At 39.9% G+C, this 288,358-nt stretch overlaps 1 protein-coding gene across 1 annotated transcript; it reads right to left on the minus strand.

The window, feature by feature from the left end:
* Positions 1 to 147,511: 147,511 nt before the first annotated feature.
* Positions 147,512 to 147,808, minus strand: LOC128651599 (U6 snRNA-associated Sm-like protein LSm3). Its single transcript, XM_053704610.1, has one exon. It carries the CDS (start codon positions 147,806 to 147,808, stop codon positions 147,512 to 147,514), a length of 297 nt encoding a protein of 98 aa, XP_053560585.1.
* Between the last annotated feature and the right edge of the window lie 140,550 nt (positions 147,809 to 288,358).

The raw sequence follows: 288,358 nt of genomic DNA on the forward strand, positions 1-288,358 counted from the left end.
CTACACTATCAATAAATTAATTAAATACAATACCTACAATTATCTACAATTAAACCTAACACTACACTATCAATAAATAAATTAAATACAATATCTACAATTAAACCTAACACTACACTATCAATAAATTATTTAAATAAAATATCTACAAATAAATACAATGAAATAAACTAACTAAAGTACGAAAAATAAAAAAGAACTAAGTTACAAAAAATAAAAAAATATTTACAAACATTAGAAAAATATTACAACAATTTTAAACTAATTACACCTACTCTAAGCCCCCTAATAAAATAACAAAGCCCCCCAAAATAAAAAATGCCCTACCCTATTCTAAATTAAAAAAGTTCAAAGCTCTTTTACCTTACCAGCCCTGAACAGGGCCCTTTGCGGGGCATGCCCCAAAGAATTCAGCTCTTTTGCCTGTAAAAAAAACACATACAATATCCCCCCCCAACATTACAACCCACCACCCACATACCCTTAATCTAACCCAAACCCCCCTTAAATAAACCTAACACTAAGCCCCTGAAGATCTCCCTACCTTGTCTTCACCTCACCGGGTCCCGATCTGTCAAGAAGAGCCTCCGATGTCTTGATCCAAGCCCAAGTGGGGGGCTGAAGAGTGACGTCCATCCTCGGGCTGAAGTTTGGATCCAAGCGGCGGCTGAAGAAATCCATCATCGGCTGAAGTCGGAAGTCCATCATCGGGATGAAGTCTTCTATCAAGCCGCATCTTCAATCTTCTTTCTTCTGGAGCGGAGCGGAGCCATCTTCTTTCCAACCGACGCGGATCCAACCTCTTCAACCAACGCCTACTCGCCAAATGACGGTTCCTTTAAATGACGTCATCCAAGATGGCGTCCCTCGAATTCCGATTGGCTGATAGGATTCTATCAGCCAATCGGAATTAAGGTAGGAATATTCTGATTGGCTGATGGAATCAGCCAATCAGAATCAAGTTCAATCCGATTGGCTGATCCAATCAGCCAATCAGATTGAGCTGCATAGGGGGTATTGTATGTGTTTTTTTTACAGGCAAAAGAGCTGAATTCTTTGGGGCATGCCCCGCAAAGGGCCCTGTTCAGGGGTGGTAAGGTAAAAGAGCTTTGAACTTTTTTAATTTAGAATAGGGTAGGGCATTTTTTATTTTGGGGGGCTTTGTTATTTTATTAGGGGGCTTAGAGTAGGTGTAATTAGTTTAAAATTGTTGTAATATTTTTCTAATGTTTGTAAATATTTTTTTTATTTTTTGTAACTTAGTTCTTTTTTATTTTTCGTACTTTAGTTAGTTTATTTCATTGTATTTATTTGTAGATATTTTATTTAAATAATTTATTGATAGTGTAGTGTTAGGTTTAATTGTAGATAATTGTAGATATTGTATTTAATTTATTTATTGATAGTGTAGTGTTAGGTTTAATTGTAGATAATTGTAGGTATTGTATTTAATTAATTTATTGATAGTGTAGTGTTAGGTTTAATTGTAACTTAGGTTAGGATTTATTTTACAGGTAATTTTGTAATTATTTTAACTATTTTAGCTATTAAATAGTTCTTAACTATTTAATAGCTATTGTACCTGGTTAAAATAAATACAAAGTTGCCTGTAAAATAAATATTAATCCTAAAATAGCTATAATATAATTATATTTTATATTGTAGCTATATTAGGGTTTATTTTATAGGTAAGTATTTAGAGTTAAATAGGAATAATTTATTTAATAAGATTTATTTTATTTCGTTAGATAAAAATTATATTTAACTTAGGGGGGTGTAAGGGTTAGGGTTAGAATTAGCTTTAGGGGTTAATACATTTATTAGAATAGCGGTGAGCTCCAGTCGGCAGATTAGGGGTTAATAATTGAAGTTAGGTGTCGGCGATGTTAGGGAGGGCAGATTAGGGGTTAATACTATTTCTTATAGGGTTATTGAGGCGGGAGTGAGGCGGATTAGGGGTTAATAACTTTATTATAATAGCGGCGCGGTCCGGTCGACAGATTAGGGGTTAATAAGTGTAGGCAGGTGGAGGCGACGTTGTGGGGGGCAGATTAGGGGTTAATTAATATAATATAGGTGTCGGCGGTGTTAGGGGCAGCAGATTAGGGGTACATAGGGATAATGTAAGTAGCGGCGGTTTACGGAGCGGCAGATTAGGGGTTAAAAAAAATATGCAGGTGTCAGCGATAGCGGGGGCAGCAGAATAGGGGTTAATAAGTGTAAGGTTAGGGGTGTTTAGACTCGGGTACATGTTAGAGTGTTAGGTGCAGACACCTGAACGCGGCTTTTTTGCAGGTGTTAGTTTTTTTTTCAGCTCAAATGGCCCCATTGTTTTCTATGGGGATATCGTGCACGAGCACGTTTTTTAAGCTGGCCGCGTCCGTAAGCACTGCTGGTATCTAGAGTTGCAGTGGCGTTAAATTATGCGCTACGCTCCCCTTTTGGAGCCTAACGCACTGAAAACCCAGCCATTCTGTGAACTCTAAATACCAGCGGTATTTAAAAGGTGCGTGGGAAAAAAAGCCAGCGTAGCTAACGCACCCCTTTGGCAGCAGAACTCTAAATCTAGGCGTCAGTGTTTTTAGATCTTTTTTTGTCAGATGTTGCTATGGAATACTGAAGTATAATTACAAGCATTTCATAAGTGTCAAAGGCTTTTATTGACAATTACATTAATTTTATGCAAAGAGTAAATATTTACAGTGTTGACCCTTCTTATTCAAGACCTTTGCAATTAGCCCTGGCATGCTGTCAATCAAATTCTGGGCCACATTCTGACCGATAGCAGCCCATTCTTGCATAATCAATGCTTGGAGTTTGTCAGAATATGTGTGTGTGTGTGGGGGGGGGGCTCTTGAGGATTGACCACAAGTTCTCAATGGGATTAAGGTCTGGGGAGTTTCTTGGTCATGGACCCAAAATATTGATTTTTTTTCCCAAAGACACTTAGTTATCACTTTTGTCTTATGGCAAGGTGCTCCATCATGCTGGAAACATCATTGTTCGTCACCAAACTGTTCTTGGAAGGTTGGGAGAAGTAGCTCTTGGAGGATGTTTTTGTACCATTCTTTACTCATGGCTGTGTTCTTAGGCAAAATTGTGAGTGAGCCCACTCCCTTGGCTGAGAAGCAACCCCACACATGAATGGTCTCAGGATGCTTTACAGTTGGCATGACACAGGACTGATGGTAGCCCTCACCTTTTCTTCTCCAGACAAGGTTTTTTCCAGATGACCCAAACAATCGGAAAGGGGATTCATCAGAGAAAATTACTTTACCCCAGTCCTCAGCAGCCCAATCCCTGTACCTTTTGCAGAATATCAGTCTGTCCCTGATGTTTTTCCTGGAGAGAAGTGGCTTCTTTGCTGCCCTTCTTGACACCAGGTCATCCTCGAAAAATATTTGCCTCACTTTGCATGCAGATGCATTCACACCTGCCTGTTGCCATTCCTGAGCAAGCTCTGCACTGTGGGTGCCCCGATCCCCCAGCTGCATCAACTTTAAGAGAAGGTTTTGGCGCTTGCTGGACTTTCTTGGGTGCCCTGAAGCCTTCTTCACAATAATTGAACCTCTCTCCTTGAAGTTCTTGATGATCCAATAAATGGTTGATTTAGGTGAGTAGCAGCAATATCCTTGCTTGTGAATCCCTTTTTGTGCAATGCAATGATGACTGTACATGTGTCCTTTTAGGTAACCATGGTTAATAGAGGAAGAACAATGATTTCAAGCACCACCCTCCCTTTAAAGCTTCCAGTCTGTTATTCTAACTCAATCAGCATGACACAGTGGTCTCCAGCCTTGTCCTTGTCAATACTGACACCTGTGTTAACAAGAGAATAACTGACATGATGCAAGCTGGTCCATTTGTGGCAGGGCTCAAATGCAGTGGAAATGTTTTTTGGGGGGATTAAGTTAATTTTCATTGCAAAGAGGGACTTTGCAATTAATTTAAATTTATCTGATCACTCTTCATAACATTCTCGAAAATACACAGATTGCTATCATAAAAACTGAGGCAGCAGACTTTGTGAAAATTAATATTTGTGTCAGTCTCAAAGCTTTTGGTCAGGACTGTACATGGTATTTACTGTCCCATTTAGGTTGAACATAGATATACTATGTTATCTATCTTTTAACAAGTGTAGAATGTAACCTGCAATACGTGGGGTTTACAACATGGGAACTAAGATCCTGTATAAGGGAACACTTATCCAATAATAACATAGGAACTTCAACAACTCCATTGATCCAACACTTTACTAGAGCACACCAAAAAAAAAAAGGTCTACAGTTTATAGTACAGTGGCCAATTATACAGAAAATAGCAGTACCAGATAAGGGAGACAATAGAGACTATCTTTTAGCTAAAAAGGAAATATTTAGGATATTTTCCAGTTACACACTAGAGTTCCACCAAAGACTAAATTCAGAATATGACCTTATTTGGCATTAAGAACATTTCCATTAAGTATAACCCATTGCTTAGTGGGCCTTTTTAGCACAACAATGAACGGTTTTGGTTTATATCCCTTTAAATATAACCCTGTTGACCATGGTATCTCCATCAACCTTTACAATCAAAACTCTTTCTGTAAAACCTTTTTTATTTGTAGCCATATACCAGATTTCCTTCTATTCCAGACTTCTGTGCAGAAAAAAATATATAGCTTGGATGGTTTTTGACTTGCTTTTATATTGTTTTCTAATTCAAAAAGCAATGTAACTGGCAATATATTTTGTGTGAAACAGGCAATAGTGGGTTTCCAAGAAGTCAAGGTTGTTGATTTTGAAGAATTATGCACTAAAACATATACAGTATATGATAACTAGATTTTCTTGTTAACTTAAATGGCTTTGAATCTGAAAGTGTCATGGATCCCACCGTTCCATGCAGACAGCCAGGCGTGGTCACCCCTTTGGGGGCAAGCGAGGGACTTGAACCTGGGACCTCTCTTATTCTAGGTGTGTTCTCTTGCCTCTAAACCATGGCTGCTTCTCTGTATTTGTGTGTGTATGTAAGCCTTTCATTACCTTTCCTTATCCTGCCTGCAGCACTGGGGCTGGACTCTGGATATTGCTTTGCCTGGATAACCTGTGCTCATTTACAACCTGTCAGTCAGGCTTACCTGGGACTTCCTACCAATTATTGAGAACAGCGCTAACGTAAAGCTACAGATTAGAATGAAATGCGTCCTGACATCTCTGTCATTTTTTATTAAAAGCTTGTGTGATTTCTCTCCCCTTGGTGGTATATATCGCAAAATCGAGGGGGCTTGGTGCCTGTAAAGATATTACCTGTAGGCTTCGGCACACCTAGAGTTTATCTCTGTAGCAGGTTGTGTCGGCGAGCATTCAGTTGGCGTCTTCTCTCCTCCGTGTGCCTGGGATTGTGGAAGTCACGCAACTTACTTCTGGTCAGAGGGTGATAATTGGATTTTCAGCAGAGTTACAGCTGGTCCTCTTTGGTAGTAGTTATCGCTAATAACGATTTCTCCCAGATATCCTATACTGGTGATGGTAGCAAGGCTGATTGGATTCTCTGCAGTGTTTACAGCTGGTCCTCTTTAGTTGCAGTGATCGCTAGTAGAGATTTGTCCCAGATATTCTTGCTGGGGATAGTAGTAACATTGATAATAATGCAGAATAAAGACAAACTTTTTTCTTTCAGTATACTTTGTTCACCTCCCTCTCTTTGGTCCTTGCACTTGACGCAGTAGAACAAATACAGGAGTTTGTCTTAGAACAAAGTATAGCCGATAAAGTCTAAAAAAGTGTATCAAATTGTTAGCCTTTTTTGAGGGGCTAACACACTTGGAGTGGGTACTGTCCTGGTCAACGCGTTTTGCCTCTGTAAGGCTTTATCAAGACATGTATAGTGTATGCACTTCAGGCTTTAAAAAGACCTCCTTTCATCCTGATTGGTTCATCAAAGCTAATTGCTGGTTAAGGTGGATTTCCATAATCTTTATTTAAGGTGTACTTCTAGTAAAAAATTCCTATAAACATGCCAATTTTGTCTCAGAACTTTCTAGCTTAACCGATACATATCAATTCAATATACCCAGTATTGGATTTATGCCCATTTGGTCTCGCAACTTTCTTATATATTCATAATATTTCAATATCAAATATTTAGTGTTGGTCATTATATAATAGAAATATTCTCTTCACATTTGAACCCCTAGCTAGTATAACTCATAGGGCTGTGAGGTGATGGTGTAACAATACAATAGTTTAACTAGAGCGGTTATTCTGAGGTTCAGCAATATTAGATTGTTTTTATACTAAGGTGCTTCTATTCATCTCTTTGTGTACCTCCTACCAATTAGCAGCTCATTATCTGGCTATATAACCCTGCCTTTTCCTGTGCTCATTGTCAGTTCTTTGTTTCATGTTTCTTGTTTAGGTGTCTTTGTTCCGGAATCCCCAAGACTGACCCTGACTTGTGACCCCGGCTCTGTTCATCGTTTACCTGCACCTATGACTTCCTTTGATCTCTGCTATACCTTGACTCCTCTCTTAGATTTACCCTTGTTTGTAAAGCATACTCGGATTCTTGGTTTTTGCAAAAAGCCCCCGTGCATTTATTCACAGCCCAGGCGGTTTTCTTCTCTGATCACTTTGGGCTGTGATACCTGTAAGGGTGAGCACATATCTCTGCTACAGACTCCAAACCAGGTAAGACCTTTACATAAGAACTGACCATTATGGAGCCCGCAGAGATGAACAGGATGCTCACTGCCCTGACCCAGCAAGTATCCAACTTGTCTCAGACTGTTCTGGATTTGCAGCAGGACTTTTGTGCTCCTAAAGGTATGGTACACCCAGAACCAGGGTATCCTGAACCTTTTGTACTATTACCTGAGAGATTCGATGGTAGCCGTTCCTCCTTCTTGTCCTTTAAGATAGATTGTGAGCTCTTGTTTGCCTTAAAGCCTCATGCGTATGCTACTGACTTGATCATGGTCTGCTCAGCCATCAACCTGCTTTCTGGGCAGATAAAAAATGGGCACACCAGATGCTCCTGGCTAAGAATCCTGTCCTAGACAACTGAGGGGCTTTCATAACAGCCATGTCCACTCAGTGTACTACCACAAGGCAAACTAAGGTTCCTAGGACTGTTCCATGTTCCCACAGATCACGGCTTCCTTGTGACTGGGATGCTTTTACCAGTACTCAACCGCAAACCTTGATGCTCCTAATCAATCATATACTCCTTCCCAGGACATTGAGGAGCCCATGGAGATAGGGGTAATCCGGAATAGGCAAGCTTCCCAAGAAAGAGCGAGAAGGAGGAGCCTGGGGCCTTTGCTTTTACTGTGGAGAAAGAGGGTACTTCCTCTCCAATTGCCCTATTCACCCACCTTGGTCTTCAGCTCTCCAAACGGGCACTGTTTTTGTTCACCCTCTTTATTCTACATGCAATTCTGTGAGGTGCCAAGGTTGCTGTCATGGCTGTCCATGTTCTGCTGTTCAGAAGAGTCTACTAACCTCTGAAGCTGTTATTTCCTGTAGACCTATGAAATCTGCTCTTGCTAGTCCTGAAGTCCCTGAGACCTCAGTTATGCCTCTACCTCTTGCTCCTGATGCATCTTCTCAACTTTCTGATGATTTACCTAATTCTGAAACCATCATCACTTCTGTACCGGCAAGCACCAGCATTACGTTCTGTCCTGACAAAGTACTGCTACCTGACTGCACTTTTGCCTCGAATGGTACTCTTGTTTGCAAGCAGGATCTTGTGATGTTCGAGAAAGCATTGCAAGCTGTGAGTACTTCGATAGCAGCCAAAACCAAAAAGAATAGAAAGAAGGCTGCCAAGGCCACTGTTGGTACAGTGTTTCCCAGTAATGTAGATGATGACCATATTTTAGGTCTGGATGCCTATGCTAGAGTCGCAATCCTGCTAGATCTTTGACATGTGCAATGATGAGGCTAACTTTACCCCCAAACTCAAAGTGGTCTCTACCCAGCCTGTTCACGCCGAGGGGCAATTTTAAGGTGAGGGAACTATCACAGTTCCCACCGTTCCATCCAGACAGCCAGGCGTGGTCACCCCTTTCGGGGCAAGCGAGGGACTTGAACTTGGGACCTCTCTTATACTAGGCTTGTTCTCTTGCCTCTAAGCCACGGCTGCTTTTCTCTCGCCTAGATTACGAATTTTGTCAGTAAGGCTGTGCGGTGCTAATGAGCAGTTTTTCCTTATCGCTCACCTACAGTAATGCTGGTATTACGGGTCTTTAGAAACCTGGCATTAGCACCAAAAAAGTGAGCGTAGAGCAAAATTTAGCTCCACATCTCACCTCAAAACCAGCGCTGCTTACGTTAGCGGTAAACTGGTAAAACGTGCTTGAGCACGATATCCCTATAGGAATCAATGGGGGAGAGCCAGCTGAAAAAAAAACCTGCAAAAAAGCAGCGTAAAGCTCCTAATGCAGCCCCATTGATTCCTATGGGGAAATACTTTTTATGTTTACAATTAAACACCCTAACATGGACCCCGAATCTAAACACCCCTAATCTTACACTTATAAACCCCTAATCTGCCGCCTCCGACATTGCCGTCACCTTCATTATAATATTAACCCCTAATCTGCCGCTCCGGACACCTCCGCCACCTACATTATACTTATGAACCCCTAATCTGCTGCCCCCAACATCGCCGAACCCTACATTATATTTATTAACCCCTAATCTGCCACCCCCAATGTCGCCGCCACCTACCTAAATTTATTAACCCCTAATCTGCCGTCCCCAACGTCGCCACCACTATACTAAAGTTATTAACCCCTAAATCTAAGTCTAACCCTAACCCCCCTAACTTAAATATAATATAAATAAATATAAATAAACATTACTATCATTAACTAAATTATTCCTATTTAAAACTAAATACTTACCTATAAAATAATCCCTAAGCTAGGTACAATATAACTAATAGTGGCAATAGCGAACATTTTAAAGATCTTGATGAGAGAAATAGACCATTTATAGCATCTTTTGAGACAGAGGTCATTAAACTTAAGAAAAAGAAATTAAACAATGCTTTTTTGCTAGCCAATACAATTAAGGAAGATGCTAATCAGCAACCAAGTATTAGTGAAACAGTAGAAATGGAAGATAAGTCTAAACACTTTCATATTAATGGTCAACCTAGATTTAATCTAAATACAAATAAAAATAAAAGGAAGGGGTATAATAGTAATCCTATGAATTTCACAAAACAATATAAAAAGGGAAATATTAATAATTATGTGGCAAGTAAGGAGTATACTCAGGTCAATAGTTTTAATAGAAATAAAAGCCAATTACCACAGAATTTTCACTCAAAGAATCAAGGTACTCCAAAATACAAAACAGGAGTCAGAAGATTTTCAAATAGAGAATATATGCACAATAAAGGAGGGAATAATAGATTCATGGATCAAGAAAATGATCAGGTCAGGATCTATCAACATCCAAACAAAAATAAAAATAAAAATCCTAATGTAAATATAAGGGAATCAACAGAATAATACAAATATGGGTAATACTGGTAAACATTTCAATACGAACTGAGAAAAGTATCAAGAACCCTCTTCTTCTTCTTCGTCTTTTTTTAGGGGTATGCAACTCCCCTATGCAGAGAAACCCCAAAAGAGGAGAAAGAGAAGAGGATGTAGAGGAGGAGTGGGACTCCAACTCAAAAAGAATAAAAGGGAGAGAATGGCAATAATGAAAAAGAATGGCCAAAAAATATTTAACATAAGCAACAAAGTTTTGACTAAGACAGAGACAAGTGTCCTAGAGAAAGGCCTCTCCTTTGCGCCCACTAATAATCCAAAAGATTTTGAATTATTTATAGATCTTGAAAAATTCTCGAGAAAACTAACTTTGAAAAGATTTCATGCACACAGAAACAATAATAAGTTGGATTCTGGAGCATGTGTGGAGGACCAGATGCCGAAAGTAGGTGATGAATCTTTCACTTTAGAATCATTACTCACTCTTGAAAGAGAGAGTGAAGAGGCTAATGAAATTGAAAACACTCAAGATCTAGTACACATATTGGAAGACCTGGAAGTTGAATCAACCAATCTCAAGGTCAACCATACAGGTCTCAACCCAAATTCAACTTTTTTTCCAGTACATGCACAGGGTAATTTTATACCTGTTTTTAATAAGTTAGTATTAAAAGATTTGGAGTCTATTTGTACAAATAAAAAAGTAATGAAATACACAATCTGAGTTGGGGAGAAAAAAGAGCACTAACTGATTTTCAAAGTGATAATACATTAGTTATTCGTGGAGCTGATAAGGGAGGAGGAATAGTTTTACAAGATAAGGCTGATTACCTAAAAGAAGCGTATAGAATATTAGGTGACAGCAACACATATGTTAAACTTAAGAACACTCCGACCAAGGTTTTTAAGGAACAATATGATAGTCTGATAGCTAGAGCAAGAGAACTGGAAATTCTTGATTAATCAGAATTTTAATTTTTGAGGGTGGTGGAACCTAAAATTGCAATTTTTTACAACCTCCCCAAAATCCACAAGACATTAGAGGATCCTCCTGGACGCCCAATAGTGTCCGGGATTGGGTCACTTATGTCAGAATTATCACAATATGTGGATACTATATTGAAACCCATGGTTCCTTGTCTCCGGTCATACATAAGAGATTCAACAGATATCATAACACAACTTTCTAAATGTACATGGAGTGATGAATATATGTGGGTCACTCTAGACGTCTCCTCGTATACATGTATACCACATGATTTAGGCCAATCAGCAATCCAATACTATTTCGGACAGACAGGTTGTATAGACCTGTCCCGAAGATCTTTTATTTTGAAGTGCATTGATTTTATCTTAAAGAAAAATTATTTCTTATTTGAAGGAGAATTTTATCTCCAAACCACCGGTACAGCGATGGGGACAAAATTTGCCCCCCAATTTTGCAAACTTGTACATGGGGTGGTGGGAGGATCTATATATTTTTACAAATAATCCCTTCACAGACAAGATTATAAGGTGGTTTCATTTTATAGATGACATCCTTATAATCTGGAAAGGGACTTCAGATGAAGTGGTAGAACTTGTAAAATATGTGAATCAGAATCTCCTGAATTTAAGGTTTACTGAGTCACTGCATGTTGATCATATCACCTTTTTAGACCTCTCCTTAACTCATACAGGGGAACAAATAACCACAGGTCTATTTTGAAAAACAACTGACACTAATGCATATTTACTTGCCACTAGTGGGCATCACAAAAAATGGATCCGAAACATACCCTTTGGACAATTTCAAAGGGTCAGAAGGAATTGCACTGACTTAACTACATTTGAAAAGAGTCAGAAATATTAAAGAAAAGATTCCTTAGTAAAGGTTACGATCCATCATTGGTTCTCAATGCATACACTAGGGCAAAAAATATAGACAGAAATACGCTATTAACAACCAAAAAGAATAGAAGATTGGAGAGATCAAATAGATCTGAGAATCAGCCGTTATTAATTACTAAATTTAATAGAGCCTCCAGACAAATAGAGAAATCTTTTAATAAACACTGGCCAGTTTTATTGCAGGACCCAAATTTAAAGGAAATTTTATCAGAAAGACCACAGATAGTTTATAAGAAGAATCAAAATCTAAAAAATATTTTAGCCCCGAGTAAATTAAGAGGAAATACCAAACAGAGTAATTGGTTACAAAATAAATCCACAGGTTTAGGCCACGCCCACCGTCGTTACGTCATCATGCTATCACGCTCAGCTCTCGCAAGTTGCCGGCTTTAACACTTGGGAAACAGCTGTTTGGATAATTTTTGGGTGAAGTAAACCTCTTTGTACTCATAAGTTGTGTGAGGTATTGTTGATATGAGGAGGTTAAAGAAAGAAAGAAAGAAATTATGCGTACCCGAGGAGGGGTACCAAGAGAAAGAAGAAGATGCTGCTTTACCCTTTCCCACTCTTGTCTGAATTATATATATGGATTTAGAGATCGATTTTGGGGCATGTATCTGTTTTGAGGCTAGTTAGTCCATAAAAATGGTTTTACTGCAATCTGCTTAAGAGTGTGTCCCATTGCTAGGTTTTATGTCTAGATAATGGTCCTATGTGGCTAGGATCTCTGCATAAGTATCAATTTTATCATTTATCATGTAGTAGTATTCTTCTAATTCTAGAAATTCCGACACCCGATGCGACCACATCTCCAAAGTTGGAGCAGTTCTGCTTTTCCAATTTTTGGCTATTAAATATTTCACACTATTTGTTATGATATAAAATAATTTGCAATAGGGCTTGTACTTGATTTGCCTATCAACCTAACTAGTGGGTCTAAAAGAAATGTAGTTTCTAATATTTTTTCCATCTCTGCTATAATGGTTCTCCAGAAAATCTGGATTGTATTACACCACCACCACCACCACATATGCGCCATATCACTACCCTTGTGACCGCATCGCCAACAATGGTCTGATCTGTGGTGAAATAAACGATGGAGTTTTCGGGGAGTATAATACCACCTATGTAATAGTTTAAGGTTGATTTCCACTAATGAAAGCGAGACTGATGATTTTATTATATTCTGAAAGATGGATGAGCTTTTTGTGGGAGAATTATAACACCCAAGTCATCCTCCCATTTCTCCATATATGGTGGGATATAACCTGGAGGATTAGTAGATAGCATTTTATATATCCTTGAGAGTGTATGTGAGAGGGGGGGTGTTCGAGTGCATAGGATTTTGAAGTTTGTTAATGGTCTCAACATGTTTCTGTTTTTCTCATGTCGGGTGATATATTGATGTAATCTATGATAACTATACTAATTGTGAAAGTAGGTATATCCCTTTTCCACTAGTTCAGATTGAGGGAGAACTTTCTCTTTAGATGAAATCATATGTATGGTAATATCACGGATATTGCTATCCGGTATGATGCGAGTGATATTGTGTCCTAGTGAGAATTGATAATTTTCTATAAGGGAGGTTAAAGGGGACGGCCTGGATGAGATATAATTGTTGTGAGTCAAAATGTGTTCCTACTTAACATAGGTTTCTGCTACCAAAGGGGGTCTGTGAATCAGATTGTTTTTTTGTGTCTCCGTGTTCCAGCACAGTCTCCCCAAGTGGAAAGTATCAGATATTAAATGTTCCAAATGTACCCATCGCTTGTGATGAAGGTGTATGTGATAATCAACTATTCTCTGCAGAAAGATGACTCGTCTGTAGAGAGAGATATTAGGTATTCCTAAGCCGCCTTGAGATTTGGGAGATTGCATGATTTTGGTGTTGATTCTGGGACGTTTTCTATGCCAAACAAAGTCACTAAATGCTTTTTGTATACTGGAAATATAGCTTTTGGGTAAGGGAATAGGTAGTGATTGAAGAACCTGCCTTGAGACTCAACCGGTTTATTTCACAAATTGCTCTAGTGATTATAGAACGTATAGTAGTCTGGGGAAAATGTTCATTTTGTTTATTCTACCCGTCCTTGGGTGACAGTTTTTAATCGAGTGACTGAACTTTATACCGAGTGACTGCATTTGTTACATTGCAAACTCCAATCATCAATCTTGGGGACACTTGAAGGACCGGGTTACAGGCTGGATTTTGTGAGTAGTGTTATTGAACACGAGTGTAACATCCATCTTACACCTGACACCTACAAGCCTTTGCCTATTGGAACTCTGCAGTTACAGCTCTGAGAGACCTTTATGGCTCCCTGGTGCTTTTGACATACCTCATATTGTTTGAGGTTAACTTTTGCAATGCTTATCTGGTTAAACATGTACTGAAAGTCCTATCCATTATATTGAGCATTATTTGCAAGACTGTACATTTTTATTATTTTGATCATGATACTACTAAAATATTTTAAACATTTATTTTGATATGAGTGACATATTAATTGTAGTCTTATCATTTCTAAACGCCAGTATTGTCAGTGTGTTTTTCCAGTGATCTCAATCCTAAAATGTGTCTGCCATTAATAAACATAAAATCCAAACATTTTATTTCATGATAAAGATAGAACATGTAATTATAAACAACTTTCTAATTTATTTCTGTTATCAAATCAACTTTGTTCTCTTGGTTTCCTTTGCTGAACAGCAGGTAGGAAGGCATAGAAGCGTGCACATGACTGGGGCATCAGTTTTATAACTATGTTATAAATTTGTAAGAGTACTAGGTGACAGCTGTGTTTCATGTCATGTAGTGCTCCATGACAGCACATGCTGTAGGGCCTGTATATTAATGAATCTCTTTTAATAGTTAATAGCTGACATGTGTAAAATTAACTTGTTGTGCTCCAAAACTATACTGATATATAGTTTTCTTCACATTGTTTTCTTTGTGAATAACATAGGAATGTAAAATATGTGTAAAGAGCACCAGGGTTCACAATTTAGGACTAACACAGATTACTTAGAATATTGTATGTATAATATTTTGAAATGTATTTTTATTATTTTTAATATTTTAGATTTAATATTTCAATAACACACATTGAAGATAGCAATTCTTCATGTGTGCTAACCCGAACGTGTTAGTCCTAAATTGCAAACCCTGATGCTTGTTACTCCTATTTTAAATTATTATGCAGGAAGTAGAATAAGCAGTTCTAATGCAGAACCTGAATCCTCCAGTGGCACAGGAGGAAAGGCAACTGGCCAGAGACCTGAGGTCCCAGTATTAGTTTCAGGCACAGGTGCGACAGCCAGGACATGCTTACTCTGCAGCGCTAACATAGCACCCTCCTCAAGGTTGATGAGGAAAGTATCTGTGGAAGGAAGCAATCAGACATATAATGCAGGAACCCTGCACCTCTCAGATATGGGATTCCCCTTCTGGTCCACAAGATTCCTGCCGCCCCAGAATCAATTAAAGCAACAGTCTGTAGTTTGGTAGTAGTGAAGAGTTACTGGTAGTAATATTCTGGACTTGTTGGAGAGTTTTTTGGACTTCTAGCTTAATTCTGCCCCTCCAAATAGAATTAGGCCCTGGCTTTTACAGGTCTGGTAGGACAGTATTTGAGTAGATTACCCTTTTGGCCACAATACAGACAGATACTTGGGTTTTGTCTGTGTGCCTTCTTAGCCTCAGAAAGATAGATGGACACTACAGCAAGTGGAGAACTGAAGTGAGCAGCCAAGTGAATCTTAGGTGTATAGGTTCTTCAGCTGCAGTCTTTTTCCATTCATCTTTCTTGCTGTCGTGAGTCCAGTTTAATGCAAAGTGAGATACATTCCTCAAGGGAGTCGGGTATGTCTCTTAATACCAGCTCATCCTTGATGTGTTTACAAAGTTCTCGCCAAAATGCAGCCTTCAGAACCCTGGTGTTCCAGTCTGTTCCTACAGCTAGGGAACAGAATTCTACTGCGTATTGGGTCACTAACTGTGAACCCTGTTGCAATTCTAGGAGTGACTGCTCAGTCAGAGCTACTCTACTGGGTTTGTCGAAGTCAGCTTGTATAGCAGAGACAAATTATTTAGAGTTCTGTAGCACTGTATCATTCTTTTCCAGGAGTGGAGAGACCCAGGAGAGAGCCTTCCCCTTTAATAATGATATAATAAAGATGACTTGTGCTTCTGATGTAGAGAAGGACTGTGGATCGTTCTTAAAGTGCAGGTGACACTGATTGAGAAATCCCCTACATTCCTCTGGAGTACCATTACATTTTTCAGGAATGGGCAGCTTAGGACCTGGAGCATGGACAATGAGTGTAGTAGTTGCTTGGGATGAAGATGGGCCAGTTTGACTGGCTTGGCAATGAGTCTTAAGCATTTCAGTGAGGTTATCCAATTTTAAATCCAAACTTTCTAAATGTGCAGCGTGAGCTCCAAGCAATTGTCCTTGATTAGTCACTGCTTTTGTCACTTCCTCAGAGTCTATTTTTTGGCTTGTGTATACTGTCAAAGGTAGTATATTGTCTGTCCAGGAAGGGACCCTAACTTTGGGAAATGACTAGAAATTTACAGTCCCAGTATAATGAAACCCAGAATGTGACCAAAATAGTAGTTGGATCAAGCAGGAGCAAAGACGATATCCAGGCCCAGAGGTCACCAACGAACGGGCAAAAGACAGTACAGGATTGGTAGGCAAAGTGTAACAGAGTCCAGGCAAAAGGTCAAATCATTTCCAGGCAAAGGCAGGCAGAATCGTGATCCAAAGGCACAGTCAAAAACAAGCAACGTCAGCAACAAAGTTCAGCAAAGGAAATCTCTCAGTAGAAGCACACCCAGGAAAAGATCATATACACAGGAAACTGCTTATATAGAAAGTGGAATCCTCCAGTGGATCAGGAGGAAAGGCAACTGCCCAGAAACCAGAGGTCCTAGGATCAATTCCAGGTACAGGTGTGATAGCCAGGGCATGCATCTTCCACAGTGCTAACAGGCACCTTAAGGCACTTGATAATATGTTTAATATCCTTAAAAGGTTTGATTTTATTTTTTGGACATCTTTAACACTTTCCCGGTTATTTTCAAACAGTCTATTTGCTTGAACATATGTTAAAGGGACAGTCTACACCAGAATTTTTATTGTTTAAAAAGATAGCCATTCCCTTTATTACCCATTCCCCAGTTTTTCATAACCAACACTGTTATATGAATATACTTTTTACCTCTGTCATTACCTTGTATCTAAGCCTCTGCAGACTGCCCCCATATTTCAGTTCTTTTTACAGGCTTGCATTTTAGCCAATCAGTGTTGACTCCTAGGTAACTACACAGGCATGAGCACAATGTTATCTATATGGCACACATGAACTAATGCCCTCTAGTTGTAAAAAAAAACTGTCAAAATACGTTTAAAATTACTTTCACTATCTGAATAATGAAAGTTTTTTTTTTTACTAGACTGTCCCTTTAACCCCTTAAGGACCACAGCACTTTTCCATTTTCTGACCGTTTGGGACCAGGGCTATTTTTACATTTTTGGGGTGTTTGTGTTTAGCTGTAAATTTCCTCTTACTCATTTACTGTACCGACACATATTATATACCGTTTTTCTTGCCATTAAATGGACTTTCTAAAGATACCATTATTTTTATCATCCTATATAATAAAAGGCCAAGTGTGTTTGTCCGAAGCTGTCATGCGCAGTAGAGACTGCGCTCAAGGACAAACACACCTGGCCTTCCAACTGACCTGGCGTCGTGTGGTGGAGTGGGCTTGACCAGGCAGGTACGGAATGGGCTGGGCCAGGCGTGCCGTGGGTATGGCCGGGTGGTGAGGCGTGGCCGGGTGGTGATACATGGGCATGGGCGGGTGATGTGACGTGGGCGTGGGCGGGCGGGTACAATGGGGGCATGACCGGGCGTGACGCAGATGGTTACGTCCGGCTGCCAAGAGACAGAGAGCTCTAAAGAGGGGGGATAGAGAGAGCAGAAGAGGGTGAATAGAGAGAGCAGAAGAGGGGATAGAGAGAGCAGAAGTGGGGGGATAGAGAGAGACAGCAAAAGAGAGAGGGGGAGAGAGATAGCAAAAGAGAGGGGGAGAAAGACAGCAAAAGAGAGGTGGGAGAGAGACAGCAAAAGAGAGGGGGGAGAGAGACAGCAAAAGAGAGGTGGGGGAGACAGCAAAAGAGAGGGGGGGAGAGAGACAGCAAAAGAGAGGGGGGAAAGAGCACAAAAGAGAGGGGGGGGAGAGATACAGCAAAAGAGAGGGGGGGAGAGAGCACAAAAGAGAGGGTGAGAGAGACAGCAAAAGAGAGGGGGGAGACAGCAAAAGAGAGGGGGGGAGAGAGACAGCAAAAGAGAGGGGGGAGAGATACAGCAAAAGAGAGGGGGGGGAGCACAAAAGAGAGGGTGAGAGTGCTCAAAAGAGAGGGGGGAGAGAGACAGCAAAAGAAAGGGGGGAGAGAGCACAAAAGAGAGGGGGGAGAGATGCAGCAAAAGAGAGGGGGGAGAGAGCACAAACGAGAGGGGGGAGAGAGCACAAACGAGAGGGGGGAGAGAGCACAAAAGAGAGGGGGGAGAGTGTGCAAAAGAGAGGGGGGAGAGAGCACAAAAGAGAGGGGGAGAGAGCACAAAAGAGAGGGGAGAGAGTGCAAATGAGAGGGGAGGAGAGAGCACAAAAGACAGGGGGAGAGAGACAGCAAAAGAGAGGGGGGAGAGAGACAGCAAAAGAGAGGGGGGAGAGAGACCGCAAAAGAGAGGGGGAGAGACCCCAAAAGAGAGGGGGAGAGAGACCGCAAAAGAGAGGGGGAGAGAGACCGCAAAAGAGAGGGGGAGAGAGACAGCAAAAGAGAGGGGGAGAGAGACAGCAAAAGAGAGGGGGAGAGAGACAGCAAAAGAAAGGGGGGGAGAGAGATCGCAAATGAGAGGAGAGAGATCACAAATGAGAGGAGAGAGAGCGCAAACGAGAGGGGGAGAGAGACCGCAAAAGAGAGGGGGAGAGAGACCGCAAAAGAGAGGGGGAGAGAGACAGCAAAAGAGAGGGGGAGAGAGACAGCAAAAGAAAGGGGGGGAGAGAGAGAGCAAATGAGAGAGAGATCGCAAATGAGAGGAGAGAGAGCGCAAACGAGAGGAGAGAGAGCAAACGAGAGGGGGGAAGAGAGAGAGCAAAAGAGAGGGAGAGAGAGAGAGCAAATGAGGGGAGAGAGAGAGCAAAAGAGAGGGAGAGAGACCGTAAAAGAGGGGGAGAGAGAGCAAAAGAGAGTGGGGAGAGAGAGAGTAAAAGAGAGGGAGAGAGAGCAAAAGAGAGTGGGGAGAGAGAGAGAGCAAAGGAGAGGGGGGATAGAGAGAGCAAAGGAGAGGGGGGAGAGATAGAGCAAAAGAGGGGGGGAGAGAGAGAGCAAAAGAGAGGGGGGAGAGAGAGAGCAAAAGAGAGGAGTTGAGAGAGAGCAAAAGAGAGGGGTTGAGAGAGAGCAAAAGAGAGGGGTTGAGAGAGAGCAAAAGAGAGGGGGAGAGAGAGAGAGCAAAAGAGAGGGGGAGAGAGCGCAAAAGAGAGGGGGAGAGAGCGCAAAAGAGAGGGGGTAGAGAGAGAGCGCAAAAGAGAGGGGGAGAGAGAGTAAAAGAGAGGGTGGATAGAGAGCAAAAGAGAGGGGAGAGAGAGAGAGCAAAAGAGAGGGGAGAAAAAGAGGAGGGTATAGAGAGAGAGAGCAAGGGGTGGGACCGCTGTACTGCAAAAAAATGGCCTGTGTACACGGGTTTTAGGACTAGTATCTTATAATTTACTATAAAAAAATTATAAAATATGATGAAAAAATGGAAAAAACACACTTTTTCTAACTTTGACCACCAAAATCTGTTACACATCTACAACCACCAAAAACACCCATGCTAAATAGTTTATAAATTTTGTCCTGAGTTTAGAAATACCCAATGTTTACATGATCTTTGCTTTTTTTGCAAGTTATAGGGCAATAAATACAAGTAGCACTTTGCAAACCATTGTTTTTTTTATTTCAAAATTAGCGATAGTTACATTGTAACACTGATATCTGTCAGGAATCCCTGAATATCCCTTGACATCTATATATTTTTTTTAATTTATTTTTTAGTAGACAACCCAAAGTATTCATCTAGGCCCATTTTGGTATATTTTATGCCACCATTTCATTGCCAAATGCGCTCAAATAAAAAATAAATCATTTACTTTTTCACAAACTTTAGGTTTCTCACTGAAATTATTTATAAACAGCTTGTGCAATTATGGCACCAATGTTTGTAAATGCTTCTCTGGGATCCCCTTTGGCCAGAAGTAGCAGACATATATGGCTTTGGCTTTGCTTTTTGGTAATTAGAAGTCCGCTAAATGCCGCTGCGCACCACACATGTATTATGCCCAGCAGTGAAGGGATTAATTAGTAGGGAGCTTGTAGGTTTAATTATAGCTGTAGTGTAGTAGACAATCCAAAGTATTGATCTAGGCCCATTTTGGTATATTTCATGCCACCATTTCCCCGCCAAATGCGATCAAATAAAAAAAAAAGTTAAATTTTGGCACAAATGGTTATAAAAGCTTCTCTGTGACCCCCTTTGTTCAAAAATAGCAGACATATATGGCTTTGGCATTGCTTTTTGGTAATTAGAAGGCCGCTAAATGCCGCTGCGCATTACACTTGTATTATGCCCATTGAAGGGGTTAAGTAGGTAGGTTGTAGGGTTAATTTTAACGTTAGTGTAGAGATCAGCCTTCCACCTGACACATCCCACCCCCTGAACCCTCCCTGACCCCCCTCAAACAGCTCTCTTCCCTCCCCCACCTCACAATTGTCACCGCCATCTTAAGTACTGTATTTTTTTTACAGCTGCTGCACCCACCCACGATCAGCGCTATCAATGCCCGATGCAGAGAGGGCCACAGAGTGGTTCTCTCTGCATCAGTGTCCGAAAAAAGGTATTACAGTGATGCCACAATACTGAAGCATCACTGCAACTCCTTGAAAGCGGTTGGAAGCAATCATGATTGCTTCCACCGCTTGAAACCCCTGAGGACGTACAGGGTACATCCTTGGTCACTAACTGACATTTTTTGTAGGACGTACCCTATACGACCTGGGGTTTTAAGGGGTTAAACACACTGAAGATGCCACCGGAGACATTTTAAGGGACCAATTTATCAAGGGCCAAGCGATCGGGCTGATTGACAGCCGATTGGCCGCAAATCTGCTTGTGCAATGTTAAATGCTTACAGCGTATGCTGTCAGCATTCAGCAATGTCTGGTGGAAATTATACGCTACAGCGTATCATGTCTGCCAGACAATGAGAATTCGACCCCTAAAGGTTTATTAGCATACATGGTATTGATTCACTAAACAATAGCACTGTTGTGATTGTCACAAACAGTACTGGTGTGATTATAATCAGGTATTTAAAGAAGATCACTTATTCGTGACTCTCATAGCTAGTGATTTTAATTAGTTTCCATCTGACCTCTGCTAAACAAGCTAAATTTATCTGTAACATTGTTAGGCTGGGCAGACTGTGCGCTCTTTTTCTATTGCTATATGGTCGCTTTGCAACGTTCAAAAGGATTGTTTTAATCAAAATGTATTTCTATTATCTGTTAAAGGCCTGTTTCCATTTTTTCGTGAACTGTATACAATGTGGCGACTATGATTTCCTATATATTTTTTAAAGAATTCAAACTTTTAAAACAATAAAACGTGTCTCTAAAGTCTTGATGCTTTGTATCTTTCTAAGGAATCCTTGAATGAAATGACTCCTTTTATAAACGGGTTTATACGGAGGATGCATCTCCAGCACGGTAAGTCCAAACTCATTCACTACAGTGCCTACATTACTGAGCTTGAAAGATCAGTACAATATTTCTATTTTGAAAAGAAGCAGTTCACACAAAGTCCTTTTCTGGGGGGTTTTCAGTTGAAACTGTGTTATGGGTGATATAGCATTGTAATCACTCAAGAAACTTGGCTCCCAATTTGGACAGAAAGCAAAAGGCGTTTTTGGGAGGAAATCGCCAATAGATTGTTTTTGACCCCAGTGTGGTTGAGCATTTTAAGGAATTTAATTTTAGTAATCCAAATGAACTAACAATTACAAATATTGATTGCAAATCTCCACATCTAGGGGGACAAAAAGATATAGTAATTGCTAAAACATGACTTTATGTAGATCATTAAATTGGATGGTGTGCAACCACAAGGAGTTAACATTGACCTAGATGTGACTGCTTTTATGTAAAGAAGTATAGAGTTTATAGTAGTAGGTTTTATAGCATTAATAACTTTATGGTACTAATAACTTTGTTTTATTTGGTATTTTTAAACCTTTTTGTTTAGATTAAGAGCATTTATTAGCCATATTTTGAAAAGTGTTTCTGTTTTATTTGTATAACTTTATTACTCACACCAGGAACAAATATGAAAATATGGCAATCTCAGCTGTCAGTAAGGAGATGACGTCATTTAAGATGTTTTTAAATTGTACATAATGTTTACAGAGTATTTGACAGTAACATTTCACAAAAGCAATACACTGTAACATTTTTGATAAGCAGTTCCTTTTTCCAGCTGTTTCGTTGTGTCTACATGTCTTACAAGAACACACATTCCACTTTCAAAAAGCACAGCACCATTACATTGAAATTTAAACTCAGAATCAAAGCTCCCATAAATATTTAAGAAAAGTAAAATATTATAAAAAATATTTTCATTAAATAGGAGCCCTTAATCGCCCTGAACAAGTCTACCTGCATCAGGAAAAGGTAATGCGCTGGGATTTAATTTGTTTTACCCACACTACTTATAAGAGTTACACATGTGTGCATAATCCAGCCCCCCATAACAGAACTTTCAATAGCACTGTGACCAGAAGCTATAGGCAGCTTATGTGAGCTCTGAAGTGGAAAAAAATGTGAATGCTAAGAGGCAGAGCTATGCTGGACTTGGGAGTCTTATGTTGTGGGAATGGCTTTTATCCATATTTTATTTAGCAAGCACATTTTGTTAACACGTTAATGTGCTTGAATAAAACTTTTTACCTTTAATCTGAGGTGCACTTCATGTTTTTATGTTATTGAATGTGCCGGAATTGGTGGTTTAAAAGAATAAAACATTGGTGCTTATAAAAAGTAAAATCATTGATCCTGTATTAGTGTTTTAAATTAAGGAATTATGGGGGGGGGGGGCTCAGATACAGGACTTTCCCCCAGACACATCATGGCCTTGCTATGTCTCTTCCTAAATACTACAAGATATCAAATAAAATGCAGAATAAATAAATCAATATCAGTTAAGTTAGTCAAGTTAAAATATATGAATTGGGCAAAGGTGAGAAAGGTGCATGTACACTGTGCAAGAATAATATTTAGAAAAACTGATAATGTCATACAAAAAGCAGACATACCAATATTTACTGGAGGCTTTCTGGGGTAGGAAGGTTTATGGGACTTATGTGCAGTGTCCCACTGGTGTTTGGTGAGTGGAGCAGTGGGTGTGCTGTGGGGCAAGACAGGCGAGTGGGGTTGGGTGGAGTTCAGTGGTGACTGGGTGGGTGGAAATTGTCCCCCAGTCCACTGTTGATGGTGGAATCTGGGTTGATGCAGGTGAAGAGCCTTGCCATTTATTTTTCATATGCCTTCCCTTTGGATTTGCCTGAAGTGTACAGTTAATCACCTTTTCTTAACCAAACTTATATTAACAAAATCTGCTTTTTACTTTAGCTTTTATCAGAGCCCACAGTGATCAGAAAGCCCTGCACTTGAGATTGCTGCCTATATCCCCAAGAAGCTCAGGGTTAATATAGCTGTAGGCTGCCTTGCATTAGTGCCACAGAGAAGGCCACGTTAAAACCAGAGAGCTGCTACCAATGCAGGTGTCAGTAAGCAATCTGGAATCCCATAAAAGTAAACAGCCTATCTTTATGATTTCTCATGTGTTTCACTTCAGCAGTTTTTTCTTTCTTTTATATATAATATTTTAAATGGGGTGTATCACTATACCTAGGTCACTGATCTTACCCCCTGGGCCATAATTTGCCAGTATTCTCCTGACAGAGTTAGGCGTGTTGTGGGGGAAGCTGCCTGAAGGACAGCGAACAAACCCTCTAACCCATGACAATCCCACAAGGTCTTGGGCAGTTGAAAGGTATGAAAAGTAGATGGTTCTTACCAATAGATACACATTGTTGCCTGGTTATATTTATTACCAGTAGAATAAAATGGCTTCTGGGTTTGTTTTCTTCCTCAAAGATCTAAGCTGTCTTCTTATGATGAAGATTCCATAATGTACGGTGCATACATGACAGTAAAATTTCACAAAAGCATTACACTATCTTTTTTTGTTGAGCACTTCCCTTTTCCAGCTGTTTTGATGTGTTTATGTGTTTGACCTGATTCCTGAACACGCTCTCTCTGCTATTATATTGAACTTTAAACACAGAATCAAAGCTCCCATAAATAAGTCAATTCTTTATTTATTTTGCAAGTGTTTCCTGTCATTTACTTCTGAAAATTATACTTTTTCTATTCCAAAGAGATTAGAATATGTGTCATATTTAGGAATGGGTCTGTGTGCTGCAAAGTGATTATTTAGATCAGTTCATGGGCGTATAAATCTCTATCAAGTAGAGGGGATAATATTAACAACTGAAAGAGTTTCAAGGAATGTGTCTGTGCAAATTTGCAAATTCTGCTAAGAAAATTACAGTTTTAAATGTTTATAAAGGATTAAAGGCCTACCTGGTCTTACCTGGACAACTCAGGACAACTTCTTTAGGAATAAATAACCAGACCTTCACTGGTCACCTTTATTAAACACACATAATAAACTGTAAATACAGTAACTGTAAATTGACTAAATAGTATTATAGCATTTGAGATACATGCCAAAAAAATGCATGCACTGCCCCGTCTCATTGTCTTACCAGAAAAGCCCAGGACTCCCTTCCTTTCTTCCTATTCTTGGGAGTTGCCCTAAAACCTGACCCCTGACTTACACTTGGAGGAGCATGCTCTGGATTAAAATAGGACCATAATTGCATGTCAGTAGACCCAAAGGTTAACACTGCATTCCCAGACATTTTTTGCCTAAATTTGGACTCATACTCACGCCATTCACTATCTTTAAACTGTCTATGGATCCAATGAATGGTATACATATATTTCAATACTGCATGCACCTGAATATTTTTGTAAATAGCATGACTACAGAATCTGAAAGCAACAAAGCCATTCATTGAAAGTATCTGGTCTCTTTACTCTCTTAGATCCAATACTGTCAGAACTCCTTTCTCACTGCCTATAAGCTTCCACTGAAAGTTAAAAAACGTTCATGTACCTACTCTCCAATATATTTTTCACTACTTTGAGTTTTAAATGTTCATGAATGGAGTAGGTAAGGATAAGTATCACCCTGTACTGCTGCTCTACAAAGTTTTGACCCCTGGTGCAGGATGAGATTGACCAGTCACCTGTATGCCTGACCCTCCAGACTGTTTACCTTTAGCCCCTTGACCGGATTCCAACTCATTGTAAACATTCTTTTCTGACCCTTACAATCTAAACCCAAAGAGGTGTCACAGTCCAAAGAGGTGGCACTGTCAGAGTCAGAGTCAGATACAGCAGAGTGATTATGCATGAACACATTTGGCTCATCTGATCACAAAAATGATTTCATAACACTGCTTGTAGCATCTGATGTAGAGGGAATGAGGTCATCCTGCAAGTAGACTCAGGTGCCCCAACCGCAACACCTCCTGATGATCCAACTTACTCTGACCTACTCTCATCAAAGGATATTGTTGGGATGCTGTTACCTGGACGAAATGTTTCCTGCAAGAGAGACAACATATTGAAAGCATTCTGGAGAGAAATAAGAGGAAGCCCAGTGGTGAGATGACCCCCCCTCCCAGAAGTAACAGACCAGCTCCCAACATTGGCCTGTCCAGCCTGAGCTAAATCACCCCCAACTGAAAGATGATGCCTCCACTCACCGCATGCACACCTGAGGCCTGGACCTCCATATTAATGATGTCACGAATAGTTTGCCGGCGAATAGTTCCCGGCGAACATAGCATGTTCGCGTTCTCCACTGCGGGCGAACATATGCGATGTTCGATCCGCCCCCTATTCCTCATCATTGAGTAAACTTTGACCCTGTATCTCACAGTATGCAGACACATTCCAGCCAATCAGCAGCAGACCCTCCCTCCCAGACCCTCCCAACTCCTGAACAGCAGCCATTTTAGATTCATTCGGAAGCTGCATTGTTAGTGAGAGGAGGGACAGTGTAGCTGCTGGTGATTTAATAGGGAAATTGATAGCTATGCTAGTGTATTCAGTGTCCACTACAGTCCTGAAGGACTCGTCTGATCTCTGCTGTAAGCACAGCACCCCAAAAAGCCCTTTTTAGGGCTAGAATATCATTTTTTATTTTTATTTTTCCCTGTGTAATCTAATTGCAGTTGCCTGGTGTAACAGTAGTGTAAATAAAAAAAAAAAAAACTTTTTTGACTGTGAAACATCAGTCTGCTAGTATAATCTAATTGCAGTTGCCTGCCTGCCAGCATGTCTGCCAGGCCCACTTGCCCAGTGCCACACCACTCATATCTGGTGTAACAGTAGTGTAAATTAAAAAAAAAAAAAAACTTTTTGGACTGTGAAACATCAGTCTGCTAGTGTAATCTAATTGCAGTTGCCTGCCTGCCAGCGTGTGTGCCAGGTCCACTTGCCCAGTGCCACACCACTCATATCTGGTGTACCAGTAGTGTAAATAAAAAAAAAAAAACTTTTTTGACTGTGAAACATCAGTCTGCTAGTGTAATCTAATTGCAGTTGCCAGGCTCACAGCGTATACTGTGCCCACTTGCCCAGTGCCACACCACTCATATCTGGTGTAACAGTAGTGTAAATTTAAAAAAAATCTTTTTTGACTGTGAAACATCAGTCTGCTAGTGTAATCTAATTGCAGTTGCCTGCCTGCCAGCGTGTGTGCCAGTCCCACTTGCCCAGTGGCACACCACTCATATCTGGTGTAACAGTAGTGTAAATTTAAAAAAAAATCTTTTTTGACTGTGAAACATCAGTCTGCTTGTGTAATCTAATTGCAGTTGCCTGCCTGCCAGCGTGTGTGCCAGGCTCACAGCGTATACTGTGCCCACTTGCCCAGTGCCACCACTCATATCTGGTGTAACAGTAGTGTAAATTTAAAAAAAAAAAAACTTTTTTGACTTTGAAACATCAGTCTGCTAGTGTAATCTAATTGCAGTTGCCTGCCTGCCAGCGTGTGTGCCAGGCCCACTTGCCCAGTGCCACCACTCATATCTGGTGTAACAGTAGTGTAAATTTAAAAACAAAAAACTTTTTCGACTGTGAAACATCAGTCTGCTTTTTTGTGTCAGGCTCACAGCGTATACTGTGCCCACTTGCCCAGTGCCACCACTCATATCTGGTGTAACAGTAGTGTAAATTTAAAAAAAAAAACTTTTTGGACTGTGAAACATCAGTCTGCTTGTGTAATCTAATTGCAGTTGCCTGCCTGCCTGCCTGCCAGCGTGTGTGTCAGGCCCACTTGCCCAGTGCCACCACTCATATCTGGTGTAACAGTAGTGTAAATTAAAAAAAAAAAAAAAACTTTTTCGACTGTGAAACATGTCTGCTTTTTTGTGTCAGGCTCACAGCGTATACTGTGCCCACTTGCCCAGTGCCACCACTCATATCTTGTTTAATAGTAGTGTAAGTGTACATTTAAAAACAAAAAAAACTTTTTGGACTGTCAAACATCAGTCTGCTTTATTGTGTCAGGCTCACAGCTTATACTGGGCCCACTTGCCCAGTGGCACCACTCATATCTTGTTTAATAGTAGTGTAAGTGTACATTTAAAAAAAAAAATGACAGGCAGAGGCAGGCCAACCCGCAGGTGCCGTCATGGTCGTGGTGCTGTGATTTCCTTTGGCACTAGAATAATGCCCAGTGTTCAGAGGCCACGTCCCATGAACTCGAAAAGTTCTGAGGAAATAGTTGACTTTATGACACAGGACACCCAATCTTCTATAGCTTCCGCTCCGAACCTTGATGCACCATCCTCCTCCAGCTTATATTCAGGCACCTCTCAAGTTACCACTCGCCCGCCTGCCGCCACCACCAACACTAGCACCACAGCCGCTTCACTTGATCTGTCAGAGGAGTTTTTTTACACATCAGTTGGAAGAAATGAGTGATGCACAACCATCATTGACAGAGGATGTAGATAACAGTGATATGTCTCAGTCAGGCAGCATTACAGACATGGACGTACGGTGTGATGATGATGATGTACCCGCTGCTGCTTCCTTTGTTGATTTGTCAGATACAAGTGAAGCGGTTGATGATGACGATGCGTCCGTGGATGTCACGTGGGTGCCTGCTAGAAGAGAAGAAGAACAGGGGGAAAGTTCAGATGGGGAGACAGAGAGGAGGAGGAGGAGACAAGTTGGAAGCAGGGGGAGGTCGTCGCAAGGAGTTAGTGGCACAGTCAGACAGCATGCATCGGCACCTGGGGTCAGCCAGACAGCAATCATTATTGGCCTGTCCAGCCTGAGCTAAATCACCCCCAACTGAAAGATGATGCCTCCACTCACCGCATGCACACCTGAGGCCTGGACCTCCATATTAATGATGTCACAAATAGTTTGCCGGCGAATAGTTCCCGGCGAACATAGCATGTTCGCGTTCTCCGCTGCGGGCGAACATATGCGATGTTCGATCCGCCCCCTATTCCTCATCATTGAGTAAACTTTGACCCTGTATCTCACAGTATGCAGACACATTCCAGCCAATCAGCAGCAGACCCTCCCTCCCAGACCCTCCCAACTCCTGAACAGCAGCCATTTTAGATTCATTCGGAAGCTGCATTGTTAGTGAGAGGAGGGACAGTGTAGCTGCTGGTGATTTAATAGGGAAATTGATAGCTATGCTAGTGTATTCAGTGTCCACTACAGTCCTGAAGGACTCGTCTGATCTCTGCTGTAAGCACAGCACCCCAAAAAGCCCTTTTTAGGGCTAGAACATCATTTTTTATTTTTATTTTTCCCTGTGTAATCTAATTGCAGTTGCCTGGTGTAACAGTAGTGTAAATAAAAAAAAAAAAAACTTTTTTGACTGTGAAACATCAGTCTGCTAGTATAATCTAATTGCAGTTGCCTGCCTGCCAGCATGTCTGCCAGGCCCACTTGCCCAGTGCCACACCACTCATATCTGGTGTAACAGTAGTGTAAATTTAAAAAAAAAAAAACTTTTTGGACTGTGAAACATCAGTCTGCTAGTGTAATCTAATTGCAGTTGCCTGCCTGCCAGCGTGTGTGCCAGGTCCACTTGCCCAGTGCCACACCACTCATATCTGGTGTACCAGTAGTGTAAATAAAAAAAAAAAAACTTTTTTGACTGTGAAACATCAGTTTGCTAGTGTAATCTAATTGCAGTTGCCTGCCTGCCAGCGTGTGTGCCAGGCTCACAGCGTATACTGTGCCCACTTGCCCAGTGCCACACCACTCATATCTGGTGTAACAGTAGTGTAAATTTAAAAAAAAAAACTTTTTTGACTGTGAAACATCAGTCTGCTAGTGTAATCTAATTGCAGTTGCCTGCCTGCCAGCGTGTGTGCCAGGCCCACTTGCCCAGTGCCACACCACTCATATCTGGTGTAACAGTAGTGTAAATTTAAAAAAAAAACTTTTTTGACTGTGAAACATCAGTCTGCTTGTGTAATATAATTGCAGTTGCCTGCCTGCCAGCGTGTGTGCCAGGCTCACAGCGTATACTGTGCCCACTTGCCCAGTGCCCCCACTCATATCTGGTGTAACAGTAGTGTAAATTTAAAAAAAAAAAATTTGACTGTGAAATATCAGTCTGCTTGTATAATCTAATTGCAGTTGCCTGCCTGCCAGCGTGTGTGCCAGGCTCACAGCGTATACTGTGCCCACTTGCCCAGTGCCACCACTCATATCTGGTGTAACAGTAGTGTAAATTTAAAAAAAAAAAAACTTTTTTGACTTTGAAACATCAGTCTGCTAGTGTAATCTAATTGCAGTTGCCTGCCTGCCAGCGTGTGTGCCAGGCCCACTTGCCCAGTGCCACCACTCATATCTGGTGTAACAGTAGTGTAAATTTAAAAACAAAAAACTTTTTCGACTGTGAAACATCAGTCTGCTTTTTTGTGTCAGGCTCACAGCGTATACTGTGCCCACTTGCCCAGTGCCACCACTCATATCTGGTGTAACAGTAGTGTAAATTTAAAAAAAAAAAACTTTTTTGACTTTGAAACATCAGTCTGCTAGTGTAATCTAATTGCAGTTGCCTGCCTGCCAGCGTGTGTGCCAGGCCCACTTGCCCAGTGCCACCACTCATATCTGGTGTAACAGTAGTGTAAATTTAAAAACAAAAAACTTTTTCGACTGTGAAACATCAGTCTGCTTTTTTGTGTCAGGCTCACAGCGTATACTGTGCCCACTTGCCCAGTGCCACCACTCATATCTGGTGTAACAGTAGTGTAAATTTAAAAAAAAAAAACTTTTTGGACTGTGAAACATCAGTCTGCTTGTGTAATCTAATTGCAGTTGCCTGCCTGCCTGCCAGCGTGTGTGTCAGGCCCACTTGCCCAGTGCCACCACTCATATCTGGTGTAACAGTAGTGTAAATTAAAAAAAACAAAACTTTTTTGACTGTGAAACATCAGTCTGCTAGTATAATCTAATTGCAGTTGCCTGCCTGCCAGCATGTCTGCCAGGCCCACTTGCCCAGTGCCACACCACTCATATCTGGTGTAACAGTAGTGTAAATTTAAAAAAAAAAAAAACTTTTTGGACTGTGAAACATCAGTCTGCTAGTGTAATCTAATTGCAGTTGCCTGCCTGCCAGCGTGTGTGCCAGGTCCACTTGCCCAGTGCCACACCACTCATATCTGGTGTACCAGTAGTGTAAATAAAAAAAAAACTTTTTTGACTGTGAAACATCAGTCTGCTAGTGTAATCTAATTGCAGTTGTCAGGCTCACAGTGTATACTGTGCCCACTTGCCCAGTGCCACACCACTCATATCTGGTGTAACAGTAGTGTAAATTTAAAAAAAAAACTTTTTTGACTGTGAAACATCAGTCTGCTAGTGTAATCTAATTGCAGTTGCCTGCCTGCCAGCGTGTGTGCCAGGCCCACTTGCCCAGTGCCACACCACTCATATCTGGTGTAACAGTAGTGTAAATTTAAAAAAAAATCTTTTTTGACTGTGAAACATCAGTCTGCTTGTGTAATATAATTGCAGTTGCCTGCCTGCCAGCGTGTGTGCCAGGCTCACAGCGTATACTGTGCCCACTTGCCCAGTGCCCCCACTCATATCTGGTGTAACAGTAGTGTAAATTTAAAAAAAAAAAAACTTTTTGGACTGTGAAACATCAGTCTGCTAGTGTAATCTAATTGCAGTTGCCTGCCTGCCAGCGTGTGTGCCAGGCCCACTTGCCCAGTGCCACACCACTCATATCTGGTGTACCAGTAGTGTAAATAAAAAAAAAAACTTTTTTGACTGTGAAACATCAGTCTGCTAGTGTAATCTAATTGCAGTTGCCAGGCTCACAGCGTATACTGTGCCCACTTGCCCAGTGCCACACCACTCATATCTGGTGTAACAGTAGTGTAAATTTTTAAAAAAAACTTTTTTGACTGTGAAACATCAGTCTGCTAGTGTAATCTAATTGCAGTTGCCTGCCTGCCAGCGTGTGTGCCAGGCCCACTTGCCCAGTGCCACCACTCATATCTGGTGTAACAGTAGTGTAAATTTAAAAACAAAAAACTTTTTCGACTGTGAAACATCAGTCTGCTTTTTTGTGTCAGGCTCACAGCGTATACTGTGCCCACTTGCCCAGTGCCACCACTCATATCTGGTGTAACAGTAGTGTAAATTTAAAAAAAAAAACTTTTTGGACTGTGAAACATCAGTCTGCTTGTGTAATCTAATTGCAGTTGCCTGCCTGCCAGCGTGTGTGTCAGGCCCACTTGCCCAGTGCCACCACTCATATCTGGTGTAACAGTAGTGTAAATTAAAAAAAACAAAACTTTTTTGACTGTGAAACATCAGTCTGCTAGTATAATCTAATTGCAGTTGCCTGCCTGCCAGCATGTCTGCCAGGCCCACTTGCCCAGTGCCACACCACTCATATCTGGTGTAACAGTAGTGTAAATTTAAAAAAAAAAAAACTTTTTGGACTGTGAAACATCAGTCTGCTAGTGTAATCTAATTGCAGTTGCCTGCCTGCCAGCGTGTGTGCCAGGTCCACTTGCCCAGTGCCACACCACTCATATCTGGTGTACCAGTAGTGTAAATAAAAAAAAAAACTTTTTTGACTGTGAAACATCAGTCTGCTAGTGTAATCTAATTGCAGTTGCCAGGCTCACAGCGTATACTGTGCCCACTTGCCCAGTGCCACACCACTCATATCTGGTGTAACAGTAGTGTAAATTTAAAAAAAAACTTTTTTGACTGTGAAACATCAGTCTGCTAGTGTAATCTAATTGTAGTTGCCTGCCTGCCAGCGTGTGTGCCAGGCCCACTTGCCCAGTGCCACACCACTCATATCTGGTGTAACAGTAGTGTAAATTTTAAAAAAAATCTTTTTTGACTGTGAAACATCAGTCTGCTTGTGTAATATAATTGCAGTTGCCTGCCTGCCAGCGTGTGTGCCAGGCTCACAGCATATACTGTGCCCACTTGCCCAGTGCCCCCACTCATATCTGGTGTAACAGTAGTGTAAATTTAAAAAAAAAAAAATTTTGACTGTGAAATATCAGTCTGCTTGTATAATCTAATTGCAGTTGCCTGCCTGCCAGCGTGTGTGCCAGGCTCACAGCGTATACTGTGCCCACTTGCCCAGTGCCACCACTCATATCTGGTGTAACAGTAGTGTAAATTTAAAAAAAAAAAACTTTTTTGACTTTGAAACATCAGTCTGCTAGTGTAATCTAATTGCAGTTGCCTGCCTGCCAGCGTGTGTGCCAGGCCCACTTGCCCGGTGCCACCACTCATATCTGGTGTAACAGTAGTGTAAATTTAAAAACAAAAAACTTTTTCGACTGTGAAACATCAGTCTGCTTTTTTGTGTCAGGCTCACAGCGTATACTGTGCCCACTTGCCCAGTGCCACCACTGATATCTGGTGTAACAGTAGTGTAAATTTAAAAAAAAAAAACTTTTTGGACTGTGAAACATCAGTCTGCTTGTGTAATCTAATTGCAGTTGCCTGCCTGCCAGCGTGTGTGCCAGGCCCACTTGCCCAGTGCCACCACTCATATCTGGTGTAACAGTAGTGTAAATTTAAAAACAAAAAACTTTTTCGACTGTGAAACATCAGTCTGCTTTTTTGTGTCAGGCTCACAGCGTATACTGTGCCCACTTGCCCAGTGCCACCACTCATATCTTGTTTAATAGTAGTGTAAGTGTACATTTAAAAACAAAAAAAACTTTTTGGACTGTCAAACATCAGTCTGCTTTATTGTGTCAGGCTCACAGCTTATACTGGGCCCACTTGCCCAGTGGCACCACTCATATCTTGTTTAATAGTAGTGTAAGTGTACATTTAAAAAAAAAATGACAGGCAGAGGCAGGCCAACCCGCAGGTGCCGCCATGGTCGTGGTGCTGTGATTTCCTTTGGCACTAGAATAATGCCCAGTGTTCAGAGGCCACGTCCCATGAACTCGAAAAGTTCTGAGGAAATAGTTGACTTTATGACACAGGACACCCAATCTTCTATAGCTTCCGCTCCGAACCTTGACGCACCATCCTCCTCCAGCTTATATTCAGGCACCTCTCAAGTTACCACTCGCCCGCCTGCCGCCACCACCAACACTAGCACCACAGCCGCTTCACTTGATCTGTCAGAGGAGTTTTTTTACACATCAGTTGGAAGAAATGAGTGATGCACAACCATCATTGACAGAGGATGTAGATAACAGTGATATGTCTCAGTCAGGCAGCATTACAGACATGGACGTACGGTGTGATGATGATGATGTACCCGCTGCTGCTTCCTTTGTTGATTTGTCAGATACAAGTGAAGCGGTTGATGATGACGATGCGTCCGTGGATGTCACGTGGGTGCCTGCTAGAAGAGAAGAAGAACAGGGGGAAAGTTCAGATGGGGAGACAGAGAGGAGGAGGAGGAGACAAGTTGGAAGCAGGGGGAGGTCGTCGCAAGGAGCTAGTGGCACAGTCAGACAGCATGCATCGGCACCTGGGGTCAGCCAGACAGCAATCATTATTGGCCTGTCCAGCCTGAGCTAAATCACCCCCAACTGAAAGATGATGCCTCCACTCACCGCATGCACACCTGAGGCCTGGACCTCCATATTAATGATGTCACGAATAGTTTGCCGGCGAATAGTTCCCGGCGAACATAGCATGTTCGCGTTCTCCACTGCGGGCGAACATATGCGATGTTCGATCCGCCCCCTATTCCTCATCATTGAGTAAACTTTGACCCTGTATCTCACAGTATGCAGACACATTCCAGCCAATCAGCAGCAGACCCTCCCTCCCAGACCCTCCCAACTCCTGAACAGCAGCCATTTTAGATTCATTCGGAAGCTGCATTGTTAGTGAGAGGAGGGACAGTGTAGCTGCTGGTGATTTAATAGGGAAATTGATAGCTATGCTAGTGTATTCAGTGTCCACTACAGTCCTGAAGGACTCGTCTGATCTCTGCTGTAAGCACAGCACCCCAAAAAGCCCTTTTTAGGGCTAGAACATCATTTTTTATTTTTATTTTTCCCTGTGTAATCTAATTGCAGTTGCCTGGTGTAACAGTAGTGTAAATTAAAAAAAACAAAACTTTTTTGACTGTGAAACATCAGTCTGCTAGTATAATCTAATTGCAGTTGCCTGCCTGCCAGCATGTCTGCCAGGCCCACTTGCCCAGTGCCACACCACTCATATCTGGTGTAACAGTAGTGTAAATTTAAAAAAAAAAAAACTTTTTGGACTGTGAAACATCAGTCTGCTAGTGTAATCTAATTGCAGTTGCCTGCCTGCCAGCGTGTGTGCCAGGTCCACTTGCCCAGTGCCACACCACTCATATCTGGTGTACCAGTAGTGTAAATAAAAAAAAAAAAAACTTTTTTGACTGTGAAACATCAGTCTGCTAGTGTAATCTAATTGCAGTTGCCTGCCTGCCAGCGTGTGTGCCAGGCCCACTTGCCCAGTGCCACACCACTCATATCTGGTGTAACAGTAGTGTAAATTTAAAAAAAAAACTTTTTTGACTGTGAAACATCAGTCTGCTTGTGTAATATAATTGCAGTTGCCTGCCTGCCAGCATGTGTGCCAGGCTCACAGCGTATACTGTGCCCACTTGCCCAGTGCCCCCACTCATATCTGGTGTAACAGTAGTGTAAATTTAAAAAAAAAAAATTTTGACTGTGAAATATCAGTCTGCTTGTATAATCTAATTGCAGTTGCCTGCCTGCCAGCGTGTGTGCCAGGCTCACAGCGTATACTGTGCCCACTTGCCCAGTGCCACCACTCATATCTGGTGTAACAGTAGTGTAAATTTTAAAAAAAAAAAAATTTTTTGACTTTGAAACATCAGTCTGCTAGTGTAATCTAATTGCAGTTGCCTGCCTGCCAGCGTGTGTGCCAGGCCCACTTGCCCAGTGCCACCACTCATATCTGGTGTAACAGTAGTGTAAATTTAAAAACAAAAAACTTTTTCGACTGTGAAACATCAGTCTGCTTTTTTGTGTCAGGCTCACAGCGTATACTGTGCCCACTTGCCCAGTGCCACCACTCATATCTGGTGTAACAGTAGTGTAAATTTAAAAAAAAAAAACTTTTTGGACTGTGAAACATCAGTCTGCTTGTGTAATCTAATTGCAGTTGCCTGCCTGCCTGCCAGCGTGTGTGTCAGGCCCACTTGCCCAGTGCCACCACTCATATCTGGTGTAACAGTAGTGTAAATTAAAAAAAAAAAAAAAACTTTTTCGACTGTGAAACATCAGTCTGCTTTTTTGTGTCAGGCTCACAGCGTATACTGTGCCTACTTGCCCAGTGCCACCACTCATATCTTGTTTAATAGTAGTGTAAGTGTACATTTAAAAACAAAAAAAACTTTTTGGACTGTCAAACATCAGTCTGCTTTATTGTGTCAGGCTCACAGCTTATACTGGGCCCACTTGCCCAGTGGCACCACTCATATCTTGTTTAATAGTAGTGTAAGTGTACATTTAAAAAAAAAATGACAGGCAGAGGCAGGCCAACCCGCAGGTGCCGTCATGGTCGTGGTGCTGTGATTTCCTTTGGCACTAGAATAATGCCCAGTGTTCAGAGGCCACGTCCCATGAACTCGAAAAGTTCTGAGGAAATAGTTGACTTTATGACACAGGACACCCAATCTTCTATAGCTTCCGCTCCGAACCTTGACGCACCATCCTCCTCCAGCTTATATTCAGGCACCTCTCAAGTTACCACTCGCCCGCCTGCCGCCACCACCAACACTAGCACCACAGCCGCTTCACTTGATCTGTCAGAGGAGTTTTTTTACACATCAGTTGGAAGAAATGAGTGATGCACAACCATCATTGACAGAGGATGTAGATAACAGTGATATGTCTCAGTCAGGCAGCATTACAGACATGGACGTACGGTGTGATGATGATGATGTACCCGCTGCTGCTTCCTTTGTTGATTTGTCAGATACAAGTGAAGCGGTTGATGATGACGATGTGTCCGTGGATGTCACGTGGGTGCCTGCTAGAAGAGAAGAAGAACAGGGGGAAAGTTCAGATGGGGAGACAGAGAGGAGGAGGAGGAGACAAGTTGGAAGCAGGGGGAGGTCGTCGCAAGGAGCTAGTGGCACAGTCAGACAGCATGCATCGGCACCTGGGGTCAGCCAGACAGCAATCATTATTGGCCTGAGCTAAATCACCCCCAACTGAAAGATGATGCCTCCACTCACCGCATGCACACCTGAGGCCTGGACCTCCATATTAATGATGTCACGAATAGTTTGATTTAATAGGGAAATTGATAGCTATGCTAGTGTATTCAGTGTCCACTACAGTCCTGAAGGACTCGTCTGATCTCTGCTGTAAGCACAGCACCCCAAAAAGCCCTTTTTAGGGCTAGAACATCATTTTTTATTTTTATTTTTCCCTGTGTAATCTAATTGCAGTTGCCTGGTGTAACAGTAGTGTAAATTAAAAAAAACAAAACTTTTTTGACTGTGAAACATCAGTCTGCTAGTATAATCTAATTGCAGTTGCCTGCCTGCCAGCATGTCTGCCAGGCCCACTTGCCCAGTGCCACACCACTCATATCTGGTGTAACAGTAGTGTAAATTTAAAAAAAACAAAAACTTTTTTGACTGTGAAACATCAGTCTGCTAGTGTAATCTAATTGCAGTTGTCTGCCTGCCAGCGTGTGTGCCAGGTCCACTTGCCCAGTGCCACACCACTCATATCTGGTGTACCAGTAGTGTAAATAAAAAAAAAAAACTTTTTTGACTGTGAAACATCAGTCTGCTAGTGTAATCTAATTGCAGTTGCCTGCCTGCCAGCATGTGTGCCAGGCTCACAGCGTATACTGTGCCCACTTGCCCAGTGCCACACCACTCATATCTGGTGTAACAGTAGTGTAAATTTAAAAAAAAAAACTTTTTTGACTGTGAAACATCAGTCTGCTAGTGTAATCTAATTGCAGTTGCCTGCCTGCCAGCGTGTGTGCCAGGCCCACTTGCCCAGTGCCACACCACTCATATCTGGTGTAACAGTAGTGTAAATTTAAAAAAAAAAAAACGTTTTTGACTGTGAAACATCAGTCTGCTTTTTTGTGTCAGGCTCACAGCGTATACTGTGCCCACTTGCCCAGTGCCACCACTCATATCTGGTGTAACAGTAGTGTAAATTTAAAAAAAAAAAACTTTTTGGACTGTGAAACATCAGTCTGCTTGTGTAATCTAATTGCAGTTGCCTGCCTGCCTGCCAGCGTGTGTGTCAGGCCCACTTGCCCAGTGCCACCACTCATATCTGGTGTAACAGTAGTGTAAATTAAAAAAAAAAAAAAAACTTTTTCGACTGTGAAACATCAGTCTGCTTTTTTGTGTCAGGCTCACAGCGTATACTGTGCCTACTTGCCCAGTGCCACCACTCATATCTTGTTTAATAGTAGTGTAAGTGTACATTTAAAAACAAAAAAAACTTTTTGGACTGTCAAACATCAGTCTGCTTTATTGTGTCAGGCTCACAGCTTATACTGGGCCCACTTGCCCAGTGGCACCACTCATATCTTGTTTAATAGTAGTGTAAGTGTACATTTAAAAAAAAAATGACAGGCAGAGGCAGGCCAACCCGCAGGTGCCGTCATGGTCGTGGTGCTGTGATTTCCTTTGGCACTAGAATAATGCCCAGTGTTCAGAGGCCACGTCCCATGAACTCGAAAAGTTCTGAGGAAATAGTTGACTTTATGACACAGGACACCCAATCTTCTATAGCTTCCGCTCCGAACCTTGACGCACCATCCTCCTCCAGCTTATATTCAGGCACCTCTCAAGTTACCACTCGCCCGCCTGCCGCCACCACCAACACTAGCACCACAGCCGCTTCACTTGATCTGTCAGAGGAGTTTTTTTACACATCAGTTGGAAGAAATGAGTGATGCACAACCATCATTGACAGAGGATGTAGATAACAGTGATATGTCTCAGTCAGGCAGCATTACAGACATGGACGTACGGTGTGATGATGATGATGTACCCGCTGCTGCTTCCTTTGTTGATTTGTCAGATACAAGTGAAGCGGTTGATGATGACGATGTGTCCGTGGATGTCACGTGGGTGCCTGCTAGAAGAGAAGAAGAACAGGGGGAAAGTTCAGATGGGGAGACAGAGAGGAGGAGGAGGAGACAAGTTGGAAGCAGGGGGAGGTCGTCGCAAGGAGCTAGTGGCACAGTCAGACAGCATGCATCGGCACCTGGGGTCAGCCAGACAGCAATCATTATTGGCCTGAGCTAAATCACCCCCAACTGAAAGATGATGCCTCCACTCACCGCATGCACACCTGAGGCCTGGACCTCCATATTAATGATGTCACGAATAGTTTGATTTAATAGGGAAATTGATAGCTATGCTAGTGTATTCAGTGTCCACTACAGTCCTGAAGGACTCGTCTGATCTCTGCTGTAAGCACAGCACCCCAAAAAGCCCTTTTTAGGGCTAGAACATCATTTTTTATTTTTATTTTTCCCTGTGTAATCTAATTGCAGTTGCCTGGTGTAACAGTAGTGTAAATTAAAAAAAACAAAACTTTTTTGACTGTGAAACATCAGTCTGCTAGTATAATCTAATTGCAGTTGCCTGCCTGCCAGCATGTCTGCCAGGCCCACTTGCCCAGTGCCACACCACTCATATCTGGTGTAACAGTAGTATAAATTTAAAAAAAACAAAAACTTTTTTGACTGTGAAACATCAGTCTGCTAGTGTAATCTAATTGCAGTTGTCTGCCTGCCAGCGTGTGTGCCAGGTCCACTTGCCCAGTGCCACACCACTCATATCTGGTGTACCAGTAGTGTAAATAAAAAAAAAAAACTTTTTTGACTGTGAAACATCAGTCTGCTAGTGTAATCTAATTGCAGTTGCCTGCCTGCCAGCATGTGTGCCAGGCTCACAGCGTATACTGTGCCCACTTGCCCAGTGCCACACCACTCATATCTGGTGTAACAGTAGTGTAAATTTAAAAAAAAAAACTTTTTTGACTGTGAAACATCAGTCTGCTAGTGTAATCTAATTGCAGTTGCCTGCCTGCCAGCGTGTGTGCCAGGCCCACTTGCCCAGTGCCACACCACTCATATCTGGTGTAACAGTAGTGTAAATTTAAAAAAAAAACGTTTTTGACTGTGAAACATCAGTCTGCTTGTATAATCTAATTGCAGTTGCCTGCCTGCCAGCGTGTGTGCCAGGCTCACAGCGTATACTGTGCCCACTTGCCCAGTGCCACCACTCATATCTGGTGTAACAGTAGTGTAAATTTAAAAAAAAAAAACTTTTTGGATTGTGAAACATCAGTCTGCTTGTGTAATCTAATTGCAGTTGCCTGCCTGCCAGCGTGTGTGCCAGGCCCACTTGCCCAGTGCCACCACTCATATCTGGTGTAACAGTAGTGTAAATTTAAAAACAAAAAACTTTTTCGACTGTGAAACATCAGTCTGCTTTTTTGTGTCAGGCTCACAGCGTATACTGTGCCCACTTGCCCAGTGCCACCACTCATATCTGGTGTAACAGTAGTGTAAATTTAAAAAAAAAAAACTTTTTGGACTGTGAAACATCAGTCTGCTTGTGTAATCTAATTGCAGTTGCCTGCCTGCCTGCCAGCGTGTGTGTCAGGCCCACTTGCCCAGTGCCACCACTCATATCTGGTGTAACAGTAGTGTAAATTAAAAAAAAAAAAAAAACTTTTTCGACTGTGAAACATCAGTCTGCTTTTTTGTGTCAGGCTCACAGCGTATACTGTGCCCACTTGCCCAGTGCCACCACTCATATCTTGTTTAATAGTAGTGTAAGTGTACATTTAAAAACAAAAAAAACTTTTTGGACTGTCAAACATCAGTCTGCTTTATTGTGTCAGGCTCACAGCTTATACTGGGCCCACTTGCCCAGTGGCACCACTCATATCTTGTTTAATAGTAGTGTAAGTGTACATTTAAAAAAAAAATGACAGGCAGAGGCAGGCCAACCCGCAGGTGCCGCCATGGTCGTGGTGCTGTGATTTCCTTTGGCACTAGAATAATGCCCAGTGTTCAGAGGCCACATCCCATGAACTCGAAAAGTTCTGAGGAAATAGTTGACTTTATGACACAGGACACCCAATCTTCTATAGCTTCCGCTCCGAACCTTGACGCACCATCCTCCTCCAGCTTATATTCAGGCACCTCTCAAGTTACCACTCGCCCGCCTGCCGCCACCACCAACACTAGCACCACAGCCGCTTCACTTGATCTGTCAGAGGAGTTTTTTTACACATCAGTTGGAAGAAATGAGTGATGCACAACCATCATTGACAGAGGATGTAGATAACAGTGATATGTCTCAGTCAGGCAGCATTACAGACATGGACGTACGGTGTGATGATGATGATGTACCCGCTGCTGCTTCCTTTGTTGATTTGTCAGATACAAGTGAAGCGGTTGATGATGACGATGCGTCCGTGGATGTCACGTGGGTGCCTGCTAGAAGAGAAGAAGAACAGGGGGAAAGTTCAGATGGGGAGACAGAGAGGAGGAGGAGGAGACAAGTTGGAAGCAGGGGGAGGTCGTCGCAAGGAGCTAGTGGCACAGTCAGACAGCATGCATCGGCACCTGGGGTCAGCCAGACAGCAATCATTATTGGCCTGTCCAGCCTGAGCTAAATCACCCCCAACTGAAAGATGATGCCTCCACTCACCGCATGCACACCTGAGGCCTGGACCTCCATATTAATGATGTCACGAATAGTTTGCCGGCGAATAGTTCCCGGCGAACATAGCATGTTCGCGTTCTCCACTGCGGGCGAACATATGCGATGTTCGATCCGCCCCCTATTCCTCATCATTGAGTAAACTTTGACCCTGTATCTCACAGTATGCAGACACATTCCAGCCAATCAGCAGCAGACCCTCCCTCCCAGACCCTCCCAACTCCTGAACAGCAGCCATTTTAGATTCATTCGGAAGCTGCATTGTTAGTGAGAGGAGGGACAGTGTAGCTGCTGGTGATTTAATAGGGAAATTGATAGCTATGCTAGTGTATTCAGTGTCCACTACAGTCCTGAAGGACTCGTCTGATCTCTGCTGTAAGCACAGCACCCCAAAAAGCCCTTTTTAGGGCTAGAACATCATTTTTTATTTTTATTTTTCCCTGTGTAATCTAATTGCAGTTGCCTGGTGTAACAGTAGTGTAAATTAAAAAAAAACAAAACTTTTTTGACTGTGAAACATCAGTCTGCTAGTATAATCTAATTGCAGTTGCCTGCCTGCCAGCATGTCTGCCAGGCCCACTTGCCCAGTGCCACACCACTCATATCTGGTGTAACAGTAGTGTAAATTTAAAAAAAAAAAAACTTTTTGGACTGTGAAACATCAGTCTGCTAGTGTAATCTAATTGCAGTTGCCTGCCTGCCAGCGTGTGTGCCAGGTCCACTTGCCCAGTGCCACACCACTCATATCTGGTGTACCAGTAGTGTAAATAAAAAAAAAAAAAACTTTTTTGACTGTGAAACATCAGTCTGCTAGTGTAATCTAATTGCAGTTGCCTGCCTGCCAGCGTGTGTGCCAGGCCCACTTGCCCAGTGCCACCACTCATATCTGGTGTAACAGTAGTGTAAATTTAAAAAAAAAACTTTTTTGACTGTGAAACATCAGTCTGCTTGTGTAATATAATTGCAGTTGCCTGCCTGCCAGCGTGTGTGCCAGGCTCACAGCGTATACTGTGCCCACTTGCCCAGTGCCCCCACTCATATCTGGTGTAACAGTAGTGTAAATTTAAAAAAAAAAAATTTTGACTGTGAAATATCAGTCTGCTTGTATAATCTAATTGCAGTTGCCTGCCTGCCAGCGTGTGTGCCAGGCTCACAGCGTATACTGTGCCCACTTGCCCAGTGCCACCACTCATATCTGGTGTAACAGTAGTGTAAATTTAAAAAAAAAAAAACTTTTTTGACTTTGAAACATCAGTCTGCTAGTGTAATCTAATTGCAGTTGCCTGCCTGCCAGCGTGTGTGCCAGGCCCACTTGCCCAGTGCCACCACTCATATCTGGTGTAACAGTAGTGTAAATTTAAAAACAAAAAACTTTTTCGACTGTGAAACATCAGTCTGCTTTTTTGTGTCAGGCTCACAGCGTATACTGTGCCCACTTGCCCAGTGCCACCACTCATATCTGGTGTAACAGTAGTGTAAATTTAAAAAAAAAAAAACTTTTTGGACTGTGAAACATCAGTCTGCTTGTGTAATCTAATTGCAGTTGCCTGCCTGCCTGCCAGCGTGTGTGTCAGGCCCACTTGCCCAGTGCCACCACTCATATCTGGTGTAACAGTAGTGTAAATTAAAAAAAAAAAAAAAAATTTTTCGACTGTGAAACATCAGTCTGCTTTTTTGTGTCAGGCTCACAGCGTATACTGTGCCTACTTGCCCAGTGCCACCACTCATATCTTGTTTAATAGTAGTGTAAGTGTACATTTAAAAACAAAAAAAACTTTTTGGACTGTCAAACATCAGTCTGCTTTATTGTGTCAGGCTCACAGCTTATACTGGGCCCACTTGCCCAGTGGCACCACTCATATCTTGTTTAATAGTAGTGTAAGTGTACATTTAAAAAAAAAATGACAGGCAGAGGCAGGCCAACCCGCAGGTGCCGTCATGGTCGTGGTGCTGTGATTTCCTTTGGCACTAGAATAATGCCCAGTGTTCAGAGGCCACGTCCCATGAACTCGAAAAGTTCTGAGGAAATAGTTGACTTTATGACACAGGACACCCAATCTTCTATAGCTTCCGCTCCGAACCTTGACGCACCATCCTCCTCCAGCTTATATTCAGGCACCTCTCAAGTTACCACTCGCCCGCCTGCCGCCACCACCAACACTAGCACCACAGCCGCTTCACTTGATCTGTCAGAGGAGTTTTTTTACACATCAGTTGGAAGAAATGAGTGATGCACAACCATCATTGACAGAGGATGTAGATAACAGTGATATGTCTCAGTCAGGCAGCATTACAGACATGGACGTACGGTGTGATGATGATGATGTACCCGCTGCTGCTTCCTTTGTTGATTTGTCAGATACAAGTGAAGCGGTTGATGATGACGATGTGTCCGTGGATGTCACGTGGGTGCCTGCTAGAAGAGAAGAAGAACAGGGGGAAAGTTCAGATGGGGAGACAGAGAGGAGGAGGAGGAGACAAGTTGGAAGCAGGGGGAGGTCGTCGCAAGGAGCTAGTGGCACAGTCAGACAGCATGCATCGGCACCTGGGGTCAGCCAGACAGCAATCATTATTGGCCTGAGCTAAATCACCCCCAACTGAAAGATGATGCCTCCACTCACCGCATGCACACCTGAGGCCTGGACCTCCATATTAATGATGTCACGAATAGTTTGATTTAATAGGGAAATTGATAGCTATGCTAGTGTATTCAGTGTCCACTACAGTCCTGAAGGACTCGTCTGATCTCTGCTGTAAGCACAGCACCCCAAAAAGCCCTTTTTAGGGCTAGAACATCATTTTTTATTTTTATTTTTCCCTGTGTAATCTAATTGCAGTTGCCTGGTGTAACAGTAGTGTAAATTAAAAAAAACAAAACTTTTTTGACTGTGAAACATCAGTCTGCTAGTATAATCTAATTGCAGTTGCCTGCCTGCCAGCATGTCTGCCAGGCCCACTTGCCCAGTGCCACACCACTCATATCTGGTGTAACAGTAGTGTAAATTTAAAAAAAACAAAAACTTTTTTGACTGTGAAACATCAGTCTGCTAGTGTAATCTAATTGCAGTTGTCTGCCTGCCAGCGTGTGTGCCAGGTCCACTTGCCCAGTGCCACACCACTCATATCTGGTGTACCAGTAGTGTAAATAAAAAAAAAAAACTTTTTTGACTGTGAAACATCAGTCTGCTAGTGTAATCTAATTGCAGTTGCCTGTCTGCCAGCATGTGCCAGGCTCACAGCGTATACTGTGCCCACTTGCCCAGTGCCACACCACTCATATCTGGTGTAACAGTAGTGTAAATTTAAAAAAAAAAACCTTTTTGACTGTGAAACATCAGTCTGCTAGTGTAATCTAATTGCAGTTGCCTGCCTGCCAGCGTGTGTGCCAGGCCCACTTGCCCAGTGCCACACCACTCATATCTGGTGTAACAGTAGTGTAAATTTAAAAAAAAAACGTTTTTGACTGTGAAACATCAGTCTGCTTGTATAATCTAATTGCAGTTGCCTGCCTGCCAGCGTGTGTGCCAGGCTCACAGCGTATACTGTGCCCACTTGCCCAGTGCCACCACTCATATCTGGTGTAACAGTAGTGTAAATTTAAAAAAAAAAAACTTTTTGGATTGTGAAACATCAGTCTGCTTGTGTAATCTAATTGCAGTTGCCTGCCTGCCAGCGTGTGTGTCAGGCCCACTTGCCCAGTGCCACCACTCATATCTGGTGTAACAGTAGTGTAAATTTAAAAAAAAAAAAAAACTTTTTCGACTGTGAAACATCAGTCTGCTTTTTTGTGTCAGGCTCACAGCGTATACTGTGCCCACTTGCCCAGTGCCACCACTCATATCTTGTTTAATAGTAGTGTAAGTGTACATTTAAAAACAAAAAAAACTTTTTGGACTGTCAAACATCAGTCTGCTTTATTGTGTCAGGCTCACAGCTTATACTGGGCCCACTTGCCCAGTGGCACCACTCATATCTTGTTTAATAGTAGTGTAAGTGTACATTTTAAAAAAAAATGACAGGCAGAGGCAGGCCAACCCGCAGGTGCCGTCATGGTCGTGGTGCTGTGATTTCCTTTGGCACTAGAATAATGCCCAGTGTTCAGAGGCCACGTCCCATGAACTCGAAAAGTTCTGAGGAAATAGTTGACTTTATGACACAGGACACCCAATCTTCTATAGCTTCCGCTCCGAACCTTGACGCACCATCCTCCTCCAGCTTATATTCAGGCACCTCTCAAGTTACCACTCGCCCGCCTGCCACCACCACCAACACTAGCACCACAGCCGCTTCACTTGATCTGTCAGAGGAGTTTTTTTACACATCAGTTGGAAGAAATGAGTGATGCACAACCATCATTGACAGAGGATGTAGATAACAGTGATATGTCTCAGTCAGGCAGCATTACAGACATGGACGTACGGTGTGATAATGATGATGTACCCGCTGCTGCTTCCTTTGTTGATTTGTCAGATACAAGTGAAGCGGTTGATGATGACGATGCGTCCGTGGATGTCACGTGGGTGCCTGCTAGAAGAGAAGAAGAACAGGGGGAAAGTTCAGATGGGGAGACAGAGAGGAGGAGGAGGAGACAAGTTGGAAGCAGGGGGAGGTCGTCGCAAGGAGCTAGTGGCACAGTCAGACAGCATGCATCGGCACCTGGGGTCAGCCAGACAGCACGCCAATCAATGCATGCTGTAGCCACCACCAGAATGCCGTCATCACAGAGCTCAGCAGTGTGGCATTTTTTTTGTGTCTTCCTCTGACAACAGCGATGCCATTTGCAACCTGTGCCAAAAGAAGTGGAAGTCCAACACCCACCTAGGTACAACTGCTTTGCGAAGGCACATGATCGCACATCACAAACGCCTATGGGATCAACACATGAGTAGAAGCAGCACACAAACTCAAAGCTGCCATCCTCCTCCTGGTCCTGCATCTTCAGCCACATCAACCACTGCTGTCCTCCTTGCCCCCCTCAACCATCCACCACTCCGTCTCTCTTCCGGAGCAGTTCCTGCTCATCTGCCCACAGTCAGGTGTCTGTCAAGGACATGTTTGAGCGTAAGAAGCCAATGTCACAAAGTCACCCCCTTGCCCGGCGTCTGACAGCTGGCTTGTCTGAACTCTTAGCCTGTCAACTTTTACCATACAAGCTGGTGGAGTCTGAGGCGTTCAAAAAATTTGTAGCTATTGGGACACCGCAGTGGAAGGTACCCAGCCGAAATTTCTTTGCACAAAAGGCAATCCCCAACCTGTACTTGATTGTGCAAAAGGAAGTAATGGCATGTCTGGCACACAGTGTTGGAGCAAGGGTCCATATGACCACTGATAGCTGGTCTGCAAAGCATGGTCAGGGCAGGTATATCACCTACACTGCGCATTGGGTAAACCTTCTGACGGCTGCCAAGCATGGAATGCGTGGCTCTGCAGAGGAGAAGTTGGTCACACCGCCACGACTTGCAGGCAGGCCTGCTGCCACCTCCTCTACTCCTCCTACTCCATCCTCTTCCATAACCTCCTCGGCTGAGTCCTCTTCTGCTGCTGCGTCTTGCTCCACATCAACGGCACCCCTCCAGCTCCGCAGGTACTATTCAACATCCCGGATACGGCAGTGTCATGCCATCTTGGGGTTGACTTGCCTGAAAGCAGAGAATCACACCGGACCAGCACTCCTGTCCACCCTGAACGCACAGGTGGATCAGTGGCTGACTCCGCACCAACTGGAGATCGGCAAAGTGGTTTCTGACAACGGAAGTAATTTGGTGGCAGCATTGAAATTGGGCAAGTTGACACATGTGCCAGGCTTACAGGATGTCCTGAAGCAGGCCAGGAAGATGTGTGGCCATTTGAGGCGTTCCTACACGGCCATGGCGCACTTTTCCGATATCCAGCGGCGAAACAACATGCCAGTGAGGCGCTTGATTTGCGACAGCCCGACACGTTGGAATTCAACACTCCTAATGTTCGACCGCCTGCTCCAACAAGAAAAAGCTGTTAACGAGTATTTGTATGACCGGGGTGCTAGGACAGCCTCTGCGTAGCTGGGAATTTTTTTGCCACGTTACTGGGCGCTCATGCGCAATGCCTGTAGGCTCATGCATCCTTTTGAGGAGGTGACAAACCTTGTCAGTCGCACCGAAGGCACCATCAGCGACATCATACCATTTGTTTTCTTCCTGGAGCGTGCCCTGCGAAGAGTGCTGGATCAGGCCGTAGATGAGCGTGAAGAGGAAGAGGAAGAGTTGTGGTCACCATCACCACCAGAAACAGCCTTATTAGCATCGCTTGCTGGACCAGCGGCAACGCTGGAAGAGGATTGTGAGGAAGAGGAGTCAGAGGAGGAATGTGGCTTTGAGGAGGAGGAGGAGGAGGAGGAGGAAGACCAACCACAACAGGCATCCCAGGGTGCTTGTTGTCACCTATCTGGTACCGGTGGTGTTGTACATGGCTGGGGGGAAGAAGATACCTTCAGTGAGATCACTGAGGATGAGGAACGGGACATGAGTAGCTCGGCATCCAACCTTGTGCAAATGGGGTCTTTCATGCTATCATGCCTGTTGAGGGACCCTCGTATAAAAAAGCTGAAGGAGAACGACCTGTACTGGGTGTCCACGCTACTAGACCCCCGGTATAAGCATAAAGTGCCTGAAATGTTACCAAATTACCACAAGTCGAAAGGATGCAGCAGTTCCAAAATAAATTAAAAAGTATGCTTTACACAGCGTATAAGGGTGATGTCACAGCACAACGGAAATCTAACAGGGGAAGAGGTGAAAGTAATCCTCTTACTCCCACGACCACACCGGCAAGGACAGGACACTTTACAGACGTGTTGTTGATGGAGGACATGTGGAGCTTTTTAACTCCTATGCATCACCACAGCCCTTCAGGGTCCACCCTCAGAGAACGACTTGACAGACAGGTAGCAGACTACCTCGCCTTAACTGCAGATCTCGACATTCTGAGGAGCGAGGAACCCCTTGACTACTGGGTGTGCAGGCTTGACCTGTGGCCTGAGCTATCCCAATTTGCAATAGAACTTCTGGCCTGCCCCGCTTCAAGTGTCCTGTCAGAAAGGACCTTCAGTGCAGCAGGAGGTATTGTCACTGAGAAGAGAAGTCGCCTAGGTCAAAAAAGTCTAGATTACCTCACCTTTATTAAGATGAATGAGGGATGGATCCCGAAGGGACTGACATTGGGCGATACATTCGAGTAAAAAAGGCCTGATGAGATGAGCTGCCTTGGGCTAAAAATGGTCCACACGCTGCTGTATTTTATCTTCGAATGCCGGATGACTTGCGTGACTTATCCGCCACCAACTAGGGTTCAAGCTGCAATGTTTTAGGGCACTTTCTGCCCGGGAAACAAACACCAATTTTTCTGGCCGCTGCTACAGCAGCGGCTGCAACAATACTTAGTTTTTCAGGCATGTGTACATGCCAAATTTTTCAGGCCTCTAGTGCTGCACTGTGGCTTCAAAACCAAACCAAAAAAAAAGGCACTTAACAGGGATTAAACTGATAGGAATAGTACTACTTAAGACACCACTCCTATCTGGTGGCACATTAGATTGCACGCGCAGTGCCCCAAATTTGAAGTAGGAGGACCGACCAAGCATCGTTTTCCATCTCCCAGTTCCTAAAATCCATGCCATATACATGTCCCCTGGCGCCGCAACTGCCTCTGGCAACCTTACCATGGGTCCCAGACCGCACGTCTTGTAATTCTCTGTCTGGGAAATTATATATCTATCTATTTATCTATATATCAAATCTATCTATCTATCTATCGTATCTATCAAATGTATCTATTGCATCAATTGATCTATCTATCTAATCTATCTATCGATCTATCCATCAAATCTATCTATCTCGTGGCCGGACTGTTATCTGACAGCCACTTGTTTCGGCCAAATGTCCGTTGGCCACGATTGCATGCGCCACGATTGCATGCGCAGTGCCCCAAATTTGAAGTAGGAGGACCGACCAAGCATCTTTTTCCATCTCCCAGTTCCTAAAATCCATGCCATATACACGTCCCCTGATAGGGGACGGAACAGGGATTAAACTGATAAGAATTGTACTACTTAACACACCTTATAATAACGCAGAGAGAGGTAATGCAGAGAGGAGTCTGAAGAAGAGGAGGAAGGTGGCTTTGAGGAGGTGGAAGACCAAACACAGCAGGCGTCCCAGGGGGCTTGTTTTCACCTTTCGGGGACACTTGGTGTTGTACGTGGCTGGGTGGAGGAAGAGACCTTCAATGACATCAGTGAGGACAAAGAATGGGACATGGCTAGCTTGGTATCCAACCTTGTGCAAATGGGGAGTTTGCGGTTGTGCAAATGGACTGTTTGCTGTTGTTTGCGGTGCGTTAAACGGGGAATTTGGTCTGTCACTGTGAAGCGGGCATAACCCTTACACTACCTGATCGATACAACATCATACCTGATGTTTTAAAGCACGTTATTCCAAACAATTTATGAACGTTAGGTGATTTATGCCCTTTATGGATTAAAACCAGACTCTGCATCAACTATGTAATTTTACGAGGGAGTTTTGCCATGGATCCCCCTCCGGCATGCCACAGTCCAGGTGTTAGTACCCTTGAAACAACTTTTCCATCACTATTGTGGCCAGAAAGAGTCCCTGTGGGTTTTAAAATTCGCCTACCTATTGAAGTCAATGGCGGTTCGTCCCCGGTTCGCCCGTTCGCGAACAGTTGCGGACGTTCGCGTTCGGAAAATTTTAAGTTTGCGACATCACTACTCCATATTAGTCAAATGGCCAGTGGATAGAGAAGTCTGCACACACCCATCTTGAACATTGCCTCCATGTAAAGATGATGCAACAGCCACTGCATGCAAAGCACCCAATGCTTCATGTTTCTGAATTGGCTCCTTAACATTTACTCATATCACCTGCACAATCCGTTATGCCACCCCCAAAATTCACTATAATCCCCTTCAATCCGCCAACCAATCTAGTGCCAGCCATAAAACGTGCCCCCCAGGCCCTACCATGCAGACGGACATACCCCCAAGGTAAACCAAAGGGCCAGCTTTGACTGCTGTCCTCTTGCAGTGCTCACCTGCAAAACTCAGAGAATCACGTCACACAACCGACCATCCACGCTTAAGACTGTATCCAAAATAGCCGCAGGTGATGTCACCAGATGTCAATGCACATGTGACCAGAAGACCTAACGATGTTGAAGTAGTGAAACCATCAGTAGGAGGAGGGCCTAGCAATGGATCTGACAACACCACAGAAGCCTGAGGACCAGATTGTGGAAGCAAAGGATGAAAAACTTGCCACCCATAAGAGCAGCAAGAACTAAAAGAGTACCACCGCCGGAGGGAAGTTGATGGCCCCCACTGGACACAGCCGCCCTTGAGACCACCACATGCTAAAAGGAAAAACGAAGCCACCGCCTCCACAGCCACAGCAGGGAAGCCAAAAAAACATAAATACAATGCCTGAACGGAACAATAGAAGGTAAGAGGGCCTGAGGAGAGGGTGAGGGAAGAGACCCACATTCAACTACACCACTGCTAGTGCCTACTAATTGTATAAATGTAGCAGGGAGTAATCCCCTGTGGTCTTTTCTCCACTATATCACCAATGCTAGAGACTGCATGATTAGAAACCTGGGTCTCAGTAACAAGAGAACTTGCCAAAATCTGGGATTCCCTAGATAGGCACAAGCACCTCCACAACAGTTAAAGTTGATGAAGGAGAAAGGCCAGGGAAAGGTTGTCCCGACCTAGCTTCAGGAGTGGGGGGATTACATCACCTTAGTCCTGAGTACTTATCTGCTTTTCCACAGGTCCATGCTGTAATGCTCGTGAAATATTTCCCTATCAGACCAACCTTGGCCAGTAGTCTTCTTATCCCGGCGTCAAGTGGAAGGATAAGGAAATATCCCAGTACAAAGTGAGTGTAAGAAATGAGGTAAGCAGTAGACAGGGTAGTCCTTCACAGTAATAAGATTAAGGCAGAGAATGGTCAGAGACATGCAGAGTTCGGCAACAGAAAGGCAATCCAGCAGTTTTAGCAGTTCAGGGGTAAACCAGAAGAATGGTCAGGAACAGGGAGAGGTAGGCAACAAAAGGTAATCCAGCAGTATAGCAGTTCAGGGGTAAACCAATAGAATGGTCAGGAACAGGCATAGGTCAGCAACAAAAGGTTATACAGCAGTATAGCAGTTCAGGGGTAAACCAATAGAATGGTCAGGAACAGGCAGAGGTCAGCAACAAAAGGTAATCCAACAGAATAGCAGTTCAAGGGTAAACTAATAGAATGGTCAGGAACAGGCAGAGGTCAGCAACAAAAGGTAATCCAGCAGTTTAGTAGTTCAGGGGTAAACCAGTAGAATGGTCAGACAAGCAGAGTTCAGTAACAATAAGGCAATCCAACAATTCAAAGATTAAGCAGCAGAGTGGTCAGACAAGCAGAGTTCAGTAACAATATAGCAATCCAGCAATTCAAGGGCTAAGCAGCAGAGTGATAATACAAGCAGAGTTCAGTAACAATAAAGCAATCAAAGTAACAACAGTTCAAAATAATATCACCCAGGGAAGCACAAGTCTAACCTAAACTTGGGCACTGAAGGTAAGTAACGCAGGTACTTACATAGGTGCAGATTCGTGGCAAGAGAACTCACAGACCAACATCAGAGGGAAATGGCGTGCAGTGATGACGTCATCACCGCACGCCCACAGGAACCGCCATGTACATGGCAATGGTCAAAGCAACAGGACAGAGAGGCGAAAGGGGCAGAGGAGCGGTGTGACACAGCCCCCCTCTCAAGGGTTACCTCTGGGAACCAAGAGCCGGCTTGGAGGGGTGAGCAAGATGAAACTTGGGGACCAGGAAGAAGCATGTACATCACGGGCAGGAACCTAGGAACGATCCGCTACAGAGTAACCCTTCCAGTACACTAGGTATTGAAGCTGTCTTCATTTATACCTGGAGTCCAGGATCTTAGCAATTTCATACTCTGGTTCACCATGAATGAAGAGCGGTGGAGGTCTGAGTCGAGTATATCTATTCATGATGTAGGGCTTGAGGAGTGAGACATGAAAGGCTGGGTGGACATGCAGGGCCCTGGGAAGTCCACTTTGTAAGCAAGAGGAGAGAGTCTTTTGAGGACTTTATAAGGACTAATATACCAAGGTCCTAATTTGTGACAAGGTTGACGTAAGCGAATATGTCAGGTAGAGACCCAGACACGATCACCTGCAACAAAGGCACGAATATTAGCTCGATGATGATCGGCAAACCTCTTGTATCTGGAGGTTGTTGAGTGTAACTGAGAACGTATTCGTTGCCAATGGGTAGTGAGGTCAGTGAAGTGACGTTCTGCAGCAGGGACTTCTGTGGATTAAGCAGAAAGAGGAAAAACACGATGTTGATAACCAGCTACAGCCTGGAAAGGAGAGCATCGTAGAGAAGAATGCCAATGAGTGTTCTTTGCCAGTTCAGCTAGGGGTAACAACCCAGACCAATTGGTATGCTGTGAATTGACATAGGCTCTGAGATAAGCTGCAACATCCTGATTGGTTATCTCCCCTGCCCATCAGTCTGGGGGTGATAACCAGAGGACAAAGAAACAGTGGTTCCAAGCAATTTGCAAAAGCTTCTCCAAAAGGTAGAAATAAATTGAGGTCCTCTGTCAGAGACGACATTCACTGGTATACCAAGGAGCCGTACCACATGTAACAGAGAAAGAGTGGACAATTCTTGGGCTGTAGGTAACTTAGGTAAAGGTACAAAATGAGCAAGTTTGGAGAATCGATCCACCACAACCCAGATGACTGTATGGTGGTCAGAAGGAGGGAGGTCTACAACAAAATCCATGGCTATGTGTGTCCATGGTTGTTTAGGTATGGACAATGGTTGAAGTAGGCCATGAGGTAGGGAACGAGGAGTCTTATTAACAGCACAAGTCTAACAAGCCTTCACATAATCCTGAGAGTCTGACTTCATGGTAGGCCACCACACGTGTTGGGAAAGGAGTTTAACGGTTCTTGTCAAACCAGGATGACCTGACAGTTTGCTGTTGTGAGCCTAGGATAGCACAGGAGAGCAAAGGTTTGGAGGAGCATAAAGGATCTCAGGAGTCGCCCTGGGTTTTAGATGATTGTCTTGACTGGGCACATTACAGTCTTTGAAGAAGAGAGCAACCACACAGGAAGGATGTATGATGTTTTCGATAGGAATTTCAGAAGAGTCGTTAGACTGAGGAAATTGACGGGAAATAGCATTAGTCTTTTTATTTTTGGTCCCAGGAAGGTAAGAGACTGTGAAGTTAAAACAAGAAAAGAACAAGGCCTACCTGGCCTGTCGAGGATTGAGTCGATGAGCAGTCTCTAGCTTCGTCAGGTTCTTGTGATCTGTGAGGATTTGAATGGGGTTGGCAGTACCCTCCAACCAATGGCACCACTCAGTAAGGGCCATCTTAATGGCTAGGAGCTCATGATTCCAAACATCGTAGTTCCTTTCTGAAGGGGTAAAATGCTTAGAGAAGGAGGCTACAGGATGCGACTTTGCGGTTAAAGGGTCCCTCTGAGTCAGGACAGCACCGGCTCCTATTTCAGAGGCATCAACCTCTAAAGCGAACTGCAGGTCAGGGTCAGGATGACGTAGCACAGAAGCAGTATAAAAGGCCTTCTTTAGATGAGAAAAAGTGTCCACAGCTACTGGAGGCCAACTTTTTCAATCTCTATTTTGTTTGGTTAGCTCAGTGAGTGGGGCAACAATTCTAGAGAAGTTCTTTATGAACTTGCAATAATAGTTGGAAAACCCAAAGAATCTCTGTAGTTCCTCCAATGTGGTGGGTTAAGGCCATTCCTAAACTGGGGTTAGCTTAATAGGATCCATGACAAAACCTTCTTTTGAGATAACATATTCAAGGAACTGAATCTGGATTTGATCAAATTCGCACTTCTCCAACTTGGCTACCAGAGAATTGTTTCTGAGACAAAGAAGTACCTGTTTCACATGCTCATGATGCTCCTTCATGGTGGTGGAGAATATGAGGATGTCATCCAAATAGACAATGACAGTTTGATTAAGGAGGTCACAGAAGATATCATTGACGAAAGCTTGAAAGACAGCAGGGGCATTGCATAGCCCAAAAGGCATTACTAAATATTCATAGTGCCCAGATCTCGTGTTGAAGGCAGTTTTACATTCATGTCCTGGGAAGATACAAATGAGATTATACTCCCCCCGAAGATCTAGCTTTGTAAAGTAACAAGCATTTTGGAGCGAATCATATAGTTCAGTGATTTAAGGGAATAGGATAAGGGTTCTTAATAGTTATGTTGTTTAGGGCTCTGTAGTCAATGCAGGGCCTCAAACCACCATCCTTCTTACTGACAAAAGAGAAACCAGCCCCAGCAGAAGAGGAGGAAGGGCGAATAAAGCCTTTAGCTCTCTTTAATATATTCCTCCATGTCCTTGGTTTCAGCCTTGGAGAGCGGATAAGTCCTTTCTTTAGGAAGTGGAGCTCCAGGAAAGAGGTTGATTTTGCAGTCGTAAGGGCGGTGAGGTGGTAGCACATCAGCTGCTTTCTTTTCAAACACATCCATATATTCAGCATACACTGAGGGAAGAGTACAAGAAGTCTGAAGGTTGGCTATAGGGGTTTGATGCAATGGAGTAACCTTGGCCAGGCAGGAGTGAAAACAGGATTTGCCCCAGGAAGCCAACTGTCCCTCAGTCCAGTCGAATTGAGGATTGTATTTGCACAACCAGGGAAGACCAAGGATAACTGCTTGTGCAGCAGAATGGATGACATTGAATTGTAACTGTTCAGAATGTAAGACTCTCACATTCATGGTTAGAGGAGCTGATTCAAAATGGATTAAGCCTGATCCAAAGGGTGTGCCACCCAGAGTGGTTATCTTGAGACATTGTTTTTTTCTGCAGAAGAGGCAAACCTGCTTGGATCATGAAACAGTGATCTAGGAAATCTCCAACTGCCCCAGAATTAACAAAGCCCTTTGTGTGAACAGAGTTCTTAACAAAGGTGAGGGTTATAGGTACCAAGATCCGAGAAGAGTAAGGGGAATTAGTTGTGGTCATGCTTAGAGGTACCCCGCCTTTATGCTCTAAGCATTGGCTTTTCCCGGCCATATATCACAGTTCTTTAGTTGATGTGAATTGGAACCACAATAAAAGCATAGTCTCAACCTCCTTCTTCTCTGTCTTTTGGATTCGGAGGACTTAAGGGAAGAGAGATCCATAGGTTCCTCCTCATAAGTAACTGGAGGTGCAGGAGAGGTAGAGAGCAGTCTAGTGGCTAGACGGGCAGGACTCTCCTGAAAGCGAGAATCCAGAGTAATACATAGTTCTATAAAGTCATCCAGGGTAGAAGGAACATCACGATAAGTAAGATCGTCCTTGATGAGTTCATGTAGGCCTCTCTGGAAGAGCACTTGAGAGCACTGCAATCCCAACTGGTCTAATGTGCCAAGGTGTGAAATTCGATGGTGTATTGTACTACAGATCTGTTACCCTGACAGATGCCCAAAAAAGAGTATTCGGCAGCAGAAGCGTGACCAGAGGTCCCTAACACGGAAGAGAGTGCCGAAATGAACAAGGAAACAATAAAGGTGACCTTTGACTGATGGGACTAGAAGGTATGAGGGTCATTGCGGAAATGCAGTCTGCACTAGTTGAGAAATCGCCTACAGTCGGTAGTGACATCATACTTGTCAGGCAAGGGTATCCGGGGTATGCTACCAGAAGCAGGTGAGGAGGTTGCGGTACTAGCAGCAGGAGCAGGCTGTACGGCAACAGGAGCAGTGTTTTTGTCAGGAACAAGTGAGGAGAGTATAGCGGTAATAGTCTCTAACTTAGAATCCAGAATCTGCAAGTGTGTGGCGTGAGTCCCCAGCATTTGTCCCTGCAGAGAGATTGCTTTTGCTACCTCATTTGGGTCCATGGCCCAAGTATAATGTAATGCTTGTGGGATATTTCGCTATTAGACCAAACTTGGCCAGTAGTCTTCTTATTCCAGCGTCAAGTGGAAGGATAAGGAAATATCTCAGAACAAAGTGAGTGTAAGAAATGAGGTAAGCAGTACTCAGCATGCTAAGGCACTGTGGCTGAGCTCTGTAGCAGCCCAAGGGTTGCAGGTTCACTCAGCCTTTCATCCTTCCGAGGCTGATAAAATGAGCAGCGCCTTGAGACCCTTATGGGTGATTAGCCGCGCTTTACAAGTACCCAATACATACAGTACTCACGGTAGACAGGGTAATAGTTTACGGCAATAAGATTAAGGCAGAGAGTGGTCAGAGACAGGCAGAGTTTGGCAACAGAAAGGTCAGCAACAAAAGGTAATCCAGCAGTATAGCAGTTCAGGGGTAAACCAATAGAATGGTCAGGGACAGGCAGACGTCAGCAACAAAAGGTAATCCAGCAGTTTAGTAGTTCAGGAGTAAACCAGTAGAATGGTCAGACAAGCCAAATTCAGTAACAATATGGCAATCCAACAATTCAAGGGCAAAGCAGCAGAGTGATCAGACAAGCAGAGTTCAGTAAAAATAAAGCAATCAAAGTAACAGCAGTTCAGAATAATAGCACCCAGGGAAGCACAAGACTAACCTATACTTGGGCACTGAAGGTAAGTAACGCAAGTACTTACATAGGTGCAGATTCGCGCCAAGAGGACTCAGAGACCAGCATCAGAAGGAAATGGCATGCAGCGATGACGTCATCGTTGCACGCCCACAGAAACTGCAGTGTCCATGGCAACGGCCATAGCAACAGGACAGAGCGGCGAGAGGAGCCGAGGAGCAGCGTGACACATGCCATCCTGGTCTCTGCACCTCACCATCTCTGATGCATTTTGGAGGGACTGTTGCACGCTTAGCACAATTTATTTTATTTACATCCGCCAGTCCTATTACTTATCTGCTTACATTTAATATAGTTTTTTTTTTATTTAAATCTTTACTAGCTATCTTTTAAAGTACCTTAGGTTAAAAACAGCCACATTTTAATTAACTCTTTATGTCACCTAATGACATATACTGCAGAGATTGCTGCTTCATAAATGTCACAGTGGATTCAACTTGTAACTCTTTTTATAGGGTTTTTTGGTATTTTGCATCAATGTGACAGGTCTTAATGTTTATTCTGATGAATTTAGTGTTGCAATATTTGTGTTTGTGACTGTGAGGGTGGAGTCTGCTTATCTCCCATTTTGATCTTATTACTTCAGTGTGTGTTTTATGTAGCATGCGTATACATTATTCTCAAAGTAAATCATTAAATTGTTCTTCAACAAACCTTAAATTAAGCTATTCAATTATGTTATGAAAAGGGTAGAATCATTAATACATCATACGACCGACTGATTGAAAAGAGTTTCTGTAAAGACCAGTGACGCTGTAAGCCAATATTACAATCAATCGGAATTGGAAAGCTCATCATATTGGTTTTTCAAATTCAAATCAATTACAAATAATTTGAAAAATATGATAATGATTACCCATTTTTTTAACAGTTTTCAAATCCATTCATGATATGAAAACACACCCTATGCCTTGTATGGCAGCAGCTTGACACAGTAATTTCAATTAATTGGCTCCTTTTCAAATAATTCTGTGACTTATTTGTTTTTATTCTACATATTGGGCACATTAAAGCCCCATGTTTACCTGTTTTGAGTGGCATTTCTCTTTTTGCTTTGTTTGCACAAAGTTTTTAATGTTAAAATCTGCGCACCTGCTCTGTTCCCATGTTAAAAACTCATATTGGATGTTTAAATATGTAAATTAGAAAATGAATTATGATTAAATTGTTTTTATTAAATGTTTAAACATGTCAAGTTACATATTTAAAGAAGGATATATTAAATCATACAATGTGTCTATGAACATACTTCAATATCTATTTTAATGTGGGTCTAGGGTTGTATCTTTCAGTTATCTCTCCATGTCACTACCCAATGGAAAAAACATATAGCTAAAACTAAACTCTGACTTTTCCATATCACCCACTGATTACATAATCATTAAAATTGTTTATAAGTTTGTATCTCCTGACACAACTCTAAGGAAAGTGAGGAAAAGGAAGAAATGAAAAAGAAAGGAAGGGAAGAGAGAAATAGAAGAAAATATGTCATCTCGCCGAGACGTTGTGTTATCTCGTCAGGTGGCTTCCTGTGAGTTACACCGAAGATGTCTTTTGAATACAGGAGCTTTATACTGCCGATTGAAGCCAGTGTCCTGCCAGTGTGGAGTCAATGCAGTTACTTCTAAAGGGCCTTGATTTTGGTTTTTATCGTCAATTGGTATTGTGCATTATCCAATAAAACCATACTTTTTTTTTTAAGTTTTCTGTAGTACCTTGTAACCACGCCACCTTCTTTTTCCCTCATGTCTGCACTAATAAGTCCTTTGTGTGATTGATATAGGATATCATTCCATTTTTTAGAGTCGTATTCAATTCCTAGATCTTTCTCCCATTGATCAGTGCAGGTTTATCACTGCTTTTTGCCATTTGAAGTGTGAGGTATAATTGTGTAAAAGTTTTTTTAGGCCTGGTCATGGAACTACAGAGAATCCCGAGAGTATTCGGGGTACCCATGTGGGTATCGGAGACATATTTTTTTAAAGGCAGAAGTCCATTTTAAGTATATGTACCAGTGTAAACCTATAGGATCTAGTTTGTCTCTAAGCTGGACGTAGAAAATAAATTAAAGGGACAGTAAAGTCAAAATTAAACTTTCATAATTCAGATAGAACATGCAATTTTAAGCAACTTTCCAATTTACTTTTATAATCAAATTTGCTTTTTCTCTTTGGTATTCTTTGTTAAAAGCTAAACCTAGGTAGGCTCATAGGCTGATTTCTAAGCCCTTGAAGGCCACCTCTTATCTCAGAGAATTTTACAGGTTTTCACAGTTAGAAAGTGCCAGTTCATGTGTGCCATATAAATAACATTGTGCTCACACCCATGGAGCTATGCAGGAGTCAGCACTGATTGTCTAAAATGCAAGTTTGTAAAAAGACCTGAGATAAGGGAACAGTCTGCAGAGACTTAGATACAAGGTAAAAAATGTATTAATATAACAATGTTGGTTATGCAAAATTGGTGAATAATAAAGGGATTTTCTTTATTTTTAAACAACAAAAATGTTCATGTAGACTGTCTCTTTCAGTGAAACAAACTGCAGTCAACCATATTAGGCAGTCATCAAAGCTTTTGCGAAATCTCTTGCGTCCATAAATCTCTCTGAAAATGCTTGCATTGAAAAGCCTCTAGAAGGCCTGTTTCTTGCAGTTTTATTTTGAGTGGTTGATTGCTGATGCATCTTGTTTGCATAGTATTTCTATAGCCAGTACTGCATTATTGATATATTCATTGTAGGTGGTGGTTTCAATAGGCAAAACAGCAATAAAAAAGGTAAAAGATCTAAGTTAACAATTTAATACACTCAAGCAGGTAAAATAAATTATTAGGAACACATTCAAAGGGAGAAAATATTTCAGTACAATCTCCCTTTATAAATATAAATAATATAAATTAACCTAACATGACTATTCTAATAAATTTTAAAAACTACCAATTAAAAAAGTCTAAATTACAAATTTAAAAAAACCTAACACTACGAAAAAATTTAAAAAATCTAAAATGACAAAAATAGTAAACACTAAATTACGAAAAATAAAAAACTCTTAGATTTCAAAAGAATAATAAGCTAAATTATTAAAAAAAAAACTATTACACCTAATCTAAAAGCCCTATAAAAATAAAAAAGCCTAAATTACAAATTTAAAAAAACCTAACACTACGAAAAAATTAAAAAAATCTAAAATGACCAAAATAGTAAACACTAAATTACGAAAAATAAAAAACTCTAAGATTTCAAAAGAATAATAAGCGAAATTATTAAAAAAAAAACCTATTACACCTAATCTAAAAGCCCTATAAAAATAAAAAAGCCCCCCTAAAATAAAAAATTGCTTTAAGTTAAACAGCTCTTTTACCTGGCAAAAAATACAAATCGAGTCCCCCAACAGTAAACCCCCCAACCAACTAATCCCCCAAAATAAAAACCTATCTCTAAAAAAAAACCTAAGCTACCAATTGTCCCTAAAATGGCATTTGTATGGGCATTGCCCTTAAAAGGGCATTCAGCTCTTTTACTGCCCTTAAAAGGGCATTCAGCTCTTTTACACTTTGCCCAAAGCCCTAATCTAAAAAAAAATAAAAAAATACCTAACATGAACCCCAGAATATCTACTTACGGTTCCTGACGTCTGGACATCCATCTCCATCCAGGCGGCGAGAATTCTCCATCCAGGCGGCGACATCTTCATCGCGGAGGCGTCTTCTATCTTTATCCCGGCGGCACGGAGCGGAGCTATCCTGGACCGGCAATGACATCCTGCCTGGAGCATCCTCTTCATATGGTCACCGCCATACACTGAAATTTAATGCAAGGTAGCCTTTTCAAAATGGCGTACCTTGCATTCCTATTGGCTACTTTGATTCTTCAAATTTAAATCAGCCAATAGGATGAAAGCTACTGAAATCCTATTGGCTGATTTGAATTTGAAGAATCAAAGCAGCCAATAGGAATGCAAGGAACGCCATTCTGCATGAGTGTCACAAAAAAGAGGATTCATAATTTACCAAAATTCAACAAGTTCAAGAAAATTTCTAATTTTTGTAAATGCTTTTTTTTTTTTCATTTTACTTACAATTTTTTTTCATTTTACATACCAATTTTATTACTGATAATTTTAGTAATGTGTACAGCAGTCCAGACTGCTGTGCACATCTCTAGTAGAGCTATTTCCATAATTGTATTTCCTGTTTCCCTCTTGAAAATGATGCCTCGAAAAGTAAAGTGATGTGTACAGCAGTCCCGCCCGCTATACACATCACTAGGATCAGAACCGCACATTCAGAACACACAGTGGAGGCTCCTCCATTTGTGCACATGAGCACGTGCCCCCCTGTCAGATGCAGAGGAAAAAAAATAATTTTGCTGAATAAAATATAATTTTTCCAATAGCCCCCTATTAGAAAAATTATATTTTATTTCTAACCCCCCAAAAAAAATCTGATGCTTTTTTAATTTTGCTGAATAAAATATAATTTTTCCAATAGCCCCCTATTAGAAAAATTATATTTTATTTCTAACCCCCCCAAAAAAAAAAAATCTGATGCTTTTTTTTATTACAGAAATTTTTTTTTGATTCCTGGTGTGTCTCTTTAAGGCAATCGCACGTGCGATAGAGCCCTATACCCTGCCTGTCAGTGAAGTCTATTTCACTGCAGGCATGTGGGCCAGGCTTAAACTGCTTGCATTCAGATCCCTGTTCGCACAAGCTGAAGTGTGCGAGTGGGGAGGGACAACTTCAAGGAGCCAAGTTCAGCTCCACTCTGATTGGCTGCAGGTATCCCTGCATCACCGGCTCCTCCCCCGCATCAAACAGGCGCAAATCGGCCCTTGTCCGAGGGCCCCCAGCATCTTAGAGGGCTCGCCCCTACTGCAGGCAGATGCATAATGCAGCAGCACTAATTAAGTATTTTTTTTTAATTGTTATTATTTTATTTTAAAATAATATTTTTGATATTTGTCTGTAAGGAACTTTCTGGGGACGGGTTCACATGTGTGCACTGTGCAGTGTTCTGCAGGGCTGAGAGAGTGCGAGCGCTCTTGGCTCATGCAGGGATTCAGGAAGTGACTGAAGTCAGACTGTGGTCATGAAGTGGAACTAGGTAAGACCTGGCCTGGCTGACAGGCAGCATACAGCACCTGCAAAAATGCAATATGTGGACCGGACTCCACCACACCTGGTCCACATATTGCATTTTTAGACACTTCCAGAATCCAGGCTCCAGTCCAGGACCAGCTCCACCCACTAAGTCACCGCGCGCAGTTACAAACTCTGAGGCGGCAGCAGGCAGGAAGGATAGCGTGTGGTGCTAGGGTGGAACAACTAACTGCATAGCATAGGGATTGCATAGAAGCCATCAGAATTAGAAAAGATGCAGCAGTAATTTACAAGTGTCTGCTGAGGACAGCCTCTAATTTCATGCAGGGAGCTGGACGAATAATAGCCCCGCCTACTTGTGTGAGCATATTGTGTTTGCAGTCAGTGAGTGAGTGGAGGTTTTGGGGAGAAAGGTGTCACGGTAAGGCTGCTTTACTTTATTGATCCTCCTTACTATAGGGTAGGGCTAACATAAGGTAAAACAAGTCTTCAAACAGGAGCTGCCACTGCTTAAAAATAACGGACCTTTTAAAGATCCCTTCTCTCTGGGGCAGCTGCACACACACATTCCTATGTGATCATGTGACATCCTTTTGACTGCCTGCAGACCGGGAGAGTGAGAGAACGGTGAGTAAATGTGTAGCCTGTCATTTATTTTATCAACTGTGTAATATATTTCTCCTTGTGACTTGTGAGCCATGGATCTTCCAATTAAAATATCAGGAGGTCTAACCTAGGGGCAGATTTATACATTCAGCATTTGCTAAAGAGTTAGTGAGGTACTATGATAACTTTTTTTTATCACAGCAGCTAGCCTTCAAACAATCAGTCTGCATTCCTATGTTTTTAATTCTCTTCAGATAACCTTTGCCCTCTTTGTGTTGGTCTGACACCCTTTAGTGTTCATAAACACACATAGGATTCAGCACACTCCTTCAGTGTTATATGGTGCATGTCCAGCAGCTAAATAATTGTCCTAGTTAGCACACATAGAATTAAAAGGTTTATTTGTTCTAGACCTTTGCATTTAAATGTTTGTTTTCTTTATGTCTTGGTTTTCTCAGTATTTTCATGATGCATATTTTTGCCCTCTGAAATTTAAAAAAATTCTAATAACCATAAATTATATGCAGGTAACCTCCAAATGTACATTATGAAGAAAATGTAATAATGAGTTAAAGGGACACTGAACCCACATTTTTCCTTTCATGATTCAGATTTTAACAATTTTAAACAACTTTCCAATTTACTTCTGTTATCTAATATGCTTTGTTCTCTTGATATCTGTTGTAAAAAAGGATACCTAGGTAGGCTCAAAAGCAGCAATGCACTACTGGGAATTAACTGATGTTTAGTGCCTGCACATATATGCCTCATGTCATTGGCTCACCCAATATGTTCAACTAGCTTTCAGTGAGATATTGATGCTCTTTCAATAAAGGATACAAAGAGAATGAAGCAAATTTGATAATATAAGTTATATATAGATATATATACACACACACACATACACATTAAAATGGGCGGAGCCACCTGAGGGGCGGGGTTAGTGCTCCCCCATCCTCAAAAGTCACCAGCCGCCACTGAGAACACATGAACGCTTCCTCCATTCTCCATTGCTTTTTGCATGATTGAGCAGATTGACGTGTACAGCAGTCCCGCCCGCTGTACACATCACTGTTATGGGTAGAGTGTTCCAATCATAGCAGGAGAACGCTATGATCTCATCCTTCAATCGTGTGCGCTTTTTATAACAACAATAGCGCGTACCTCCAATCAGCTCTTTTTCTAAAACTACTGGAGCTTTTAGCACAAACTAAACACCTGTAACTACACAGGAGCGATCAAGCTCCCCTAGTAACAGGTGTTCACAAGCCCCTTATATTTTTAACCGTTCTGCTAAATAAACCGATGATTAGAAGAGTCTCTGCTTACTTGCAGAAAGTGTATTGAACTGAATAATCCCATTTCTGCTAAGGAGCATTATCTAATCAATAAAGCAAGTAAGTTGAACCATCACATCATCACACACATACATCTCAGTCCCAGGAAGCTAAGGGTCTATAAGCGCTCTAGATAGGGACAATAAAATGTAATCCCTAATAAATGTATAAGTAATAGAATATTACTTCTATAAATGCTGATAGCTGCTGCTGCACCTAAAGCAAAGAGGGACTCTCTATATTCCCCCTTCTAAAATTAAAAATAAAAAAAAGAATAAAAGGTTAGCGCTGCAAAGCATAAGATATAAAAAACCTAATGTAGAATAAATATATTAGGTGCAAATTGTGAAAATAGTAAAAATTATACCATAAAAACAAAATAAATAAAGTCCATAAACACATAGGTAAAGTGATAAACCAGGAGCAAAGTAGTGAATATTCCAAATGTTCCCAGGAAATCTTCAAATACGGTTCCCCCAAGGATGTAAACTTACTTGAAGAACCCTAAATCCATATGAGGTAAGTAAAGACGTAATCACCATCCAATCCCCCTGATTTCAGCAAGCCACTGCTTCCAGATGCAAGTCTCCAATAACTCCTGAAGTATCCGTAGTTAGAAACTTTCAGACCACCTCTCCTCCAAATAAAGCTTCACAGATGCTTCACTGCATAATCTTTTCCATTCTGTAAGCTGACACAGCCTTGTACCCTGGCGTAGGCTCCCTCTCCTATTAGCTCATCAGTCAGCTTGTACAGGTCCGCTGGCATGGACTCCGCTCCGGTCCCTCTCATACAACGCTAGCGGCTCCAGCGCTCACAAACGCAACACGGAAACAAAGCTGCAGCGTATTCTTTTTTTGATATATATATAATATATATATATATAAGTATTTTTATTTTGTAAACTAAACATAAAATATACACATATTTATAAAAATCATATATACTTGGAGCATTATTATAATTACCTATGTATAAATTCTGCATACTTTCACATATATGTTATTATAATTATTGTACATCACCTCCCCCCCTTGTGTTCTTCTCCACCCTTTGTGACTCTTCCTACCCCACCTTCTCTCTCTCTCTCTCTTATTAATTTAATACATTTTTAAATAATAATTTTTTAATATAATCTTATTTTCTAATAGATGTGTATACTCGAAGAAGAAAGAAAAAGTGAACCTATGTTATTTAATGTGACACAAAGTCATTGGTGGAATCCAATCAAATGTTGTGAAGAACTGTCTTGCAATTCAAGATCTTCAAATCAAATTACTAATGAAACCAATGAGGAAAATCAAGATATGTATAGATTAGAACATTTAAGTTGGTGCATATGTGAGACTTGTCAGTTAAAATTATTTAAATATATATATACTCATTAAAGAGAAATGTTTAAAAACATTTATCTTTGCATAAATGATTTGCAGATGATAAATTTAAATAGCTAATTTTTCTTTTAAAAAGGGTTTTTCGAAAGATGGCTTACAGATCATATACCGTTTTCATTCATGATGTTCTTGGACCTTCAAACAGGAAGCCTATCCCTTCTTGTGTTGTTGCTAAAATTAGAAATAGATTCCCTGATCCAGATAACATCTATGTTGGATTTCATTACGCTGAAGAAGATGGACCTGCAATGGATTTTATTTTGGAGTTATAAGTAATTAAAATACCATTAATAATAAAGTTTATATCAAATTAACATCCCAGTTCTATAGTACTGCATCAAGTGCAATAATATTTTTTATTAAAATTTTTAGAAGATATATTTATTTTATTATATTATTTGTTTTATATTTGTAAATTAAATTAAAAGATAGACCTTGATTTGTTTTAGATTCAATTCAATAATTATTATTATTCATTTAATTATTAAAAGCTTTTCATTTTTGTAGAAAATTCTTTGTTAACAATTTCTAAGAAAAGGTTACTTTATTTTTATTATTTTAATTAGGTTTAATTTTTAAAAGATTAATAATGCATCCATTATTTATTTTATATATATATATATATATATATATATATATATATATATATATATATATATAAAATCATGCAGCAGTGGAAAAAGCGCTCCTCCAGATTTATAAAGGCAAACATTTATTAAGTATAAATGTTTTCGGGGTTGCCCCTGTCCTCGGATACAATACAAACAATAAACTTCTACTCACCACACTAAATACCCTTGCACCCAGTGAACATCTCTGCCTGAAGTGCGTGCAGAGCAGCAGCATCCCCAGTCGCCATTGCGCATGCGTGAAGGGCACTGCGGATGCCTGCACTGGCCAAATGTGAAAGCTAAAGAGAAAAAACACAAGAACTAAAGCATAACAATACCATAGTATGTATAGCATATGTCAACAGATGAAAAAACATGTGCATTCATGTGGATCACTATCTAGTTGATGGGCTAACATAACAACAAAGATTATGTAAAATAAATTTATTGATGATGGAATCGCAATAGAAGAAGATGTTATACTGGTGTACTAAACCAGCGAAATACAAATCAAATAAGCATGTCATAAATAAGGTAAGGAGCACAGAAGCATATAATGCGCTAAATACTATATGAGAATAACTGCCAATGATTACTAAGGAATAACAAAAATCAGGAAGTATGTGATATAGTTGATAGGGAACAGGCTAACCCTGCTCCATATAAGACCTAAAAAAATATAAACAATCAATGACACATTTAAAACAAAACAGATTATTAAAGGACAGATATAATCAGAGAAGACAAAATAAACCTGATGAATAAGAAAAAAAGGAAAAAATATCTACATAGACCTACACATACAGAATGCGAAAAAAACAACTAACATATACTGTATCATATGTTAATATGTATTTAGAAACATCTAATCAAATACTAGCATAGGTATGAAATCAAAGAACCCAATATATTCAAAGGAAGCATTAAAGGTCCAATTTAATATTGAGATCTTTAGGGGTCAGGGTGTTCAGAGTATGTATCCATTTACTCTCTCTCTGTAGGAGTAACCTGCCTCTATCACCCCCTCTGGTCAATGATGACACATCTGATGTCTGCCACTGTGTGTTGCATCTTGAGGAAATGCCTTGCCACAGGCTGATCTGATGATCCTGTGCCCAAGGCTGACCTAATGCTGGATCTATGGTTGGCCATCCTTGTGCGGAGATCGTCCTGTGTTTTTCCAATGTAGACTAATCCACAGGGACAATGAAGCATATATACCACATATTTTGTGGTGCAGGTGACCCTATGTTTGATTTCATATTTTTTATTGCTCCAAGGATGTTTGAAGTGTTTGCATTGTGAAAGTCCACTGCAAGTTGTGCAACCACTGCACCGGTAACAACCATTCTTGTTTGTGCCTAACCAAGTTCTGGTTATGTAGCTCGGTCAGATCAGATGTGTCATCATTGACCACATTCTCCACTTGATGAGAGGGGGTGATAGAGGCAGGTTACTCCTACAGAGAGAAAGTAAATGGATACATACTCTGGACACCCTGACCCCTAAAGGTCTCTATTAAATTGGACCTTCAATGCTTCCTTTGAATATATTGGGTTCTTTGATTTCATACCTATGCCAGTATTTGAGTAGATGTTTCTAAATACATATCAACATATGATACAGTATCTGTTAGTTGTTTTTTTGCATTCTGTATGTGTAGGTCTATGTAGATATTTTTTCCTTTTTTCTTATTCATCAGGTTTATTTTGTCTTCTCTAATTAAATATGTCCTTTAATAATCTGTTTTGTTTTAAATGTGTAATTGATTGTTTATAAAACTATATCTCATACTTCCTGATTTTTGTTATTCCTTAGTAATCATTGGCAATTACTCTCATATAGTATTTAGCACATTATATGCTACTGTGCTCCTTACCTTATTTATGACATGCTTATTTGATTTGTATTTCCCTTCTATTATGATTCCATCATCAATTAGTTTATTTTACATAATATATGTTGTTATGTTAGCCCATCAACTAGATTGTGATCGGCATGAATGCACATGTTTTTTTCATCTGTTGACATATTCTATATATACTATGGTAATGTTATGCTTTAGTTCTTGAGTTTTTACTTTTTTTCTCTTTAGCTTTGACATTTGGCCAGTGCAGGCATCCGCAGTGTCCTTCACGCATGTGCAATGGTGACTGGGGGACACTGCGGCTCTGCACGCACTTCAGGCAGAGATGTCCACTGGTTGCAAGGGTATGTGTGGTGAGTAGAAGTTTATTGTTTGTATTGTATCTGAGGACGGAGGCAACCCCGAAAACCTTTATACTTAATAAATGTTTGCATTTATAAATCCGGATGAGTGCTTTTTCCACTACTGCATGATTATTATTGATTTGAAAAGCACCACGGTGGTTGAACTTGCTTAAAGTGTACTTGGCTTCTCCGCTGTGCAATATTTCTATTTAGCCTACAGCACCTAGCAGATGTTTTTATCTTTAACCCTTTGGATACAGACTGTCTCTGTTTTGCATTAACGTTACCACTAATATGTCACTAGCAAATTAGAAGCTGGTTCTAATATCAGTGTGGAGGAAACGACAGACACTAATGCCATTAAAGGGGCTGATATCTTTAACTTCACTGAGGATGATGCGGTTAGAATCCGCTTTGATGAGGTCTCTATACGCACACGCAGGGACCAACCTGAGCAACTTTACAATCAGCTATTGAAATTAAAAAAACGCTGCTTTGACTTTAAACTACATGGCTGCTACCTCTCACAGTATCATAGAAAGATGTTCATCCCAAAGGGCTTCAGGATCAAAAATATTCCCTCCATAGGATGCAACAACCCCACATTTTGAAAAAAATGGTGTGGAATTTTAAACAAATGTTCATTGGACCTGGTCATATTAGTAATAGAGGAGGTTGGTCAGACCTTACAACAGCTGGAGGGTGAAATTACTGTTTTTGAACAACAACACTAAAATGGAGGATGGAGATTGGCTAACAAAGCTTAAACAACAGCTGACCACCTATGAAAATGATCTCATCAGTTTCAAAGAAGGAAAGTGGGACGCTGTTGTTTATGATTACAAGGAGCAAAGGGTGTATAGATGGCAATCAGGATATAATTCAGAAACCATACCCCCTACCGCCAGAGACGCCACAGGGTTTTTAAACCAAGAAACCTAGCTACTGTCAACAGTTCTGACAACAGTTCAGATAATGAACAAGCTTGTACGTCTAATATGGATGACAGAGATAACACAAATCCACAGGCGGCTGGAATGGCCACCTGTTCAAAAAATGGGGAGCGTGGTGGAGGAGATGGACAAGGAGGGGGGGCAGGGGGGGCCAGGGGAAGACCCCCCCCCCACATCTGGAGAAGAAACTGTCAATGAATATTATCATGAACCTGAGTGACCATACCATGCATTGACCCCCATGGAGGAGAGGGTGCTACAGAAAGGTTTCAACCTTCGTCCCCACAACACGTTTAGATAGCTTTTCCATCAAGGTTGATTAATGTAAATTCCAAAGGACACTAAAATTTAAAGGAATTCTTTGGTGATTCCCAAGGAGAGATACAGAAATTCAAACAACGCTCTACATTTGAACCCAAAAGTACCAACCCCAGCATCCAAAATTTTATCCGGATGGTTGATACTGAATTAAAAAATCAGGTCACCAATAAAATTAAGAGTGTGAGACAGAATCTCACCAGGGATTAAAGAAATGCATTAGAGGATCTGAAAAATAATCCACACTTAGCCATCAGGGAGGCGGAAAAAGGAGGAGCGATTATCCTGCTCAACTATCATGACTATAAGCATGAGATTTTATCCCAACTTAATGATACCACAACATACAACAAACCAGAACTTGGTTATGCACAAACAGGAATGGTTGTTACCGGTGCAGTGGTTGCACGACTTGCAGTGGACTTTCACAATGCAAACACTTCACACATCCTTGGAGCAATAAAAAATATGAAATCAAACATAGGGTCACCTGCACCACAAAATATGTGGTATATATGCTTCATTGTCCCTGTGGTTTATTTTACATTGGAAAAACCTAGGACGATCTCCGCACAAGGATGGCCAACCATAGATCCAGCATTAGGTCAGCCTTGGACACAGGATCATCAGATCAGCCTGTGGCAAGGCATTTCCTCAAGATGCAACACACAGTGGCAGACATCACATGTGTCATCATTGACCACATTCCCCCCTTGACGAGAGGGGGTGATAGAGGCAGGTTACTCCTACAGAGAGAGAGTAAATGGATACATACTCTGGACATCCTGACCCCTAAAGGTTAGACATGTGCATGGCGAAAAAATTTGGTTCTATTCGAAATTTTTCGAAGTTCGGTTCGGATCGATTCAAATTCGGAAAATTTTGAATCGATTTGTTTCGGATTCATTTCGGATTCATTCGGATTCGAAGAAATTCGTCTGGATTCGGTTCGGAAATTCAGAATTTCGGTAAGTGTTAGGTGGGATTAGACTAGTATTATGTACTGTATGTTAGGTGTAACCCATAGCAGAGTGATATAACCTAATATACTGTACAATACTAGTGTAATCCATGGCCATCCGAATTTACCGAATAAATCCGAACCGAATTGCACATATCTACTAAAGGTCTCAATATTAAATTGGACCTTCAATGCTTCCTTTGAATATATTGGGTTCTTTGATTTCATACCTATGCTAGTATTTGATTAGATGTTTCTAAATCCATATTAACATATGATACAGTATCTGTTAGTTGTTTTTTTTGCATTCTGTATATGTAGGTCTATGTAGATATTTTTTCCTTTTTTTTCTTATTCATCAGGTTTATTTTGTCTTCTCTGATTATATCTGTCCTTTAATAATCTGTTTTGTTTTAAATGTGTCATTGATTGTTTATAAAAAATGTTAGGTCTTATATGGAGCAGGGTTAGCCTGTTCCCTATCAACTATATCACATACTTCCTGATTTTTGTTATTCCTTAGTAATCATTGGCAGTTACTCTCATATAGTATTTAGCGCATTATATGCTTCTGTGCTCCTTACCTTATTTATGACATGCTTATTTGATTTGTATTTCGCTGGTTTAGTACACCAGTATAACATCTTCTTCTATTGCGATTCCATCATCAATAAATTTATTTTACATAATCTTTGTTGTTATGTTAGCCCATCAACTAGATTGTGGCACATGTTTTTTCATCTGTTGACATATGCTATACATACTATGTTAACGTTATGCTTTAGTTCTTGTGTTTTTACTCTTTTTCTCTTTAGCTTTGACATTTGGCCAGTGCAGGCATCCTCAGTGCCCTTCACGCATGCGCAATAGCGACTGGGGATGCTGCGGCTCTGCGCGCACTTCAGGCAGAGATGTCCACTGGTTGTAAGGGTATGTGTGGTGAGTAGAAGTTTATTGTTTATATTGTATCTGAGGATATGGGCAACCCTGAAAACGTTTATACTTAATAAATGTTTGCATTTATAAATCCAGATGAGTCATTTTTCCACTGCTGCATGATTATTATTGATTTGAAAAGTACCACGGTGGTTGAACTTTTTTAAAGTGTACTGGGCTTCTCTCCTGTGCTAAATATATATATATATATATATATATATATATATATATATATATATATATATATATATATATATATATATATATATATTTATATATATAATTACAAACATGAGTATTTATAGGCATATATATATATATATATATATATATATATATATATATATATATATATATATATATATTATATATAAAGAGAGACAGAGAGAGAGAGATATGTGTTTGTGTGTGTATACATACATACATAAGTATATATTTATATGATTAAATATAGTATATATTTATATGATTGAATTCTATCAATCATATAAATATATAAATGATGCAATCAGCCAATAGGATTGAGCTGGCATTCTATTTGCTGTTCCAATCAGCCAATAGAATGCAAGCTCAATCCTATTGGCTGATTGCATCAGCCAATAGGATTTTTTCTACCTTAATTCCGATTGGCTGATAGAATTCTATCAGCCAATCGGAATTGAAGGGATGCCATCTTGGATGACGTCATTTAAAGGAACCTTCATTTAGTCGTAGCCGTCGGAGGATGCTCTGCTTCGGATGTCTTGAAGATGGACCCGCTCCACGCCGGATGGATGAAGATAGAAGATGCCGTCTGGATGAAGACTTCTGCCCGTCTGGAGGACCACTTCTGCCCGGCTTGGATGAAGACTTCTGCCCGTCTGGAGGACCACTTTTGCCCGGTTGGATGAAGACGTCTCCTGGTAGGGTGAGCTTCAGGGGGTTAGTGTTAGGTTTTTTTAAGGGGGGATTGGGTGGGTTTTAGAGTAGGGTTGGTTGTGTGGGTGGTGGGTTTTAATTTCGGGGGGCGAGGATTTGTAATTTTTTTTGCAGGTAAAAGAGCTGATTGCTTTGGGGCAATGCCCGGCAAAAGACCCTTTTAAGGGCTATTTGTAATTTAGTGTAGGATAGGGCTTTTTTTATTTTGAGGGGGCTTTTTTATTTTCTTAGGGGGATTAGATTAGGTGTAATTAGTTTAAAAATCTTGTAATTTTTTTATTATTTTCTGTAATTTAGTGGAGGGGGGGTTGTATTTAGATAATTTTATTTAATTTAGGGAATTAATTTAATTATAGTGGTAGTGTTAGGTGTAATTCTAACTTAGATTAGGTTTTATTTTACAGTTACTTTTGTCTTTATTTTAGCTAGGTAGTTATTAAATAGTTAATAACTATTTAATAGCTATTCTACCTAGTTAAAATAAATAAAAACTTGCCTGTAAAATAAAAATAAACCCTAAGCTAGCTACAATGTAGCTATTAGTTATATTGTAGCTAGCTTAGGGTTTATTTTATAGGTAAGTATTTAGTTTTAAATAGGAATAATTTAGTTAATGATAGCTATTTTTATTTAGATTTATTTAAATTATATTTAAGTTAGGGGTGTTAGGGTTAGAATTAGGTTTAGGGGTTAATAACTTTAATATAGTGGCAGCAGATTAGGGGTTGATAAGTATAATGTAGGTGGCGACAGTGTCCGGAGCGGCAGATTAGGGGTTAATAATATAATGTAGGTGTCGGCGATGTCGGGGCGTCAGATTAGGGGTTAATAAGTGTAAGATTAGGGGTGTTTGTTTTTTTTTGCTCTACGATCACTTTTTTGCGGTTAACGCCGGGTTTGGAAAAACCCGTAATACCAGCGCTGTCTGTAAGTGAGCAGTGAGCATAAACTGCTCGTTAGCCCCACACAGCTTCTAACGCAAAACTCGTAATCTAGCCGATAGTTTGCAATCCCCAAAATGAGAAAGATATACAACATTTGCGTTTTTTTCAGCCATACAGCAAGCTTGGAGGTTTCCAATAGTCTAGTTTTGAAATATAGGCCAAAATGTATTCACTTCACAATGGATTCCATGAAAGCTCAAACAAAATTAGCCATAATTGCTCACAACAAAAATGTAAATCGAATACAAGCCACAATTAAATGTCAAACAGAACATAGTGGATTTTTAGGAGAATTGAGATTTGCTCCTTTTTTCCAAAGTCAAAAAAGAGTGGCAATTGAGACCAGTGTATGAGAAGATGGATATGTTACAGATGTTTGAGATGATGTCTGATGTAATACAATTGATAAAAGGTGACATTACTCATAGTTGGGAATCCAGAAACCAATCTCTACCAGCAAACATTTCCTCGACTCCGAGACCTGACAAGAAATTACTACTTGAAAAAATGAGATCTTGTTTTGGGAAGAAAGCAACATAATGGGGCCGATTTATGTGAAGCAGCGGTCTAAAGACCGCTGCTCCATAACTTGTCCACCTGCTATGAGGCAGCGGACAGAAATCAACCCGATCAAATACGATGAGGTTGATTGACACCCCCTGCTAACGGCCGATTGGCCGGGAATCTGCAGGGGGCAGCATTGTACCAGCAGTTCACAAGAACTGCTGGTGCAATGATAAATGCAGACAGTGTATGCTGTCTGCATTTATCGATGTGAAGCAGACATGATACGTGACATCGTATCATGTCCGCTCGCACTATAATAAATATACCCCATTGAATTAATAAAATTACAAAGACTAAAAATAACTACAAATGTACTAATGTTACATTTCTTGTTAAAAAAAATTATTATATAAATATGTTGATATTTTTCAAATATTGTAATATAGTGTTTGTTTAGAATCTTTGTGATCCTCAAAAATGTTTCAATAACATTTTCTTTTATGTTTATGATAAATAGTAAATAATTAAATAATATATATTTGCTTTATAAATTACATTCTAAATATTAAAAAAGATTATTGCTATTAGTATAGGCAATTAATTTATGTCATATGAAGTGTCATGCATAAAGTCTCATCAAGATTTTGAAGCAAACCTCATGATATATTGCTTATGCTGTCAATTGATGATAATAAAAGCGACTCACTTGTATATCTCCCATTTCTACGTCTTACTAAATCTTGGTGGATACTATATACAATGCACAAGTTTATTTTACTAATAGTTAACATACTTGATTGCTAGATATGGGAGGCCTGTCCTTTACTTGAGAAGTGTTAGGGCTTCTCAGGTGTTATAAACATTTTTTACTCCCCACGTGCACTGTGTGTCTTGTGAATATTTATTTTCTTTAAAACTGGTCACATATAAATTTGTTCCTTTGGAAATATAGGTTTGTTGTGGTTTATATATATATATATATATAAATATTATTATTATTATTATTATTAAAAAAACAAAGAGAACAGCACTCTCAGACTGGTCTTGGAACACTTATCCTTTGATCATGTAAAATGTACAGTCATGTGTGCTCAATAATACTCACAGGTAAATAAATGTACTGTCCCCAGAATCACAATCAGTGACACATATTTTTGATAAGAAATGTACTTTGAACATAGTGTTTGTCTCATATATATGCGATAGTACATTTACCTGTGAGTATTATTGAGCACACATGACTGTGCATTTTACATGATCAAAGGATATGTGTTCCAAGACCAGTCTGAGAGTGCTGTTCTCTTCTGTTTTTAAAAAAATAATAATAATAATAATAAAGGTAAAGTACCAACAGTATGCTTTTTAATGGTCAACACTGGAGCAGAACAATTAGTTTTTGTAGTGCAAGATATAAGTTTAAGCAATTCATCAAGGCAAGATTCAAAAACAATATATTTTTTCTCTTCTAATTCTTTAGGAGTTGATTCCTCAACTTGAGAAAATTCTACATCTGAATTCGTAGTTGTCTCTGGTTTGAAACTTCTATCCTTTGGATCTGACTCTAAACTTGTTATTGCAGATATTTCACTATCATCAAATATTGATAATTGTTGTTCTGTAGAATGTATTTCTAGAACTTTTTCATTTGTCTCATATGCATCCGTTTGTGTTTCTTTATCAAGATTATTCTTATAAGATTTATGATGTTTATTTTTTTCAAGAACACTTGAATTGCGGCTTTACTGTTATTTGAGTGATGTTTTGATAAATGTAATTAGGATCTAAGGAAACATCTCCCATAGTCCATGTGTATATATATTATTTTTAACAAGTTCAGAAGAAGAGGTGGATTGAGGTTGAATAAAATCTGTCAAATTCTGTGGATTTAAAAAATAGATTTTTTGATCAGTATTTGTAAAAATATTTATCAATAATTTGTTATTGCAATTTCAACAAACATAACATTTATAAAATCCTTGAATGTTTGATTTAGATTATTCATTATGAAAAATTAAATCTACATTATGGGATTCTGGAATTGTAGACATTTTAAATTTTTTTCAGGAATAAAATCAATATTTTTAATTGATGTTGAAGATGCTTCATCTTTATTATTGGATGAGGGAATAGTTGTTTAAGATGACAAAGATGTTTGAAAGGGTGGTATTGAAATAGCATAAAATATAGTTGGAAGAGCATCTTCATTTAAATACTTATGAACACCATGAGAGTAATAAAAAATCCCTATTAAAATTTAAAGAACACATACGATATGTGTACCTTGTTTGTTTCAAAAACTAATTTGACCATTTCCTCTAAATTTTCTGAATACTGTTTTGTTTGTTTTAACCACATTCAAGGGAGAGAGAGGAAGGGGGGGAGAGAGGGGAGAAGGAGGGAGGGAAAGAGAAAGAAATAGGGGAGGGAGAAAGGGGGAGGGGAGGGAGAGAAAAAGAGGAGGGAGGGAGAGAGAAGAGAGGAAGGGAAAGAGAGGGAGGGGAGAGAGAGAGACAGAGGAAGGAGAGGGGAAAGAGAGGGAGGGAGAGAGAGGAAGGGGGGGAGAGAGGGGAGAAAGAGTGAGGGAAAGAGAGAGAAATAGGGGAGGGAGAGAGGGGAGTGAAAGGGGAGGGAGGGATAGAGGAGGGAGAATGAAAGTGGAGGGTGGGAGAGAGAGAGAGAGAGAGAGAGAGAGAGAGGAGCAAGAGGGTGGGGAGGGGCAGAGAGGGGAGTAGGAGAGGGGAAGAGAGAGGGGGAGATGGAGAAGAGAGGGGGAAGAGGGAGGAGGGAAAGAAAGGGAGAAGGGAGGGGGAGAAATAGACAGAAACACAGAGGGAGAGAGAAATAGACAGATACACATAGGGAGGGATAAAACGATGCAGAAGGAAAAAAGATATAGAGACAGACAAAGGGAAGGGGGGAGAGAGAGACACAGAGGGAGGGAGAGAAACAGAGGGGGAAGAGGGACACAGAGGGTGTAAAGAGAGGCACAGAGGGTGTAAATAGAGACAAAGAGGGATTGAGGGAAAAAAAAGAGAGACCCAAATGGAGGGAAGAGGGACACTGAGGGGGGAAAGAAGTACACATAGAAGGGAAAGAAGGACATAGCGGGGGGGACACAAGGGGGGAAGGTGATGTACAATAATTATAATAAAATATAGGTGAAAGTATGCAGAATGTATGCATAGGTAATTATAATAATGCTCCTAGTATATATGATTTTATAAATATATATATGTATATGTAACAGCCCTGTATTCGAGTATACCCCACCAAAAAGGCTTAGAAGCCTTGAATAATATGTTAAGAAGGTATACCCATTTCTCTGATAACTTTTTAGAATTTGTGGTTCTTACAGCCAAATTCTTACTTACTCACAACTACTTTGTCTCTGGGGGGATTTCTATTTACAGAACTGCGGCACAGCCATGGGGTCTAAGTTTGCCCCGGCATATGCCAACCTTTATATGGGCTGGCTAGAACTTAATAGCATCTATGCCGATGATTTCCCCCTCAGAGACAATGTAGTTGTATATGGACGTTTTATAGACCACCTGATTGTCATCTGGGACTCTACAAATCAAAGAGAAGCCCATAATTTGGTTGACCTACTGAATGCCAATTCTCTCAACCTTAGCTTCACATACAATGTTCATCCCAGATCCTTCGTTTATTTGGATTTACAACTGACAATTGATGCTAATAATAACATTGTGTCCTCTGTCCACAGGAAGGCCCTAGCACGTAACACAACATTGAGGGCAGATTCATGCCATGTAAGACATACCATAAGAGGCATACCAAAGGGCCAGTACATTAGGGCCCGGAGGAATTGCTCTAACCTTCAACAATACAAGGATCAAGCTGATCAAATTACTACCCGACTTGTAGAGAGAGGATACAATAAGGCTACTCTGACTAAAACAGCTAATGAAGTTGCCAAAATTGACAGACACACATTATTTGCTAGTTCCAACAGAAGGAACAGACATTTTGAAGTCAAACAGAATACATCCACCAAAGAAATAGTCTTCTCTACTCAATATAGTAGGCAGTATGAAGACATTTGTAAAATAATATACAGATATTTACCCATCTTACAAAGTGATCATAAACTTAAAGATATAACACGACAGCAAATAAAATGTGTAGCAAAAAAAGCCCCTACGGTAGGAGACAAAGTTAGGAAACACTTTATTTCAAAACCTCAATACAACACCAACTGGCTAACTTCACATGTAGGCTTTTTCAAATGTGGACGCATATGTAAAAGCTGTAATTACACCCAAAAGACTGACCAGTTTACATCCTCAATTACGGGTAAAACTTTTCCCATTAGACAAAGAATAGACTGTACCAGCCAATTTGTGGTGTACTTAATCACATGCCAACAGTGCCTTCTCCAATATGTAGACCTCACCACACGCCCTCTTAAGGACCGCATTAGACAACATCTTCTATCATTAGAAGAGGATGTTCCAAAAACACCGGTGGCCAAACATTTCCGCTCTCATGGCACACATATCAAACACTTCTTCTTGTTTGTAGGTATTGATCATATCAGCAAAGACATCAGAGGAGGTGACAGAATCAGTAAGCTTCAGAGAAAAGAAGCCTTTTGGATTTTCACTTTACAAACTAACGCCTAGATTTAGAGTTCTGCGGCCAAAGGGGTGCGTTAGCTACGCATGCCTTTTTCTGGCCGCACCTTTTAAATACCGCTGGTATTTAGAGTTCACAGAATGGCTGGGTTTTCAGTGCGTTAGGCTCCAAAAAGGGAGCGTAGAGCATAATTTAACGCCACTGCAACTCTCGATACCAGCGGTGCTTACGGACACGGCCAGCTTCAAAAACGTGCTTGTGCACGATTTCCCCATAGAAAACAATGGGGCTGTTTGAGCTAACACCTGCAAAAAAGCCGCGTTCAGCTCCTAACGCAGCCCCATTGTTTTCTATGGGGAAACACTTCCTACGTCTGCACTTAAAACCCTAACATGTACCCCGAGTCTACACACCCCTAGCCTTACACTTATTAACCTCTAATCTGCCGCCCCCGCTATCGCTGACACCTGCATATTTTTTTTAACCCCTAATCTGCCGCTCCGTAAACCGCCGCTACTTACATTATCCCTATGTACCCCTAATCTGCTGCCCCAACACCGCCGACCCCTTTATTATATTAATTAACCCCTAATCTGCCCCCCACAACGTCGCCTCCACCTGCCTACACTTATTAAACCCTAATCTGCCGAGCGGACCGCGCCGCTATTATAATAAAGTTATTAACCCCTAATCCGCCACACTCCCGCCTCAATAACCCTATAATAAATAGTATTAACCCCTAATCTGCCCTCCCTAACATCGCCAACACCTAACTTCAAACATTAACCCCTAATCTGCCGACTGGAGCTCACCGCTATTCTAATAAATGTATTAACCCCTAAAGCTAATTCTAACCCTAACACCCCCCTAAGTTAAATATAATTTTTATCTAACGAAATAAATTAACTATTATTAAATAACTTATTCCAATTTAAAGCTAAATACTTACCTGTAAAATAAACCCTAATATAGCTACAATATAAATTATAATTATATCTTAGCTATTTTAGGATTAATATTTATTTTACAGGCAACTTTGTAATTATATTAACCAGGTGCAATAGCTATTAAATAGTTAATAACTATTTAATAGTTACCTAGTTAAAATAATTACAAAATTACCTGTAAAATAAATCCTAACCTAAGTTACAATTAAACCTAACACTACACTATCAATAAATTAATTAAATAAACTACCTACAATTATCTACAATTAAACCTAACACTACACTATCAATAAATTATTTAAATACAATACCTACAAATAACTACAATTAAATAAACTAACTAAAGTACAAAAAATAAAAAAGAACTAAGTTACAAAAAATAAAAAAATATTTACAAACATTAGAAAAATATTACAACAATTTTAAACTAATTACACCTACTCTAAGCCCCCTAATAAAATAACAAAGCCCCCCAAAATAAAAAAATGCCCTACCCTATTCTAAATTAAAAAAGTTCAAAGCTCTTTTACCTTACCAGCCCTGAACAGGGCCCTTTGCGGGGCATGCCCCAAAGAATTCAGCTCTTTTGCCTGTAAAAAAAACACATACAATACCCCCCCCCCAACATTACAACCCACCACCCACATACCCCTAATCTAACCCAAACCCCCCTTAAATAAACCTAACACTAAGCCCCTGAAGATCTTCCTACCTTATCTTCACCATACCAGGTTCACCGATCCGTCCTCGGAAGTCTTGATCCAAGCCTCGGTAGTGTTGATCCAAGCCCAAGTGGGGGGCTGAAGAGTGACGTCCATCCTCGGGCTGAAGTCTGGATCCAAGCGGCGGCTGAAGAACTCCATCATCGGGCTGAAGTCGGAAGTCCATCATCGGGATGAAGTCTTCTATCAAGCCGCATCTTCAATCTTCTTTCTTCTGGAGCGGAGCGGAGCCATCTTCTTTCCAACCGACACGGATCCAACCTCTTCAACCGACGCCTACTCGCCGAATGACGGTTCCTTTAAATGACGTCATCCAAGATGGCGTCGCTCAAATTCCGATTGGCTGATAGTATTCTATCAGCAAATTGGAATTAAGGTAGGAAAATTCTGATTGGCTGATGGAATCAGCCAATCAGAATCAAGTCCAATCCGATTGGCTGATCCAATCAGCCAATCAGATTGAGCTCGCATTCTATTGGCTGATCGGAACAGCCAATAGAATGCAAGCTCAATTTGATTGGCTGATTGGATCAGCCAATCGGATTGAACTTGATTCTGATTGGCTGATTCCATCAGCCAATCAGAATATTCCTACCTTAATTCCGATTGGCTGATAGAATCCTATCAGCCAATCGGAATTCGAGGGACGCCATTTTGGATGACGTCATTTAAAGGAACCATCATTCGTTGTGGGGGGCAGGTTAGGGGTTAATAAATATAATATAGGGGTCGGCGGTGTTAGGGGCAGCAGATTAGGGGTACACAAGTATAATGTAGGTGGCGGTCGGCAGATTAGGGGTTAAAAAATTTAATCGAGTGGCGGCGATGTGGGGGGACCTCGGTTTAGGGGTACTTAGGTAGTTTATGGGTGTTAGTGTTCTTTAGAGCACAGTAGTTAAGAGCTTTATAAACCGGCGTTAGCCCAAAAAGCTCTTAACTACTGACTATTTTCTGCGGCTGGAGTTTTGTCGTTAGATTTCTAATGCTCACTTCCGCCACGACTCTAAATACCGGCGTTAGAAAGATCCCATTGAAAAGATAGGATACGCAAATGACGTAAGGGGATCTGCGGTATGGAAAAGTCGCGGCTGGAAAGTGAGCGTTAGACCCTTTAATGACTGACTCTAAATACCGGCGGTAGCCCAAAACCAGCGTTAGGAGCCTCTAACGCTGGTTTTGACGGCTACCGCCCAACTCTAAATCTAGGCCTATATAATCTCTCCCCCCCTTGGTACATTAGATATAACACACTTAAACTTGTGAGTGTTCACAGTTCTTATCTTTATTACTATTTTAATTCTTTTTAGTACATAGTGTTAGTCTTCGATTGTTTTCTTCCACTATCACTTCAATTATACTTTTTTTTATTATTTGTTTATTAAAAAAAATTTAATTTTATATTTTTAATCTTTATGCTTCATTGCACAAAAAAATGTTTCATTCCTAACCCAGCTAGTATCCTTCCCTGCATATAATTCTTTACTTTGCACATCAGGCCTATATGATGGTTCAACCATCGCAAGCCCAATAGCGCACTATGGTATAGTTTAGTTTCAGCATTTCAGCTATTATAGCAAATTTGCTCCCTAAGTGCCTTACGTATAGGCTCATTTAGGATTGGGTTACAAGTGGCTTTCTACTAGTATTTACTACATATACGGCAAATTTTTATTGTTCCCATTATTTACCCTTTTTCTTATACCTTTGTGTGAATACTTAGGAATTTACCCATTTACCTATTACATTATACAATATGAATCAGTGTACATTCCTTTACACAGGACAGACAGTACTCATTCCATCTAATTTTATTATTCTAGGATGGTACTAATATTAGAAAAAAATAGACCTTATTCTTTAGACAACATATAGTTATTATTATAAATTGAGCTACTTAGTCTTTTTAGATACCAAAGAGGACAGGTTACAACCATTATTGGAGCTGCCCTGCCTCTTAGTAGATACCTAGGTTGACACCAAGCACATATAGGCTGTAACTAAGGATTTTGCCCCGTAGCTCTCAAACAGTAACCATTAGTGACCAATAGTGAAATAGATACATAATATGTTGTCCTCCATTTTACCCTATTACATTACTTTTTAATTTTATTTTTGTGTTCCCCTGTAAGTATCATTACTCTAGTCTCACATTTTTCTCTCCCCTTTTTTCTATATTATTATAGTTTGCACTTAGTTTTTAGAAATATACTACCACCTTCTTTACACTTCACTATAGGAATTAAATAGTTAAGCCCATCTTTTTAAACCACTACCTAATGTCACATTTAACTAACCTACACTATCATTAAACAACACCTATTTTTTAAAGGTTGTATACAATTTTAAACTTGCAATTTGCACTTCATATTTTCACAAGTGACAAACCAATTAAGTCTTACTTACACGTTATTGGCTATTACAAGTATTTAACCTGACCACAGGTGAACACCTGTAGATCTCTGATGAAGCGCATGTGAGCATGCAGGAAACGCGTCAGATCTACCCCTGCACACTGTGATTGTGTCTCTCACCTGTCTGCTCAATAAACTATCCACATTGGAAAAGAATCATGCAGTTCCTAGTTTTTCTTCTCTCTAATTATATATATATATATATATATATATATATATATATATATATATATATATATATATATATATATAGTTTACAAAATAAAAATGTACAATTTTACTTGCTTTTATATTGTAAAAATTATTTATATACTGTGTATATATATCTATAAATATATGTATATATATATATATATATATATATATATATATATATATATATATATATACATATACACCTATATATATACTAGAGGCAATTGCTGAATCGGCCCTCCTGGGTCAACCACCTGTGCTTACACTCCAGTAATACATCCACAACACAAAGTGAAGACACAGGAAATTTTTCAAAAGTGTAATTATAATTGACGTTTCGGGGATAGATTTTTCCCTTCTTCAGAATAACTTTAAAGTGCAAAAACCACATTTAAATAGTGTTACAAAACAACCCACAATACCTCAAACATAGTGAAAAAAGCATCAAACAATTAATCACATACACAGCTCAAAATCGTCAAACCGGAAGTAGAAAGATTCCCCACTTCTGGTCCGGTGTTACAACTTATCTTAACTTGTACAAAACATAAGGACATTAAATCAATAATGTGAACAACTAGAATAACTCTGGAGTTAGTGTGTCTGTCATCTCTAGTGTAGTATAGCAAAAAACGGGTCACTGTTGATCCGTTAAACGGGAAGTGACATCACTGTGTGTAAACAGGATGTGGGGCAAGAAACATAGCCCTCTGTAAAACGAACTCATGGTGACAAAAACAGAAGTGGGGCATATATGTTAGTCACACAGCTAGTTATAGACAGTGCAAAAACAGCAAAATAAAACATAGTGTTCAGTGGTATGTTGAAAGAAAATATTTACAAATACAAGCGAGGCTAATAAGAATGAATAGGCAAAAATGAAAAAATGCGGCTAGGCATAAAAAAAGTGTAATCCAAAATGCCTAAAGCCTGCCTAATTGAACATAGGAAAAACAGATTAATGCGAGACATATAAACATGAAAATTAAGAACACCAAAAATGTCAGTTGTTAATATGCACAACTGTATTGTTTAGATTGTGTTATAAAAAGTAAAAAATACTTATGTGCCAAAATATACTGAACCGCAGACTATGAAACAAAACAAGAGGTCCTGTTGCTAATATACATAAAAACGTGTTAGTATAGGAATAAGACATGCTAATGAATTGTCAACTAGTTCTAGCATAAAATGAGAATAAGGTGACCTGTTTAGATAGTAAAGGGCAAGGCATTTACAGCTGTTTTCTAGCCAGCCTGAATAAAGCCACATAATGGATCAAATAAAACAATGCATTCTTATCCTAAACAACATCACCACTAGGGAATCAAGTGATAATTGAAAGCTATCAGGTAATATTAAGGGATTATGGCAAGGAATGGATATATCCTCCAACCGGGGTGCCACACTTGGATTATTAGAATCCAAATCAGCCCCCGAATCAAGGGTGTGTATGCACATGTCCCACATCTACAGATGCCAAACATCCGCAATACCCCTGGGTATGGATCTAATTCTAGCTACCCATTTACCACTCTAGCCTCAAAACGGCTCACGAGAAAATTCCCAAATTGGGCATGGAGTTCAGTCCTTTGGGACAACAGTGTCCAGTCTCAGGATCCATTCCGCCTCCCGTTTGAGTAGTAGCTTGTTTCTATCCCAGCCTCTGAGTGGCTTGGGGATGTGGTCAATTAGTATTACCTTCACCGCCGCCACAAAATATTTAGCTTCAAGCCAGTGGCGAGCCACAGGCTGGTCAGAGTGTCCCTTGTCCAGGGCTTGCTCTATGATTAGCCATACATTCACGTAGTGTACCCTGTGTCTTTCCGATATAATGTTTCCCACATGGGCAAAACGGCATATAGACTACAAATTCAGTAGTGCATGTGATAGAATGTAGGATGCTGTATTTCTTATTGTTGTCTGGGTGATTGGATTTTTTGTGGCTATTAAGCCATTGCAGGTGGTACAATTAGGGCACTTGTAGCAGCCTCGGATATTGGTTGAGTGTGAATTTTGATATGCTAGAACAGGATCAGTTTTGACCAACAGGTCTCGAATGTTGGCATTGCGTTTATACCCCACCATAGGGATGTGAGTTCTTGCAAACTGCAGCTTGGGATCAGAGTTTAGGATAGTCCAATTGTGCTAGTGGTGTCATTATATTGTGTGTAGGGGTGTCATTAAACTCTGTGAACCATTTATGGAGACTATCAACATCCCCCCTCCATACAAGTATGATATCATCTATGTATCTCCTGTAAAAAATCACAGGAGATACATTTTTTGACCAAAGGTATTCTCTCTCAAAACTGGCCATAAACATGTTGGCATAGGCTAGGGCCATGATAACTTATTTTATCTGGCCAATTTCAGTGCAAGTATCAAAACATACACAAGTATGGTACAGAGAGATTTAGATGCTTCTAATGTTGGCTTAAAATGGAGGGATAACCTCAAAAGGGATGAGAGGGAAGCAATCAACACCCTCAGAAATGACACCAATCTTATCCGCTTAGCGGATAAGGGAGGAGCCATTGTCTTGCTTAATTATGAATCCTATAGACATCACATTTTGTGTCAACTCAGTGTAGAGGGCACATATCAGAAATTACATTTTGATCCTACATACAGGTTTAAGGAACAGCTTGATTCTTTGATTAGATTCGGTTTTGAACAAGGTTATCTCACTGAAAAACTCAAAGACTTCATGATTACAAAATACCCTAAGATCCCAATACTATACACAATCCCTAAGATACACAAGTCGCCCCATAGTATCGGCCAGAGATTCTATGCTCCAACCGGTTGCACAGTTTCTTGATTATCTTTTTCAGCCAATTGTCAAAGCGGATAGATCCTTTCTGTGGGACACTAATGACTTGTTGCGCATGTTGAAACAGACCAATGTCATGGAGGATGATTTGTTGGTTGCACTTGATATAAATAACCTGTATACCATCATCCCCCATGACATTGACCTATCAGCTGTGAGGGAGACACTCAGACTGACTGACAGATACATAGGTCCCCCTGTCGAATATGTCATTGAACTCTTAGAGTTCTGTTTAAAGAAAAATTATTTTAAATTTGAAAAGACATTCTTTCTCCAAATATCTGGCATGGCAATGGGGTCCAAAGAGGCCCCAGCTCATGCCAACATGTTTATGGGCAGTTTTGAGAGAGAATACCTTTGGTCAAAAAATGTATCTCCTGTGATTTTTTACAGGAGATACACAGATGATATCATACTTGTATGGAGGGGGGATGTTGATAGTCTCCATAAATGGTTCACAGAGTTTGACACCCCTACTACTGTCAGATTCAAAATGAAGTACAGTTTGTCCACTGTACAGTTTCTAGACTTACAAATTACAAAACAGAATAATAAACTTGAAACTACTCTTTACACAAAGCCAGCCAACCACAATTCCTTACTTAGGGCTGAAAGCTGCCATCCTCCTTCACTCACCAAGGGAATTATCAAATCACAGTTTATAAGTACAATGCGTAATAATTCTGATCCAGGTGTAGGGGTCTCACAACTGAGTGGTATGAAAACTAAGTTCCTCCAGAGGGGCTACAAAGTGAAACAGATTGATTCCATTCTCAAAAGCATTAAAGGACTCACACAAGATGATGCTCTTAAAGAGAGGACCAGTAACACAGACAAAGTCCCAAAAGTAATATTTACTACTACATTTGCTCCAAACACCAAACAGTTAGGCCAAATTACCAAGCACAATTGGACTATCCTAAACTCTGATCCCAAGCTGCAGTTTGCAAGAACTCACACCCCTATGGTGGGGTATAAACTCAATGCCAACATTTGAGACCTGTTGGTCAAAACCCACCACTGTTCTAGTATATCAAACTTCGCACTTAACCAATATCCAAGGCTGCTACAAGTGCACTTATTGTACCACCTGCAATGGCTTAATAGCCACACAAAAATTCAATCACCCACACAATAATAATAAATACAGCATCCTACATTCTATCACATGCACTACTGAATTTGTAGTCTATATTCTGTTTTGCCCATGTGGGAAACATTATATCGGAAAGACAAAGGGTACACTACGTGAACATATGGCTAATCATAGATCGGCCATGCGACAAGCCCTGAACAAGGGACACTCTGACCAGCCTGTGGCTCACCACTGGCTTGAAGCTAAACATCTTGTGGCGGCGGTGAAGGTGATACTAATTGACCTCATCCCCAAGCCACTCAGAGGCGGGGATAGAAACAAGCTACTACTCAAACGGGAGGCGGAATGGATCCTGAGACTGGACACTGTTGTCCCAAAGGGACTGAACTCCATGCCCGATTTGGGAATTTTCTTGTGAGCTGTTTTGAGGCAAGTGGTTTATGGGTAGCTGGAATTAGATCCACACCCAGTGGTATTTTTGGATGTTTGGCATCTGTAGATGTGGGACATGTGCATACACACCCTTGATCCAGGGGCTGATTTGGATTCTATCAATCCAAGTGTGGCACCCCGGTTGGAGGATATTTCCATTCCTTGCCATAATCCCTTAATATTACCTGATAGCCTTCAATTATCACTTGATGTGGCGATGTTGTATAGGATAAGAATGCATCGTGTTTTTTTATCCATTATGTGCCCCTATAGTGGCTTTATTCAGGCTGGCTAGAAAACAGCTGTAAATGTCTTGCCCTTTACTATCTAAACAGGTCACCTTATTCTCATTTTATGCTAGAACTAGTTGACAATTCATTAACATGTCTTATTTTCATACTGACACGTTATTATGTATATTAGCAACAGGACCACTTGTTTTGTTTCATAGTCTGCGGTTCAGTATATTTTGGTACATAAGTATTTTTTACTTTTTATAACACAATCTAAACAGGTAATTGTCTGTCACATTCACAGCATTACAATACAGTTGTGCACATTAACAACTGACATTTTTGGTGTTCTTAATTTACATGTTTATATGTCTAGCATTAATCTGTTTTTCCTATGTTCAATTAGGCAGGCTTTAGGCATTTTGGATTACACTTTTTTTATGCCTAGCTGCATTTTTTCATTTTTACCTATTCATTCTTATTAGCCTCACTTGTATTTGTAAATATTCTCTTTCAACATACCACTGAACACTATATTTTATTTTGCTGTTTTTGCACTGTCTATAACTAGATGTGTGACTAACATATATGCCCCACTTCCGTTTTTGTCACCAGGAGTTTGTTTTATACAGGGCTATGTTTCTTTCCCCACTTTCTGTTTACACACAGTGATGTCACTTCCCGTTTAACAGATCAATAGTGACCCGTTTTTTGCTATACTACACTAGAGATGACAGACACACTAACTCCAGAGGTATTCTAGTTGTTCACATTATTGATTTGATGTCCTTATGTTTTGTACAAGTTAAGATAAGTTGTAATGCCGGACCGGAAGTGGGGAATCTTTCTACTTCCGGTTTGACGATTTTGAGCTGTGTATGTGCTAAATTGTTTGGCGCTTTTTTCACTATGTTTGAGGTATTGTGGGTTGTTTTGTAACACTATTTAAATGTGGTTTTTGCACTTTAAAGTTATTCTGAAGAAGGGAAAAATCTATCCCCGAAACGTCAATTATATATACACTTTTGAAAAATGTCCTGTGTCTTCACTGTTTGTGTTGTGGATATATATATATATATATATATATATATATATATATATATATATAGGCTCCAAAAAAGCAGGCTGCTTTTCTGGAGCCTGTGTTTAGTTTGCTGCAGCACCCCATTCAGTAATATTCAGAGTGCTATACCTGAACGGATAATATATATATAGGCTTACCATAATTTTTAGAGGTGAAACTGGGACAACCTTGTGCGGTGCCAGTGGGGGTGTGGTCAGGAGCGTGGTCAAGGGGGCGTGGCAATTACCGGTCCTTTTAAAGTAGTAGCTTTTATGTGTGTAATGTTTTGTGGATGCTCTACCCTTCCTCAGTCAAACAAGTGAATCACACAGTTTAAATAGACCATACCACCACCCCTAGTGAAAAAGGCACCATTACGTTGTCATGGCAAATAAATCATTAATCTAAATCTCAGATTCTAAATAATGCCAAACATCAAGCATAATTATAACTTTCATAATTATCAATTTCACAATTTAATATCTGCAGTGTAATATGTGTTTTACGTGTTTAATTAAGGAACAGAGCCAAATACTGATAAGGCATAAATACAACATTGAATGAAAGTACAAAAGAAACACGTACCTGCTAAAGCTGTTTAAGAGGCTACTCTATACCATAATGCAGGAAGATTATAGCCAAAATGCTATCCTGCATGAAGTAAAGCAAGATCCAGGCCAAAAATCCTTCCTGCCTGTACTTCCTAGTCATACCCATATGATTCCCCTAAAGGTGTATTACCGGCAATGACACCAAGGGTTGGGGTGTTAAATTCTTAGAAAAATAAACCAAGTAGTACTACAAAATTAAAAAACTATGCTGCTCACTCAGCCTGTATTACTAAATGTAAACTTTGATGGACACGAACGTTAAGCTAAGCAGCTGTATGTAACAAAGTACCAGCATCCAGCTATGCTGGAAGCCACAGTCCAGTCATTTTGAATAATGTGTCTGGGTTTCAGGCAGTCTGAAACCCGGACACATGATTTGAAACCTGGAGGTGGCAACCCTAGTGGGACAGAATGAACAACTGGGTGGGACACTGGGACAGCGCCTCCAAACCGGGACAATCCCAGTAAAAGTGGGACTTCTGGTAAGCCTATATATATATATATATATATATATATATATATATATATATATATAAATATATATTAAGCTTGTCCAGCACCTTTTAAATATCCTTCTCTGGGTGTGAGAGTCTATAATTAAGCTTCACAGCTTTTCAGCACTTGTGCACGCACGCTGAGGAGGCCTGCCTAAGGGTCTACATGACTCGAAACGTTGCTGTTTTTATCCTGATGTTGCTTAAATAAAAGAAGAATTTTTAAAGTATTGTGCTGACGCTATCGTTTGTTCTGTGTGTATATATATATATATATATATATATATATGTGTGTGTATGTGTGTGTGTGTGTGATGATGCGATGCTTCAGCTTACTTGCTTTATTGATTAGATAATGCTCGTTAGCAGATATGGGATTAATCAGTTCAATACACTTTCTGCAAGTAAACAGAGAATCTTCTAATCATCTGTTTACTTAGCAGACTGGTTAGAAATATAAGGGGCTTATGAACACCTGTTACTAGGGGATCTTGAGCGCTCTTGTGTAGTAACAGGTGTTTAGTTGGTGCTAAAAGCTCCAGTAGTTTTAGAAAAAGAGCTGATTGGAGGTATGCGCTATTGTTGTTATAAAAAGCGCACACGATTGCAGGATGAGATTATAGCGTTCTCCTGCTATGATTGGAACAATCTACCCATAACAGTGACGTGTACAGCGGGCGGGACTGCTGTACACGTCAATCTGCTCAATCATGCAAAAAGCAATGGAGAATGGAGGAAGCGTTCATGTGTTCTGAATGTGCGGCTCTGATACTAGTGACATGTACAGCGGGCGGGACTGCTGTGCACGTCAATCTGCTCAATCATGCAATAAGCAATGGAGAATGGAGGAAGCGTTCATGTGTTCTGAAAACGCGGCTCTGATCCTAGTGATGTGTATAGCGGGCAGGACTGCTGTACACATCACTTTACTTTTGTGGCAACATTTTCAAGAAGGAAAGAGGTAAAAAAATTATGAGAATAGCTCTACTAGTGATGTTCACAGCAGGTGGGACTGCTGTTCATGTTTATAAAGTGCTGAGAAGCTATATTGATGGGCAGAGCCAATAAAATGATTGACAGGAATTATAGGATACAAAAATAATGAATATATAATAATGTAAAAAAAATAAAAATATGCAATTTGTTTATAAAACATTTGGCAAATATACGGCTAGATTTAGAGTTTGGCGTTAGCCGTCAAAAGCAGCATTAAGGGGTCCTAACGCTGCTTTTTACCGCCCGCTGGTATTTAGAGTCAGACAGGAAAGGGTCTGCTGCTCACTTTCATTCTGCGACTCGAGGCTACCGCAGATCCCCTTACGTCAATTGCGTATCCTATCTTTTCAATGGGATTTGCCTAACGCTGCTATTTCGAGTCTTGGAAGAAGTGAGCGGTAGAGCCTCTACCGACAAGACTCCAACTGCATAAAAAAGTCAGTAATTAAGAGTTTTATGGGCTAACGCCGGAACATAAAGCTCCTAACTACTGTGCTATAAAGTACACTAACACCCATAAACTACCTATGAACCCCTAAACCGAGGCCCCCCCCCCCACATCGCAAACCCTATAATAAAAAGGTTTAACCCCTAATCTGCCGACCGGACACCGCCGCAACCTACATAATCCCTATGAACCCCTAATCTGCTGTCCCTAACATCGCCAACACCTATATTATATTTATTAACCCCTAATCTTCCCCCCCAACGTCGCCGCCACCTACCTACACTTATTAACCCCTAATCTGCCGACCGGACCTCGCCGCCACTATAATAAATGTATTAACCCCTAAACCGCCGTACTCCCGCCTCACAAACCCTATAATAAATTTTATTAACCCCTAATCTGCCCTCCCTAACATCGCCACCACCTACCTACAATTATTAACCCCTAATCTGCTGCCGCTACTATAATAAAGTTATTAACCCCTAAACCTAAGTCTAACCCTAACACCCCCCTAACTTAAATATAATTTAAATAAAACGAAATAAATTTACTATCATTAAATATATTATTCCTATTTAAAACTAAATACTTACCTATAAAATAAACCATAATATAGCTACAATATAACTAATAGTTACATTGTAGCTATTTTAGGATTTATATTTATTTTACAGGCAACTTTGTATTTATTTTAACTAGGTACATTAGCTATTAAATAGTTAATAACTATTTAATAGCTACCTAGTTAAAATAATTACAAAATTACCTGTAAAATAAATCCTAACCTAAGTTACAAATACACCTAACACTACACTATCAATAATTTAATTAAATACATTAACTACAATTAGCTAAACTAAAATACAATTAAATAAACTAATCTATAATACAAAAAACAAACCCTAAATTACAGAAAATAAAAAAATTACAAGAAGTTTAAACTAATTACACCTAATCTAAGACCCCTAATAAAATAAAAAAGCCCCCCAAATTAATAAAATGCCCTACCCTATTCTAAATTACAAAGTAATCAGCTCTTTTACCAGCCCTTAAAAGGGCTTTTTGCGGGGCATTGCCCCAAATTAATCAGCTCTTTTACCTGTAAAAAAAAATACAACCCCCCCCAACATTAAAACCCACCACCCACATACCCCTACTCTAACCCACCCAAACCCACCTTAAATAAACCTAACACTAACCCCCTGAAGATCTCCCTACTTTGAGTCGTCTTCACCCAGCCGAGCTGAATTCTTCATCCAAGCGGAGCAAGAAGATGTCATCCATCCAGTAAAAGTCTTCATCCAAGCAGTGCAAGAAGAGGTCCTTCATCTGGTAGACGTCTTCATCCCAGCGGTACAAGAAGAGGTCCTCCATCCGGTAGAAGTCTTCATCCAAGCGGCGTCTTCATTCTTCATCCATCCGGAGCGGAGCCATCTTCCATCCAGCTGACGCGGAGCCATCCTCTTCAACCGACGGACTAACGACGAATGAAGGTTCCTTTAAGGGACGTCATCCAAGATGGCGTCCCTCAAATTCCGATTGGCTGATAGGATTCTATCAGCCAATCGGAATTAAGGTAAAAAAAAATCTGATTGGCTGATTCAATTAGCCAATCAGATTGAGGTTCAATCCGATTGGCTGATCCAATCAGCCAATCGGATTCACCTCGCATTCTATTGGCTGTTCAGATCAGCCAATAGAATGCAAGGTCAATCCGATTGGCTGATTGGATCAGCCAATCGGATTGAACCTCAATCTGATTGGCTGATTGAATCAGCCAATCAGATTCTTCTTACCCTAATTCCGATTGGCTGATAGAATCCTATCAGCCAATCGGAATTCGAGGGACGCCATCCTGGATGACATCCCTTAAAAAAACCTTCATTCATCGTTAGACCGTCGGTTGAAGAGGATGGCTCCGCGTCGGCTGGATGGAAGATGGCTCCGCTCCGGATGGATGAAGATAAAAGACGCCACTTGGATGAAGACTTCTACCGGATGGAGGACCTCTTCTTGCACTTCTTGGATGAAGACTTTTACCGTATGGATGACATCTTCTTGCTACGCTTGGATGAAGAATTCGGCTCGGCTGGGTGAAGACAACTCAAGGTAGGGAGATCTTCAGGGGGTTAGTGTTAGGTTTATTTAAGGGGGGTTTGGGTGGGTTAGAGTAGGGGTATGTGGGTGGTGGGTTTTAATGTTGGGGGGGTTCTATTTTTTTACAGATAAAAGAGCTGATTACTTTGGGGCAATGCCCCGCAAAAAGCCCTTTTAAGGACTGGTAAAAGAGCTGATTACTTTGTAATTTAGAATAGGGTAGGGCATTTTATTATTTTGGGGGGCTTTTTTATTTTATTAGGAGGCTTAGATTAGGTGTAATTAGTTTAAACTTCTTGTAAAAAAAAAATATTTTCTGTAATTTAGTGGGGGGGGGGGTTGTATTATAGATTCGTTTATTTAATTGTATTTTAGTTTAGCTAATTGTAGTTAATTTATTTAATTAATTTATTGATAGTGTAGTGTTAGGTGTATTTGTAACTTAGGTTAGGATTTATTTTACAAGTAATTTTGTAATTATTTTAACTGGGTAGCTATTAAATAGTTAATAACTATTTAATAGCTATTGTACCTAGTTAAAATAAATACAAAGCTGCCTGTAAAATAAATATAAATCCTAAAATAGCTACAATGTAACTATTAGTTATATTATAGCTATATTGGGGTTTATTTTATAGGTAAGTATTTAGTTTTAAATAGGAATAATTTATTTAATTATAGTACATTTATTTAGATTAATTTAAATTATATTTAACTTAGGGGGGTGTTAGGGTTAGGGTTAGACTTAGGTTTAGGGGTTAATATATTTTTTTATAGTAGCGGAGACGCTGGGGGCGGCAGATTAGGGGTTAATAATTGTAGGTAGGTGACGGCGATGTTAGGGAGGGCGGTTTAGGGGTTAATACATTTATTATAGTGGCCCTGAGGTCCGGTCGGCAGATTAGGGGTTAATAAGTGTAGGTAGGTGGCAGCGACGTTGGGGGGGGGCAGATTAGGGGGTAATAAATATAATATAGGTGTCGGCGATGTTAGGGACAGCAGATTAGGGGTTAATAGGGATAATGTAGGTTGTGGCGGTGTCCGGAGCGGCAGATTAGGAGTTAATAATATAATATAGGTGTCAGCAATAGCGGGGGCGGCAGGTTAGGAATTAATAAGTGTAAGGTTAGGGGTGTTTAGACTCGGGGTTCATGTTAGGGTGTTAGGTGCAGACATAACTTTTATTTCCCCATAGGAAACAATGGGGCTGCGTTAGGAGCTGAACGCTGCTTTTTTGCAGGTGTTAGGTTTTTTTTCAGCCAGCTCAGCCCCATTGTTTCCTATGGGGACATTGTGCACGAGCACGTTTTTGCAGTTTACCGCTATCGTAGGCAATGCTGGTATTGAGAGTTGAAGTGGAGCTATATTATGCTCAACGCTCCCTTTTCTGAGGCTAACGCAGCCATTCAGACAACTCTAAATACCAGCGTTGTCTTAAGGGTGCACTGGAAAAAAAAGCAGCGCTAGCACCGCGGGTCTTTACCGAAAAACTCTAAATCTAGGCAATAATTAATAATACAAACTACCATCCCTTTAAGGGCTATTGGTAGTTTATTGTAGGTTAGGGGTGTTTTTATTTGGGGGGGGGGGCTTTTTTATTTTGATAGGGCTATTAGATTAGGTCTAATTGTTTTTATTTTTGATCATTTCGTTTATTATTTTTTGTAATCTTAGTTTGTTTGTTTTTTCGTAATTTTAGTGTTTATTGTTTATTATTTTTGTAATCTTATATTTTTTTAAAAATTTTCGTAGGATTATTTTTTTTAAATTTGGAATTTAGTTTTTCAATTTTTTTCGTAGTGTTAGGTTTTTTGTTTTTTTTTATTTGGAATTTAGGTTTTCAATTTTTTCGTAGTATTAGTTTTTTTTAATTTGTAATTTAGTTTTCTTTAAATGGTATTTTTTTTAAATTTTATTAGAATATTAATAGGTTAATTTATAGTTTAATGTTAGATTTATTTTTATTTCACAGGTAACTTATTTATTTATTTAAATATAGGTATATTGTAATTTTAATTTAAAGGTAACGGGTGTTAGGTTTGGGGTTAATAGTTTAATTTAGTGTTTTGCGATGTGGTGGTGACAGTTTAGGGGTTAATAGGCTTAGTTTAGTAGTTACGATGTGAGGGGGGCTAGCGGTTTAGGGGTTAATAGGTTTATTTAGTGGCGGCAATGTGGGGGGCCGGAGGTTTAGGGGTTAATAGGTTTATTTAGTGGCGGCGATGTCAGCGAGAGGCGGTTTAGGGGTTAATATATTTGAATAGTGTTGGCGATGTGGGTGGGTGGCAGATTAGGGGTTAATAACTTTATTTCATAGTTGCAATGTGGGTGGGTGGCAGATTAGGGGTTAATAGATTTAATCAGGGGCGGAACTACCAGTGATGCAGCATCCGTGGTTGTGCAAGTTTTTTTTCTCCCTCAGAATTTCTTGTGCCCCCCGTGGCGGCCCCTCACACTCGCCCACCCCTCCTTCATCTGCCTGTGCAGCTGTCTCCTACTGTCTATTTTAAATCAGAGCGTTGCCATGGTAACCTGCGGCAACACTTTGATTTAAAACTGTCATTTCCTGCTGAGCGGGAAAGAAGGAGCTGCCTGTGTAACGCGGTTGCCGTACTGTGAAGTGGAACAGTGTCTGGACTCTGGAGGGATGGCATTATGGCTAGGCAACCTCATCTGTGCATGTGCTGAGGGAGGAGTACAGGTATCGTGCTCAGACACAACTTAGCTCAGTCAGGGCATTACAAGTCAGTGTCACCATGGCTTTCAAAGCTAACGCCAGGCACAGGAGAAATGCAGAGCTGCAGATTAACCTCTTAAGGACATATGACGGAATTTTTCCGTCATAAAACAATTGAGCAAACTGAAAGCTGTGTCCTTAAAGGGTTAAAGGTATGTCCTCAATTTGCTTGGTAATGGTACCACTGCTGACTTCAGAAACTGACACTCTTCAATCCATATACCTGTAGTAAGGGGGATCACTTTCAGCATGAATTTGTTTATTTCTGTTTGGTTGTACTTGCTCCCCTGTATCTCTCTCCCTCCCTTCCTCCCCTTTGTCTCTCTCCCTCCCTTCCTCCCCTGTGTCTCTCCCCTCCCTCCCCTATGTCTTTCCCCCTCCCTCCCCTGTGTCTTTCCCCTTCCCTCCCCTGTGTCTTTCCCCCTCTCTCCCTTGTGTCTCTCCCCCTCCCTCCTTTGTTTCTCTCCCCCTCCCTCTCCCCCTCCCCTATTTCTCTCACCCTCCCTCCCCTGTGTCTCTCCCCCTCCCTCTCTCCCTCCCCTGTTTCTTTCCCCCTCCCTCCCCTGTGTCTCTCCCTCTCTCCCTTGTGTCTCTCCACCTCCCTTCCCTCCCTACCCTGTGTCTCTCCCCTCCCTTTCCTGTGTCTCTCTCCCTCCCTCCCCTGTGTCTCTCTACCTTCCTACCCCTGTGTCTCTCCCCCTCCCTCCCTTGTGTCTCTCCCCCTCCCTCCCCTGTGTCTCTCTCCCTCACTCCCCTGTGTCTCCCTCCCTCCCTGTGGCTCTCTTCCTCCCTACCTTGTGTCTCTCTCCCTCCCTCCCCTGTGGCTCTCTCCCTACCTCCCCATGTCTCTCTACCTCCCTCCCCTGTATCTCTCTCCCTCCCTAGCCCTGTGTCTCCCTCCCCTGTGTCTCTCCCTCCCCTGTGTCTGTCCCCTTCTCTCCCTCCCCTGTGTCTCTCCCCCTCTCCTGTCTCTCTCTCTCTCTCTCCCTTCCCTGTCTCTCTCTCTCCCTCCCCTATCTCTCTCTCCCCTGTCTTTCTCTCTCTCCCCCTCCCCTGTGTCTCTATCTCTCCCTCCCCTGTCTCTCTCTCCCTCCCCTGCGTGTGCCTATCTCTCCCTCCCTTGTCTCTCTCTCTCTATCTCCCCTGTGTGTTTCTCTCTCTCCCTCCCCTGTGTGTCTCTCTCTCCCTCCTCTGTGTCTCTCTCTCCCTCCCCTGTGTCTCTATCTCTCCCTACCCTGTGTGTGTGTCTCTCTCTCTCCCTCCCCTGTGTCTCTATCTCCCCTGTGTCTCTCTCTTTCTCTCCCTCCCCTGTCTCTCTCTCTCCCTCCCCTGTGTGTGTGTCTCTCTCTCCCTCTGCTGTGTCTCTCTCTCCCCCCCCCCCTCTGTGTCTCTCCCTCTCCTGTGTGTCTCTCTTTCTCCCTCCCCTTTGACTCTCTCTCTGTCCCTCCCCTGTGTCTCTCTCTCCCTCCCCTGTGTCTCTCTCTCTCCCTCCCATGTGTATGTCTATCTTTCTCTCCCTCCCCTATGTCTCTCTCCCTCCCCTGTGTCTTTCTCTCTCTCCCTCCCCTGTGTCTCTCTCTACCTCCCTCCACTGTGTGTCTCTCTCTCTCCCTCCCCTGTGTGTCTCTCTTGCTCTCTCTCCCTCCCCTGTGTGTGTCTCTCTCTCTCCACTGTGTCTCTCTCTCTCTCTACCTCCCTCCCCTGTGTCTCTCTCCCTCCCCTGTGTGTCTCTCTTGCTCTCTCTCCCTCCCCTGTGTGTGTCTCTCTATCCCTCCCCTGTGTGTCTCTCTCTCTTTCCCTCCACTGTGTCTCTCTCACTCTCTCTCCCCTGTGTCTCTGTATCTCTCCCTCCCCTGTGTGTCTCTCTCTCTCCCTCCTCTGTGCGTCTCTCTCTTTCTCTCTCTCCCTCCCCTGTGTGTTTCTCTCTCTCCCACCCCTGTGTGTGTGTGTCTCTCTCTCTCCCTCCCCTGTGTGTGTCTCTCTCTCTCCCCTGTGTTTCTCTCTTTCCCCACCCCTTGTGTCTCTCTCCCTCCCTCCCTCTCCCCTTTATCTCTCTCCCTCCCTCCCCCCCCTGTATCTCTCTCCCTCCCCCCTGTGTCTCTCTCCCTCCCTCCCCCCTTTGTCTCTCTCCCTCCCTTCCTCCCCTGTGTCTCTCCCCTCCCTCCCCAATGTCTTTCCCCCTCCCTCCCCTGTGTCTTTCCCGTTCCCTCCCCTGTGTCTTTCCCCCTCCCTCCCTTGTGTCTCTCCCCCTCCCTCCTTTGTGTCTCTCCCCCTCCCTCTCCCCCTCCCCTGTTTCTTTCCCCCTCCCTCCCCTGTGTCTCTCCCCCTCCCTCTCTCCCTCCCTCCCCTGTTTCTTTCCCCCTCCCTCCCCTGTGTCTCTCCCTCTCTCCCTTGTGTCTCTCCACCTCCCTTCCCTCCCTACCCTGTGTCTCTCCCCTCCCTTCCCTGTGTCTCTCTCCCTCCCTCCCCTGTGTCTCTCTACCTTCCTACCCCTGTGTCTCTCCCCCTCCCTACCCCTGTGTCTCTCCCCCTCCCTCCCTTGTGTCTCTCCCCCTCCCTCCCTTGTGTCTCTCCCCCTCCCTCCCCTGTGTCTCTCTCCCTCACTCCCCTGTGTCTCCCTCCCTCCCTGTGGCTCTCTTCCTCCCTACCTTGTGTCTCTCTCCCTCCCTCCCCTGTGGCTCTCTCCCTACCTCCCCTGTGTCTCTCTACCTCCCTCCCCTGTATCTCTCTCCCTCCCTAGCGCCATGTCTCCCTCCCCTGTGTCTCTCCCTCCCCTGTGTCTGTCCCCTTCTCTCCCTCCCCTGTGTCTCTCCCCCTCTCCTGTCTCTCTCTCTCTCTCCCTTCCCTGTCTCTCTCTCTCCCTCCCCTGTCTCTCTCTCTCCCCTGTCTTTCTCTCTCTCCCCCTCCCCTGTGCCTCTATCTCTCCCTCCCCTGTATCTCTCTCCCTCCCCTGCGTGTGCCTATCTCTCCCTCCCTTGTCTCTCTCTCTATCTCCCCTGTGTGTTTCTCTCTCTCCCTCCCCTGTGTGTCTCTCTCTCTCCCTCCTCTGTGTCTCTCTCTCCCTCCCCTGTGTCTCTCTCTCTCCCTCCCCTGTGTGTGTCTCTCTCTCTCCCTCCCCTGTGTCTCTCTCTCCCCTGTGTCTCTCTCTCTCCCTCCCCTGTCTCTCTCTCTCTCCCTCCCCTGTGTGTGTGTCTCTCTCTCCCTCCACTGTGTCTCTCTCTCCCCCCCTCCTCTGTGTCTCTCCCTCTCCTGTGTGTCTCTCTTTCTCCCTCCCCTTTGACTCTCTCTCTGTCCCTCCCCTGTGTCTCTCTCTCCCTCCCCTGTGTCTCTCTCTCTCCCTCCCATGTGCATGTCTATCTTTCTCTCCCTCCCCTATGTCTCTCTCCCTCCCCTGTGTCTTTCTCTCTCTCCCTCCCCTGTGTCTCTCTCTACCTCCCTCCCCTGTGTCTCTCTCTCTCTCTCTCTCCCTCCCTCCCCTGTGTGTCTCTCTTGCTCTCTCTCCCTCCCCTGTGTGTGTCTCTCTCTCCCTCCACTGTGTCTCTCTCTACCTCCCTCCCTGTGTCTCTCTCCCTCCCCTGTGTGTCTCTCTTGCTCTCTCTCCCTCCCCTGTGTGTGTCTCTCTATCCCTCCCCTGTGTGTCTCTCTCTTTCCCTCCACTGTGTCTCTCTCACTCTCTTTCCCCTGTGTCTCTGTATCTCTCCCTCCCCTGTGTGTCTCTCTCTCTCCCTCCTCTGTGCGTCTCTCTCTTTCTCTCTCTCCCTCCCCTGTGTGTTTCTCTCTCTCCCACCTCTGTGTGTGTGTCTCTCTCTCTCCCACCTCTGTGTGTGTGTCTCTCTCTCTCCCTCCCCTGAGTGTGTCTCTCTCTCTCCCCTGTGTTTCTCTCTTTCCCCACCCCTGTGTCTCTCTCCCTCCCTCCCTCTCCCCTTTATCTCTCTCCCTCCCTCCCCCCCTGTATCTCTCTCCCTCCTGTGTCTCTCTCCCTCCCCCCTGTGTCTCTCTCCCTCCCTCCCCCCTTTATCTCTCTCCCTCCCTCCCCCCTGTATCTCTCTCCCTCCTGTGTCTCTCTCCCTCCCCCCTGTGTCTCTCTTCCTCCCTCCCCCCTGTGTCTCCCTACCTTTTCTCATTTTAAGTGTAAGTTAACATGATTAACAGAATTTTTATTTACTGTGTTACATGTTGCAAAAAAAAAAAGAGAGAAATTATATGTATAAAAATCTAATTTTTTTAAGTGGGGGGGGCCTTCATGGATTCTTGCACCGGGGCCCTTAAGGGTTCTAGTTACGCCTCTGGGTTTAATATAGTGTTTGTGATGCGGAATGGTGGTGGTTTGGGGGTTAATAGGTAGTTTATGGGTGTTAGTGTTAGTTTTGTGAAACATTTTTGTTTTGCAAAATCCATAACTACTGGTCTCTGATGGTGGTATGGATCGTGTCGGTATAAGCTGTAACGCAAGCATTTTAGCCGGAACGCACATCCTGTAATACGGCGCTATGGAAAATCACGCACTCAAATGTCATTTTTTTTGAGTGCGGAATGGACATTGCGTTACAGCCTAAATGCTTGCAGTATAGCTATACCACCGTGACTCGTAATATGCGTTCCTGGCCATTCCAGCGTAATGGACAATTTTTCAGTGTACATACTGCAAAACTCTTAATCTAGCCAAATGTGCACAAAAACCCTATATCGCTCTCTCTCTATTTACTTAAAACTAGGATCAGCTCACCATTCAGCTACTTGTTTTACTTTCATCTGCATGGTTAAAAAATATGAACAAACAGCCAATTAGCTTTATCAGTGATGAGTTCACACTTTGCTATACTGGGATCTTGTGGCATTTCACCAGAATCTCATGAGATTTCACCTTAATTTCTTGAGAGTTCATAGGAAACGTCAATAAAACTGAGGAGGGAAATAAAGTGACTGTGTCTGGAAATGCCAGTTGTACATGCCCTTGAAAGTCCTGTGACAATCATCCTGATTGGGTGTTTAAACCTTCTTCTATAATGGGATGTTGCTACTGAGGAAATTTTAAGATAAAATATGCTTGCTTTTTTTTTTTTTTTTTTACAAAGAACTGTTAATGTTTATTTAGTCTGCTTTTTGCAAATATATAATTTAGCATACTGATAACTTGTCCCTTTATGCAAATCCTGAAAGCAATGTTGTAGCAATAGAAATTCTGAATTTTTCTGTGAAAAGAATTTGCAATAACTTTATAGTATTTGAGCATTTAAATTTAAAGGGACATTATACTCAAACTATTTTTTTTTTTATATGTTACAAAATTATAAGCATGAAAAAAAGAAAAAAAGCTGTTTAAATATGAAGTGGCCCTAATACAAGGTGACCAGATACATAAAATGAAATCCGGGGACATTTTTTTTGTTATTGGCAAATGGTAAAAAACTCGGCTAGATTACGAGTTTTGCGGTAAGAGCTGCTCGGTACTAACTTGCAAGTTATTTGCACCGCTCACTTACCTACAGCACTGGTATTACAGGTTTACAAAAACCCGGTGTTAGCAGGCAAGAAGTAAGCGTAGAGCAAAATTGAGCTCCATACCGCACTCCAATACCAGCACTGCTTTGAGCTGGTTTTACGTGCTCGTGCAGGATTTCCCCATAGACATCAATGGGGAAAGCCGGACGAAAAAAAGTCTGACACCTGCAATAAAGGAGCGTAAAGCTCCGTAACGCAGCCCCATTGATTCCTATGGGGAAGCAAAAGTTATGTTTACACCTAACATAAACCCGAGTCTAAACACTCCTAATCTTACACTTATTAACCCCTAATCTGCTGCCCCGACACCTACATTATACTTATTAACCCCTAATCTGCTGCCCCCAACATCGCTGACACCTACATAATGTTATTAACCCCTAATCTCACTAATAGTTACATTGTAGCTAACTTAGGTTTTATTTTTATTTCACAGACAAGTTTGTATTTATTTTAACTAGGTAGAATAGTTAGTAAATAGTTATTAACTATTTACTAACTACCTAGCTAAAATACATTTACCAGTAAAATAAAACCTACCTAACCTGTCTTACACTAACACCTAACCTTACACTACAATTAAATAAATTACATAAATTAAATACAATTCATTAAATTACAAAAAAAACAACACTAAATTACACAAAATAAAAAAGAAATTATCAGATATTTAAACTAATTACACCTAATCTAATAACCCTATCAAAATAAAAGAAGACCCCCCAAAATAAAAAAAACCCTAGCCTAAACTAAACTACCAATAGCCCTTAAAATGGCCTTTTGTGGGGCATTGCCCCAAAGAAATCAGCTCTGTTACCTGTAAAAAGAAATACAAACAACCCCCCAACAGTAAAACCCACCACCCACACAACCAACCCCCCAAATAAAATCCTAACTAAAAAACCTAAGCTCCCCATTGCCCTGAAAAGGGCATTTGGATGGGCATTGCCACTTACAGTTTTTGAAGACCCGACATCCATCCTCAACTAAGCCGGCAGAAGTCCTCAACGAAGTGGAAGAAGTCTTCATCCAACCGGGCAGAAGTCTTCATCCAACCGGGCAGAAGTCTTCATTCATACGGCATCTTCTATCTTCATCCATCCAGCGCGGAGCGGGTCCATCTTCAAGACATCCGGCATGGAGCATCCTCTTCAATCGACGTCTTCTTGAACAATGAATTCTCCTTTAAATGACGTCATCCAAGATGGCGTCCCTTGAATTCCGATTGGCTGATAGAATTCTAAAGAATTCTAAAGAATTAAAGGTGAAAAAATCCTATTGGCTGATGCAATCAGCTAATAGGATTGAGCTTGCATTCTATTGGCTGATTGGACTTCTGCCCGGTTGGATGCAGACTTCTGCCGCTTCGTTGAGGACTTCTGCCGGCTTTGTTGAGGATGGATGTCGGGTCTTCAAAAACTGTAAGTGGATCTTCGGGGGTTAGTGTTAGGCTTTTTTAAGGTTTTATTGGTGGGTTTTATTTTTAGATTAGGCTTTGGGTGGAGAAAGAGCTAAATGCCCTTTTCAGGGCAATGCCTATCCAAATTCACTTTTCAGGGCAATTGGGACTTTAGGTTTTTTAGTTAGGATTTTTTCGGGGGGGGGGGGGTTGGTTGTATGGGTGGTGGGTTTTACTGTTGGGGGTTGTTTGTATATTTTTTAAAGGTAAAAGAGCTGATTTCTTTGGGGCAATGCCCCGCAAAAGGCCCTTTTAAGGGCTATTGGTAGTTTAGTTTAGGCTAGGGTTTTTTTTTTTTTTTGTTTTTTTTTGATAGGGCTATTAGATTAGGTGTAATTATTTTAAATATCTGATAATTTCTTTTTTATTTTGTGTAATTTAGTGGGGCTTTTTTTGTAATTTAGTTAATTTATGCAATTTATTTAATTATAGTGTAAGGTTAGGTGTTAGTGTAAGACAGGTTAGGTTTTATTTTACAGGTAAATTTGTATTTATTTTAGCTAGGTAGTTAGTAAAAAGTTAATAACTATTTACTAACTATTCTACCTAGTTAAAATAAATACAAACTTGCCTGTGCAATAAAAATAAAACCTAAGCTAGCTACAATGTAATTATTAGTTATATTGAAGCTCGCTTAGGGTTTATTTTACAGGTTAGTATTTAGTTTTAAATAAGAATTATTTAATTATTAAAGGGACTCTGAACCCAATTTTTTTCCTTTGTGATTCAGATAGAGCATGCAATTTTAAGCAACTTTCCAATTTACTCCTATTATCAATTTTCTTCATTCTCTTGCTATCTTTATTTGAAATAAAAGCCATCTAAGCTTTTTTGGGTTAAGAACTCTGGACAGCACTTTTTGATTGGTGGATGGATTTTTTCCACCAATCAGCAAGGACAACCCAGGTTGTTCACCAAAATGGGCCGGCATCTAAACCTAGATTCTTGCATTTCAAATAAAGATACCAAGAGAATAAAGAAAATTTGATAATAGAAGTAAATTAGAAAGTTGCTTAAAAATTCATGCTCTATCTGAATCACAAAAACATAATTTATGTAAGAACTTACCTGATAAATTCATTTCTTTCATATTGGCAAGAGTCCATGAGCTAGTGACATATGGGATATACAATCCTACCAGGAGGGGCAAAGTTTCCCAAACCTCAAAATGCCTATAAATACACCCCTCACCACACCCACAATTCAGTTTAACGAATAGTCAAGCAGTGGGGTGATAAAGAAAGGAGTAGAAAGCATCAACAAAGGAAATTTGGAAATAATTGTGCTTTATACAAAAAATCATAACCACCATAAAAAGGGGTGGGCCTCATGGACTCTTGCCAATATGAAAGAAATTAATTTATCAGGTAAGTTCTTACATAAATTGTGTTTTATTTCATGTAATTGGCAAGAGTCCATGAGCTAGGGACATATGGGATATCAATACCCAAGATGTGGATCTCCACTCAAGAGTCACTAGAGAGGGAGGGAATAAAAATAAAAACAGCCATATTCCGCTGAAAAAATTGATCCACAACCCAAAAAAATAAGTTTATTTTCATTTTTGAAAGAAAAAAACTTAAATCAAAAGCAGAAGAATCAAACTGAAACAGCTGCCTGAAGAACTTTTCTACCATAAACTGCTTCCGAAGAAGCAAATACATCAAAATGGTAGAATTTAGTAAATGTATGCAAAGAGGACCAAGTTGCCGCTTTGCAAAAGATTTTGGAGATCACTCTTGGAATGAGAACTAGAGGCGGGAAGATTTAAGCAGGATGATAACACCAAGGAAGTGTCAGCGCATCCACTGCTTCTGCCTGAACATCCCTGGACCTGGACAGGTATCTGGGAAGTTTCTTGTTTAGATGAGAGGCCATGAGATCTATCTCTGGAAGACCCCACATCTTAACAATCTGGGAAAACACATCTGGATGGAGAGACCACTCCCCTGGATGTAAAGTCTGGCGGCTGAAATAATCCGCCTCCCAATTGTCTACACCTGGGATATGCACCGCAGAGATTAGACAGGAGCTGGATTCCACCCAAGCAAGTATCCGAGATACTTCTTTCATAGTTTGGGGACTGTGAGTCCCACCCTGATGATTGACATAAGCCACAGTTGTGATATTGTCTGTCTGAAAAAAATGAACGGTTCTCTCTTTAGCAGAGGCCAGAACTGAAGAGCCCTGAGAATTGCACGGAGCTCTAAAATATTTATTGGTAATCTCGCCTCTTGGGGTTTCCAAATCCCTTGTGCTGTCAGAGATCCCCAAACAGCTCCCCAACCTGAAAGACTCGCATCTGTTGAGATCACAGTCCAGGTTGGCCGAACAAAAGAAGCCCCTTGAACCAAACGATGGTGATCTATCCACCATGTCAGAGAGTGTCGTACATTGGGATTCAAGGATATTAATTGTGATATCTTTATATAATACCTGCACCATTGATGCAAAGGGGATCGCGTCCGATGCTGCAGTCATGAGACCTAAAACTTCCATGCACATAGCCGCTGAAGGGAATGACTGAGACTGAAGGTGCCGGCATGCTGCGACCAATTTTAAATGTCTCTTGTCTGTTAGAGACAGAGTCATGGACACTGAATCTATCTGGAAGCCTGAAAAGGTGACCCTTGTCTGAGGAATCAAGAAACTTTTTGGTAAATTGATCCTCCAACCATGTTTCCGAAGAAACAACACTAGTTGATTTGTGTGAGATTCTGCAGTACGTAAAGACTGAGCTAGTACCAAGATATCGTCCAAATAAGGAAACACCACAATACCCTGTTCTCTGATTACAGATAGTAGGGCATCCAGAACCTTTGAAAAGATTCTTGGAGCTGTTGCTAGGCCAAATGGAAGAGCAACAAATTGGTAATGCTTGTCTAGAAAAGAGAATCTCGGAAACTGATAGTGTTCTGGATGAATCGGTATATGAAGGTATGCATCCTGCAAGTCTATTGTGGACATATAATGTCCTTGCTGAACAAAAGGCAGAATAGTCCTTATAGTCACCATCTTGAAAGTTGGTACTCTTACATAACAATTCAAAATTTTCAGTTCCAGAACTGGTCTGAATAAATTTTCTTTCTTTGGTACAATGAATAGGTTTGAATAAAACCCCAAACCTTGTTCCTTAGGAGGAACTGGCATGATTACCCCTGAAGACTCCAGGTCTGAAACACACTTCAGGAAAGCCTGAGCTTTTACTGGATTTACAGGGATACATGAGAGAAAAAATCTTCTCACAGGAGGTCTTACTCTGAATCCTATTTGATACCCTTGGGAGACAATGCTCTGAATCCAATGATTTTGGACAGATTTTATCCAAAAATCCTTGAAAAACAAAAATCTGCCCCTACCAGCTGAGCTGGAATGAGGGCCACACCTTTATGCGGACTTAGGGACTGACTTTGGTTTCCTAAATGGCTTGGATTTATTCCAATTTGAGGAAGGCTTCCATTTAGAAGCAAAGAGTCCTTGGGGGGAGGATTGAGTTTTTGTTCCTTATTCTGACGAAAGGAACGAAAACGGTTAGAAGCCTTAGATTTACCTTTAGTTTTTTTATCCTGAGGCAGAAAAACTCCTTTTCCCCCAGTGATAGTTGAAATAATAGAATCCGACTGAGAACCAAATAAATTATTACCTTGGAAAGAAAGAGATAGTAATCTAGATTTAGATGTCATATCAGCATTCCAAGATTTAAGCCACAAAGCTCTTCTAGCTAATACAGCTAAAGACATGGATCTAACATCAATTTTGATAATATCAAAAATAGCATCACAAATAAAATGATTAGCATGTTGCAGTAAGCGAATAATGCTAGATATGTCAGAATCCAATTCTTGTTGCGCTAAATTCTCCAACCAGAAAGTTGATGCAGCCGCAACATCAGCCAAAGAAATTGCAGGTCTGAGAAGATAACCTGAATATAAATAGGCCTTCCTTAGATAAGATTCAAGCTTCCTATCTAAAGGATCCTTAAAGGAAGTACTATCTTCCATAGGAATAGTGGTACGTTTAGCAAGAGTAGAAATAGCCCCATCAACTTGGGGATTTTTTCCCAAAACTCTATAGATTTTGCTGGTAAAGGATACAATTTTTTAAACCTTGAAGAAGGAATAAAAGTAGTACCTGGCTTATTCCATTCCCTAGAAATCATATCAGAAATAGCCTCAGGAATAGGAAAAACCCCTGGAGAAACCACAGGAGGTTTAAAAACAGCATTTAAACGTTTATTAGACTGAACGTCAATAGGACTGGTTACCTCAATATCCAGAGTAATTAACACTTCTTTTAATAAAGAACGCATATACTCTATTTTAAATAAATAAGTAGATTTGTCAGTGTCAATGTCTGAGGAAGGATCTTCTGTCTCAAATAGATACTCATCAGAAGAGGATAAATTATTATGTTGTTGGTCATTTGAAATTTCATCAGCTAAATGAGAAATTTTAAAAGACCTTTTACATTTATTAGAAGGTGGAAATGCAGACAAAGCCTTCAGAATAGAATCAGAAACTATCGCCTAGATTTAGAGTTTGGCGGTAGCCGTCAAAACCAGCGTTAGGGGGTCCTAACGCTGGTTTTTACCGCCCGCTGGTATTTAGAGTCAGTCTTTAAAGGGTCTAACGCTCACTTTGCAGCCTCGACTTTTCCATACCGCAGATCCCCCTACGCCAATTGCGTATCCTATCTTTTCAATGGGATCTTTCTAACGCCGGTATTTAGAGTCGTGGCTGAAGTGAGCGTTAGAAATCTAACGACAAAACTCCAGCCGCAGAAAAAAAACAGGAGTTAAGAGCTTTATGGGCTAACGCCGGTTCATAAAGCTCTTAACTACTGTGCTCTAAAGTACACTAACACCCATAAACTACCTATGTACCCCTAAACTGAGTTCCCCCCACATCGCCGCCACTATAATAATTTTTTTAACCCCTAATCTGCCGACCGCACACCGCTGCCACCTACGTTATACTTATGTACCCCTAATCTGCTGCCCCTAACACCGCCGACCCCTATATTATATTTATTAACCCCTAATCTGCCCCCCTCAACGTCGCCGACACCTACCTACACTTATTAACCCCTAATCTGCCGACCGGACCTCACCGCTACTCTAATAAATGTATTAACCCCTAAAGCTAAGTCTAACCCTAACACTAACACCCCCCTAAGTTAAATATAATTTAAATCTAACGAAATAAATTAACTCTTATTAAATAAATTATTCCTATTTAAAGCTAAATACTTACCTGTAAAATAAACCCTAATATAGCTACAATATAAATTATAATTATATTGTAGCTATTTTAGGATTAATATTTATTTTACACTCAACTTTGTAATTATTTTAACCAGGTACAATAGCTATTAAATAGTTAATAACTATTTAATAGCTACCTAGTTAAAATAATTACAAAATTACCTGTAAAATAAATCCTAACCTAAGTTACAATTAAACCTAACACTACACTATCAATAAATTACTTAAATAAAATACCTACAATTATCTACAATTAAACCTAACACTACACTATCAATAAATTAATTAAATACAATACCTACAAATAAATACAATTAAATTAACTAAAGTACAAAAAATAAAAAAAAACATAATTTATGCTTACCTGATAAATTCCTTTCTTCTGTTGTGTGATCAGTCCACGGGTCATCATTACTTCTGGGATATAACTCCTCCCCAACAGGAAATGCAAGAGGATTCACCCAGCAGAGCTGCATATAGCTCCTCCCCTCTACGTCAGTCCCAGTCATTCGACCAAGAATCAACGAGAAAGGAGTAACCAAGGGTGAAGTGGTGACTGGAGTATAATTTAAAAGATATTTACCTGCCTTAAAACAGGGCGGGCCGTGGACTGATCACACAACAGAAGAAAGGAATTTATCAGGTAAGCATAAATTATGTTTTCTTCTGTTATGTGTGATCAGTCCACGGGTCATCATTACTTCTGGGATACCAATACCAAAGCAAAAGTACACGGATGACGGGAGGGATAGGCAGGCTCATTATACAGAAGGAACCACTGCCTGAAGAACCTTTCTCCCAAAAATAGCCTCCGAAGAAGCAAAAGTGTCAAATTTGTAAAATTTGGAAAAAGTATGAAGCGAAGACCAAGTTGCAGCCTTGCAAATCTGTTCAACAGAGGCCTCATTCTTAAAGGCCCAAGTGGAAGCCACAGCTCTAGTGGAGTGAGCTGTAATTCTTTCAGGAGGCTGCTGTCCAGCAGTCTCATAGGCTAAACGTATTATGCTACGAAGCCAAAAAGAGAGAGAGGTAGCAGAAGCTTTTTGACCTCTCCTCTGTCCAGAATAAACGACAAACAGGGAAGAAGTTTGGCGAAAATCTTTAGTTGCCTGCAAGTAGAACTTGAGGGCACGAACTACATCCAGATTGTGTAGAAGACGTTCCTTCTTTGAAGAAGGATTTGGACACAAGGATGGAACAACAATCTCTTGATTGATATTCCTGTTAGTGACTACCTTAGGTAAGAACCCAGGTTTAGTACGCAGAACTACCTTGTCTGAGTGAAAAATCAGATAAGGAGAATCACAATGTAAGGCTGATAACTCAGAGACTCTTCGAGCCGAGGAAATAGCCATTAAAAACAGAACTTTCCAAGATAACAATTTTATATCAATGGAATGAAGGGGTTCAAACGGAACACCCTGTAAAACGTTAAGAACTAAGTTTAAACTCCATGGCGGAGCAACAGCTTTAAACACAGGCTTGATCCTAGCTAAAGCCTGACAAAAGGCCTGGACGTCTGGATTTTCTGACAGACGCCTGTGTAACAAGATGGACAGAGCTGAAATCTGTCCCTTTAATGAACTAGCTGATAAACCCTTTTCTAAACCTTCTTGTAGAAAGGACAATATCCTAGCGATCCTAACCTTACTCCAGGAGTAACCTTTGGATTCGCACCAGTATAGGTATTTACGCCATATTTTATGGTAAATCCTTCTGGTAACAGGCTTCCTAGCCTGTATCAGGGTATCAATAACCGACTCAGAAAAACCACGTTTTGATAAAATCAAGCGTTCAATTTCCAAGCAGTCAGCTTCAGAGAAGTTAGATTTTGATGTTTGAATGGACCCTGTATCAGAAGGTCCTGTCTTAGAGGTAGAGACCAAGGCGGACAGGATGACATGTCCACTAGATCTGCATACCAAGTCCTGCGTGGCCATGCAGGCGCTATTAGAATCACTGATGCTCTCTCCTGTTTGATTTTGGCAATCAATCGAGGAAGCAGCGGGAAGGGTGGAAACACATAAGCCATCCCGAAGTTCCAAGGTGCTGTCAAAGCATCTATCAGAACCGCTCCCGGATCCCTGGATCTGGACCCGTAGTGAGGAAGTTTGGCGTTCTGGCGAGACGCCATGAGATCTATCTCTGGTTTGCCCCAACGTCGAAGTATTTGGGCAAAGACCTCCGGATGAAGTTCCCACTCCCCCGGATGAAAAGTCTGGCGACTCAAGAAATCCGCCTCCCAGTTCTCCACTCCCGGGATGTGGATTGCTGACAGGTGGCAAGAGTGAGACTCTGCCCAGCGAATTATCTTTGATACTTCCATCATTGCTAGGGAGCTTCTTGTCCCTCCCTGATGGTTGATGTAAGCTACAGTCGTGATGTTGTCCGACTGAAACCTGATGAACCCCCGAGTTGTTAATTGGGGCCAAGCCAGAAGGGCATTGAGAACTGCTCTCAATTCCAGGATGTTTATTGGAAGGAGACTCTCCTCCTGATTCCATAGTCCCTGAGCCTTCAGAGAATTCCAGACAGCGCCCCAACCTAGTAGGCTGGCGTCTGTTGTTACAATTGTCCAGTCTGGCCTGCTGAATGGCATCCCCCTGGACAGGTGTGGCCGATAAAGCCACCATAGAAGAGAATTTCTGGTCTCTTGATTCAGATTCAGAGTAGGGGACAAATCTGAGTAATCCCCATTCCACTGACTTAGCATGCACAATTGCAGCGGTCTGAGATGTAGGCGTGCAAAAGGTACTATGTCCATTGCCGCTACCATTAAGCCGATCACCTCCATGCATTGAGCTACTGACGGGTGTTGAATGGAATGAAGGACACGGCATGCATTTTGAAGCTTTGTTAACCTGTCTTCTGTCAGGTAAATCTTCATTTCTACAGAATCTATAAGAGTCCCCAAGAATGGAACTCTTGTGAGAGGAAAAAGAGAACTCTTCTTTTCGTTCACTTTCCATCCATGCGACCTTAGAAATGCCAGAACTAACTCTGTATGAGACTTGGCAGTTTGAAAGCTTGAAGCTTGTATTAGAATGTCGTCTAGGTACGGAGCTACCGAAATCCCTCGCGGTCTTAGTACCGCCAGAAGGGCACCCAGAACCTTTGTGAAGATTCTTGGAGCCGTAGCCAATCCGAATGGAAGAGCTACAAACTGGTAGTGCCTGTCTAAGAAGGCAAACCTTAGATACCGGTGATGATCTTTGTGAATCGGTATGTGAAGGTAAGCATCTTTTAAATCCACTGTGGTCATGTACTGACCCTTTTGGATCATGGGTAAGATTGTCCGAATAGTTTCCATTTTGAACGATGGAACTCTTAGGAATTTGTTTAGAATCTTTAAATCTAAGATTGGCCTGAAAGTTCCCTCTTTTTTGGGAACCACAAACAGGTTTGAGTAGAACCCTTGTCCTTGTTCCGACCGCGGAACCGGATGGATCACTCCCATTAATAACAGATCTTGTACACAGCGTAGAAACGCTTCTTTCTTTATCTGGTTTGTTGACAACCTTGACAGATGAAATCTCCCTCTTGGGGGAGATAATTTGAAGTCTAGAAGGTATCCCTGAGATATGTTTTCTCTAGCGCCCAGGGATCCTGAACATCTCTTGCCCAGGCCTGGGCGAAGAGAGAAAGTCTGCCCCCCACTAGATCCGGTCCCGGATCGGGGGCTCTCGGTTCATGCTGTCTTTGGGGCAGCAGCAGGTTTCCTGGCCTGCTTGCTCTTGTTCCAGGACTGGTTAGGCTTCCAGCCTTGCCTGTAACGAGCAACAGCTCCCTCCTGTTTTGGTGCAGTGGAGGTTGATGCTGCTCCTGTTTTGAAATTCCGAAAGGGACGAAAATTAGACTGTCTAGCCTTAGCTTTGGCTTTGTCTTGAGGTAGGGCGTGGCCCTTACCTCCTGTAATGTCAGCGATAATTTCTTTCAAACCGGGCCCAAATAAAGACTGCCCCTTGAAAGGTATATTAAGTAATTTGGACTTAGAAGTAACATCAGCTGACCAGGATTTTAGCCACAGCGCCCTACGTGCCTGTATGGCGAATCCTGAGTTCTTAGCCGTAAGTTTGGTTAAATGTACTACGGCCTCCGAAATGAATGAATTAGCTAGTTTAAGGACTCTAAGCCTGTCCGTAATGTCGTCTAGCGTAGATGAACTAAGGTTCTCTTCCAGAGACTCAATCCAAAATGCTGCCGCAGCCGTAATCGGCGCGATACATGCAAGGGGTTGCAATATAAAACCTTGTTGAACAAACATTTTCTTAAGGTAACCCTCTAATTTTTTATCCATTGGATCTGAAAAAGCACAGCTATCCTCCACCGGGATAGTGGTACGCTTAGCTAAAGTAGAAACTGCTCCCTCCACCTTAGGGACCGTTTGCCATAAGTCCCGAGTGGTGGTGTCTATTGGAAACATCTTTCTAAATATTGGAGGGGGTGAGAACGGCACACCGGGTCTATCCCACTCCTTAGTAACAATTTCAGTTAGTCTCTTAGGTATAGGAAAAACGTCAGTACTCGCCGGTACCGCAAAGTATTTATCCAACCTACACAGTTTCTCTGGTATTGCAACGGTGTTACAATCATTGAGAGCTGCTAAGACCTCCCCTAGTAATACACGGAGGTTCTCCAATTTAAATTTAAAATTTGAAATATCTGAATCCAATCTGTTTGGATCAGAACCGTCACCTACAGAATGAAGCTCTCCGTCCTCATGCTCTGCAAGCTGTGACGCAGTATCAGACATGGCCCTAGTATTGTCAGCGCACTCTGTTCTCACCCCAGAGTGATCACGCTTGCCTCTTAGTTCTGGTAATTTAGACAAAACTTCAGTCATAACAGTAGCCATATCTTGTAATGTTATCTGTAATGGCCGCCCAGATGTACTAGGCGCCATAATATCACGCACCTCCCGGGCGGGAGATGCAGGTACTGCCGCGTGAGGCGAGTTAGTCGGCATAACTCTCCCCTCGCTGTTTGGTGAAATTTGTTCAAATTGTACAGATTGACTTTTATTTAAAGTAGCATCAATACAGTTAGTACATAAATTTCTATTGGGCTCCACCTTGGCATTGGAACAAATGACACAGGTATCTTCCTCTGAGTCAGACATGTTTAACACACTAGCAATAAACTTGCAACTTGGTTATAATCTTTTTTAGCAAAAACGTACTGTGCCTCAAAGAGGTACTAAACGATTAAATGACAGTTGAAACAATGAACTGAAAAACAGTTATAGCATCAAACTTTAAAACAACACAACTTTTAGCAAAGGTTTGTTCCCATTAGTAAAATAACAATAATTAAATTTGACATAAAAATTACAGAGCAACGTTTTTATTCACAGTCAATATAAAATTCTCACAGCTCTGCTGAGAGAATCTACCTCCCTCCAAAGAAGTTTGAAGACCCCTGAGATCTGTCAGAGATGAACCGGATCATGCAGGAAATATAAGAGTAACTGACTGGAATTTTTTGATGCGTAGCAAAGAGCGCCAAAAACGGCCCCTCCCCCTCACACACAGCAGTGAAGAGAAACGAAACTGTCACAATTAAAACCAAACAACTGCCAAGTGGAAAATAATGCCCAAATATTTATTCACTCAGTACCTCAGAAATGTAAACGATTCTACATTCCAGCAAAAACGTTTAACATGATAAATACTTATTAAAAGGATTAGTGACTTTTAACAGAGTAGTTCCGGTGAAATACCATCCCCAGAATACTGAAGTGTATACATACATGTCATTATAACGGTATGGCAGGATTTTCTCATCAATTCCATTCAGAAAATAAAAACTGCTACATACCTCAATGCAGATTCATCTGCCCGCTGTCCCCTGATCTGAAGCTTTTACCTCCCTCAGATGGCCGAGAACAGCAATATGATCTTAACTACTCCGGTTAAAATCATAGTAAAAAACTCTGGTAGATTCTTCCTCAAACTCTGCCAGAGAAGTAATAACACGCTCCGGTGCTATTGTAAAATAACAAACTTTTGATTGAAGTCATAAAAACTAAGTATAATCACCATAGTCCTCTCACACATCCTATCTAGTCGTTGGGTGCAAGAGAATGACTGGGACTGACGTAGAGGGGAGGAGCTATATGCAGCTCTGCTGGGTGAATCCTCTTGCATTTCCTGTTGGGGAGGAGTTATATCCCAGAAGTAATGATGACCCGTGGACTGATCACACATAACAGAAGAAAACTAAGTTACAAAAAATAAAAAAATATTTACAAACAGAAAAATATTACAACAATTTTAAACTAATTACACCTACTCTAAGCTCCCTAATAAAATAACAAAGCCCCCCAAAATAAAAAAATGCCCTACCCTATTCTAAAATTAAAATAGAAAAGCTCTTTTACCTTACCAGCCCTTAAAAGGGCCATTTGCGGGGCATGCCCCAAAGAATTCAGCTCTTTTGCCTGGAGAAAAAAACATACAATACCCCCCCCCAACATTACAACCCACCACCCACATACCCCTAATCTAACCCAAACCCCCCTTAAATAAACCTAACACTAAGCCCCTGAAGATCTTCCTACCTTATCTTCACCACACCGGGTATCACACCGATCCATCCTGGCTCCGATGTCTTGATCCAAGCCCAAGCGGGGGGCTGAAGACATACATCCTCCGGCTGAAGTCTTGATCCAAGCGGGCAGAAGAGGACATCCGGACCGGCAAACATCTTCATCCAAGCCGCATCTTCTATGTTCTTCCATCCGATGACGACCGGCTCCATCTTGAAGACCTCCAGCGCGGATCCATCCTCTTCTTCCGACGACTAGACGACGAATGAAGGTTCCTTTAAGGGATGTCATCCAAGATGGCGTCCCTCGAATTTCGATTGGCTGATAGGATTCTATCAGCCAATCGGAATTAAGGTAGGAAAATTCTGATTGGCTGATGGAATCAGCCAATCAGAATCAAGTTCAATCCGATTGGCTGATCCGATCAGCCAATCAGATTGAGCTTGCATTCTATTGGCTAATCGGAACAATCGGAATTCGAGGGACACCATCTTGGATGACGTCCATTAAAGGAAACTTCATTCGTCGTCTAGTCGTCGGAAGAAGAGGATGGATCCGCGCTGGAGGTCTTCAAGATGGAGCCGGTGGTCATCGGATGGAAGAACATAGAAGATGCAGCTTGGATGAAGATGTTTGCCGGTCCGGATGTCCTCTTCTGCTCGCTTGGATCAAGACTTCAGCCGGAGGATGGATGACTTCAGCCCCCCGCTTGGGCTTGGATCAAGACATCGGAGCCAGGACGGATCGGTGTGATACCCGGTGTGGTGAAGATAAGGTAGGAAGATCTTCAGGGGCTTAGTGTTAGGTTTATTTAAGGGAGGTTTGGGTTAGATTAGGGGTATGTGGGTGGTGGGTTGTAATGTTGGGGGGGGGTATTGTATGTTTTTTTTCTCCAGGCAAAAGAGCTGAATTCTTTGGGGCATGCCCCGCAAATGGCCCTTTTAAGGGCTGGTAAGGTAAAAGAGCTTTTCTATTTTAATTTTAGAATAGGGTAGGGCATTTTTTTATTTTGGGGGGCTTTGTTATTTTATTAGGGGGCTTAGAGTAGGTGTAATTAGTTTAAAATTGTTGTAATATTTTTCTAATGTTTGTAAATATTTTTTTATTTTTTGTAACTTAGTTCTTTTTTATTTTTTGTACTTTAGTCAGTTTATTTAATTGTATTTATTTGTAGGTATTTTATTTTATTTATTTATTGATAGTGTAGTGTTAGGTTTAATTGTAGATAATTGTAGGTATTTTATTTAATTAATTTATTGCTAGTGTAGTGTTAGGTTTAATTGTAACTTAGGTTAGGATTTATTTTACAGGTAATTTTGTAATTATTTTAACTAGGTAGCTATTAAATAGTTATTAACTATTTAATAGCTATTGTACCTGGTTAAAATAAATACAAAGTTGCCTGTAAAATAAATATAAATCCTAAAATAGCTACAATATAATTATTTGTTATATTGTAGCTATATTAGGGTTTATTTTACAGGTATTTAGCTTTAAATAGGAATAAGTTATTTAATAAGAGTTAATTTATTTCGTTAGATTTAAATTATATTTAACTTAGGGGGGTGTTAGGGTTAGACTTAGCTTTAGGGGTTAAAAAATTTATTAGAGTAGAGGTGAGGTCCGGTCGGCAGATTAGGGGTTAATACTTGAAGTTAGGTGTCGGCGATGTTAGGGAGGGTAGATTAGGGGTTGAAACTATTTATTATAGGGTTAGTGAGGTGGATTAGGGATTAATACATTTATTATAGTAGCGGTGAGGTCCGGTCGGCAGATTAGGGGTTAATAATTGTAGGTAGGTGGAGGCGACATTGTGGGGGGCAGATTAGGGGTTAATAAATATAATATAGGGGTCGGCGGTGTTAGGAGCAGCAGATTAGGGGTACATAGGGATAATGTAGGTTGCGGCGGTGTACGGAGCGGCAGATTAGGGGTTAATAATAATATGCAGGGGTCAGCGATAGCGGGAGCGGCAGATTCGGGATTAATAAGTGTAAGGTTAGGGGTGTTTAGACTCGGGGGAAAATGTTAGGGTGTTAGGTGCAGACTTAGGAAGTGTTTCCCCATAGGAAACAATGGGGCTGCGTTAGGAGCTTAACGCTGCTTTTTTTCAGCTCCTACTGCCCCATTGTTTCCTATGGGGGAATCATGCACGAGCACGTTTTTGAAGCTGGCCACGTCCATAAGTACCGCTGGTATCGAGAGTTGCAGTGGCGGTAAATTATGCTCTACGCTCCCTTTTTGGAGCCTAACGCACTGAAAACGCAGCCATTCTGTGAACTCTAAATACCAGAGGTATTTAAAAGGTGCGGGGGAAAAAAAGCATGCGTTAGCTACGCGGGTCGTTACCGACAAAACTCTAAATCTAGCCGTAATTCTTTAAAATTTACAGGTATATCAAGCACATTAGAAGATGAAGGAACTGCAACTGGCAATGTACTATTACTGATGGAAACACTATCTGCATGTAAAAGTTTATCACAACTATTACAAATGACATTCTTTGAAATAATTTCTACAATTTTACAACAAATGCACTTAGCTTTGGTAGAACCGATGTCAGGCAGCAATGTTCCAGCAGAAACTTCTGAGATAGGATCTGATTGAGACATCTTGCACCATGTAAGAGAAAAAACAACATATAAAGCAAAATTATCTATTTCCTTATATGACAGTTTCAGGAATGGGAAAAAATGCAATAGCATAGGCCTCTGATAGAGAAAAAAAGCAAGAGGTAAACATACAAGGGGTATTGAAATAATGAAAAAATAACCGGAAATGACACACTCGCATCTCTTTTTTTTTTTAAATATAATATTTATTTGAAAATCACGAGCACTATAACAGCTCATAGTCACTGCCCAACATATATTCAGCAGATAAACAATAACACAAAAAAGCAAGAAATCTCTTGTACATAGTTGGGATAGGACTATATAACCAGATAACATAACATCATCTTAACAGAGATTTTTTTTTTCCCCTTTTTTTCGATTCACACTGAACAGTGTGATACTGCAAGAAAAAGAAAAAGCAAAAAACACACAAAAAAAAATAAAAAATAAAAAAAAGAAGGAGCCCCTGAGTTTAACTAAGTTAGCTTCCCTATTATTAGCTATCCAGGTAGAAGGAAACAAACCTACTAACACTAGTTCTGCAAAGCTGATGGATGACAGGAACGGGAAAAGGATCTGTTTTTGTATGGGGAGGGAGAATGACTTAATAACTGGGCACCATCCTAAAAGGAAGTTCTTGATTCTCTTATCTGATGCGTCCTGCAAATGATAAGATTCAAACACTATTTGTTCTTGTATTAATTTAATAACCTCCACAAACCCCGGTGCTCTCTTTGCTATCCAATATTTTAATATCAGATGTCTAACAGCTAATATAATAGTATTAACAACACCTATCCAGTGGCTATCTCTAGTATTTGATGGAGACATCAAAAGGATAATATCTTGTAGCTTCAAAGATACAGATATTTTAAAATGTTGATTAACCCAATAAATGATTTTCGACCAAAGTTGGTTGATTTTGGGGCAAAACCAAAACATGTGTAGCAAATCAGCTCTAGCATACGAACATCTAGGGCAGCTACTTTATCTTGTTGGATAAAATTTAGCGATTTTAAATGGGTATAGATAAAAATTATTAATGAGCTTCATATGGGATTCTTTCCAGCCCATAGAGACCTTGCATTTCTTTGAAATAGAAAAACTCTGTTTAATACTCTCATGATCAATATCTGGAATATGGGGAGACCAAAAATTACAAATCTTGTCCAAATATACTTGGCTCTGTTTTGACAACATAATATCATACATCAATGAAATTGATGTGTCCCCCACAGAGATTTTCTGTAAGAGTACTCTGACCTCGGACCAGGCAGCTGATAAGGGAAAAAGCCAGCTTTGTGCAGAAATAAAATATCGGACCTGGAAGTATGCGAACAAGTTAGACCTGGGAAGATAATATAAGTGGAAAAGAGATTCCACAGTAGACATCTGATGATTTCCATCAAGTAGCTGTTTTATTAAGCTTAACCCTCTTTCAGCCCATACTTTTTGAAAAATACCTGGGGTAAATTGAGGGTTACCTCTAATAGGCAGAAAATCCGAATATGTAGGATCAATACTTAACATGATACAGAACTTATGCCAGGCTATTACTATATTCTTAAATGATATGAGAGAAGCAACGTTAGAAGGTAACTGTCGCGGTTTACAATGGAGTATAGCCTTTAAGGCAAAGGGGTATATTAACGATGTCTCTTCCTCAATAGAAGAGACTGTATTAGCATCTGTGATCCAATCAAAAGCAAATTTGATTAACGTGGCTATATTATATAGCTTATCATCAGGGAGTGATAGACCCCCTGTAGATGATTTCTGCATTAATCTAGCCAAAGCGATACAAGGTTTTTTGTCCTTCCATAGGAATTTCGAGATATATCCATACAGTTTCCTAATGTCCTTGTTCGTTATAAATATAGGTAGATTTTGGAGAAGATAAAGAAGACGAGGAAAGATAATCGTTTTAATTAAATTCACCTGGCCGTGATAGCCAGTGGGAATGCGGCTCATAGTTGTAAATCTAGTTTAATTTTTTGAAACAGGGGCAAATAGTTTGCTGCGTACCAAAATTTAGGATTCTTATGCAAGACCAATCCAATATATTTAATGGCATTAACCATTTTAAATGGGGTTTTAACAGGAGAACAGACCGATTTGCCTACACACATCAATTTGCTTTTTTCCAGGTTGACCATATATCCTGAGAATGAGCTAAATTCTTTAAAGAGTTGCAATAATGTTGGAATAGATTGGTGGATATTCTCCAAGAAAACCAGGATATCGTCGGCATATAACAACACTTTTAACCGTTGAGAACCAAGAGGGATAACAGGTAAATTATCCTTTAATCTGATTGCAAACGGTTCCTACGCCAGATTAAACAATAGTGGGGATAACGGACAGCCTTGTCTGGTGCCCTGTTGCAACATTATCTGAGAAGAACACACCCCATTTATCAGTAAATATGAGATAGGTTTAGCACAGATTCTGTTGACAAACTGCACAAAGTTCCCTTTAAACCCAAACCTTTCAAGAGACCGGAATAAGTGTTCCCAGATAATAGAGTCAAATGATATAGTAGCATCTAACGTAAGTACCACGCTATTTTGCACTGACAAACTTTTATGATCTTGATCAACATTCCAGGCATAATCCTAAAAGGTGGTAACTTTACGAAAGTTCTTTATTGGATTCCTGGCAGTCATAAACCCCGACTGGTTAGGATGTATGAGATTCTGTAGACAACGAGACAATCTTGCCGATATAATGGCAGCTAATATCTTATAGTCGGTGTTTAACACCGAAATTGGTCTGTAAGAAGCTAAATCTTCAGAATCTTTGCCTTTTTTAAGGATCAAAGAAATGTTTGCAGCAGAAAAATATGATGAGATTGGATTGTCTGAAACATAATAAGTATTAAACAGATTTTCCAGTATCAAAATCAACTCCTCTTTAAACATTTATAAAATTCTGCAGGAAATCCATCTGGACCTGCAGCCTTATTCAGTTTCAGTTGGTCAATTGCATTTCCAATCTCTGTACAAGTAATGGGGTCATTCAATAAAGCCAATTCTTCAGATTGAATTTTAGGCGTCTTGATCTTTAGGCGTCTTGACCAAAAAACCTCTTGCTCAACGGAGTTTATATTGACCGGTGAATATAGCTGTTGATAATAATTAAAAAATACTTCACCGATTTCTTTGGAATCAATGTATCTGGAGTCACCATATTTAATAGCTGGAATAAAAAAAAAAAATTCCTACTTTTGGTGAGCCTCGCAAGATGTTTTGCAGAACTCCTGTGAAATCCCCTATAATGTTGAGTTATTTTTATTTCTTCTTGTGATTTTTATTTTAAAAAAAGATCTCTCTCTTTTCTGAATCCTAAATATATATCCCAATTGGTCGAAGAGGGGTCAATCTGAACTCTCCTAAATGCATTCTTTACCTTGTTCGAAATTTGGATCTCTCTGACCTTAATCTTCTTGTCTCGTCGTTTCATGTATGCCGTAATCTCCCCCCGCAACACCGCTTTTGAAGCCTTCCAAAATATTTCTACTTTATTCCTATAATTAGCATTAAGCCTACCATATTCCAACCATTTTTGTTTCATCCATGAACAAAATCTAGGATCAGAATATAGGAACCTAGGGAAGCAGAACACAGCCTTAATAGATTTACTCTTACCGTTCGGGGGAAAGTACAATGAGATAATTGCGTGGTCCGAAACCAGAATCTCTCCAATTTCTGCCTCCAATTTCAAGACAGATAAAGATTCCGAGACCAAAAATAGATCGATCCTAGAAAAGGTCCTGTGGGCTTTAGACTCACACGTGAAAGCCTGAAGATCCGGGTTTTGGATACGCCAAATATCAACCAAGTTTAGTTTATGACAGAAATTTTTAAAATACTTAGCCTTTTTCTTTATATAGAGACATATTTTTATTGGAAAATCGATCTAATTCTGGATATAGGGTCATATTGAAATCTCCACACAACACTAAAGTTTTCCTCTTTAAACGGATATAACTTACTTTGGATTTTTCTCCAAAATTCTGCCGAAAATTTGTTGGGGGCATAAATATTACAACATATAAATCTTGTATTCTTAATACTAATTTGAAGTATAATAAATCTAGCAAAAGGATCGATTTCAGTTTTAATAATCCTGTATTCTAGATCTTTATGGATTAATACCACCACTCCAGCTTTTTTACTAATACCTGAAGAGGTGATAACCTCCCCCACCCTTTTAATCTTGAGTTTAGCAGCTTCTTGCTCATTTAGGTGTGTTTCCTGCAAAAACACTAAATCCGGTTTATGTTTAGCCAAGATTTTAATAATTAATTTACGTTTAACCGGCGAAGAGATCCCCCCCACATTCCAGGATAGTGGACACACTCGCGTCTCTAATGACGCCGCCGTGTGAAAGGTTTCGGTGTCACGTATGACTCCAGAAATGACGAAGTTGTGTCATAAACTTATTTTTTTGCGCCAAAAATATTTTCGCGCCAAGAATGACGCAATAAAATTTAGCATTTGACGCACCCGTGGGCCTAATACCCACAATTGCAAGAAGTAGTCAATTGAAAAAAGACTAAACCCCAGGTAAGAAATACATATATTTAGAACTTTATATAAATGCATAAAGTGCCCAACCATAGCTGAGGTGTCTTTAAGAAATAAAAAACATACTTACCAAAAGACACCCATCCACATATAGCAGATAGCCAAACCAGTACTAAAACAGTTATTAGTAGAGGTAATGGTAAATTGAGAGTATATCGTCGATCTGAAAAGGGAGGTAGGAGATGAATCTCTACGACCGATAACAGAGAACCTATGAAAAAGACCCCCGTTAGGGAAATCATCGTATTCAAATAAGCAATACTCCCTTCACGTCCCTCTGACATTCGCTGTACTCTGAGAGGAATCTGGCTTCAACAATGCTGAGAAGCGCATATCAACGTAGAAATCTTAGCACAAACTTACTTCACCACCTCCATAGGAGGCAAAGTTTGTAAAACTGAATTGTGGGTGTGGTGAGGGGTGTATTTATAGGCATTTTGAGGTTTGGGAAACTTTGCCCCTCCTGGTAGGATTGTATATCCCATACGTCACTAGCTCATGGACTCTTGCTAATTACATGAAAGAAAGAACATTTTTGGGTTCAGTGTCTCTTTAATATTAGGTTTTATTTAGATTTATTTTAATTACATTAAAGTTAGTGGGTGTTAGGGTTAGACTTAGGGTTAGGTTTAGGGGTTAATAAATTTAGTATAGTCGTGGCAACGTTGGGAGGCGGCAGATTAGGGGTTAATAAATGTAGGTAGGTGGCGGTGATGTTAGGTGCGGCAGATTAGGGCTTAATAATATATAACTAGTGTTTGCGATACGGGAGTACGGCCGTTTAGGGGTTAATATGTTTATTATAGTGGCGACAATATCGGAAGCGACAGATTAGGGGTTAATAATTTTATTTTAGTGTTTGCGATGCGAGAGGGCCTAGGTTTAGGAGTTAATAGGTAGTTTATGGGTGTTAGTGTACTTTTTTGCACTTTAGTTATGAGTTTTATGTTATAGCTTTGTAGCGTAACACTCATAACTACTATGAATCTTGAAGTTTTAGGGTGTACCGCTCATTTTTTGGCCTCCCAGGCAGACTCTTTATACCGGTGCAAAGGAAGTCCCATTGAAAATCTGCGGTAGTTACATTGCGTTATGGCCCAAAAAGTGTGCGGTGCCCCTAAACCTGCAAGACTCGTAATACCAGCGGTAGTGAAAAAGAGTCATAACGCTGCTTTTCACTCATACCACAAAACTCGTAATCTAGCCATATTTTATTAGCATATTTTCAAATTATATATGCAGTGTATTTGGTTTATGGAGTAATTGTATGATATATATATATATATATATATATATATATATATATATATATATATGTTATTTCTCACACACACACAAACATACATATACACACATGCGCGCACACACACACACGCATACATTTACGCACATACTCACACAAACATACTTTTATACACATGCGCACACACACACAAGCATACATATACAAGCATGCAAATACACACAAAAGCATACTTTTATACACATGCACACACACACAAGCATACATATACAAGATTGCAAATACACACAAAAGCATACTTTTATACACATGCACACACACACACAAGCATACATATACAAGCATGCAAATACACACAAAAGAATACATATATACACATACACACACTAGCATACATATTTTGTAGGGTTTGCTATTTGCAGGGTACAGTTCCCTAATTAACTGTTTCACTGCTGGACCACTCACAAAACTGGTCTTAGAGGGAACCCTGCACACAAGCATTCTTATATACACATACACAAGCATACATATACAAGCATTCAAATACACACACTGATAAGCATATATATATGCACACACATATGCACACATACATGCATATATATATACACACATACACACACATAAAAATATTCATATACACACACAAGCATACATATACACATACAAACACAAGCATACAAATACACACACACACATAAGCATACAAATACACATACACACACAAGCATACATATACACACATACACACATAAGCAAACATATACACACACAAGTATACATATACACACATACAAGCATACATATATACACCCACATACAAGCATACATATACACACACATGCATACATATACACACTTACATATACACACATACACACATGCACATACACAAACATACATATACACACATACACACACACAAGCATACATATATACACACACACATACAAGCATACATATACACACACACACATGCATACATATACACACTTACATATACACACATACACACATACAAACATACATATACACACATACACACACACAAGCATACATATATACACATATACACAGACACAAGTATACATATACACACACGCACATACACACACAAGCCTACATATGCACAGATGCACATACACACACACACAAGCATACATATACACACACATACATATATACACACACATACACACACTTAAGCATACATATACACACATGCACATACACACATACAAGTATAAACATACACACATGCACATGACAGACTTTTGACAGCTGTGTGCTGCATCTTAATAGTAGAAAGATCAGAGCAGTTATAGCGTAGCAAAGTGTCACTTACATACAGAATGTATTTACCAGTGTGACCAGACAGCCCACATACACAGCACAGTCTATGATAATCTGTAGTTAGCAGATCAGTCTGCCTCACATAGAAACACAGCACATGAGTTTGTTCTGAGTATCAGCAGTCTCAACATCACACTGCATCACAGCCTGTCTGTCTTTATAAGCAGTTAAAATGTCACATAATTTCATAAAGAAATGGTGCACAGCCCACAAGTCTGTCATTCAATATTATATGTCACAACCTGAAGCTCAACAACCGGGACTCCCTCTTCCCTCACCCACACACTTACATACCTTGTTGTTGCCGGTCAGATCAGAAGCTCTGCTCTTCCCTCCTGACCGGCACGCTGCCTGCCATATGCTGGGACGAAGTGACGTTATCAGGACAATCATTTCCTCCCAGTACTTGGCTGCAGTACAACAGGAGCCGGGGACAGTTCAATAGGACCCGATGACTTTTCGGGGGACATAAATTTTCCGGGGGCAGTCTCCTCAATCCGGGGACTGTCCCCTAAAATCGAGGATGTTTGGTCACCCTACCCTAATAGGAAGTGCATGGTTGCATACAGATGAGTCCTATGACTCTATTTCTTACGGGCTGATAGAGATAAATCCAAAATAGAATGTTGGTTTATTCAAAAAACAAAACTTTATACTAATTAGTGGATTTTTAAAAAATCTCTTTTAGATGTCCCTTTAATTGTAGAAAGTACAATATATTTAAACATATAATATAGTTTACTATCTCTGTTTGCTTTTGTAGAAACTACATTGTCACAGCAGCTCAGCCTGGTGTTGCCACACTTGAGTTTGTCCTGACACTCTAGCTGACAGCCGTTGATTAATGATAGTGAACTCAATGGAAACAAGTAATGCAAACATGGACAATGTTCGGGAGTGGTCAAGAGCATAAGATGGTTTGTAGTGTGAGTGAGATATGGTTGATAGGTTGGAAGGTCTGAGTTTATACAGACCATGAGAGGAGGATGTAATGATCTCACACTTATTGAAAGTACAAAGGGCTGTTCCACAGTAAGCAGGAAAAGCAAAGACAAGAGATGCTTAGAAGACAGGGTGGGTTAGAAGTGCAGAGTGATGGTGGGAAGCTGAAGGGGATGTATTCTGAAATCAGTAGCAGGAGCAGGAAAAGGGACTGTATTTTATATGAGTCTCTAGGGAAACAAGGAAGCTCTGTTGAAGCTGTAAGGTGTCTTATGCACAGGACTGATTAATAAAACTGGCTTTTGTCTCTACATTCTAATATTATCATAATACTCCTGACTTCCAGAGACAGCTGGGCAGCACATTGTGTAGCAATACAGTTTAGCTCTCTCTGACTCTCTGTATTAAGTTCCAATATACAGCACAACGCTATGCATGAAAGAAGGAAAGGATATAAATATAAACAGTACAATTCAGAACATTACTCACAAATAATGCTGTATTACAGTTGTATATTATTATAGATAGTGCTGATTTATAAAAGTGCAAAACTAATGAAGAAAACTTAAAGAGCTTTTTTTTTAATTATTTTTAATATTATTAGGAAACCCCAATCGGCATCAGGTAGGAGTTCTTCCAGAACAGGGGGTTACCAAACTATGGGACCGGAGTTATCAGGAGAAAAAGGAACTCTAAAACAGGCCAGGAGTAAACAAAAAAAAATACAATCGGGCAGTAAAGCACAAACTCAGAAGGCAAAAACTAGGTCAGGACAGTTCCAGGATCAGCAACACTCGGGGAAGTGCAAAAGGGTCAAGCAAAAGAGAGGTCCAATAACAGGTAACACAAAGTCAGTATCCAACAGACAGCAAACAGAATCAGCACACCCAAAGTACAAAGCTCTATAATCAGGGAAATGGAAGCAGGAAGTGCTCCCTGGGATTGCTAATTACTTGCAGCTGCAGACAGAAGGAGCTAGAGAAGCAACAAAAAAAAAAACCCCAACCAAAACCACAGGCCTAATGTAGCACAATGACAAAGCAACTGCCTAGCACCTCAGCAGCCCCAGCTCGCCTCCAGGCATGACAGAGGAGAGACATCCCAAATGTAGTTACCAAGCTACATTAGGGACACTACCCATGCACTGAGCCAGTTGGAGGAGGTTGTGTTGAAAGAGGGGTACAGTTGTTTAACGGTTGATGTTGTATCACTGTACTCCTCTATTCCCCACAATTTTGGTCTCAGAGCCAAGGAGTTCTTTTTGGACCTATATACGGACTTAACATCAGAGATGGGGTGGTGGGAGCGGTTCGACGTCTATGGAGATACTGGCGTCCGTTCAGCAGCATATATTGTTAAATATATGCGTTATATCGATGATCTGTAGCTAGTATGGTCAGCTTATTCATCAAGAGCAGATGAGTTTGTTAAACACCTTAATACTAATGATGTTGGTTTGCAATTCACGCATGAGAGGCAAAGAGACACAGTGTCTTTTTGGATATCTCTCTTACGGAATTATCCTGTGAAGGGAGAATGGTCTCTGCTCTTTACAGGAAGCCTATCGCTGGCAATAGTTTATTGCATGCAAAGTGTAACCACCCCAGGCATGTCTTTAGGGGCATTGCCAAGGGGCAGTTTTTGAGGTTGCGTCATAACTGCACCAAGAATGATGTCTTCCTTGAAGAGAGTAGTGACCTAAGACACAGGTTAAGAGAGCGGGGATATCCAGGTTTCACAGTGAACAAAGCTTTTAACACTATCAATAAAATGGATAGAAGTTCCCTGTTGACCAACAGTAAGCTAAAGGGACAGACACATCAAGTGAAACAGGGAAAACCCAAATTCATTACTTCATACTCAAACCAGTATGATCAGGTTTGCAAAATTGTAAACAAAAATTTACCCATACTTATCGAGACAAGAAACTCAGACATATATTTGAAAATGGTTGTATGTTAGTATCCAAAAGAGGTGCAACTCTGGGCAACATTCTGTCCCCTAGCATGCTCAAAGACGGTAAATCCCAAAACTCCTGGTTACACTGTCATGGTCTTTACAAATGTGGGAGACATATATGTACTTCATGTGATTATGTCCATGTTGGAAAGACGTTTACAGTTTTTCATACTGGGGAAATCATAGACACTAAGGGCTGTATTAATTGCAAAAGCACTTTAATTATCTATTTGATTGAATGTACACAATGCCACAGATACTATGTAGGTAGGACTACAAGGGATGTAGGCACTCGTATTAGAGAACACCTCTCATACATATCAGGTGAAAGACTGTATTCTACTTTATCCAGACATTTCTTGGATGTACATAACCAAGATGTAAGTACTTTCAGATGGAGAGCAATTGAACAAATCAACAAACCAGCTAGAGGGGGGGGGGGGATAAATTGTCATTACTGTGTCGCCAGGAGACCTACTGGATCTTTAAGCTAAAGAGCTTGGTTCCAGTAGGTTTTAATTCAGAATACGATATCATTAATTACTGGCAACATTGAGCAGTTTTTCAGCTCAGCGTTTCCAGCTATTTTCCTATGTGTATTGATTGCACCATGTACTAATGCCATTTTTAAACTTTAAATATTCTATGGTTTGCATGCATCCCTGTGCCCAGGGCCGGATTTACATCTCAGGTGCCTGTAGGCACAAAAACCTGAAGCACCCCCCTACCCCCCACCCCCCCCCCAAAAAAAAAGTGGGGAAAAAATGAGGACTTTTTTTATTATTATTTAGGACAACTAAAAATAAATATTAGATGTAAAATTGCATTTTCCCTTTTATGGAGATACACAAATACACACACCAATTGCAATATTTGTTTTACTGGAAGCTACACCAAAAATCAATATTCACTTGACTCAAATGGCCATACAATTTCTATTATGTATAACAAAAACAAATCATGTTAAACTTTTAATGCAAAATATTCTAAAGAAACCCCTATTTAAAGGGACATAAAATGTGACAGTTTGCTAGAGCATTTTAATATTGCACTAGTGCTTGCACAGAAGTGTGTTAGCCTCTTGCAAAAGAGTTAAACACATAGTCAATGTCAGTTCTGAGACAGCAATACACATCTGTGCAGACCCAGATGGGCTCATAGGACATGTTTATTGACAAGCCATTAGTGTATTGCTTTTCTGGAGATGACTTTGACTATGTGCTTAACATTTTGTTGGAGTTAAACACAGTTTTGTGTAAACAATAGCAATATTAAAACTAGCAGCATGCAAGCTCATCAACAACCTATGCAGCCAGTGGAAGAAAACATAAAATGTAGGTATTTTTTCCACTACATGAAAAAAATCTTGTGAACTCTGATATTTTTGGTACAAATACACACAGATGTTACATTTATTTTGTTCTGAAATATAAATATAATATGATGTTGCTCTCAAAGGAAAACATGGAATGTTGTAGATTATATGTAATCCAGGGGTCAACAAATGTGTTTAAAATTAGAAATTAGAAATTCAATTTACCACAATACAAAAATACCACACTTACTTGATAAAAGAACAGATTAACAATTTTTTATGTGATATGTGTGTGTATGTGTGTATATATATATATATATATATATATATATATATTTATATATATACACATACATATACATACATACAAACAAATATGCCATGTGAGTGGTTTACACACATACACATTTTACAGCCTTACAGTCTACAAACTTTGTTGTCAAAGTGCCCTAAAGGGTGTAAAATTAGTAAATCACAATTGGCCGCTAGTAATAAAGAGCAGAGCAGCTAGTCCCACATAACCTCCACACCTCCAAGGCCTTTATAGAACAAAAACATTCATCCTGAAGCAGAATTTAACCCCCTGGCTATAAAAATGCCCTACAGCACATAACAAGTGAATACACTGCAACCCTCTCTGGTAGCCAAGGGGTTAAAGTACTCTGCTTGTTATGTTGTCATTCTAGGCAGCATTAGAAGCCTTGTACAGTCCTAACCTGTTGTTCTGAAGCTTTCATTCCTCAACAAAAAGTTTCTGCACCACATCAGCATGGAGCTTGGCTGTGTGAGGCAACAGAAGTACATAAAATAAAAGTGAAACTAAACATGCCTGGCGAAAATGGGAGGGGTTTAGTTTTAATATTTGCCTCTCTCTCCTTCATGGCTCCCTCAACTGCTGTAACATATTCCCAATAAACACTCCACTCTGTAAGCACCTGGCAGCACAATTCTTATTAAAATTAATGCCCTCACAAAAAAAAAAAAAAAATTATTACTGACAGGCAGGCGCCCCTCACTGCAAGGCGCCTGTAGGCACATGCCTACTGTGCCTAATGGGAAATCCGGCCCTGCCTGTGCTTGCCCTTCTAGCACTCATTCACATATCAATCAGTTTCCTGAAGGTTTATTCTAATACCTTATTGGGAGGTGATACCATCCTAAATTTTGGTCTGTTTAGTCAGCGTTTATGGGAACCAAGACCAGGCAGTCAGAATATTTATTAGTGTGAATAATATGTTTATGTTATATAATGTTCATTTCTAATCTACATTTAGCATTATATGTATAAGTGGTCTATAATATATATATTTTTGCATATGGGTAATGCTTTTGCTCTGTAACTGACATGTCATGTCCATTTTCCTTTCCTCTTTGTAATTCTAACTTTCTCAAATTTAATATGCTATTGTGATTCTAACTTTCTCTAACTAATAATATACTTGTACCTTTAAATTTCCTCAATTGGTTTTATCCAATTATATAGCTGCTTTTAGCTTTAAATAACACATACCTGTGCTTTTCTGCATGTCTATGACTACGGTCTCTGTGACCAAAACCGCTCAGATGTATTTTTGGCTGTATATGTTATTCCAATCTTCTCTGTGATGGTCTATGTGTTTTAAAAGTTTTTCGTAATAAACATGGATTTTATTTACCAGAGCTGGTAGTCAGACGCGCCGAGTCAGGAGCCAAAGCGAATAGTCAGACGAGCCGGAATCAGCAACAAGGAAAACAACAGAGTCAGGAACAAGCCAGGGATCAGGAACCAGGAAGGACGTCAGGCAGCCAGGTAATACAAAGGAACTCTCACAAACAGGTCTGAGACAACGTAAAGGCAAAGCATACTGAACAGAGGCCCTTTAAATAATAAGTGATGACATCACAATTCTTAGATTGCATCCTGTCTAACACGAATGATGCACACCAGTCTGGCCATAAAAGGAAGTGCAGGAAATGAGCAACATCCCCACAATGCACCATAGTCTGGAAGAGAGGTGAGTACAATGGCTGCCAGCAGCACATGGCAAACAAAACAGGGAAAAACCATGGCACCCAGTTTATAAGCTGATCTTCAAAATTGCTTAAAGAAAATATCTGTGAATACAAACTACAATTCAACACATTCCAAAGATTAATCTGTTTTTAACAGAATCCCAAGTAAGAACAAAAACTGTGTTAAAATTCTTAAATGTAGTGAGAATGTTTCCTTAAAGGGGCACTAAACCAAATTTTTATTTCATGATTTAGAGAATACAATTTTAAACAACATTCCAATTTACTTCTATTATCTAATTTGCTTCATCAGACAAGGCATCTATGTGCAGCCACCAATCAGCAGCTAATGAGCCTATCTAGATATGCTTTTCAGCAAAAGGGTATCAAGAAAATGAAGCAAATTAAATAATAGAAGTAAATTAGAAATTTGTTTAAAATTGCATGCTCTTTCTAAATCATGAAAGAAAAAAATTGATTGGGTTTCATGTCCCTTTAAATAGACCCTCACCAGCTTAATTCACTAAGAGGTATTGCCTTCCTCTCCATCTTCAGCAACTTCACCAGTTTCTCAAGCTATGTTTTTCTGCGAAGTTGATTGACTGAAGCTCACTCCTCTCTATGTTCTTTACTGAAGCATCTGTCTAGAATTAAACAGGAACTAGTGATGTTAGTGAGGCTGGTGAAGCTGGTAACCAGCCTCCCCCCTAAATGGTTTTAATGTAAAGAGAGTATACTAAGATGACATACTTGTAAACTTCTATGAAATGTGACAAAATTTAAGGTAGGGCCTCCTTCATCACCATCCTCAACACTTTTTACCTTGTATACATACATTCACATCCATAGATATAAAGTATTTATGGGCCAGACCCTGGTAGCCACCACAACCTCTGTACACCTGGTAGCTGTGACCATATTATATACACTGATAGAAGAATTGAAGAGCATTTAGGGCTTGATTTATCAAGCTAGGGTGGACAGCAGCGTACATATTCACCCCTGTCCACCACAGCTCGCCTGTGGCAGGCAGGCAGGCGGCAGTAATCAGCTGCTGAAATTCAGCATTGCACAAGAGTACGATTTTGTGCTCTTCTGCAACACTGACCCCTGCCCGCACACACGTGCGGGAAGGAGCTGTCAATTTCCCCGGTTGGACGAGACCGAAGAGGTTAAAATTCTCCACCTAAGTGGTGGAGAAGAGGGTTGATTAAATCTGCGTATTAGAAAGGATAAAGTATGAAGCAATGTTAGCACTTTCCTTCAGGTGCTCGCTGCCAGCCCTGGTTCTCCCAAACCGTGTAAAGAAGCAGAAAGTGTTGAAAGTGGTGGCGCTGTTTCACCTCCAGGGAACCAAGCTGCCCACTTACTCTGAGTCAACCTTGTTGCTTTCACCTCCAAAATAAAACAGATCACAATAGTGTAGCAGATTTCAGACAATGTGGAAGGCACACAAACAGGTTATACTCATGAGATTGCAGTTAAAATAAGCCTTTTATTAAAATCATCACAAAGGTGTCTTCAGGTGCTAACCATTTGTTCCAGAAATTGTTTTAACTTTATGCTCTTGATAAAGGCTTCTTTAAGCTGAAACCCGTTGAGCTGAATTTTAAATAAAACCTCAAGCTGCACCTGAAGACACCTTTGTGATGATTTTAATAAAAGGCTTATTTTAACTGCAATCTCTTGGGTATAACCAGTTTGTGTGCCTACCACATTGTCTGAAATCTGCTACACTATTGTGAGCTCTTTTATTTTGGAGATGAAAGCAACAAGGTTGACTCAGAGGACGTGGGCAGCTTGGTTCCCTGGAGGTGACACAGCACCGCCATTTTCATCACTTTCTGGTTGATAAATAATGACTGCAGGTTTTCTTGTGAGAACCTGTAGTCATAGGGGGGCGGACAGCTTAATAAAACAAGCGCTTAGGGTTTAGAAATGTATTAAAATGTTTTAAGGTGATAGCTTAAACTTTTCAAGAATCAAAAGCAGAGTGCAATAATTCCAAAGGAAACCAATGCAATATAATTAATTAATCAGGACAAATAAAGTATAGCACAGGGATCAGTTGACAGCTGTGACTGACGTAATCTTTATGTAACAAGATTTAGTAAAAGCTGGCATGTATGAGAAGGTGGCTTTTTACAAGCAAGTGTGGCTAATAGTTTAGTATCCTTTAATCTTCTGTTGATCTGATGTAAACTGTTTATTGCTGCCCCTCCCGAGCTAAGGCAGTGACATCATAAAACTGGAATTAATGTTTCACTTAATTCTGTCAGTCAAACTGGTAGCCCTCACGCTCCAAGTTTTTCAAAGGTCTTTAGAAAAGTCTAATTAAGTATAGGAAGAGCATTTTGGAATGTTGAAAAATGTGCTTTAAAAATAGTAAAAAAAAAAAAAAGTTTTTTATTTTTTAAGATAAATGCAGAAATGCAGGTATTATGCAAAAAGCTAAACTAAGTTTTAGATTTGGAAATATATAAAAGGCTGAAGTCTTATTACAGGAGCACAACAACAATATTTAAAGGGTGCCATTTTAGATGCAACTGCTCACTGTATTAGATAGACATTTCTGTAAAAGCTAAAAAAAATGTAGCACATGCTATAAAGAAAAAAAAAATAGGATAAAAATGCCAATTAATATTCATCGAAGGATTGAAAAGGAACATCAATCTGTACTAGTTGCCCCATTAGCTGATCTATTTAATAAATCACTGTTAACTGGAGTTGTTCTAGATCATTGGAAAATAGCTAATGTTCTACTGCCCCTCATAAAAAGAACAGTAGGGACAAGTCTGGTAATATGCCCTGGGCTAGAGTGGGAAATCAGACCGGCACTGAACATTTTGGAAGACCAACCAACACATTACCCCCACAGCCCAGAAGGGATATTTAAAAATTGGAGCACTAAACAAATTGCTAGAGTCCAACATAACAAAGAAAAAATATATTAATATTGGAAAATAGATAACAAGGGTTAAAGTAAAGGTCAATTTAGATGAATTGGTGCCCGGTTTTTAATAATCCTATTAAAAACAAGGGCACTTTAATTCATCAAAATTAACATTTCACTCGTTTTCTTCAAATACTTACCTTTTAAACCTGACAACCGCTGCAGCGCTTCCTCCGCCAGTCGCAAGCCTTCTTCGCGGGTCCACAACGAATCCTGCTTCCTCCAATCACAGCGTTGCCTCAGGCCATGATTCCCCCGGGAGGAATGCAGAGGCTTCCGACGGTCGGGGGAATCGCTGGAGTGGCTGTGAAGATTAAAAGGTAAGTAATTGAAGAAAACGAGTGAAATGTAAATTTTGATTAATTAAAGTGCCCTTGTTTTTAATAGGATTATTAAAAACTGGGTACCTTTCATCTGAATTGACATTCACTTTAACTACAAACTCAATGACACTTTATTGACTATTACAAAAAAAGATATGGGACTTGGGAATTATATTTTGGATAATTTGAAATGTGGTATATAAAGCAGCAGTGCAACAGATAAGGCTAGTGGAATGCTTAATTCTATAGAAAGAGGTATAATCAGTAGAAAAAACACTTGCGTTATACCCCTTATCGCTCACTCGTAACTGTTAGCGCTCCATTACTAATCTGGCCCTCTTTGTTTTGTTTCTGTTATTCTGCCTTTTTTCCTTGTGGCACCCAGCTCATATGCCTTCTGGTATACAAGTAAAAACAAAGGGATAATGTGATATTCCATTTCATTTTAATATTAACCAAAATCAAGTACAAAGAGTTTATATGCTCAGTGTTTTGCATATTCTCTTACGGCTAGATTTAGGGTTTTGGCGGTAACGACCCGCGTAGCTAATGCTGGCTTTTTTCCCCCCGCACCTTTTAAATACCGCTGGTATTGAGAGTTCACAGAATGGCTGCGTTAGGCTCCAAAAAGGGAGCGTAGAGCATAATTTACCGCCACTGCAACTCTCAATACCAGCGGTGCTTACGGATGCGGCCAGCTTCAAAAACGTGCTCGTGCATGATTCCCCCATAGGAAACAATGGGGCAGTTTGAGCTGAAAAAAACCCTAACACCTGCAAAAAAGCAGCGTTCAGCTCCTAACGCAGCCCCATTGTTTCCTATGGGGAAACAATTCCTAAGTCTGCACCTAACACCCTAACATGAACCCCGAGTCTAAACACCCCTAACCTTACACTTATTAACCCCTAATCTGCCGCCCCCGCTATCGCTGACACCTGCATAATTTTTTTAACCCCTAATCTGCCGCTCTGTACACCGCCGCAACCTACGTTATCCCTATGTACCCCTAATCTGCTGCCCCTAACACCGCCGACCCCTATATTATATTTATTAACCCCTAATCTGCCACCCCAAACGTCGCCGCCACCTACCTACACTTATTAACCCCTAATCTGCCGACCGGACCTCACCGCTACTCTAATAAAGTTAATAACCCCTAAAGCTAAGTCTAACCCTAACCCTAACACCCCCCTAAGTTAAATATAATTTTATTCTAACAAAATAAATTAACTCTTATTAAATAAATTATTCCTATTTAAAGCTAAATACTTACCTGTAAAATAAACCCTAATATAGCTACAATATAAATTATAATTATATTTTAGCTATTTTAGGATTAATATTTATTTTACAGGTAACTTTGTATTTATTTTAACCAGGTACAATAGCTATTAAATAGTTAATAACTATTTAATAGCTACCTAGTTAAAATAATTACAAAATTACCTGTAAAATAAATCCTAACCTAAGTTACAATTAAACCTAACACTACACTATCAATAAATTAATTAAATAAAATACCTACAATTATCTACAATTAAACCTAACACTACACTATCAATAAATTAATGAAATAAAATACCTACAAATAAATACAATTACATAAACTAACTAAAGTACAAAAAATAAAAAAAGAACTAAGTTACAAAAAATAAAAAAATATTTACAAACATTAGAAAAATCTTACAACAATTTTAAGCTAATTACACCTACTCTAAGCCCCTTTAATAAAATAACAAAGCCCCCCAAAATAAAAAAATGCCCTACCCTATTCTAAAATACAAATAGAAAAGCTCTTTTACCTTACCAGCCCTTAAAAGGGCCTTTTGCGGGGCATGCCCCAAAGAATTCAGCTCTTTTGCCTGTAAAAAAAAAACATACAATACCCCCCACAACATTACAACCCACCACCCACATACCCCTAATCTAACCCAAACCCCCCTTAAATAAACTTAACACTAAGCCCCTGAAGATCTTCCTACCTTATCTTCACCACGCCGGGTATCACCGATCGGTCCAGGCTCCGAAGTCTACATCCAAGCCCAAGCGGGGGCTGAAGATGTCCATGATCCAGCTGAAGAGGTCCATCATTGGGCAGAAGTCTTCATCCTATCCGGGCAGAAGAGGAGATCCGGACATCCAATCAGCCAATCAGATTGAGCTCGCATTCTGTTGGTTGATCGGAACAGCCAATAGAATGCGAGCTCAATCTGATCGGATTGAACTTGAATCTGATTGGCTGATTCCTTCAGCCAATCAGAATTTTCCTACCTTAATTACGATTGGCTGATAGAATCCTATCAGCCAATCGGAATTCGAGGGACACCATCTTGGATGACGTCCCTTAAAGGAACCTTCATTCTGTGTTAGGACGTCGGAAGAAGAGGATGGATCCGCGCCGGAGGTCTTGAAGATGGAGCCGCTCCTCGTCGGATGGAAGAAGATAGAAGATGCCGCTTGGATGAAGATGTCTACCGGTCCGGATCTCCTCTTCTGCCTGGATAGGATGAAGACTTCTGCCCGATGATGGACCTCTTCAGCCGGATCATGGACATCTTCAGCCCCCGCTTGGGCTTGGATGAAGACTTCGGAGCCTGGACCGATCGGTGATACCAGGCGTGGTGAAGATAAGGTAGATAGATCTTCAGGGGCTTAGTGTTAGGTTTATTTAAGGGGGGTTTGGGTTAGATTAGGGGTATGTGAGTGGTGGGTTGTAATGTTGGGGGGGGTATTGTATGTTTTTTTTTACAGGCAAAAGAGCTGAATTCTTTGGGGCATGCCCCGCAAAAGGCCCTTTTTTTATTTTGGGGGGCTTTGTTATTTTATTAGGGGGCTTAGAGTAGGTGTAATTAGCTTAAAATTGTTGTAAGATTTTTCTAATGTTTGTAAATATTTTTTTATTTTTTGTAACTTAGTTCTTTTTTTATTTTTTGTACTTTAGTTAGTTTATGTAATTGTATTTAATTGTAGGTATTTCTATGTAATTAATTTATTGATAGTGTAGTGTCAGGTTTAATTGTAGATAATTGTAGGTATTTTATTTAATTAATTTATTGATAGTGTAGTGTTAGGTTTAATTGTAACTTAGGTTAGGATTTATTTTACGGATAATTTTGTAATTATTTTAACTAGGTAACTATTAAATAGTTCTTAACTATTTAATAGCTATTGTACCTGGTTAAAATAAATACAAAGTTGCCTGTAAAATAAATATTAATCCTAAAATAGCTACAATATAATTATAATTTATATTGTAGCTATATTAGGATTTATTTTACAGGTAAGTATTTAGCTTTAAATAGGAATAATTTATTTAATAAGAGTTAATTTATTTAGTTAGATTAAAATTATATTTAATTTAGGGGGGTGTTAGGGTTAGGATTAGACTTAGCTTTAGGGGTTAATACATTTATTATAGTGTTGGCGAGGTCCGGTCGGCAGATTAGGGGTTAATACTTGAAGTTAGGTGTCGGCGATGTTAGGGAGGGCAGATTAGGGGTTAATACTATTTATTATAGGGTTATTGAGCGGGAATGAGGCGGATTAGGGGTTAATAACTTTATTATAGTAGCGATGAGGTCCGGTCGGCAGATTAGGGGTTAATAAGTGTAGGTAGGTGGCGGCGACGTTTGGGGTGGCAGATTAGGGGTTAATAAATATAATATAGGGGTCGGCGGTGTTAGGGGCAGCAGATTAGGGGTACATAGGGATAATGTAGGTGGCGGCGGTGTGCGGTCGGCAGATTAGGGGTTAAAAAATTTTAATAGAGTGGCGGCGATGTGGGGAGACCTCGGTTTAGGGGTACATAGGTAGTTTATGGGTGTTAGTGTACTTTAGAGCACAGTAGTTAAGAGCTTTATGAACCAGCGTTAGCCCAGAAAGCTCTTAACTCCTGGCTTTTTGCTGCGGCTGGAGTTTTGTCGTTAGATTTCTAACGCTCACTTCATCCAAGACTCTAAATACCGGTGTTAGAAAGATCCCATTGAAAAGATAGGATACGCAATTGACGTAAGGGGATCTGCGGTATGGAAAAGTCGCGGCTGGAAAGTGAGCGTTAGACCCTTACCTACACGACTCTAAATACCAGCGGTAGCCCAAAACCAGTGTTAGGAACCTCTAACGCTGGTTTTGACGGCTAACGCCAAACTCTAAATCTAGCGGTTATTGTTTTAAACCATGTTCAACTGTTCTATGTTTATATGAAATACAAATTTTAAATCTAAAAAAATAAAAGGCAAAAATAAACTACCTGATGATAAAAGAAGTGTAATAACTAATGCAATTATATTATAACTTGTAACTTGCCTTTGATAAACGACTTTCAAACATTTTTTTTACATTTGAAATATAGTAGAAATAAGCTTTTAAAATAAAAAGAGAAATACTTTGACCCCCTTATTTTATCTTTTTTTTTTTTAATTTTTTTTATCTTTTTAGCTAGTCTCTGTTACTGTTTATCCATTAAACTGTTTATCTTAATGTACATAATAATTAATAAATCCAAGGCAAATCTCCATATTGTAACCAGGCACTTCTGAGCGAGATGTGAAAAAAGGGGTATTTGCTGGCACTTATTTTCCTGTAATGAAATACAATTTGGATTAAGATGATGGACAGTTAGTAAGTAAGTTCAAACAGAGGCCTTACTGTGATTCACTAAATTGTTTGTTAATCTCTTAATATACTTTATATTAGAAACCTGTCAGATGCTTTAAAGCAGTGTTTCTCAACCTTTTTGTAGCAAGTACCCCCCGTAGGTATACATTTATTATCTATGTACCCCAACTGTAGCACAAATATTATTGATCTTTTACATGAGCAAAAATGGAAATCATGTGTATCACTTGATTTTACAAGCTTGTATAAGATATATTAAAGAAGTAAATATATAGGAATCTGATATTTGTTTTATATTTTCTGGAATTTAATGTTTGGAAATATTACAACAGAGAATAATAAAACACATAAAACACAGATATACATTTCATTGATATTAATAATTATATGCAATTAATGTGCTTCTTACATTAAAAAGAGGGACATAAACTATTGTGGCACACTACAGAGTGGTGCACTTTACTTATTTCACAGTGGCAGATATCTAGGTTTAGCTTTTAACAAGGAATACCAAGAGAACAAAGCAAAATTGATGAAAGCGCAGGGCTCCAGATTAGCCTGTAACGTCTTAAAGGGACATGAAACCCATTTTTTTTTTCTTCCATGATTTAGAAAGAGCATAGAATTATAAACAACTTTCTAATTTACTTCTATTATCTAATTTGCTTTATTCTTTTGATATTCTTTGCTGGAAAGCATATCTAGATATGCTTAGTAGCTGTTGCTTGGTAGCTGCACATAGATGCCTCCTGTGATTGGCTCACCATGTGCATTGCTACTTCTTCATTAAAGGATATCTAAAGAATAAAGCAAATTAGATAATAGAAGTAAATTGGAATGTTGTTTAAAATTGTATTCTCTACCTTAATCATGAAAGACATTTTTTGGGTAAAGTGTCCTTTTAAGGGTTAAGGATTCAGGGAGGAGGAGTGAGTGTGGGGCTGAGAGTTAGATTTGCAACATTGTTGCAGATCTAAGGGAGGGGACTCTACTCACTGTTAAAAAGGGGTTCCTGGGATCTTCACCCACCCTTTAGAGCGGCAGTTTAGTTAATTAGACTATAAGCCTTTAGCCCCCCTGGCTCCGGACAGGGTTAGTCAACCTTTAGTCTTTTGGGTCAGTCCAGGGTCTTAATATTTTCAGATCCCCTCAGTACTGGCTTGATGTTCTCCTGACCGGTGCGGGGGTCCAATAACGTTAGAGCAGTTTTACACCCTAAAGGTGGGCGGTAGTGTCCCAGGCGGCAGATAGAAAGTGGAGAGGAGTGATGGCCTTTGCAGGGGGTGTGACGTACGCACGTGCCTGGGGAAAGCGCCCCCTGGTTTACGACGGGCCGAACAGCTCGAGTTTATACTTTTATTTGGTACCACGTTGTAGCCGGGCTCCGCTTTGTTTCTGTTTGCCTGGGACTGCTTCCCGCTTCATATGGGTTTGCATAGTTAAACATTGCCGCCTAATAGTTAAGTTAAGGTTTAAAAGTTTATAGTCATTTACATGTATTCATGTAAATAAGTTATGGTTAAAAAAGTTATATGAAGGCCTTGATGTTTTATAATAAAACCATTCAAGGAGTGCCTCTTATTTATTAGACGACCTGCACGGTCTTACCTCTAATTGATTGTGGTGTCTTTTATTTCTTAAGAAGTTTAAAGTTTAGTTAAGGTGGTTATGCTGCATCAGCTTGACATTGGTCCTTTAATCCCTTAAAGGGCCATGATACAGCATAGCTGTAAAAAGCTGACTAGAAAATATCACCTGAACATCTCTATGTAAAAAGAAAGATATTTTACCTCAAAAATTCCTCAGTAGCCACATCCCATTGTAAAGGACTTCTAAGCAGCAAATCAGTATGTCTGTCCCGGGATAGCTAAGGGAGTGAGCTTAAGTGCACACTCATCTTATTTCCCTATTTAGTTTAAGGAAGTTTACTATGAAATCTCATGAGAGTTAAGTGAAATCTCATGAGATCACAGTAAAAGAGTTCATGACCTCAGCACTGCTGATGCTGACTGGCTGCTGTTCATTTCTTTATTTTTTTTACCTGCAGCTAAGCAACAGCTGAAGTATATTTTTTTACACAGAACTTACTCTGCTGAGCTGAGGAAATTGTGAGGTAAATTATCCTCTTTTTTTACATAGAGATGCTCAGGTGATATTTTCCTGTTTTTACAGTTATACTGCATCAGTTTCAAGTGATTTAGCATATGAGTATTATGTCCCTTTAAAGTAAAATGGAAAGTTGTTTAAAATTAAATGCCCTATCTGAAAGTTTATTTTTGTCTAGACTGTCCCTTTAATGTTACTAGCTTCACTGAGAGGTGAATGGAAATGTCTATACCATACATAGAGGGGACATGGTTGGTTGGGGGGGTTACCCTTTTTTCATGCTGAAGGGAGGTGCTGTCTACACAACTATTCTACTTAAATTAAGTGTCAGAAGTATTCAATAACTTATTATGATTCTATAATCACAAAATAGTTATTTGCTGATAATATGCAATTATTGTTGGATATTTTGTTTGTTGTTAACTTATATTTAATGTTTTGCTACCTAAGTGTAAAAATGGAGACTGAACTACGTATGTCAAAGAGGCTCCACTCCTGCCTATCTCTAGACTCCTGCAGGGTTGAGGATTTGCTTTATGTGCATAAGTGTGAACATTCACCAAACTTTTTGCTTTATCCCCGAGGCAAAAGGATGCTACATTATCAAGACTGGTTGAAACAATCTCCTCTTTTTTCCATTTGCAAACACAAGAACGCCAAATTCCATGCCAACCAATGTCACACACTCACATTATATGAGTACCAAAGATTAGCATTTCTTAACATTGCATTGATCAGGTGCTTTTGTTTTATTTTGTCTTTTTTGTCTGTTTTTTCGTTTAACAAATGCCGGGCAGACATGAGTCGCTATCTCAAACCATGTCCGTCCGACATCTCTAAAATGCAGATGCTGTCGGCATTTAACACTGCACAGGCATTTAAAAAGAAATTCTTGTGCAATGCCTCCCCCTGCACATTTGCAGTCAATCAGCCGCTAGCAGTGGGTGTCAATCATCCCGATCATATCTGATCAGGATAATTGCAGTCCACCACCTAAAAGAAAGCGGACAAGTTAAGAAGCAGCGGTTTTATGACAAAATAAAGATATATATATAGCAGTCTGGAGATATCTATAGCAACAGACCTACAGAATGACACCTCAATCATAAGTTTACACATTTTTTATATATTATAATCATTATCAAGTCAAAGTAAAGAACATGAAAGATGCCCAATCTTTATTAAAAAAAGGCAAGAAAAACCATAGAAGCATAGCGTGTGTGGTGTTAGGAGCATTATAACCCAAAGTGAATACTGACAGTGTACTAGGCAGAAAATGAGTCTAGAAGACGAGCCAAATGTAAGGCAATATCTAACTAGTGAAGCATATACAGGACAAATGACTAGTGATATGCCTCTAAAGAAACAGTGTAAGGAAGCGTGTTTAAGGTAAAAACATTACCAGAGTAACAGTGTACACATTCATATTCAACACTGTTTGCAGCACACGTATTTTCAATATGGCAATCAAACGGGTACATACGTGGGCCATATTGTTATATATATATATTTTGTTTTGTATATGATGCTGTTAATTTCAATTGCTTACATAGGTTTTGGGACTCTGTATTAATTATTTGATGTTACACACCTGAATGTGATTTAGGGTGTGTCGTTATCCACCAATCATTTCACTTGTTTACATAGGTTTTGGGACTCTGTATTAATTATTTGATGTTACACACCTTAATGTGATTTAGGGTGTGTCCTGATCGATCAATCAGGTGGCTTTGTATGTGATTTGTTGCACTAATGAGGGGAGGGGTTTTTGACTTTGTATCTGTATAAATATTTTTACTGATCACTTTGTATTTGTCTGAGGAAGGGGCGAATACCTCGAAACATCACGCTAGTTAAATATACTATTTGTTTTACAAAACCAGAGAGTGCTTATTTCTTGCTAGTCTATTATTTCTATTTTTCCACCCTGGTGCCTACCTAACCAGTTTGGTGAGAGTGCTTATTAACCTAAAGATTTCTATATGAATATATACATATATAATTTTGTGTTAATATGTGTATATACATGATATTAACACATAAATATATATGTATATAATTATACACTCACAGGCCACTTTATTAGGTACACCTTGCTAATACCGGGTTGGACCCTCTTTTGCCTTCAGAACTGCCTTAATTCGTCGTGCCATAGATTTAAAAAGGTGTTGGAAACATTCCTCAGAGATGTTGGTCCATATTGACATGATAGCATCAAGCAGACGCAGTTGTTGCAGATTTGTTGGCTGCACATCCATGATGCGAATCCCCCGTTTCACCACATCCCAAAGCTGCTGTATTGGATTTAAATCTGATAACTGTGGAAGTCAATGGAGTACAGTGAACTCATTGTTATGTTCAAGAAACCAGTCTGAGATGATTTGAGCTTTGTGACATGGTGCATTATCCTGCTGGAAGTAGCCATCAGAAGATGGGTACACTGTAGTCATAAAGGGATGGACATAGTCAGCAACAATACTCAGGGAGGCCGTGACATTTAAACAATGCTCAATTGTATCCCCCACACCATTACACCACCACCACCAGCCTGAACCGTTGATACAAGGCAGGGTGGATCCGTGTTTTCAAGTTGCTTACGCCAAATTCTGAGCCTACCATCTGAATGTCACTGCTGAAATTGAGACGCATCAGACCAGGCAACGCTTTTCCATTGTCCAATTTTGGTGAGCCTGTGCGAATTGTAGCCTCAGTTTCCTGCTCTTAGCTGACAAGAGTGGCACCTGCTGCCGCTCACTGGATATTTTCTCTTTTTCAGTCCATTCTCTGTAAACACTAGAGATGTGCGTGAAAATACCAGTAGATTAGCAGTTTTTGAAATACTCAGACCAGTCCTTCTGGCACCAACAACCAAACCACATTCAAAGTCACTTAATTCCCCTTTCTTTCCCATTCTGATGCTCGGCTTGAACTTCAGCAAGTCGTCTTCACCACATCTAGATTCCTAAATGCATTGAGTTGCTGCCATGTGATTGACTGATTAGCAATTTGTGTTACAAAGCAATTGAACCTAATAAAGTGGCCGGTGAGTGTATATATATATATATATATATATATATATATATATATATACGTTGATTGGAGTAGCCATGTTAGTCCAGAGATTTAGATATCAAAATAACAAGAGTATTGCATTGAGCAATGATACTTTTTTTATTGGACTAACTATACATTTATAAGTTGACAAGCTTTCGGAAGAGTTCCTTTCTTTATCAAGTATTGCTTCAGACTTGATAAAGGAAGGAACTCTTCCGAAGGCTTGTCAACTTATAAATGTATAGTTAGTCCAATAAAAAAAGTATCATTGCGCAATGCAATACTCTTGTTATTTTGATATAGATATATATATATATATACATATACAGTATCTCACAAAAGTGAGTACACCCCTCACATTTTTGTAAATATTTTATTAGCCTGAATAATAGTGAAAAATTGCTGTCCCCTCAAAATAACTCAACACACAGCCATTAATGTCTAAACTGTTGGCAACAAAAGTGAGTACACCCCTAAGTGGAAATGTCCAAATTGGGCCCAATTAGAAATTTTCCATCCCTGGTGTCATGTGACTCGTTAGTGTTACAAGGTCTCAGGTGTGAATGGGGAGCAGGTGTGTTAAATTTTGTGTTATCACTTTCACACTGTTATACTGGTCATGGAAGTTCAAAATTGCACCTCATGGCAAAGAACTCTCTGAGGATCTGAAAAAAGAATTGTTGCTCTACATAAAGATGGCCTAGGCTATAAGAAGATTGCCAAGACCCTGAAACTGAGCTGCAGCATGGTGGGCAAGACCATACAGCAGTTTCACAGGACAGGTTCCACTCAGAACAGGCCTCACCATGGTCGACCAAAGAAGTTTAGTGCTCATGCTCAGCGTCATATCCAGAGGTTGCCTTTGGAAAATAAATGTATGAGTGCTGGCAGCATTGCTGCAGAGGTTGAAGACCATAAGCCACACACTGCATCAAATTGGTCTGCATGGCTGTCATCCCAGAAGGAAGCCTCTTTTAAAGATGATGCACTAGAAAGCCCGCAAACAGTTTACAGAAGACAAGCAGACTAAGGACATGGATTACTGGAACCATGTTCTGTGGTCCGATGAGACCAAGATAAACTTATTTGGTTCAGATGGTGTCAAGCGTGTGTTGTGAGGAGTACAAAGACAAGTGTGTCTTGCCTACAGTCAAGCATGGTGGTGGGAGTGTCATGGTCTGTGCCTGCACGAGTGCTGCCGGCACTGGGGAGCTACAGTTAATTGAGGGAACCATGAATGCCAACATGTACTGTGACATACTGAAGCAGAGCATGATCCCTTCCTTTCGGAGACTGGGCCACAGGGCAGTATTCCAACATGATAACAACCCCAAACACACCTCCAAGACGAACACTGCCTTGCTAAAGAAGCTGAGCTTAAAGGTGTGGGGCATCCTCAAACAGAAGGTGAGGCAGTGCAAGGTCTCTAACATCCACCAGCTCTATGATGTCGTCATGAAGGAGTGGAAGAGGACTCCAGTGGCAACCTGTGATGCTCTGGTGAACTTCATGCCTAAGAAGGTTAAGGCAGTGCTGGAAAATAATGGTGGCCACACAAAATATTGACACTTTGGGCCCAATTTGGACATTTCCACTTAGGGATATACTCACTTTTGTTGCCAACGGTTTAGACATTAATGGCTGTGGGTTGAGTTATTTTGAGGGGACAGCAAATTTACTCTGTTATACAGGCTGTACACTCACTACTTTACATTGTAGCAAAGTGTAATTTCTTCAGTGTTGTCACATGAAAAGAATAATAAAATATTTACAAAAATGTAAAGGGTGTACTCACTTTTGGGAGATACTGTATATATATATATATATATATATATATATATATATATATATATATATATATATATATGTATAAAACACGGAAGGGAACTGCATTCCAAGACCGGACCAGGTACACATCCAGTGATTCAGCAACATCCCAGCCCTGGGTGCTAAATAGCACTCCTTTCCAGTTGTGATTTTATCTTAGCTGTGAGCTAGCTGGTGTGTGCTGGGTGTCTCTATGTGTTGTCTTACTTTTTGTTTGTAATCCCCCTTGTTTCTTGCACCTATTCCGGACTGGGGTTAACTGCCTGTGGCTCTGGTGACATCACAGCTTTTTTGGAGTGCTATTTAGCACCCAGGTCTGGGATGTTGCTGAGTCACTGGATGTGTACCTGGTCCGGTCTTGGAGTGCAGTTCCCTTCCGTGTTTTGTATTTCTATGGGTGATTACATACACCTGTGCACCCCTTATTTGTTCTCAGTTTGTTTGGCTTTGTAAGCTCGCATGGTGTGGCTGTGTTAGGGACTCAGGCAGTGGAAAGGACCTTGACGTGGTGCCTGAGCTTTTCCCATTTGGCCAGATGCGGTAACTAACCTTTCCAGTTTTGATTTTATCTTAGCTGTGAGCTAGCTGGTGAGTGCTGGGTGTCTCTATGTGTCATATATATATATATATATATATATATATTTACATTGCGGGAAATGGGAACACGCAATTCCCATATACCACAATGTAAAGTCACTTTGCAGTGCTGTTTTTTTTCACCCCACTCCAACCAACTTTAAAGCCCCAAAACTGCCTATAATGTCTTCTATTTTGAGGGCATTTGGGCACTTTTAGAAAATTAACCAGAAATCTAATCTCTGGTTAATTTTCGGAGCACCAAATTGCTACCGCGAGCTTGCGGTAGCAATAACCAGCCACTTGTAATGGCTGGTTAATTATCGCTCGCCCACAAATGGGCAAATTTGCTCGTTTGCGAGTATGCGATAATTTAGTGCTCCACTTGTAATCTAGCTCATAATCTTTGACTTGGACATGGACACTATGCAGCTGTCCTTTTGGTTGGCATTTGTTCTTTTTTAGCGGCACAAAAAAAAAATCATCAGACCATTTATGAGCATCAGCTCCCCCCCCCTCCTTCCAGCAAGGAAAATGGCACTTATGGCAGAGATTATTTTTCCTCTGCCAATTGGACAGTCATTAGCTTTGATGTAAAGGTCAAATGATATATTGGCTGAATCACATACCATGTCACACCTGTCATGAATCACTGCCAAGCAATAGGATTTCTAGATCAGTTCATATATATAGCTTGTTCTACTGCTCTCCCCAGTTACTATCCTACTGCAATAAGTCATTCTAAAAGAATCACAGAATCAGCATTTGTTGGAATTCCCCACAGTTATTTTTCCAGTTTAATTTTTACCTGAAATATTAACATATGTATAGTGAATAGAAATGCTTGTTCCAATGCTCTCACAACCACATCTCACATGACTGGCATTACTACTGATATCTCTATTATATGGGTCTATTCCCATTTAAATGAAACGCTGAGTGAAGCTCATCTCATGGCTTTTAAAGGATCTTCAAATTCAAAGCCATTCTAATATTAAAAAGAACATGGCTATAAAGTGTCCCACTTTGGTGTTAAAGTGTGTTCACATTACATTAACCACCCACCTTAAAGTGACAGTACACAGCTTGAGATTTTAGAATACAATATTTAGTTATGCATAATAAACAACTTTGCAATATATTTTGCACCCCTTTTGTGTACTTCAAATGCTGTCTTTAAAAGGCCAATTGTGGCCTTTAACTATAACTAACCTTGTCTGCAGACTAAAATCCACTTTGGCTCCTCCAAATAGGGCAAGTGGGTGGAGTTTGTTTGTAGAAAAACAACTTTAGTAAACAAGATGTTATTGTAGTTTAAAAAAATATGTTTAGACTTGGCTGATGTATAATTTTATAGCAAGAACAGAAATGTGTTGTATTTGCAAGGTGTTTAGTTTCCCTTCAACTTTGCATAGAAACAATTTAACAGATTTGTTTTGATGCATCAGTGAAAACTCTTTTCAGGTAGATGTTTGCTCTATTTTCTAACTTTTCAATTTAAATATCCTTGGCCTCTTGAACATGTTGGCTGTACATGTCACATGGCGTTTACATAATGTTTTCATAATATAAAAATATCACTGAAACAATATTTCACAAGTATTTTTCTAATGATATGAGATTTATAAATGTAATTAAAAAAATATTTAATGAGGCCTGGAAAAAAAATGTGTTCTTGGCTGTATTGAATTACCTTGGATACCTTGTTGTCACCAAGGTTTTACCCTGTGACCTTCTTAATTAAAATACTTTTTTTTTTAAGTAATAAAAAGCAAGAAGGTTTATTAACCAAAGTGTTTCACATTTTTATTAAAATACAAAAATGAGTACAGATTGAAACTGCTAATTAACATAAATTGTGTCATGTACAGTAAAACCTGTATCATTAACCTTATATGTGAAACAAACGCTGTCAGATGTTCCAAACTGTGTAAAATAATAACCGAAAGCCTCATTTAGCCAAAAAACTAAACAATTCGCTTTCTGACCAAGAAACATCCTGGAACTTGACATCACAGGGGTGAAGACCCTCAGGTTGGTTCATATTCTATCAGCCAACTCGCAATCGAGGAGCCACAAGGACAACCTCATCACCACATACGCAAAACATAGGGATGTTGCGATTCATAGACTTGTAGATCTCTTCATAGGTTTCCACATTGATCTCTATGGTCATCACAGTCTCCTCAACATCTCCTAGAATCATGTTTAAGTGCTGATTGTATGTGTGCAGCTCTCGGTCGTTCCTCATCTTCACATAGATCCTCTCGTCCAAGCTCAGCCTGATGAGGTCCAGAGGCTCCTCCACAGTGTTTGTGGTTTGTTGCTGCTCCATATCATCTGCCATCTTTATTCTGCGCACTGAAAGTGGCAGAGCCTCTTAAATATACTCTTGATCACTAAACTAGCTAATGGTTTGGTTTATAGTCTTGAAATGTAGGTTTTTAAAAACAGATTGTGTTCTACCTCATTGCAATAACAATTTACACTGAAAAAAATATTACAGTCCTCTTTAAACGGATGTTAATAATCTGTATCATTGTAATAAAAAAGCACTAAGCAGTGTTTTATACTTAATATAAATAATAGCAATATGTATAATTCATCATTTTAAATGGATTTTACCTTTAATTTCTTTTTTTTCCACTACATTTGTGCAGTGTCCAATACTAGGGATAGGCGAATGTTTCAAAATATTCGAAATTTAAAACAACTTTTTATACATTTGTTCGTTCGAATCGAATTTTGAATGTTTATATAACATTCTAACATTCTATTTTCGAATTTTCGTTTTTAGAATTTTTCAATAAAATTCGAAAATATTTGTTCGAATAATAGAATAATAGAATGTTTAGCTATGTATTCATTCAATTTTGAAATGTAATGTTCGAATTTGAATGTGACATTCAAATTTGAAATAGTATTTCTAGTCTACAACTGTGTTTAATAAATGTAATATTCGAATTTGAATGCTACATTCAAATTTGAATGTCACATTCGAATTTGAAAGAGTATTTCTAGTCTAATACTGTTTTATAAATGTAATATTCGAATTTGAATGTGACATTCGATTCGAATGTGATATTCGATTCGAATGTGACATTCAAAATAGTGTTTCAAGTCTACAATTGTGTTTTATAAATGTAATATTCGAATTCGAATGTGATATTCGAATGTAACATTCGAATTCGAATGTGACATTCTAATTCGAATGTGACATTCGAAAACTAAATAACATTCGAAAATCAAATTTTTAAGAATATTCGTTCTTATCAACATTCTATTATGTAAATCGAATTTCTACAATAACATTCGTTCTAACATTCAAATTCGGATATAAACACATTCGCCCATCCCTATCCAATAATTCCTGTCACACCCCTATAAAGAGGAGTTCACTGCAGGAAGGGTCTATCTAGCCTTATGTCATAACACTTTTGAAATGACATGAGCTGGTTTACTATTAAGAGCCAGATTTATCCTCCACGGACTGACAGGGGCGGACATATCCACCCCTATCCACCTGGCTTCTCCTCTGGCGGGCAGCAATCCTCTGCCTGCATTTAGCAGGTAGGAGCTGTCAATCTCCCTGGTTGGAAGAGACAGGGGAGACTGAAATTCTTCACCTAAGAGGTGGAGAACAGGGCACCCCCCACTCCTTTGACATGTGCAATTTTTGACCAAGCTACTAAAATGTATATGCACTTTATTCTTAATTGTCTATTTAAACTTGGAAATGTTGTAAAGGTAGTAACATACACACACACACAGACACACTCATACACTGAAACACACAAACACACTCACACATAAGGATTCACATATAGACACTCTAGCAGACACGCAAAGAAACACACTCAGACACAGAAACCCAAACAGACACATAGCACTTGTTTACATTGACCTGAGAAGTAATGAGGTAAACTACAGTTTTGTACAAAAAGGAGATTTAGAAAACAAAATATGGAGTTCTGATTATCTTTTTGTAAAGGAAGATGACAACTAAATTATGACAACAGCATGCAGTGGCTGAAAGGAAGGGCCCTGAACTGCTTAAACAATAATTTAAAGGTTAAATGGTGGAGTGGTTACTTCTGGAAAGGTCTTGTTAGTTTCAAAGTCTGTAGAAAGATGTGAATAATTAGTAGTAAGGTCAAAATGTCCTAAAAAGGAACAGACAATGGACACACACACACAAACTCAAACTTGCACATACACCCAAGGAAACACTGACAGAGACAGCCTCAGAAAACACACAAAGACATATACACACATACACACACAGAGACACCCACAGAAAACACACAAAGACATACACACACACACACACACACAGAGACAACCACATGAAAAACACAGAAAGACATACATACACACACCCTCACTGAGACATCCACAGAAAACACACAAAGACATACACACACCCTCACAGAGACACCCACAGAAAACACAGACATACATACATACATACACACAAACACCCTCACAGAAACACCCATAGAAAAAGCTCAAAGACATATGCACACACCCTCACAGACATCCACAGAAAAATGCACAAAGACATACACACGGTAACACCCACCCTCACAGAGAGACCCACAGATAAAAAATACATACACATAGAGACACAAACCAAAGCACAAAGACATAAACACATACACCCACAGAAACACTCACAGGAGGAAACATTTATGCACCTTGCATCCCCTAAATCAACAGTGTGTGACATGCATGATAAAAAAAAATGCAGAAATTAAGAGATCACTTTTTAAAGAATCATATTTGTAAATGTGCAAACAAAAATAATCCTATGAATTCAAAATTGTACATTAATAAGCTGGGTAGATGGCTAGATGAAGAAAAGTACCTTTAAAAGGTTGACATATGTTTGTTTGTTTTTTTCCCATTTTCCCCAACCAAGAGCACCACTTCAAATATAGTGTACAAATTTTCCCATCTGTCAGCTGTACTTATGGATTTTGAAAATGCTGTACTCTATATGGTCTTGGTGGGACCATAAGCTGTGGTACTCATACCATTAGATCTGGTTAAATGCAGGATTTAGGCTTGTTGGTATGTATTTCAAAACTAAGTCAGCTGTAGTGTAAACTGAACATTTTTAAGTTAACCTGTCTCATTTCAAACACTGAGCAATCTTAGTCTGAGAGTATAAAATTTTATGCAGATGTAAAAATCTTAGATAAAATGCCTCCTTGCATCTGGAAAGTCCTTGCATAAAGGGGCAGTAAACTGGAATGTAATATATATATATATAAAATGCATATCTGCCAAAAGGGCATCTACCATTTGTGTAATGAGGAGGAAACATTTCTGCATGGTTTTAAATATAGAATTTCTACAGCATTGTCAAATAATCATAAATACACTGCTGCTAAAAAAATGTGTTTTTATGGACCCCTAGCCCCACCATACAACTACTACCACACTGAAGTTACAATCCAAAATTGCACAAAGAAATAAAAAACATTTGCTAAGTAAGTCCTACCTCCTCTTCAAATGAAAGTGATCTGCCGTCGCCGTCTGATTCAGGCACACACTGTACAAAGTGCCAAGTCTGTCCCACACTGAGCATAGGGGTTTAGTGCACACTAAGAAATCCTCTCAAATGCTAATACTTTACTCCTTGTAATAACATTTCCCATGCTCAATTAGCACTCTGCTATAGTACCCACTGGTGGCTGCCAAAATTTAAAAAAAAAAAAAAAAAAAATTTTTTTTCTAGTTCTTGCCTCATGGGGCCCCCCTGGCTCATTGGGCCCCTGACAGGAGTCACCCCTGTCACCCCCTGATGGCGGCCCTGGACTGATCACTTCACTTGGCACTAGGGTTGTCACCTCGGCCATGTTTTCCTGGACACTTATGAGTTACACATGCTGTAGGGTAAGCACTGCAGGGAGGAACATGTATTGTACTGTTCATCAGCACTAATCATGTGATGTCCAGAGCACAATACATGTTTTGCCCTGCTTACCCTGCAGCATGCGTAACTCATAAGTGTCCAGGAAAACATGGCAGAGGTGGCAACCCTACTTGGCACTCACAAGATAAATATACACTGTGTATGTCTATTGTGGACTACAACTCCCATCATGCACTACTTGGGTTAATGTCACTTCCAGTTTCTAGTATATCCAGTTCCAGAGCACTCACTCTATTCAAGTGGCCCCATGGAAGAAGAACACTTGGCCAGTGGCCCCCGGATACAATGAGCTTGATACCCCAACTTGAGAGGCATCTGGTTTCTGAATTGATAAGGGACAGAGAAGGTTTTTGGTGGGAATTTATACTATGAGTTGATTAAAAAAAAATTACCCTTCAAATTCTTCAAGAGTTAAAGAGACAGAAACCCAAATGTTTTCCTTACATTATTCAGATAGAACATACCATTTTAGACATCTTTCCAATTTACTTATGTTACCAAATCTACTTTATTCTCTTGGTATCCTTTGTTGAAGGTGTAGCACTACTGGGAGCTAACTAAACACATTGGGTAAAACAATGACAAGAGGCATAAATGTGCAGCCACCAATCAGCAGCTAGCTCCCAGTAGTGCATTGCTCATGAGTCAACCTAGGTATTCTTTTCAACAAAGACTACAAAGAGTATGAAGCAAATTAGAGAATAGAAGTAAATTAGAAAGTTGTTGAAAATTGCATGTGGTATCTGAATCATGAAAGGTTTATTTTGACTTTACAGTCCTTTAATACTGGTCAAATGTGATTAGCATTATAGCCCTCTATTTGCTATGTTACTTCTTACTTAAAATGACAAAACTTTTGAATATAGTAAATAAATTTATAATTTTACAAAAAATGACTTTCTTGCAAATGTAACTGTTGTCTATTACTTCCAACAAAACAGAAACTAAAAATAAAACAAAAAAATGCATAACTAAGTGTTTAGTGAGCTCTTTATTAAAGCCTGACCTTTTAGAATAGTGAGAATACATAAGCCAATCCAAAAACATGATAGGCATTGCAATTGATAGCGTGTAGAGCTCTGGCCCACTCAGTATTAAAATAAGATTTTACACTGTCTCTCAGTTATGCAGTGGGTCATGCAATAATTTAAGAAGTGCTGTATCTCAGGCCCCACGCAGTGATTCTAGCAGAGAGTGAACCAGTTTTTACAGAATTCAATTTTTAAAACTTTATCAGTCATATGTATCATCACTGAAATTCAGAAATTCTAAATACATAGCTGATATTTAATTTCCTTATTTCAACCTGATAGATCAGTGCATCTTTACCAGTGACTTAGGGGGATATTTATCAAAGCCTCAACTTTGTTGCATTCACCAGCACCAATACGCTCACCTAACATCGCGGCCGTGGATCTCAATACGCTCTCTATATTTATAAAAAAAACAGGCAAAAAGACGTGCACCAAGTACGGGGCGATGAGCATAGGACTGTTGTTAACTAGCAGTCATCAATCTCACTTCTATTCGGCTTTTTACTAACTTTATTTATACCCTGTCACTAAATGCCGCCACTATACTAAAATGTTTAACCCCTATCCCGCTACTCCCAGACCCCGCCGTCACTAAATAAATGTATTAACCCCTAAACCTCTGGCCTCCCACATCACTACCACTAACTAAACCTATTAACCCCTAAACCGCCAGCCCCCCACATCGCCATAAACTAAATTAAGCAATTAACCCCTAAACCTAACCCCCTAACTTTAAATTAAAATTACAACATCCATATCTTAAAATAAATTTAAACTTACCTGTAGAATTAAAATAAACTATTTTTAAACTATTAATTAACCTACCCTAACTATTATACTACAACTAAATTAAACTGTCAATTAAATAAACTAAATTACATATTAAAAAAACCTAACCCTTCTAAAATTATTTAAATCTACTATTAAACCTTATTACTGATTACTAAATTACCAAAAAAAATAAATGCTAAGTTACAAAAAATAAAAAACACTAAATTACGGGGGGGGGGGGGGGGGAGAAACCACATTATCAAAAATAAAAAAGAATTACACCTAATCTAATAGCCCTATCCAAATAAAAAGCAAACAAAAAAAAAACCCTAGCCTACAATAAACTACAAATGGCCCTTAATCTTTTACCTTTAAAAAAAATACAAACACCCCCCAACAGTAAAAGGCACCACCCTACCAACCCCCCCAAATAAAAAAAACCTATCTAAAATAACCTAAGCTGCCCATTGCCCTGAAAAGGGCATTTGTATGGGCATTGCCCTTAAAAGGGCATTTAGCCGTTTTTACATGCCCAGACCCTAATCTAAAAATGAAACCAACCCAAAAAAAACCTTAAATAAACCTAACACTAACCCCCGACGATCCACTTACAGTTATTGAAGTCCCACTTGAAGGATCCATCCAGCCGGCAAGAAGTCTTCATCCGGGTGGCTTCTTCCATCTTCATCCAGACGGCGAAGTCCTCATCCAGGCGGCAAGAAGTCTTCATCCAGATGGCAGCTTCTATCTTCATCCATCCGGCGCAGAGTGGGTCCATCCTGAAGACATCCGGAGCAGAGCTCCTCTTCATACAGTCGCCGCCATAAACTGGAACTTCAATGCAAGTGACGTTATCCAAGATGGCGTCCCTTGCATTCCTATTGGCTGAAAGATTTCAATCAGCCAATAGGATTAGAGCTGCTAAAATCCTATTGGCTGTTCCAATCAGCCAATAGGATTTGAGCAGCTCTCATCCTATTGGCTGTTCCAATCAGCCAATTTATTTTAATTCTACAGGTAAGTTTAAATGTATTTTAAGATAGGGGTGTTGTAATTTTAATTTAAAGTTAACGGGTTGCTAGGCTTAGGGGTTAGGGGTTAATAGCTTAATTTAGTTTATGGCAATGTGGGGGGCTGGCGGTTTAGGGGTTAATAGGTTTAGTTAGTGGTAGTGATGTGGGAGGCCAGAGGTTTAGCAGTTAATACATTTATTTAGTGGCAGCGGGGTCCAGGAGCGGCGGAATAGAGGTTAATAACTTTAGTTAGGTTGCGGCGATGTCGGGGAGCGGTGGAATAGGAGTTAATAACATTATGTAGGGGGCAGCAGATTAGGGGTGTTTAGACTCTGGGTTTATGTTAGGGTGTTAGGTGTAAATGTAACTTGTTTTCAACCATATAAATCAATGGGATATCTGTCAGCATTGAACATAAGCTTTCACTGCTTTCAGACTCCCATTGATTTCTATGGCATCCGCGGCCTCCAGGGTGGCGGATTGAAAACCAGGTACGCTGGGCCGGAATAGCCTCGAGTGTACCTGTTAGAAATTTGGTAAATGGGAAAAAGTGTCAGATCGAGCCGAATGTGTATTCGGTATTTAAGTACTAAAATATGCTCATATATGCTGTGCTTTACCAGATATACTATGGTGGTATGCACATGTATGATTTTAGTATAATTTTAGAGACACATGCAGATGCAGATCTTTTTCTGTTGCTATTTTTAGTTAAATACTAGCACAAATTAAGTTACTTTTTTAGTAGACTGTGTATTTATAAAGCACTACTGTTATATAGATATTCCACTATTGAGAAATAAAAAGTACATTGTTTAAATTGTAATATATTTTACATAACAGTCTTCTGTTATAAAACTCAGTGTTACAAACATTATGGCCTAGATTTGGAGTTCGGCGGTAAAAGGGCTGTTAACGCTCCGCGGGTTTTTTTCTGGCCGCACCATAAATTTAACTCTGGTATCGAGAGTTCAAACAAATGCTGCGTTAGGCTCCAAAAAAGGAGCGTAGAGCATATTTACCGCAAATGCAACTCTCGATACCAGAGTTGCTTACGGACGCGGCCGGCATCAAAAACGTGCTCGTGCACGATTCTCCCATAGGAAACAATGGGGCAGTTTGAGCTGAAAAAAAACCTAACACCTGCAAAAAAGCAGCGTTCAGCTCTTAACGCAGCCCCATTGTTTCCTATGGGGAAACACTTCCTACGTCTGCACCTAACACTCTAACATGTACCCCGAGTCTAAACACCCCTAACCTTACACTTATTAACCCCTAATCTGCCGCCCCCGCTATCGCTGACCCCTGCATTACACTTTTAACCCCTAATCTGCCGCTCCGTAAACCGCCGCCACCTACGTTATCCCTATGTACCCCTAATCTGCTGCCCTAACATCGCCGACCCCTATGTTATATTTATTAACCCCTAATCTGCCCCCCACAACGTCGCCGACACCTGCCTACACTTATTAACCCCTAATCTGCCGAGCGGACCTGAGCGCTACTATAATAAAGTTATTAACCCCTAATCCGCCTCACTAACCCTATCATAAATAGTATTAACCCCTAATCTGCCCTCCCTAACATCGCCGACACCTACCTTCAATTATTAACCCCTAATCTGCCGACCGGAGCTCACCGCTATTCTAATAAATGTATTAACCCCTAAAGCTAAGTCTAACCCTAACACTAACACCCCCCTAAGTTAAATATAATTTTTATCTAACGAAATAAATTAACTCTTATTAAATAAATAATTCCTATTTAAAGCTAAATACTTACCTGTAAAATACATCCTAATATAGCTACAATATAAATTATAATTATATTATAGCTATTTTAGGATTAATATTTATTTTACAGGCAACTTTGTAATTATTTTAACCAGGTACAATAGCTATTAAATAGTTAAGAACTATTTAATAGTTACCTAGTTAAAATAATAACAAATTTACCTGTAAAATAAATCCTAACCTAAGATATAATTAAACCTAACACTACCCTATCAATAAAATAATTAAATAAACTACCTACAATTACCTACAATTAACCTAACACTACACTATCAATAAATTAATTAAACACAATTGCTACAAATAAATACAATTAAATAAACTATCTAAAGTACAAAAAATAAAAAAGAACTAAGTTACAGAAAATAATAAAATATTTACAAACATAAGAAAAATATTACAACAATTTTAAACTAATTACACCTACTCTAAGCCCCCTAATAAAATAACAAAGCCCCCCAAAATAAAAAATTCCCTACCCTATTCTAAAATACAAATATTACAAGCTCTTTTACCTTACCAGCCCTGAACAGGGCCCTTTGCGGGGCATGCCCCAAGAATTTCAGCTCTTTTGCCTGTAAAAAAAAACATACAATACCCCCCCCCCAACATTACAACCCACCACCCACATACCCCTAATCTAACCCAAACCCCCCTTAAATAAACCTAACACTAATCCCCTGAAGATCTTCCTACCTTGTCTTCACCATACCAGGTTCACCGATCCGTCCTGGCTCCAAGATCTTCATCCAACCCAAGCGGGGGTTGGCGATCCATAATCCGGTGCTCCAAAGTCTTCCTCCTATCCGGCAAGAAGAGGACATCCGGACCGGCAAACATCTTCTCCAAGCGGCATCTTCTATCTTCTTCCATCCGATGACGACCGGCTCCATCTTGAAGACCTCCAGCGCGGATCCATCCTCTTCTTCCGACGACTAGACGACGAATGACGGTTCCTTTAAGGGACGTCATCCAAGATGGCGTCCCTCGAATTCCGATTGGCTGATAGGATTCTATCAGCCAATCGGAATTAAGGTAGGAATTTTCTGATTGGCTGATGGAATCAGCCAATCAGAATATAGTTCAATCCGATTGGCTGATCCAATCAGCCAATCAGATTGAGCTCGCATTCTATTGGCTGTTCCGATCAGCCAATAGAATGCGAGCTCAATCTGATTGGCTGATTGGATCAGCCAATCGGATTGAACTATATTCTGATTGGCTGATTCCATCAGCCAATCAGAAAATTCCTACCTTAATTCCGATTGGCTGATAGAATCCTATCAGCCAATCGGAATTCGAGGGACGCCATCTTGGATGACGTCCCTTAAAGGAACCGTCATTCGTCGTCTAGTCGTCGGAAGAAGAGGATGGATCCGCGCTGGAGGTCTTCAAGATGGAGCCGGTCGTCATCGGATGGAAGAAGATAGAAGATGCCGCTTGGAGAAGATGTTTGCCGGTCCGGATGTCCTCTTCTTGCCGGATAGGAGGAAGACTTTGGAGCACCGGATTATGGATCGCCAACCCCCGCTTGGGTTGGATGAAGATCTTGGAGCCAGGACGGATCGGTGAACCTGGTATGGTGAAGACAAGGTAGGAAGATCTTCAGGGGATTAGTGTTAGGTTTATTTAAGGGGGGTTTGGGTTAGATTAGGGGTATGTGGGTGGTGGGTTGTAATGTTGGGGGGGGGGTATTGTATGTTTTTTTTTACAGGCAAAAGAGCTGAAATTCTTGGGGCATGCCCCGCAAAGGGCCCTGTTCAGGGCTGGTAAGGTAAAAGAGCTTATAATATTTGTATTTTAGAATAGGGTAGGGAATTTTTTTATTTTGGGGGGCTTTGTTATTTTATTAGGGGGCTTAGAGTAGGTGTAATTAGTTTAAAATTGTTGTAATATTTTTCTTATGTTTGTAAATATTTTATTATTTTCTGTAACTTAGGTCTTTTTTATTTTTTGTACTTTAGATAGTTTATTTAATTGTATTTATTTGTAGCAATTGTGTTTAATTAATTTATTGATAGTGTAGTGTTAGGTTAATTGTAGGTAATTGTAGGTAGTTTATTTAATTATTTTATTGATAGGGTAGTGTTAGGTTTAATTATATCTTAGGTTAGGATTTATTTTACAGGTAAATTTGTTATTATTTTAACTAGGTAACTATTAAATAGTTCTTAACTATTTAATAGCTATTGTACCTGGTTAAAATAATTACAAAGTTGCCTGTAAAATAAATATTAATCCTAAAATAGCTATAATATAATTATAATTTATATTGTAGCTATATTAGGATGTATTTTACAGGTAAGTATTTAGCTTTAAATAGGAATTATTTATTTAATAAGAGTTAATTTATTTCGTTAGATAAAAATTATATTTAACTTAGGGGGGTGTTAGTGTTAGGGTTAGACTTAGCTTTAGGGGTTAATACATTTATTAGAATAGCGGTGAGCTCCGGTCGGCAGATTAGGGGTTAATAATTGAAGGTAGGTGTCGGCGATGTTAGGGAGGGCAGATTAGGGGTTAATACTATTTATGATAGGGTTAGTGAGGCGGATTAGGGGTTAATAACTTTATTATAGTAGCGCTCAGGTCCGCTCGGCAGATTAGGGGTTAATAAGTGTAGGTAGGTGTCGGCGACGTTGAGGGGGGCAGATTAGGGGTTAATAAATATAACATAGGGGTCGGCGATGTTAGGGGTAGCAGATTAGGGGTACATAGGGATAACGTAGGTGGCGGCGATTTGCGGTCGGAAGATTAGGGGTTAATTATTTTAAGTAGCTTGCGGCGACGTTGTGGGGGGCAAGTTAGGGGTTAATAGATATAATACAGGGGTCGGCGGTGTTAGGGGCAGCAGATTAGGGGTACATAAGTATAACGTAGGTGGCGGTCGGCAGATTAGGGGTTAAAAATTTTAATCGAGTGGCGGCGATGTGGGGGGACCTCGGTTTAGGGGTACATAGGTAGTTTATGGGTGTTAGTGTACTTTAGGGTACAGTAGTTAAGAGCTTTATAAACCGGCGTTAGCCAGAAAGCTCTTAACTCCTGCTATTTTCAGGCGGCTGGAATCTTGTCGTTAGAGCTCTAACGCTCACTGCAGAAACGACTCTAAATACCGGCGTTAGGAAGATCCCATTGAAAAGATAGGCTACGCAAATGGCGTAGGGGGATCTGCGGTATGGAAAAGTCGCGGCTGAAAAGTGAGCGTTAGACCCTTTAATCACTGACTCCAAATACCAGCGGGCGGCCAAAACCAGCGTTAGGAGCCTCTAACGCTGGTTTTGACGGCTACCGCCGAACTCTAAATCTAGGCCTATGTCTCAGCAATCAGCATCAAATTCCCTTTCCAAAAAAAAATTAATTTAAGATACTACACTTACCATAAATAATATATTTTTGGGTCAGTGTTCATCATACTAAAACACTACACACTATAAATAACTATAGATATACAGGTGGCCCTTGTTTTACAACGGTTCAATTTACACCGTTTCAGAATAACAACCTTTTTTCCAGTCATGTGACTGCTATTGAAAAGCATTGAGAAGCAGTGCATTTATTAAAATAGCCAGTAGGTGGAGCTGTCCGCTTGTGTTGCAGCAAAGCCAAGCAAGCTGAAATTAATCAGTTTAACCAGACCTGAGCTATCGAGCATATTTCAAAGGAACAAGATCTTCCTGGCTATAACTCAGCAGTCCAGATTGGAATGCATAGAAAGAACTGTTTTCAGAAAAATGCAAGTGAAGTTTGTGTTGTGTGATTATTTTATTAGGTTTATAATGCTGTTTAGCAATTGTTTTTGTTCATTTAACTTAGATTAATTATATATTTTGTGTTGTGTGATTATTTTATTAGGTTTATAATGCTGTCTAGCATTTAAAGTCTTCGTTTCAAAGCTTTAAAAATAATGTATTAAGTGTTACTTATGACAATTTTGGGGCCTGGAACCTGTCTCCCTCACTTCCCATTGACTTACATTTTAAACTGGGTTTCAATTTACAACGGTTTCTATTTACAACCATTCTTTCTGGAACCTAACCCCGGCGTAAACTGAGGGCTACCTGTATATTCTTTCAAAATTGTATAAAATTCTGATTTGGGGTTTCATCTATGGTTACATTACATATGTGATTATCAGATTAAGTGCCCAATCATACTCAGCTAGAGAATTCCAGACAGAAGCTTACATTTTAGTGTGAGGATTTTTAATATACCATGAAGCTATGCTTGCAGTTGCACAGTTATTCTATTTGAATTAGATTATAAATTAATGAGGGACAATATATATATATTTTTTTTTTTAAATATTTTTTTTATTGAGGTTGTGCATGTTAAACAACAAAGATGGAACATCACATCACCCAAATAACAATGTGGAAAGCGTACTTACTAGAAACAAAAGTAACCACAAGTGAATAAAACTTACAAGTCATATTAGGCATAAATAGTGGAACATATTCGGGTACTGTGGAAAAGTGTCTTGGACCTCAGTTTTAATATGAGTTTCCTATATTTGCTTCCTCTTTTAATGTGAGAGGTCACTCTTGGACCCTTGGAGAGTAAAAGAATCTAGAGGAGGAAATTAGCTTACAAAAGGGCCACTTTTGGGCCTAGCTGTTCAGATATGGAGGGGGGGAGGGAGTTCAGCAGGCAAGAGCTGCTCAAATGAGAAGATAGGGAGGAAGCATTGTTTTAAAACATAATATAATATATGCAGGATGGAGTATCTGTCTATTAGGAGTTGATATGTGTACATTAAATATAATAAGAATATGTATTATGAATAGATAAAGAAGATGCCAATTCATAAAAGTAATGGGTGTCTGAAATGGGATAACTAGTAGGTTAGATAATTAAAGAAAGAATCCCATTTCATAGGGGGGGGGGCAGTCTTTAATCTAAGGGGTGTAATGGATTCAATAGTTTCAAGGGCAAATTAAGGGTGTTGAATAGGATTAGAGCATATAAGGTCAAAATGGAGGATGTTAGACGCTATTGGAACATATAAGCATATGTCGCAGTTAGACCTTAGGTGGGGTAAGCGAGATTCATTTCTAAGGACAATCAACCAGTATATGCCTCTAGCCATAAAGTAGGAGTATATACAAGATCTGAAGCAGGTTACACACTTTTTACTATTAGGGCCCATGTACATAGTTAATATGATTTAGTCTGCTAAAATAGGGGCTCTCAGCTCTCTCTAAGCATATGGGGAATGTAGTGCCCACTAGAGGGCTATTAGCAGGGAAAGTTAAATCTGGATTATGTATCAGGAGGCTATGAATATGTCTGCTATGTATTTTATGGCTCAATAAAACTGAATCAGGGCGCTATAGGTCATTTAACACAATATAGAAAGGCTCAACAGTGTTAAATGAATGTTACATCTTAAACATATATATATTAAAAGAAAAAGAAAAAAAATTTCACTATTGGCTGGATGCTGAAAAACTAAAAAAAACCCAGCAAAAACAAACAGAGAAGAGGCATAGGGATAAATAGAGTCTACATTTAGCACGCATACAATTACAGACTTAGTTCCCCTAGAAGAAAAAAAAGATTAATAAAAAATTGATTTATATCTAGCCTATACCATCTGTGCTCGAGTCAGAACTGCTGAATGGGAAGTCCCGTTCTGTATACATGTCCTTGTCTAAGATCAAGGGGGGATCACGGCAGTCTCTTATGCAGAGTTGACTTGAAGGGATAGATGTCGGTACCAAGACCCACCCAAGGAATTGCTTTGTTGCGAGGCAAGTATGGTGTAGTCCCCAATTGCCCATCCCGGAGCCGGCCGCATCTCCAGAACAGGCCGCCGGGAGCTGAAGGGTAGTTTTTAGGCTGCTATCTGTAGCTGGATTAATCCGCTGGAAACTCGATGCAGGCTCCTCTAAGGTAGATTGCTCGAGATTGTATAGTGAGGTAATGTTCGGTGTCAGAACTTGCTGCAGTGTCACCTTCGAAGCGTGTGAGGTGAGTGAGTCAGATGTTTTTAGGCTTCTTCCTAAGCTGTCCATATTCACGGATCTTGGGGTCTCCTTAGGCTCTCCGGAGCTAACGATTAAAGGCAAATCTGTTGTAGAGCGTAACCCCGGTGCTAGACTGGGAGCGTGCTTAGATGAAAGTGACGGCTGAGCACCATCCTTCATGAAGGCCTCTCTGACTTCAGCTTTGAGGTTCTCAAACTGTGCATCCATCTTTCGGGAAAGATCTTGGAATAAGGTTAGTACGATAAGACTAAAGTCCTCCATCCTGCTATATGTAGCCAGCAGCGAACTAGCCCAATAGAATCCGGATTACCGGGGGGGGGGTTGATTAGGTATAAAAGTATAAATATGTAGACCGTCACCTATAGTTTACAGTTATTCCACAGAGGATTCCGGATGTGATAATCCCAATAGGGCTACAGTCTCCAGATACAGATCTTAGTTTAAGACAATCCTGGAGCCCAGAGAGAAAAATTGAGTGATCGTTGTAGGCTTTTGTAGGCTCCAGTTAATGGTGACGGCCTAAGGTCATAATAGGCTAAATCAGCTCCTGTTTAGACTGATGTGGGAATCACAGAAACTTTCATTACTGCAGAACGAGCAGTGGAGGGATCTGATAGATATTTGAGGAAAATAAAAGTTATATCCCGAGTTTATTTATCAATCGAAAGAATATTCCCAGGAGCTTCATAAAATGCGACTGATCATGGCCTCTTCTTAGCCACTCCCCCGAGGGACAATATATTTTTTTTTCTTCCAATAAATTTTTATTTGAGAAAATTACAGATTACAGAAATATCAAGCATATGCAACAGTTTCAATGATACACAAAATAAAAAGATAGTTGTGACAGTTAGTACACTTTCAGATATTTCAGTGTATTAGATACTAAAATGTTGCGTGTAACTTCCAATTTAAACTTTTCTCATTTTTGGGTTAATAAAGCGAATGTAAATATAAACATCGATAAGTGGGTACATATATTCTCATAGATTAGTCTAGGGAAAATAAAGAAGTGAGAAAATGGAGGAGTAGAGCCAGAAGAGGAGATGAGAAATGGGTGGGAGCGACTGAGGTAGGATATTAGGAGAAGGTAACTGAGGTCCATTTGATCTCAAGTCTGTTCAATTAGGGATTTTTTCCCACCAGGGTGCCCATGTTTCATAATAAAAGTCTAGTTTATCCAGGGCTGAATGGGAGTAGGCTTCCATTTTTGAGAGATAGTTGATTGTGGCTAAGATTTGTGAGGTGGTAGGGGGAGTGAGTTGTTTCCAAGCTTTCGCTATTTCTAATTTAGTGGCCATGAGAATGTAGATAGTTAAGGCTTTATGTGTAGGAGTAATGGTTGGAAAATCTAGATGAAGCAGGCAGGTTTGGGGGCTTAGCTGAATACAGATACCTAGAGAGTGTAACAGGTCAGTTATCTGCAACCACACGGTGGAGACTCTAGGGCAGAACCACCAGATATGTGCCTGGGTTCCAAGTTGTCCACAGCTCCTCCAGCAAGCAGGGGAGTGGGAATCATATATCTTATGGAGGGTGACCAGTACTAAATGCCAACGTACTGCAATTTTGTAATGTAGTTCCCAGAGGGATGTGCAATGTAGTAATTTTTTCGTAGACTTAAGTTCTCTATACCAGGAGTCAGCGTCAGCCGTGAAATTTAGTTCTGTTTCCCAGGCTATAAATTGTGAAACTTTATGTTGCGAGAAAGGAGCTAGTAGAATCTCGTAATGAAATGACAAGGTTCCCTTCATTTTGTGAGGCTGTAACCATCGCTGCTCCCAGACTGTAACAGGTCTGAGATTCTCTCTGGGAAATCCCCATGATCTGATCATGGAGCACAGGCAGAAGGTCTCGAATTTCAATGGAGTCGGAATCCGCAGTTTGTTGCAAATCGCTAGGTGGGATATACCTCCAGTATGATCATAGAGGTCAGCTACATGGTCAGCCTCAAAAGAGGCCCAGCTGGAAATATGTGAATCAGGGAGACAAAAGAGAACACTGATAATAGTTTGGGATGGGGAAGGGTGGGGGGCAATCAGATTTGAGTGTCTCATCTGATCCCAGAATCGCAGGGTGTCTAGGATCACCGGATGCATGGTAAGGAGGCTCTTCCAATAATGGGATGGCACCCAGGGGAGGTCAACCAATCTCAAATCAGGAGGGAGAAGTGACTGTTCCACCCCTCTCCAGGATGCTGAACTATCACTGTGACCCCATTCTATGACATGAGCTAGGCGTGCCGCTTGATAGTAGAGAATAATGTTTGGCATTCCAAGACCGCCTCTGTCGTTAGGTCTCTGGAGGGTTTGTCTCGAGGTACGAGGCTTCCTACCCTTCCAAACGTAACAAGTGATGAGGCTCTGAAGTTTGTTTAGGATTGGCCGAGGAATATTAATTGGGATTGTACGGAATAGATAGATAATCTTTGGTATAAAAGACATTTTAATGGCCGCGATCCTGCCCGGCCAGGAGATTTCACAGAATTCCCATGAGTCTAGTAGTTTTTTCCATTCTGGAATTCTCTCCGTAGGATTTTTAGAGATGACAGTGGTGGCATTTGGGGAGAGGTGGGTACCTAATAGTTTGAGGGAGTAGGGGGACCATTGAAATTTATATCTATCGCGTAAAATAAGGAGGTCTTGAGGTGGGACCTTGACGTATAAAGCCTTGGTTTTAGAAAAATTTAGTTTGTAGTAGCTTAGGGTTTTGAACTTAGCAATGATTTTAAACACGGCAGGGAGTGACCTATATGGATCTGTGAGCAATAGAGTTACATCATCTGCATATAGAGAGATGGTGTGTTGAAGGGGACCTATTGGATAGCCAGAGATATCCGGATCTGATCTAATGGCTTGTGCGAGCGGCTCGATAGAGAAAGCGAACAGGGGTGGGGAAAGGGGGCAACCCTGCCTCGTCCCGTTTGTTATGTCATAGCTATGGGATTGAAATCATATCCCTTTAACTCTGGCAGACGGACTAAAATAGAGGGCTTAAACTGATGTAATGAATTTCTCTGGAATACCAAAAGCGCGCAAGGTTTCCCACAAGTACTCCCACCTCACCCTATCGAATGCTTTCTCAGCGTCTAATGATAGGGCTAACGTGGGAGTATTTCCTCTTGCACTTTCAAATAGTATGTCTAAAACACGCCGTGTGGTGTCTGGACCTTCTCTTTGGGGTATAAATCCCACTTGGTCTGGGTGTACCAAAGTGGGGGTGATTCGGGCGAGGCGATTTGCTAATATCTTAGCGTATATTTTAGTGTCTATAACTCCCGCATTCCTGAGGGTCCTTACCCGGCTTCAGAATAGTTGTGATTGAAGCCTCGAGGAACTCCTTCCGGAAGCTACCCTTGTTGAGTACTTTATTAAATACTCTGCAAAGGATTGGGGAAATCCGAGGGGAGTAGGATTTATAGAATTGGCTTGTGAAGCCATCCGGTCCTGGAGATTTCGCTGTTTTGAGGGCACTAATGCCTAAAGTTACTTCATCAAGAGTGATGGGGGATATCAAGGCTGCCGTGTCTGATTGATCCAGTTGGGGGAGATTAAAGGAATATAGATAACTACGAATGTCGTCTGGGTTAAGAGTTATCGTGGGGTCGGAAGAGCCTAGGTTGTATAGCTGCCGATAGAAGTTTTTGAAAGCCTCACCTATTTCTGATGGGGACGTTACATATCCGCTGCTGGTGTTAATGGCAGGAATTTTGGCTTGTGCCGTCCTATTCCTCAGTTTCCTAGCTAACAGTGTAGAGGTTTTATTACTATTATGATAGTAGACTTGTTTAAGTCTTTCCAAGGCATACTGAGTTTTATTGACTTCCAGAGCTTTTATCTGCTTCGTAATCTCTGAAATTTGGGCATTTGTTGTAGCAGAGTAAGTATCAGAAAGTTCGAGCTTCAGGGTTCGGAGCTGACAGTTAAGGGATGCGAGCGAGGCTCCCTGTGCTCTCCTGATTTGGGAGGCCTTTTCTATAAAAAATCCCCTGAGATATGCCTTAAGAGAAGCCCATATCACCTCCTCTGAAAGGAGAGGAGTACGATTTTCATCTAAGAAAGTGGTGATTACTGCTGAAGTCTCCGCCTTAATCACAGGTGTAGTGACTAGGACGTTTTTGAGACGCCACGTGATACCTACCGAGTGTGGGGAAGGGCTACCTAGAATCATTGTCAAGGAGTCGTGGTCCGACCACGAGATCACAGAGATTGTCGCTTCAGAGATCGTGTCTAGGAGGCGAGAGCTTAAGAAAAATAGATCGATCCGAGTATGAGATTTATGGGGAGCTGAATAGAAAGTATATTCTCGCCCGTTTGGATGAACCGCTCTCCACACATCGTATAGGTTATACTGTTTGAATAAACTTTTGAAGGCTGCTGATAAGGGATGTAATGTCCTCTCAGATGTGGAGATTGGGGGGCCTGTTCTATCAATCAGGGGATTCCAGATGAGGTTAAAATCTCCTCCCCAAACCAGCTCTCCCTGAGTCACGACCAACACTGACTCCAGTAGATGTCTAAGAAATCTAATTTGGCCTGAATTGGGTGCGTAGATATTTACCAGGGTAAATATTTTAGAGTTAAGTTTGCAGATTAAAATTATAAAACGTGCTTGCGGATCTTTTTCTGTGTAAATGAGCTCGAATAGGGTTGAGGAGCTGACCAATATAGCGACCCCTCGGGACTTAGAGTGAAAGGACGCTGTGACTACAGTAGGGAATTTTCTGTGTGTATGTAAAGCTTGTGTTAGCTAGCCAGTGCGTTTCCTGAATAAAGGCCACATCAACTTTATTGCGTGACAGCATGTTAAGTAGAAAGCTACGTTTGGTCGGGGAATTGAGCCCTTGTGCATTGAGAGCTATAAACTTCAATTCTGACATTGTAGGTGTATGTCTATGTTTCTCCAAGTCTTATCTTAGTAAGCTATGAGAAAATTAGTAAAATAGATTACTATTCTGAAATCTGAAAAGGCCACTTTGTGAGCTAAGGGAGAGGGATGCAGCGGGCAAAAGCCGCTCGAATTTTGGGGGGTAAAGGGGAGTTAAGGGGGAGGGGTAATGGGGGGCTAGAGTTGCCTAGATAACGGACTTTTAGTTTGGGATTTTCGTGGTACCAATAGGAGGTTGAAGACCTTAAATAAGAAGGGGAGAGGGAAGAGGGAAGAGAGAGGTATTAAGAAAATCAACCAGAGCTAAGAGAGATAAAGAGTGAGGATAAAAGAATACAAATAAAAGAAGAGGGGCCAGGGCGAAATCTATGAAGAGATGTCTGTTGGGACTATCGCCGCAACTCTAAAGCTTAAAGTCTCCAGAGGCACTAATGTGGATTAACCTAAGGGGAGGGGGAGTAAGGTTAATTTCAAGTGACGCAATGAGAGAGGGGGGGGGTGCCGGGGCAAGGGCCCCGCTCCGTTCTCTGTGCAGAAGTCTAGAAGAGAAGAAGTTAATAAAAAGAGGTAAAACTCTACAATTATTAAGGTAATGACAGATAATTGGTCTATTATACAACAAGTAAGTGTAAGAATACAAACACAAATATAAATACAATAACAGTCCAAGCATTTCAAACATAACTTTCAAAACTTGGGGGGGGGACCCAAATGTGTAAATGTATTTTAGAGAAGACTACTTCAGAAGACTATAACATTTCTCACCTGTGTAGGGAGAGACTTATATAATAGTACCTATGCTTTATATAAACCATGTATATATCCCAGACTGATTTAACTTTGTTCTATGTTTATGATGACTCATGTAATTATAACAAGTGAATGAAAAGTTAAGTGTGATTTAGCTTGCTAGATTCAACCTGCTGATCTGGATGTTATATCAATGAAATAAGGCGAGGGGAGCAAAGTATGATAACGTTAAAGGTGGGGCATATGTTAACGCCATCACCCAGGAGTACTTATATGGTTGGTCTAGTCATATCTTCCAGGATAAATGGTGACAGGGGCTGATAGACAAATTAAGAGTTTAAATAAATACTATTATACATACAGTTGTCCTCCCACATTCAAGGGGGAAGAGCATCTCAAATGAATGTAAAGTAGAGGGCACAGAGCAACCAGGTTATCAAGAGCAACAAAAAAATTATGTGGGAGGTTTCCTAAAGTAGGTCCCGGGGATTAAGGCTAACCCTGTCGAAAACATAGCTGGACTAAGAGTCATCTTATATCTAGGCTAGAAAACAACTCTGAGTGAGGAGTCTAATATCAATTAGGGTCATTGTGAATGGTACAGGTTGGTTAAAAATAAGTAAAAAAAAGATAAACTAAGCAATGTGGTCTAAAATACAACAAAGATCTAAACATAAAAATGAACAATTAGTGTCTAAAGATACCTCTAATACTTTACAGTACATTACCCATCCATCTTCCTCTAGTCTCAGAAAACTGATAGTCCTGCGAATTCAAACTGTGACAGCACACAGGAGGTGCCTTAGTTAAAAAAGGACAAAAACAAAACATGAGCATAATGGGAGAGAAGAGAGTAGTCAGGGGGCCAGAGGTCCAGAAAAGTTCAGTAGTAGAATGTACAGTGTGATTACTGTTGGGCCTTACTCCCTACAGTCAAGATCTTTTCGGGGGAGATGGTGAGGGGTCTCTCCTAGAAGACTGAAAGTTGAAGGCTTGGTGTAGAGGCCACCAAACGGCCGCAGTGGCATTGAGCTTCTTAGGATTTTCCTGAGTGGCAGCAGGCTGGTTGTCAGGCGGAAGAAGTTTCAAGGACTGTAGAATCTGGAAACCCTGTTCAAGGGTTGTGATGGTGTATGATGTATCGTTGAATTGAAAAAATAAACGGACAGGGAATCCCCACCTGTATTTGACATTGTTATTGCGAAGACATTGGTGACTTGGTGAAAGAGTCTTCTCCTAGATAGAGTGTGGGATGATAGGTCTGGGAAAATCTGTATGTCTTGGTATGGTTCTTTCAGATTCTTATTCAGGAATGATGCTCGGAGGACTTTCTCTTTAAACGTGAAGTAATGTAGTCGAACAATTTCATCTCTTGCAGACCCCATAGGGGCATTCTTTGGTCTGAGGGCTCTATGAGCTCTGTCGATAAGGCTCTCCTGAAGGGTACCTAAAAGCTCTGTGAAGAGGGACTGTAGGTGGTTAGGCAGATCAGCGGGGCCAATTTCCTCAGGGACACCTCTGATTCTGAGGTTGTTCCGACGTGACCTATCTACTTGGTCAGCTAATTTGGTTTCTAATCCGGATATCATTTCTGCTAATGATTGAGCATAACTTAACAGGTTGGAGTGGTTCACATGTAGATCCTCTTGTTTTTTCTCCAGCGATTCTGTTCTCTCCCCTATAGGGATATATCGCATTTTAGTTCAGAGACGGAAGCCTTGAGTTCATGCTTCAGAGATGTATAGTGCGAGTCCATTTTGTTTGATAGTTCCTTAATGGATTCAAGGATAGAAGAGGAAGGATGGGCAGTTCTTTCTGTAGAGTGGGAGAGGGACCTAGGAGGTTCTTTAGCTGAGGTAATTGAGTCTCTCGAGTCCTCATCAGATATATCTTGTTCGAATGAGTTCTTGTTTGGAAAATGATCCGAAAGTGTCTGCTTCGATATGCCACCATGTTTCTGTTTCTTTCTCTGTGAGTGGGCCATCTTTACTTATAATAAGTTAGAGAGCAGAGACTTCCTAGGGGACGTATTAGTATTGGTTTCAGCGTGAAAGCGTGGAGCAAAGGGTATGCGTCAGGCACCCCCCAGGTGATGGCGCCTAGCCTAACATGAGGTTGTAGTCCAAAGGTTAGGAAACAATTATTCGATCTGAGAAAAGTCTCTATGTGTCTGAGGTGTTCTCACTCTGGCTGTACTCTGTTCTAACCGATATTGTTTTGACAAGAGCTTCTGTATGAGTTGTCTCTCTTCCCTGGGGATTGCTCTCTTCCGAGCGAGTAGGGATGAAGGAGATATGGGATATTACCCGTGGGCACAGTGGGCTGACGGGAAAGGGTGGGAAGAGAGGTAGATAGATAATGCGGCTGTTAGTTTTACGTCCTAGGTAAAAAAGTTGATGGAGTAGTAAAGAGGTCAGGAGTTAGTTCTTGAACAAGGACAAACCCAAGGGTGTTTGTAAGTAATAGTTCCCAGGTTTCAGAGAGAGACCGTGATCTCTAGAGAGCAGTAATTGAGGGTAGTAAAGAGAAGTAGGTGGGGAAGGAAAGATCCCACAGGTAACAGTTCAGGTTGTTTGCAAATCTGTATGCCTGGATTGTTGCAGTGGACTGCACTTAGTGTTGTTAGATGGAGCAAGTCCCCCTAAGTAACAATATCACAGACTAAAGTTGCAGCAGATAGATTTCAACAGATTCGTAATCCTAATGATAAGTTATAGCAGAAACAGTAATTATAAGGAGCCTCAGGGCAAGCTGCTGAGAGATGTGATGGTAGTCAGCAGTTAGATATATCACTGGGATATGCAGGGTGAATACTTATATGTAGGGTTTATTGAGGTATATTTCGTTGGCTTGGCAGAAAACAAGAGAAAACCCCAAACAAAAGCAGAATGTCAGTTTTACTTATAGGATGTGAGGCCTTACTGTAGCTGATTGGGAAGGCGATGTAAGCTTCACTGTCTATCTCACAGTACTTGTAATGAGCAGCGTACAGGGAAAAGTGCCTTAAGTACCCTTGGCTTATTTGATGTAAATTTACTAGTTCAAGTTAACCCCACTGCTTAAGTTAATACTGTATGAAAACTTCTTACCCTGAGGACCTGTGCGATAGCTGTTGCTGATTCCTCCGCAGTCAGTGGTGACAGGATGAAGGTTCCGGTAGGTGAGTAGTTGGGAACCAGTCTCTGCGGAGGTGCTCAGGGGTCAAGGCCGGATGGTTTAGAAGGGCCATATTTATGTACTCCACCGCCAAGTATAACGCAGCTGTCAGACGAGCGGTATTGTGATGACCACTCTCCGAGGGGATCAGTGAAGTTGCAGTCTCTCTCTACACCTTCTTAGAGGCAGCTGGGGTCATCGGGTGTTGCGCGGGTGGTCTAGACAGTGCCCGAGGGTGAAGGAAGCAGCCGGAGGTGTGAGAAGTCTAAGCGCTGCCCAGATCAGCCCGCGATGCTTGTTAGACAGTTAGAGCAGATCCGGAAGTCCGTGTTAACACCGCTGCAGGTCGTGGCGCAGCAAAAATGTCCTCAATCAAACTTGCAGATCGGCTCTTCTGGTGTACAATCCACACCTTAGATGTATAAAGGAATGATCCCCTTAAAGTTAGGGAGACAATGGGTAGAAAATAAAAAGGTATTAGTTGGATATAAACAGTAAAATAAGGTTTGGTCTGCAGAGCTCTCCCATTATGCGACCACTTGATAGCGTGGCAAACTCCGCCCCGGGACAATATATTTTAAGGGACATTATACATCAATTTTAATTTAACTGCATGTAATAGACACTACTATAAAGAATAATAGGCACTGATACTGATATAAAATCCAGTATAAAACTTTTTTATAAACGTACTTAGGAGCTCCCAATTTAGCACTGTTTATGAAATTAGTCTGGAACACCCACTAAAAGGGGCTGAGAGCAGAACCCCCCTCCCCTGCATATGAAAAGACCCATTATACAAACAGAAGCAATGTGAAGTATGTATACATCAGTATACATCTAAATCTTTGGGGCTTGGTTAGGAGTCTGAAAACCAGCACAATGTTTTTAAAAATAAGCAAAACTATACATTGTTACAAAAACAACCCCAGATGGGCTATATAAATGGATCATCTACAACACATTTATGCAAATAAAAATCTAGTGTAAAATGTCCCTTTAAGCTGTACTTCGACTATTTTCCATTTATTACCCAGAAATAAGTTCTCCAAATGAATGTAGACTTTTCTATAGACCACAACGTTTTATGAACCACTAACAAGAATTTTAGATGTGCTGGCTTCTGCCAGTCCTTACTCGTCTTTACTCAGGATACCATCCATCTTTAACTTTTTCTTCAATAAAGCACGCTCTCTGAAGGAGCCTAATACTAATTACTTTTCCTCCTGTATCTCAGCAATGATGTATCTTACCTTATTCTAGTAAGGTGGTATCTGTTGCCCAACAATCCCTGTACGGAACATGCTCACCACTATATGATCTTCATGTCTAACATACAGCATGGTATAGCTCTATCCCTTTTCTAACAAGTAAATGGAAGAGCCCTTGTATATCCCACAATAAAGGGAAATAAGGTTCATTTTCAATCCATTAGAATTAGTTGTGTGAAAATGTTGGAATTTGAAAAAATGCCCTAGTTACTTATGGAAAAAAAGAAAGATCAATATCATGGGACCATGTTAGGATTAGCACGTAATCTGGTATTACAATTCCATTTCTAAACAGAGTTACCAAAGAATGTTTAGCGCTCATATTACAAATTGTGTGTTTTGTGTTGAGCATAACAGTGCTAAAGAAGTTAGCACGACTTGGGTACCTGAGAAAAGTGTTAGGGCTAAAATAAAAGTACTGTATATAAAAACACATGTAAACATATTAAACTAAACTATTACACTTATATATATATAATATATATATATATATATATATATATATACACAGAGAATTGGGATGATTCCCCCGGACGGCATCGGTGTTCCTTTGGAAAATCCACAGAGCAGGCACAACAGGACTTTTTTCAACCATGTCTGTTCTGGCTACCATTAAAAAAGGCTCCGTTTGGTTTTCTGGTCATTTCTATCACCATTAAATACGGTTGAAAAAAGTCCTGTTGTGCCTGCTCTGTGGATTTTCCAAAGGAACACGGATGCTGTCCGTGTGAATCATCCCAATTCTCTGTGTATGCATTTATTGGTGGAGCACTAATTTGGAGTGTGCCATTTCCCCTACAATTTTGTGTATATATATATATATATATATATATATATATATATATATATATATATATATATATATATATATATATATACATATACATATATATAAAGAGGATGGTAGAAGCACTCCTGGTGTAATGATAGGGCCTAAACCGGCCCATGGTGCCCCGGGTGCACTCCAAAGTAAATACAAGTCAGCAAAGGAAGGGAGTCACTCACAGGGTCTTGCAGCAACAAACAGTGTCTTTATTGACGTTTCGGGGTTGCCCCCGTTTTCAAAATAGGCATAATAACAAGCAAGTACTTACCCTCCTATATACCCCTACTAATCACCATAGCACCCGTCGGTAATCACAGCCGCAACCGGAAATTACAGAGTGTCATGTGACGTCAACGTCACACCATTACTATGGCAACCGGACACCTCACAGCGATCAGCCGATGTGAAAAATAAAAACAATAACACAGCTGATACTAAAGTGACAGGACCACAAGCGTAATGCAGCATCAGTAGAAAGAGACATGGAAACCAGCATAGGAGCTCCGGCCTAAAATTACAGTACAAGTCGACAACAGGGATAATATATAATATATAATATAATACAAAGTAATGACCTACTAGGCGCGACTATGTAAAAGCACACAGTGCTACAATATCAGACTGTTACTGTCATAGATTACCGTAATAAGCAAGCAATGGGAATATACGTTTGCATAAAGGAAGTTATATACTGCACAAATGGGGGCTAGAAATATAATCAGTCAATCTATAGTACATGTAAATTCACAGGAAAGGGCAATATTATCCAAAACATATTATTAAATATAGAAAATAAGGAAATAAAAATAAACCTGGTTAAGAACAAAGTTGCATACACATATTGGGGAGCAAAGCTATATTTCAATATAGATTGCTAAGCTACATATTAATATTAGTGAGTCCATTACAAGTAGCAGTGCCAGTCCAGATGTACATTAAGCCCCCTGGGTGTCATAGTCTCCAGGTCAAAGATCCACCTCGACTCTCTTTGGAGGAGGATTTTGGCCCTATCACCACCCCTAGTAAGGGGGGGGGACATGGTCGATGATAACATATTTAAGGTCAGTCACTTTGTAGCCTGCTTCCAAAAAATGCCTGGCTACAGGCTGGTCAGAAGACCCCTTATTTAGGGCTGTCCGTATAGCTGACCAGTGATAGGCCATCCTAGTCCGAAGGTCGTCCACAGTTTAACCCACATAGAACATCCCGCAAATACAATGGAGCAGGTAGACTATGAAACTTGTGGTGCAAGTAACCCTGTGTCTGATTTTGTATTTCTTTGTTGAATAGAGGTGGCTAAAGTAGTTGCCTGTGGTGAGTCCCCCACATGTGGTACAGCCCAGACACCGGAAGCATCCCGGTTTGGTTTTGAGCCAAGTCCCGCTGCTGTAGCATTTGATAGGATCCGTTTTGATGAGTTGATATCTGAGGGACTGTGCCCTGCGGCATCCAATCCTTGGTGGAGGCATGTTCTTAAAGGGTAGGTCCTTATCCGTAGTAAGGAGGTTCCGGTTCTCCCTCAGCGTCTCTGCGATGCCCTCTTTTCCTGTAGTGTAGGTCGTAGTGAAGGTCAGCTTGTTTTCTTTCTCTTTGTTTTTAATCTTATAGAGAAGTTCTCTTTGTGTATCCTTCATTGCTTGGTCTTTGCTATCCTTCAGGATCCTACTATGGTAACCCCTCTGGATAAATTTATGCTCCATCTTCATCATTTGTATATTCCTCCGTTCCGTACTGGTATTGTTCCTTGTCACCCTTTTAAATAGGGAAGTCGGAAGAGCTCTCCTTAGGCTAGGAGGGTGACAACTAGAGGCACATAGAAGTGAATTCTTGTCTGTGGGCTTGCTGAAGAGGGTGGTAATCAATGTTTCCCCCTGTCTGATAATTCTTATGTCCAGGAAATCCACCAATTCCCTATCATATATCATTTTGAATTTCACAGTGGGGTTGACTCCATTTAATTCCTCAAACCACTGTAGTAACTAATCCTCAGTGCCCTGCCATAGTAAAAACAGATCGTCTATATACCTTTTGAATAGGTGGACTCTAGGGTCATGGAATAATTCAGTACCTCCGTTCTCCAATTCTGCCATGAACAAGTTGGCGTATGAATGGGCCATATTCGACCCCATTGCTGTGCCTGCTGTTTGCATATAGAATGTGCGTTTGAAGCGAAAGTAATTACTCTATATAGCTTTGTGTGATTTTCTTTTGTTTAGCTTTTTGAAAAAATGCATGTGGAGTAGTTTTGCAAAACAGCAACACTTACAATGTTTTGCCATTTCTGCACTTAATTTAATCACTTCTTCTTTAGTTCTACACACCCCCTTCTCTGTTCCAATTTCAAGCATTTATATACAGCAACACTATCATCCCAATCTGGGAACTCTATCACTTTGACCCTCATTAATGTGTGTGTGTTTTTTTTTACCCTACTATGTCCTGGTTAATTGTAAAGAAACCTAGGACTGTGAAAAGCTTGTTAATTCAGTCCAAATCCTTTATTTATTTATTATTTATTTATAAAATATTTTACCAGGAAAATTCTCGGCCCCCTGCTATTCACATTATTTATAAATGATCTGCCTAATGTCTGCAAATCCTCAACTGTACACGTGTATGCAGATGACATGGTAATCTATGCAAACAATTCCGATCTACCGCAGCTTGAAGCAGTGCTCCAAGACCAGTTCACAGAGGTAGAAAGTGGATCTCAAAAAACAAACTCTTCCTAAACACTGACAAAACTGTCACAATGATCTTGGGAACGGGACCTAAACTACACAAACTACAAAATTCCCATCTATGCATCAAAACAAAATCAAATTGCACACTGACCGCAGTCCACTCTTTTAAATACTTGGGTATGTTGTTAGACCCCAATCTATCTGTTGGCCTCCATATAGAAAAACTGGCATCTAAACTTTATCCAAAAATAGGTTCCCTGTACAGAAACAAATCCTGCCTCAGCCCTACTGTAAAGGAAAAGATTGTATAGCAAATGCTGATGCCAATCGTGGATTATGGGGATGTCGTATATGCACCTGCACCGCAGACTCACCTTAATAAACTTAATACATTGTATAACTCGTTCTGCCGCTTTGTGCTACAATGTAACTACAGGACCCACCATTGTGACATGCTAAAAGAACTAAACTGGCTGTCGCTGGAATCCAGACGCACCCTCTATCTTTCCTGCCTTGTGTTTAAAAGCTTTTCTGGGAAGCTCCCACCCTACCTGATCAGTATGCTCTCACTGGTTATTCCCACCTCCTATAACCTCCGATCCAGTACCAGCACATTATTTAACGTGCCTCAATACAAAAAGAAAGCAGCTCGATCCTCCTTTTCCTACAGAGCACCACAATTATGGAACGACCTCCCGCACACTTTAAAACCTTCCCCATGCCTAATATCCTTTAAGAGATCCCTCTCTACATATCTCAAAACAGAATGCACCTGTCATTGTTGATTATATATTTCCTACCTGTTCCATGTTAAATTTTTGTGCATATATCGTGTATTATTATTGTTTTTATTTTATTGTACCCATTGTATCAATGCAATGTTTTGTGTACCCAGGACATACTTGAAAACGAGAGAAATCTCAATGTATCTTTCCTGGTAAAATATTTTATAAATAAATAAATAAGTTCCCTTAACATTTCACAGACCGCTTCTGCTGGAGGGCCAATATAGGGATATCTGGTCAGTTGTCTCCTGGTTGCTGCTATTCCCTCCTGATGTGGTATGACAGTATATAGGCTGGTCACATCCAGTGTGACCATTAATACTTCATCTGTCAATGGGGGTAACTCTAATAGAAGTCTAATCATGGCCGCTGAATACAGTAGAAAGGAAGGTATATTTCGGACCATAGGTTGTAGTATGTGGTCCACGTATGTGGAGATGGGTTGTAATAGGGATCCAATTGCGGAGACAATTGGTCTCCCTGGGGGATCTGTAAGGCTTTTATGCACTTAAGGGAGCATATAAATTACCGGTACCCTTGGTTATTGTGCCCTTATCAATAAGGTTGTGATCATATAATTGTTGAATTAGCTCATCCACTAGGCTTTTGCATTTCTTAGTGGGGTCAACCCTAAGAGTGTTTTATGTGTCTTTATCATCCAGTTGTCTCATTACCTCTTTTCTATAGTTGTTATAGTCCTGTATGATAACGGCCCCACCTTTTTCCGCCTCTCTCAGTACAATAGTGTTGTCATTCTGTAGGTCCCTCAGCGCTTGTCTTTCCTTGGACGTCAGTTTGTGCCTATACTGAGTATGGGTCTTGCAACCCTCCTCACTTGTCTGCCAAGTATAATTAAGTATAATTAAGTATAATTTAAACAAATGTGTAAAACATGTTTTAAAGGTAAATGGCATATGACAAAGTGTTGAACTGGTAGGGGGTCAAAGTTTTATACATATATGTATATATTTTTATGCATGTGTATATATGTGTACACATATATATATACATATATACATAAACATACACCTTTGAGCCCATCCCAGAACAACACTGTGTCATATACCATATTGCTTTAAAACAATGCTAATATTTTTTAAATAGAAATTACTTCACTTAGAACAAAATGTTATTTTTATTTTTAAATATAAATATGTGTATATATATATATATATATATTTATATACATACAATATATATATATATATATTTATATACATCCATATAGATAGATAGATATTTCTTAATGCTCCTTCTGCTTTAGAGCACTTGGCACAGATTAGTAGCGTGCCCCATTGAAGTCTCTGAGGAGAGGGAGTTAGCGCAGCCGTGCTAACTGACTTACAGATGTTAGAGCACCTGAAGCTTTCTATTGAACAATACGTTTTTCACTTTCAGTTTATAATTTGAGCGCAAGGGTAGGAGCACTATTGATTTAACTTGAGCAGTGCCAATTCAGAATGAGGGATACTGCTCAACACATTGAAATGAATGTAGTCGTGCCCCAGACGGCAAGGAGGCATATTGCGCATGTGTAGTGGTATAGAAAGGAAACTGCCAGCAATGTACATGTAAACAGTAAGGCTTAGATTACAAGTGGAGGGCAAAATATTAGCACAGTAATATATATGTTTATTAGTAATTAAAAATACTTTGAGGCTATTATATTAAAATAAAGAATGATTTATGTATTTAACCCCTTAAGGACCAGCGACATACCCTGTATGTCACTGGCCTTTTTTTGGGACTTGATAGTTTTATAGCGTGGTCTTGACACCAGCGTTGAGACTGCTCTATTCCACAAAGCCTGCTGGAGGGAGGGCATTAATAGCGTGTTCTTGCTAGACTTGTGCTATTATGTCCTGAAAAGACCCTTAACGACCATTGACATACAGGGCACATTGTGGTCATTAAGGGGTTCAAAAAACTTGTAAATTCTACACTAAATGATCCTTTACTATCACTTTAAAGGGGATTTAAAAGTATATTTTTTTTCTTTCATGATTCAGATAGAGTATACAATTTTAAAAAATCTTTACAAATTACTTATATTATTAAATTGTGCACAGTCTTTTTCTATACACACTTTCTGAGCATGTGCAAGAGTTTACAGTGCGTACATATACTAGTCTGGGATTTGCTGATGGCTGTCACATTATACAGGGGGTTATCAAATGAAAGAAATTGCAAATTTATCCGAAAAAAATATAGTGATTATTTAAAAGTCAGTCACCTAGATTACAAGTTTTGCTTTTGGGTTTTAACGCTGAAAAAAATCGTCATTTCAGCGTTAAAACAGCACCGCAGCCAGTCTTGTCGGTATAGCTGTTCCGCAAGCCTTTTAGCCTGTAGTGCAACGTCAGTCCCGCTTTTAAAAAAATGATTTTTTAACATGGGACTTCCATAGCGCCGGTATTACAAGTTTTGCAGTGAGGCTAAAAAGCTTGCGTTACAGCCTATACCGACATGATCCGTTTCGCAATCTGAGAGCTGTAGTTATGAGTTTTACGCTACAAAACTGTTACACAAAACTCATAACTAAACTGTTACAAAGTACACTAACACCCATAAACTACTTATTAACCCCCAGACTGCCCCCTTATTTCAGTTCTTTTGACAGACTTGCATTTTAGCCAATCAGAGCTGACTCCATGGTAAATTCACGTGCATGAGCTCAATGTTATCAATATGAAACACGTGAACTAATGCCCTCTAGTGGTGAAAAACTATCAAAATGCATTTAGATTAGAGGCAACCTTCAAGGTCTAAGAAATTAGCATATGAACCTCCTAGGTTTAGCTTTCAGCTAAGAATACCAAGAGAACAAAGCAGTAAAATCCACCACCCAACTAAACCCCCAAAATAAAAAAAAACTAACTCTAACAAAAACCTAAGCTACCCATTGCCCTGAAAAGGTCATTTGTATGGGCATTGTCCTTAAAAGGGCATTTAGCTATTTTGCATTGCCCTGAAAAGGGGATTTAGCTCTTTTACAAAAAGTCCAAACCCTAAACTAAAAAAAAAAACACCCAAAAAAGTTTAAAAAATCCTAACACTAACCCCCGACGATCCACTTACAATTGCTGAAGTCCCGCTTGAAGGATCTTCATCCAGGCAGCTCCATCTTCATCCAGGCGACTCCATCTTCATCCAGGCCGGATGTCTTCAGGATGGACCCGCTCTGCGACGCCGGGATGAAGATAGAAGATGCCGCCAGGATGAAGATAGAAGATGCCGCCTGGATGAAGATGGGGCCGCCTGGATAAAGATGAAGCCACCTGAATGAAGATAGGATTAGTTAGGATTTTTTAAACTTTTTTGGGTGTATTTTTTTTTAGTTTAGGGTTTGGGCTTTTCGTATAAGAACTAAATGCCCTTTTCAGGGCAATGCAAAAGAGCTGAATGCCCTTTTAAGGGCAATGCCCATACAAATGCCCTTTTCAGGGCAATGAGTAGATTAGGTTTTTTAAGATAGTTTTTTTTATTTTGGGGGTTTGGGTGGTGGGGGTTTGTAATGTTAGTGGGTCTTTGTAATTTTTTTCAGGTAAAAGAGCTGTTTAACTTAGGGCAATGCCCTACAAAAGGCACTTTTAAGGGCTATTGGTAATTTATTATAGTTTAGGTTTTTTTATTTAGGGTATTAGGGTATTTATGAGTATTAGAATAGTAATAATTGTTATTATTTTTGATAATTGGTTTGTTATTTTGTGTAATGTTTTTTTTTTTTCATTTTGGGGTGGGTTTTTCTTTTTAGAATAGACATTTTTTTTATTTTTAATGGGCAGCAAAAGAGCTGAATGCCATTTTAAGGGCAATGCCCATACAAATGCCCTTTTCAGGGCAATGGGTAGATTAGGTTTTACTTTATTTTTATTTTGTGGGTTTGGGGGCTGGGGGTTTGTATACTGTTAGGGGGTGTTTGATTTTCTTTTTTAGCAAAACAGCTGTTAACTTTAGGGCAATGCCCTATAAAAGGCCCCTTTAAGGACCCTTGGTAGTTTATTATAGATTAGGCTTTTTATTTTAGGGTGTTTTTTTTTTTTAAAGGGTATTAGAATAGGAATCATTTTTATTGTTTTGGATAATTTTGTTTGTTATTTTTTGTAATGTTAGGTTTTTTTATTTTTTGTAATTTTAGTGTTTTTTATTTTTTGTAATGTTAGGTTTTAGTGCAAGACAGCTTAGGTTTTATTGGACAGGTACGTTTGTAGTTATTTTAAATAAGTAGTTAGTAAAAAGTTAATAACTATTTAGTTTTAAATCAGTATTATTTAGTTAATAATTGTAACATTACTTTAGCTCTATTTTAATTATGTTAGGTTTAGGGTTAGGGTTACATCAGGGTTAGGGTTAGGTTTAGGGATTAATATAGTTTAATTTAGGTTGTTGCAATGGCTGGTGGTTTAGGGGTTAATAGGTTTATTTAGTGGTAGTGATGTGGGAGGCCAGAGGTTTAGGGGTTAATATCTTTATTATAGTGTGGGCGATGTTGGGGTGCAGGGGAATAGGGGTTAATAACTTTAGTATAGTGGCGACGATATCGGGAGCCGCAGATTAGGGGTTAATAATATTATGTAGGTGTCGGCGGGCGAGGTCGGGGGCAGCAGATTAGGGGTGTTTAGACTTAGGGTTTATGTCAGGATGTTAGGTTTAAACATTACTTTTTTTCCCCAATAGACATTAATGGGGCTGCGTTACGGAGCTTTTCATTCCGCGATCGCAGATGTTAGGTTTGTTTCTGACACCTTCTCCCCATTGATGTCTATGGGAAAAGCGTGCACGAGCACGTCAAAGCTGGGCTTGTATTTTGTGCGGTATGGAGCTTAAAGCCACCATATCGCACGCACAAGCTGGCTGTTACAAAACTTGTAATGACTGCGCTATAGAGGGTGAAATAACGCAACTTTTGTTGTATTTGTTAAATTCCCTATAGCGCGCATATTTTGTAATCTACCTGAGTGTAAGTTTTATTGCATTGCATTTTATTATGCATTTGTTGTCTGTTCAGTTTTATTGTATTTAATGGTCCTTTAAATATTTGCCCATGCTGGAATACAGTGGATTCTATATGATGTGTATGCAAGTTGATGAGATGAGGTTCATGAGCAACTTTTAAATAGAATTTTATTAGGAGCTATCTTGAATACTTTGCAGTTATCAAAAAAACTCAGCATTGCTTTAGTTCTTCCTGAAAAAATAAATCTAAATATGTCCAATGAATGTCTTATTCAGCTGACTCAGTGACATTGCAAGACTTACTTAACAAGACAAACAATACAAGTGTATTTTCATTACATTTTTTTGGTTATAAAAGTGCAGGGAGACTGCGTAATTAAAGAAGCAAGTCCCATAGAAAGACCAACAACGTACAGGGTATGTCGTTGGTCCTTAAGAGGTTAAATTAGTATTTTTATATACACTCTTCTATAAAAAAATATAAAATTAACCCTAAAGTGATTAAAATTCTTATTTAAAGGGACAGTCTACACATTAGTCATCAAAGTCGTATCTTAGATTAAGTTGCAAATAGCCTCCTGCACCTTTTCTATATCATGCAGCAGGAACGGTAAAAAAAGTTATTTTAAAATGAATATTGTTTCTGACCACTTTGAAATGGCTGCCAAGCTCCGCCCACTGACGACATCAAGATCTGGGCTGCACATGGCGTCCAATCACAAAAGGCTCACTATTTGGATTTAACAGACTGTCAATGCTATTCAGCAGAGTGCCTAGATCTAGCCCAGATTGTGATGCCATGCATACCCCCCAACTGTCCCGCGGTCCTGGGTTGTTATTTTTTTTTTCTATTGGGCACATACTCCGAAGCAGCTGGCTTTTAGGAATGGTGTGTTGGTTAAGCAGGAGTAAGAAGGCCCTATACCCTCTGATCTCAGGTAATGGTGACCTCTAACCTCTGGTAGTGATGACATCTAACCCCTGGTGATAATACTAGCATGCCTTCAGTTTTATACGATGAGCAGTGCTAACACCAGGGTAACAAACAGTAGCAACCTCAGACTGACAGCTAATGTGCTTGCCAACCCGAGGACCACAAAAAATGAATTACAGATACCCATATATGGAGTGTGTGTATCTGTATGTATAAGTGTGTGTGTGTATCTGCATGTATAAATGTTCACTATGTAGTGTGTATCTGCATGTATTTGTATGCTATGTAGTGTAAGCTATGTAGTGTGTGTGTATTTGTATGTATAAGTGTGTATGTAAATCTGCATGTATAAGTTTATGCTATGTAGTGTGTGTGTGTGTATCTGCATGTATAAATGTAAGCTATGTAGTGTGTGTGTGTATCTGTACGTATGTATAAGTGTGTGTGTGTATCTGCATGTATACGTGTATGCTATGTAATGTGTGTATCTGCATGTATAAGTGTAAGCTATGTAGTGTGTGTGTGTATCTGTATGTATAAGTGTATGCTGTGTAGTGTGTGTATCTGCATGTATAAATGTAAGCTATGTAGTGTGTGTGTGTGTGTGTGTATCTGTATGTATAAGTGTATGTTGTGTAGTGTGTCTGTATCTGTATGTATAAATGTAAGCTATCTAGTGTGTTTGTTTATCTGTATGTATAAGTGTATGTTGTGTAGTGTGTGTGTGTATCTGCATGTATAAATATAAGCTATGTAGTGTGTTTGTGTATCTGTATGTATAAGTGTACGTTGTGTAAGATATGTAGTGTGTGTGTGTGCATCTGCATACATAAGTGTAAGCTATGTAGTGTGTGTGTGTGCATCTGCATGTATAAGTATGTGCTATGTAGTTGTGTGTATCTGCATGAGTAAGTGTATGCTATGTATGCTATGTAGTGTGTGTTTCTGTGTATTTGAGTGTGTGTACAGGTATATGTGTAGATTGTGTTACTGTGCATTTTTTGCTGACTTTAAAGGCCAGAATCTAGAATATTAATGAGGAAAGCAGAGAGCAGTTTTAAAGAATCTATTATTAAATATCAAATTAAGATAAAAATATTTAGCACTGTCTCTGCAAAGGCTAATTAAATACAGAGCTCACATAGCTATACCAGTGGTTTGAGCTTGTGTTTGATTTGCTGCCGAGGAGTATTAAAATATAACAACTAGGAATACTAATTGTACAAAGAGATACGCTTAGGATTAGAAAAGAATGCCACATAGAAAATTATTTCTTTAACTCCAAATGGTCATATGAATATGAAAATTACTCTATTGGTTTAAAATGTTCCATTACATTCATACTTTAATACTTTATTGTTTAAACTAGGAACAAACATTCACACAGAAGTAGCCTGAAAGGGTTAAAAACACTTAAACCCAGGAGAATAAGATTTATATAGTAAGCAATGTTCTATATTTTCTACCTGATGCCCACAGATATATAATAAAGGATAAGCTAAGCCCTTACAATCCGAGGGCTATTTTACTTTTAAGTAGTTATATATTCTAAGGTAAATGGTAGGCACCAGGATTAAACAAATATATATATAGATGCAGTTTCTATTGTTCACTAGGCAAGCAGTTAAAAGAGCGACAGACAGGAGAGAACTAGCTTCTCCTGCTGGACCCCTGACGCGCGTTTCACAGAACGCTTCCTCAGAGGGGGTGGGTGCACAATAGAAACTGCATCTATATATATATTTGTTTAATCCTGGTGCCTACCATTTACCTTAGAATATATAACTACTTAAAAGTAAAATAGCCCTCGGATTGTAAGGGCTTAGCTTATCCTTTATTATATATCTGTGGGCATCAGGTAGAAAATATAGAACATTGCTTACTATATAAATCTTATTCTCCTGGGTTTAAGTGTTTTTAACCCTTTCAGGCTACTTCTGTGTGAATGTTTGTTCCTAGTTTAAACAATAAAGTATTAAAGTATGAATGTAATGGAACATTTTAAACCAATAGAGTAATTTTCATATTCATATGACCATTTGGAGTTAAAGAAATAATTTTCTATGTGGCATTCTTTTCTAATCCTAAGCGTATCTCTTTGTACAATTAGTATTCCTAGTTGTTTAGTTCTACCCTCTAAGAATCCACATTAGATGTGCACCACAACTATTATAAGTGACTACTAAGTATTGGTATATTATATACCCTCTGTGATTTACATAATAGGTACTACATCTAATTATTGACTAACTCCGACTATCCCCTACCACATTTTTCAAAGAGTATTAAAATATATTACTTTAATTAGAATTTTATTTATATTACTTTGGTCTTACAATTTTTTTTAACCCCATCCCTGCTCCTGACCACCTCATATCACACTTTTGCCGTTGGGGGTGGGGGCGTTTATCCCTCCTTTGGATTTTGAAAATGTTGGGAGATATACATCAGTGGGCAGAGCTTGGCTGCCATTTCAAAGGGGCCAGAAACAATATTCATTCAAAAATAACTGTTTTACTGTTCCTGCTGCAAGATATAGAAAAGGTGTAGGAAGCTATTTGTAGCTGAATCTAAGGTAAGACTTTAAGATGACTAAAGTGTAGACTGTCCCTTTAACTGAAAACTATACAACATTCACTGAATCTAAGGTTTTTTTATTTATATTTTTGCAAACCAATTAAATAAAAAATAAATAAATGAAGGCCTAGATTACAAGAGGACTGAAAAAATATTAGCTCTATTAAGCAATAACACTGTGCAAGTTAAATCAATAGCGCTCCTATTCTTGTGCTCATGTTGAATGTAAAATGATAGTGATCGAGCGAAACATCTGGAGGTCAGATAGTGCGGCCGCTCTAAACCCCTCACATAATAGCTACAAAACTCAAGTTTTAGCTTTGTTCTTCACTCAGTATAAATTAAATTTTTATTTAATCACATATTAATTAAACTTCTTGACAGTATCAAGTAAACTGCAATCAAACACAAAAGTGTGTCATCAGTAATAAATATCACTTTTTTTTTTGCCCATGATGGTTTGAAAAAAGCCTGCACAAACTCTGGTTTCTTATAGGTTTGTGCATGTTAATATGAATGTAGATAATCGAGATGTTTTGGATTTATTGTGTAATGATCAAGATTGACAAACTTTTTCAAAAAGACAATATTTTAATTTACTGGAACCATAATGACCAATCCATAATGAAGCCAAAAAATGGGTACAACAGAATATGTAGGTTTCTTTGAATAATAGCTATAACTCCAATTTCTATAATATTCTATAGTATTGTAATATATAATACTTTATGTTTAGTCATTATCAGAGAGTGATAAATGCACCTCTACATAAATATCATGAAAACAAATACAATTAATTTTTTTTAATTATAATTGAACTCTTTTTGTAATTAACCTATGAAATCCCAATATATGCTAAATTACCAGTTTGACGCTATACTACTACTGTTTCAGATGATGCACAGCCCATTTGTTGTCATGGATACTGATTACAATTCTAATGAGCAAGCAGAAATAATCTATAATTTGACTGTGGAGAAGTTCCACCTGACAACCTTCAAGAATTTGTTGGTACTTACTGTTATAAAGCTCTGAAATGTATACTGCTGCTTTTTCTAGGAAAGATCCCTCAGGAATTCTGCAGCTAAGCATCAATGGTGACATTTTTGGCAGGAGGAAACGAGAACTAGAGTGAATTGTAATTTGAGAAGTGATATATTTGCATTGGATAAATGTCCTTGTGGCCATGTACACCACTTTATAAAAGACAGCAAATGTAGTTCTGAATGTCATTTTGATCTTTTTCAGTCCAGACTACTTTTCTTTTGAGTTGACTATACCTGCCAGAAATTATATACAACACTGATAGTGACGTTCTGTTTTGATTAGTCTAAAATAAAATGTACCTCCTATTGCACCGGATTTCATCTTATGAGGGTGTAAATGTATCTAGGAGACATTTAAATATAAATTATTCTAGTACTTTTTATCTTAACACTGAGAAAATCAGGGAATCGCCTTATGCATAGTTGTTATGCTGGTACCTATTATATATAGGTACTAGTGCTTACAGATTGTGGCTGTTTATGGTAGTTTATAGCAATCTGCAAAAATGGTTACACAGCGCCCATGGATCAGATCTGCATCTGCAATAATTAACCACCACGTAAATAGGCAGACTGGTTACAAAATAGAAAATCAAATATTTTGGTAATAAGACTCTAAATGAACAGAAAGGCTTGTCAAAATAATGTCATAATAGAAAAGTCACACTTCTTCAATAGGCTTCCGCATTGTTTATACATCTGTTTAAAACCAACTCTTTGTGCGGGAGACCTATGTGAAAATCAAAACGTGTCAGTCACAGATATTTAACTTGTCTACAGGAGGGTTATACAAAAATCAGCAACACATTACATATGACCACATGTTCTACTCAACAGTGTCAATTTAAATGACTTTGTTTATTATTCCCCTGTAATATCTAATAAGTGTTTAGATTTAATATGCACATAATAATCCTGCACAACAGCAGCAAGTATATGGAATGTGCCTATTATTAAAATATAGAGTGTTGAGATAACAAATTATTCCTAGGGTAGAGATGCAATATCATTTCCATTTAATTATAAAACTTTTCTGCATACTCCAAGCACTTCATAGTTGCCACCAGTCTGTTGTGTGCAGTACAGTAGGGCTTTCAATTTGACTCTATTATTATTTATTGCTTACTGTGGGCTAGATTACAAGTGGAGCGCTATTTATCTCTCCCGCTCACTAACTACACTAGAAGTAATCTTTTTACATACATCAGGTAGCGCTCATATTACAAGTTGAAAGTAAAGAGTTTTCGCTCGCTAATCTCATTCGTGCAAAAAGCTGAACTTCAAATATAGCGACCGTGTTAATGTATTCGCTCATAGAAGTCAATGGAGCAAGAAAAGTGGTAAAAAAACACTCTACTCACGCGCAAAGCCGATCACTTATTCTCAAGTGCACTAACCCGACATCAAAATATTAATATTTCACATTCCAATGTTTTTCACATAGCTGAATATGTTCTATTTATTCATAAATACATATTCCTACATATATCTATCTGATGGTATTTTGGTACAATATATATATATATATATATATATATATATATATATACAGTATATATATGTATATAAATATATATGTAACAAGTATTTCCGCACCTCCAGTTCTTTAAAGATCCCAGGTTCATAAAATGAAAAAATCCTTTATTTTGGTCAAAAACGTAAAAAAACTGAAGCCATAAAAACAAGTAGAACTCCGAGCTCAGGTAAGGACTGTGTGCCAAACATGTTTCGGGCGCACCCCTAGCCCTTGGTCACTCGCATATTTTAGCTCACTAAACTGGCGGATATTTAAAGCTGATGTGTCTAATGAGAACACCTGTTTAATGATTTATTACAGTGCAAGCGTCATAAAAATAAAGGCTTCAAATTACAAGCATGTCAACATATAAATGGTTAGTTTAGATTGCTACATATAGAGTGATGGAAGAGATGGAAGGGGAAGAAAAGGGAGAGAAAAAAAGGGGGAGTGATTATATACTGATATGTTTATTTTATATATAATTATATATAGGTATAGATATATACAGATATATATAGGAATATATATTTACTGCTTAGCTGGCATTTCTTCCTGTATGGCCTCTCACCACCTAAAAATAAACATATCCAAGACAGAGCTACTTCTAATCCCCCCTCTAATTCGACTCCGGTTTCTAATGTTTCTATCACTGTTGGCAGCACCACTATCTCCCCATCACCCCAAGTCCGCTGCCTTGTAGTCACACTTGACTCAAATCTGTCATTCATTCCTCACATCCAATTGCTCTCTACATCCTGCCGCAACCACCTACGCAATATCTCCAAATTTCGTCTGTTTCTGAGCGCTAAAACTACTAAACAACTAATCCACTCCCTGGTAATTTCCTGAATTGTCTACTGTAATAACCTACTAACTGGCCTCTCTCTATCCAACCTCTCCCCCTTTCAATCCATCCTAAATGCCTCTGCCAGGCTCATCCACATATCACGATGCTCTGTATCTGCTGCACCTCTCTGCGTGTCCCTCCACTGGCTCCCCATTCACAGCAGAATTAAATTTAAAATTCTCACCCTGGCCTACAAAGACCTCACCAATGCTGCCCCATCCTACCTGTCCTCACTCATCAACAAATATACTACAGCCCGCCCCCTAAGATCCAACAATGACCAGCTCAGTGGTTTTGTGCGAGTGAAGATCCAACGTAAAGTGTAAGGGTTAAAAAAAATGTGCACCAAACCAAACATAAATACATTAAAATAAAGTGTTACACTCACCTATACACTATCTGATTAAAACATATATACATATATATATATATATATATATATATATATATATATATATATATATATATATATATATATATTAACGGTACAGAAACCCAAAATATTTATTTCATGATTCAGACAGAGAATACAATTTCAATAAAGTTTCCAATTTCATTCAATTATCAAATTTGCTTTGTACTCTTGTTATTCTTTGTTGAAGAGATATCTAGATAGGAAGCATGCACACATCTGGAGCACTAGGAAATAGTGCTGCAATCTTGGTAATTTATAACATTGTTGCAGAACGTATGCCATATAGTGCTACAGACACGTGTACACTCCTGAACTTAGTCAATTGGAAATTTTTTATAAGGGTTAAAAGGTAAATGGTATACGACAAGGTACTTGGCTGAAAAGGAATATATTATATATATATATATATATATATATATATGAATGTATGTGTGTATATATATATATATATATATATATATATATATATATATATATATATATAAATATATAAATATATATATATATATACACACATATATGTGTATATATGGATATAAAAACACATATATGCACATGTACAGTGGGGCAAAAAAGTATTTAGTCAGCCACCAATTGTGCAAGTTCTCCCACTTAAGAAGATGAGAGAGGCCTGTAATTTTCATCATAGTTATACCTCAACTATGAGAGACAAAATGTGGAAACAAATCCAGACAATCACATTGTCTGATTTGGAAAGAATTTATTTGCATATTATGGTGGAAAATAAGTATTTGGTCAATATCAAAAGTTCATCTCAATACTTTGTTATATATCCTTCGTTGGCAATGACAGAGGTCAAACGTTTTCTGTAAGTCTTCACAAGGTTGTCACACACTGTTGCTGGTATGTTGGTCCATTCCTGCATGCAGACCTCCTCTAGAGCAGTGATGTTTTGGGGCTGTCGCTGGGCAACACAGACTTTCAACTCCCTCCAAAGGTTTTCTATGGGGTTGAGATCTGGAGACTGGCTAGGCCACTCCAGGACCTTGAAATGCTTCTTACAAAGGCACTCCTTCATTGCCCGGGCGGTGTGTTTGGGATCATTGTCATGCTGAAAGACCCAGCCACGTTTCATCTTCAATGATCAGATCAGTCGTCCTGTTCCCTTTGCAGAGAAACAGCCCCAAAGCATGATGTTGCCACCCCCTTGCTTCACAGTAGGTATGGTGTTCTTTGGTTGCAACTCAGCATTCTCTCTCCTCCAAACACGACGAGTTGTGTTTCTACCAAACAGTTCTACTTTGGTTTCATCTGACAATATGACATTCTCCCAATCCATTTCTGGATTATCCAAATGCTCTCTAGCATACTTCAGATAGGCCCGGACATGTACTGGCTTAAGCAGGGGGACACATCTGGCACTGAGTCCCTGGCGGCGTAGTGTATTACTGATGATAGCCTTTGTTACGTTGGTCCCAGCTCTCTGCAGGTCATTTACTAGGTCCCCCCGTGTGGTTCTGGAATGTTTGCTCACCGTTCTTGTGATCATTTTGACCCCACGGGGTGAGATCTTGCGTGGAGCCCCAGATCGAGGGAGATTATCAGTGGCCTTGTATGTCTTCCATTTTCTAATTATTGCTCCCACAGTTGATTTCTTCACACCAAGCTGCTTGCCTATTGCAGATTCAGTCTTCCCAGCCTGGTGCAGGTCTACAATTTTGTTTCTGGTGTCCTTCGACAGCTCTTTGGTCTTCACCATAGTGGAGCTTGGAGTGTGACTGTTTGAGGTTGTGGACAGGTGTCTTTTATACTGATAACAAGTTCAAACAGGTGCCATTAATACAGGTGAGTGGAGGACAGAGGAGCCTCTTAAAGAAGAAGATACACGTCTGTGAGAGCCAGAAATCTTACTTGTTTGTAGGTGACCACTTATTTTCCACCATAATATGCAAATAAATTCTTTCAAAATCACACAATGTGATTGTTTGGATTTTTTTCCACATTTTGTCTCTCATAGTTGAGGTATACCTATGATGAAAATTACAGACATTACACACATATATATATATACACACACTTATAGACTGTGAATGGGTTATGTTGTTTTGATTACAAACTCCATGCTATCAAGAACTGTTGCTAATGAGCGTGCAGGAAACATTATGCTGGGAAGCTGAGAAAATAACAGCTTCTCAGTTATTTTAAGGAAGGGTAGATGATTAGAAACCTCTTGGTGATAGAGAAAGAGAAGAAGAGCTAGGGAATAAAATGTTCACACAGCTGATTAGATAAACATTGGAAGTCAAGGGGAGACTATATTCATGGAAAATCTGAGATGTACAATATATCAGTTAACACCATGACTGCTGGAAAGGGCTCCATTGGCAAGCCGTAGAATATGATACCAATTCACACCATCTTATTTGTTTTATGTGTCACAAAGTCTAAAAGTGATACTGTGACAAAGATGCCAGCATGGCTTGAATGCAATAATAAGCTATTTTAATTATCACTGTTCAAAACTCTTACACCTAGATTACGAGTTTTGCGTAAGAGGCTACGCGGGGCTAACGGGCAGTTTATACTCACCGCTCACTTACAGATAGCGCTGGTATTACGGGTTTTTACAAACCCGGCGTTAACCGCAAAAAAAGTGATCGTAGAGCAAAATTTTGCTCCACATCTCACCTCAATACCAGCGCTGCTTATGTTAGCGGTGAGCTGGCTGAACGTGCTCGTGCACGATTTCCCCATAGGAATCAACGGGGAGAGCCGGCTGGAAAAAAAGCATTTATTTTAGCTAGGTAGTTATTAAATAGTTAATAACTATTTAGTAACTATTATACCTAGTTAAAATAAATACAAACTTGCCTGTAAAATAAAAATAAACCCTAAGATAGCTACAATGTAACTATTAGTTATATTGTAGCTAGCTTAGGGTTTATTTTATAGGTAAGTATTTAGTTTTAAATAGGAATAATTTAGTTAATAATAGTAGGTTTTATTTAGATTTATTTTAATTATATTAAAGTCAGGGGGTGTTAGGGTTAGACTTAGGTTTAGGGGTTAATAACTTTATTATACTGGCAGCGACGTTGGGGGCGGAAGATTAGGGGTTAATAAATGTAGGTAGGTGGCAGCGATGTTAGGAACGGCAGATTAGAGGTTAATAAAATTTAACTAGTGTTTGCGAGGTGGGAGTGTGGCGGTTTATGGGTTAATATATTTATTATAGTGGCGGCAATGTCCGGTTCGGCAGATTAGGGGTTAAAATATTTATTTTAGTGTTTGCGATGTGGGGGGGGGCCTCGGTTTAGGGGTTAATAGGTAGTTTATGGGTGTTAGTGTACTTTTTAGCACTTTAGTTAAGAGTTTTATGCTACGCCGTTGTAATGTAAAACTCTTAACTACTGACTTTTAAATGCGGTACCAGTCTTGACAGGAGAGGGTCTACCGCTCACTTTTTGTCAGACTTGTAATACCGGCACTATGCAAGTCCCATTGAAAATATAGGATACACAATTGACGTAAGTGGATTTGCGGTATTTCCAAAACTGGCCAAAAAAGTGAGCGGTACACCTGTACCTGCAAGACTCGTAATACCAGCGGGCGTTAAAAAGCAGTGTTTGGGACCGGCCAACGCTGCTTTTTAAGCCTAAAGCCAAACTCGGAATCTAGCCGATAGTGATTGTAAGTTTCAAACTGAACTGAGGTTTACACAAGAAGTAAATGTCACCAGGGATAATCTAGAATGAGGTACATTTTACTCTGTCTGCTGCCATAAGAGTCATTAATTTTATGTACCACTTCTTGTTCCCATAGTATAATACAATGATGTCATAACATATGCATGTTTCTCTTCTGCAAACTTTTTATTATTGGATACTTGTTCTCTGCAGCCATTATCATAACTGCACTCTACCACTTTTTTCAAAAGAAGACTTTAGATGATATAGCCAATCAGAAGCTGTCTCACCTAAGCCAGAAACCTAAATTTGAGAGATCACCGTATACATGATCAGTTATTTAGTCTCTTCCTTGTGGAACATCAGCTATACTATAACAATGCAACATTTTCCTGGTAAAATCCTTTTACAGCTCTAATATGCCTATATGTAGGTTATTTAAAGCACTGCTGTGCCTGTGATGTTTCTGTAGTGAAAACATTTTTCACCAACATCTGTATAGTGACAATATAAACATTTTGTCTATTTGTTATTCATTTTGAGGAGATAGTTACTGCTCCATTAAAACACCTTTACCCTGTTTTTGTTTTGTCAGTGAAAGAAATTAGCATTGCCCATCAGTCTGGTAAATTTGAAATAATTCACCCAAACTAAATTAAAGGGACATGAAAACCAAATGTTTTCTTGGTTTTATGATTCAGATAGAGCATACAGTTTTAATCAACTTTCCAATTTACTTCTATTATAAAATTTGCTTCATTTTCTTGGTATCCTTTGTTGAAGGCACATCAATATACTACTGGGTGCTAGCTGAACACACTGGGTGAGCCAATGGCAAGAGGCACACACGTACAGCCACCAATCAGCTGATGGCTCCTAGTAGTGCATTCCTGCACTGCTCCATGCTCCCAAGAGAGGCTAATAAGTAAATTATGTATCATAGAATTTTAAAATGTTGTTTATTGTCTAAACCAACTATTTGATTTGCTACATTTTTTATCTAGTTTACAAAATTAACTTTTTGGTCTCTCCAGAGTGTGTGAACAAGTTATAATTATTTACACAAAAGCAAGGCTATTTAACATCCCATTAAAGGGACAGTGTACACCAATTTCCATAGAACCGCATGTCATAGATACTACTCTAAAGAAGAATATGTACTGATCTAAAAATCCAGTAGTAAACCTTTAAAAACTTACTTAGAAGCTCCCATTTAGTCCTGTTGATGAGGTTAGGCTGGCACACCCAGTAAAAGGGGCTGTGAAAACAAGAAGAGCAGACACTCTCTCCTCCCCGCATATGAAAAGACAGAAAACATAAACAGGAGCCAGCAGGACTCTGTAAGCGCGTGTATACATCTGACACTGTGGGGCTTAGTTAGGAGTCTGAAAATCAGCACAATGTTTTTTACAAAATATGCAAAACTTTATGTTATGGATCATCTACAAAACATATGTGCAAAGAAAAATCTAGTGTACAATGTCCCTTTAATGTAATGACATTGTAGGATATATATGTGATGCCTTTCTACAGTATATTCATTTGTCTTTTCTCCTAGTTCAAAACATTGTGCTACCAGACTTTGGTGTCTGTAGGGTTAAAAAAAGTTATTTTGAAATCTAACACTATTGTAATTTGTGGGAACAAACTAAATGTGCTGGGTATAGTTCTCACCATACGGAATGTCATTAACAAGGCAACTCTATAGGCATAACAGATAGCGCCATTAAATATACATACCAGTCATAATTACATTTGCAACTTTCCAAGGCTCTGTGGAGTGTTCTGAAAATTAGGTCCTCTAACAACTTTATTTATACTAAACGGTAATCACTGGCATATTACTAGAAAACTTATAGGGGTAGTGTTTTCACTTTTCAGAAAAGCAATAGGGGGGTAGTTATCAAGCCGTCAACCTCAAATACGCTGGAATTCCGCAGCGTATTTGTGGCGAGGCTGATTCGCCTTAGTTATCAAAGGCTCGAGACCGGCAAAAGTAGAATTTTGTGACGTAAACTTCGATCCGCCGGACTCAGTCCGACACAGATCGATTCTTACGTCACTCCAGATGTTCCGCACACAAGTGCGGCACAATCTCACTACTTTTGCTAGTTATCAAATGACTAGCAGGTACGCTCTGCACTTTTACGGCCCAGCGTACCTGGTTTTCAAACTGCCACCGCTGGTGCGGCGGATCCCATAGGAATCAATTGGAGTCTGACCATAGCGAAAGTACAAGTTCGCTGCTGACAGACATCCCATTGATTTCTATGGGAGCTGTCTGCACCTAACACCCTAACATGTACCCCGAGTCTAAACACCCCTAATCTGTCCCCCCTACACCGCCGCAACTAAATAAAGTTATTACCCCCTAAACCGCCGCTCCCGGAGCCCACCGCAAGCTACTCTATACATATTAACCCCAAAACCGCCGCTCCCGGAGCCCACCGCAACTATAATAAATGTATTAACCCCTAAACCGCCGCTCCCTGAACCCGCCGCAACCTATATTAAACTTATTAACCCCTAATCTGCCCCCCCTACACCGTCACCACCTATAATAAATTTATTAACCCCTATCCTGCCCCCCACTACGCCGCCGCCGCCACTGTAATAAAATTATTAACCCCTAAACCTAAGTCTAACACTAACCCTAACACCCCCCTAACTTAAATATTAATTAAATAAATCTAAATAATATTTCTATTATTAACTAAGGCCTAGATTTGGAGTTTGGCGTTAGCCGTGAAAACCAGCGTTAGAGGCTCCTAACGCTGGTTTTAGGCTACCTCCGGTATTTGGAGTCACTCAAAATAGGGTCTAACGCTCACTTTTCAGCCGCGACTTTTCCATACCGCAGATCCCCTTACGTAAATTGCGTATCCTATCTTTTCAATGGGATTTTTCTAACTCCGGTATTTAGAGTCGTGTCTGAAGTGAGCGTTAGAACTCTAACGACAAAACTCCAGCCGCAGGAAAAAAGTCAGTAGTTAAGAGCTTTCTGGGCTAACGCCGGTTTATAAAGCTCTTAACTACTGTACTCTAAAGTACACTAACACCCATAAACTACCTATGTACCCCTAAACCGAGGTCCCCCCACATCGCCGACACTCGATTAAATTTTTTTAACCCCTAATCTGCCGACCGCCACCTACGTTATACTTATGTACCCCTAATCTGCTGCCCCTAACACCGCCGACCCCTATATTATATTTATTAACCCCTAACCTGCCCCCCACAACGTCGCAGCCAGCTACCTACAATAATTAACCCCTAATCTGCCGACCGCAAAGCGCCGCCACCTACGTTATACTTATGTACCCCTAATCTGCTGCCCCTAACACCGCCGACCCCTATATTATATTTATTAACCCCTAATCTGCCCCCCTCAACGTCTCCTCCACCTGCCTACACTTATTAACCCCTAATCTGCCGAGCGGACCGCACCGCTATTATTATAAAGTTATTAACCCCTAATCCGCCTCACTAACCCTATAATAAATAGTATTAACCCCTAATCTGCCCTCCCTAACATCGCCGACACCTAACTTCAAACATTAACCCCTAATCTGCCGACTGGAGCTCACCGCTATTCTAATAAATGTATTAACCCCTAAAGCTAAGTCTAACCCTAACACTAACACCCCCCTAAGTTAAATATAATTTAAATCTAACGAAATTAATTAACTCTTATTAAGTAAATTATTCCTATTTAAAGCTAAATACTTACCTGTAAAATAAATCCTAATATAGCTACAATATAAATTATAATTATATTATAGCTATTTTAGGATTAATATTTATTTTACAGGTAACTTTGTATTTATTTTAACCAGGTACAATAGCTATTAAATAGTTAAGAACTATTTAATAGCTAAAATAGTTAAAATAATTACAAAATTACCTGTAAAATAAATCCTAACCTAAGTTACAATTAAACCTAACACTACACTATCAATAAATTAATTAAATAAACTACCTACAATTACCTACAATTAACCTAACACTACACTATCAATAAATTAATTAAATACAATTCCTACAAATAAATACAATTAAATAAACTAGCTAAAGTACAAAAAATAAAAAAGAACTAAGTTACAAAAAATAAAAAAATATTTACAAACATAAGAAAAATATTACAACAATTTTAAACTAATTACACCTACTCTAAGCCCCCTAATAAAATAACAAAGCCCCCCAAAATAAAAAAATGCCCTACCCTATTCTAAATTACTAAAGTTCAAAGCTCTTTTACCTTACCAGCCCTGAACAGGGCCCTTTGCGGGGCATGCCCCAAGAAGTTCAGCTCTTTTGCCTGTAAAAAAAAACATACAATACCCAAGCCCCCCAACATTACAACCCACCACCCACATACCCCTAATCTAACCCAAACCCCCCTTAAATAAACCTAACACTAAGCCCCTGAAGATCTTCCTACCTTGTCTTCACCTCAACGGGTTCACCGATCTGTCCAGAAGAGCTCCTCCGATGTCCTGATCCAAGCCCAAGCGGGGGGCTGAAGAGGTCCATGATCCGGCTGAAGTCTTCATCCAAGCGGGGCAGAAGAGGTCTTCCATCCGATTGAAGTCTTCATCCAAGCGTGATCTTCTATGGTCATCCATCCAGAGCGGAGCGGCAGGATCCTGAAGACCTCCGACGCGGAACATCCATCCTGGCCGACGACTGAACGACGAATGACGGTTCCTTTAAATGACGTCATCCAAGATGGCGTCCCTCGAATTCCGATTGGCTGATAGGATTCTATCAGCCAATCGGAATTAAGGTAGGAATATTCTGATTGGCTGATGGAGTCAGCCAATCAGAATCAAGTTCAATCCGATTGGCTGATCCGATCAGCCAATCAGATTGAGCTCGCATTCTATTGGCTGATCGGAACAGCCAATAGAATGCGAGCTCAATCTGATTGGCTGATTGGATCAGCCAATCGGATTGAACTTGATTCTGATTGGCTGATTCCATCAGCCAATCAGAATATTCCTACCTTAATTCCGATTGGCTGATAGAATCATATCAGCCATTCGGAATTCGAGGCACGCCATCTTGGATGACGTCATTTAAAGGAACCGTCATTCGTCGTTCAGTCGTCGGCCAGGATGGATGTTCCGCGTCGGAGGTCTTCAGGATCCTGCCGCTCCGCTCCGGATGGATGACCATAGAAGATCCCGCTTGGATGAAGACTTCAATCGGATGGAAGACCTCTTCTGCCCCGCTTGGATGAAGACTTCAGCCGGATCATGGACCTCTTCAGCCCCCCGCTTGGGCTTGGATCAGGACATCGGAGGAGCTCTTCTGGACAGATCGGTGAACCCGGTGAGGTGAAGACAATGTAGGAAGATCTTCAGGGGCTTAGTGTTAGGTTTATTTAAGGGGGGTTTGGGTTAGATTAGGAGTATATGGGTGGTGGGTTGTAATGTTGGGGGGCTTGGGTATTGTATGTTTTTTTTTACAGGCAAAAGAGCTGAACTTCTTGGGGCATGCCCCGCAAAGGGCCCTGTTCAGGGCTGGTAAGGTAAAAGAGCTTTGAACTTTAGTAATTTAGAATAGGGTAGGGCATTTTTTTATTTTGGGGGGCTTTGTTATTTTATTAGGGGGCTTAGAGTAGGTGTAATTAGTTTAAAATTGTTGTAATATTTTTCTTATGTTTGTAAATATTTTTTTATTTTTTGTAACTTAGTTCTTTTTTATTTTTTGTACTTTAGCAAGTTTATTTAATTGTATTTATTTGTAGGAATTGTATTTAATTAATTTATTGATAGTGTAGTGTTAGGTTAATTGTAGGTAATTGTAAGTAGTTTATTTAATTAATTTATTGATAGTGTAGTGTTAGGTTTAATTGTAACTTAGGTTAGGATTTATTTTACAGGTAATTTTGTAATTATTTTAACTATTTTAGCTATTAAATAGTTCTTAACTATTTAATAGCTATTGTACCTGGTTAAAATAAATACAAAGTTACCTGTAAAATAAATATTAATCCTAAAATAGCTATAATATAATTATAATTTATATTGTAGCAATATTAGGATTTTTTTTACAGGTAAGTATTTAGCTTTAAATAGGAATAATTTATTTAATAAGAGTTAATTAATTTCGTTAGATTTAAATTATATTTAACTTAGGGGGGTGTTAGTGTTAGGGTTAGACTTAGCTTTAGGGGTTAATACATTTATTAGAATAGCGGTGAGCTCCAGTCGGCAGATTAGGGGTTAATGTTTGAAGTTAGGTGTCGGCGATGTTAGGGAGGGCAGATTAGGGGTTAATACTATTTATTATAGGGTTAGTGAGGCGGCTTAGGGGTTAATAACTTTATAATAATAGCGGTGCGGTCCGGTCGGCAGATTAGGGGTTAATAAGTGTAGGCAGGTGTAGGCGACGTTGTGGGGGGCAGATTAGGGGTTAATAAATATAATATAGGGGTCGGCGATGTTAGGGCAGCAGATTAGGGGTACATAGGGATAATGTAAGTAGCGGCGGTTTACGGAGCGGCAGATTAGGGGTTAATAATAATATGCAGGGGTCAGCGATAGCGGGGGCGGCAGAATAGGGGTTAATAAGTGTAAGGTTAGGGGTGTTTAGACTCGGGGTACATGTTAGAGTGTTAGGTGCAGACGTAGGAAGTGTTTCCGCATAGCAAACAATGGGGCTGCGTTAGGAGCTGAACACAGCTTTTTTGCAGGTGTAAGGTTTTTTTTCAGCTCAAACAGCTCCATTGTTTCCTATGGGGGAATCGTGCACGAGCACGTTTTTGAGGCTGGCCGCTTGCGTAAGCAACTCTGGTATCGAGAGTTGAAGCTGCGTTAAATATGCTCTACGCTCCTTTTTTGGAGCCTAACGCAGCCTTTATGTGGACTCTCAATAGCAGAGTTATTTTTATGGTGCGGCCAGAAAAAAGCCGGCGTTAGCTACGCGGGTCGTTACCGACAAAACTCCAAATCTAGGCCTAAGTTAATCCTATTTAAAACTAAATACTTACCTGTAAAATAAACCCTAATATAGCTACAATATAAATAATAATTATATTGTAGCTCTCTTAGGCCTAGATTTGGAGTTCGGCGGTAAAAGGCCTGTTAACGCTCCGCTGGCTTTTTTCTGGCCGCACCATAAATTTAACTCTGGTATCGAGTGTTCAAACAAATGCTGCGTTAGGCTCCAAAAAAGGAGCGTAGGGCATTTTTACCGCAAATGCAACTCTCGATACCAGAGTTGCTTACGGACGCGGCCGGCATCAAAAACGTGCTCGTGCACGATTCCCCCATAGGAAACAATGGGGCTGTTTGAGCTGAAAAAAAACCTAACACCTGCAAAAAAGCAGCGTTCAGCTCCTAACGCAGCCCCATTGTTTCCTATGGGGAAACACTTCCTACGTCTGCACCTAACACTCTAACATGTACCCCGAGTCTAAACACCCCTAACCTTACACTTATTAACCCCTAATCTGCCGCCCCCGCTATCGCTGACCCCTGCATTACACTTTTAACCCCTAATCTGCCGCTCCGTAAACCGCCGCAACCTACGTTATCCCTATGTACCCCTAATCTGCTGCCCTAACATCGCCGACCCCTATGTTATATTTATTAACCCCTAATCTGCCCCCCACAACGTCGCCGACACCTACCTACACTTATTAACCCCTAATCTGCCGAGCGGACCTGAGCGCTACTATAATAAAGTTATTAACCCCTAATCCGCCTCACTAACCCTATCATAAATAGTATTAACCCCTAATCTGCCCTCCCTAACATCGCCGACACCTACCTTCAATTATTAACCCCTAATCTTCCGACCGGAGCTCACCGCTATTCTAATAAATGTATTAACCCCTAAAGCTAAGTCTAACCCTAACACTAACACCCCCCTAACTTAAATATAATTTACATCTAACGAAATTAATTAACTCTTATTAAATAAATTAATCCTATTTAAAGCTAAATACTTACCTGTAAAATAAATCCTAATATAGCTACAATATAAATTATAATTATATTATAGCTATTTTAGGATTAATATTTATTTTACAGGCAACTTGGTATTTATTTTAACTAGGTACAATAGCTATTAAATAGTTAAGAACTATTTAATAGTTACCTAGTTAAAATAATTACAAATTTACCTGTAAAATAAATCCTAACCTAAGATATAATTAAACCTAACACTACCCTATCAATAAAATAATTAAATAAACTACCTACAATTACCTACAATTAACCTAACACTACACTATCAATAAATTCAATAAACACAATTGCTACAAATAAATACAATTAAATAAACTAGCTAAAGTACAAAAAATAAAAAAGAACTAAGTTACAGAAAATAAAAAAATATTTACAAACATAAGAAAAATATTACAACAATTTTAAACTAATTACACCTACTCTAAGCCCCCTAATAAAACAACAAAGCCCCCCAAAATAAAAAATTCCCTACCCTATTCTAAATTAAAAAAGTTACAAGCTCTTTTACCTTACCAGCCCTGAACAGGGCCCTTTGCGGGGCATGCCCCAAGAAGTTCAGCTCTTTTGCCTGTAAAAAAAAACATACTATACCCCCCCCCCCAACATTACAACCCACCACCCACATACCCCTAATCTAACCCAAACCCCCCTTAAATAAACCTAACACTAAGCCCCTGAAGATCTTCCTACCTTGTCTTCACCTCACCGGGTATCACCGATCGGTCCTGGCTCCGATATCTTCATCCAACCCAAGCGGGGGCTAGACATCCACTGAAGAAGTCCAGAAGAGGGTCAAAAGTCTTCCTCCTATCCGGCAAGAAGAGGACATCCGGACCGGCAAACATCTTCTCCAAGCGGCATCTTCGATCTTCTTCCATCCGGAGCGAAGCGGCAGGATCCTGAAGACCCCCAGCGCGGAACATCCATCCGGACCGACGACTGAACGACGAATGACGGTTCCTTTAAGGGACGTCATCCAAGATGGCATCCCTCGAATTCCGATTGGCTGATAGGATTCTATCAGCCAATCGGAATTAAGGTATGAATTTTCTGATTGGCTGATGGAATCAGCCAATCAGAATCAAGTTCAATCCGATTGGCTGATCCAATCAGCCAATCAGATTGAGCTCGCATTCTATTGGCTGTTCCGATCAGCCAATAGAATGCGAGCTCAATCTGATTGGCTGATTGGATCAGCCAATCGGATTGAACTTGATTCTGATTGGCTGATTCCATCAGCCAATCAGAAAATTCCTACCTTAATTCCGATTGGCTGATAGAATCCTATCAGCCAATCGGAATTCGAGGGACGCCATCTTGGATGACGTCCCTTAAAGGAACCGTCATTAGTCGGGAGACAACGGAAGAAGAGGATGGATCCGCGTCGCCTGCTTCAAGATGGACCCGCTCCGCACCGGATGGAAGAAGATCGAAGATGCCGCTTGGAGAAGATGTTTGCCGGTCCGGATGTCCTCTTCTTGCCGGATAGGAGGAAGACTTTGGACCCTCTTCTGGACTTCTTCAGTGGATGTCTAGCCCCCGCTTGGGTTGGATGAAGATATCGGAGCCAGGACCGATCGGTGATACCCGGTGAGGTGAAGACAAGGTAGGAAGATCTTCAGGGGCTTAGTGTTAGGTTTATTTAAGGGGGGTTTGGGTTAGATTAGGGGTATGTGGGTGGTGGGTTGTAATGTTGGGGGGGGGTATTGTATGTTTTTTTTTACAGGCAAAAGAGCTGAACTTCTTGGGGCATGCCCCGCAAAGGGCCCTGTTCAGGGCTGGTAAGGTAAAAGAGCTTGTAACTTTTTTAATTTAGAATAGGGTAGGGAATTTTTTATTTTGGGGGGCTTTGTTGTTTTATTAGGGGGCTTAGAGTAGGTGTAATTAGTTTAAAATTGTTGTAATATTTTTCTTATGTTTGTAAATATTTTTTTATTTTCTGTAACTTAGTTCTTTTTTATTTTTTGTACTTTAGCTAGTTTATTTAATTGTATTTATTTGTAGCAATTGTGTTTATTGAATTTATTGATAGTGTAGTGTTAGGTTAATTGTAGGTAATTGTAGGTAGTTTAATTATTTTATTGATAGGGTAGTGTTAGGTTTAATTATATCTTAGGTTAGGATTTATTTTACAGGTAAATTTGTAATTATTTTAACTAGGTAACTATTAAATAGTTCTTAACTATTTAATAGCTATTGTACCTAGTTAAAATAAATACCAAGTTGCCTGTAAAATAAATATTAATCCTAAAATAGCTATAATATAATTATAATTTATATTGTAGCTATATTAGGATTTATTTTACAGGTAAGTATTTAGCTTTAAATAGGATTAATTTATTTAATAAGAGTTAATTAATTTCGTTAGATGTAAATTATATTTAAGTTAGGGGGGTGTTAGTGTTAGGGTTAGACTTAGCTTTAGGGGTTAATACATTTATTAGAATAGCGGTGAGCTCCGGTCGGAAGATTAGGGGTTAATAATTGAAGGTAGGTGTCGGCGATGTTAGGGAGGGCAGATTAGGGGTTAATACTATTTATGATAGGGTTAGTGAGGCGGGTTAGGGGTTCATAACTTTATTATAGTAGCGCTCAGGTCCGCTCGGCAGATTAGGAGTTAATAAGTGTAGGTAGGTGTCGGCGACGTTGAGGGGGGCAGATTAGGGGTTAATAAATATAACATAGGGGTCGGCGGTGTTAGGGGCAGCAGATTAGGGGTACATAGGGATAACGTAGGTGGCGGCGCTTTGCGGTCGGAAGATTAGGGGTTAATTATTTTAAGTAGCTGGCGGCGATGTTGTGGGGGGCAGATTAGGGGTTAATAAATGTAATATAGGGGTCGGCGGGGTTAGGGGCAGCAGATTAGGGGTACATAAGTATAACGTAGGTGGCGGTCGGCAGATTAGGGGTTAAAATTTTTAATCGAGTGGCGGCGATGTGGGGGGAGCTCGGTTTAGGGGTACATAGGTAGTTTATGGGTGTTAGTGTACTTTAGGGTACAGTAGTTAAGAGCTTTATAAACCGGCGTTAGCCAGAAAGCTCTTAACTCCTGCTATTTTCAGGCGGCTGGAATTTTGTCGTTAGAGCTCTAACGCTCACTGCAGAAACGACTCTAAATACCGGCGTTAGAAAGATCCCATTGAAAAGATAGGATACGCAAATGGCGTAAGGGGATCTGCGGTATTGAAAAGTCGCGGCTGAAAAGTGAGCGTTAGACCCTTTAATCAATGACTCCAAATACCAGCGGGCGGCCAAAACCAGCGTTAGGAGCCTCTAACGCTGGTTTTCACGGCTACCGCCGAACTCCAAATCTAGGCCTTAGGATTTATTTTTATTTTACAGGCAACTTTCAATTTATTTTAACCAGGTTCAATAGCTATTAAATAGTTATTAACTATTTAATAGCTACCTAGCTAAAATAAAGAGAAATGTACCTGTAAAATAAAAACTAACCTAAGTTACAATTACACCTAACACTACACTATACTTAAATAAATTATTCCTATTTAAAACTAAATACTTACCTGTAAAATAAACCCTAAGATAGCTGCAATATAATTAATAATTACATTGTAGCTATCTTAGGATTTATATTTATTTTACAGGTAACTTTGTATTTATTTTAGCTAGTTAGAATAGTTATTAAATAATTATTAACTATTTAATAACTACCTAGCTAAAAGAAATACAAAATTACCTGTAAAATAAATCCTAACCTAAGTTACAATTAAACCTAATACTACACTATCATTAAATTAATTAAATAAACTACCTACAAATAACTACAATTAAATACAATTACATAGACTAACTAAAGTACAAAAAATAAAAAAAGCTAAGTTACAAAAAATAAAAAAATAAGTTACAAACATTTTAAAAACATTACAACAATTTTAAGCTACTTACACCTAATCTAAGCCCCCTAATAAAATAACAAACCCCCCCAAAATAAAAAAATGCCCTACCCTATTCTAAATTAAAAAAAGTTCAAAGCTCTTTTACCTTACCAACCCTTAAAAGGGCCATTTGTGGGGCTTGCCCCAAAGAAAACTGCTCTTTTGCCTGTAAAAGAAAAATACAACCCCCCCAACATTAAAACCCACCACCCACATCCTAAACCCACCACCCACCCCTAATCTAACCCAAACCCCCCTTACAAAAACCTAACACTAATCCCCTGAAGATCATCCTACCTTGAGTCGTCTTCACTCAGCCGAGCAGCGATGGAACCGAAGTGGACATCCGGAGCAGAAGAAGTTAATCCTCCAAGCGGCGCTGAAGAAATCTTTCATCCGATGAAGTCATCATCCAGGCGGCGCTGAAGAAGTCTTCGATCCGGGCGATGTCATCTTCCAAGAGGCGCTGAAGAGGTCTTCTATCCGGGCGATGTCATCTTCCAAGCCGGGTCTTGAATCTTCCTCCCGCCGACGCGGAACATCCTTCTTCACCGACGGACTACGACGAATGAAGGCTCCTTTAAGGGACGTCATCCAAGATGGCGTCCCCTCAATTCCGATTGGCTGATAGGATTCTATCAGCCAATCGGAATTAAGGTAGGAAAAATCTGATTGGCTGATGGAATCAGCCAATCAGATTCAAGTTCAACCCGATTGGCTGATCCAATCAGCCAATCAGATTGAGCTCGCATTCTATTGGCTGTTCCGATCAGCCAATAGAATGCAAGCTCAATCTGATTGGCTGATTCCATCCGCCAATCAGATTTTTCCTACCTTAATTCCGATTGGCTGATAGAATCCTATCAGCCAATCGGAATTGAGGGGACGCCATCTTGGATGACGTCCCTTAAAGGAGCCTTCATTCGTCGTAGTCCGTCGGTGAAGAAGGATGTTCCGCGTCGGCGGGAGGAAGATTCAAGACCCGGCTTGGAAGATGACATCGCCCGGATAGAAGACCTCTTCAGCGCCTCTTGGAAGATGACATCGCCCGGATCGAAGACTTCTTCAGCGCAGTTTTAATGTTGGGGGGGGGGTTGTATTTTTCTTTTACAGGCAAAAGAGCAGTTTTCTTTGGGGCAAGCCCCACAAATGGCCCTTTTAAGGGCTGGTAAGGTAAAAGAGCTTTGAACTTTATTTAATTTAGAATAGGGTAGGGCATTTTTTTATTTTGGGGGGGTTTGTTATTTTATTAGGGGGCTTAGATTAGGTGTAAGTAGCTTAAAATTGTTGTAATATTTTTAAAATGTTTGTAACTTATTTTTTTATTTTTTGTAACTTAGCTTTTTTTATTTTTTGTAACTTAGCTTTTTTTATTTTTTGTACTTTAGTTTGTCTATGTAATTGTATTTAATTGTAGTTATTTGTAGGTAGTTTATTTAATTAATTTAATGATAGTGTAGTATTAGGTTTAATTGTAACTTAGGTTAGGATTTATTTTACAGGTAATTTTGTATTTCTTTTAGCTAGGTAGTTATTAAATAGTTAATAACTATTTAATAACTATTCTAACTAGCTAAAATAAATACAAAGTTACCTGTAAAATAAATATAAATCCTAAGATAGCTACAATATAATTATTATTTATATTGTAGCTATATTAGGGTTTATTTTATAGGTAAGTATTTAGTTTTAAATAGGAATAATTTATTAAAGTATAGTGTAGTGTTAGGTGTAATTGTAACTTAGGTTAGGATTTATTTTACAGGTAAATTTCAGTTTATTTTAGCTAGGTAAGCTATTAAATAGTTAATAACTATTTAATAGCTATTGTACCTAGTTAAAATAAATTGAAAGTTGCCTGTAAAATAAAAATAAATCCTAAGATAGCTACAATATAATTATTATTTATATTGTAGCTATATTAGGGTTTATTTTAAAGGTAAGTATTTAGTTTTAAATAGGATTAATTTAGTTAATAAGAGTAATATTATTTAGATTTATTTAATTAATATTTAAGTTAGGGGGGCGTTAGGGTTAGACTTAGGTTTAGGGGTTAATAATTTTATTACAGTGGCGGCGGTGTAGTGGGGGGCAGGATAGGGGTTAATACATTTATTATAGGTGACGACGGTGTAGGGGGGGCAGGATAGGGGTTAATAGGTTTAATATAGGTTGCGGCGGGTTCAGGGAGCGGCGGTTTAGGGGTTAAAATATTTATTTAGTTGCGGCGAGGTGCGGGATCAGCAGGATAGGGGTTAATAATTTTATTATAGAGGGCGACGGTATGGGGGGGCAGGATAGGGGTTACTAGGTATAATGTAGGTGGCGGCGGTGTCTGGGAGCGGCGGTTTAGGGGTTAGTAACTTTATTGAGTTGCGGGAGGCTCCGGGGGCGCCGGTATAGGGATAGAACAGTGTAGTTTAGTGTGGGTGCTTAGTGACAGGCTAGCAATAAAGCTGGGAAAAAGCCGAAGAGCAGCGAGATCGGATGAGTGATAACTCTCACAGTCCGCTGCTCATCGCCCCGCAGCTTTTTGACAGCTTTATTTGATAACTTAGGCGAACGTATTCAAGGTCCGCGGCGGCGAAGGTAGGCGAGCTTAGGCGGGCGTATTGGGCCGGCGAAGGCAGAAAAGTAGACGGCTTGATAACTACCCCCCATAGTATGCTGCATTAGTCATTAAAACAATCCAGGTAAAATTACACAAGTTCAATGTAATGTAAGATGTGTTATTTCAAACAGTGCAGCCATAAGAAAACATATCAACTATATGTGTCAACTATATGTGCACTTAAAGATATCAGGTTGAAAATGTATTGAGAGGGCTAAGGGCGTATGGGGTGTGCTAAGTACACTCTAGTCGTTATCTTTAGCATCCCTAAAAGCTAAAAAATGTCAATCGCCATCGCAGTCTTTTTAAAGCATTCCTAGAACAACCCGTTGCTCACCAGCTGTCTTCTACTCGGGAGTTGCAGTGCGAGAAGTTTAGAGTGGGTCTTAAACCTATGTGTTTAAACTATTTGCATTTGTAAAACACAATCTTGTGCTTGTTTTTGGTTGTTAATTATTTTTGTTCTTTAGCCAGTATTGTGTATTTGTCCTTTGATCAAAATCCTAAAATGCTTCTGTCAGTAATAACCCTGAATCTTGAATTATTTACCTCACAAATGTAACAAAATCATTATTTTCATGGTTAATCTCCTAATTCCACTAATCAAAAAACAAATGCGCACAATTAAAATGACAGTCTTACAGTCATCTTAAATCTTATCTTAGATTAATCAAATAGCCTCCTACAACCCCTTAATATATCATGCAGCAGGAACAGTAAAACAGTTATTTTTACATGAATATTGTTTCTGGCCAGTTTGAAATGGCTGCCAAGCTCCACCCACTAATGACATCATGATCTGGGCTGCATATTGCTTCCAATCTCAAAAGGTTCACTAGTTGAATTCAACAGACTGTCAATTCTATTCAGCAGAGTGCATAGATGCAGCCCAGATCATGATGTCATCAGTGGGCGGAGCTTGGCAGTCATTTCAAACTGGCCAGAAACTATATTGATTTTAAAATAACTTTTTTACCATTCCTGCTGCATGATATAGAAAGGGTGCAGGAGACTATTTTCATCTTAATCAAAGGTAAGACTTAAAGATAACTAAGGTGTAGACTATCCCTTTAAGGAGAAACAAAACAGCAATGACTTTGTGGGTTTATCGATTACATCACAGGTTGAAGGGCCTGTTGACCGATCCCTTTTTATAGTGTGTAGTGATGCTAATACATCAGGTAACCTGTTGTCTTCCAAAACCATAAAGGTATGTGTGTATGTCTCTCTAAGGGAATTGAATAGGGGCATTATCAGTATAGTGGGCAGGTGTGTTTTGAGGTTATTTATATGGGTATTTTTATTTTTTTGATTGAGCAGGTAACATTTGCATCTGTTTGGTGATGTTTCCTCCTAGCATCGTATATAATGGTGAGCAATTTCTGTGTGTTTTGCCCATGCACAATACCAATGTTCCATTCTAAAACTTTTTGGAGCACTTAGTAAGAATGTGTTGTCCTGGGTTTATCAAGTCATTTAAGCTGTGGAATTTAATAACTAAAAATTGGCCTGTAAATGGGTCATTAAGTATTGAGAATTGGGATTGTGATCAGTCAAACTGGCACATATTAAAGGGACAGGAAACCTCAATTTGTTTCATGAATTGAACAGAACATACCATTTTAAAAAACTTTCCAATTTACTTATATTATCAAATTTGCTTCATTCTCTTGTTATCCTTTGCGGAAGGAACAGCATTGCACTACTGGCAGCTAGCTGAACACATCTAGTTAGCCAATCATAAGAGACAAATGTGTGCAGGCATCAATCAGCAGCTAGCTCCCACTAGTGTAGGATACATGCATAATATTTTTCAACAAGGCATAACAAGAGAACAAAGCACATTTGAAAATAGAAGTGATTTTAAAAGTATCTTAAAATTGCATTCTCTATCTGAATCATGCACGTTTAATTTTGATTTTCCTATCCATTTAAGTATAGAGACGATAATGAAAAAATGCATCCGACATACAATAAAAAATGTCTGATTGTGATCAAATCAACAGTAAAAAACGATTAATCTGCAGCCAATAATTATCAAACAATAGATTGTGATCAACTCTTTGGTTCACTGGGGTCAGTTATGCAAAAATAACATGCACTAACAAATTAAAGGACCATTAAACACATAGAATAACATAATTAAAACATGCATAATAAAAAGACAATGCAAAAGCACCTAGTTTGAATTTCATATAAATAGTAGAATTTTCAAAGTTAGTTCCATTTTCCTTCCTCCTGCATCATATGACCGTCCTCAGCCAATCACAAAAAGCATATACATATATTCTGCACAAGCTCAGTAGGAGCTGGAGCCTCAGATAATGTAACAAGATTGTGCATATTTTTATATAATGGAAGTGAGTTGAAAAGTTGTTTGAAATTTTGTGCTCTATCATAAAAGTTTAATTTTGACTTGAGTGTCTCTTTAAAGCATTTAATGAATGCATCAGGATGTCTCTTTAAGTCCCCAGCTTTCTTTACAATATATTTTACAGTGTGTCCTGTCTAGTCCATGCACATAGGAGGTTGTGATTCTTCTTATACCACCAGTGGGATACCATGTTCCGCAGGGCATGTGCCTAGTTTCTGTACCCTGCACTCTACGTATCATCTAAACCAGTGTTTCTCAACCACGGTCCTCAAGTACCCCCAACATGCCAGGTTTTCATTAAAGATGAACCAGTGCACAGGTGAAGTAATCACCTGATCAGTAACACCATGGTTACTAACCTGCTCTCACCCATCAGCTGATTTCACCTGTGCACTGGTTCAGCTATAATGAAAAACTGGCCTGTTGGGGGTACTTGAGGACCACGGTTGAGAAACAATGACCTAAACCACCGCCTGCTTTGGTTTGCCTTGTTTTTTTTTATAATAAAATAGAAAAATACTTTAATTTAATTTTAAATAATAGTCTGCATTTAAACTATAAAAAAAACCATTTACAACATAATGTCCTAGACCAGTGATGGCGAACCTTGGCACTCCAGATGTTACAAAACTACATTTCCCATGATGCTTAGGCACTCTGAAGATCAGTTGAGCATCATGGGAAATGTAGTTTTGAAACATCTGGAGTGCCAAGGTTCGCCATCACTGCCCTAGACTCACTATGATAAGAACAGCTTCCCCAATTTCAGCAGTTACTATTTCTCTTTACAAATAAGTCTTGGTGAATATCAAGTGAAAGGGCCCTGCACATATGCGTGTGTCCACCTGTTCATCTTCATTTAGGAAACATAAACACTTGAGAACAGCCAGTACAGCAATATGAGAAAATACCATGAAACATAAATAAATGATCCAATCTCAGTGTTTATACATTTAGTTTGCTTTATGTTTCAGGGTGTGTGCGCTTCTGGAAATACAGATAAACATTTTCCACTCTCAGTGGGTTAGTTTTCAAGGTAAATTGATTTCATGTCTGTTTTGCTGAGAGTCCATCTGACTCATTTGATTTGAAAAGCTGCAGATGGCAACGTTAATCTCTTTAGTTCCACAGAATCCTTTTTGAGTTAACAAAACATATTTTAGTTTTCATTCTTTGAAATTTACGCCTGTGTTTACAAAATAAATTTCTCTTATTCTCCAACTTCTGAGAATACTCCAGATTCTTCTGTCATCATTTTTGTCTTTTGGGAGAACTATTGGTTTGGTAATATGTCTCGTATGCAGCTTTGATTTATTGCATGTGTATAGAGCGGACTTAAGTAGCTGTAATAAAACAGCTTTTTGCTGACATGCTATGCACAAATCAAGTTCTTGCTCAGTAGCTAAACAGTGTTAGTATTCTCCATGGAAGGCCAATTAGTTCTCTCTAATTTAGTGAGGATTTAAAAATATACTTAAGTTACCACCATAATAACCGATCATCTATGATCAAAGAAGAAAATACATATGTATTTAACATCTAGGTAAAAATCACACACAATGAAACAGCTTTCAGCTTTGCATTACATTTTCATAATTTACTTTGCCCCCTAAGGGTGAAACTTTCTATATCTTACCTGCTATGTGATACAATACACTTAAACCAATAACCCCAATAACAAACGGACACCAGTTATGGGAGAAAAAAAACCTTCCCCGTCCGGGGATAAGGGTTGCATTTATTAGAGAATAACTTAATATTTAAACTTAAATAACTTAATAACAATAACTTATCGTTGGCCAGCAAGAAACATCCCTGTCCTAAAACTCCTAAGAAAGGGGTGAGACCGCCCTAAAGGAATGGGGGGCACCCCCATTCCGACAGCCTGGAGGGCTTTTTTAGGAGGGATTGTGCAGGGAGCCACCGAGCGTCGGCCCTTGCGGCTGTCGTTGAATGTGCTCGCCTGTCCCCCTCTTCTTTTCACCCGCCAGGCTGTCACAACTGGATATTTGTCACACCCCTGCTGCCGCCGCAACAGGTAACATGGTGCCATGTTCCTACCTAACAGGAGTTGAGGGACCCCCGAACTCCTAAGATTACTGTTATTTCCGAAGGGGGGTCTCTAGAACAAAATTAAAGCACTTTGGGCTTACTAAGGTCCGAGTGATTATTCAGCCCCCAGTCAAAGTGATACTATTGCCAGCATCTTCTCAGACCACCGTCCACTGGAACACACCATCCAAAACTGGAACAGAGCATCTGTAACTTGGGAGAGAAGGGAGGGAAGACAAGAAACAGGTTAGTGACCCTACTTCCTGCCTGCAGCCCCTAATATAGGCTCTGCAACATCTCCCTCTAGCTGTAAGACCAGCTAAGACACCTAGGCAGTAATACACCTAGCAATCAAGTCACAAGTTAACCCTTAAGTTGCTGCGTGCTTAATCAGCTCTCCACCAGTTATGGGAGAAAAAACCCCTGTCCCGTCCGGGGATAAGGGTTGCATTTATTAGAGAATAACTTAATATTTAAACTTAAATAACTTAATAACAATAACTTATCGTTGGCCGGCAAGAAACATCCCTGTCCTAAAACTCCTAAGAAACGGGTGAGACCGCCATAAAGGAATGGGGGGCGCCCCCCATTCCGACAGCCTGGAGAGCTGTTTTAGGAGGGATCGTGCAGGGAGCCACCGTGCGTCGGCCCTTGCGGCTGTCGTTGAATTTGCTCGCCTGTCCCCCTCCTCTTTTCACCCACCAGGCTGTCCCCAACTGGATATTTGTCACACCCCTGCTGCCGCCACCCAAAGAGGACACGGAACTCTTGCCGCCACTAAAAACAAAGGGAAGCCAGGGAACGCCTAATATTGTCCAAAAACAGATCGGTACCTGTGTCTGAAAGATGTACCTCATCCCTGCGGAAGAGACCAGGGGAATCAATCTTGATGTTGTCATGGGTGATGACCTTACCCCCTGCTGCTAACACTGCCTTACCTACATCCCTATTCAGCTTTCTCTTCACCCTAAAACCTGCCTTACGAGAACTCATATGCCTCCAAACGTTTCTGGAAATAATTTGCAACCAAACAATTTTGACCCCAGGAAACTGAGTCGCCAACCACCTAATGTAACATGACACTAGCCAGATCCCCCATGGGCATGGGCATAGTCCCAACATCAATACAACAGCAATACAATCACATGGGGGCACCCCCACTGCCTTCTGGACTCGGTCACTTGAGTCGGCAAATCTGACCACATAATTCCTCGCTTTCCCAGCCAACGAATGCTAATCCTTCGTGACGGCAACCCCAACTGCAAGCCTCCTGCACTTGCTGCTGCACACAAAGCTGCCCAATTGACATACGAATGTCCCAATATCCATACTCTTTTGCACGGCAGCCCTTCACCTGCAACAACAAAGAAATAAAACAAACCTGGCTTCCCCCACCTAAACAACAGCAAAAACAAATCAGAGCTACATGAAAAATTGCTAAACAACGTCTTGCTTCAGTAAGGCTGCGTCTGTAGCGGCACCAATCCTAAATGAATGTGGGGCCACAACAGAGGGATTCCAACCTAAACTCAAAACCACTTTCTTCATGACTACCCGAAACTGAAACCCAGATAAGAATGAACCCTTTTTGTGAACCAGGAATGCCCCCTCAACACCTGGCCTAATTTCCAAGTACCTTCTGCACAACCTAACTGGGATGATTGATGGCTCCACCTGTGAAAGCAAATTGAGCCATCTACCCTTACCCGTCTGATCCGTCTTGGAACATGCCACTAAAACTAAAATAGCTTCCCCCTCAATCCTCACATGATCCCTATGCAGCGCTGACCCTGTTGAAACCTTAGATGGAGCTACCAACTCACTAATACGCAGCGCGGTGAAGTAAGCTAGGGAGAATGCTGCTGCAAAGAGGACGACTTTGTACTCAGAGCTGCCGACTGTCGTTAGGACCTGCATCATGTTACTTAGCCTCTCCCTAGTGATTGGTTCCCTAATGTCCCTATTTACCCCTTTCAATCTATGCACTCCCTTAATAGCTGCCCTCGCTAAAAATGATTTGGATACGTCTGGGACTCCGTACAATTTGGAGAAGAAAGAAATGGCTGCCGCCCTGCTGCCAATGGCGCCTGGCGCCAGGCCCTTCTCGTGCAAGCATGCAACCCACTGCAAAAAACTGTGTGTGTCCTGCATTCTCCAAGATAACCCCCGCCTGGACAAAAAATCCTCCCATTCGCCCCAATAACTGCGGTACGATTGCCAGGTTTTTGTCACCAGCGACCCTTGTAGTAACCTTAGCGCAGTTCCCCAGAACTCACCACCTGCCAGAGATAAGCAGGACAGACATCACCCTGAGCTACAGCAGCGGGCTCTACCTCCCTAAACCTATCCCACTGACCCCTGGACAGAGCATCCGTGATGACGTTGTGTGTTCCGGGCACATGCCTAGCCGTGAATTAAATGTTATGCCGCAAACAGAGCAAGACTAATTGGCACAATATGTTAACCACCGGGGGGGGAAGAAGCAGACAGCCTATTGATGGAGTGAACTACGCTCAGATTGTCGCACCAAAAATTGACGGCCCGGTTCTGTAATCGCCTGTACCATAACTCTACAGCCACTAAAATGGGGAGGAGCTCAAGTAATGTCAAGTTTTTTAACCACCCTGTGCCGTTCCATTCGGCCGGCCAGGTGGTTGCACACCAAGATCCCTCAAAATAAGCCCCCAACCCATGACTCCCTGCGGCATCGGTGTACAAGTGCAGTTGCTGGCTGCTGACCGGTTTGGGCAACCAGATCCTCACGCCATTGAATTCCCGCAAAAACAAAAACCTAAAGAAATCCTCACCGGGCCCTAGATAGCCTAAGTCCCCTAGTTGCAGCTTCCATCCTGTGTTTAAATATCCTACCCATCGGGATCACCATGTACGCAAAGTTCAATAGGCCTAGCAAAGACTGAAATTCCCGAAGCGTGGACCTCCCAGCCTCCCTGACAGCTTGGATAGCTGACAATGCAGAGTCAACTTTGCTCCTGGCAACCTGCATTCTCCATCCACGGTGTCAATTTCTATGCCTAAGAATACAATGCGCGTGCACGGGCCTTCTGTCTTCTCGGCTGCAAGCAGAACGCCTAAACGCGAGGACAATTGCTTCATGCTAGCAAGAAGCCTAGCGCAATCCCCAGATCCCGCACATCCTAAGAAAAGGAAATCATCTAAATAATGGGCTACCTGCGCCAGCCCGGACTCGTGAACCACTGCCCAATGCAAAAATGAACTAAACAGTTCAAAATATGCGCACGATATGTCGCAACCCATTGGCAAGCAGCGATCCACGTAGTACCGATCCTGAAACATGCACCCCCATCAGGTAGAAGCTCTCCGGATGAATAGAAAGAAGGCGAAAGGCAGATTCTATGTCCACCTTTGCCATCTCTGCCTCTGGACCAAGCCCTTGAATGACCGCCAGGGCAGACTCGAAGGACTGATATAATACTGAAGTGTCTCCTTCGTCCAGAGCGTTATTCACAGACGTCCCCTCCGGGTGAGACAAATGCTGAATTAGCCTAAACTTCCCTGGCTCCTTCTTTGGCACTATACCGAGTGGGGAGATAACTAGGTTCTCTAAGGGAACGCATGAATAAGGACCCGCCATAGGCCCCAAATCTACTTCTTTTGCTAATTTTTTTTTTGGATTACGAACCACAGGAGAGGGGAAAACGGGATGCCTAACTGGAATGCGAAAACCATATGATAAACCTGATCTGAGGAAGCCTGCCGCTGCCTGGTCAGGGTAAGCCCTAAGCAGGCTACAAATTTCCCCTAGCTTCAGGGGTGTATGGGCCCTTTCCCACAGGAGCCGGTCTAAATGGAGCCCTCCCTCCGCCTGACTCACGATGCCTGGGGCAATCTGCCCCTGCCTGGGGCCCACCGCAATAGATGCAGATGTGCCGAAAAAGACATTGCGTACCTTTGTCACACTGCTTTTCCTGAAACCGCCAACACTCTCTCCCTCCGCGCCTTCTGAACTGTCTATTTGGTATGTTTGACATTGCAGGCCTTGCAGGTGCAAGGACTGCACTATCAGATAATTCTAGACCTAAGAACAAATCCATCTCCTTCATCCCAAAATTAAGAATAGGATTAGATTCTAACCTGCGCCTGAATTCAGCGTCATATTGACGCCATGCCGTCTCCTTTCCTCTGGTATGAATGTCATCTATGACTTCCATATATTTGAGGATATTGAGGTTATGCTGAGGGTTAGCCTCCAAGTAACAGGAAGCCAACACGCGGAAGCAACGCATCCACTCCTCATAAGTCTTAGGCCTCTTAACTTTTTTATCTCCTGACCCCTCTTCTACCCTTTCCTTCAAATCCTGAGCTAACCTATATCTTGACGTACCTCCCCTCTTTAATGCGCCTGGCTATACGCGGTTTCAAATGTGAATGCAGCGAGTGCACTATACAAAGATAAGTATCTGATGTGCTAGCCACAAGCGACTTGGAGGAACTTGCTTGGCTACCTGACAAAGAACTAGTGCCTGTTATTCCCTGAGATCCTGAAGCCATGAGATGTTGTAGGCCTCTGATCCGCCTCACCTCCACCGACCTCTCTCTGTCCGGGAGTCAGAGGGGGAGAGGCGGATCCGTCAGACACAACTGTGTCTTCCAAAAGGAGGGGGGACATGGGCTCCCCAACCTGCCCAGGTGTTAAAAGGTTCTGAAGGGGGGGAAGACCGGGGCTGGGGCTGGGAGACCATGGGCATTGGGGGCAAATCCGGACGTAAAAGAGGTAATTCCGGAGGCAGAAAAAAGTAGTTCCGCAACCAAGGCGTTCAGCTGACAACACCGGAAGCCCTGAAACCGGGCTAGTAAAACCTTTTACCTTCCCCTGGAGTACCGTAGCCAAAAGCGGTGGATCAGTCCGTAGAAATACAGAAACAAGAAGCGGTTAGGCAGGTACTACTCCAAGCGTATGATGCTTAAAAAATACAAGATTTATTGAAAAATTTAAAAGAATGAACAGACATGGAAGCAATAGAGCAGGAAGTCTGACATGTTTTGCACCTCACTGGTGCTTACTCATAGACTGAGTTCTGTGTCTCTATCCCACATGTTTATAGGCTGGAGAGGTAATTGGATTAACCACTTCAGTACCACAAACACTGAAAATAGGATAAAAACAATCTATTGCATTACATCAGAAAAAAAGTTAATTTACCAAAAGGTTAGTTACTAAATTAGTAACTATGGCAATATTATAGATTCTACCTGATGTTAACCAACATATTAAACATATTCAAACATGAGTTTTTCTAATCACATTATCTTTAAAAATTTGAGAATGTGGACATGATAAAGAAGTAATAACATAATAATGTGATGTTATAGTGATATACTAATATAATAATATAGACATTCTGGCATAGGAGAAACATTTCACAGATATATACATATTAAATCCTAAGTGTAATAGGAAATTACATTTAGATACATGGAATTTATACTTAACCATCTATGAAATAGTTTATATCACATTCCCTATTCATACCAAAGGGAAAACGTGTATTTAGTTTTAATATCCAGTAAAGTTCTTTTTTTCCAAAATGTTGTCCCTGTTACCTCCTCTTAAAGGAACATTTGCTAGATCAATAACCTGAAATGTAAGATGTGCAATGTTTGTAAGATGTTTGTTATTAAAATGTTCAGCAACTGAAGAGTCTAAACTATAATTTTTTACATCCCGGACGTGTTCATTAAAACGTGTCCTAAAAGGTACGTGTGGTTTTTCCCACGTACTAGAAAAAACAAAGATTACAAGTTAATAGATAGATAGCATATTTGGAGCCACAATTGGCATAAAACTCTATCGGATATATTTTATCATTAAATTGGCACACAAAATGATCCTCCTGTAAGACACTTGAGCATGCCAAACACATACGTGCTCCACACTTAAAAGTGCCTTTTTTATTTAACCAGGATGTAGCATATTTTTGTGTAGAAGTTTGTTTCTTAACTAAACTCGGTGTCAGTGTGTGCGCTAATGTCCTAGATTTTCTAGGTACAAATTTACAATGTTTTATTAGTGGCTGTAAAGTTTCATCCGATTGCAGCAAATTAAGATGTTTTTTTAAAATTTTGACTATTTCCTCGTATTGTTGGCTATATGGTGTAGAAAAAACAATAGCATCATTAAAGTTAGAATCAGAATCATGAATAGATTCTTCTGTATATATGTCCTGTTTCTTATCTATTTGAACCAATTTTCTCACCTCTTCCAACTGTTGGTGGTTATATCCTCTTATTTTTAGTCTATCTCTAAGCTCTGTAGACTGTTTATCATATATGCTGTCTACTTTAGTGTTACGTCTCAGTCTTAAAAACTGAGATTTAGGTATAGACCGGACTAAATTATTTGGATGTTGGGAATGTGCGTGCAGTATGGTGTTTCCTGCTGTTTGCTTTCTATATGTGCTGGTCACTATGGTATTATCTACAATTTGTATGGTGAGATCTAAATAATTGACCATCTCCTGGCTATGTACCCCAGTAAATTGTAAATTTAAATCATTACCGTCACAATATTTAAAAAAAATTGGAAAATATATAATCATCCATAGGTATCTTAAAGATAAATAGTAAATCATCAATGAAACGAACGTAATGTGCAATATACTGATTCCATGGGTTGTTTGAAGAATAAAGATATATTTGTTCCCAAAAGGCCCCAAAAATGTTGGCAAACGAGGGGGCAAACTTTGCCCCCATCGCCGTACCACATATTTGCAAAAAATATTCATTGTTAAATAAAAAATAATTGTGGGATAATAAAAATTGTAATACCTCACAGATATAATCGATTTGAGACAAGGCATAATATGATTCCCTTTCCAGAAAATATTTAACAGCCATAATGCCTTGATGTTGTGGAATCGATGTATATAGGGAGGTAATGTCTATGACGCCCCAGGAGTAGTCCATCTGCCAGTTGACTTTATCCAAGGTGAGCAAAAAATGCGAGGTGTCCTGTAGGTAGCTCAACTGTGACACAGCAATAGGCTGTAAGATGGAATCAAGCCAAGCGGCTAATGGCTCAAACAAAGAGCCAATGCCTGCCACAATTGGCCTACCCGGAGGACACCCCGCATCCTTATGCACCTTAGGCACATGATGAAATATAGGGCAAATAGGGTTAGCTGGAACAAGAGAAGATTTATCTTTTTCATTGAAAATTCCCAAAACAATTCCATTATCTATCAACTTAACAAGTTCCTTTCTGAATAAATTAGTTGGATTATTGGTTAGTTTCTTGTATGTTTTGTCATTAGACAACTGTCTGTAAGCCTCGTCAAAATATGCTTCTTTGTTCATAACAACTATGCTACCCCCCTTATCCGAATTGCGTATAACTATATTATGATTGTTTTGCAATGATTTAAGTGCTTTATGCTCATTAAAAGTCAGATTATGGGGGGCAGCACAGTGTATTTTATTCTCCAATGCCAGAATGTCTTTTTGTACAGCTTTTTGAAAGGCATTAATACATGGCCCCCTGAAATTGGTGGGGTAAAAATCAGAGTGATAATATGGTTTAGGAAAAGACACTGTTTGATACTTTGAATTTTCATAATTGTACATATCCACTAGCGTATTAAGAGTACAGGCTTGTTCAAAATTCACATGTACTTTTTTATAATATCTCTTTTTGTTCTCCACCCCCTGGAGTCAACACTGTCCTGAAATTTATTCATAACAAAGTATCTTTTTAATGTTAACTTACGGACAAATTTATTGACATCCAGGAGGGTGGAAAAGCCAGAGAAACTGCTTGTGGGTGCAAATCCCAATCCTTTAGAGAGCACATTAATTTCATGAACATTTAGTTCATGATCAGATAGATTTATTATGCTGAGACCTTGATCAATTTGATTTCTAGATAAACCTGCCAATGTGTCCATATTATCTAAATTTAGAGTCCCCTCTTTTTCTTTTCCTTGTTCTTTCCTCCTCCTTTTATTTTTCCATCTTCTTCTTCGCCTTTGTTTCTTTGCAGATTTCTTCTGGTCTTCGGTTTGTCTGTTATGGGAATCTCTTCCACTTCTTCTGTTGATGATTCCTGTAAAAAAGAAGAACAAGAAGGAGAGGGGGAAGGGGGGAGGGAACTCAAGGAGGACATAGAGGAGGAGCAGGCCGAGGCACCTATGCTTCTGGCACTTATGTCAGAATCTGTGGAGTCTCCTTCATCTGTGCTGAACACCACCTTTCATTGATTTTTATTTTTGTTTTTCTTTTTAAGAATTTACTTAGGTTGTTCTTTATCTGTGGTTGGTTGGCCTTGTTTGTCAGCATTTTTGTTATTTTTATTTTTATAATTAGACTTCCTTCTCTGCATATTTCGTTGGCGTAGGACTGCCCAGTTATAGACTTGATTTTGCTCATAGTCTTCTTTGTCGCGTATAAATGTATTGCCTTTTCTGATAGCTTGTTCACCATCTAATTTTTCAAGTGCATCATCCATTCTTTTTTTGAAAGCACTAAAATTAGCATTTTTTTTCATAGTTTTTAAGTTCTTCTTTTGCTAATATTAGAGGGTCTTTTAAATTTATACGCTTCTTTTCTTTAACTCTAATGAGTATACTAATTAATTTACTGCAACACTCAGTAAGTGCCATGTTCCATTCCTCTATATCTGCAGGATCCTCAAATTCAAAAGAGGGGAATTTTTTGATTCTAAGACCTCTGGGGATGTGCTTGCAGTCTAGATATTTTTGAAAAGCAATAATGTCCCACATTAATCTCAAATCCACTGATAACATGTGCTCCAGATTTTTAAATGTTTTCTTAAAGTCTTGCTGTTCCTTTAAGTCTGACTCTGGATCTTCCGCAAAAATGTTATCAAAGTTCTTTGCCTAGTTTCAACATCAAATACGGCATGTTGATACTCAGTGTCCCATGTATATATTTCACTATTAACAGTCACATTGTCCTCATTTGGTAAATCAATTATTGCCATATTACAAGTTTCGATGTCAATGCCTGCCATGTCTGTGTATTTTCAAACGCTTGTATACAGGGGTAATAAAGTGTGTACGGTGTAAATTTATAAAGTTAGACTCTAAGGTCGGTCAGCTCCGTATCTGAGGGTTACCCTTTAGTTCAGTCACGGTGTATCTTATACTTCCAAAAGACTACATATGGCTGCTTCAGAGATAGAAAGTATTAAACTCTTACTTGTCAGCATCCGTTGGTTAAACGTCCTGGCCTCACCGTGATGTGGATACTTCGAAGCCGCCTCAGCTGTAGCGCCCGATCAAGCGGCGTAGTGATCCAAAAGCGTGTAACAGAAAAAAGTAGTTCCGCAACCAAGGCGTTCAGCTGACAAACCCGGAAGCCCTGAAACCGGGCTAGTAAAACCTTTTACCTTCCCCTGGAGTACCGTAGCCAAAAGCGGTGGATCAGTCCGTAAAAATACAGAAACAAGAAGCGGTTAGGCAGGTACTACTCCAAGCGTATGATGCTTAAAAAATACAAGATTTATTGAAAAATTTAAAAGAATGAACAGACATGGAAGCAATAGAGCAGGAAGTCTGACATGTTTTGCACCTCACTGGTGCTTACTCATAGACTGAGTTCTGTGTCTCTATCCCACATGTTTATAGGCTGGAGAGGTAATTGGATTAACCACTTCAGTACCACAAACACTGAAAATAGGATAAAAACAATCTATTGCATTACATCAGAAAAAAAGTTAATTTACCAAAAGGTTAGTTACTAAATTAGTAACTATGGCAATATTATAGATTCTACCTGATGTTAACCAGCATATTAAACATATTCAAACATGAGTTTTTCTAATCACATTATCTTTAAAAATTTGAGAATGTGGACATGATAAAGAAGTAATAACATAATAATGTGATGTTATAGTGATATACTAATATAATAATATAGACATTCTGGCATAGGAGAAACATTTCACAGATATATACATATTAAATCCTAAGTGTAATAGGAAATTACATTTAGATACATGGAATTTATACTTAACCATCTATGAAATAGTTTATATCACATTCCCTATTCATACCAAAGGGAAAACGTGTATTTAGTTTTAATATCCAGTAAAGTTCTTTTTTTTCCAAAATGTTGTCCCTGTTACCTCCTCTTAAAGGAACATTTGCTAGATCAATAACCTGAAATGTAAGATGTGCAATGTTTGTAAGATGTAATTCCGGAGGCAATGGGGGCCAATGAGGAATGAGGGAAAGGGACAGAAGGGCCAGCAGAGAGGACAGAAAAAATAGCAGGGGTAAAAGAAAAGATAGGGACAGACATAGAAGAAGAAAAAGATACAGCAGGGACAGCAGAAGGAGAGGAAAAAATAACAAGGCAGAGCAGAAGTAGAAGGGAGAGAAATATAATAGGCAGGGAGAAAAGAAGGGGCAGCAGCAGCTGCAGAAGCAGACAAGAGGGAATAGGTAGCATGGGGAAAAGGCATAGCAGAGGGCACAGTAGGAGAGGGAGGGATAACATCACCCATTGTAGAGACTAATGCTTTCTTCCCTTTTTCAGGTGTCTCCTGTTCATCGCCAAACCGCCTTGGAGCCCTGGAAGAGCGACGAGGCTTCACCATTGTTCCACCTGCAAGACAAGAAACAGGTTAGTGACCCTACTTCCTGCCTGCAGCCCCTAATATAGGCTCTGCAACATCTCCCTCTAGCTGTAAGACCAGCTAAGACACCTAGGCAGTAATACACCTAGCAATCAAGTCAAACGTTAACCCTTAAGTTGCTGCGCGCTTAATCAGCTCTCCACTTTCCTTTTCTTGTAATTTAGCATTTTCTAATTCTCAGAACTTGAAATGCACCCTGCTGACTTCTCAAGGCTTTACCAGAAAAAAACTACAAAGCAAAGCACTTTATACTGACTTTATGACAGTGACTAGCCTAGGCTTTTGCTTTTCCAATTAAGGCAAATAGTGGGTGGAGTTTGGTTATTGAAAAATAATTGGGCCAGATTACGAGTGGCGCTATTATTTGAGAGTGAGCGATATCGAGTTTTTGCGGCCGTTTGCGCACAAGTTAAATTCTACTCATATTGCAAGTTGAAAGTAAAAGCGAATGTGTGAGCAGAATTGTGATTTACAATAGAATGATTACCGCAACCTCAGAGCTCTGGTTAACTGTTCCGCTCAAATAAAAAGTCACACAAAACACATTGAAAATACATTAACAGTGCAGTTACACTCAATATAACACTATCTAATAAAAAAAAAAATGTTTTTAAAAATTGCATAAAAAAGTTATTAAGGTTTAACGATATGAGGTCTCAGATGTTAGAAAAAACAGGACTGTAATACCTGTCTAAATATTTTTATGTATGTATATATATATATATATATATATGTTCATATGTGTATATATATATATATATATATATATATATATATATATATATATATATATAAATATGCAAATATGCAAATATGAGTATTGGAGTCCTCTGCAGTCAAGTAGCTGAAAACATGTATTTATGCAATAATAATATTAAATAAAGTGTTTAACTATGTATGTACTGTAAATATTATACATTCCAATGTTCTGCACATAGCAGAGTATGTTCTATGTATTTTAAATAGATATTCCTATATATAAATCTGTATATATCTATACATATATATAGTTGTGTTTATATATATATATATATATATATATATATATATATATTATATGCATAAATATATAATTAAGCAAAAATCCATCAGATATATATTTAAATATCTTTTACAGAATAAATAGAACATATTCTGCTATGTGCAGAACATTGGATTATGAAATATGCAATATTATCTTATTATGTTACATTTTTAAATAACCACAATCGTGTTTGCACGACTTGTGGGTGTTAGGTTTATTTTCAACCTTTTTGGCTCATTGAAGTCTATGGGGGGATAATGATTTTGTGTTTGCGACTTCTCAAAGTCTATTTGTTACTGCGATGTTACAACGCGAGAGTGCAAACTTTTTATTTTCAACTTGTAATACGAGAGCGAATTTCTAAGCGGAATAAAATTCTAGTGGTTTTAACACTCGAACTTGAGCGCAAACTACCGGTTTACTTGTAATCTAGCCCTAAGAGATGGCTGATATGTTATTTTATAGCAAAACAACAGAACTATATTGTATCTACAAGGTGTTTGATGTCCCTTTCATTCCCTACCATTCTTTACCATAATCACTAAGCACAATAATGTTTTGTGAAAGTTGATAGTGGATATTTACATAAGAGCAAGGATCTATGTGAATGACAAGTAAAATGGGTTTATTTAGGGTCAGGAGTGTTGCTAGGTTCCCATTCAGAAACCATTTAGTGCGTGTAGGGAAGGAAGTGGGCACTGTGTTTCGAAAAGTGTGTCAAGGACCTATTCACCACTAGGGGCGCCAGCTTTCTTGGAAAAAAATACCTGCAATGTTAAATATCCTTCATTTCCATAAATAATTATACAGCTAAACGAAATCTGTTAGGGCTGATTATTTGTTTAGAAAATACATTCCAATACACTTAGAAGTTTCTCCACAACAGGTCTTTATCTCTATATTTGTTCTTTATTTTCTACATTGACCTGAAGTAACCTAACCTTATTATATTATATATATATATATATATATATATATATATATATATATATATATATATATATATATATATATATATATATTTCTCCAACATTGGTGTGTCCGGTCCACGGCGTCATGCTTACTTGTGGGATATTCTCTTCCCCAACAGGAAATGGCAAAGAGTCCCAGCAAAGCTGGTCACATGATCCCTCCTAGGCCCCAGTCATTCTCTTTGCCGTTGCACAGGCAACATCTCCATGGAGATGGTTAAGAGTTTTTTGGTGTTTAAATGTAGTTTTTATTCTTCTATCAAGTGTTTGTTATTTTAAAATAGTGCTGGTATGTACTATTTACTCTGAAACAGAAAAGGATGAAGATTTCTGTTTGTAAGAGGAAGATGATTTTAGCAGACAGTAACTAAAATCGGTTGCTGTTTCCACATAGGACTGTTGAGATGAAGTAACTTCAGTTGGGGGAAACAGTTAGCAGACTTTTCTGCTTAAGGTATGACTAGCCATATTTCTAACAAGACTGTGTAATGCTGGAAGGCTGTCATTTCCCCTCATGGGGACCGGTAAGCCATTTTCTTAGTCAAAAACAAACAGAATAAAGGGCTTATTATGGGCTAAAAAACTGGTAGACATTTTTATGGGCTAAATCGATAGCTTTATTTGTGCATATTATTCAAATTTAGGCTAACAATTGACATTTATAATCTTGGGGAACGTTTATAAAACGGCAGGCACTGTATTGGACACCTTTTTCAGTCAGGGGGCCTTTCTAGTCATAGACTGAGCCTCATTTTCGCGCCATTAATGCGCAGTTGTTTTTTGAGAACAGGGCATGCAGATGCATGTGTGTGGATCTAAGAATCTCTGAAAAAGCTTTTAGAAGGCGTCATTTGGTATCGTATTCCCCTCAGGGCTTGGTTGGGTCTTAGCAAAGACTGTATCTGGGACTGTATAGGGGTTAAATTGAAAAACGGCCCCGGTTCCGTTATTTTAAGGGTTAAAGCTCTGAAATTTGGTGTGCAATACTTTTAAGGCTTTAAGACACTGTGGTGAAAATTTGGTAATTTTTTAACAATTCCTTCATACTTTTTCACATATTCAGTAATAAAGTGTTTTCTGTTTGAAATTTAAAGTGACAGTAACGGTTTTATTTTAAAACGTTTTTTGTGCATTGTTGACAAGTTTAAGCCTGTTTAACATGTCTATACCTTCAGATAAGCTATGTTCTATATGTATGAAAGCCAATGTGTCTCCCCATTTAAATTTATGTGATAATTGTGCCATAGCGTCCAAACAAAGTAAGGACATTACTGCCACAAATAATGATATTGCCCAAGATGATTCCTCAAATGAGGGGAGTAAACATGATACTACATCATCTCCTACTGTGTCTACACCAGTTTTGCCCATGCAGGAGGCCCCTAGTACATCTAGTGCGCCAATACTTATTACCATGCAACAATTATCGGCTGTAATGGATAACTCCATAGCAAATCTTTTATCCAAAATGCCTACTTATCAGAGAAAGCGCGATTGCTCTGTTTTAAACACTGAAGAGCAAGAGGACGCTGATGATAATTGTTCTGTCATACCCTCACACCAATCTGAAGGGGCCATGAGGGAGGTTTTGTCTGAGGGAGAAATTTCAGATTCAGGAAAAATTTCTCATCAAGCTGAACCTGATGTTGTGACATTTAAATTTAAATTAGAACATCTCCGCGCACTGCTTAAGGAGGTGTTATCTACTCTGGATGATTGTGACAATTTGGTCATTCCAGAGAAATTATGCAAGATGGACAGGTTCCTAGAGGTTCCGGTGCCCCCCGACGCTTTTCCTATACCCAAGCGGGTGGCGGACATAGTAAATAAAGAGTGGGAAAAGCCCGGCATACCTTTTGTTCCTCCCCCTATATTTAAGAAATTATTTCCTATGGTCGACCCCAGAAAGGACTTATGGCAGACAGTCCCCAAGGTCGAGGGGGCAGTTTCTACTCTAAACAAACGCACTAGTATTCCTATCGAAGATAGTTGTGCTTTCAAAGATCCTATGGATAAAAAATTGGAAGGTTTGCTTAAAAAGATTTTTGTACAGCAAGGCTACCTTCTACAACCAATTTCATGCATTGTTCCTGTCACTACGGCAGCGTGGTTCTGGTTCGAGGAACTAGAAAAGTCGCTCAGTAGAGAAACTCCATATGAGGAGGTTATGGACAGAGTTCACGCACTTAAATTGGCTAACTCTTTTATTTTAGATGCCGCTTTGCAATTAGCAAAATTAGCGGCGAAAAATTCAGGGTTTGCTATTGTGGCGCGCAGAGCGCTTTGGCTAAAGTCTTGGTCAGCGGATGTGTCATCCAAGACAAAATTACTTAACATTCCTTTCAAAGGTAAAACTTTTTTTGGACCTGATTTGAAAGAGATTATTTCAGACATCACTGGGGGAAAGGGCCACGCCCTTCCACAGGATAGGTCTTTTAAGGCTAAAAATAAGCCTAATTTTCGTCCCTTTCGCAGAAATGGACCAGCCTCTAATTCTGCATCCTCTAAGCAAGAGGGTAATGCCTTACAACCCAAACCAGCCTGGAAACCAATGCAAGGCTGGAACAAGGGTAAGCAGGCCAAGAAGCCTGCCACTGCTAACAAGACAGCATGAAGGAGTAGCCCCCGATCCGGGACCGGATCTGGTGGGGGGCAGACTCTCTCTCTTTGCTCAGGCTTGGGCAAGAGATGTTCAGGATCCTTGGACGCTAGAAATAGTTTCTCAAGGTTATCTCCTGGAATTCAAGGAACTACCCCCAAGGGGAAGGTTCCACAAGTCTCACTTATCCTCAAACCAAATAAAGAGACAGGCATTCTTACATTGTGTAGAAGACCTGTTAAAGATGGAAGTGATACACCCAGTTCCAATAAAGGAACAAGGAATGGGATTTTATTCCAATCTGTTCGTAGTTCCCAAAAAAGAGGGAACGTTCAGACCAATTTTGGATTTGAAGATCCTAAACAAATTTCTCAGGGTACCATCGTTCAAAATGGAAACTATTTGAACGATTCTACCCACCATCCAGGAAAGTCAATTTATGACTACCGTGGATCAAAAGGATGCGTACCTACATATCCACATCCCTATCCACAAGGAACATCATCAGTTCCTAAGGTTCGCTTTTCTGGACAAACATTACCAGTTTGTGGCTCTTCCATTCGGATTAGCCACTGCTCCAAGGATTTTCACAAAGGTGCTAGGGTCCCTTCTAGCGGTTCTAAGACCAAGGGGCATTGCAGTAGTACCTTACTTGGACGACATTCTAATACAAGCGTCGTCCCTGTCAAAGGCAAAGGCTCATACGGACATCGTTCTAGCCTTTCTCACATCTCACGGATGGAAGGTGAACAAAGAAAAGAGTTCTCTGTCCCCGTCAACAAGAGTTCCCTTCTTGGGAACAATAATAGATTCCTTAGAAATGAGGATTTTTCTGACAGAGGTCAGAAAATCAAAACTTCTAAGCTCTTGTCAAGTGCTTCATTCTGTTCCTCGTCCTTCCATAGCGCTATGCATGGAAGTAATAGGATTGATGGTTGCAACAATGGACATAGTTCCTTTTGCACGAATTCATCTAAGACCATTACAACTGTGCATGCTCAAACAGTGGAATGGGGATTATACAGACTTGTCTCCAATGATTCAAGTAGATCAAAAGACCAGAGATTCACTCCGTTGGTGGCTGACCCTGGACCATCTGTCCCAGGGAATGAGCTTCCGCAGGCCGGAGTGGGTCATTGTCACGACCGACGCCAGTCTAGTGGGCTGGGGTGCGGTCTGGGAATCCCTGAAAGCTCAGGGTCTATGGTCTCGGGAAGAGTCTCTTCTCCCGATAAACATTCTGGAACTGAGAGCGATATTCAATGCTCTCAGAGCTTGGCCTCAACTAGCAAAGGCCAAATTCATAAGGTTCCAATCAGACAACATGACGACTGTTGCTTATATCAATCATCAAGGGGGAACAAAGAGTTCCCTGGCGATGAAAGAAGTGACCAAAATAATTCAATGGGCGGAGGATCACTCCTGCCACTTGTCTGCGATCCACATCCCAGGAGTGGAAAATTGGGAAGCGGATTTTCTGAGTCGTCAGACATTTCATCCGGGGGAGTGGGAACTCCATCCGGAAATCTTTGCCCAAATAACTCAATTATGGGGCATTCCAGACATGGATCTGATGGCGTCTCGTCAGAACTTCAAGGTTCCTTGCTACGGGTCCAGATCCAGGGATCCCAAGGCGACTCTAGTAGATGCACTAGTAGCTCCTTGGACTTTCAACCTAGCTTACGTATTCCCACCGTTTCCTCTCATTCCCAGGCTGGTAGCCAGGATCAATCAGGAGAGGGCCTCGGTGATCTTGATAGCTCCTGCGTGGCCACGCAAGACTTGGTATGCAGACCTGGTGAATATGTCATCGGCTCCACCATGGAAGCTACCTTTGAGACAGGACCTTCTTGTTCAAGGTCCATTCGAACACCCAAATCTGGTCTCCCTCCAACTGACGGCTTGGAGATTGAACGCTTGATTCTATGAAAGCGTGGGTTTTCAGATTCGGTGATAGATACTCTGGTTCAGGCCAGAAACCTGTAACTAGAAAAATTTACCATAAAATATGGAAAAAATATATCTGTTGGTGTGAATCCAAAGGATTCCCATGGAATAAGATAAAAATTCCTAAGATTCTCTCCTTTCTTCAAGAAGGTTTGGAGAAAGGATTATCTGCAAGTTCTCTAAAGGGACAGATCTCTGCTTTATTTGTCTTACTACACAAAAGACTGGCAGCTGTGCCAGATGTTCAAGCATTTGTTCAGGCTCTGGTTAGGATCAAGCCTGTTTACAGACCTTTGACTCCTCCCTGGAGTCTAAATCTAGTTCTTTCAGTTCTTCAAGGGGTTCCGTTTGAACCCTTACATTCCATAGATATTAAGTTACTATCTTGGAAAGTTTTGTTTTTGGTTGCAATTTCTTCTGCTAGAAGAGTTTCAGAGTTATCTGCTCTGCAGTGTTCTCCTCCTTATCTGGTGTTCCATGCAGATAAGGTGGTTTTGCGTACTAAGCCTGGTTTTCTTCCTAAAGTTGTTTCTAACAAAAATATTAACCAGGAGATAGTTGTACCTTCTTTGTGTCCGAATCCAGTTTCAAAGAAGGAACGTTTGTTACACAATTTGGATGTTGTCCGTGCTCTAAAGTTCTATTTAGAGGCTACTAAAGATTTCAGACAAACATCTTCCTTGTTTGTTGTTTATTCTGGTAAAAGGAGAGGTCAAAAAGCGACTTCTACCTCTCTTTCCTTTTGGCTTAAAAGCATCATCCGATTGGCTTATGAGACTGCCGGACGGCAGCCTCCTGAAAGAATCACAGCTCACTCCACTAGGGCTGTGGCTTCCACATGGGCCTTCAAGAACGAGGCTTCTGTTGACCAGATATGTAAGGCAGCGACTTGGTCTTCACTGCACACTTTTGCCAAATTTTACAAATTTGATACTTTTGCTTCTTCGGAGGCTATTTTTGGGAGAAAGGTTTTGCAAGCTGTGGTTCCTTCCGTTTAGGTGACCTGATTTGCTCCCTCCCTTCATCCGTGTCCTAAAGCTTTGGTATTGGTTCCCACAAGTAAGGATGACGCCGTGGACCGGACACACCAATGTTGGAGAAAACAGAATTTATGCTTACCTGATAAATTACTTTCTCCAACGGTGTGTCCAGTCCACGGCCCGCCCTGGTTTTTTAATCAGGTCTGATGAATTATTTTCTCTAACTACAGTCACCACGGTATCATATGGTTTCTCCTATATATATTTCCTCCTGTCCGTCGGTCGAATGACTGGGGTGGGCGGAGCCTAGGAGGGATCATGTGACCAGCTTTGCTGGGACTCTTTGCCATTTCCTGTTGGGGAAGAGAATATCCCACAAGTAAGGATGACGCCGTGGACCGGACACACCGTTGGAGAAAGTAATTTATCAGGTAAGCATAAATTCTGTTATATATATATATATATATATATACAGTAAATACATACATATACATATTTAGACATGTATATGTATGTATCTCTTTGTTAAAGCCCTTTGCAGTCTTTAATTTCTAACACCTGAAACCTCATATCTTTGAGCCCTCATATCTTTGTGTTATGAGTTTAACTGTTTTTTTTAAATGTATTTGTGTTTTTGTGCAACTTTTTTGTCTTGCGTAACAGTTAACCAGAACTCTGAAGTCACACTAACCCAAAGTGTTACTATTTTTTGCAATTAAGCCAATTCCTTTATTTTCTAATCGTAATACGAGCGCTATTGCCGATGAGCGCAAAGAGCCGCAAAATACTCCTTATCGCTTGCACGCTACACTTACTGCTGTACTGGTAATCTAGCCCTATATGTGCTCTGCAATATACCATATGAATGTTACAAATGCTCATCATCAACCTTTGGGTTGCAATTATTCATGGAAGCCAATGGGTCACTGATTATCATTTTATACCATGCACAATACAAATAGTACATACATATAACCTTACAATCTTTATTGCAGAGTAAAAACTTTTCCATCCCAAATGGGATACACAACTTGGACCTCCAGTGGCAATGTGAGCGGTATGGACTCTACTCTAAGAACTGACTGCTGACATGTTTCGGCTTAGAAAGCCGTAATCGTAGCTGATGTCTCAGGTTACCAATTAGCCTAATAGACCTAATAAAATATGCTGATTGGTTAAAATTAAAACCTTTTCCTAGAGTGGAGCCCATATCCTTACCCCTTATTGTCATGGTTACAATCGTATAAGATACATTTCATACAATAAGCATAACTCACAATATCAAATATTCTGTAATATGCTGTATTTGAGCTGATGTATACAATTATTAAAGCAATTTAAAGAACACTTTCAAGAAATATAAAGACTGTGAACCAAAAATGCATTTCGAAACTTTTAACCATATTATGTAATCAACTTCATTGGAATATTAGTGTTGAACCTAAACAGTTCAAGTCTCTATATGATAAATTTAAACATACTAAACCGTAAATCCAATAAAACAAATATATATTTAATCAGAACTGTGTCTCTTATTCATTTCTCAAGCTTGAAAAACACATATAACCTCTATACCTCATATACTGGTAATAGCTGTCTTATGTGTACCTTCTCAGCTCTATTTGAAATGCTTATATGCAATTTTGCAGTAACATTGAACTTGGGTTGAGTTTGTTTTTATATATCTCACTAGTGCTTAATTAATCATAAAAATTCAAAAATTCCAAGAATACTATAGTCATATATTGGATACACAGACCTAGGACCACTACTCCCATTGATCAAATCATATTCAGAGTTTCGTCCTTCAGGTATTCTAGTCCTGAGTCTGTGTATCCAAAATATCTCTCTCTTAGCCAGCAATTTATCTCTATCCCCTCCTCTTTCCTTGCATTTGACCATTTCAATAATGGTCCAACTAAGTGTTTTAGGACTTTTGTTATGTAACAATTTGAAATGTTGGACTAAAGGTGTTGACAGTTTTCCATTTTTAATGTTGGTAACATGTTCCCTTATTCTATCACGGGTTTCCCTTGTCGTAAGACCTGTATATTGAACATTGCACTCGGTACAGGTCAATAAGTAAACAACATAACTTGTCCTACAGTTAAGACATGAAAAGTGTCTAAACAATTCTCTGGTTACTTTACTTCTAAAACCGCCTCCTTGTTGCAAATATTCTCATGCTGTGCATTGTGAATAACTACATTTATAGGTCCCTTTAAACCTAAGCCAAAAGGATCTTTCAGGGTTTCCTGTTCTGAGTTGTGTAGGTTCTAGCAAATTACCAATACTCATGCCTCTCCTAAATGCATCTCTACAGCCTTTAGACACTATATCCCTAAAATGACAATCCCCACAACGCAAACTAAATAAACTATTAACCCCTAAAACGCCATTCCAACGCAAAGTAATAAACTAATATATAAACCCCCTAACCTAACACCCCCTAACTTAACCCCAATTCAAATACCCATAAATTAAATTAAAAATATCTCAACTACTTTTAAAAAAACTTTCCTGTAAAATTAAAACCTAAGCTTACCCTAAAAAAAAAATAACATTACTTAAAAATTACATTACAATAAATAAAAAAACCTAACATTATCAAAAAATGAAAAAACCTACCCTTTACAAAAAATAAAAAAAACCTACATTACAAAAAATAAATTAAAATGTATGTTGTATGTAAGAAATGCAGTATATTTTGCTTTAGCCTCTTTCCTAATATTAAAACCTGCCCCTAAAAGAATTTCATTATGCTATTATATTCTTATGGTATTAAGGCTGTGGTAAAATATGACAGTTCTGTCTAGTTAAACAGTGGGCAAACGTTTTATTTAGCAGAACTAATAGAGCCCAGCTGTGTGTAATATAATAGGAAGTGATATCAGATCTCCAATTAGACTCATTACGTTTTACCAAACTCATTATCACTGGGTATTACTAACAGATGGGTAGGAAAGATCTAATGTGCTGATATTGTCATTAGAAGAGTGAAAATATGGTTCCATAGTAACTATTTTTAACAGGTTCCCTTATTTTTCTATAGTTATATTTTAGCACAGCAGATGAAAATTGTTTACAGTTGTAGGCTTGGTTATGCAGGTCTTCGTAGTGGGAACAAGTTACATCTATAGGGGCAAGATACTAATTTGTTTCTTTTTCATTTAAAAGTGAATGTTTCAAAATGTATCAGTGTTTTTTTTTTTTTTTTTTTTATCTAATGGATGTTCCTGTGCCGAATAAACCATGTTTAGGTGTCAGATGTCCCTGTCTGCCAATGAACAATAGAGTTCCCTAACTCTATACAATAATGTACTTCCTATTAGTTCAATATAAAATTTTACACAACTTTATTCAACTTTTTTCAAGCAAAAAAAATATTTAACACATTTAACTGATGCTCTTTTATATACATGATAGAAAATATATGAATACTATGGCCCAGATTAAACAAAGACAGGGCAGACAGGGGCATACATCTTCGCCCCTGTCTTCCCGGCAGTGCATCTAGCGGGCAGGAATATGCTGTTATTGCACACTACAGTGGTTGGCTGTAATCTCCCCAGTCGGAAAAGTTAGGGGGATTGAGATACACCCCATAACAGTTGGTGTAATGGGTTAAGAAGCAGCAGTCTGATGACCACTGCTTCTTAAAGGGACAGTCTTGTCAAAGTTAAACTTTCATGATTCAGATTTTAAATAACTTTCCAATTCACTTTTATCATCAAATTTGCTTTGTTCTCTTGGTATTCTTTGTTGAAAGCTAAACCTAGGTAGCCTCATATGCTAATTTCTAAAACCTTGAAGGCTGCCCCTTATTTCAATGCATTTGGCAGTTTTTCACAGCTAGAGGGCGTAAGTTCATGTATACAGATAACATTGTGACCACGCCCGTGGATTTACAAGTGAGAGGGCAATGTTTAGCTAAATGCAAGTCTGTCAAAAGAACTGAAATAAGGGACTGTCTGCAATGGCTTAGATACAAGGTAATCACAGAGGTAAAAAGTATATTAATATAACTGTGTTGGTTATGCAAAACTGGGGAATGGGTAATAAAGGGATTATCTATATTTTTAAACAATAACAATTCTGGAGTAGACTGTCCCTTTAACTCTTGGCTCCAGCCTCCAGGCTTTCTCGTTTGCAGCTTCATAAATGGAGCCCAATTTAAACATTGTTGTCCCCACAGAAAGAAGGAAAACATTCATTTGTAGGTAGAGAAGTATTATAAATTAAAGGGATATGAAACCCAATTTTTTTCTTTCATGATTTAGATAGAGCATGCAATTTAAGCAACTTTCTAATTTACTCCTATTATCACATTTTCTTTGTTCTCTTGGTAGCTTTATTTGAAAAAGCAAGAATGTAAGCTGGCTCCTAAGCTTACATTCCTGCTTTTTCAAATAAATATACCAAGAAAACAAAGATAAATGTATAATAGGAGTAAATTAGAAAATTGCTTAAAATTGCAGGCTCTATCTAAATCATGAAAGAAAAAAATGGATTTCATATCCCTTTAAAGACGAAAGAACAATAACGGAATATTAGGGAAGGATTATGTATAGCAGAGCAAAGGCAGATAGTGAAGCCCTAGGCAAAAAGTCATGGATGAGATCTTGAAAAATATTGTTCTCACCTTTTTCTCTCTGTCTTATTAAGTCTGCACAGTTGGCTGCTAGCATAAACAAACAAAGGCAAATACCTGGAACCTGCTCCATACAAGCTCACTAACTGTGTGGCATTCCGACAAATGCAGCCAACCAGAGCTTCGGTTAATTAGCTGTTTAAACCCAGAAGGTGTTTCTGAAGGAATGACTATGTTTGTCAGTATGATTTTTTTTATTTAATAGTTGTCACAAGTAGTAATAAGTATATTGCTACTGTGTAGCTGTATTCATTACTTAAATCCACATTATTATTATTATTATTATTATTATTATGATCATCAGTGATTTGTAGAGCGCTTATTTTCTGTGGAATTTGTGCTTTGTCCACCACTTCCTAGAAAGTCAAAAAAGTAAAATCTTTAACCTAGGTTTTCAAAATGTTGCAAATTGCTTAAAGGGACAGTCTACACCAGAATTTTTATTGTTTTAAAATATAGATAATCCCTTTATTACCCCTTCCCTAGTTTTGCATAACCAACACAGTTATATTAATACAATTTTTACCGCTGTGATTATCTTGTATCTAAGCCTCGACATGCATTTTAGCTAAACAGTGCTTACTCCTTCATAACTCCATGTGCGTGAGCACAGTGTTATCTATATGACTCCCATGAACTAACACCCTCTAGTGGTGAAAAACTGTCAAAATTCATTCAGCTTAGAGGCAGCCTTCAAGGTCTAAGAAATTAGCATATGAACCTCCTAGGTTTAGCTTTCAACTAAGAATACCAAGAGAACAAAGCAAAATTGGTGATAAAAGTAAATTGGAAAGTTGTTTAAAATTACATGCCCTATCTGAATCATGAAAGTTTATTTTGGACTAGACTGCCCCTTTAACTAAAACAAAAAGGGAAAAGAGAATAGAAAAAAAAGTTTAATGCACTCCCAAGAATTACTAGTATATGTCATCAAACTCAACTTTTATCAGTAACATTTAAAAGAGTAAGCCCCAGTAGTAATAACTTACTTAACCAAATATCACACAGAGCAATCTATAAGGCCTAGCTAGTAGGCACCTTACAGACAGAATGAATACTAACTATAAAAATTCACTGTTATAAAGTTGTCACTCCTGTGGTATTCCTGGCCGATAACCAAAACCTGGCCTTAAGAGGTGACTGTAACAGTAAAATAAATGCAAATGAGTTCCGGCCCGTATATGCAAAAAATATTAATAAAAATGCCACAAAATACCTTGTTCTTAACAGGAGGAAAGTGAAAGAAAGCAAATAAGAAAAGGGAAATCTCACATTCTATATGCTACCTCCACTGTTTCCCCAAACTCAATTAGAACTAAATTCAGAAGAGAGGGGAGAATTTCAGTCTGGTGAGATCTTATATTAACCAAAATAACAGAGAGTAAGAGTATTTAATTGTTCTCTCTTGGACTTTAATATCCCAGTGATCCCAAATCTCCACATAGCGACCTGCCCTATTATGAATATAAAATACATTTCCATTTGTCACATATGCTTCATAATTTCCAGAACCTGAGACTGAGACTAAGGCCAGCTTTATTGCCATAAATGGGTATATGCAAAGATATCTGGCAGGTAAGGCAACCCCCTTGAGGGGATGATGAAATAAGCCAACCATAGGAGTCCACTGAAGGGTAGGAATGAAAATGCTATATATTTGCGCCAAAGGGGCATTATCTTGGGTCAAAGCCACCAAATATGGGTCGCAAAACCAATCTGACCACAGCCTTTCTGAGATAAATTAAATATTTTAGAGAATATTTGGTCGAGTTTTAGGGAGACCCAGTGCCCTGTATAAAATTTTGATATACAATTCTAATAGGTTTGTGCAATGGACCACTGATTTCATATATCACAAACCCCATTCCCAGTCTTTAGAATCAACTTCCTCTTGATTTTACACCCATTTTTCGCAGGAATCTGGTTAGTAGTGAAAATCCTGGCCCAGCAGACCCTGCAATGCTGGGTGGGCCTACAGGTAAGAGAGGCCCATCGATTGTCCAGCTTTTCAGGGATGGTGGGCCACTGTAGGGCCACATAATCCGCTGGGGACCAGTGGCAGTGAGCAGAGGGAGGCCACATCTTGCAAGACTGCTTCATTGAAGACCAGACAATGGGGGAGGGGGTTATTAGAAAACACATAAAGAACGAAGAGTCTCAAAATGTAATTTGTTCTTTAAATAGAAATGTTCCTGGATGGAAGGGGGGCATTAAGGAAGTAGAGAAATAGAGGTCTTTCACTTCTCTGATATCAGCTAGTTCCCATACCTTCACAGTGGAGTTTGAGAGGACTTTATTAAAAGGATGGGATCCATAGCAAATTTTGTAGTTATAGGTATGCTGGGAGGGAAGTGTGCTCTAGTTCTACCTGGTCGGTAGCAAAGTCAGGCCCCGTGCGGTCTACCCAAGATCAATAGAAGAGAAAGCAGACTAGAATTAATCTAAGATAAAACTTGAGAGGCAAACAAAAGAGATATGTGAATTTAGGCAAAAGTGACATTTTAAAGGCTGCCACATGACTGAGCCATGAGATCTCAGCAAAGTGCCACTGCTTCAATAAATTATGTGTGTGTTTCAACAGCGACATGAAGTTAGCCTCCACCACTATATGGGAATCATGGGACAGGGTAAGACCTAGACGTCTAAGACTTTTCGTTGACTACCGAAACAGTTAAGACTCCATCAGACAATTTAGGAGGGGGACCAGGAGATTGATACAATAAGCATTTAAACATATAGAAGGATAAGTCACCAAATTTCCGAAAGAGAGTAAGCAAATGAGGTATGGAATGTAGAGGGTCAGATAAGAAAACCCTAATGTCATTGGCAAAGAGAGACAAGGATTGTATAGCGCTGCAGAATCTGTTGGGGCTCTACAAATAACCGATAATAATAATAATTGTATACTATTGTCTCACGGTAAACCTGAGATATTAGTGTGCATAAATATGGCTGTTGCTAGGGTCTCAATGACTAGGATGAAGAGTAATGTGGAGAGAGGGTTGTGATGCCTCATACCATTATTAATCTGGAACGGTGGGGAGCAAAACCCTAGGCCTTTAACTACTGCCAATGGAAAGGAGTAGAGTACCCAAAAACCCCAACAAAGGACTTGAGTGACCCCAAAACTTTCATAGTCCAAAACATGAATTTCTACCTCACCTGGTCAAATGCTTTTTCAGCATCCAGTGACAGGGAGAAGTGGGAGTCAAAGAGCATGAGATTCCATAAAAATATTCAAAAGGAGTTGTGCGTTATCTGATCCTTGTGGCCTTCTTACAAAGATGATCTATATGTACTATGGAAGGGAGAACTGAATACAGCCGCATAGCCAAAACTTTAACGTTTAGGTTATTATCTACTTTGATTAGAGAAATGAGATGGTAATTTTCTCTTCTAGTCTCATCTTTACCCGCCTTATGTCACAATAGCAGCTTCTAGGAACTCTCGCCTCGCCACCCCTTTAGAATACATACCATTAAAAAAATGAAAAGAAGCAGTGCCTGACTTTCTGAGTCGTGCTTGTAAACCCATAAATATGGGAAGCTTTGTGTAAATCCCGGGTCATAAGCAACAACACAAGAGGAGCTGTTTTCATAGCTTATGTTAACCATGGTGCAATATATATTTTTTCCCCAAATACTTGTTTGTAATGTATAAAGTTATTACTAGTCAGCAGCAGACATTATGTGTAATAGATGATTACTTAAAAAAACTGGAAAACAGCGCTTGCTTTTTTTCTCTCCCTCTATATGCAATTAAAGTATGTTAGTTTTTTACCTATTATAAATTGATGTAATTGTGTTTAGTATTAATATTAATAATAATATTGTACCTTTCCCATAAAGTGTACAGGAGATTAATAATAATAATAATAATAATATTGTACGCCGAGGGGGGCGCAGCTGGAGGGGTGGGGCTGTGTTGGTAAGGGCGGGGCTGTGTTGGAGGGGCGGGGTTGGGCTGTCTATACAATTTTATTTTAATCAATATGCAGCAGTGTATTTATGATTATTTGACAATGCTGTAGAAATTCTAAATTTAAAACCATGCAGAAATGTTTACATTTTTTACACAATGTTTACACAAATGGTAGGTGCCCTTTTAGCAGATATGATTTTTTTTATTGATATATATATATATATATATATATATATTTAATTACATTCCAGTTTACTGCTCCTTTATACAAGGACTTTCCAGATGCCAGGAGGCATTTTATCTAAGATTTTTACATCTGCATAAAATGTTATACTCTCAGGCTAAGATTGTTCAGTGTTTGAAATGAGACAGGTTAACTTAACACTGTTCAGTTTACACTACAGCTGACATAATTTTGAAATACATACAAACAAGCCTAAATCCTGCATTTAACCAGATCTAATGGTATGTCACTGAGTACCACAGCTTATGGTTCCACCAATATCATATAGAGTATTTATTTATTTATTATTATTTATTATTGGTTATTTGTAGAGCGCCAACAGATTCCGCAGCGCTATTAACAAAATAGTTATAGGGATCAAATGGGTAGAGGGCCCTGCCAAGAGTTGCACTGTTGTAGTCAGCTCTTGAGAAGGTGATCAACAAACAGCTGGACTCTTAAGCTTACATGCTAAGGGGGTTCAGGGAATAGCAATGGAGGAGAGGAACTGGTATAAAGAAAGGTTAGCGTAGGTTGTATGCATCCCTGAACAATAGAGTCTTTAGGGAGCCCTTGAAGCTTTTAAAACTAGAAGAGAGTCTTGTGGAGCGAGGCAGAGAGTTCCACAAGATGGGAGACATTCTGGAAAAGTCCTGTAAAGTCCTGTAAACGGGAGTGTGATGAGGTGACAAGAGAGGAGGAGAGTAGGAGGTCGTGAGCAGAGCGAAGGGGACGGGAGGGAGAGTATCTGGAGACAAGGTCTGAGATATAGGGGGGAGCAGTGCAGCTGAGGGCTTTGTATGTCAGAGTGAGAATTTTGTGTTTGATCCTAGAGACAAGAGGAAGCCAGTGAAGAGATTGGCAGAAAGGTGCAGCAGATGAAGAGCGACTTGTAAGGAAGATGAGTCTGGCAGAGACATTAATTAAGGATTGTAAAGGAGCTAGGTGGTAGGTGGGGAGACCAGAGAGGACAGAGTTGCAGTAATCGAGGCGGGAGAGGATGAGAGAGTGGATTAAAATTGTGTAAGGAAGTGTCTAATTTTAGAGATGTTTTTAAGGTGGAAGCGGCAGGCTTTAGCCAAAGACTGAATGTGAGGAGTGAAAGAAAGATCTGAGTCAAATGTGACCCCGAGACATCGGGCATGTGGGGTAGGGGTAATGATGGAGTTATCGACAGTTATAGAGAGATTGGGGGGGGTGGAGAGTTTAGAAGAAGGGGGAAAATAAGGAGCTCAGTTTTGGAGAGATTTAGCTTGAGGTAGTGAGAGGACATCCAATTGGAGATGTGAGAAAGACAGTTAGTGACACGGGTTAGCAAGGAAGGAGAAAGGTTTGGTGCAGAGAAGTAGATTTGGGTGTCATCGGCATACAAATGATATTGTAAACCGTGGGACTTTATTAGGGAACCTAGTTATGCCGTGTAGATTGAGAAGAGAAGGGGACCGAGGACAGAGCCTTGCGGTACTCCGACAGAAAGTGGAAAGAGGAGGCCCCAGAGAAGGCTACACTAAAGGTACAGTTTGACAGGTAGGAAGAGAGCCACGAGAGGGCTGTGTCACATATGCCGAAGGATTGGAGGGTTTGGAGCAAGAGAGGATGGTCAACAGTGTCAAAGGCTGCGGACAGATCAAGGAGGATAAGCAGAGAGAAGTGGCCTTTTGATTTTGCTGTAAGTAGGTCGTTGGTAACCTTAACAATTGCTGTCTCTGTGGAGTAATGGGGAGGAAATCCAGATTGCAATGGGTCAAGGAAGGAGTTTATTGTAAGGAAATTGGAAGAGTACAGCATTTTCAAAATCCATAAGTACAGCTGACAGATGGAAACATTTGTACACCAGATTTGAAGTGGTGCTCTTAGTTGGGGGAAATGGGGGGGGGGGGGGGGGACAACATATGCCAACATTTCAAATGTACTTTTTTTCATCAACTCATGTTGACAGATCATTAATGTACAATTTTAAATTCACAGAAGTATTTTTGTTTGCACATTTACAAATATGATTCTTTAAAAAGTGATCTCTTAATTTCTGCTATTTTTGCTATCATTTATGTCACACACTGTTGATTTAGGGGATGGCAATGTGCAGAAATTTTACCTCCTGTGAGTGTTTCTGTGGGTGTCTGTGTTTATGTCTTTGTGCTTTGTTAGTGTCTCTATGAGTGTGTATGTATTTTCTTCTGTGGGTCTCTCTGTTAGAGTGTGTGTGTATGTCTTTGTGCATTTTCTGTGGGTGTCTCTGTGAGGGTGTGTGTGTGTGTCTGTGTATTTTCTGTGGATGCCTCTGTGAGGGTGGGTGTGTGTGTATTTATGTGTTTTCTGTGGATGTTTCTGTGAGCGTGTGTGTGTGTTTGTATGTCTGTGTTTTCTGTGGATATCTCTGTGAGGGTGTGTGCGTATGTCTTTGTGCATTTTCTGTGGGTGTCTCTGTGAGGGTGTGTGCATATGTCTTTGTGTGTTTTCTGAGGATGTCTCTGTGAGGGTGTGTACATATGTCTGTGCATTTTCTGTGTATGTCTCTGTGAGGGTGTGTGCATATTTCTTTGTGCATTTTCTGTGGGTGTCTCTGTGAGGGTGTGTGTGTATCTATGTCTTTGTGTATTTTCTGTGGATGCCTCTGTGAGAGTGGGTCTGTATGTCTTTGTGTGTTTTCTGTGGATGTCTCTGTTAGGGTGTGTGTGTATGTCTGTGTTTTCTGTGGATGTCTCTGTGAGGGTATGTGCATATGTCTGTGCATTTTCTGTGTGTGTCTCTGTGAGGGTGTGTTTGTGGTTTCTGTGTGTGTCTCTGTGATGGTGTGTGCATATGTCTGTGTGTTTCCTGTGGGTTTCTCTGTGAGGGTGTGTGTGTGTATGTCTTTGTGCTTTTTCTGTGGATGTCTCAGTAAAGGGTGTGTGTGTGTATGTATGCCTTTGTGTGCTTTCTGAGGGTGTCTCTCAGTGTGTGTATGTTTATGTGTTTTTGTGGGTGTCTCTGTGTATGTGTGTGTGTATGTCTTTGTGTGTTTTCTGAGGCTGTCTCTGTGGGTGTTTCCTTTGGGTGCATGTGCAAGTTTGTGTTTGAGTTTGTGTGTGTCCATTGTCTGTTCCTTTTTAGGACATTTTGCCCTTACTACTGATTATTCACATCTTTCTACAGACTTTGAGAATAATGACCTTTCCGGAAGTCACCAATCCACCGCTTAACCTTTCAATTATTGTTTAGGCAGTTCAGGGCCCTTCCTTTCAGCCACTGCATGCTGTTGTCATCATTTAGTTGGCATCTTCCTTGAAAAAAAGATAATCAGAACTCCATATTTTGTCTTGTAAATCTTTTTTGACAAAAATGTAGTCTACCTCATTACTTGTCAGGTCAATGTAAACAAGTGCTGAGTGTCTATGTGGGTGTCTGTGTCTGAGTGTGTTTGTGTGTTTCTTTGCGTGTCTGCTAGAGTGTATATATGTAAATCCTTATGTGTGAGTGTGTGTTTCAGTGTATGAATGTGTCTGTGTGTTTCTGTGTTTGTGCGTTACTACCTTTCCAACATTTCCAAGTTTGACTACATACTTTTAGTCACTTGGTTAAAAATTGCACATGTCAAAGGGGGGGCTGATCAATGGTTAAGTAAAATTTCTAGTGGTGGCCCTGATTCTTTGGTATTGTACACATGTGTGGAGCACTATATGGCCTGTATATGTATTGCTGAAAAGTGTATAACTGTTATAAAAAGAATTCTTGCAAAACTGCTGTCATATTGTGCACCAGTAACAGGTACTCTCCTGAGCCTACCTACCTGATTTTCAACAAAGGATACCTAGGATACCTAGGGGAACAGAAGTAAATTAAAAGGTTTTTTGTTTCAATTGTACACCGTCTCTGAATCGTGAACTAGAAATTTAGGGTTTCATGTCCCTTCAATGGAGTTTCAGAGTCCTCCCAATATTAAGCTAGGTTACAAGTAGGGGACTATTGTTAGTGTGGGAAGCAATAAGCATTATTGCAACAGCGCAACGCTAACTAGCACGCATACAAGCTTTAAGTAAATGGGTGCGCTCAAGCGCAAACAACATCAGGTAAAGAGTATGGGTTAAATAAAAGTTGCACCAAACACAACATAAATAAATTAAAGTAGACAATTCCCCTCATATATACACTGCATGGTACAAATATTTAATATAAATATTAATAAAACAATTTATAAGGGTTACAAGATATATGGTATATAACAAGGTATTTCACTGGAAAAGGCTATAATGTATATTCATTATACATGTGTATGTCTAAATACGTGTATGAGTGTGTGTATAAATATACATATATATATATATATATACAGTATATACAGTATATATATATATATATATATATATATATATACACACACACATACATATATATATATATATATATATATATATATATATATATATATATATATATGAAAGAGAAAGAGGTCACCTGCGCTAAAATCTAGGATATGTGGATTTTTTTGTAATTTCAAGGGAAACGGTTCTCAGATATATAGAAAATTGTCCCAAATATAGCGTCTCTGAGTATTGTGAGTTTGAACAAAACCCAGTATGCGTCTAGCGTGCTGCCTCTATATTGAAACAGAGTACCCCTGACTCTGTAAAAAGTATATAGAAAGAGAAAAATCAATATAAAAGTAGAGGCGCTCAGCTTTACAATGTATGTTATAAGTATATGTATATACATATATATATATATATATATGTATTGTTACCTCAATCATATGAGGTAAGGTGAGTGCCCAGGTTTAAAGGTGATTCACTGTAGAGGAACTTCTATGTCCTGGTGATGTCCCTGGAAGCCTGTTGTTCAGAATTGGTCCTTCCATTCTTTATGGGAATGAAGATCCTGGACTCTCTTTAGGTAGAAGAATGTAGACTGTAATCCGTCTTTTATATCTTTCTTCAATGGTGGTAGGAATACTTGATTCTTATTTGTACTATCCTTTAGAGAGAGGTGCCTTTTGGTGGTGAGAATCCCCGTTCTCTCAGCATGCAGTCAAGATGTTGTTCATAGAAAGAAAACAGAAGCACATAGCATAATATTGTTTTGACACAAAGAAAATATTTATTCAATAATAATATGCGCTTACATTAAAAACCCTCAATCAATATGAGGTAAGTTACAGACACATATACAGCATGAAGGGCCGTGTCCTTAGTTGTAGTAGAAATTTCTGTAGTATAAGGATCCTGGTGCTTGATGGTTATATACTAGTCCAAACTTAGACAGATGTACTGTGTACCGTCACAGACCGTTATATGGACAGTGTATATAACGGTGGTAGGGCTAAAGGGTAGGCCCACAATGTTCCCAGATTGATTTAAGCTGCTGTTTAAAAAGTTAATGCGACCTATGGTCTGAGGTACAAGAGAATAAGGTGTCTGAGGCTTGTTTCTAAGAAGCGTATACTTTGCACTGTTATTCTCTCCAAACTTTTATACAGACAGTGTGGAAATTACTGTTATAGTATGACCGCTTTAAAGTCCCAAAAGTATAGGATTTAGATTAGGGCTATATGTCAAACCGCTGTATTAATACAGAGGAATGAGGGATGTGTGCCCGTTTGAATAGCTGCGGTGATGTGTAACAGTAAATTGTATGAATGTGCCAGTGGGATAAGCACAATGTCAATCTAAGGTCCTGTGCTCATTAGATTCCCAAGTGCATTGTAAACCACAGGCGTGATAAAAATATATCAGAATAAAAAATAACACGTTTAAAAATTAGACATAAAATGTTATAAAAAGTAATTAGGCCCTGTCCGCCCACTGTGAGAAACCTTACGCGTTTCAAAGTCTATCGTGACTTCTTCTTCAGAGGTAAAAGTGAGTGGACAGGTAAATGGTGCTCCTTATTTAAGGTCCGTGATGTGGGCGTAGTTTTTTTAGGGGCCTGCGTGTGTATGCATAGCGTGATCGTCGTGTCTATGCTGAACGTGGTGATGTCATGACGTGAGGGACGTCGGTGACGTCTAGCCTTCTCTATCTTGTAAGGTTGTTATGGTAACCGCGCTGTTGGAAACTGAAGCGTGTGTCAGCTACTTATTTCTATTTTCGTATTTATGTACTTCATCACTAGTTCTAATGTAAGAATTTTACTGTTTTGCTAGTAAATACTTTGTGACCCTTATGTGATTGTTTATAAAGGATGTGCAAGAACCTTAATTCTTACTTAAGAATCGTAATAATAAAAGGATACCATAATAGTTTTGAAACATGAAACTTAATTTTGCTTATTCCCTTCTCAATTTGTTTTTCATTAGAGGAAGATATTAATTGATATTATGTGAGCGATCAATTATTTAGCTTACATCTATCAAATTGTTAAAATATAGACTTTCAGATTCCTTTTTAATTGAACTAAGAAAAAATATAGCTATATGAGAACATGTATTAATACTGATAAACATATGTCAGTTTTAATCATTTAAGGAAAAAGAAAGAAAAATACATATTGGGACTTCTGGGTGCTAGTGATTCTTAAAAATGTAGGTTTAGGTTTTATATAAAAACATTTATTTGTATACATGAAAAGTATCTATTGTATTTCAGGTGTGCCAGATTATAAAAAGGCTGCCAAGTCAATGTCTGCATTCAGACCCTCTGGACTCATTGTACCCATATAATGGATCCAGTAGGTCTCTCGTTGTCTCAATAGTTGAAATCTATCACCCCCTCTCTTAGGGGCTGAGACCTGTTCTAGAATTGTACCTTTAATTGTTTTAGGGTCCATATTGTGTACTTTTTTGTAGTATCTAGATAAATTATGTCCTTTGTATCCGGATTCAATGTTTTTAGGTGTTCTAGTAGCCTGATCTTGTACGGGCGTTTCATGCGGCCTATGTATTGGAGGTGGCACGGGCATTCCAATAGGTAGACTACGAAAGTGCTTTTGCAGTTAGTTAGGGCATTAATTGTACACTTTTTTTGTCGAAATGTATGAGAATGTACTTGTTTGGTGGGCTTGTTATTATATGTATGCTCGCACCCTTTGCAATTGGCCCTATTACATTTAAAGAACCCTTTTGTGTTTGTGGTGAGCCAATTAGATTTGGGGGTTATGTCTTTGAGTCTTGTTGGAGCCAAAATTTGTTTTAAGCAAGTATTTTTCCTAAATGTAATCTTAGGGGTGGGTCCTATATCTGGGAACATTGTGGGCCTACCCTTTAGCCCTACCACCGTTATATACACTGTCCATATAACGGTCTGTGACGGTACACAGTACATCTGTCTAAGTTTGGACTAGTATATAACCATCAAGCACCAGGATCCTTATACTACAGAAATTTCTACTACAACTAAGGACACGGCCCTTCATGCTGTATATGTGTCTGTAACTTACCTCATATTGATTGAGGGTTTTTAATGTAAGCGCATATTATTATTGAATAAATATTTTCTTTGTGTCAAAACAATATTATGCTATGTGCTTCTGTTTTCTTTCTATGAACAACATCTTGACTGCATGCTGAGAGAACGGGGATTCTCACCACCAAAAGGCACCTCTCTCTAAAGGATAGTACAAATAAGAATCAAGTATTCCTACCACCATTGAAGAAAGATATAAAAGACGGATTACAGTCTACATTCTTCTACCTAAAGAGAGTCCAGGATCTTCATTCCCATAAAGAATTCTAACGGAAGGACCAATTCTGAACAACAGGCTTCCAGGGACATCACCAGGACATAGAAGTTCCTCTACAGTGAATCACCTTTAAACCTGGGCACTCACCTTACCTCATATGATTGAGGTAACAGCTGGTAAGCAGTAATTTCTCAATTGATTCAACACCTGTGATGAAATTCACCAACAAAGACTCACATTTGATATACATATACTTATAACATACATTGTAAAGCTGAGCACCTCTACTTTTATATTGATTTTTCTCTTTCTATATATATATATATATATATATATATATATATATATATATATATACTGATCATAAGAAAGAACAAAAAAGTGAACCTTACCCAGAAACCTAATATTAAGAAAAAAAAATTCAAAAAACAACGTCAAAGCATTAATATCCAACACTTGATTGCAGGGCAATTAAAAAAACCAGAGCTAAAATCACGGATCCCTGCACAAAAGACACATGAAAAAATGCGGCACACAAATCACATGAAAAGGATTTGAAACCCACAAATTTTCTTTCATGATTCAGATAAAGCTTGCTATTTTAAACAAGTTTCTAATTTACTTAGATGATCAATATTTCTTTGTTTTCTTGGTATCTTTTGTTGAAAAGCAGGGACGTATGCTTAGGAGCTGGCTCATTTCTGGAGCACTTTATGGCAGTAGTTTTGCAAGAATGTTATCCATTTTTAAGAGCACTATATGGCAGCACTATTTCCTGCCATGGAGGGCTTCAGATGCCTACCTACAGTATGTATCTCTCCAACAAAGAATATTATGGGAACAAAGCAAACTAGAGCAAATAGAAGTAAATTGGAAACTTTTTTTTTTAAATGGTTTGCTCTGTCTGAATCAGACAAGAACATTTTTGAGTCTCATATCCCTTTAAGCTAGTTGTAAATATATTGCAACGTTCCTCAGTTACAACTAAACTCTGGCAATGTCCTACAACCAAATTCCAAATGAACCTTTAATCAAAATAAGAGGCAACTCAACCAAATGGCAATTAATGCACCTGATTCAATGTCCATGTGCTGCTATAATACTGATATTTGTAATCTACAAAGGACGGTACATATTTATTGTAGATATAAATGTTCCTTTGCACAAGTTATGGAGATATTATGCCCACTACTCCCCTCCTCACTACTGCATAGATAGATCAACATATATTTAAAGTGATGTTAAACTTTAGACTATAAAAATGCTGCAATAACAAATATATTAGTTTGCAAGTAAAAGCACATCATTTTTTTTTAAAGTGTATATATATTTTATAATAAAAGATTTAGGGGTATATTTATCAATGTGCGAGCGGACATGATACGAAGAAGCGCTGCACATCGATAAATGCAGACAGCATACGCTTTTATCATTGAACTGCTGGTGCAATGCCACCCCCTGCAGATTCGCGGCCACTAGCAGGGGGTGTCAATCAAACCGATCGTATTCAATTGGGTTGATTTCTGTCCGCCGCCTCAGAGCAGGCGTACAAGTTATGTAGCAGTGGTCTTTAGACCGCTGCTTCATAACTTCTGTTTCCAGTGAGCCTGAAGGCTCGCCTGAAACAAGGGGCCTCTAGCTCCATACGGAGCTTGATAAATATGCCCCTTAGTATTGTCATTGGTATTGTCTGTTCCTCCGCCCCCCCCCCTCCATTTCCTCTTTTGGCTGGGCTGTGATGTATAGAGCAGCCCCACCACTCTCTACATAGGCTTTTTATGGGCTTTAAAGGGGCTGGACTTCAAGATTGTCAACTGACACACATGTTGATTGGATGTTCACTGGATTTGTCATACATGTGGGCCGGCATAACATTGTAATAGAAGCATTACTATATGCACTAATTTAACCCTTTCCCAGATGGATTTAAAACAAAAAAGGTACACAAATACTTAATGGCAAAGATTACATTTATGGCATTTCATTATTTAAAGTCTATCACTTTAAAGTACTAATAACTAAATATGCATCCGTGCTAAAAACTATCATATATGCAAAGAATGACACGTAGATTTTCTAAAGGTTTCTGTTACAAGTCTGGTGCCAGGACAGACTGGTTACAGAAACCTTTAGAAAAATGATGTCAGCAAATACCTTATTAGTGGCCACAAGCCATCACCCCAAAGGCCAGTTTTTGAGACAAAAACTAAATTTTTCAACTGAGACAACTTTCAAACATCATGCGAAAGAACTTAGGGAGAGATTTAGGTCTAGAGGTTATTCTAGAGGTTATTCAAATAAGGTAATTAAACCTGGAAATAAAAGATTTCATGAGACACCTAGAGAAAAATTACTGTATTAGACAATTGAAAGGAAGGAAAACATCCAAGTGAGATTTATTACCACTTATAATAATAAATAGAAGGACCTTAGGTCAATCTTGAATAAACACTGGAAATTATTTACTATTGATCAAGAGATTCAGAAAATAGTGGGGGATTATCCCCTTATGACATCAAGGCGGGCCACTTCACTTAAGAACAAGTTAGTACATAGTCATTTTAAAAAATGATAGTAATGTGACTGGATGGTTAGGTAAACAAAAGAGAAGGAATGGCTGTTATCCATGCTATAAATGTAAGATGTGTAAGCATTTACTAAGAGGTCCTGCAGTGAGAGATGCTAAAGGACGACAACATAAAATCTAAGGGACACATTACGTGCTTCAGTAAAGGGGTAGTATATATGGCATCCTTTTATAAACAAATGAACAAGCTCAACAAAGTTGTTTTTTAAGATAAAAATATATTAGGTAATATAAATGGTGCAGACCCAAGACAACTATATTTATTTAAACCAAAAAGATAGATATCAAGGATATGATAAACCTTAGATATAAAGAATGGGAATTCAGCACTCTTTTTAATAATTACAACAATTATTTTATTTAATTTCTCTATATTTCCATTGATAGGCATTCTCCGCTATCATAGCATAAAAGACACACACATATATCTCTAAAGTAAAGTGCAAATAAGTGACATCTAATGTGCAAATATATATAACATCATAAAAAGGCAGATCTGGCGTCCCAGACAAATTAGCTTGTTACATGCAACACCCTGCTGCACCAAACCCTGTATACTGACAGGCTGCATTTGGGCAGGTTGTCATTGGGATCTATGCATGTATATAAGAAATATATATAGAATATTAAAGTAGTGGCCCAATTGTGCTTTGTATAAATATCACAGTTCAGAGTGGAATAGATTTCCTCTTCACAAAGTGTTTTTACTACAGGCTTATATTCAATGAAAACACCATCAGTTCCATAATTTGGCGTTATTAGAGCAAACAGTCAAGCAAGCATAATGCATATAAATATGTAAGTAGGTCAGCAGCTAAAGCATAAAAAATGGCATGCAGAGAGCTTAGTATATAATAGCAGGAGGTCAGTTGTCAACAGAATAGACAATCCGGACAGCAAGCAAAGTCCAGCAAGCTCCACATACATGGTTCCGTATCTGTTACAACAAAATGATACCTCTCCTTAACGTATTCGTATCCATAATGCAAGGTCAGTGCTGCAAACCATTTTGTAATATGCTCAGTTGCTGTAGCGAGCTGCAGAGTCTCCATTTCTTGTAAGCACATGGAACATTCACAAGCCAAACATCGGTTACCAGAGTGCCTTGCCAACACCTACGTACGTTTCACTCCCATTGGGTGAATAACGGGGCTTCGTCAGGGCGTAGTTACGTCATGTGAAAACACTTAATTTATTCACTTCTTTTAGACCAGCCTCTTGACAAATAGTGAAATATAATTGGATAGCGAAAAGCACTAACATTTGCCTAGATTACGAGTCTTGCCTTAGCCTTAAAAAGCAGCGTTGAGAGGTCCCAATGCTGCTTTTTAACGCCCACTGGTTTTACGAGTCCGGCAGGTACAGGTGTACCTCTCACTTTCATTCCGCGACTCGAGCTTACCCCATATCCCCTTACGTAAATTGCGTATCCTATCTTTTCAATGGGACTTGCATAATGCCGGTATTACGAGTCTTGGAAAAAGTTAGCGGTACAGCCTCTCCTGTCAAGACTCGTACCGCATTTAAAAGTCAGTAGTTAAGAGTTTTATGGGCTTACGCCGTAACATAAAACTCTTAACTAAAGTGCTAAAAAGTTCACTAACACCCATAAACTACCTATTAACCCCTAAACCGAGGTCCCCCCCCCCACATCACAAACAATTAAATAAAAAATGTAAACCCTAATCTGCCGACCGGACATCGCCGCCACTTTAATAAATATATTAACCCCTAAACCGCTGCACTTCCGCATCACAAACACTAGTTAAATTTCATTATCCCCTAATCTGCCGTCCCTAACATTGCCGCAACCTACCTACATTTATTAACCCCTAATCTGCCACCCCCAACATCGCCACTACTATATTAAAGGTATTAACCCCTAAACCTAAGTCTAACCCTAACACCCACTAACTTAAATATAATTTAAATAAATATAAATAAAATTACTATAATTAAATAAATTATTCTTATTTAAAAATAAATACTTACCTGTAAAATAAACCCTAAGATAGCTACAATATAACTGTTACATTGTAGCTAGCTTAGGGTTTATTTTTATTTTACAGGCAACTTTGTATTTATTTTAACTAGGTACAATAGTTATTAAATAGTTATTAACTATTTAATAACTACCTAGCTAAAATAAATACGAAATTACCTGTAAAATAAACCCTAACCTAAGTTACAATTACACCTAAGCAGGGTGTAACATTGGATGGGGTAAATTAGTTTGTGACTGGGTGGCTCCCCTGTTCTGTGTGGGCCGAATACAGTCTGCCCCTGGGTGAATCCCCTTACATATATAATGAAATGCACCTTATATTATTACTAATTTATAGTCTGTTTAGTATCCTTAGCGAACATCAATAGAGACAAAAAATGGACATTTTTCAGGACAATTCTAGTTTATGATGTCCATATTAATTTTTTGCGATTACTAATTAAATTTATGTGTAATCTTGATATCTAGTGTCCATAGTTTCATGGATATGCTAGAAAACAGTGTCTGTTACTGATACATGATGAATAGTTTGCAAGAATTAACAGAATATAGATACTTAATCTTTTTAACCCCAGATTTAACCTATTGATAGTTATCTTAATTCTAGATTTACATCTTATAGGAAAAAGTTTTAACCTAGGAAACAAGAATAGTCTATTTTCTCATTAAGCCCATTCAGAGCTAGAGTTTGGAGTCTATAGATCCATCTAGATTCTTTTCTTAATAAGCATCTATCCTGATCTCCTCCTCTTCCTTTTACGATGCCTTTATCTATACCTATAAACGTCAATGACTCTGGGTCACTCTGATGGAATTCCATAAAATGTCTAGCAACACTACTATCTAGGTCTTTGTTTTTTACATCATCTTTATGTTCTCTAATTCGATCTTTGAACTTTCTTTTTGTTTTCCCAACATAAAATTTTGGACAAGAACAAAATAGGAGATATATTAGACCCTCACTATTACAGTTAAAAAAATATGTGATATCAAATGAATTCCTCTGGTTTGTAGAAAATCGTCTAGTTTTTTTCCATGTAGTCACAAGTGACAAATTATTTGCACAAGGAAAATCCGTTCCACTCTGAGCTGTGATATTTATGCAAAGCACAATTGGGCCACTACTTTAATATCCTATATATATTTCTTATATACATGCATAGATCCACATGACAACCTGCCCAGACACAGCCTGTCAGTATACAGGGTTTGGTGCAGCAGGGTGTTGCATGTAACAAGCCAATTTGTCTGGGATGCCAGATCTGCCTTTTTATGATGTTATATCTATTTGCACTTTAGATGTCACTTATTTTCACTTTACTTTAGAGATATACTGTATGTGTGTGTCTTTTATGTTATGATAGCGGAGAATGCCTATCAATGGATATATATGGAAATGAAATAAAATAATGTTTGTAATTATTAAAAAGATTGCTGAATTCCCATTCTTTATATCTAAGGTTTATCATATCCTTGACATCTATCTTTTTGGTTTAAATAAATATATATGGCATCCCGTTCGTGCCCATGCCAATATGTGGGTAAAACATATAGCACTTACCGTGAACGGATGAAGAAACACAGGCGTGATATTGTTAAAAAGAGAATCAAGGATAGCGGTTTGACACAAAACTTTTTGGAACATCATAGTGTTTAAGATCTGAGGTACATGTTTCTAAAAGAGGTGGTAATTGAGATAATCTACTACTAAAATCTGAATGTAAATGGATTTGCAACATGAATATGCTACAACCTGAAGGTTTAAATAAAAAAAATAAATTTGCCCCTTTTTAGACCAATTAATCCTGTGAGAGTAAACAATTTACATGCTCAATCTCCTTACATTTAAGTAAACTATGTGTTGTATTTCTCAGTATATTTGGTTCAGGAACATAGACTGTAACTTGATCAATTATTGTGAGGGTACTTACCCGGACCTCCCTGACCTTGTACCTGCATATACTCACCTTGTTCCAGAGACCAAGCATACTTGCAGGATACCTGTGTATGCTCACCTTGCTTCTGAGACCAAGCATACTTACCTTGTACCTGCATATGCTCACCTTGCTCCTGAGACCAAGCATATGTACATGATACCTGTGTATGCTCACCTTGTCCCACAGACCAAACATAATTACCTTACACCTGCGTATGCTTACCTGGTTCCTGAAAGCCAAGCAGACTTGCCTGATACCTGTGTATGTTCACCTTGTTCCCAAAGCTGCACCTATCTGGTATCCTGTGCCTGCTTAAAATCCTGTTTCTACCATACCAGTGAAAGCCTGGTATCCTGTGACAGTCTAACCAACAGTACATGCTGGGTATACTGTGCCTGCTGAGAAACCTGTGTCTGCATTCCTCTCACTAGCTGTGCCTGCTTTACCTATCTGGTATACTGTAACAGTCTCACCATCAGTACCTGCACTTTATGCACTTTATTCTTAAGTGTAGTCAAACTTGGAAATGTTGTAAAGGTAGTAACACACAAACACAGAAACACACAGACACACTCAAACACTGAAACACACACTCACACATAAGGATTCACATATAGACATTTTAGCAGACACGCAAAGAAACACACAAACACACTCATACATAGTGATGTCCCGAACTGTTCCCGGCGAACATAGCTTGTTCGCGTTCGCCACTGCGGGCGAACATATGCGATGTTTGATCTGCCCCCTATGTGTCATCATTGAGGAAAATTTGACCCTGTATGTCACAGCCTTCTGACACATTTGAGCCAATCAGCAGCAGACACTCCCTCACAGACCCTCCCAGCTCCTTGGCAGCAGCCATTTTAGACTCATTACGATCTTGCTTTCTTAGTGAGAGGAGCTTTTAGTGTTGCTGCTGCTGACATAATAGGGAAATAGATAGCTAGGCTAGTGTATTTAGTGTCCACTACAGTCCTGAAGGGCTCATCTCATCTCTGCTGCAAGGACAGCACCCCAAAAAGCCCTTTTTAGGGCTATAACTTCAGTTATTTTTTTTTATTTTTTTTATTTGTATTTTTATTTGCATTTGCCTGGCTTTCAGCCTGCGTGTGAGGCTCACAGCATGTACTGTGATTAGTGCCACCACTGATATCTGCTTAACATTAGTTTAAATTTAACCAACAAAAATTTGAAATTATTTTGCTAGTGTAATTTATTTTCATTTTCTATCAGGCCTGTGTCTCTCAGGCTCACACAGCATATACTGTGGTTCATTGCTCTGTGCCAGCCACCACTCATATCTGCTTATAACATTATTTTAAATTTAAAAAAAAACTTTTAAATCATTTTGCTAGTGTAATCTAATTTCATTTTCTATCAGGCCTGTGTGTTTCTGACTTACAGAGCATACTGTGGTTAATTACTGCCCTACCTAGGCTAGCAGCCACGACTCATATGTGCTTAGCATTTTTTTAAATAATAAAAAAAAAAACTTTAAATTATTTTGCTAGTGTAATCTAATTTTATTTTCTATCAGGCCTGTGTGTTTCTGACTTACAGAGCATACTGTGGTTAATTGCTGCCCTACCTAGGCTAGCAGCCACGACTCATATGTGCTTAAAAAAAATTTAAATTAAAAAAAAAAACCTTTAAATCATTTTGCTAGTGTAATCTAATTTTATTTTCTATCAGGCCTGTGTGTTTCTGACTTACAGAGCATACTATGGTTAATTGCTGCCCTACCTAGGCTAGCAGCCACGACTCATATGTGCTTAACATTTTTTTTAAATAAAAAAAAAAACTTTAAATCATTTTGCTAGTGTAATCTAATTTTATTTTCTATCAGGCCTGTGTGTTTCTGACTTACAGAGCATACTGTGGTTAATTGCTGCCCTACCTAGCAGCCAGCCACCACTCATATCTGCTTAACATTATTTAAATTTAAAATAAAAACTTTTTAAATCATTTTGCTAGTGTAATCTACTTTCATTTTCTATCAGGCCTGTGTGTTTCTGACTTACACAGCAAGCATACTGTGGTTAATTGCTGCTCTACCTAGCAGCCACGACTCATATCTGCTAAACATTATTTAAAGATTTTCAAAAAAAACGTTTAAATCATTTTGCTAGTGTAATCTAATTTAATTTTCTATCAGGCCTGTGTGTTTCTGGCTTACTCAGCATACTGTGGTTAATTGCTGCCCTAGCAGCCACGACTCATATCTGCTTTACATTATTTTAAAGTTAAAAAAAAAAATGTAAAATCATTTTGCTAGTGTAATCTAATTTCTTTTTCCATCAGGCCTGTGTGTTTCTGGCCCACATCATATAGTGTGACACTGATTAATAGCTCTTTTTTCCACCACTTATATCTGGTGTAACAACATTAGTGTAAATTTTAAAACAAAATTTTTTTTACATCAGTCCTCTTCTAGTGTTATTTAATTTTAGTTGCCAGGCCAGCCTGGCTGCCATTAGTGCCAGCCTGTGTGTCAGGCTGCCAGCATATACTGTGCCTACTTCCATCCTCAGTGCCAGTCCACGACTCCTATCTGTTGTAACATTATATTAAATTTTGTAAAAAAAAACTTTTACATCACTCTTCTAGTGTTATTTAATTTTAGTTAACAGGCCAGTCTGCCACCACTAGTGCCAGCCTGTGTGTCAGGCTGCCAGCACATACTGTGCCTAGTTCTATCCTGAGTGCCATTACTCCTATCTGTTGTAACATTTTTGTAACTTTTTTAAAAACAAACTGTTACATCAGTCTGCTATTGTTATTTAATTGCAGTTGCCTGTCTGCCAGGCCCACTTTCCAACTAGTGCCATGAATCATATTTGTTATAACAGTAGTGTAAATATTTTAAATAAAATCTTTTTTGACTGTGAATCATCAGCCTGCTAGTGCAATTGAATTGCAGTTGCCTGCCTGCCAGCGTGTGTGCCAGGCCCACTTGCCAACTAGTGCCACCAATCATATTTGTTATAACAGTAGTTTAAATATTAAAAATAATAATTTTTTGACTCTGAAAGATCAGTCTGCTAGTGTAATCTAATTGCAGTAGCCTGCCTGCCAGCGTGTGTGCCAGGCCCACTTGCTGCCAACTATTGCCACCAATCATATTTGTTATAACAGTATTGTAAATATTTAAAATAAATAATTTTTTGCCTGTGAATCATCAGTCTGCTAGTGCCATTGAATTGCAGTTGCCTGCCTGCCAGCATGTGTGCCAGGCCACTTGCCAACTAGTTACACCAATCATATTTGTTCTAACAGTATTGTATATATTTAAAATAAAAAATTCTTAGATTGTGAATCATCAGTCTGCTAGTGCCATTGAATAGCAGTTTCCTGCCTGCCAGCGTGTGTGCCAGGCCCACTAGCCAACTACTGCCACCAATCATATTTGTTGTAACAGTATTGAAAATATTTTAAATCGTAACTTTTTTGACTGTGAATCATCAGTCTCCTAGTGCCATTGAATTGCAGTTGCCTGCCTGCCAGCGTGTGTGCCAGGCCCACTTGCCAACTAGTTACACCAATCATATTAGTTCTAACAGTATTGTAAATATTTAAAATAAAAAATTCTTAGACTGTGAATCATCAGTCTGCTAGTGCCATTGAATTGCAGTTGCCTGCCTGCCAGCATGTGTGCCAGGCCACTTGCCAACTAGTTACACCAATCATATTTGTTCTAACAGTATTGTATATATTTAAAATAAAAAATTCTTAGATTGTGAATCATCAGTCTGCTAGTGCCATTGAATAGCAGTTTCCTGCCTGCCAGCGTGTGTGCCAGGCCCACTAGCCAACTACTGCCACCAATCATATTTGTTGTAACAGTATTGAAAATATTTTAAATCGTAACTTTTTTGACTGTGAATCATCAGTCTCCTAGTGCCATTGAATTGCAGTTGCCTGCCTGCCAGCGTGTGTGCCAGGCCCACTTGCCAACTAGTTACACCAATCATATTAGTTCTAACAGTATTGTAAATATTTAAAATAAAAAATTCTTAGACTGTGAATCATCAGTCTGCTAGTGCCATTGAATTGCAGTTTCCTCCAGCCTGCCAGCATGTGTGCCAGGCCCACTAGCCAACTAGTGCCACCAATCATATTTGTTGTAACAGTATTGAAAATATTTTAAAACATAACTTTTTTGACTGTGAATCATCAGTCTCCTAGTGCCATTGAATTGCAGTTGCCTGCCTGCCAGCGTGCGTGCCAGGCCCACTTGCTAACTAGTTACACCAATCATATTTGTTATAACAGTATTGTAAATATTTAAAATGAAAAATTCTTAGACTGTGAATCATCAGTCTGCTAGTGCCATTGAATTGCAGTTGCCTGCCTGCCAGCGTGCGTGCCAGGCCCACTTGCTAACTAGTTACACCAATCATATTTGTTATAACAGTATTGTAAATATTTAAAATGAAAAATTCTTAGACTGTGAATCATCAGTCTGCTAGTGCCATTGAATTGCAGTTTCCTCCTGCCTGCCAGCGTGTGTGCCAGGCCCACTTGCCAACTACTGCCACCAATCATATTTGTTGTAACAGTATTGAAAATATTTTAAATCATAACTTTTTTGACTGTGAATCATCAGTCTCCTAGTGCCATTGAATTGCAGTTGCCTGCCTGCCAGCGTGTGTGCCAGGCCCACTTGCCATTTCCAACTAGTGCCACCAATCATATTTGTTCTAACAGTATTGTCAATTTTTTTTAAAAAAAAAAGATTTTTGGACTAAGAAGCATGACTCAGCTTGTGTAATCTAATTGCAGTTGCCTTCCTCCCAGCGTGTGTGCCAGACAGGCCCACTTGCCAACTAGTGCCACCACTCATAATTTGTTTAATAGTATTGTAAGTGTACATTTTAAAAAAAATGACAGGCAGAGGCAGGCCACCCCGCAGGTGCCGTCGTGGTTGTGGTGCTGTGATTCCTTTAGACCTTACAAATATGCACATTGTTCAGACGCCGGGTGCCAGGGGGGATGCGAAAAGTTCTGAGGAGGACCTAGTTGAATGGCTAACACAGGACACCCAATCTTCTACAGCTTCCGCTCCTAGTCCTCCTAACCTTGACGCACCATCTACATCCAGCTGTGCTTTGGGCACCTCTCAAGTGACCAGTGCCACTCGCCCACCTGTCGCCACCACCAACACTAGCACCAGAGCCGCTTCACTTGATCTGTCACAGGAGTTATTGACATATCAGTTGGAAGAAATGAGTGATGCGCAACCATCATTGACAGAGGATGTAGATAAAAGTGATATGTCTCAGTCAGGCAGCATTACAGACATGGAGGTACGGTGTGATGCTGATGATGATGATGTTGTACCCGCTGCTGCTTCCTTTCTTGATGTGTCAGATACAAGTGAAGCGGTTGATGATGATGTGTCTGTGGATGTCACGTGGGTGCCTGCTAGAAGAAAAGAAGAAGAGGGGGAAAGTTCAGATGGGGAGACAGAGAGGAGGAGGAGGAGACGAGTTGGAAGCAGGGGGAGGTCGTCGCAAGGAGCTAGTGGCACAGTCAGACAGCATGCACCGGCCCCCGGGGTCAGCCAGACAGCACGCCGATGACCATGAACGCATGCTGTTGCCACCACCAGAATGCCGTCATCGCAGAGCTCAGCAATGTGGCATTTTTTTTGTGTGTCTGCCTCTGACAACAACGATGCCATTTGCAACCTGTGCCAAAAGAAACTGAGTCGTGGGAAGTCCAACACCCACCTAGGTACAACTGCTTTGCGAAGGCACATGGTCTCACATCACAAATGCCGATGGGAAGAACACATGAGTAGAAGCAGCACACAAACTCAAAGCCGCCCTCCTCCTCCTGCTCCAGCATATTCAGCCACGTCAACCACTGCTGTCCTCCTTGCCCCCTCTCAATCATCCTCCACTGAGTCTCTCTTACGTAGCAGTTCCTGGTCATCTGCCCACAGTCAGGTGTCTGTCAAGGACATGTTTGAGCGTAAGAAGCCAATTTCTCAAAGTCACCCCCTTGCCCGGCGTTTGACAGCTGGCTTGTCTGAACTCTTAGCCCGCCAGCTTTTACGATACAAGCTGGTGGAGTCTGATGCTTTCAAAAAATTTGTATCTATTGGGACACCGCAGTGGAAGGTACCTGGCAGAAATTTATTTTCACAAAAGGCAATCCCAAACCTGTACTCTGTTGTGCGAAAGGAATTAATGGCATGTCTGGCACACAGCGTTGGGGCAAGGGTCCATATGACCATGGATAGCTGGTCTGCAAAGCATGGTCAGGGCAGGTATATCACCTACACTGCGCTTTGGGTAAACCTGCTGACGTCTGATAAGCATGGAATGCGTGGCTCTGCAGAAGAGTTGGTGACACCGCCACGACTTGCAGGCAGGCCTGCTGCTACCTCCTCTACTCCTCCTACTCCATCCTCTTCCATAACCTCTTCCTCGGCTGAGTCCTCTTCTGCGTCTTGCTCCACATCAATGGCACCCCCCCCAGCTCCCCAGGTACTATTCCACATCCCGGATACGGCAGTGTCACGCCGTCTTGGGGTTAACTTGCCTGAAAGCGAAGAGTCACACTGCAACAGCACTCCTGACCACCCTGAACGCACAGGTGGATCAGTGGCTGACTCCGCACCAACTGGAGATTGGCAAGGTTATTTCTGACAATGGAAGTAATTTGGTGGCGACATTGAAATTGGGCAAGTTGACACATGTGCCGTGCATGGCACATGTGTGTAATCTGATTGTACAACACTTTGTGCATAAGTACCCAGGCTTACAGGATGTCCTGAAGCAGGCCAGGAAGGTGTGTGGCCATTTCAGGCGTTCCTACACGGCCATGGCGCACTTCGATATCCAGTGTCGAAACAACCTGCCAGTGAGGCGCTTGATTTGCGACAGCCCAACACGGTGGAATTCAACACTCCTAATGTTCGACCGCCTGCTCCAACAAGAAAAAGCTGTTAATGAATATTTCTATGACCGGGGTGCTAGGACAGCCTCTGGGGAGCTGGGGATTTTTTTGCCAAATTACTGGACGCTCATGCGCAATGCCTGTAGGCTCATGCGTCCTTTTGAGGAGGTGACAAACCTTGTCAGTCACACCAAAGGCACCATCAGCGACATCATACCATTTGTTTTCTTCCTGGAGCGTGCCCTGCGAAGAGTGCTGGATCAGGCCGTAGATGAAAGTGAAGAGGAAGAGGAAGAGTTGTGGTGTCAGCATCGCTTGCTGGACCTGCGGCAATGCAGGAAGATGATTGTGAGGAAGAGGAGTCAGAGGAGGAATGTGGCTTTGAGGAGGAGGAGGAAGACCAAGCACAACAGGCATCCCAGGGTGCTCGTTGTTGTCACCTCTCTGGTACCCGTGGTGTTGTACGTGGCTGGGGTGAAGAAGATACCCTCAGTGACATCAGTGAGGACGAGGAATGGGACATGATTAGCTCGCCATCCAACCTTGTGCAAATGGGGTCTTTCATGCTGTCGTGCCTGTTGAGGAACCCTCGTATAAAAAAGCTGAAGGAGAACGACCTGTACTGGGTGTCCACGCTACTAGACCCCCGGTATAAGCATAAAGTGCCTGAAATGTTACCAAATTCCTGCAAGTCGGAAAGGTTGGAGCATTTTAAAAATAAATTAAAAACTATGCTTTACACAGCATATAAGGGTGATGTCACAGCACAACGGGAATCTAACAGGGGAAGAGGTGAAAGTAATCCTCCTCCTTCCACGGCGGCAAGGACAGGACGCTTTCCTGACGTCTTGTTAATGGAGGACATGCGGACCTTTTTAACTCCTATGCATCGCCAGAGCCTTTCGGGATCCAGCCTCAGAGAAAGACTCAACCGACAGGTAGCAGACTACCTAGCATTAACTGCAGATCTCGACACTCTGAGGAGCGATGGACCCCTTGACTACTGGGTGTGCAGGCTTGACCTGTGGCCTGAGCTATCCCAATTTGCAATTGAACTTCTGGCCTGCCCCGCTTCAAGTGTCCTGTCTGAAAGGACCTTCAGTGCAGCAGGAGGTTTTGTCACTGAGAAGAGAAGTCGCCTAGGTCAAAAAAGTCTTGACTATCTCACCTTTATTAAAATGAATGAGGGATGGATCCCGAAGGGACTGACATTGGGCGATACATTTGAGTAAAAAAGGCCTGATGATGAGATGAGCTGCCTTGGGCTACAAATAGTACACACGCTGGCTTTTTTTTTTTTCTTATAATGCAGGATGACTTGTGTGACTTATCCGCCAACAACTAGTGTTCAAGCCGCAAGGTTTTAGGGCACTTTCTAACTGTTTTACAAACATCAATTTTTCTGGCTGCTGCTACAGCAGTGGCTGCAACAATACCGAATTTTTCAGGCATTTGTACATGCCTAATTTTTCTGGCCTCTGCTGCAGCACTGTGTCTACAAAACTCAAAGCAAAAAAAAACGCACATAACAGTGATTAAACTGTTAATAATAGTACTATTTAACACACCACTCATATCTGGTGGCACAGTAGATTGCACGCGCAGTGCCCCAAATTTGAAGGAGGAGGACCGACCAAGCATTAAATTATCTCCGGGTTCCATCTATGCCATACCTGTACTCGATTGTGCAAAAGGATGGCATATGTGGTATTTCATGCTGTTGTGCCTGTTGAGGGTCATGGGCCATCTTATAAAAAGGCTGAGGGAGAACAACCTGTACTGGGTGTCCAAGCACATTTTTTGTTCAATATTCCCGGGTTCCTCTAAATGATCTCCGGGTTCCTCAAATCAATGCCATACCTGTACTCGATTGTGCAAAAGGATGGCATATGTGGTGTTTCATGCTGTTGTTTCTGTTAAGGGTCCGGGACCCTCGTCTAAAAAGGCTGAAGGAGAACAAAGTGTACTGGTTGTCAAAGCATCTTTTTCCATCTCCCGGTTCCTAAAAATTATCTCCGGGTTTCTAAAATGGATGCCATAACTGTACTCTATTGTGCAAAAGGATGGCATATGTGTTGTTTCCTGCTGTTGTTTCTGTTGAGGGTCCTGGACCCTCTTATAAAAAGGCTGAAGGAGAACGACCTGTACTGTACTGGGTGTCCAAGCATGGTTTTTTGCTCAATTTCCCGGTTCCTAAAAATTATCTCTGGGTTTCTAAAATCAATGCCGTACCTGTACTCTATTGTTCAAAAGGATGGCATATGACCTCTCTCCTGCTGTTGTTTCTCTTGAGGGTCCTGGACCCTCTTATAAAAAGGCTGAAGGAGAACAACGTGTACTGGGTGTCCAATCATTTTTTTTGTTCAATTTCCCGGTTCCTAAAAATTATCTCCCGGTTTCTAAAATAAATGCCGTACCTGTACTCTATTGTTCAAAAGGATGGCATATGTCCTCTTTCCTGCTGTTGTTTCTGTTGAGGGTCCTGGACCCTCTTATAAAAAGGCTGAAGGAGAACGAAGTGTGCTGGATGTCCAATCATTTTTTTTGTTCAATTTCCCGGTTCCAAAAATTATCTCCGGGTTTCTAAAATCAATGCCGTACCTGTACTCTATTGTTCAAAAGGATGGCATATGTCCTCTTTCCTGTTGTTGTTTCTGTTGAGGGTCCTGGACCCTCTTATAAAAAGGCTGAAGGAGAACAACGTGTACTGGGTGTCCAATCATTTTTTTTGTTCAATTTCCCGGTTCCTAAAAATTATCTCTGGGTTTCTAAAATCAATGCCGTACCTGTACTCTATTGTTCAAAAGGATGGCATATGTCCTCTTTCCTGCTGTTGTTTCTGTTGAGGGTCCTGGACCCTCTTATAAAAAGGCTGAAGGAGAACAACGTGTACTGGGTGTCCAATCATTTTTTTTGTTCAATTTCCCGGTTCCTAAAAATTATCTCCGGTTTCTAAAATCAATGCCGTACCTGTACTCTATTGTTCAAAAGGATGGCATATGTCCTCTTTCCTGCTGTTGTTTCTCTTGAGGGTCCTGGGCCTTCTTATAAAAAGGCTGAAGGAGAACGAAGTGTACTGGGTGTCCAATCATTTTTTTTGGTCAATTTCCCGGTTCCTAAAAATTATCTCCGGGTTTCTAAAATCAATGCCATACCTGTACTCTATTGTTCAAAAGGATGGCATATGTCCTCTTTTGTGCTGTTGTTTCTGTTGAGGGTCCTGGACCCTCTTATAAAAAGGCTGAAGGAGAACAAAGTGTACTGGGTGTCCAATCATTTTTTTTGTTCAATTTCCCGGTTCCTAAAAATTATCTCTGGGTTTCTAAAATCAATGCCGTACCTGTACTCTATTGTTCAAAAGGATGGCATATGTCCTTTTTCCTGCTGTTGTTTCTGTTGAGGGTCCTGGACCCTCTTATAAAAAGGCTGAAGGAGAACAACGTGTACTGGGTGTCCAATAATTTTTTTTGTTCAATTTCCCGGTTCCAAAAATTATCTCCGGTTTCTAAAATCAATGCCGTACCTGTACTCTATTGTTCAAAAGGATGGCATATGTCCTCTTTCCTGCTGTTGTTTCTCTTGAGGGTCCTGGACCCTCTTATAAAAAGGCTGATGGAGAACGAAGTGTACTGGGTGTCCAATCATTTTTTTTGGTCAATTTCCCGGTTCCTAAAAATTATCTCCGGGTTTCTAAAATCAATGCCGTACCTGTACTCTATTGTTCAAAAGGATGGCATATGTCCTCTTTCCTGCTGTTGTTTCTGTTGAGGGTCCTGGACCCTCTTATAAAAAGGCTGAAGGAGAACGAAGTGTACTGGGTGTCCAATCATTTTTTTTGTTCAATTTCCCGGTTCCTAAAAATTATCTCCGGGTTTCTAAAATCAATGCCGTACCTGTACTCTATTGTTCAAAAGGATGGCATATGTCCTCTTTCCTGCTGTTGTTTCTCTTGAGGGTCCTGGACCCTCTTATAAAAAGGCTGAAGGAGAACGAAGTGTACTGGGTGTCCAATCATTTTTTTTGGTCAATTTCCCGGTTCCTAAAAATTATCTCCGGGTTTCTAAAATCAATGCCGTACCTGTACTCTATTGTTCAAAAGGATGGCATATGTCCTCTTTCCTGCTGTTGTTTCTGTTGAGGGTCCTGGACCCTCTTATAAAAAGGCTGAAGGAGAACGAAGTGTACTGGGTGTCCAATCATTTTTTTTGTTCAATTTCCCGGTTCCTAAAAATTATCTCCGGGTTTCTAAAATCAATGCCGTACCTGTACTCTATTGTTCAAAAGGATGGCATATGTCCTCTTTCTTGCTGTTGTTTCTGTTGAGGGTCCTGGACCCTCTTATAAAAAGGCTGAAGGAGAACGACGTGTACTGGGTGTCAAATCATTTTTTTTGTTCAATTTCCCGGTTCCTAAAAATTATCTCCAGGTTACGTGAATTAATGCCATACCTGTACTCTATTGTGCAAAAGGATGGCATATGTGGTGTTTCATGCTGTTGTGGCTGTTGAGGGTTGTGGGCCATCGTATAAAATGGCTGAAGGAGAACGACCTGTACTGCCTTGCTGCTCCTTTTAAAATCCAAGAAGTATGGCAGCAATCAGTAGTTTAACAAATGGTCTTTATTTGGAGCACAGCAAACAAAGCAGCGACGTTTTGGGAGCTTCCTCCCTTTGTCAAGCATAAAACATTGTGGTAACAAGCTTCTTAATATACCCACATCCACCAGGTGGCAGCAAAGAGTAATTTCCTCCTATATAGGATACATTTTAACTCATTCATTTACTTGGCACATTACAAAAGGTTTTACCACATCAGTATATTACAAAGATACAAATTAAAAATTAAAAAGTATATATATTAAATTGTTTCAAATATACAATCAAAATTGATACAATATTTAACTATATATACACATGGTGCAAAAATCATTCCTTGAAAACTAAGGTCAATAATTATTGGAGATGCAAATATTACTTTGCAAAAAAGGTTTGCAAATATTACTTTGCAAAGAAAGAACATCAGCACAGAAAACAAACCCAAGGTTATTCTATAGGAACACTGACAAGTCCCAATCTTTATTAAGCCCTATAGGTTGGAGGGTGTTCAATTCAAAAATCCAAAATCTCTCTCTTTGATGGAGCAACAACTCCCTATTACCTCCTCTCCTGGGAATAGAGACATAATCAATCACTTGAAAGCGTAATTGATTAATGGCATGTCCAGCTGAATTAAAGTGACAAGCAACAGGGGACTTTTCATTCTTTATTCTAATAGAGCTCTTATGTTCCACTATTCTATCCCTAATGGGCCTAGTGGTCTCGCCCACATAGCTCCGCCCACAGGGACACTTGATTAAATAAATAACAAATTTTGAGTGACAGGTATAGAAGTTCTTAATTTGATATTTTTTGCCTGAACTGGGATGATAAAAGATAGATCCTTTAATCATATTGCCACAACATGAACATCCCAGACATGGAAAACAACCCCTATTCCTGTCAGTCAAAAATCTCTGACCATCCCCAATCCTAGAGCTACCAATATCAGCCCTAATCAATTTTTGTTGCAAATTATGGCCTCTTTTAAAGGCAGGCATTGGATTCTCCATAAACTCAGAAATATTAGGGTAGCATTTGGACAATAAAGGCCAATGCTTCCTAATAATATTATTAATCCTATAGCTCTGACAGTTGTATTCTGACACAAAAACCATTCTTTTAGACTCACCCCTTCTTTCTTCCTTGCTTTTAGGGGGTATATGGTTTTTGATTCAGTAGACAACAATGAAGCCCTAAGAATAAGAGAAACAGATTGAGCCTCTTTCTCCAACAATGTTTTGGGGTAACCATGCTCTAAGAAGCGATTCATCATTTCCCCTAGCCTCAAATCAAACAACTTTTGGTCAGTAACAATCCTACGAACCCTTAATAATTGGCTCCTGGGTAAAGCTTTTAACAAGGAAAGGGGATGAGCACTATCAAAATGCAGAATACTATTACGGTCAGTGGGTTTTCGAAAGAAATCAATAGTTAAGGATCCTCCTGTATTGACAACTCTGGTATCCAAAAATACAATTTCTTCTTCACTCAAAGACAACTTAAATTTTAAATGTACTGTTGAACTATTCAAATCATTAATAAAGGCCCTAAGGGTTCCAGCGTCGCCCAACCAAATACCAAAGATGTCATCGATATAGAGCCACCAACAGGCGCCATACCGAATGAAATCCTTGTTGGAATATACAAATCTTTCTTCAAAAGCATCCATCAGCAAATTAGCATAATTGGGGGCGACACTGGAACCCATGGCTGTCCCCTGGATCTGTAAATAATAATCATCCCCAAACAGAAAATAATTATTATATAAAACAAATTCCAATAATTTAAGAAAAAATTCAATCTGGTTACCAGAGAAGTCACCATAGGCACACAAAATTGATTCAACAGCACCCATACCACTCACATGAGTGATAGAGGTATAAAGGCTTTCTACATCCAAACTATAGATGATAAACTTACTAGTCTCTAGATTTAGAGCTTCTAATTTAAGTAAGAAACCACTTGTATCTCTTAGAAACGAGCTAGTCTTCTCTACATAGGGTCTCAAGATTTTATCTAAATATATAGAGATGTTAGATGTAATTGCTCCAATAGAGGACACAATTGGACGTCCAGGAGGTGTTTCAAGATTTTTATGTACCTTAGGTAACGTATAAAGTACAGGTGTACGTGGATAGGGTACATCAAAAAATTTAAGTAAATCCTTATCAATAATTCCATTTTTTTGGGCAATTGTCAAAGTGTTCCTAAGCTCATTTTGTATTTGAAAAACAGGGTTATTTATAAGTTTTCTGTAAACATTCATTCATTATTTAATTGGCTTTTAATTTCTCCAATATAAAAATCTTTGTCAATGATTACAGTAGCACCGCCTTTGTCTGCTCTTTTCAAAATTACATTATCCTCAGATGATAGAGATTTTAAGGCTAATCGGTCCTGTTTAGAAAAGTTATTCAAAAGGTGTTTAGATTTTAATTTAGCCTCGTTGTTGCCAACAATTTCAGCAGTAGGTATATATTTACCTTTATTATTAACACCCCTTGAATTTCTCTCTTTCAGGATCTTGTCTTTTAAACAGTCTATATCCTGCGTCACCATTTTAATAAAGGTTTCAACCCCATGATGATTCTGGGCTGGTAAAAATGTACTTTTGTTTCTCAAACCAACATTTTTCAGACTTAATCTGTTAGCCACATTCGCATTTCCAGATATACATTTATTATCAAAGGTAAACATCTTAAGCCTAATATTCCTAAAGAATCTAAATAAATCTTTGGATAATTGAAAAAAGTTACAATTGTTTTTAGGACCATATGACAAACCTTTATTAAGTACAGCTAACTCAACATCAGAAATTTCTGCTTTCGAAATATTTAACACTATGTCATTCTTTGTATTTTTAACACCCGGTTGGGATACACAACAAGAGGAAACAGTCCCAGATGGTAAATGGACCAGTCCTTCATATAATGTGAGTTCATCACTATTATGCCCAATCGTGTTAACGCTCTCCTCCATTATTGGCCCCAATCTTACCGGCCTTACTTCTGCTTCTTCCTGACCGTGCGTAATGGGCGTTGAGGTTTCTCTTTTCCTCCTTCAATGGTGTTTCCGCCCTCCACGATGGAGTGGGATCTATCTTTTATCATCCCAGTTCAGGCAAAAAATATCAAATTAAGAACTTCTATACCTGTCACTCAAAATTTGTTATTTATTTAATCAAGTGTCCCTGTGGGCGGAGCTATGTGGGCGAGACCACTAGGCCCATTAGGGATAGAATAGTGGAACATAAGAGCTCTATTAGAATAAAGAATGAAAAGTCCCCTGTTGCTTGTAACTTTAATTCAGCTGGACATGCCATTAATCAATTACGCTTTCAAGTGATTGATTATGTCCCTATTCCCAGGAGAGGAGGTAATAGGGAGTTGTTGCTCCATCAAAGAGAGAGATTTTGGATTTTTGAATTGAACACCCTCCAACCTATAGGGCTTAATAAAGATTGGGACTTGTCAGTGTTCCTATAGAATAACCTTGGGTTTGTTTTCTGTGCTGATGTTCTTTCTTTGCAAAGTAATATTTGCAAACCTTTTTTGCAAAGTAATATTTGCATCTCCAATAATTATAGACCTTAGTTTTCAAGGAATGATTCTTGCACCATGTGTATATATAGTTAAATATTGTATCAATTTTGATTGTATATTTGAAACAATTTAATATATATACTTTTTAATTTTTAATTTGTATCTTTGTAATATACTGATGTGGTAAAACCTTTTGTAATGTGCCAAGTAAATGAATGAGTTAAAATGTATCCTATATAGGAGGAAATTACTCTTTGCTGCCACCTGGTGGATGTGGGTATATTAAGAAGCTTGTTACCACAATGTTTTATGCTTGACAAAGGGAGGAAGCTCCCGAAACGTCGCTGCTTTGTTCGCTGTGCTCCAAATAAAGACCATTTGTTAAACTACTGATTGCTGCCATACTTCTTGGATTTTAACTACATTTCTAGTAGGGTCTGGTGGTACCCCTACATGGCGTGCAAGTGGTTCAGGTGCTGACTGATACTTTTTGGACATTTTGCTGCTCCTTTTAGGCAGGCCAGCTCTTTGCATACATGCCCACAGACTATGTAACGGATGCCTCTTTTAGGGAGAGGTGCAGCCATAATGCAGGGTCAGAACCTCTGTCTGCAACTGGTATACTTGATTTTGCAAAAGGAAGTAACCTTACAATGGTTCCCTGACCGCACGTCTTGTTATATTTTGGTGAGGGTAATTATGATGGCCATGTAGACCTCCCCCGAGAGGTCTGGAAGTAAAAGGGATGAAAGTGCTAAGAATAGTACTACTTTACACAACCGAGTTAGCCATGGGTCCCAGTCCAAGACTGCATGTCTTGTTGTTTTGTTTGGCGCGGCTAATCATGCAGGCCATATAGACCTCCCACCATTAGGTGTTGTAACAGGTATTAAACTAATAAGAACAGTACTACCAAAATAAAGCTACTTAACATGGTTTCAAGAGCCCAGGTTTTATTGTTGTACTTTGTTAGGCTAATCATGATGGCCATGTAGACCTCCCCCGAGAGGTCTGGAAGTAACAGGGATGAAAGTGCTAAGAATAGTACTACTTTACACAACCGAGTTAGCCATGGGTCCCAGTCCAAGACCGCATGTAACAGGTATTAAAATGCTAAGAACAGTACTACTTAGCACAACCTTACCATGGGTCCCAGAGCATAAGTTTTATCATTATATTTTGTAAGGGTAATCATGCAGGCCATATAGACCTCCCCTGATAGGGTGAGTAACAGGTATTAAAATGCTAAGAACAGTGCTACTTAACACAACCTTACCATGGGTCCCAGAGCATATGTTTTATTATTATATTTTGTAAGGGTAATCATGCAGGCCCTATAGACCTCCCCCGATAGGGTGAGTTACAGGTATTAAAATGCTAAGAACAGTACTACTTAGCACAACCTTACCATGGGTCCCAGAGCATATGTTTTATTAATATATTTTGTAAGGGTAATCATGCAGGCCATATAGACTTCACCCGATAGGGGGAGTAACAGGGATTAAAGTGCTAAGAATAGTACAACTTAACACAACCTAGTTAACATTAACAGTGGTTCCCAGACTGCATGTCTTGTTGTTATATTTTGTCAGGATAATCAGGCAGGCCATATAGACCTCCCCCGATAGGGGGAGTAACAGGGATTAAAGTGCTAAGAATAGTACAACTTAACACAACCTAGGTAACACTGGTTCCCAGACCGCATGTCTTAGTGTTATATTTTGGTAAGGTAATCATTCAGGCCATATAGACCTCCCCCGATAGGAGGAGTTACAGGGATGAAAGTGCTAAGAATAGTACTACTTAACACAACCTAGTTACCATGGGTCCCAGACCGCATGTTTAATTATTATACTTTGTCAGGGTAATTATATATCTAACAAATCTATCTATTTATCTTCTATCGATTCTATCTAACTATCAATCTATGTATATCTATCTATCCTATCTATCTATCTTGTGTCCGGACTGTTTTGAGACAGCACTTGTGTTTTTGACAAATTTGAAGTAGGAGGACAGACCAATCACAGGGATTAAACTGCGAAGAATAGTAATACTTAAGAAAACCTAGTTATACCAGTACCACCATGGGTCCCAGACCGCATGTTTTGTTGTTATACTTTGTCAGGGTAATCATGCAGGCCATATAGACCTCCCCCGATAGGGGGAGTTACAGGGATGAAAATGCTAAGAATAGTACTACTTAACACAACATAGTTATCATGGGTCCCAGAACGCATGTTTTGTTGTTATACTTTGTTAGGTTAATCATGCAGGCCATATAGACCTCCCTTGATAGGGGGAGTAACAGGGATTAAAGTGCTAAGAATATTACAACTTAACACAACCTAGTTAACACTGGTTCCCAGACCGCATGTCTTAGTGTTATATTTTGGTAAGGTAATCATGCAGGCCATATAGATCTCCCCCGATAGGAGGAGTTACAGGGATGAAAGTGCTAAGAATAGTACTACTTAACACAACCTAGTTACCATGGGTCCCAGACCACATGTTTAATTATTATACTTTGTCAGGGTAATTATATATCTAACAAATCTATCTATTTATCTTCTATCGATTCTATCTAACTATCAATCTATGTATATCTATCTATCCTATCTATCTATCTTGTGTCCGGACTGTTTTGAGACAGCCACTTGTGTTTTTGACAAATTTGAAGTAGGAGGACAGACCAATCACAGGGATTAAACTGCTAAGAATAGTAATACTTAAGAAAACGTAGTTATACCAGTACCACCATGGGTCCCAGACCGCATGTTTGGTTGTTATACTTTGTCAGGGTAATCATGCAGGCCATATAGACCTCCCTTGATAGGGGGAGTAACAGGGATTAAAGTGCTAAGAATAGTACAACTTAGCACAACCTAGTTAACACTGGTTCCCAGATTGCATGTCTTAGTGTTATATTTTGGTAAGGTAATCATTCAGGCCATATAGACCTCCCCCGATAGGAGGAGTTACAGGGATGAAAGTGCTAAGAATAGTACTACTTAACACAACCTAGTTACCATGGGTCCCAGACCGCATGTTTAATTATTATACTTTGTCAGGGTAATTATATATCTAACAAATCTATCTATTTATCTTCTATCGATTCTATCTAACTATCAATCTATGTATATCTATCTATCCTATCTATCTATCTTGTGTCCGGACTGTTTTGAGACAGCACTTGTGTTTTTGACAAATTTGAAGTAGGAGGACAGACCAATCACAGGGATTAAACTGCAAAGAATAGTAATACTTAAGAAAACCTAGTTATACCAGTGCCACCATGGGTCCCAGACCGCATGTTTTGTTGTTATACTTTGTCAGGGTAATCATGCAGGCCATATATGTGTGATATTGAGATTATCAGTTGGTATGAACCATATCAACCTGTTGTTATGTGCACTCTTGTGTGCCTCTTGCATAGTGTGTGTGTGTATAGCATTCTTAATAAAGTTTACAGTTGTGAAGATCTGTGCTTGATCTCCTTATATAAACTAAGATAAAACATGGTGTCAGAATAAGGAGTTCCCTGCTTCCATCTGAACTGACAAGCAAGGACTCTGAGGAATCCATTATAAATATTTGCAGCAAATTGAAAGTGTGAGAGTCAAGGCTCTGGCAGAGTGACTACAGCTTCTTCTCATGAACTAAGTAAGTGCATCATAACTTGTACAATTGACTGATTCTAACAGCACTACAGACTTTTATATTAATACTGCATAATTCAGAACATTAAGATGGAAAAGTTAAATCCTCCACCAGAATTGAAAATCACTGGTAATATGGAAGATGCATGGCAGAGGTTTAAGCGAAGATTCCAGCTATATGTTAGAGCTATAGGAGCTCAGGAGCAAGATGATGAACAAAAGATTGCACTTTTTCTGACTGTAGCAGGATCAGCAGCAATAGATGTATACAACACCTTCACATTTACAGATGAAGAAAGGGATGTTTATCAGGTTGTTCTAGACAAATTTGAACAGTACTATGTACCTAGACGCAATGAAACCTATGAAAGGTATCTTTTCAGGTGTAGAATGCAGAATGAAACAGAGACTATTGAGGAGTATGTAACAGACTTAAAACTGAAGAGTAGATCATGTAATTATGGAGCAATGTGTAACTCATTAATCAGAGACCAGTTAGTCATGGGCAGCAGAAATATAAGGGTTAAAGAACGCTTGCTCAGAGAGAAAGATTTAACACTGGAAAAGGCAGTAGAAATTTGTCAAAGTTCAGAGGCAGCACAGGAACAAGTGCGCACACTCTGCCACAGTACAGCAGCAACATCAGTAATGTCAGTTACAGTGGGGAAAAACAAAGTGCATCCACATTATGAAAATAAAATGAAAGGAAAAAGTTTTATCACACAAACAGCAAATTCTCAGCCTGAATCAGACTGGCTATGTACCAGATGTGGAAAGCAGCATGGCATAAGACAATGTCAGGCTTATGGGCAAATCTGCAGAAAATGTGGAAAAAGGAATCCCTTTCAAAAGATGTGTAAAGCTAAAAAAACGGTTCACATTGTTGACCAGTCAGAAAGTGAGGAATCAGAAGAATTCTTTATTGGAATACTTGACTTAACCAAAGCTACAGATAAGGAGTGGGTCATTGAAGCTATTACAAATGGCACTAATATTGCTTACAAAGTAGATACAGGTGCACAAGCTAATTTGATGCCTGAAAGCAAGTATCACCAATTGAAGAACAAACCAGAACTTCTGAAAAGCTCAGTTAAACTAAAGACATATAATGGGGATTTTATCCCAGTGCTTGGCAAGTGCAGTGTGTTCCTGGAATATGGAAATCAAATGCATAAAATGAACATTCTGGTAGTTCCAGGAAACAAACCAGCTCTACTGGGTCTTCAAATGTGTGAAACTTTAGGACTGATTAAAAGGGTAAATGCCATTGATGGAACTAATAAAGAAGAGGACATAGAACATTTATTAACAGACTATGCTGCAGTTTTTGAAGGAATAGGATGTCTTCCAATGCAACATAAAATACAACTAAAAGAAGGTTCTCGTCCAGTAGTGCATGCCATGCGAAATGTTCCAGTTGCTCTAAGGGATCGTCTTAAACGGGAACTTGCCAGGATGGAGGATAAAGTTATTATAAAGAAAATCAAGACACCTACTGAATGGGTTCATTCTATGGTGTTGGTGGAAAAACCGGATGGGGGTCTCAGAATCTGTATTGATCCCAAGGAACTGAATAAAAGCATTTTAAGAGAACACTTCCATTTACCAACAAAACCAGAATTGCTTGGGGAGCTAAGTGGAGCAACTGTATTCAGTAAACTGGATGCATCCTCAGGATTTTGGCAAATTCCACTGGAGGAGGAAAGCAACTCTGCACTTTTAATACTCCTTATGGGAGGTACTGTTACAAACGATTGCCCTTCGGCTTGTGTTCAGCACCAGAAGTGTTTCATAGTACCATGCAGCAACTTCTTGAACGAATACCAGGCACAACCGTATTCATTGATGATATTCTGATCTGGGGTAAAACCAAGCAAGAACATGATGAAAGGCTAAAGATGGTCTTAGATGTTGCTAAGGAGAATAATTTGAAGTTCAATAAGACAAAGTGTCAATTCAGAAAAACTTCAATTCAATATTTGGGAGAACAACTCACAGGAGGTGGTGTTTTACCAGACATGAAAAAGATTAAGGCAATTACAGAAATGCCACAGCCAGAAAATAAGCAAGATATACAACGCTTACTAGGAATGGTGAATTACCTTGGCAAGTTCATACCTAATTTACCAGACAAAACTGTACTAATGCGACAACTACTCAGAAAAAACTATGCCTGGGAATGGTCAGAGAATCACCAGAAAGAATGGAAGTTTTTGAAGGACATGCTTACTACTGCACCAACTCTGCAATTCTTTGATCCAACAGCAAAAACAAAGTTGTCAACTGATGCTTCACAAAATGGATTGGGAGCAGTTCTATTTCAAAATCAAGGCTCGGGATGGATGCCTGGGGCTTATGCATCTAGGGCATTGACAGATACTGAAAAATCATATGCTCAAATTGAAAAGGAAACACTGGGACTAGTTTACGGATGTGAAAAATTTCATGTTTATTTGTATGGAAGAGTATTTTCAGCAGAAACTGATCACAAACCTTTGATTCACATCTACCAAAAGGGCTTGATAGATGCACCTCCAAGAATTCAACGTTTGTTGCTGGGACTTCAAAGGTATGACTTCACCTTGGATTTTATACCTGGCAAGGAGTTGGTGGTAGCGGATGCTCTGTCACGAGCTTACTTACCATTTAACAATGAGGACTTACAGTTGCAGAAAGAGGTGACTGTTCACGTCAATCTGATCTTGAAGACAGCCCCGTTTAGTCATGCAATGTGGGCAGCAATAGAACAGGCTACAGAAACATATGCTCTTTTAAGTCAAGTGAAGAAAGCCGTTTCTAGTGGCAAATCTAAGACACTAATGCCATCACTGTATAGACCATACATTTCTGAAATTTCTTTGATAAAAGGGGTACTTTTGAAAGGACAAAAGATAATTGTACCAGCGAGTTTGCAAAGTCAAATACTGAAAAGACTACATGAAGGTCATTCAGGTATAGAAAAGACAAAAAGACGAGTTAGAGACATTTTGTACTGGCCAAATATGAATGAAAACATTGAGACAATGATCACTCAATGCCGGACTTGCCAAAAATTCAGACTTCAGTTACCAAAAGAGCCTATACTGGATACGGACTTCCCGTTGGCACCCTGGGAAAAGTTAGGAATGGACTTGTTTGTTTTCAAAAATCAGCATTATATCTTAGTAATGGATTACTTCTCTAATTACCCAGAGATAGCATTATTGGAAGATGAGTCAGCATGTACAGTGATCAAAAAAGTAAAAGCAATTTTAGCGAGACATGGCATTCCAAGAGTAATAATATCAGACAATGGTCCTCAATTCAATTGTAGAGAGTTTAGGGTTTTTGCCAGTACCTATGAATTTGAACATCGAACATCCAGCCCGGGATATCCACAAGCAAATGGATTAGCAGAAGCTGGAGTAAAAATAGTGAAAAACATACTTCGTAAAGCAACAGATGCAGACGAGGATCCATGTCTGGCTCTTCTTAGCAATAGAGCTACTCCTTTAAAATGTGGGAAGCTCGAATTTAATCTGGAGTGGCGCCAGAGTGCGTATCTCTGCCGCACGTCTCATGTGTAATAAAGAAGCTGCAGGTTTGTCCCTGCCTAATTTGCATTTTTATAGCTTGGCAGCACGGTTAAAGGTTGCCGTTGATTGGCTAACGCAATGTGATCAGATTTCGCCGGTACTCTGGGAGACAGCTTTGGTGGCCCCTTTTCGGTTGGACGCTATCTTACATTGCCCTATGAATGCTCTCCCATCCCCGCTTTTTTCGCTCAGTACTTTTAGGTACGTCATTCTAGCATGGCAAAAATGTTGCTCCCTCGCGGACTGTTCACCTTATATCTCCAATTATCTACCCATTACGGGGAACCCTAACTTTGCACCAGGACTGTCAGATAAAGTCTTTAGGATATGGTTTACTAAAGGTTTGGTATTTGTCGCCCAAATGTTGGATGTGAATCGCACACCTTTAACCTTTGCTGAACTGAAACATACATTTGGGCTTGAGAACAAAGATTTCTACGCCTATTTGCAGCTAAGACATTTTTTCTTTGAGTTAAGGCAAAGCTATGGATTAGATTGGACTCTTTCGGTTCTCCAAGCTAAAATTAATATCTTTCAAGGAGGCCTATATTCTATATCTCCACTTTACAGCCTTTTGAACCAGGGGCCTTCAGCTCTTCAAAGAGAATTCATTGCTGCAAAATGGAATAGGTTTTTTCCGGCGGTGAATAGTCAGACCATCGAGAACACTTTCAAAATAATTGGAAATAGTTGGGTACTGACGGCGTGGAGAGAAACTCAAATTAAACTATCCTTTATGACATATCTGACCCCAATTAGGTTGACCAATTGGTACAGGATACAGACGGTGTGTCCCAAATGTTCCTCTCACACCGCTGACTTACTACACTGCTTTTGGAGTTGCCCTAGGATTATTCAATTTTGGCGCAGGGTAGAATATTGGATACAGGCTTCGCTTAAGATAGACTTTAACTTTCAATCAACACAGATATTTTTTTTAGTGCAACCGCAAATTGTCCCTAGAAACTTCAAATTAATTAATCAGATTATATTTCTTGGTCGTAATATAATACTGAGAGCCTGGAAGGCAAAAACAGCACCTAAATTGAATGAGCTTAAAAACGCGTTGATGACCCATTTTACACAAGAACAGTGGAACTTACAAGACGTTTCAGATGAAAGGCTAGCCAAGTTCTTTAATCAATGGGGAACATTTATTTTATCTTTTCCAGTTGAAGTGCAGGTTAGGATGGTTAAACCGTTCAGCGAGACTGCATACGTGCAACTTCAGATATTGGCAGGTCATTTTCCCCGATCCTGGCATAACATGGGAGAGTTGGAAAGAGACTGACTATGGTGGGGGGAGATAGGTCCCGGTCGGGGAAAGAACCTTTTCCTTTTTTTTTTTTTTTTTTTTTTTTTCTCGTTGTTATACATTTATTTTATGTGTCTTGCTTTTCAGCGTTATCTGTTGCTTCTGTTAAATTATACATATAGCGAGGTTGCTGTACAAACAGGTGTTATTCAAGATTTGTGTTAAAAAGAGGAAAATATTAGAAAATAGGAGTGTATGGAATCGGGGATGCTGATAAGTGTACTATTTTCTCTTTGTTTTGGTTTACAAGGGGGTTGACAATATTCCATAACGAATCATTTTTGTATTTGTTATCTGTCGTGTTTTGTTTCATAAGATGTTATATTCAGCCCTGCGTGGCAGAAAGAAGTGGATTTCTGTGATGTGTACACTTATTTTGTGTTAAATAAATAAACATTTAAAAAAAAAAAAAAAAAAAAAAAAAAAAATGTGGGAAGTCACCGGCAGAATTATTGTTTGGCAGACAGCTGGTCACACGAGTACCAGTTGTGAAACCTTGGAAAAGGTTCCCACAAAAACATGTAATAGAAACCAAATTGAAACTCAGAGAAAAAAGGAATGAATACTATGACCGAGCTGCAAAGCCTTTGGAGAATCTTCAGGTACAAACTCCTGTGCGAGTACAAGGTTCAAACAGCTGGAATACTGAAGGGACAGTTATCCAGCAATATTCTCCAAGATCGTATGTAGTTCAAACCAATTATGGGCAATGTTTACGTAGGAATCGTAGACATTTGATGGCTATTCCATCAGTTCACAACAATTCGGCAGTGAAGGAAACCTGTGAGGATACATTGAACACTCCATTGCAGATGGAGAATGAAGATGCCAGAGAAACTTTGCAAAGCTCGACTGACTTGCCTGCCAGTGATGCAATGCAAACAAGGTCAGGTCGATATATAAAAAAACCTAATCGTCTAATTGAACAATGTTAAAAGGGACTGAAGTTTTTTCACATAGACTACAGTTAAAAAAAAAATGTACTTTAAGTTTTCTTTTGTTTAAAAAGAAAAGAAAAAGGAAAATGTGTGATATTGAGATTATCAGTTGGTATGAACCATATCAACCTGTTGTTATGTGCACTCTTGTGTGCCTCTTGCATAGTGTGTGTGTGTATAGCATTCTTAATAAAGTTTACAGTTATGAAGATCTGTGCTTGATCTCCTTATATAAACTAAGATAAAACAATATAGACCTCCCCCGATAGGGGGAGTTACAGGGATGAAAATGCTAATAATAGTACTACTTAACACAACATAGTTATCATGGGTCCCAGAACGCATGTTTTGTTGTTATACTTTGTCAGGTTAATCATGCAGGCCATATAGACCTCCCTTGATAGGGGAGTAACAGGGATTAAAGTGCTAAGAATAGTACAACTTAACACAACCTAGTTAACACTGGTTCCCAGACCGCATGTCTTAGTGTTATATTTTGGTAAGGTAATCATGCAGGCCATATAGATCTCCCCCGATAGAAGGAGTTACAGGGATGAAAGTGCTAAGAATAGTACTACTAGTTACCATGGGTCCCAGACCGCATGTTTAATTATTATACTTTGTCAGGGTAATTATATATCTAACAAATCTATCTATTTATCTTCTATCGATTCTATCTAACTATCAATCTATGTATATCTATCTATCCTATCTATCTATCTTGTGTCCGGACTGTTTTGAGACAGCCACTTGTGTTTTTGACAAATTTGAAGTAGGAGGACAGACCAATCACAGGGATTAAACTGCAAAGAATAGTAATACTTAAGAAAACCTAGTTATACCAGTACCACCATGGGTCCCAGACCGCATGTTTTGTTGTTATACTTTGTCAGGGTAATCATGCAGGCCATATAGACCTCCCCCGATAGGGGGAGTTACAGGGATGAAAATGCTAAGAATAGTACCATGGGTCCCAGAACGCATGTTTTGTTGTTATACTTTGTCAGGTTAATCATGCAGGCCATATAGACCTCCCTTGATAGGGGGAGTAACAGGGATTAAAGTGCTAAGAATAGTACAACTTAACACAACCTAGTTAACATTAACAGTGGTTCCCAGACCGCATGTCTTGTTGTTAGATTTTGTCAGGATAATCAGGCAGGCCATATAGACCTCCCCCGATAGGGGGAGTAACAGGGATTAAAGTGCTAAGAATAGTAAAACTTAACACAACCTAGGTAACACTGGTTCCCAGACCGCATGTCTTAGTGTTATATTTTGGTAAGGTAATCATGCAGGCCATATAGACCTCCCCCGATAGGAGGAGTTACAGTGATGAAAGTGCTAAGAATAGTACTACTTAACACAACCTAGTTACCATGGGTCCCAGACCACATGTTTAATTATTATACTTTGTCAGGGTAATTATATATCTAACAAATCTATCTATTTATCTTCTATCGATTCTATCTAACTATCAATCTATGTATATCTATCTATCCTATCTATTTATCTTGTGTCCGGACTGTTTTGAGACAGCCACTTGTGTTTTTGACAAATTTGAAGTAGGAGGACAGACCAATCACAGGGATTAAACTGCTAAGAATAGAAATACTTAAGAAAACCTAGTTATACCAGTACCACCATGGGTCCCAGACCGCATGTTTGGTTGTTATACTTTGTCAGGGTAATCATGCAGGCCATATAGACCTCCCTTGATAGGGGGAGTAACAGGGATTAAAGTGCTAAGAATAGTACAACTTAACGCAACCTAGTTAACACTGGTTCCCAGACCGCATCTCTTAGTGTTATATTTTGGTAAGGTAATCATTCAGGCCATATAGACCTCCCCCGATAGGAGGAGTTACAGGGATGAAAGTGCTAAGAATAGTACTACTTAACACAACCTAGTTACCATGGGTCCCAGACCGCATGTTTAATTATTATACTTTGTCAGGGTAATTATATATCTAACAAATCTATTTATTTATCTTCTATCGATTCTATCTAACTATCAATCTATATATATCTATCTATCCTATCTATCTATCTTGTGTCTGGACTGTTTTGAGACAGCACTTGTGTTTTTGACAAATTTGAAGTAGGAGGACAGACCAATCACAGGGATTAAACTGCGAAGAATAGTAATACTTAAGAAAACCTAGTTATACCAGTACCACCATGGGTCCCAGACCGCATGTTTTGTTGTTATACTTTGTCAGGGTAATCATGCAGGCCATATAGACCTCCCCCGATAGGGGGAGTTACAGGGATGAAAATGCTAAGAATAGTACTACTTAACACAACATAGTTACCATGGGTCCCAGAACGCATGTTTTGTTGTTATACTTTGTCAGGTTAATCATGCAGGCCATATAGACCTCCCTTGATAGGGGGAGTAACATGGATTAAAGTGCTAAGAATAGTACAACTTAACACAACCTAGTTAACACTGGTTCCCAGACCGCATGTCTTAGTGTTATATTTTGGTAAGGTAATCATGCAGGCCATATAGACCTCCCCCCGATAGGAGGAGTTACAGGGATGAAAGTGCTAAGAATAGTACTACTAGTTACCATGGGTCCCAGACCACATGTTTAATTATTATACTTTGTCAGGGTAATTATATATCTAACAAATCTATCTATTTATCTTCTATCGATTCTATCTAACTATCAATCTATGTATATCTATCTATCCTATCTATCTATCTATCTTGCGTCCGGACTGTTTTGAGACAGCCACTTGTGTTTTTGACAAATTTGAAGTAGGAGGACAGACCAATCACAGGGATTAAACTGCGAAGAATAGTAATACTTAAGAAAACCTAGTTATACCAGTACCACCATGGGTCCCAGACCGCATGTTTTGTTGTTATACTTTGTGAGGGTAATCATGCAGGCCATATAGACCTCCCCCGATAGGGGGAGTTACAGGGATGAAAATGCTAAGAATAGTACCATAGGTCCCAGAATGCATGTTTTGTTGTTATGCTTTGTCAGGTTAATCATGCAGGCCATATAGACCTCCCTTGATAGGGGGAGTAACAGGGATTAAAGTGCTAAGAATAGTACAACTTAACACAACCTAGTTAACATTAACATTAACAAGACATGGGTCCCAGACCGCATGTCTTGTTGTTAGATTTTGTCAGGATAATCAGGCACGCCATATAGACCTCCCCCGATAGGGGGAGTAACAGGGATTAAAGTGCTAAGAATAGTACTACTTAACACAACCTAGTTACCATGGGTCCCAGACCGCATGTTTTGTTATTATACTTTGTCAGGGTAATCATGCAGGCCATATAGACCTCCCATGATAGGGGGAGTAACAGGGATTAAAGTTCTAAGAATAGTACTACTTAACACAACCTAGTTACCATGGGTCCCACACTGCATGTTTTGTTGTTATACTTTGTCAGGGTAATCATGCAGGCCATATAGACCTCCACCGAAAGGGGGAGTAAGAGGGATTAAACTGCTAAGAAAAGTTTTTCTTAACACAGCCTAGTTACCATGGGTCCCTGTAATGATCAGCAATTCGATTGCTGTTTCTTTAGTCTAATTATGAGTATTCTCTGGTAAATAGTTTGTATGTATCATGTGATTAAGTCTGTCTGCTAGTGAGGAGACAGAGTCTTAATCACCTGGATTAATGTAGCCCGGAATATTCACCTCAAAATTATAAGTAGTAAGATCAGGTGAATTATATCTGGGTCCAGAGATAAGTTTGTACTATGTAAACTTTTAGATAATAAGTAGCAGTTTATATAGGTTTGTGACAGATAAGTGAGGTCCCCTTTAAGGTAATACTGTGCCTTTAAATAATACACCTTGCAGTAAAGATAAGTTCACAGTGTGGAGTATAATGTTTCAGCTTGCTGGCCCTTTAAATAATACACCTTGTGGTAAAGATAAGTTCACAGTGTTAAGTTTACTGTTTCAGCTTGCTGGGCCTTTAAATAATACACCTTGCAGTAAAGATTTGTAAACAGTGTTAAGAATACTGTATCAGCTTGCTGCGCTGTTAAACATTACACCATACGGTAAAGATAAGTTCACAGTGTTAACAGCAATGCTAACACTTGTATACGGAACCTGGCTCTAGCAGCTGTGTGCGTGCAGCCTCTCTGATCCTCTCTGCAGATTGCGGCCTGTGCTTGTTAAGCTGGAAGTTGTTAGAGCGGCGTGCGTGCTGCAGTTGCAACAGGTGACTTCTGCTTTTGATGAGAAGTAGCTTCAGTTGAAGGAGACAGAGCTAATCACAGAACAAGTGATACTCTGTTTTAGACAAGTAACAAGAAAGGCTGGAGAGTGAATGGGTATCAACCTTCAATAAACCAGCAAAGGTGTATGGGAAATGGAAAGCTTTTAAAGGAAAAGAGAGCCAGATAATTGATTCTTAAGGTGGTATGTGAGATGTAGTTACATAAGTTAAGGTGGAACTGAGGAGTTCATGACACATCCCCCCCTCAAAAGAACCTCAAGGAGGTGTCAAGGCGCTGGACGATCAGGATGCCTACGGTGGAACACAGACACCAGACGGGGAGCCGATAGATTGAATGCCGGCTCCCAGGAATCCTCAGATGAGTCATACCCCGACCAGCGGACAAGGTATTGGAGTTCACCGTGATACCTTCGGGAGTCGACTATAGAATGTACTTCGTATTCTGGGTCAGGTGTAGGAGATTCTGGAGGAGATGGAGAGACATGGGTAGAGGGATCACAGGGTTTGACAAGTGACACATGAAATGTGGGATGTATACGGTAAGTTGCTGGGAGTTGTAGGGTAACAGTGACAGGGTTGCTTATAGCCACTATCGGGAAGGGTCCCACAAACAGTTTATTGAATTTCCTACAGGGTATAGGTAATTTAAGATTTTTGGTGGCGAGCCAAACTAAGTCACCCACTTTGTAGGCGGGTTGGGGACGATGGCGTAGGTCGTAGTATCGTTTCTGGGTGGCTTGTGCTTGCTTGATGTTCTCTTGTATGACAGTATATGTCTGTTTAATGGAGTTGACCAAGTCATTTACTTGTGGACAGGGACTGTTTGCAGGAGGTAGCGGGTGAAAACGAGGGTGCCTTCCTGAGTTGACATAAAAGGGTGAAAATCCTGTGGATGAATTAGTAGTGTTATTGAAAGAAAATTCAGCCTGGGGAAGGAGCGAAGCCCAAGAGTCGTGTTTATGGGAGCAAAAACATCTCAGGTATTGCTCCAACCATTGGTTGGTACGTTCACATAGCCCATTTGTTTGCGGGTGGTACGATGTAGTCAGATGTTGCTGAATGCCAAGAGATTGACATAGGGATCTCCAAAACTTGGATGTAAATTGCGACCCTCTGTCACTGAGTACAGATACTGGAAGGCCATGCAGTCGAACAATCTCTTTGATAAATAGATCTGCAGTCTGCTGTAGGAAGTGAAGCTGTAGGAATGAAGTGGGCCATTCTAGAGAACAGGTCAACTACAACAAAGATGACAGTTATGCCACAGGAGCTTGGAAGATCAACGATAAAATCCATAGAGACGTATGCCCATGGATAGTCTGGTAAGGGTATGTTTTGCAATAGGCCCAGAGGGAGTTGATGAGATGGTTTACAGGTTTGACAGGTGGAACAGGAACTTATATATTGTTTTACTGAGTGTTTCATAGAAGGCCACCAGAAGTGCCTTTGTAGAAGGTCATAGGTCTTATGTATTCCCAAATGACCAGCTAAGGAGGAATCATGAGTTATAGATAACACTTTTGTCCGGAGAGATGGTGGTATGTAATATCTTGACTTATTACAGAGGATACCGTTTTGATCAGGGGTGAGAGGGTAAGTAGCCTTTGTTGTATCCAGTTGTTGTTGGTTCTTTAATTCAGTGCTATCAGGTGAGAGTACACCAATTATGGATGTAACGGGAACTATTGTTGAGTTGGGAGGAGCTGTGGAAGGCTTAATATCTTTTCGAGACAGAGCGTCCGCCTTACCGTTTCTTGATCCAGGTCGATATGTGATGGTGAAATTGAATCGTGAAAAGTACAAGCTCCACCTGAGCTGACGAGCTGACAAAGTACGACTAGTTTGAAGATATTGTAGGTTTTTATGGTCCGTATAAATTACTATTGGATGTTCTGCGCCCTCCAGCAAATGTCTCCACTGGTCAAATGAAGTCTTAATTGCGAGAAGCTCCTTTTCCCCCACTGGATAGTTGAGTTCAGCAGGTGTAAGGAGTCTGGAGAAGTAACACACTGGGTGCAAAGGATCTTTTGGTAAGAGTCTCTGGGATAGAATAGATCCGATGGCGTATTCGGACGCATCCACTTCCAATACAAATTGTGCTTTGCTGTTGGGAATGTGCAGTACTGGGGAAGTGACAAATAGAGATTTAAGGAGTTCAAATGCCTTTTGAGTTTCTGGAGTCCAGTTGAATGGCTTAGAGGTCCTAGTCAGGTTAGTGAGTGGCCTAGCAATGGCTGCAAAATTGCAGATAAAGCGCCTGTAAAAATTGGCGAAGCCTAAGAACCGCTGGACTTCTTTTATGTTGGAAGGTATAGGCCAAGTGGTGATGGCAGAGATTTTACTATCCTCCATAGATATCCTGCTATTGCTAATGCGATAGCCAAGAAATGATACTTCATTTACATGGAAGAGACACTTCTCTAACTTGACATACAGCTTATGTGTCTGTAATCTGGATAACACTAACCTGATGTGTTTGACATGTTCAGAGAAAGAGGAAGAATAGATAAGAATATCGTCTAGATAGACCACCAGGAAAGTGTCGAGGATGTCCCTAAAGATATCATTAATGAAATTCTGGAATGTTGCCGGAGCATTACACAACCCGAATGGCATAACTGTATATTCGAAAAGACCATACCTGGTCCTAAATGCAGTCAGCCACTCGTCTCCGGACCTTATTCTTACAAGGTTGTAGGCGCCCCTAAGATCAAGTTTAGTAAAAATAGTGGCGCCTCTTAACCTCTCAATTAACTCGGGAATGAGAGACAAAGAGTACCTGTTTTTGTTAGTACGCTTGTTTAATTCCCGATAATCTATTATCGGACGTAAAGACCCATCCTTGTTTTTCACGAAAAAAATGCCGGCACCGGCAGGGGAGGTGGAAGGGCGAATAAAATCTTTTTTTAGATTATCAGTGATATAGGTTTTTAAATGAGCCAATTCAGGTCTAGAAAGAGGATAGATGTGGCCATAGGGAATGGTTGCCCCGGGAAGTAAGTCTATGGGGCAATCGTAAGGCCTATGTGGGGGCAACGACTCGGCTTCTGTTTTATTGAAGACAGCAGAGAAGTCAAGATATTGTGTAGGAATAGGAGATGAGGAAGTAGTGAACAAGTGAGTGTTTGGAAAACAAGTTGAGACACAGTAGGGAGAGGAGAATGAAATGGTGAGGGTATCCCAATGTACCACAGGTTGGTGTAGTTGAAGCCAAGTGATTCCCAGAACAATAGGGTAAATGGGAGAAGAAATAATGTCAAAGGAGATAGTTTCAGTGTGACCAGGTGGAGAGGAAACGAGTAAAGGAATAGTCTGTTGAGACACTGGACCAGATGCTAAATGTGAACCATCAATGACTTTTATAGGCAAAGGTGTGCTTTTAAACTGAAAGGGTATTTTATTTAATTCAACCAAACGTAAATCAATAAAATTGGCGCAAGCGCCTGTATCGATGATGGCGTTACACTCTATCCTGTGTCGGTCCCACTGCAAAAGCAAGGGAATGGTAAGGTAAGCTGTAGCAGTGGTTTTTGTGTGGAAACAATGTTTTATGCTATGGATCTTACCTATCTTCTGCTTTAGTAATAGAGGGCACTCCTTAACTGCATGACCAGTACCTGCGCAGTACATACATAAATTCGCAGTTCGGCATCTAGCCTTTTCCTGCGGGGTAAGTGGACCCCTAATAAAACTGATGTCCATGGGTTGGTCGGACGGTGGACCAACGGTTGGAGGAGTTGGCAGTACCCTGCGAACAGGTGCTGTAGATGGGCTTCTTTCCTGCTTCCTCTCTCTAAGGCGTCTGTCAATTGTAATCGTGAGGGCATAAAGGTCGTCAAGACGATCCGGTATACCAATCCTGGCAAGCTCATCCTTGATCTCCTCTGCAAGTCCAAGACGGTATTGGTTTTTTAGAGATACCTCATTCCAGAGGGAATCTCTAGCCCAGATTCTAAATCTGGTAATGTACTCTTCTACCGGTGCTTTAGACTGCTTTAAGTTCCTGAGTTTACTTTCTGCAGTTATTTGACGGTAGGGGTCATCGTAGAGGCCTGATAATGCCTTTAGGAAAGTATCCAGGGAATTTAGAATGGGGTCCTGGGTCTCATAAAAGGAGTCGGTCCAGGCCCTGGGTTCTCCCCTGAGATAGGAGAGTATGGTTAGAACCTTGGACCTATCAGTTGCATATGTCCTAGGACGAAGGTCAAAAAGCAAGAGGCATGCATTCCTAAACTGCTTAAATGTGGAACGATCTCCAGAAAATTTCTCCAGGTAGGAGACTTGGGGTTCTGCTTGATGATCAGTTCCAGAGTTCCTATTTGACAATGCTTCCCTTAAACAGGCTTTGAGACTCTGGTTTTCTACCTGCAGCTCTCTAAAAGCCTGTGTCAGACTATCCAAACGCTGATTTAGGGTATGGATTTGTGATGTCAGGTCACTGGGCTCCATTATCAAATATAGATTTTAGGGCTGGTTTATTATGTAATGATCAGCAATTCGATTGCTGTTTCTTTAGTCTAATTATGAGTATTCTCTGGTAAATAGTTTGTATGTATCATGTGATTAAGTCTGTCTGCTAGTGAGGAGACAGAGTCTTAATCACCTGGATTAATGTAGCCCGGAATATTCACCTCAAAATTATAAGTAGTAAGATCAGGTGAATTATATCTGGGTCCAGAGATAAGTTTGTACTATGTAAACTTTTAGATAATAAGTAGCAGTTTATATAGGTTTGTGACAGATAAGTGAGGTCCCCTTTAAGGTAATACTGTGCCTTTAAATAATACACCTTGCAGTAAAGATAAGTTCACAGTGTGGAGTATAATGTTTCAGCTTGCTGGCCCTTTAAATAATACACCTTGTGGTAAAGATAAGTTCACAGTGTTAAGTTTACTGTTTCAGCTTGCTGGGCCTTTAAATAATACACCTTGCAGTAAAGATTTGTAAACAGTGTTAAGAATACTGTATCAGCTTGCTGCGCTGTTAAACATTACACCATACGGTAAAGATAAGTTCACAGTCTTAACGGCAATGCTAACACTTGTATATGGAACCTGGCTCTAGCAGCTGTGTGCGTGCAGCCTCTCTGATCCTCTCTGCAGATTGCGGCCTGTGCTTGTTAAGCTGGAAGTTGTTAGAGCGGTGTGCGTGCTGCAGTTGCAACAGGTGACTTCAGCTTTTGATGAGAAGTAGCTTCAGTTGAAGGAGACAGAGCTAATTACAGAACAAGTGATACTCTGTTTTAGACAAGTAACAAGAAAGGCTGGAGAGTGAATGGGTATCAACCTTCAATAAACCAGCAAAGGTGTATGGGAAATGGAAAGCTTTTAAAGGAAAAGAGAGCCAGATAATTGATTCTTAAGGTGGTATGTGAGATGTAGTTACATAAGTTAAGGTGGAACTGAGGAGTTCATGACAGTCCCAGACCGCGTGTCTTGTTGTTATACTTTGTCATGGTAATCATGCAGGCTATATAGACCTCCCCCGATAGGAGGAGTTACAGGGATGAAAGTGCTAAGAATAGTACTACTTAACACAACCTAGTTACCATGGGTCCCAGACCGCATGTTTAATTATTATACTTTGTCAGGGTAATTATATATATAACAAATCTATCTATTTATCTTCTATCGATTCTATCTAACTATCAATCTGTGTATATCTATCCTAGCTATCTATCTCGTGTCCGGACTGTTTTGAGACAGCCACTTGTGTTTTTGACAAATTTGAAGTAGGAGGACAGACCAATCATCTTCTTCCATCTCCCTGTTCCAAAAATGCAGGCCATATAGACCTCCCCCGATAGGGGGAGTAACAGGTAGTAGTAAACTGCTAAGAATAGTACTACTTAACACACCACGGGTCCCAGACCGCATGTCTTATTGTTATACTCTGTCAGGGAAATTATATATCTTTCAAATCTATCTAACTATCAAACGTATCTATCAAATATATATTGCATCTATTGATCGATGTAATTCGTATCTATAGAATGTATATTGCATCTTTTGATTGATGTAATGCGTATCTATCAAATGTATATTGCATCTTTGGATCGATAACATTCGTATCTATCAAATGGATATTGCATCTATTGATCTATGTAATTCGTATCTATCAAATGTATATTGCATCTATTGATCTATGTAATTTGTATCAATCATATGTATATTGCATCGATTGAGCTATGTAATCTATGTATCTATCTATCTATCTATCTATCTATCTATCTATCAAATCTATCTATCTCGTGGTTGTGCAAATGGACTATTTGCGGTTGTTTGCGGTGCGTTACACTTGGAGTTTGGTCTGTCACTGTGAAGCGGGCGTAACCCTTAAACTACCTGATCGATACGACATCATAACTGATGTTTTAAAGCACGTTATTGCAAACAATTTATTAATGTTAGGTGGTTTAGGCCCTTTATGGGTTAAAAGCAGACTCTGCATCAACTATGTAATTTTCCATAGGAGATTTGTCATGGATCCCCCTCCAGCATGCCACAGTCCAGGTGTTAGTCCCCTTGAAACAACTTTTCCATCACTATTGTGGCCAGAAAGAGTCCTTGTGGGTTTTAAAGTTCGCCTGCCTATTGAAGTCAATGGCGGTTCGCGCGGTTCGCCGGTTCTCGAACAATAGCGGAAGTTCGAGTCCGCCGTTCGCGAACCGAAATTTTTAAGTTTGCGACATCACTACTACACACACTCAGCACTTGTTTACATTGACCTGACAAGTAATGAGATAGACACAGTTTTGTCAAAAAATGAGATTTACAAGACAAAATATGGAGTTCTGATTATCTTTTTGTGAAGAAAGATGCCAACTATATGATGACAACAGCATGCAGTGGCTGAAAGGAAGGGCCCTAAACTGCCTAAACAATAATTTAAAGGTTAAGTGGTGGATTGGTGACTTCATTAGTCTGTAGAAATATGTGAATAATCAGTAGTAAGGTCAAAATGTCCTAAAAAGACCAGACAATGGACACACACACACAAACTCAAACAGAAACTTGCTGTAAGGTTCAAAAAGGGAATACTCAGGTACCCAATTAACTCAGATAGTTACCACTCAGTCTCACACCAAACCACGGTCTCTATAGATATAATAAGAGCCCTGTTATGCTCATAGACTGAGGGTGACTATAAATAGTCAATATCAGTGGATTCCTTAGGTGGAAAAATAAGGAATCTTAAACAAGATAGCTTAGCTTCAATTCACAAGCTTTTATTTGAAGTAGTTTAGATTTGTAGAGAATGACAGTCTATTAGAATGTATACGGTACAAAGTTTTAGTCCCAGCTAA

Source organism: Bombina bombina, chromosome 3, assembly GCF_027579735.1.
Source record: "Bombina bombina isolate aBomBom1 chromosome 3, aBomBom1.pri, whole genome shotgun sequence".
Lineage (NCBI taxonomy): Eukaryota > Metazoa > Chordata > Amphibia > Anura > Bombinatoridae > Bombina > Bombina bombina.

Bases quoted from the DNA above. Each gene is read 5' to 3' on its own strand.
- LOC128651599 (XM_053704610.1), bottom strand. From the start codon at position 147,808: ATGGCAGATGATATGGAGCAGCAACAAACCACAAACACTGTGGAGGAG.